The sequence below is a fragment of the Ornithorhynchus anatinus genome, chromosome 6 (assembly GCF_004115215.2).
Source record: "Ornithorhynchus anatinus isolate Pmale09 chromosome 6, mOrnAna1.pri.v4, whole genome shotgun sequence".
NCBI classification, from domain to species: domain Eukaryota; kingdom Metazoa; phylum Chordata; class Mammalia; order Monotremata; family Ornithorhynchidae; genus Ornithorhynchus; species Ornithorhynchus anatinus.
This window is the reverse complement of record NC_041733.1, coordinates 47,839,723-48,128,080: the sequence shown is the minus strand read 5'-3', so window position 1 is coordinate 48,128,080 and position 288,358 is coordinate 47,839,723. Positions and strand designations below refer to the sequence as shown.

Below are 288,358 nucleotides of genomic sequence, written 5' to 3'. Positions count from 1 at the left end.
CGCTTGAGAGAGGGCCGTACAACAGAATCGGTAGACGCTTTCCCCGACCGTAACGAACCGACTGTCCGGCTCACATCTGCCTCGGTCTCCCTTGTTAGAGCAGAAGTCCCTTGTGAGCGGGGAATAGGTAAAGTGGCTATTATTTTTAACGGTATTTGTTAGGCGCTTACTATGTGACAAACACTGTTCTAAGCGCTGGGGTAGATACAAGTGAATTAGGTTGGATGCGGGCAGGGAACGTGTCTGTTGATTGTTATAGCGTACTCTCCCAAGCGCTTAGTACAGCGTCCTGCACCCAGTAAGCGCTCAATAAATACGACGGAATGAATCCCCCATGGGGTTCGCAGCCCAAGTCGGAGGGAGAATTTTAACCATCTGAGGGAGGCAAAATCAAAGCCTAACAGTCCAAGGCGTCTGCTGAAAAGCAAATATATTTATTATGCACTTTCACATACATAAGGTTTTTCGCTCGATATGATACAAGGGACAAAATAAAAAAATTGGACAAGGCCAAATTCAATGTACATTATCGGCTATTTACAATCCCAAACCGTGAAGAACAGACGGACAAGACAAACACGGAAACGAACAAAAATCGCCCGCAAATCCAGGTCGCCGAAAAGAGTGGATGGAGGTTGCTGAGTGTATGAGGCATTTTTGCATAGCAGAAATCATCCCGAGGAAAAGAGGAGTTGGATTCGAAACGACGACGCTTCCGACGAGGATTTCAGGAGACGAAGGGAAAGCACCATAAGGCTCTCGAGGACAAGTACGTGCGATCGCGTTCTGATGTTACCGCTGCCCGAGCCCTGCAGAACTTCGGTTCATTCTGGAGTTTTGCGGGGGGGATGCACGCGGTGAGGGCTTTGGGGTGGGCGTGAAGAGGGGCGGCTTTCGAGGAAAAAAGAAATGGTCGTCATCACGTTGGCTGCTGCCATTTCGGGGAGATGCCCGAATTTCCCCGCTAGGTCGTAAGCTCCTCGAGGGCAGGGATCGTGCCTTACTAACTGCCGTGCTCGCCCGATGGCTTGGTACAGTGCTCTCCCACCGCAGGGGCTCAATAAATATCCTGGACCGATCGCCGGCTTCCCGCACTAGACTGGACGATCCTTGACGGCAGGGAACAGGTCTACTACCTCTCCCGGACTCTACGAAGCGCTCAGTCCAGTACCTTGCACACAGTAGACTGGAAGCTTCTTTAGGGGAAGGGATCATATCTGCTACTAATAATGTTGGTATTTGTTAAGCGCTTACTATGTGCAGAGCACTGTTCTAAGCGCTGGGGTAGATACAGGGTCATCAGGTTGTCCCACGTGAGGCTTACAGTCTTAATCCTCATTTTACAGATGAGGGAACTGAGGCACAGAGAAGTTAAGTGACTTGCCCACAGTCACCCAGCTGACATGTGGCAGAGCTGGGATTCGAACCTGTGACCTCTGACTCCCAAGCCCAGGCTCTTTCCACTGAGCCACGCTGCTTCTCACGCTACTAACTCTACTGTCTTCTCCCAAGCGCTTAGTACAGTGCCCTCCCAAATGCTTAGTACAGTGGCTGGCAGACCAAATGAGTTGAGTAAATACTACTGATTGACAGTGCTGTTCCTCCTTGACTGGAAGCTCCTCGAAGGCGGGGAATCTCGTCCCCCAATTCTATTGTCCACCCCCGAGCGCTCAGTTCAGTGCTTTGCACGCAATAGACTGTCAGCTCCTTGAGGCCAGGGAGTCTGGTCTACTAACTCTATCGTCCTCTCCCAAGCGCTCACTACAGCACTCCGCACGCAGTGGACGCTCAGTCGGCGCTAGCGATGGATGGACTGATTTCATCATTGTTAACGCGACGGGGAGAGGATGGACTGATTACGTCGTTGCTAACGCGACGGGGAGACCGAGAAGTCACACGGCGAGTCGAAGCAAGGCGGGACGTCTCCCCTATGAGAATGAAGACCGAAGCAGTAGTTCCCATGCTCTTCCACAGGAAAAAAACCAAACAAAAAACCCAAACCACAAGAATACTTTGGAAAAAATCGTATTTCCGTTTGGATTTCCGGATCTTCTTTCTCTTTCCTTCTGAAGTTCCCACCAACCGTTTCAAGTGATGGGAGCCTCGCTCCCCGGTAACAAAACAAATTAAACAACAAAACAGAACATACCAAAAAAAAAAAACCAAACAACCCACTCCCACATTCTTTACCTTTTGGCCCCAAGGTGCGCTTTTCTAATGAAACACGATAAAATTAAATAAATAGAATTCCAACTACGTGAGGTCGACAGAAAAACGGCGGCTGGGCGGTAGAGTCTCTTTAAGTCGAAGACAACTTCCCAAGTTTCCCCTTCCACAGTTGAGCGCCCGGATGGGAGACGGGAGATCCGGGAATACGAAGAACGGCGTCGTATCCGTACTTTTTTCTAAAAGCCGGTCTCCCCCTCTTGAGGGATTTCTAGACGTCCCACGGGTCCCAGAGATCCGTGACAACAAACTTTCCGGCGGTCGTCGCCGACCCGACTCCCGCCACCGTCCCGGATTCCAGCTCGGCTCTGCCCCCCGATATCCGGGCCCGGCCCCAAGGGCTGCCCGATGAGCTCCGTCGTCCAAATCGCTTCGATGGCTTGGCACTGTTTCTTCGAAGCCTCGGTCACTGTCGACTGGTGGGTCATTCGGAGCCTCCGGGAGTCAGACGCTTTTGAGGCGGGGAGGAGCACTGAGTAAAGGCGACAATTAACGTGGGCTATCCCTTCCCCTCAACCCCGCGGTGGTCCTGAGAGAGCTGAGGCACTCGATAAATACCATTAATCGACCGACTGACCGGTGGAATGTGATCTGGGGCGGGGGGAGGAGGGGAATATTGGCGGGGAGGCGGCCGCGATACCCAAAACCTCCCTCATCTCGCCGATCCGGGGGACCGCGGTGAGGGTGGGCCGGGTTTCTCCGGAGAGCTGTCATTCCTCGCTCCGTTCGATCCTTTTTCCTCGCTACCCTCCGTGGGGAGGCGTGGGGTCATCAATCTCTGACTGCAGTCACTCAGAGCAACTGGAATGACGGAAGAAACGGGCACCGGTGACTCCTCAGCTAGACCGACGGCTCTCTGCGGGCAAGGATCATGTCTTCTAACTCTACCGTCTTCTTCCAAGCGCTCACTACAGTGCTCTGCCCACAGTCGACTGTCAGCTTGTTGAGGGCGGGGATCATGCTTGCCTGTTGCACTTTCCCCCGGAACGCTCAGTACGGTGCTCTGCCCAGAGCAGGCGCTCAATAAATAACGACCGACGAACTGATTTTGCAAATGACCCGCCGGGGCGGGCTTCGGTCCCGGTGCCTCGGAGAACCGCCGTGCCGGAGGGATGCGTCGGAACTTCGGGCGCTCGGCTCCGACCGCCTCTCCGGGGACGACGCGCCCGGGATCCCGACGTTCGGCCCCGGGCGTCCCCTGGCCTCCGACGCGGAAAATAAATACAAACGTCCCGGTCTTTCCGGACCCCTTCGATCGTGAGGCGGGTTTAGGCGGCCTCCTCGGGCGGGCGATCGCAACGTCCTTGCCCGGTGACCGGCGGAGTCCGGCGGGGAAACGCGAGCTACATCTCCCGGCCTCGGAGAAGAAAAATAATCGTAACGATACGGAAATGAAAAAAGTGCTCATTCCGGGTGGGAGAGGGGAGAGTAGACAAATGAAATCTCCTCTGTTGGGAGGGCTCCGCCGAAAAGACTACCTCCGCAGAGAGGCGCGGGATGGCAACTAAAAGGCCCGTGAAGGCCAGCCCGCCTGACTGCCCCTCTTCGTCTCCCGGGCGGACCGACGAACGCTGTGCTGGACGCTGTGCTGGACGCCTGCCATCGACGTGGGCTTCTGCTTCGCAGATGGGGGAAACTGGGGTTGGAAGAGGGGAGAGAGGACACTTGGTTAATGTTTTTTTTAAATGGCATCTGTTAAGCACTTGCTATATGCTAGGCACTGTTCTAAGCGTTGGGGGAGATACACGCTAATCAGGTTGGACACAGTCTGTATCCCACATGGGGCTCACAGTCTTCATCCCTATTGGATAGATGAGGGAACTGAGATACCAGAGAAGTGAAGCGACTCGCCCAAGATCCCACGGCAGACAAATGGCAGAGCCGGGGATTGGAACCCAGGTCCTTCTGACTCCCAGGCCCGGGCCCTGTCCACTAGACCGTGCTGCTTCCTATCGACTGCTTGATTTCATTAGATTTTACGATGCGAGAGAACCTTTGCCTAGCTCAATCGATCAATCAATAAATGGTTTTTATTGAGCACTCACTGTGTAGGGAACACTGTACTAACTGCTCAGTGCCATTAATCAAGACAATCTGCCAACCGCCTCGGAATTAAATACGTTCCCCGGTTAGCTGCAGAACTGTACAAAAGACTCACAATTCCACAGGAGGGATTTTTTTCCAGGAATTTTCCATGTGGCCGGGCAGCAAGGTTCCCCTAGCACCTCTGCTAATTGTGGCAGTTGTTAAGCGCTTACCGTGTGCCAGGGACTGTACTAAGCGCTGGGGTGGATGCGAGCAAATCGGGTTGAACTCTGTCTCCCTCTTCCCCTCTTCCCCTCCCCTCGGCTAAGCCCCCTTTCCCTCTGCTCCTCCCCCTCTCCCGTCCCCTCCCCTCAGCTCATTTGGATAGATTTTTATTTCCCTATTTATTTCGTTAATGAGGTGTACATCCCCTCGATTCTATTTATCGTGATCATGTTGTCTTGTTTTTGTCCGTCCGTCTTCCCCGATTAGACTGTAAGTCCGTCACCGGGCAGGGATTGTCTCTATCTGTTGCTGAATTGGACATTCCAAGCGCTTAGTACAGTGCTCTGCACATAGTAAGCGCTCAATAAATATTATTGAATGAATGGGACTCACGGTCTTCACCCCCATTTTACAGATGAGGGACCTGAGGCCCAGAGAAGTGAAGTGACTAGCAACTCCTTCCTTAGAGCCCCTGTCCCCCCGTCTCCCCCATCCCTCGCCCTTAATGACCTGGCCACCTACTTTACTGAAAAAATTGAAACTATCTGGAGTGATCCCCCTAAAATCTCTCTGGCTCCTCCCCAATCCCTCCCGCCTCCTGTCCCTTCTTCACCTTTCCCAGCGCTATCTCAAGAGGAGATCCCCGCCTTCTCTCCAAATCCATCCCTCCACCTGCGCACCCGACTGTAATCCTTCGCACCTTATCCGAACACTTGCCCCTCAAGTTCTTCTCCTCCAATTCTCTCCTTGATCCCCTCCGACCTGGCTTCCGTCCCCTTCGCTCCAGAGAAACCGCCCTCTCAAAGGTCACCGACGATCTTTTTCTTGCCAAATCTAACAGCCTCTACTCCATCCTGATCCTCCCCGACCACTCGGCTGCCTTCGGCACCGTCCACCACCCCCTTCTCCTGGAAACGTTATCCATCTTCAGCTTCACTGACGTCGTCCTCTCTTGTTTCTCGTCCTATTTCTCTGGCCGCTCATTCTCCGTCTCCTTGGCGGGCTCCTCCTCTGCCTCCCACTCCGTGGCTGTGGGAGTCCCTCAGGGTTCAATTCTGGGTCCCCTTCTCTTCTCCCTCTCCACCCATTCCCTTGGAGAACTCATTCGCTCCCACGGCTTCAACTCCCACATCTATGCGGACGATTCCCAAATCTCCATCTCCAGCCCTGATCTCTCCCTCTCCGCGGTCACACATCTCCTTCTGCCTTCAAGACATCTCTCCTTGGATGTCCCGCCATCACCTCAAACTTATCAGGTCTAAAACAGAACTCCTCAACTTCCCACCCAAACCCTGTCTTCCCCGTGGCTTTCCCAACACTGTAGACGGCACCGCCACCGATTCTGTCTCACCAGCCCACAATCACGGCATTATCCTCTCTCGTTCAACTCAAGTCTTCAATCCACTACTAAATTCGGTATTGCTAAATTCATAACATCACAAAAATCCACCCTTTCCATCCCAACTGCTTCCATATTAGTCCAAGTACTTATCCTCTCCCGCCTTGATTACTATATCAGATTCCCGTCTTTCCCCACTCCAGTCCAGACTTCATTCTGCTGCCTGGATCATTTTCCCACAAAACTTTTCAGTCCATGTTTCCTCGCCCCCCAAGAACTTCCAGTGGTTGCTTATCAACTTCCACGTCAAACAGTGATTCATCACCACTTGCTCCAACGCCCTCAATCACCTTCCCTGCTCCTACCTCACCACACTTACTCTCCTACTACAACCCAGCTCCTCTAATGCCAACCCTCTCACTTTACCTCCATCCCACCTATCTCGCCGCCGACCTCTTGCCCACGTCCTCCCTCTGGCCTGGAATGTCCTCCCTTCTCATATCCTACAAACAATGACTCTGCCCTTCCTTCAAAACCTTGCTGAAAGCACATCTCCTCCAAGAGGTCTTCCCTGAAGCCCTCCTTCCCTCGTCTCCTAATCCCTCTGCATCGCCCTGACTTGTTCCCTTTCTTCATTCCCACTCCCAGCCCCACACCACTCACGTCCGTATCGGTAATTTTATTTATTTATATCAATGCCCGTCTCCCCCTCTAGACTGTTAGCTCATTATGGGCAGGGAATGTCTATTGTTATTCTGAACTCTCCCCAGCACGTAGTGGAGTGCTCCGCACGTAAGTGCTCGATCAATACGACTGACTAACTTACAGGATCACACGGGAGACCTGGGGTGGAGCCGGGATTAGAACCCACATCCCTCTGACTTCCAGGAGGGCTCTACCCACTAGACCACACTCCTTCTCTACTGGATCAGATGAACAGACACAACGTGGGCAGTGACCCTGTTACCTGTCGCAAGTAAGCGACCGCTACGACCTCAGGTCGTGAGGGCAAAACCTACGTCTCATCAGAAAACGACAATCGTAATAACTGGAATTTTTTTTTAAGTGCTTACTACGTGCCCAGCAAAGTTCTAAGCGCTGGAGTAAATACAAAGTAATCAGGTTGGACACAATCCACGGCCCTCACGGGGCTCAAAAGCTTGATCCCCGTTTTACCGATGAGGTAACCGAGGCACAGAGAAGTTAAGTGACTCGCCCAAGGTCACACAGCAGACGGTGCGAAGCCGGGGGGCTCAGCGGGGAGCGATACATCAAACCGATTCACAGAGATGAGTCAAAGATGGCACCCGCAACGCCACCGGGCCTCTGAGGAGCACTTGTTCCTATCTGGATGGCCGAGCAGCCCACGTGGCTTGGCCCCGTGGAATACCTCAAACCAATTCACCCGACATAAGCCAGAGACAGCAGGCACTGTGACAAGGCAGTGTTTCTCTCTATTGCTGTCTTGCACTTTCCAAGCGCTTAGTAGAGGGCTCTTCACAGAGTAAGAGCTCAATAAATCAATAAATGAGTGAATGAATGGCCTCTGGGGAGCACCTTTCTATCCGGCTGGCCTAGCAGCCAATGTGGCATGAGAAGATGAATACCTCAACAAAACGGACAACTTCTTCGCTCACCTCCACCCTCTTCGACTTTACGTTGCCTGCGGTGACTCAAGATGAGATCTCTCGTCTCTTCTCTAAATCTACCCACTCCACCTGGGCTTCTGCTCTATCCCTTCACACCTTTTGGAAAACGTTCGCCTCCTCCCTTCTTCCCTCTCTAACTGCCATCATCCAACGTTGACTCTCCAAGGCTTCTTCCCCACTGCTTGCAAACATGCCCGTGACTCCCCTATCCTAAAAAACCCTCCCTCCGCTTATCACCCCGCCTCCCAACCATCCCTCTCAAACTTCTCACTGTCTCCGCTTTCTCTCCTAGATCCCCTCTGACCTGGCTCCCGCCCCCTTCGTCCACAGGGACCGCCCTCTCTAAGGTCGCCAATGACCTTCTTCACGCTAAATCCGACGTCTTGTAATCCTCTCGACCTCTCGGCTGCCTTTTTCCCTGTGGACCGCCCCCTTTCTCCCGGAAACGTCATCCGACCTCGGCTTCGCTGACTCTGTCCTCTCTCTGTTCTCCTCCTCCTAGCTCTCCGGCCGCTCCTTCTCGGTCTCCTTGGCTGGCTCCTTCTCTGCCTCCCAACCTCTGACAGGAGGGGACCCTCAAGGCTCAGTGGGGGGGGGGGTCCCCTTCTATTCTCCATCTGCACCCACTCGCTTGGAGAACTCATCCGCTCCCATGGCTTCAACTCCCACCTCTATGCAGACGATTCCCAAATCTTTCATTCATTCATTAGTATTTATTGAGTGCTTACTATGTGCGGAGCACTGTACTAAGCGCTTGGGATGAACAAGTCGGCAACAGATAGAGACGGTCCCTGCCGTTTGACGGGCTTACGGTCTAATCGGGGGAGACGGACGGACGAGAACGATGGCGATAGAGTCGAGGGGAAGAACATCTCGTAAAAACGATGGCGACTAAATAGAATCGAGGCGATGTACAATTCATTAACAAAATAAACAGGGTGATGGAAATATATACAGTCGAGCGGACGAGTACGGTGCCGTGGGGATGGGAAGGGAGAGGTGGAGGAGCAGAGGGAAAAGGGGAAAAAGAGGGTTTAGCTGCGGAGAGGTAAAGGGGGGGTGGCAGAGGGAGAAGAGGAGCTCAGTCTGGGAAGGCCTCTCGGAGGAGGTGAGTTCTAAGTAGGGTTTTGAAGAGGGGAAGAGAATCAGTTTGGCGGAGGTGAGGAGGGAGGGCGTGCCGGGACCGCGGGAGGACGTGGCCCGGAGGTCCAACCCCGATCTCTCGTCCTCTCTGCAGTCTCCCAATTCCTCCTGCCTTTGAGACATCTCTACTTCGATGGCCCGCTGACATCTCAGCACTGTGATCCTCACGTGGGATAAGCTGATCACCCTGTATCTACCCCAGCGCTTAGAACGGTGCTCTGTACATAGTGAGTGCTTAACAAATACCAACATTCTTACTATTATCTCAAATTTAACATGACCCAAACTAAACGCCTTATCTACCCACCCAAACCCGGTCCTCCCCATCCTTGTCATAACCGTAGACCGCACCGCTATCCTCCCAACCGCCCGATCCCATAACCTTGACGTTGTCCTAGATTCATCTCTCTCACTCCACCCACAGATTCAATCTGTCACCAGATCCTGCCGGTTCTACCTCCGCAACCTCGCTAAAATCCGCCGTTTGCTCTCCAAACGGCTACCATGTCGATCCAAACACTCCTCCTCTCCCGCCCTGACCACTCTATCCGCCTCCTCTCTGACCTCCCTGCCTCCTGTCACTCCGCACTCCAGTCCAGACTTCACTCTGCTGCACGGAGTCCATATTATAAACTATTCCTTTGTTCCTAACAACGTCTGTCTCCCTCCCTAGACCATAAGCTCATTAAGGGCGAAGAATGTGGGTGTGGAGATGGTGAGCACCGTGTGGGACAGCGGCTGGGTCCAACCCGAGTAGCCTGGCTCTCCCCCGGCGCTCACTACAGTGCTTGGCACATAGTGAATGCTTAACAGATTGGGTGAGTCACTTAACCTCCCTGTGCTGCAGTGACCTCGTGTGCCAAACGGGGATCAAGACTGTGAGTCTCACGTGGGGCGGGGAGAGCGTCCAAACTCAGCAGCTTGGATCCACCTCAGTGCTCTAGAGCAGTGCCTGGCACACGGTTGCGATCGAAAGATACCATAAAAAGAAAAAGTGATTTGTCCGAGGTCACCCAGAGGTCGAGAGGTGGAGCTGGGATGAGAACCCGGGTCCTCCTGGCTCCGGGGCCCGGGCTCTGCTGCAGTCATTATAACGACCGTGGTACCTGTTAAGCGCTTACCTCGGTGCCGGCAAACGTACTTAGTACTGGGGGAGATCCGAGCTAGTCGGGTTGGACACCGTCCACGTCCCACATGGGGCGCGCGGCCTTAATCCCGAATTTTCCAGATGAGGTCGCTAAGGCCCAGGGAAGTGAAGAGACTTGGCCAAGGCGGCCCAGCAGACAAGCGGCGGAGCCGGGACAAGAACTCGGGGCCTCCCGCCTCCCGGGGTCGGGCTCCATCCCCTCGGTCGGGCCGCCCTCTCCGACCGCGCCTGGGGGTGGGAGGGGAGACCGCCCGCGACCCCGTCCAACCGAGTGGGTCCCGGGACCCCACGCCCGCCCTCCCCCGCCCCCTCACCCGACTTCACAGAGGGGTCTCCTTCTTGTAGTTGAAGCCGAGGTCCGCGCCCTCGATCTGCAGCTTGAGGGCCTGCTTGAGGCTCAGGTCGGGGTCCGGGGCCGGGGGGCCGTCCGGGCCGGGCCGGGGGCCGGCCCCGCGGGCCAGGAACACCTGGGCCCCTTGCAGGTGGTAGTTGGGGTTGGTCATGATCCCGTTGCGCCTCTTCTGCTCGCCGAGGGGCGGAGGGGCGGGGGCGGGGCGGTCCCGGCCGGCCGGCCGGTCCAGCTGGGTCATCTCGTACTCCAGGACCGGCGGGGCGGCCCCCGGCCGGCCCTTCTTCCGGCCCGGGGGCGGCGGGGGCGGGGGCGGGGGCGGCGGGTGGGGGCCGGCCCCGGGGGAGGGCGGGGACCGGGCCGGCCGGCGGGGGCGGGGCAGCGAGGGCGGGCGGGGGGCGTCCGGGCCCCCGTCGGGCGGGGCGGTCCGGGCCGAGGAGGAGGTGCGCAGCGACGAGGCGTCCGAGGGCGAGGAGCGGGGCCGGTCGGCGGTGGAGTCGGGGGAGCCGGAGGCCGGGGGGCTGCCGGCCGGGGCCGGCCGGGGGGCCGGGGGCCCGGCGGCCGCGGCCCCGAAGCGCTCCAGGAGGCGCAGGACGGGCCCGTGGCCGTGCTTGGCGGCCACGCGCAGGGCGGTGCGGCCCAGCTGGTCGGCGTGGTTGGGGTCGGCCCCGCGCTCCAGCAGGGCCCGGACCACGTCGGCGTGGCCCTCCTGGGCGGCGATGCCCAGGGCCGTGGCCCCCTGGTTGCAGGCGTGGTCCACGGCGGCCCCCAGGTCCAGCAGCAGCTCCACCACGGCGGCGTGGCCCTGCCAGGCGGCCGACTGCAGGGCCGAGCGCCGCTCGCGGTCGGCGGCGTTGACGTCCGCCCCGTGGGCGGCCAGGAGGCGGGCCATCTCGGCGTGGCCCTGCCAGCTGGCCACGTGCAGGGCCGTGCGGCCCTCGGGGTCGCCGGCCTCCACGTCGGCCCCGCCCTCCAGGAGCAGGCGGGCCATGGCCAGCCGGTTCTCCAGGGCCAGGACGTAGAGGGTGGGCCGCCCGTCGGCGTCGCGGCGGTCGGCGTCCGCCCCGTGGGCCAGGAGCAGGGCCACCGCCTCCCGGTGGCCCTCCAGGGCGGCGGCCCGCAGGGCGTTGCGCCCGTCGGCCCCGGGCCGGTCGGCGTCGGCCGCGTGCTCCAGCAGCAGGCCCAGGCAGGAGCAGTGGCCCTCCTGGGCGGCCAGCAGGGCGGGGACCCGGCCGTCGCCGTCGGCCGCGTCCGCCCGGGCCCCGTGCTCCAGCAGGGCCTGGCAGACGGGCCGGTGGCCCTCGAAGGCGGCCAGGTGCAGGGGGGTCCAGCCGGCCGCGTCCCGGTGGTTCCCGTCCAGCCCGCGGGCCAGCAGGGCCCGCACCGCTTCGGCGTCCCCCCGGGCCGCCGCCAGGCTGAGGACCGAGCGGCCCTCGGCGTCCACGCCCCCCGGGGCCGCCCCCCAGGCCAGCAGGGCCCGCACGGCCGGGGCCCGGCCGGCCGCGGCGGCCGCCAGCAGCGGGGTCCGCCCGGCGCCGTCCGCCCCGTCGGCGTCGGCCCCGTGGGCCAGCAGCAGGGCCACCACGTCGGCGTGGCCCTCGCGGGCGGCCGCCAGCAGGGGGGTGGCCCCCTCGCGGTCCCGGTGGTCCACGGCCGCCCCGCGCTCCACCAGCAGGGCGGCGGCCGCCGCGTGGCCCCTCCCGCCCGGCCCGCCCAGGGCCGCCACCGCCAGGGCCGTCCGCCCGTCGGCGTCCTCGTGGTCCACCTCGGCCCCGTGGTCCAGCAGGTGGCGGACCACCTCGCCGTGCCCCATGTAGGAGGCGGCGATCAGGGCCGTGCGGCCCTCGTCGTCCGCCCGGTTGACCCGGGCCCCGGCCCGCAGCAGGGTCAGGACCACCTCCCCGTGGCCGCCCCAGGCCGCCGCCCGCAGGGCCGTCCGCCCGGCCGCGTCCGCCCCGTCCGCCCGGGCCCCGGCCCGCAGCAGGGCCTCCACCGCCGCCCCGTGGCCGCCCCGGGCCGCCGCCCGCAGGGCCGTCCAGCCCTCCCGGTCCGTGCGGTTCACGTCGGCCCCGGCCGCCGCCAGGCGGGCCAGGACCTCGGCGTGGCCCCGCCGGGCCGCCAGGGTCAGCGCCGTCTGCCCGCGCCCGTCCTCCCGCTCGGGGTCGGCCCCGCGGGCCAGCAGCCGCTCCACCGCCTCCAGGCGGCCGGCCCGGGCCGCCGCCGTCAGCGGGCTGCGGCCTTCCGCCGCCTCCCCGTCCTCCCGCTCCTCCTCCTCCTCCTCCTCCTCGTCCTCCTCCTCGCCCCCCTCCTCCCCGTTCTCCTGGCCCCCGGCCACCCGGGCCCCGGCCCGGACCAGCAGCTGGCGCACCTGCTCCTCCTCCTCCTCCTCCCCCGCGCCCCCGCCCCCCGGGGGCGGCGGCGGGCCCGGGGCCTCCAGGGCGTCCCGCACGGGCGCCCCGCTCCACACCACCCACGAGGCCAGCTCGGCCGGCGCCAGCCGCAGGTTGGAGCGCACCAGGTGGCGGGCCAGCTCCCTCGCCCCCAGCGGGCCCAGCTCGCCGGCCCGGCAGCCGTAGCTGACCGCCAGCATGCGGTGGCCCTCGGCCGCGTTGCACAGGTACTTCTGCGTGCAGTGCTTCACGTCCAGCAGCCACTCGGCGAAGCTGTGGTGGAACAGCAGCTTGGTGCCCCCCAGCCCGTCCACCAGCAGCTTGGACAGCCCGTCCAGCTTGCGCTGGAAGCCCTCGGCCGTCAGGGCCGTGTTCTTGGTCCACACCGCCCGGTAGAGCTCGGCCGGGGTCAGCGGGCGGCAGGCCGCCAGGAGGACGTTGAGGATGGGCTGCACCCGGGCGAACTGCTTGCGGACGAAGAGCCGTTGGCACAGCCAGAGGTAGAGCCCGTTGAGGGTGCCCGGGATGTCCCGGATCTCCTGCAGGAGGATGGAGTTGTCCACCACGCCGTCCAGCACGCGCTCCAGGTAGAGGAAGCAGCCGCTGCTCTTGATGTGCAGCTGGTTGAGCATCTCGGCCGTGTCCTTGGTCAGGTGCTGCCGGAGGGCCTCCTCCAGGTCCAGCCGGTACAGGATGTACTGCTGGATGTCCTTCACCACGTAGGCCTTGCGCAGGTCGTCCAGGCTGATCTTACGGAAACCTGGCGGGGGGGACGGACGGAGCCGTCAGTCGGGGGACGCCGGCGGACCCAGCCGGGGGGGCCCCGGGGGGTCCTCGTCCCGGCTCCGCGGCCACGATAATCGGGACCGGGGGGATCCGCGAAGCGCCGACGGCGCACCGGGCGCCGGGGCCGACGCCGGCTCGCCGGGTTGGACACCGTCCCCGTCCCGCGCGGGGCTCACCGTCTCCTTAATCCCTCTTTGACGGACGGGGGGGACCGAGGCCCGGGGAAGGGAGGTGACGGGGCCGAGGTCACGCGGCGGACGGGTAGCGGAGCCGGGACGGGGACCCGGGTCCCCGGGGCTCCGTCCGCTGAGCCGACCTCGGGCCGGTCGCTCTACTTTTGCGGGCCTCGGTTCCCTCAGCGGGAAAACGGGGGTGAAGACGGTGAGCCCCGCGTGGGACTGGACCGTGTCCCAACCTCACGAGCCGGGGGCTTCCCCAGAGCTCGGTACGGGGCCTGGCGCGCACAACGCGCTTCACAAATCCCACAGAGGAAAAATACAAACTTCACTCTTCTGGACCTCAGTTACCTCAACGGTACAATGGGGATGAAGACCGCGAGGCCCGTGGGGGTCGCGGACCGGGTTTAGCCCGATGACCTCGAATCTACCCCAGTGCTCAGGACAGCGCCCGCGACACAGTGACCGCTTGAATCCCGGCCTAGCCGACAGAACGCAGGCCTGAGAGTCCGAATCACCTGCGGGTCTGTCAATTGTCTGCTGTGTGACCTTGGGCAAGTCACTTCACTTCTCTGGGCCTCAGTCGACCTCATCTGTAAAATGGGGATGAAAACCGTGAGCCCCAGGTGGGACGGGGACTGTGTCCAACCCGATTAGCTTGTATCTACCCCAGTGCTTAGTACAGTGCCCGGCAAATAGTAAGCGCTTAACGGATACCATAATTATCGTTACCATTATCAACGCCAGACCGCCGCCCTCCCCGCCTTCAGAGCCACATCTCCTCCAGGATGCCTTCCCCGATTAGGTCCTCTTTCCTTTCTGCGTCGTCTGTGTACTTGGATCTGTGGCCTTTGGGCACTAGGCATTCACCCCACCCTCAGCCCCCCGGCATTTATTGGTCCTTGCCCTCAAGGACCTGATGGTTTGTCTTTCTGAAGCTGTCTCTTCAGCGTATACCATGTGTCAGGCACCGCTCTAAGCGCTGGGGCGGTTACAAGTTAATTGAGTTGGACCCGGCCCCTGCCCCACAGAGGGTTCACAGGCTAAGAAGGAGGGAGAACAAGTACTGAATTCCCCATTTCACGGTTGAGGGAACTGAGGCCCAGCGACGCGAAACTGACTCGCCCGAGGGCACGCGGCGAGCAGTAGGTAGAGTCGGGATTAGAACACAGCTCCTCTGACTCCCAGGACCGAGTTCTTTCTTCTGGGCTCCTCTCGACTGTAAGCTCGTTGTGGGCAGGGAATGTCTCTGTCATATTTGTATTCTCCCAAATGCTTGGTACAGTGCTCTGCACACGGTAAGCGCTCGATAGATATTATTGATGTATTAGGCCACGCTGGGCTGGGGAGAACACAGGGGGGTTAGCAGACAGAATCCCCGCTTTCAAGGATCTGACAGTCGAGTCGCGGGTAACAGAGAGTAAAATATAGGCCAGGTAGGGGGACGTATAAAGATAAGAGATTCACCCTACTCAGTGTATAAGCACTGGGCACGAGGGGAGAGAGCGTGGCCTAGCAGAAAGAGGGCAGGGCTGGGATTCACGTGGCCTGGGTTCTAATCCCGGCTCCGCCACCGACCTGCCGGGGGGGGGACCCTGGGAGGCTCACTCTTCCTTTCCCCGGGCTTCAGTTCCCTCATCTATAAAATGGGGGTGGAGAGGGTACGGCCTGGGTTCGAATCCCGGTTCTGCCTCAGGGCCCTTGGGAGGGTCTGGGCCTCGGTTCCCCCATCTGTAAAATGGGGCGGGAAAAAGGGCGGCCTGGGTTCTAATACCAGTTCTGCCGGGGGGACCTTATGCGGATCACTCTATCTCTCTCTGGGCCTCAGCTTCCTCTTTTGTAAAATGTGGCCACATAGAGGGAGGCCTGGGTTCTAATCCCAGCTTTGCCTCCGGGACCTTGGACGGATCACTCTATCTCTATACCTTCCTCCGGGCCTCAGTTTCCTCTTCTGTAAAATGGGGCCGGACAGAGGGCGGTCTGTGTTCTAATCCCGGCCCTGCCGCTGGGACCCTGGGCGGGTCACTCTTCCTTTCTCCCAACCTCAGTTCCCTCATCTGTAAAATGGGGGTGGAGAGAGTACGGCCTGGGTTCGAATCCCGCTCTGCCTCAGGGACCTTGGGAGGGTCCCTCTACCTTGCTCTGGGCCTCGGTTCTCCCATCTGTAAAATGGGGCCGGAGAAAGGGCGGCCTGGGTTCTATTCCCGGTTCTGCCGGAGGGACCTTACGCGGATCACTCGACCTTTCTCTGGGCCTCAGTTTCCTCTACTGTAAAATGGGGCCGGACAGAGGGCGGCCTGGGTTCTAATCCCAGCTCTGCCGCTGGGACCTCGGGTGGACCGCTCTACCTCTATACCTTCCTCCGGGCCTCAGTTTCCTCTTCTGTAAAATGAGGTCGAACAGAGGGCGGTCTGTGTTCTATTACCGGCCCCGCCGCCGGGACCTCGGACGGCCCACTCTTCCTTTCTCCGGGCCTCGGTTCCCTCATCTGCAAAATGGGGACGGACGGGGCGCGCCCCGTCGCCGGTTCCGTGAGGGGGCGGGGGCGCTCTCTTTGGGCGGGTGGGGGGTGGGGGTGGGCCGGGCCGCGGACTGACCGGTGAACATCTTGGTGACGGCCTTGCTCTGCTTGCGTGCGGAGCAGAGGAGCAGCAGCCAGGGCGGGAAGAGGTCGTGGTGATCGGCCAGCAGCTCGGCCACCGTCCCCGCCAGACCGGCCGACGCCTGCTCGCCCTCGCACACGTTGCATCCCTCGTCCACCGAGTCCACCAGCAAGAAGAGGCTCTGCTCGGGGGGCTTCATCCCCAAAAGGGGCAGCAGGACACACCTGGAATGCACACACAAACACACGTGAGCTTTCCAAACGCGCTTCCTTATGCAGACGTCAAAGCGGGACCGCCTTGACGGTAACTCTTTCCCCTGCTTCAGTGGAAGCTCCTTAAGGGCAGGGGGATCTTCTCTACTGCCTCTATTTCCCCCTTCCAAACGCTCAGCACAGTGCTCAGCGCACAGCAGACCGGAAGCTCCTTGAGGGCAAGGGACCTGTCTTCTGATTCTACTGTCCTCTCCCAAGTGCTCAATACAGTGCTCAGCGCAGAGTACTCTTCCAAACCCTTAGTACAGCGCTTCGCACATAGTAAGCGCTCAATAAATATGAGTGAAGGAACAGTAGACTGGAGGCTCCTTGAGGGCGGGGATCGTGTCTCCTAACTCTACTAACTCTTCTCTCCAAAGCATTCAGTACAGGGCTCTGCCCATGGAGATTAGAAGCTCCTTGAGGTCGCGGAACACGTGTACTAACTCTGTTGTCCTTTCATTCATTCATTCAATCAATCGTACTTACTGAACATTTACTCTGGGCAAAGCACTGTACTAAGCGCTTGGGAGAGTACAAAATAACAGACATATTGCCCGCCCACAACAAGCTCACAGTCCAGAGGACTAGTTCTGACCTCCCAAGGGCTCGGTCCAGTGCTCTGCAAGCAGTACAGTGTCTCTTGGTTGAGGGCAGGGATCGTGGCTACTAGCTCCCTTGAACTCTCTCAAGTGCTCAGTACAGTGCTCGGCACACAGTAGCCTCGAAGCTCCTTGAGGGCAAGGACCGAGTCTAAGAACTCTGTTGGACTGTCCTCTCCTTCATTCATTCAATCGTATTTATTGAGCACTGACTGTGTGAAAGGCACTGGAGTAAGCGCCGGCAAAGTACAATTCGGCAACTCACCCAAGTGCTTAGGGTGGTCTTTTTTTTTTTAACGGTATTTCTTAAGCGCTTACTACGTACCCTCACCAACTGTGAAATCCTGCTGACCACAACTTTCTCATTTACCTGCTCTCCCACACGCCACAGCCCCACAGACCTGTCCTTTTCCCCAACGCAAAGCTCCGATCTTTTGACCCCATCCGATTTTCTCAATTCCCTATGCTTCCTTTGGCCTCCATCCCCCAACTACCTTCCCATGATGACCAAATCGACGCCCTCGACGCCTCCCTCTCTACAGAACTCAACTCGCTCTCTCCCCACTCCCTCTGTGTGGCAAAATTATTTCTCCATCTTGATTGACCTCCCTGCCCAACATCTTCACCAGCTATACCAGACTTTTAACTCCCTCCTCAAACCCCTGGCCCCCCCATCTCTCCCATCCCTTGTCTCCAATGACCAGGCCACCTACCTTTTTGAGAAAATTGAAACTATCAGGCACGGTTGCCATAAAATCTCTCCTGCTCCTCTCCAGTTCCTGCCCTCCTCTTGCCCCTTTTTCAACTCTCCCATCTTTCCCAGCAGTATCTCAAGAGGAGATCCCCTGCCTTCTCTTAAAATCCACCCCCTCCACCTGCACATCCGACCCTAACCCTTTTCACCTTATCAAACCACACCCCCCTCCTTTTTCCCCTCCTCAACCACCACCTTCAACTGTTTGCTCTCCGATGGCTTCTTCTCCACTGCTTTCAAAAACGCTCATGCCACCCGTACCCTAAAAAACCCCTCCCTTGACCCTACGATTCCCTCCGGTTACAGCCCCATCTCCCTCCTACCATTCCTCTCCAAACTCCTAGAGCTAATCATCTACACCTGCTGTCTCTAATTCCTCTCCTCCAACTCTCTGCTTGACCCCCTCCGATCTGGCTTCCGTCCTCTTCACTCCACCGAGACTGCCCTCTCAAAGGTCACCGATGATCTTCTTGCCAAATCCAACGGCCTCTATTCCGTCCCGATCCTCCTCGACAGCTCGGCCGCCTTCGACGCCACGGACCATCCCCTTCTCCCGGAAACGTTATTCGACCTCGGCTTCACTGACACTGTCCTCTCCTGTTCTCCTCTCATCTCTCTGGCCGCTCCTTCTCGGTCTCCTTGGCGGGCCCCTCCTCGTCCTCGTACCCCCCAACTGTGGGGGTCCCTCACGCTTCAGCTGTGGGTCCCCTTCTCTTCTCCATCTCCATCCACTCCCTTGGAGAACTCATTCCCTCCCATGGATTCTACTCCCACTTTTATGCGAACGATTTCCCCATCCCCATCTCCAGCCCTGCTCTCCCACCCTCTCTGCGAGTCTCACATTTCCTCCTGTCTTCAAGACATCTCTACCTCAACGTCCCACCGACGCCTCGAACTTAAAAGCTCCAAAACAGAACTCCTTATCTTCCCACCCAAAACGGTCTACCCCCTGATCTTCACAGTCTTAATCCCCATTGTACCGATGAGGGAACTGAGGCTCGGAGAAGCGAAGCAATTTGCCTAAGGTAACACGGCAGACAAGCGTTGGAACGGGGATTAGAACCCAGGTCCTCTGACTCCCAGGCCCTAGCCACTGGCCACGCTGCTTCTCCCTGGATCAACGGAAGCCACATCTTCCCAGTGAATTTCAGAGGGAATCCAGATCTGATAAAGTGACTCTATACTAGAAACTGGTTAGGGGCGGGAATGTGCCTGCCCATTCTGTTGTATTGTACTCTCCGTCCCTCCGGCCTCGCATTTCCTCCTTCCTTTAAGACACCTCTACTTCAATGCCCTCCCATCGCCTTTAACTTAACATGTCCAAAACAGACCTTACCTTCCCACCCCAAGTTCGCCCTTCCCCTGACTCTCCCATCGCTGCAGACGGCACCACCATCCTTTCTGTCTCACAAGCCCAAAACCTTGGTGTTATCTTCAACTCATCTCTCGTATTCAATCCACCTATTCAACAGGTCACCAAATCCTGTCAGTTTAACCTTCACAGCACGGCTAAAATCCGCCCCTTCCTCTCCAACCGATACCGCTACCACGTTAAATCCGAGCACTTATCCCACCCTGCCTTGACTACTGCATCAGCCTTGTCGCTGACCTCCCTGCCTCCTGACTCTCCTCACTGCGGTCGACGCTTGGCTACCCGGATCATTTTCCAAAAAAATATCCGTGCCTCGTCCTCGCCTGTCCCGCCATCGACCCTTGGCCCACGTCCTGGCTCTGGCCCGGAACGCCCTCCCTCACCTCCGCCAAACTAGCACACTTCCCCCTTCCAAAGCCCTGCTGGGATCTCACCTCCTCCAGGAGGCCTTCCCAGTCTGAGCCCCCCTTTTCCCCTGTTCCTCGTCCCCTCCCCATTGCCCCGGCTTCCTCCCTCTGCTCTACCTCCCTCCCCACAGCACTTGTGCATATATGTACATATTTATTATTCTACTTATTTTATTAATGATGTGTATCTCTCTATAATTCTGTCTATTTGTATTGATGCTATTGATGCCTGTCTGTCTGTTTTGTTTTCTTGTCTGTCTCACCCACCCTAGACTATGGGCCTGTTGTTGGGGAGGGATTGTCTCTATTTGTTGCCAAAGTCTACTTTCCAAGTACTTAGTACAGTGCTCTGCACACACTAAATGCTCAATAAATACGACTGGATGAATGATTCCACTTCCTCATCAAACAGAAACGCCTCATCGCCGGCTTTAAAACCCTCAGTCTCCTTGCCCCCTCCTACTTCACCTCGCTGCTCTTCTACTCTAACCCAGCCCTCACACTTTGCTCCTCTAATGCCAACCTCCTCACTGTACCTCAATCTCATCTATCTCGCCCACATCCTGCCTCTGGCCTGGAACCCTCTCCCTCTCCAAATCCAACAGACAATGACTCTCCCCACCTTCAAAAGCCTTACTGCAGGCCCATCTCCTCCAAGAGGCCTTCCCTGACTAAATCCTCCTTTCCTTTCCTCTCAGTCCCTTCCGCGTCACCCTCATCCGCTCCTTTTATTCATCCCTCCCTCCGTCTCACGGCACTTTTGTCCAGATCTAGGACTGATTTCACCCTTGAACGATTTCTGGTGTTTAGTACTTGTCCGCTTCTCCCAATTCTCCCATCCTTCTTTGTCTTCGCTCCTTAACTTCTCCACGTCTCTAAGCTTCCATCCGCCGACTAAAGTTACCATCCAGCACTGCAGTCCTGTCCTCTCCCTCCCTCCCGATCTACAAGAACCAACCGGCGCTATTTACCGTGTGCAGAGCGCTGGTCTACGCGCTTGAGAGAGTACAAAAGAGTTAGCAGACAGGATGGCCACCAGTCGGTCAGGCAATCTTATTTATTGAGCGCTTACTGCAAGCAGAGCACTGTACTATGTGCTTAGGGGAGTGTAATACAATAAAAGGACATGTTCCCTTCCCTTAATGAACTTACAGTCTAGAGGGGAAGATGTCAATATAAATAAATTACCAGGGCCAGCAGCTGGAAATAAGGAGTCCTGGGTTCTGTTCCCGGCTCCGCCACTTAGCTGCAGTGTGAGTGTGGGCAACTCACTTCACTTCCTTGGCCTCAGTTCCCTTAGTTGTGAAATGGGAATTCAATCCTTATTCCCTTCTACACCATGAGACCCATGTGGGACAGGGGCTGTGTCTGATCCGTGTCTATACCCCAGCACTGTTGGGAAGGGATTATCCCTATTTGTTGCCGAATTGCACTTTCCAAGCGCTTAGTACAGTGCTCTGCACACAGTAAGCACTCAATAAACACGATTGAATGAATGAATGCTTGGCAGAGAGAATGCATTTATTCATTCATTCAATAGTATTTATTGAGCGCTTACTATGTGCAGAGCACTGTACTAAGCGCTTGGGATGAACAAGTCGGCAACAGATAGAGACAGTCCCTGCCGTTTGACGGGCTTACAGTCTAATCGGGGGAGACGGACAGACAAGAACAATGGCACTAAACAGCGTCAAGGGGAAGAACATCTCATAAAAACAATGGCAACTAAATAGAATCAAGGCGATGTACAATTCATTAACAAAATAAATAGGGTAACGAAAATATATACAGTTGAGCGGACGGGTACGGTGCCGTGGGGATGGGAAGGGAGAGGTGGAGGAGCAGAGGGAAAAGGGGAAAATGAGGCTTTAGCTGCGGAGAGGTAAAGGGGGGATGGCAGAGGGAGTAGAGGGGGAAGAGGAGCTCAGTCTGGGAAGGCCTCTTGGAGGAGGTGATTTTTAAGTAAGGTTTTGAAGAGGGAAAGAGAATCAGTTTGGTGGAGGTGAGGAGGGAGGGCGTTCCAGGACCGCGGGAGGACGTGACCCAGGGGTCGACGGCGGGATAGGCGAGACCGAGGGACGGCGAGGAGGTGGGCGGCAGAGGAGCGGAGCGTGCGGGGTGGGCGGTAGAAAGAGAGAAGGGAGGAGAGGTAGGAAGGGGCAAGGTGATGGAGAGCCTCGAAGCCTAGAGTGAGGAGTTTTTGTTTGGAGCGGAGGTCGATAGGCAACCACTGGAGTTGTTTAAGAAGGGGAGTGACATGCCCAGATCGTTTCTGCGGGAAGATGAGCCGGGCGGCGGAGTGAAGAATAGACCGGAGCGGGGCGAGAGAGGAGGAAGGGAGGTCGGAGAGAAGGCCGACACAGTAGTCTAGCCGGGATATAACGAGAGCCCGTAATAGTAAGGTAGCCGTTTGGGTGGAGAGGAAAGGGCGGATCTTGGCGATATTGTAGAGGTGAAACCGGCAGGTCTCGGTAACGGATAGGATGCGTGGGGTGAACGAGAGGGACGAGTCAAGGATGACACCGAGATTGTGGGCCTGCGGGACGGGAAGGACGGTCGTGCCATCCACGGTGACGGAGAAGTCTGGGAGCGGACCAGGCTTGGGAGGGAAGATGAGGAGCTCAGTCTCGCTCATGTTGAGTTTTAGGTGGCGGGCCGACATCCAGGTGGAGACGTCCCGGAGGCGGGAGGAGATGCGAGCCTGAAGGGAGGGGGAGAGGACAGGGGCGGAGATGTAGATCCGCGTGTCATCTGCGTAGAGATGGTAGTCGAAGCCGTGAGAGCGGATGAGTTCACCGAGGGAGTGAGTGTAAATGGAGAACAGAAGAGGGCCAAGAACTGACCCTTGAGGAACTCCGACAGTTAAAGGATGGGAGGGGGAGGAGGCTCCGGCGTAGGAGACCGAGAATGATCGGCCAGAGAGGTAAGAGGAGAACCGGGAGAGGACAGAGTCCGTGAAGCCAAGGTGAGATAAGGTACGGAGGAGGAGGGGATGGTCGACAGTGTCAAAGGCAGCAGAGAGGTCAAGGAGGATCAGAATGGAGTAGGAGCCATCGGATTTGGCAAGAAGGAGGTCACGGGTGACCTTAGAGAGAGCAGTCTCGGTAGAGTGGAGGGGACGGAAGCCAGATTGGAGGGGGTCTAGGAGAGAATGGGAGTTAAGGAATTCTAGGCATCGATTGTAGACGACTCGTTCTAAGATTTTGGAAAGGAAGGGTCGTAGGGAGATAGGACGATAACTGGAGGGGGAAGTGGGGTCAAGAGCGGGTTTTTTTTAGGATGGGGGAGACGTGGGCGTGTTTGAAGGCAGAGGGGAAGGAGCCCTTGGAGATCGAGTGGTTAAAAATAGAAGTTAAGGAAGGGAGGAGGGCAGGGGCGACGGTTTTAAGAAGGTGAGAGGGAATGGGGTCCGAGGCGCAGGTGGAGGGGGTGGCACTTGTGAGGAGGGAGGAGATCTCCTCTGGGGATACTGCAGGGAAGGATGGGAAAGTAGGGGAGGGGGTCGTTGGGGGGGAGGGGAGAGGCGGAGGGGTGACTTTGGGGAGCTCAGACCTGATCGTGTTGATTTTCATGAGGAAATAGGTGGCCAGATCATTAGGGGTGAGAGATGGGGGAGGGGGAGGAACGGGGGCCTAAGGAGAGAGTTAAAGGTCCGGAACTATCGGCGGGGGTGACGGGCATGGGTGTCGATAAGGGAGGAGAAGAAGCTTTGCCTGGCGGAGGAGAGGGCAGAGTTAAGGCAGGAAAGGATAAATTTGAAGTGTGTGAGGTCGGCTTGGTGCTTGGACTTTCGCCAGCGGCGCTCAGCAGCTCGAGCATAGGAGCGTAGGAGGCGGACGGAGGAGGCGATCCAGGGCTGTGGGTTAGTGGCGCGAGAGCGGCGGAGGGAAAGGGGGGCGAGAGAGTCGAGATGAGTAGAGAGGGTGGAGTTGAGAGCGGAGACCTGATCGTCGAGAGTGGGAAGAGAGGACAGGGCGGCAAGGTGAGGCGAGATGCTATTGGAAAGACGGATGGGATCGAGAGAGCGGAGGTCTCTGTGGGGCAGTAGCAAAGATTTGCAGGGGGAGGGAGTGTGAGAGATGAGGCAGGTGAGAAGGTTATGGTCCGAGAGAGGGATTTCAGAGTCGGTGAGTGAGGAGATAGTGCAGCGGTAGGAGATGACAAGATCGAGGGTGTGACCGAGTCGGTGAGTGGGCGCGGTATGGTGGAGGAGGAGGTCGGCAGAGTCGAGGAGGGATAGCAGGCGGGCGGCAGAGGAGTCGTCGGGTACATCCGTATGGATGTTGAAGTCTCCAAGGATCAGAGTGGGCAGAGAGAAGGAGAGAAGGAAGGTGAGAAAGGGGTCAAGGTGGTTGAAGAAGTCGGAGGTGGGACCGGGAGGGCGGTAGATGACGGCGACAAGTAACTGGAGTGGGTGGTAGAGGCGAACGATATGGGCTTCGAAGGAGGGGAAGGAGAGGGAGGGGGGAGGAGGGATAGTGCGGAAGCGGCATCGGGGCGAGAGGAGGAAGCCGACGCCTCCTCCCTTACCGGTGAGTCTGGGGGTATTAATTGCATTTAATTGCAATTGCATTTAATTGCATTTAATGTATTAATGCATTTAATACTGCAATTATTAATATTAACGGTGAAATGAGCTTACTGCGGGCAAGGAATCTATCTACCCATGCTGCTACACTGTCCTCTCCCAAGAGCTTAGTACAGAGCTCTGAACACAGTCAGAGCTTAATAAATGCCAGTGATGGATCGATTGAAAAAGGAGTGGTATTTCACGGAGGACCCCTCTCGGGGAGGCACCTGGAGAGTTTCCAGTCCTCTACCAGTCACGATTTCGGGAGGGAGAGTGAAGCAAAGGCCTACCCGTTCCATTCCCCCAGCGCTTAGAACAGTGCTCTGCACACAGTAAGCGCTTAACAAATACCAACATTATTATTATTCCCAGCTTGGTGGCGAGAGGCACGCAATCTGCTACAAGTTAAGACTCCCCGGTGCTGGGCAGCAGCGGCACGGGAGAGAGTCGAGGGCGGAGACTCAAGTTTATCGTGCGGAAGGAGGCAACGGTAAACCAATTCCGTATTTTTCCCCAGAAAACTCTCCGGATCCACTACCGGAACGATTGCTGATGGAGGTGGGGCGTTCTGGGAGAGATGTGTCCGTGACATCGCTAGCAGACGACTCGACGACATAAGACAACGACAACTTTCACGGAGGAAGAGTTTTGTCCCAAGGAAAAATAGCAGAGAGAGCTGAATAATGAGGGGCGGCATGGCCTAACGGATAGAGGCTGGGCCTGGGAGTCAGAAGGATCTGGGTTCTGATCCCAGCTCCGCCACTTGTCCACAGTGTGAGCCTGGACAAGTCACTTCTCTGGGCCTCAGTTACCTCATCTGGAAAATGGGGATTGAGCCTGTGAGCCCCGAGTGGGCCACGGACCGAGTCCAACCTGCTTACTTGGTATTCACCTAAGCGTTTAGTACAGTGCCTGGCACACAGTAGGAACTTAACAAATACCATAAAAAAAATAATAAAATAATCGACATCTTGCTGAAAGCCAAATTTTGGGCCAACTGAAATTTTTGGATAGAGAATTTCTTGTAGTCTCTGAAAGAGAATTTTGGCCGTTCTCAAGGGTCACTTTTCATTCAGTTTTGAGATAAGGCGGTCTTTCAGAAACTGCCTATCAGTCTTCAATTTATGACTCATGGCTGCAAAACACTGCATTTTGGGGAACGGAGTGGCCCTTTCAAAGGACAAACACAACACTGCTTTGTTTAGGGGCCGCATAACGAGAGCGTGATAAATTCAGAGACAAAACTATAGCACAACTTCACTGGTGACTTGTGAAGAAGCAGACCAGGCTTTTCTAACCGCAGGTCCGAGAGGAATTCCTTTGATAAGCGGGCAGCTATTTCTACACACGATATCGGGGACGGGGAAGATTGGAGCGTGGCTCCCTTTCGTACTTGACCAACTGCTTTTTTTTCTCCTCCCATTTTCCTACAGCTAAAAATCAATCGCCCCGTGAAGTCTGGCCGTCTTTCCCTGGGATCTGTGTTTCTTGGCTCCTTTCCGAGTTTCTCTGCTGTAATATCATCCTGAGTTTTGCCATTTGGAGAACTTAATTTATTTACTTCTATTCATCTCTGTTTCCCCCTGTAGTCTGTCAGCTCCTTGTGGGCAGTGAATGGATCTTCCAACTCTTGTCGTATCGTACTCTCCCAAACGCTTAGTACGGTGCTCTGCGCACAGCAAGTGCTCAATAAATACCATTGAGTGATTGACTGATTGGAGATTTGAGGAAACGGTAACCACCACCCCCAGGTAAAGTCCATTTCCAGCCCACGATTCTTCGCGGAGTCGCATTAAATCGCTGAAGTGGAAGATGGGGCGGGGTTGGGCATTAGAAGATCTGGGTTCCAGCCTCAGTCCAGCCTCCGACTTGCTTCGTGACCTTGGGTGAGTCTCTTAGCCTCTCTAAGTTCTTACTTTTTTTTAACCGGCACTTGCTAAGCGCTTACTTTGTGCCAGGCACTGTACTCAGCGCTGGGGTAGATACACGCTAATCAGGTTGGACACACTCCATGCCCCACATGGAGCTCACAACCTTAATCCCCATTTTATAGATGAGGGAACTGAGGCTCAGGGAAGTCAAGCGACCTGCCCGAGGTCACCCGGCAGACGAGTGGCGGAACCAGGAGTGAGAGCTTCCTGAGGGCAGAGCACTGTACTAAGCGCTCGGGAAAGGATGGGTGGGGGAACCCATTCCCTGCGCACAGTGGAATTTCACCAACCTCTCAACAGGGCTGACTTTTGCCAAAAGAGGGTCCAGGGCCTTTGATTTTTATTTTATGGGATTTGTTAAGCACCTACACTGTACTAAGCGCTGGGGTGGATACGAGCTCATCAGGTTGGACAAAGTCCCTGTCCCATATGGAGCTCCCAAGTCTAAGCAGGATGGAGAATAACAGAGAAGCAGCGAGGCTCAGTGGAAAGAGCACGGGCTTGGGAGTCAGAGGTCATCGGTTCAAATCCCAGCTCTGCCACTGGTCAGCTATGTGACTGTGGGCAAGTCACTTCACTTCTCTGGGCCTCAGTGACTTCATCTGTAAAATGGGGATTAACTGTGAGCCTCACAGGGGACAACCTGATTACCCTGTATCTACCCCAGCGCTTAGAACAGTGCTCAGCACATAGTAAGCACTTAACAAACACCAACATTATTATTATCATTATTATAATAATAGTGGTACTTGTTAAGTGCTTACTAAGTGCCAGGCACTGTGCTAAGCGCAGGGGTCGATACAAGCTGATCAGGTTAGACAGAGTTCCTTGTCCCGCATGGGGCTCGCCGTCTTCACCCCCATTTTACAAGTGAGGAAACTGAGGCCCAGAGCAGTGAAGTGACCGGCCCAAGGTCCCAGAGCAAATAAGTGGAGGATCCAGGATTAGAGCCCAGGTCTTTCTGACTCCCAGGCCCGGGCTCTATCCACTAGGGCACGCTGGCTTCTGCCAACAGGTGGTCCAGTGACCTACTCCTCGGGGAAATTCATTTCATCATATTTAGTGAGTACACAGCACTGTACTAAGCGCTTGGGAGAGGACAAGAGAACAATAAACAGATAGGTTCCCTGCCCACAACGAGTTGTAGGATCAGCTGGCCAGAGGCCGATACTTCTGCCATGAATCTGTCCAGATTCCCAGGAGATATCTCTTTCTCCTCAACAGTGCTCACTGTCATTTGTCTGCTGCGTGACCCTGGACGAGTCACTTCTCTGGGTCTTCTTCTTCCTCAGTGGTATCTGTTAAACACTTACTACGTGTCAAACGCTGTTCTAACTGCTGGAATAGGTACGAGTTAATTAGGTTGGACGCGGTCCCTGTCCCGCATGGGGGTCAGAGTCTAAGGAGGAGGAAGAACAGGCATTTAGTCCCCACTTTACAGTTGAGGAACGGAGGCACAGGAAAGTTAAGTGACATGCCCAAGGTCACGCAGCAAGGAAGTGGTAGAGTCAGGATTAGAACCCCGAGATCTCAGTTTCCTCATCTGGAAAAAGGGGATCAATCAATACCTATAAAATAGCTATTCTCCTTCCCTTGAGATGGTGAGCCCCACGTAGGACAGGGACTGGGTCCGACCCGATTATCTTAGATCTCTCCCGGCACATAGTATTCATTTATTCAATCGTATTTATTGAGCGCTTACTGCGTGCGGAGCACTGTACTAAGTGCTTGGAGAGTACAATTCAGAAATAAAGAGGAACAATCCCTGCCCCCAGCGGGCTTATAGTACAGTGCCCGGCACGTAGCAAGCACTTAAATGCCCCCACAAAAAAAATCAACCCAAAAAACCATGAAGATGACATTCTTTTCCATGGTAAGAATAGTCCAGAAAGGTCTGGCCTTCTCCTCTGGTGGTTTCTGGTAAGGGATGATCATGTCAAATGCCGCAGTTGATACAGGACAATCAGTCGATCACAATTACTGATCACTTACTGTGTACAGAACACTGCACTAAGCGCTTGGAGAGTACAACGGCCTAACAGACATTCCCACCCCACAGTGAATTTGCAGTCTAGAGTCAGACACGATCCCTATCCCACCCTTTTGTTATTATCCTTTCGGCATTCGTCAGTCGTTTACTATGTAATAATAAGAAGAAGAATGTTGGTATCTGTTAAGCGCTTACTATGTGCCGAGCACTGTTCTAAGTGCTGGGGTAGACAGAGGGGAATCGGGTCGTCCCACGTGGGGCTCACAGTCTTAATCCCCATTTTACAGATGAGGTAACTGAAGCACCGAGAAGTTAAGTGACTTGCCCACAGTCAGCTGACAAGTGGCCGAGCCGGGATTTGAACCCACGATCTCTGACTCCAAAGCTCGTGCTCTTACCACTGAGCCACGCTGCTTCTCTATGTGCCAGATACTGTACTAAGCGCTGGGATAGATACGAGCCAATAGGGATGGTCACGGTCTTAATCCGATTTTACAGCTAAAGGAACCGAGAAGCGAAGCGACCCGCCCGGGGTCGCACGACGGGCGAGCGGCGGTGCTAGGGTTAGAACCCCAGGCCCCTCCTGCTCCCGGTCAACCCCGCGAAGCTCCCAGCGGGGAAGGAGAGGAGGTACCGGATCCCCACTTGACAGATGAGGAAACTGAGGCCCGGGGCACGAGATGACTTGCCCAAGGTCACCCGACTGAGCGGCGCCTGAGGGACGGGGGAGGGCGCCGCCTCTCCCCAGGCCGCAGAAACCGTCATCGCCCAGCGGACGGAAAAGGCGGCAGGTTGCTTTAGGCGGTGGCGGGACGCTACGGGCCTTTGGGCGGGCAAAATGGGCAAGCACGTACATCTTGTGTGAGTTGATAATTTCCCCCGGGTGGGGAGGGCAGAGAAGACCCTTTTATTACCCTCCTGCCACCCTCCCTCCCCTTTTCTGATTCGCTCAGCACTTCGGGACCACCCAAGCTCTGAAGAGAACCGAATATACCTTATCTTGGGACTCCATCTCTCCCTCTTACCTGCAACTGAGTTGCGAACCTGCACGCCCGCCCCGCTAGGCTGTCAGCTCTTCGTGGGCAGGGAGCTTGCCTACCAACTCTGCAGCCATCTCCTCTCCCCGGCGCTCAGGGCAGCGGTCTGCAGGCAGTGGACTGGAAGCTCCTTGAGGGCAGGGATCATGTCTACTAAATCTAGCTACTCTCCTACCGCCACCCAACCCACAAACTTTCATCCTCTAACGCCACGCTTCTCGCTGTCCCTCCATCCCGCCTCCGGCCCGGAACGCCCTCCCTCCTCATGTCCGACGGACAGTGACTCTCCCCCACTTCAAAGCCTTATCGAGGTCCATCTCCTCCCAGAGGCCTTCCCTGACTAAACCTTCCTTCCCTCTCCCTTCTGCATCACGTTGATTTTCTCCCTTTATTCACCTCTCCTCCCTGACGACTGACGCTCACATCCGCAACTTATTTATTTTTCTTAATGTCCGTCTCCCCCTCTAGACAGTAAGCTTGCTGTGGGCAGGGAATGTGTCCGTTATATTCTTTTGAACTCTTCCAAGGGCTCAGTACAATGCCCTGCATACAGTAAGCGCTCAATAAATATGATCGATACTGTCCTCTCCCAAGAGCTCCGTAGGGCGATGTGCACATAGTAGACTGTCAGCTCCTTGAAGGACAGGGATCGTGGCTACTAATTCTACCGTCCTCTCCCCAGTGCTGTGCACAGAGTAGACTAGATGTTCCTTGAGGGCAGGATCACGCCTACTAATTTTCGTTCTCTCCCCAAAGCTCAGTCCAGTGCTCTGCCCACAGTAGATTGTCATCTCTTTGAGGGCTGGGACCGTGTCTATTGACTGTACTGGACTCTCCCAAGCGTTCAGTCCAGTGCTCTGCGCACGGCAGACTGTCGGCTCCGTGACGTCAGGGACCAAAGGAAAGCAGCAGGTGTAGCGGATACAGCCCGGACCTGGGCGTCATAAGGTCATGGGTTCTAATCCCGGCTACGCCACTCGTCTGCCTTGTGACGTTGGACAAGTCACTTCCCTGCACCTCAGTTACCTCATCTGAAAAAGGGGCATCGAATCTGGGAGTCCCACATAGTTCTTGTCTGTCCATCTCCCCCGATTAGACTGTAAGCCCATCAAAGGGCAGGGACTGTCTCTATCTGTTACCGATTTGTCCATTCCAAGCCCTTAGTACAGTGCTCTGCACATAGTAAGCGCTCAATAAATACTATTGAATGAATGAATGAATGACAGGGACCGTCGTGCCCAACCCGATTTGCTTGTATCCACCCCAGGGCTTGGTCCAGAGCTTGGCACACGGTCAGTGCCTAGCAAATACCACAATTATTATTATTATAGCTACCGGCTCCTCAATCAGTGTGTACCGAGTGCTTGACTATTCCACGCGGGCAGGCAAGCCAGACGCCTCCTCCCTGAGGAGTCTCCCAAATGCGGGATTCCCCCTTTCCCAGGTCCACTGCCGGGTACTCTCCCATTATTCTTCGGGCTCCGGAGCTGACGAGCGGACGGGAGGCCGACGCTTCTCGAAGTTGTTTCCATGGGGTCTACCGTACGAGGGACACGGCCTGTACGAGCAGCACGCTTTGGCGGTCCGTCATCTTCAGTCGGTCAGCCGTACGTCCTGAGCGCTCACTGTTTGCCGAGCACTGTACTGAGCGTTTGGAAGAGGACAACAGAACCACACAACAGATGTTCCTTGCCCACAACCAGCTTACAGACTAGAGTCAGACACAATCCCTGTCCCCCTTTTTTTAAACGGCATTCTTTAGGCGCTTACTCTGTGCCAGGCACTGTACTAAACGCTGGGATAGGTACAAGCTACTCAGGTTGTCACGGTCTTAAACCCGTTTGACAGCTGAAGGAAATGAGAAGTGAGATGACTTGCACAAAGTTGCACGGTGGCCAAGGGATTTTTAATGACGACGACGGTATGTTTTAAGCGCTTATTATGTGCCAGGCACTGTACTAAGGGCTGGGGTGGATACGAGCAAATCGGGCTGGACGCGGTCCCTGTCCCATGTGGGGCTCATAATCGAAATCCCCATTTTACAGATGAGGGACCTGAGGCCCAGAGGAGGGAAGTGATTCGCCCAAGGTCACACAGCAGGGTTTTGCTCTGCTTTTTTCTCCAGCTTTCAGGGCCACTCCGCGGCTGGATCTCGATCCATCAATCAGTGGTATTTATTGAGCGCTACCTATGTGCACAGCACTGTACTAAGCGCTTGGGAGAAGACAACAGAACAGAATTCATAGACCCCCTTCCCTGCCCACAACACGCTTACAGTCTAGAGGGGGAGATGGACATGAATCACCTTTCTCATCGACGCTAGTTATTGAACGCATACTATGTGCAGAGCACTGTACTAAACGCTTGGGAGAGTCCACCACAGCAGAATTAGCAGCCATCTTTCCTGCCCATAATGATCTTACAGTCTTCAGGGGGAGACAGATATTCATCATCAACCTCTTCAATGGAAGTTATTGAGCGCATACTACGTGCAGAGCACTGTACTAGGCGCTTCAGAGTCGACAACAGAACTAGCGGATTCATTCTGCTAGTGCGCTGCTAGAGAAGCAGCGTGGCTCAGCGGCAAGAGCCAGGGCTTGTGAGTCAGAGGTCATGGGTTCGAATCCCGACTCTGCCCCTTGTCAGCTGGCTGACCGTGGGCAAGTCACTTCTCTTCTCTGTGCCTCAGTGACCTCATCCAAAATGGGGATGAAAACTGTGAGCTTCACGAGGGACAACCCGATGACTCTGTATCTACCCCTGCGCTTAGAACAGTGCTCCGCACATAGTAAGCGCTTAACAAATACCAACATTATTATTATTATTATTCTCTGCCAATAATAAGCTTACAAGGGGAGACAGACATTCTTCATCATCATCCTCATTAAAGGTACTGAGTGCGTACTATGTGCGGAGCACTGTCCTAAGCTCTTGGGAGAGTCCACTACAACAGAATTAGCAGTCACGTAGCCTGTCCACCGTGATCTTAGAGTCTACAGGGGGAGACAGACATTCATTCAGTAGTATTTATCGAGCGCCGACTATGTGCAGAGCACCGTACTAAGCGCTTGGAAGGTACAATTCGGCAACAGATAGAGACGATCCCTGCCCACCGACGGGCTTACGGTCTAATCGGGGGAGACGGACCGACAAAAACAAGACAGTCCTCCTCAACGGTAGTCACTGAGCGCGCACTATACGCAGCACACTGTATTGAGCGCTCGCAGTGTCCAATGCAACAGAATTAGCAGACACCTCCCCTACCCATAACAAACTTAGAGTCTAGATGGGGGGCCAGACGTTAATCGCCGGCCTCATCCCGAACCCTCAAGGTTCAGTTCCGGGTCCCGTTTCTCTTCGCCCTCTACACCCACTCCCTCGGGGAACTCATTCGCGGACGATTCCCCAGTCTCCATGGCCAGCCCCTCTCCCTCTCCCTCTCTCCAGTCTCCCATTTCCTCCTGCCTTCGAGACATCTCTATTTGGATGTCCTTCCGTCACCTCAAAATTAACCCGTCCAAGTCAGAACCCAAACCCCGTCCGCCCTCCACTGACTTTCCCATCCCTGTAGACGGCACCGCCACCCTACCCGCCTCACCAGCCCCTAACCTTGGTGTTATCCTTGACTCCTCTCTCGCATTCAACTCACAATTCAATCCGTCACTGAACCCCGTCGACCGGAACTTCGCGACAACGCTAAAACCCGCCTTTTCCTCGCCGTCCCCCCTGCCGCCACGTTAATCCCATCGCTCATCCCGTCCCACCTCCATCACTCCACGGGCCTCCCGGCCGACCTCACGGCGCGGATCGTTTTTCGACACAAGCCTTCGACCCGGGTTTCCCCGCTTCTCGAGAACCTCCAGCGGTCGCCCGTCCAGCTCCGCGTCGAACAGAAACTCCTCGCCGTCGGCTTTAAAGCCCTCAGTCCCCTCGGCCCCTCCGACCTCACCGCGCTCCTCTCCAACTCCAGCCCGGCCCGCACACTTTGCTCCCCTACCGCCGACCTTCTCACCGGGCCTCCATCTCGTCCACCTGGCCGCCGACCCCTCGCCCACGTCCCGCCTCTGGCCCGGCTCGTCCTCCCTCCTCAAATCCCCCAGACCACCACTCTTCCCCTCTCTTCAAAACCTTATTGCAGGCCCATCTCCTCCAAGAAGCCTTCCCTGACTAAGCCCCCATTTCCTCTCCTCCCGCTCCCTTCTGCGTCGCCCAGACTCTCTCCCTCTCATCCCCTGCCCAAATCTCTCATTTATTTCAATTAATGTCCGTCTCCTCCTCTAGCCTGTGAGCTCACTGTGGGCAGGGGATGTTCACTGTTATCCTGTCCTCTCCCGAGTGCTTAGTACAGGGCTCCGCACGCAATAAGCACTCAAAGATATGACTGACTGACCTCAGAGGTAGTCACTGAGCACATACCGTGCGCACTCATTCATTCATCCAACTGTACTTATCGAGCGCTCACGATGTGCAGAGCACTGTACTAAGCGCTCGGAATGGACAATTCGGCAACAGACAGAGACGATCCCGGCCCACTGACCGGCTCACGGTCTAGTAGAGCGCTCGGGAGAGCCTAATTCAACAGACTGATCCAACACGGTCCCTGCCTTCGACGAATTTATAGTCTACAGGGGAGTGGAAAGAGCCCGGGTTGGGGAGTCAGAGGTCGTGGGTTCTAATTCCGACTCTGCCCCTCGTCTGCCGTGTGACCCTGAGCAGGCCACTCAAACTCTCTGAGCCTCACTTACCTCATCTGGAAAATGGGGATTAAACCCGTGAGCCCCATGTGGGACAACCTGATTACCTCTAATCTACCCCAGTGCTCAGAACAGTCTCTGGCCCAGAGTAAGCGCTTAACAAATTCCATAATCATCATCATCATTATCCCCATCCATGGTAGTTAATGAGCGCGTTACCCTGCGCAGAGCACCGAACTAAGCGCTTGGGAGAGTCCAAAGCACCAGAATTAGCGGACGCGTTCCCTGCCCCTGGAGGGCTGCCGGTCTAGAGGGAGAGAGAGACATCAAAATGAATAAATACATAGTTTATACGGCCGAATTTAAAGCCGCGGGCGTCAGTGCCTTGGGGATTTACAGGAGAAGGACCCGGGGCCTGCCTCCCGAAGGTCTTCCAGACCCGCAGCCCGACGCCTCCAGACCGTCGGCCGGCCGAGGGCAGGGACTCTGTCTGTTGACCGTTCTAGAATCCTCTCTCGAGCGCTTAGCACAGCGCTCCGCACTCGGTAAGCACTCGATACATAGCACCCGTCGATTGACTGTGGGCAGGGAATGTGCTTACCGACTCTGTTCTACTGTCCAAGCGCTTAATAGAGCGCTCTGCACACAATTAGCGCTCGTTAAGCAGAGAGGAGAAGCAGCGCGGCTCAGTGGAAAGAGCCCGGGCTTGGGAGTCAGAGGTCAGGGGTTCGAATCCCGGCTCCGCCACTTGCTAGCTGTGTGACTGTGGCTAAGTCACTTCTCTGTGCCTCGGTTACCTCACCTGTAAAATGGGGATGAAAAACCGTGAGCCCCTCGTGGGACCACCGGATCGCCCCGTATCCCCCCGGCGCTCAGAACAGTCCTTTGCACGCAGTAAGCGCTGAACAAATACCACCGATATTATCATCAAATACCACCGAACGAGAGAATCTCAGAGGCGTTCACTCCATTCATTCCGGCCTCTCCGACGCCAAACCTACTCACCGTCCCTCGACCTCGGCCACCTCGCCGCCGACCTCCGGCCCCCGTCCCGCCCTCCCTCCTCCTATGGGACAGACCATCCTCCCCCTCGCTTCGAATCCCTACCGAAGGCCCGCCTCCTCCGGGAGGCCTTCCCCGACTAAGCCCTCCTGTCCTCCTCTCCCACTTCCTTCCGTGTCGTTGGCTCCTCGGCATCCGTTGAGCGCTCACGAGGCGCGGAGCACCGCACCGAGCGCTCGGAAGGTACGATCCGGCCACGGACGGCGACCACCCCTGCCCGGCGACGGACTCACGGTCTCGCGCTTGGATTCTGCCCCTTTATTCACCCCCCACGGCCCTCAGCTCCGTACCGGTCACAGATTCATCTCGATTGACGCCCGCCTCCCCCACCGGGCCGTCAGCCGGCCGGGGGCGGCCAAACTCCGTCATACCGCCGTCCTCCGGGGCGCTTAATACAGCACCCCGCAATCAATCGACGGTATCCGCGAAGCCCTCGCTCCCCGACACCAAAGACTTGGCCGCGCACCCGCTCCCTGCCCGTAGCCAGCTTCGAGTCTCGAGGAGAAGACAGATACATCCCGCGTAACGTATAACGGGCGATAGGAGCAAGAACGTACTTTGCGCTATAGAAGTTGAAGATGGAAAGGGCAGCGAGGGAAGGGAAAGAGGGCGGAGGGGGGAGATGGAGAAGTTGGGGAAGGGGGGACGGGGGCGAAGGAGGCTCACCCACCCCCCAGAAATGGGAAGGAAGAAGCCCCAAGCTCTTGGAGGTCTGTGGGATTTTCTGGCCGGTCCTCGTTGGGAGTTGGGGTGGGTGGGGAGGACGGAGGGAGGGAGGGAGGGATGGAGGGATGGAGGGATGGAGGGATGGAGGGATGGATGGAGGGATGGAGGGATGGAGGGATGGAGGGATGGATGGGGGTCCCCGCCTCCCACCGGCCTGGCCTTCTCTGGTCCCTCTGGGCCGGGCGGGCCTTTCTAATCCGGCTCCACCGCCAGCTGTCGTCTCCAGCCCGGCCGACCCCCGGGATTGGGGGGGGGCGGGGGGGCCGCCCCGGCTCTGGCCGGCTTGGACCCCCGGCCTTCACCCCCTCCCTCCCTGGACCCCCCAGCCCCTGCCCCCTGGTTCCCCCCGGCCCCTCCATCCTCCCGCCCAGACCCCCCCAGGCCAGCCTGCCCCCCCCCCGGCCCCGCCCCTCCCGACCGAGGCCCCCTCCCGCCGCCCCCCCCCCCCCGGCCGGCCGCACCTCTTGAAGGCCTCCGCCGGGCTCCGCTCGCACTGTCCGGGGCTGAGCAGGGTCTGCAGGGCGGGCTCCCGCAGCCGGTCCTCGTAGCCCGGGAGGAGCCCCCCGCGGCGGATCTGGGCCACCAGGCCGCGGATGAAGCCGGCGGGCGCCAGCGTGTCGGCGTCCTGGGCCTGGCAGAAGTGGAAGGCCAGGGCCTGGCGGTGCAGGCCGCGCTGCAGGCCCGCCGCCGAGCTGGGCCACAGCAGCTCCGAGCACAGCGCCGTCTTGCCGCTGCCCGGGCCGCCCACCAGCAGCACGCCCCAGGCCCCCGCCGAGCCCGAGCCCGAGCCCGAGCCCCCGCTCCCCCCGCCGCCGCCGCCGCCGCCGCCGCCGGGCCCGCCGCCCCCCCCCGCCGCCGCCTTCTCCTGCAGGCAGTGCTGCAGCCGGTGGAACAGCCACTCGCGGCAGTAGAACGGCTTCCCCTGCAGCAGGCTGCCCTGGGCCATGGCCGACCTCCCGAGCCCCGACCCGCCGCCGAAGCCAGAGCCGCCGCCAGAGCCGCCGTCCGCCCCGCGCCCCGCGCCCCCGGCCCGCGCGGACACGCCCATCCCCGCCCGCCCGCCAATGGGCGCCCGACCGCCCGCCGGAGCGGAGGGGAGCGGAGGGGAGGGGAGGGGAGGGGACGAGACGAGACGAGACGAGACGAGACGGGACGGGACGGGACGGGACGGGATGGGAGGGGACGGACGATAGGGGGCGCCGGCGCCCGGGGGGGGTGGGGGTGGTGGGGCCGGAGGGGGCGGGGCCCCAGGGGAGGGACCGGATTGGCCGGGGATGGGGGAGGGGCCTGGACGGGGCGGGGCCTGGACGGGGCGGGGCCCGAAAGGAGGGACCTGATTGGCCGGGGGCTGGGCCTGGAGGGGCGGGGCCTGGAGGGGCGGGGCCTGGTGGGGGCGGGGCCCGAGGGGAGGGACCGGATTGGCCGGGGTGGAGGGGGCGGGGCCTGGCGGGGGCGGAGCCCGAGGGGAGGGGGTCGGATTGGCCGGCGTGGTGGGGGCGTGGCTCGCGGGGTGTGGGGGGGCCTGAAGGGGGCGGGGCCCGAGGGGAGGGACTGGATTGGCCGGGGTGGTGGGGGCGGGGCCTGAAGGGGCGGGGCCGAACTGTTGGAATGGGAGGAGCTGGGAGGGCACGTGAGGGGGCGGGGCCCGAGGGGCGGGGCCTGAAGGGGCGGGACCCGACCGGCGGAGGGGAGGGGGCTGGGAGGGCCCCTGAGGGGCGTGGCCTGACGGGGCGTGGCCAGAAGAGGAGGGAGCGGATTTGTCGGAGTGCTGGGGGCGGGGCCCGAGGGCGGGGTCGAGCTGTCGGGGTGGTGGGGGCGGGGCCGGTGGGAGGGCGACGACAGGGGGCGGGGCCCGAAGGGGGCGGGGTTATGATGGGGCGGGGCCGGCGTCGTATCCTGATTGGTCGAGACCGGCCTGTGACCCCCCGAAGGGGCGGGGCCAGAGGGGGCGGGGCCAGAGGGGGCGTGTCCTGATTGGTCGAGACCGGCCTGTGGCCGTGAAGGGGCGGAGCCTGCGGGGGCGGGGCCTACGATGGGGGAGGGGCCTGTCCTGATTGGTCGAGACCGGCCTGTGGCCGTGAAGGGGCGGAGCCTGCGGGGGCCGGGCCTACGATGGGGGCGGGGCCTGTCCTGATTGGTCGAGACCGGCCTATGGCAGGGAAGGGGCGGGGCGTCTACTATTACTACTACTACGAATGATAATAGTATTTGTTGAGCGCTTACTATGTGCCAAGCACTGTTCTGAGCGCTGGGGGACGTTTACGAGGTCACCAGGTTGTCCCAGGTGGGGCTCACAGTTTTAATTCCCATTTTACAGATGAGGACACTGAGACGCCGAGAAGTGAAGGGACTTGCCCACAGTCCCACAGCTGACGAGGGGCAGTGGTGGGATTCGAACCCACGACCTCTGACTCCCAAGCCCGGCCTCTTTCCACTGAGCCACGCCGCTTCCTACTATACTCTCCCCCGCACCTACTTCAATTGCTGTACTGTACTTTGCAAGCGCTCAGTACAGTGCTCTGCGCAAGAAGCGCTCAATAGATACGACCGAATGAATGAATACAGTGCTCTGCGCACAGTGGCTTGGAAACTCTCTGGGACCAGGGAGCCGTGTCTACTATCTATTATCCACCCCGAAACACCTAGCACAGTGCTCTGCACACAGTGTAGTCTGGAAGCTCCTTGAGGGCAGGGGTCGGGTCCATTATTATTATTATTATTATTATTATTATTATAAATAAAATTGGTATCTGTTAAGCGCTTACTACGTGCTGAGCACTGTTCTAAGCGCTGGAGTAGATACAGGGTCATCGGGTCGTCCCACGTGAGGCTCACGGTCAATCCCCGTTTTCCAGATGAGGGAACTGAGGCGCAGAGAAGTGAAGCGACTCGCCCACGGTCACCCAGCTGACGAGTGGCCGAGCCGGGATTCGAACCCACCACCTCTGACTCCCAAACCCGGGCTCTTTCCACTGGGCCACGCTGCTTCCCTAATCTATCGGATCTATCCTACTCTTCCAAGCAGTCGGTACAGTGCTCTGCCCGCAATAGGCACCACTGATGGCTATGTAATGTTCTTCCCCAAGTGCTTAGGACAGTGCTCCGCTCATAGTAAGCGCTCAGTAAATACCATGGATTGAGAAGCAGCGTGGCTCAGTGGAAAGAGCCCGGGTTTGGGAGTCAGGGGTCGTGGGTTCGAATCCCCCCTCCGCCACGTATCAGCTGGGCGACTTTGGGCAAGTCACTGGACTTCTCTGGGCCTCCGTGACCTCATCTGGAAAATGGAGATTATGACGTGGGACAACCTGATTACCTTGTATTTTCCCCAGCGCTTAGAACAGAGCTGGGCACACAGTAAGCACTTAAATACCATCATTATTATTATTATTATTAGTATTATAGCTACAAAGGCCCGGAAGCCTTCTCGTCTGTCCGTCTCCTCCGATTAGACCGTAAACCCGTCCAAGGGCAGGGACTGTCTCTATCTGTTGCCGTCCTGCACTGTACCCGTCCGCTCAACTGTATATATTTTCATTACCCTATTTATTTTGTTAATGAAGCGCTCCGTAAATACTCTGGAATGAATGAATGGTAGGCGCTGGGGTAGATACGAGGTCATCGGGCGGTGCCACGTGGGGCTCCCAATCTCAACCCCCATTTTCCAGAGGAGGTCCCTGAGGCCCAGAGAAGTGAAGCGACTTGCCCAAAGTCACACGGCCGACAGGTGGCGGAGCCGGGATTAGAACCCACGACTTCCGACCCCCAAGCCCGGGCTCTTGACACTGACCGACGACACAAGCCGATCGGGTTGGACCCAGTCCGTGTTCCACTAGGGGCCCGCGGTCTTAATCCCCGTTATACAGATAGGGTAACTGAGGCCGAAAGGAGAAGTGACTTGCCCGAGGTCCCGCAGGAGACAAGCGGCGGAGCCGGGATTAGAACCCAGGTCCCCTGACTCTCAGATCCCAGGCCTGGGCTCTTTCCTCCTAGGCCACACCGCTTCTCTCCTAAATCGAAGGCCGAGCGTGAATTTAAATAATCTGCCGCTAGTGTGCAGAGGTGGAATGACTGGAAAAAAAACTGAATGGAAACTAGTGAGATTCCCTTTGATCGATCAGTGGCCCAGGTAATTCTAATATTAGCATTTATGAAGTGTTTTCTAAGTGCCAAACAATCCCAGCTTCTGTCACTCGTCTGCTGTGTGACCTTGGGCAAGTCATTTAGCTTCTCTGGGTCTCGGTTCTCTCATCTTTAAAATGGGGATTAAGACTGTCAGCCCCATGGGGGACGGGGACTGTGTCCAACCACAGTACCCCAGCGCTTAGACCAGTGTCTGGCACATGCAAGCGTTTAAGAAATACCAAAATGACTATTATTATTATTATTATTACTGGCATAGACACTGTGGCCCAGTTCCCTCATCTGTAAAATGGGGATGAAGACTGCGAGCCCCTCGTGGGACAGGGATGGTGTCGAACTTAATTACCTCGAATCTACCCCAGCGTTCAGAGCAGTGCTCGACGCATACTAAGTGCTTTGCACATACCATCTGTATTATTATTATTATCACCGCAGCGCTCCGCGCGTAGTAAGCGCTCACTAAATACTATTGAATGAATTACCATCATTACTGTTAGCGTTATTCATAAAGCCAACAGCCGTAACACAGCCCCGGACCCACACGTGCTTCTCGGTTGAAGAGGGAGCGAGAGCAGGTACACGGTGCCCGCTTGAGAGATGAGGAAACTGAGGCCCAGAGAAGCGAAGCGGCTTGCCCCAGGTCACACAGCAGGCGGGCAAGTGGCAGAGCCGCTATCGGAATCGGGGCCTGGGCTCTTTCCGCCGCGCCACGCTGCCTCCCGTCCTGATAGCCGGGCTTCCTTTCCCAATTGCCTCAGGAGAAAGGCTAGATTTTTATGAACTGAACAAAAACCAAATCCAGGAAGAGGCGGCGCGGCGTAATGGAAAGAGCCCGGGCCTGAGAGTCCTGGGTTCTAATCCTGCCTCCGCCACTTGCCTGCTGCGGGATCCCAGGTCCTCTGACTTCCAGTCCTGGGTTCTTTCCACTCCCTCTACTGGACTCTGCCAAGTGCTTAGAACAAGGCTCCGCACACTGTGGGAGATCAATAGCTTCCTTCTCTGACACCTTTGCGTCGGATCTGTCATTCATTCATATTTATTGAGCGCTCACTTTGTGCAGAGCACCGTACCGAGCGCTTGGACGGTACAATTCGGCAACAGAGAGAGACCATCCCTGCCCGACCACGGGCTCGCGGTCTAGAAGGGGGGGAGAGAGACAACAGAACCAAACAAGCAGACGGGTATCAAAAGCATCAATAGCAATAGAATTAGAGGTATATGCACATCGTTAATGAAATAAATAGAATAATAAATAGAATAAGCGCTGTGGGATGGGGGGGCAGAGCAGAGGGAGGGAGTCGCGACGACGGGGAGGGGAGGAGCAGAGGGAAAGGGGGCTCAGTCTGGGAAGGCCTCCTGGAGGAGGGGAGCTTTCAATTGCACCTGTCATTCATTCAGCTGTCCTTATTGAGCGCTTACTGTGTGCAGAGAGCTGCATTTAACGCCCGGGAAAGTTCAATACCCCGATTAACAGTCGCATTCTCTGCCCACAGTGAGTTTACAGTCTAGAGCGCTTCTTCTTCACCCCTCCCTCAGCTCCACAGCACTTATTTTAATGTCTGTCCCTTCTTCTAGATTGCAAGCTTGTTGGGGGCAGGGATCGTTGTCTACCAACTCTCCCAGACGCTCTGTACAGCGCTCCGCACAGGGAAGGTGCTCAGTAAATATCACTGACTGGTGAATCGGTTGTGTCTGCTTTCTCGGGCATCCTATTTCCTGTACAGTCTCTAGCACTTGAGAAGCAGCGTGGCCTAGTGGATGGGGCCCGGGCCCTGGGAGTCAGAAGGATCCGGGTTCTGATCGCCGCTCGGCCGCTCGTCTACCGTGTGACCTCGGGCGAGTCGCTTCACTTCCCCGGGCCTCGGTTCCCCCGACTGGAAAATGGGGATGAAAACTGGGAATCCGCCGTGGGACACGGACGTGACCGATCCGACCTAGCTTGGCTCTACCTCGGCGCTTAGTCCGGTACCTGGCACATAGTGAGCGCTTAACAAATACCATTAAAAAACCCCCCCAAACATGTAGCGTAGTGTTCGCCACACAGTGGGTGCTCAAAAAATAGTAAGACTTGGCTAAACTCCGGGCAAAGTGTAGTGGATTGCCATCGAGGGGCAGAGGCGGTGACGGAGGAGTCCTCAGTGAAGGTCTCCTTGAAGGTGGCTGTCGAAGGAAGACCAAGCTTTGGGAAATAAAAATAATAACAACAACAATTATTGTGGTATTTGTGTTTTGTGGGACAATAAAAAAATAAGTTTTGTTGCCCTGACTTGCTTCCTTTACTCACCCCTCAACACTTAACTCCATATCCATAATTTGTTTATATTAATGTCCGTCTCCCCCTCTAGACCGTTGAGCTCGTTGCGGGGAGGAAACTTGTCTACCAGCTCTTATATTGTACTCTCCCAAGCGCTTAGGACACTGCTCTGCACATGGCAGGTGCTCAATAAATACCACTGATTCATTCAATTGTATTTTATTCAGTCATTCACTCAGTCGTATTGATCGAGCACTTACCGTCAGCAGAGCACTGCACTAAACTCTTAGCACTGTACTAAGCTGATTGATAATGGGAGCAGAAGCAGCAGCGTGGCTCAGTGGCAAGAGCCCGGGCTGGAGAGTCGGAGGTCGTGGGTTCTAATCCCGCCTCCGCCGCTTGTCAGCTGGGTGACTTTGGGCAGGTCACTTCACTTCTCTGGGCCTCGGTGACCTCGTCTGGAAAATGGGGATGAAGAACGGGAGCCCCACGGTGAGGACGGTCTGAAGACCTTGTATCCCCCCCAGAGCTTAGAACAGTGCTCGGCACACAGTAAAGCGCTTAACAAATCCCATCATTATTATTAGCGGTAGCCGGAAGAGTAGCCGCGACAGTAATATTCGTTCACTCGTTCGATCGTACCTCCTGAGCGCTTACTATGTGCAGGTCACCGCACTGAGCGCTTGGAACGTACAGTTCGGCAACAGATAGAGACGATCCCTGCCCAACGACGGGCTAGTAGAAGTAGTAAAACGTCAGGCAGACTGTACGCTCATTGTGGGCAGGGAACCTTTCTACCGACTCTCTTACAGTTTACTCTCCCCAGTGTTCAGTGCAGTGCTCTGCACACAGTAAGCACTCAAAAATTACCATCGATCGATAATAGTAACAGCAGTGGTTACGGCCCAACGATTGGTAGGACTAGTATTATTATTCATCGAACATTTCCTGGATAAAAATCAACGTACTCCCAACGGTCTCTCTGGAAAAAAAGAAATCCCCCAGAAAAGCGAGGGGAGGGAATTTCTTAGCCCAAGATTTTCCCCAGCAGATGTTGCCAGGCCTGCAGCCCAGCCATGTCATCTGGAATGAAAATGCCCAACGGATCCAGAGGGATCCGTGACGTCACCGGGAGAATCACAAGAGCTGATCTGCTTTTCCGCCCAGAAAAGCCGAAGCGGCAGATTGCTTTCTTTCCCAAGTCCAAGTGGCAAGCACAGCGCTGCGGGGAGGTGTGTGTGGGTGTCCCTGTGCCGTGGGAAAGGACCGCGGAGCGTTTGGGAGAACACTTGGGGTGAAATCCCCACAATCTTCAATCACGGCAGCAATCTTCGGGCACCTCGGGGAATCTCGATTGGAGGGATTTCGTGTCGAGGAAGCGCGGTAGCGGAGAGGATAAAGTCTAGGGGGATTCCGTGATCACGACGATCTGAGCACCGTCTATATTCTTTTTTAACGGTGTCTGTTAAGTGCTTACCATGTGTCCTGCGCTGTTCTAAGCACTGGGCTAGATACGAGGTTAGCCGATGGACACAGCTCAAAACCTAGAGAAACAGCCCGGCGTAGTAGACCCCCGGGGCACGGGCTTGGGAGTCAGAAGATCACGGGTTCTAATCCCGCGTGTCTGCTGTGAGATCTTGGGCAAGTCACCTTACCTCTCTGGGCCTCAGTTCCCTCACCTGTAAAATGGGGATGAGGACTGTGAGCCCCATGTGGGACAGGGACCGTGTCCAAACCAATTAACTTGCATCCACCCCAGCGCTTAGATCAGTGCCCGGCATATAGTAAGGGCTCGACAAATACCATCATCCTCATTATTATTATTTTTATTAAGAGGTCTCGCATAATTATTACCAGTGGGAGGATTCGTAATATAATGGTATTTGTTACGCGCTTATTACACGTCACGTCTTCCTAAACATCACACCTCCCATCGCACCTAGGGGAAGCAGCGCGGCTCAGCGGACAGAGCCCGGGCTTCGGAGTCAGAGGTCATGGGTTCGATTGCCGGCTCTGCCACTTGTCAGTTGTGTGACTGTGGGCGAGTCACTTCACTTCTCGGTGCCTCAGTTACCTCATCTGTAAAATGGGACAACCTGATTACCCCGTATCTCCCCCAGTGCTTAGAACAGTGCTCTGCACATCGTAAGCGCTTAACAAATATCAACATTATTATTATTATTCTTATTATCTCCTCCAAGAGATGGCAGGAATCGTACTGTTGTGGGAAGTGTAACGTGCTATGTCAAGTCTTAGTACAAATGACGCCTCCTCAAGAGGTCTTTCATAATTATTATCAATAGCTCTAATAGCCACTTGACAGCCATGTGACTGTGGGCAAGTCACTTCACTTGTTGGTGCCTCAGTGACCTCATCTGTAAAATGGGGATGAAGACTGTGAGCCTCACGCGGGACAACCTCATTACCGTCTATCTACCCCAGCGCTTAGAACAGTGCTCTGCACATAGTAAGCACTTAACAAATAGCAACACTAATATTACTAGTCTCATTCCCCTCTCAGGATGGCACCTGGAGAGTTTCCAGGACTCAACCGGCCTCGGCTACGGGAGTCAAGCAGAGGCCCATCCGTTCCATTCCTAGCTTGGCCAGTGGCTAGCGAGTGGAAGGCCATCTGCTGTCGTGGGTTCGAATTCCGGCTCGGCCACTTGTCAGCTGTGTGACCGTGGGCAAGTCACTTCACTTCTCTGTGCTTCAGTTCCCTCATCTGTAAAATGGGGGTGAAGAGTGTGAGCCTCACGTGGGACAACCTGATTCCCCTGTATCTCCCCCAGCGCTTAGAACAGTGCTCGGCACATAGTAAGCGCTTAACAAATACCGACATTTTTATTATTAAGTCGAAACTCCCACGGACGAGGGGCGAGGGCGGAGACTTGAGTTTTCTGCGCAGAGGAAGGCACTTCTGTATTTTTACTAAGAAACCTCTGTGGCTCCACTACCAGAACGACCGCAGATGCAAGTGTGGCGTTCTGTGAGGTGTCCGTGGAGTCGCTACGGGTCGGAGGTGACTTGACAGCCTAAGAGAAGTCGAGTAGAATCATTATGGTATTTGTTATGCACTTACTATGGGGTAAATGCCAGATCATCAGGTCCCTCATGAGGCTCAGGGCCTAAGTAGAAGGGAGAACAGGGTTTGAATCCTCATTTGGCAGCTGAGGAGACGGAGGCCCGGAGAAATGAAGCCAACTGCCCAAGGTCACGCAGCGGACGAGTGGCGGAGCCGGGATTAGAACCCAGGTCCTCTGACTCCCGTGCCCGGGCTCTATCCGCCAGACGATGTTGCTTCTCACCCCGTTACCTTGGTTACCACGGTCACCTGGGTTACGGCCGGTACCTTCGTTGCCATAGTCACCGAGCCTCCTTTGGCTCCCTTCTCCAGTCTTGGATTTGATGGCCCTGGCAGGGTGAGCCTGGATTCCTTACTCATATTAATCATATTTACTAACAATGGTATTTCTAAGCACGTGTCCAGCACTCTACTAAGCGCTGGGATGGATACTAGGTCATCGGGTCGGACACAGTCCCTGTCCCACACGGACTTAGTCTTAATTCCCATTCCCGCTGTCCTAATTCCCATTTTCCAGGCCCGTGGCCGAGAGGGGACTCGAACCCAGATTTCCTAGCTTCCAATCTTGCTCTCTTCCCCCTAGGCTGTGCTCCCTCTATCCATCCAACCATCCGTCGTTGTATTTATTGAGCGCTTCCTGCTTGCAGAGCACCGTACTAAGCGCTGGGGAGAGTCCAGTGGAACAACAAACGGGCAGATTTCCCCGCCCAAGACAGGGAGCTTCCCTCTCGACCTTCCTACTCGGTTCTCCGATTCCGGGAGGGGTTCGCCGAGTTAAGAGGAGGGGGGCGTTTGAGGGGCCGGTCCCCCATCTGGCTCCTGTCCAACTCCGGCAGCTGATGCAGCTGGCTTGGATTCTGCTCTCCTTTCATCTAGCAGCTGCGGCCCTTGCCCGTCTGTCCCCGGATCAATAATGCGCTCTTTGTTGGAATCTTCCCTCAGCCTAAATGAGCGGGGCGCGGTGGGGACGCTTGGATTCGACGCACTGTTTGTCGGTCAACAGAGGTAGACCAATGGCCAGTGGCCGTTGGACGGGTCCGATCCCCCGCAACCATCCCACCTTTGGTCTCGAAAGATTTCACTGACCCAATAATAATAATAAATACATATGGTACCCGTTAAGCTCTTGCCGTGTGCCAAGCTCAGCTACCGGTAATCCGGTTGGACACAGTCCCTGGTTCACGTGGGGCTCACGCTCTTTATCCTCGTTTTACAGATGAGGCAACTGAGGCCCGGAGAAGGGAAGTGACTTGCCCAAAGTCACACAACAGACACGAGGCGGAGCACGTGTCCAGCACTATGGCTCCCTTCTCCCGTCTTGGATTTGATTGCCCTGGGGGGGGGGGTCTGGAATCCTTAATCCCATTTACTAATAATGGTAATGTTAGTAAGGGAGGTGGGATTAGAACCCGGGACCTTCTGACTCCCAGACTCAAGCTCTTTCCACTAAAAAACTCAGGCTGCCGAGGGCAGGAGACGGGAGAAAAGCAAGGTGGTCTACCGCTCTGCACATAGTAAGTGCTCAATAAATATGATTGACTTATAGATTTGTAAATAAAAACGATCGATTTAAAATAGCAACAATAATTGTGGTATTTGATTATGATTATTATGGTACCCATTAAACCCTTACTATGTGCCAAGCATTGTTCTAAACACCGGAGAGAGTACAAATTAATTAGGTTGGACTCAGTCCATGTGCCACCTGGGGCTCACGCTCTTAAAGCATTTAAGCAGCGTGGCTCAGTGGAAAGAGCCCGGGCTTGGGAGTCAGAGGTCGTGGGTTCTAATCTCGGCTCCGCCACCTGTCAGCTGTGTGACTTTGGGCCAGTCACTTCACTTCTCGGTGCCTCCGTGACCTCATCTGTACAGTGGGGATTAAGAACGGGAGCCTCACATGGGACAACCTGATTACCCTCTATCAACCCCAGAGCTTAGACCAGTGCTCGGCACATAGTAAGCGCTTAACAGATACCAACGTTATTATTATTATTATTATTACAGTGCTTAGTACATAGTAAGTGTAGCGTGGCTCAGTGGAAAGAGCGCGGGCTTGGGAGTCAGAGGTCGTGGGTTCTAATCCCGGCTCTGCCGCTTACCAGTTGTGTGACTTTGGGCAAGTCACTTCCCTTCTCTGTGCCTCAGTTACCTCATCTGTAAAATGGGGATTAAAACTGTGAGCCCCGTGTGGGACTTCCTAATCACCTTGTACCCCCCAGCGCTTAGAACAGTGGTTTGCTCATAGTAGGCGCTTAACAAATACCACCATTTATTTTTTAACAAATATCATTAAAAAAACAACAACAGCAAAACTGAATGCATGCCATCCTGATCAGGAATAAACATTTTTTCCACCCTCCGGCGCCTAAGGAGAAGCAGCATGGCCTACGGGAAATAAGGTGGACCTGGGAGTCAGAGGACCTGGGTTCTAATTCCGCCTCTGCCGACTTGTCTTCTGGGTGACCTTGCTTAGTGCAGTGCTCCGCACACAGTATGCGCTCAAATACCATTGAATGAAAATGAATGAATGAATCAATGTCCCCATACACTGTATTTTACTTCTCTGGGCCTCAGTCACCTCATCTATAACACAGGAATTAATATTGTGAGCCCCACGTGGGACACGGACTGTATCCAACCTGATTAGCTTGTATCTACCTCAGTGCTTAGTACAGGGTTTTTCTAACGGTACTTGATAAGCTTTTACCAGGGACTGTGATGATAAAAATAATTATGGGAGGGTAGATGCAAGCTAGTCAGGTTTCTTTTATGGTATGGTTAAGTTCGTACTGTGTGCGAGGCACCGTACTAAGCGCTGGACTCAGCTAGGCAGGTTGGACCCGGTCCAGGTCCCACGAGTGGCTCACAGTCTTCACCCCCATTTGCAGACGAAGGGACACCCAAGAAGTGAAGTGACTTACTCAGTAGACAAGTGGCGAGCCCGGATTAGAACCCAGGTTCTTCAGCGCAGGGCTTGGCACGTAGTAAGTGCTTAACGAATGCCATTATTATTATTATTATTGAGAAGCGGTGTGGCTCAGTGGAAAGAGCATGGGCTTGGGAGTCAGAGATCATGAGTTCGAATCCCGGCTCTGCCACTCGTCAGCTGTGTGACCGTGGGCAAGTCACTTCACTTCTCTGGGCCTCAGTGACCTCATCTGGAAAATGGGGATTAAGTGTGAGCCTCACGTGGGACAACCTGATTACCCTGTATCTACCCCAGCGCTTAGAACAGTGCGCGGCACACAGTAAGCGCTTAACAAATACCAACATCATTATTATTATTATTATTCTGCCTCCCAGGCCTGGGCTCTAGCCACTGGTCTTTGTCACCCTTTCTCTGCCTTAAATCCGTCTTAGCCCATCAGAGCTGAAGGGATTACTGGCAGGTCGAGCAATTTTCCCTGACCGCGTCTAATTATGGTGTCAATCAAGCACTTCCTAGTGTTCATCAACCTCTCTAGCCAACAAAATCTCCTCACCACGGGCTTTAGAGCCGTCCGTCCCCATGCGCCCCTCCTACCTCACCTCGCTCCTCTCCTTGTGCAGCCCGGCCCCCTCACTCCGCTCCTCTAATGCCGACCTTCTCCCTGGGCCTCCATCTCGTCTCTTTCGCCGCCGACCCCTGGCCCACGTCCCGCCTCTGGCCTGGAAGACCCTCCCTCCGCAAATCCAACCCACGATGACTCTCCCCCGCTCCAAAGCCCTACTGAAGGCCCATCTCCTCCAAGAGGCCTTCCCAGACTTCCCACTTTTCCTCTTCTCCCACTCCCTTCTGCTTCATCCTGACTTGCTCCCTTCGCTCTTCCTCCCCGCTCCCCAGCACTTATGTACATGGCTGTCATTTTATTTATTTCTATCGATGTCCGCCTCCCCCACTCTAATAATAACGTTGGTATCTGTTAAGCGCTTACTATGTGCCGAGCACCGTTCTAAGCGCTGGGGTAGATACAGGGTCATCAGGTGGTCCCACGTGAGGCTCACGGTTAATCCCCATTTTACAGATGAGGGAACTGAGGCACAGAGAAGTGAAGCGACTCGCCCACAGTCACACAGCTGACAAGTGGCAGGGCCGGGAGTCGAACTCATGACCTCTGACTCTGAAGTCCAGGCTCTTTCCACTGAGCCACGCTGCTAGACTATAAGCTCCTTGCCGGCAGGGAATGTCACTGTTTATTGTTGTACTGTATTTTCCCAAGTGCTGCACTCAGTGAGCGCTCAATAAATACTACTGAATGAAAATGAACGAATGAACGAATGTCCCAAACCCTGTACTAAAAGCTGGGGTCGTTACAGGAAGATTCCAAGGTGGGGGGCGGTTCCGTTCGGATCGGGACGGCAGTAGCTGACCTGATGACAGAAACGGCGGCTCAATCCGTCGATCGGGGGTATTTATTGAGTGGGTCCTGTGTGCAGGGTACTGTACTAAGCGCTTGGGAGAGGACAAGACAGCAGAGTTGGTGGACTCGGTCCCTGCCCAGGACCAATTTATGCTTCCGAGGGGGTGAGCCTGGTATTTCCTGGGCAGGAGATGTGTGCGTGTGTACGTTGGGGAGGGGTACGGGGTGTGTGTGAGAAGACCTGTATTGTTGTCTACAAACTCCCCCCCTCCATGGGGATTGAAAACCCCATAATTAAGAGCTCAAAAGACCTGTGATCAGAGAAGGTGTTTGTCAGCGATTCATCCAGAGAGGCTCATTTTCATCTCCCCCCTCGCCATTACCATCCTCCACCCTCCCCGCTTCCACCCAGCAGCCCCAAGAAGCCCAAAGTGGTGGCTAGAGCCCCGGGCCTGGGAGTCAGAAGGGCCTGGGTTCTAATTGTACATAATTGTACATTCCAAGCGCTTAGTACAGTGCTCTGCATATAGTAAGCACTCGATAAATACGATTGAACGAATGAATGGATAATCCCAGCTCCGCCACTTGTCTGCTGTGTGACCGCAGACAAGTCACTTCGCTTCCCTGGGCCTCAGTTCCTTCATCTGTAAAATGGGGATAAAGACGGGGAGCCCCATGTGGGACATGGATTGTATACGACTTGATTAGCTTGGATCTACCCCAGTGCTTAATCGAGTGCCCGGCACATAATGAGTGCTAAACAAATATCATTAAAAAAAAGGAGCTAAACCTTTCCACCAGTGGTAATTATAATAATAATAATAAGGTCGGTATTTGTTAGGCACTGTTCTAAGCACTGGGGTAGATACAGGGTCATCAGGTTGTCACACATGAGGCTCACAGTCTGCATCCCCATTTTACAGATGAGGTAACGGAGGCACAGAGAAGTGAAGTGACTTGCCCAAAGTCACACAGGTGACAGGTGGCAGAGCCAGGATTGTCCCTGACCCCTGACACCTAAACCCGTGCTCTTTCCGCTGAGCCAGGCTGCTTCTCTACAATGTCCAACCTGATGGTCTTGTATCCACCCTAGCGTTTAGTACAGTGTCTGGCATATAGTAAGTGCTTAAGAAACTCCACCATCATTATTATTATTAAAAATATAAGCATTTCCTTTGAAAAAAAAATCTTCCCCGACCCATCAATTCCCACCAAAGGAAGGGTTACAACAACACCATTTTCCCCACCGAACAAGGTTGTTCGAGAACCCGACCCCCGTGTTCTCCGAGGACTCTAAGCCTGTTGTGGGCAGGGATTGTCTCCCTTTACTGCTGAATTGTACTTTCCGAGCAGTTCGTACAGTGCTCTGCACACAGTAGGCGCTCAATAAATACGATCGGATGAATCAATGAATGAAATTTAATTCCCGACAGTGTGATCCAATTGGTCAGAAGGAATAGCTGGAAGCAGCGTGGCTTAGTGGAAAGAGGCCGGGCTTGCGAGTCAGAAGTCATGGGCTCTTATCCTGGTTCCGCCACTTGTCTGATGGGTGATCTTGGTCAAGTCCTTTCACTTCTCTGGGCCTCAGTTCCCTCATCCGTAAAATGGGGATTAAGACTGGGAGCCCCAGGTGGGACAGGACTGTGTCCAACCGAATTATCCTGTATCCACCGCAATACTTAGTCCAGTGCCTGGCACATAGTAAGCGCTTAACATAGATTCTAAGTCATTGCGGGAAGGGATTGTGTCTGCTATACTGTACTCTCCCAAGCACTTAGTTCAGTGCCCCGCACACAGTAAACACTCAATCAATACGACAAATATCATTACAAAAACAAGTAAGAAGGAGCTAAACCATTTTTTCAGTGTGTGTCACAAAAATACAGCCATTTCCATCGGAAAAAACGTCATCCACCCCACCCATGAATTCCCTCCAAATCAAGGGTTACTACAGCGTGGTTTTTCCCACAACACAAGGTTGTCCGCGAACCCAAACCCCTCATTCTTCGAGGACTCCCCAAATTTAATCCACGAGAACGTGATCCGGTGGAAAGGAAGGAATGAGGGGCCTTGCCGTGGGATGAACGGGGAAGCTTTTTTTAGCCAGGATCCCGACACATATTGGATATATACTGCAATTACTTTAGTGTGGTTCCTAGCCATGGGGTTATTTCTGGAAGCTTAGCTCTGCTCCCGGTGTGATGAGGGGAAGAGAGCCCATTCCAGGTTCAGGATTCCCACGCGACCGTTTGTTTTGCGTGGGAGAATAGCAGACCAAAATCTTCCCTATTTCCTGCATTTTGTTCGCAAGCTTCTCCCCCGAGATGGACGGGCACTCAAGGAGCTTCGCGACGAGTGGGGGAAACTGGCACAGTCGATCCATCGAGAAGCAGTGTGGCCCAGCGGAAAGAGCCCGGGCCTGGGAGTGAGGAGGACCAGGGTTCTAATCTGCTGGGTGACCTCGGGCGAGTTGCTTTGCTTCTCTGGGCCTCGGTTCCCTCATCTGGAAAATAGGGGTGAAGATTGGGAAGGCAGTGCTCTGCACAGAGTAAGTGCTCAATAAATATGTTTGATTGATTGATTTTTCCATAGATTAGACAGAGTCCCTGCCCTAGGTGGGATGATATGCAATCTAAGAGGGAGGGAGAACAGACTTCTTATCTCTGTTTTATAGATGAGGAAACTGAGATCCAAAGAGGTTAAACTCTCCTCGAAGAAGCCTTCACTGACTACATCCTCATTTCCTCTTCTCCCACTCCGTTCCGCGTTTGCTCCTTTTATTCACCCCTCCTTCAGATCCAAAGCACTTATGTCCACATCTATAATTCATTTTAATGCCTGGTTCCTCCTCAAGACCGTAAACTCCCCGTGGACAGGGAATGTGTCTACCAACTCTGCTGAAAGCCCGGTGTGGGCAGGGATTGTCTCTCTTTATTGCTGAATTGCACTTTCTAAGTGCTTAGTACAGTGCTCTGCACGCAGTAAGTGCTCAATAAATACGACTGAATGAATGACACTCCCAAGCATTAATCCAGTGCTCCGCACACACTAATAAATACCACTAATTAAGTCATTTGCCCAAGGTCACATAGCAGGAATTAGAAATGGTATTTCTGCACTTCCATTTTTTTTTAAATGGCATTTATTAAGTGTTTACGGTGTGCCAGGCATTCTACTACATGCTGGGGTAGATCCAAGTTAATCAGGTTGGATCCAGCCCCTGTCCCACGTGAGGCTCACGGTCTTAATCCCCATTCTACAAATGAAGGAACTGAGGCCCAGAGAGGTGAAGGGACTTGGCCGAGGTGGCCCAGCAGACAAGCGGCGGAGCCGGGATGAGAACCCAGGTCCTCTGATTCCCAGACCTGTGGTCTTTCCACACTAGGGGTAGAAGTCAGCAATCCCTTTGCCCCCACACTCCTACTCCTGCCCAGCCCCCACACTCTGCTCCTCTAGAGAAGCAGCGTGGCTCAGTGGCAAGAGCCAGGGCTTGGGAGTCAGAGGCCATGGGTTCGAATCCCAGCTCCGCCGCTTGGCAGCTGTATGACTGTGGGCAAGTCACTTCACTTCTCTGTACCTCAGTGACCTCATCTGTAAAATGGGGATTAAGACTGTGAGCCTCACGTGGGACAACCTGGTTATCCTCTATCTACCCCAGTGCTTAAAACAGTGCTCTGCACATAGTAAGCGCTTAACAATACCAACATTATTATTCAAAGTCTTACTGAAGGTACATATCCTCCAAGAGGCCTTCCCTGACTAAACCCTCTTTTCCTTTTCTCCCACTGCCTTCTGCGTCCCCCTTGATTCATCCCCCCTCCCAGCCCCACACCACTTATTCAATAGTGTTTATCGAGAGCTTACTACGTGCAGGGCACTGTACTAAGCGCTTGGAATGTACAATTCGGCAACAGATAGAGACGATCCCCGCCCATTGACGGGCCTGTCCGTCTGCGTCATTTATTTACTTCTATCAACGTCTGCCTCTCCACCTCTAGACCGTAAGCTCGTTGCAGGCAGGGAATGTGTTGGCTATATTGTCACACTGTCCTCTCCCTAGCACTCGGTCCAGTGTCCTGCACAGAGTAAGCACTCGGTAAATACTATCGACTGACTGACAGTCCCTCGCGCTACCCGCAAGGCTTCCCTGCTTCCCACCCCGCCGCCGGCAACTCTGCCCCGGGGGAGTTGGCAGGGCTGACGGGCTCCTCTCCGTAGTTCATCCCGCCAACAATGCAGCTGGCACCGAGCTGACGATCTGCCACTCGGGGTGGAAATATTTGGATTGGATCCGGTCCCGGGGGATTTGAGCAAACATGACAAACCATCTAGTATTTCATGCAAGATAAAATAAACATTCCTGAAAAGACCAACTGGGAAAACTCGTTTCTAGTGAGAGAATCAGCCGGGCGCAGGGCATGGGGGGAGCCGAGCCTCTGGACCACAATTTGTCCTGAGGGGACAAAGAAGAGGCGAGTTTAGGGGTGATTTGAGGGGAAGAGTGGTGGCCTAGTGGAAAGATCCCCGGCCTGGGAGTCAGAGGGAGCTGGGTTCTAATTCTGACTCCACCACGTGCCTGCCTGTATGATTTCGGGCAGGTCACTTCACTTCCCTGGGCTTTAGGTCCCTCATCTGTGAAATAGGGTTTCACTACCTGTTCTCCCTCCTACTTCGGCTCTGAGTCCCACGAGGGACAGGGATTGTGTTCGACCTGAATTCTTGGATCTGCTTTGGTGCTGAGAACAGTGTTTGGCACCTATTAAGCCCTTAAATACCATTATCATCATTTTTAGCAATCAAACTTAGAGGTATTTCTTGCTACCCCTGGCACTTCTGCACTCGTGACCTCTCCTTGTGCTTTTATACGAACCAATTTACATCCCAGCGCTTAGAACAGAGCTTGGCACATAGTAAGAGCTTAACAAATACCATTAATATTATTCTTATGCTTGAATTATTTGAACATTCCTTTCCCCTATCTGTTATTTCTTTTCCTGTCTCTCTCCCCCTCTAGATGGTAAACTCCTTGTGGGCAGGGATCCTGTCTACCCACTCTGGACTCTCCAAGCTTTTAGTACAGTGCTCTGCACACTATAAGCATCCAATAAATATCATCGATTGACAATATATACGAGCCCTGTCTACAGGGAGATGACAGTCCACTGTGTGCAGAACATTGTACTGAGCGCTTGGGAGAGGACAACAGAGTTAATAGATATGATTTCTGCCCTCAAGGAGCTTCCAATCTCTTAGAGAAAACCAATCGACCGATGGTACTTATTAAACACTTATCATGCAAAGAACACTGTACTAAACGCTCAGGAGAACCCATATTACAATAGAACAGACGCATGCCCTGCCCACAGTGCACTTACACTGCTGGAGAGACTTCTCGCTGTCGCATTAGAAATTCAAAACGAGACTCACAATTTAGTCGGTCCAGAGATAGCAACCGGATTTCCTGTTTTTCAGGAAAAAAAAAAAGGACCTGAAAATATTTGGAAAGCTCTCCTAGCTGTTTCCCGGCCACTTGTTATTTAAAAATAAATAAATCCGAACCGCAGCACGATATACCTCGCGTGGGAGCCGTTTATGTTTTGTCTAAGGAAATCTGACCCTGTCTATTTATAAATTGAGAAGAAAGTATGGGTATAGTATTCAGAATTTAATTGAAACCAGCACACTCGTACCCTGGTTCAGAAGACAAGGCTCATCAACTGCTGTCAAGGAGAAGTCAGTCAGTCGGTCGTATTTATCGAGCGCTTACTATGTGCAAAACACCGGACAGAGCACTTGGGAGAGTCCAGTGGAACAATAAGCAGACATAGTCCCTGCTCACAACAAGCTGACAGTATAGAGAAGCAGCGTGGCTCAGTGGAAAGAGCCCGGGCTTGAGAGTCAGAGGTCACGGGTTCGAATCCCGCCTCTGCCACTTGGCAGCCGTGTGACCGTGGGCAAGTCACAACTTCGCTGTGCCTCAGTTATCTCATCTGTAAAATGGGGATTAACTGTGACCCTCACATGGGACAACCTGATTACCCTGTATCTACCCCACCGCTTAGAACAGTGCTCTGCACATAGTAAGCGCTTAACAAATACTGACATTAGTATTATTATTAGAGAGGGATACAGACATAATTATTAATATAACTAATGACGTGAGCTCACAATGAGCCCATTATTGGGCAGGGATGGTCGCTATCTGTTGCCAAATTGTCCATTCCAAGTGCTTAGTACAGTGCTCTGCACATAGTAAGCGCTCAATAAATACGATTGAATGAATGAATGAATGAGTTTACAGTCTAGGTGACGAGCTTAGCGTGGTCTAGTGGAAAGACCCCGGGCCTGGGAGTCAGAAGGACCTGGGTTTTGATTCCTGATGCATCACTTCTCTGTGGTGAAGGAAATAGAAGAAAAAATGGTTCCTTTTCTTTTTAATGGTATTTGTTAAGCGCTAACTTCATGCCAGGTACTGTATTAAGCACTGGGCTAGATTCAAGTTGAGCAAGATGGACATTCTATGTCGCACGTGGAGCTCTAACCTTACAGTATCCTTGCAAAAATCTGCCCTCTCTCCCTCCTCACTGCTCTGCCTCCTGCACAATCTCTCTGTAATTTATTTATATTAATTTCCCTCTCCCCCCTAAGCTCGTGGTGGGCAGGGAATGGGGTTGTTTATGGTTCTCTTGGCCTCTCCCAGCGCTTAGTACAGCACTCTGCACACACTAAGTGCTCAGTAAATACGATTGAATGAACGAATGAATACCTCTTCCCGAGCCTGTCACTCGATGCCTATCGCTTTCTGTCTTTCGCCTGCCGAAAGTCACATTTAAAGCCCAAAGTGAAGCTGAGAAATGAGGGCTGAGGCGTGGGCTCTGTCAGAATATGGGGTTCAAGTGAAATTTATGGGCTCAGCAACACAAGGGGTGGAAGGATTGGCTTGAGGGCAGGGGACTCGCAGCTTGTAGTTTTTAGCCTGGGAGCCCCACTGTGGAACAGGGACTGGGCATTTGAAGATATATATCTGTATATCTAATAATAATAATGTTATTTGTTAATCACTTACTTTGTGTCAGGGACCGTACTAAGCGCCGGGGTGCATACGAGCAAATCAGTTTGGACATGGTTGGTTCGGCAAGTTTCTGGTAGATGGACCAAGTACATTTGCATGTATTTGGGTGTGTGTAGATGGGTGGGCGTGGAATTGAGTGGATGTGGATGTGTCTGTGTGTGAATTTGGGTGTGCCAGGGGGATGTGTGTGTGTGTGTCTGTCTATGGGGAGGATTTGAGTGCGTGTGGATAATAATGTCAATAATAATGTTGGTATTTGTTAAGCGCTTACTATGTGCCACGCACTGTTCTAAGCGCTGGGGTACATACAGGGTAATGCTTGTGTGCCTGAGGGGGGATTTGGGTGCATATGTTTGTGGGGCTTTGGGTGTGTGTGAATGTGTGTGTGCCCGAGGGGAGATTTGGGTGTATGTGAGTGTGTGTGTGTTTGCGGGGCTTTGGGTGCGTGTGGATGTGTGTGGAAGGGGATTTGGGTGTGGGTGGATGTTTATCTGTGTCTTCGGGAGGGGCTTTGGGTGTGTGTGTGTGTCTCTGCAAGCGGGATTTGTGTGTGCGTGTGTGTTCATCTCTCTGTGGCTGGGCTGGAGGGAGCAATTGGCATTCAGGGCAGGTCCTCGCCCTCTCCAGGGTCTCCGAACGGGGTGGGAAATGGGGGTTTGCGCCGGATGCCATCGCCATGGTGACGGCGGCCCCGGGGCGCAGGGGATCCACGCGCCTCCATTCAGGCCTGGCCTGGGCCCCCGACCCCTTCCCCTTCCGATGGACCAAACGATCCCCGCCTCTCCCACTCTCTGCCGTGGGGGTCAGAGGTCAGGCCGCGGGGGTCACCGGCCGACCCACCGGTTTGGACTTTAATGAAGGAGGAGCGGAGGAGACGCCACGAGCCAGGCCACTGGAGGGAGGGGTTGGCGGGGCCAAGCCGAGGGAAGCGGTGTGGCCTAGTGGACCAGCACGGGTCTGGGAGCCAGAGGATCTGGGTTCAAATGAGCACTGGGGTAGCTACAAGATAATCGGTTGGGAAACAGCTCCTGCCCTGCCTGGGCCACCAACCAGTAAGAGAGAGGAAGAGTTAATCCCTATTTTTAGTTGAGGAAACAGAGGTCCAGAGAAGTGAAGTGGCTTGCCCAAGGCCACCAAGCAGACAAGTGATGGAGCCAGGATTAGAACCCAGGTGCTTCTGATTCCCAGGTCCCGGGGTCGAGCCACAAGACCACACTGCCTCTCTGTGCGACCTTGGGTAAATCACTTCACTTCTCCGTGCCTCAATTCCCTCATTTGGAAAATGGGGATTAAGACTGTGAGCCTCAGGTGGGCCAGGGACTGTGTCCAACTTGATTTTCTGTCTGATTTACCATTATAGGGGACTTTTCCAAGCGCGTAGTACAGTGTCTGCGCACAAGGAAGTAGCATGGCATAGTGGATAGAGCGAGGGCCCGGGAGTGAGAAGCCTGTGGGTTCTAATTCCGGCTCCACCACTTGTTTGCTGTGTGACCCTGGGCAAGTCGCTTCACTTCCCTGGGCCTCAGCTTCCTCACCTGTAAAATGGGGATTAAGACTGTGGGCCCCATGTGGGACAGAGAATATGTCCAACCTGATTTGGCTGTATCTGCCCCGGTACGTAGTAGAGTGCCTCTGAACACAGCAAGTGCTTAACAAAGACTACAGATCATAATTATTAATAAATAAACAAATACAATTTATAAATACAATAATGAATACAATTAATGAATACAATCTATTAATAGATTGATCTTTTATCTGCTCCAGCACTTAGTACAGGGCCTGGCACCAGCTCGTCCTGTAGACTGTAAGCTCCTTGTGGGCAGGGAATGTATCTTTTGATTGTTCTATTGGACTCCCCCAGCGTTTAGTCCAGTGCTCTGCACACAGTAAGAGCTCAGTAAATGCAATTAAATAAATACCATTTTTTAAAAAAGGGTCCAGGAGGAGCAGATTTAAAGCGGCGGCCTCCGGTCGTCTGAAGTAGAATAGCCTTTTTCTGAGCAGAGCGAGTTGAGAAATAATAATGATGAAGTAATAATAATAATGGTATTTGTTAAAGCTCTTACTATATGCCAAGCACCGGACTAAGCGCTGGGGTAGATAGAAGCAAAGGTCCCTGTCCCACTTGGGCCTCACAGTCTTAATCCCCATTTTACAGATGAGGGAACTGAGGCCCAGAGAAGGCAAGTGACTCGCTCAAGGTCACACAGCAGACAAGTGGCGGAGCCTGGATTTGAACCCACCACCTTCTGACTTGCAGGCCCGTGCTCTATCCAGCCTTCCATGTTGCTTCCCAGCATAAATTTAAGTAAGAAGCCGCATGGCTTAGTGGCAAGAGCCCGGGCTTGGGAGTCAGAGGATGTGGGTTCTAATCCTGCCTCTGTCCCACATGGGACTCACACTCGTAATCCCCATTTTTCAGGTAAGGTCACTGAGGCCCAGAGAAGTGAAGTGACTCACCCAAGGTCACACAGCAGACATGGGATATGACCTCAATAAGGCTTTGAAGGCGGGAAGAGATGTCAAGCCCTGTACTAAGCGCTGGGGTGGATACAGGATAATCAGGTTGGGCATGGGAACCCCAGGGGGCTCATAGCCTAAGGAGGAGGGAGAACAAGGATTGAATCCCCATTTGGCAGATGAGGCAAGTGGGGCACAAAAAAGTGAAGTGACTTGCCAAAGGTCACCCCGCAGGCAAGTGGCAGAGCCGGGATTAGAATTCAGAACGCAAATCTTCCAAGATTATATCAATCAGTGGTATTTCAGTGAGCATCTTTTGTGTGCAGAACACTGTACTAAGAGCTTGGAAGAGTACAGTAGAGTTAGCAGACACAATAATAATAATAATAATGTTGGTATTTGTTAAGCGCTTACTATGTGCCGAGCACTGTTCTAAGCACTGGGGGAGACACGGGAATCAGGATGTCCCACGTGAGGCTCACAGTCTTAATCCCCATTTTACAGATGAGGTCACTGAGGCCCAGAGAAGTGAAGTGACTTGCCCACAGTCACACAGCTGACAAGTGGCAGAGCTGGAATTCAAACTCATGACCTCTGACTCCAAAGCCCGTGCCTTTTCCACTGAGCCACGCTGCTTCTCTAATCCCAGCCTTCACAATCCCAGCCTTCAGAAAGCTTCCAGTCTACTATATACAGGGCACTGTATTGAGCGCTTGGGAGAGTTCAGTAGGGTTGGTAGGCATGATTGGGGTCAAGAATCTTACAGTCTACTGTGTGCAGAGCACCCTAATAAGTGCTTGAGAGAATACAACAGTTAGTAGACAATTTCTGCCCTCAAGGAGCTTCCAGTCTACTGCGTGCAGAACACAGTGCTAAGCGCTTGGGAGAATACAACAGAATATCGATACAATTCCTGCCTACAGTGAACGATCTAGCTGAATTGTGCAATCCAATCGCTTAGTACAGTGCTCCGAACACAGCGCTCGATAAATACGATTGAATGAATGACAAAAGCCTCAATGACGCTGTATTTTCATTACTAAATTGTGTTCATCATTAAACTCAAGAACCTTAGAGAACGCCCTTCGCCAGTACTTTTCCCCCTAAAAAAAAAAAAACCGAAATAAGATTAACCGTATTAAAGAAAAACGTTTCCCGATGTAACTCGAGTCTTACGTTTCATAAAACGGAAAACGAGTGGAAAACTTCAGTAGAGACGAAGCTTACTCATCAGTTTGGGGAAAGCACTAATTTCTGGGGAGAGAAAATTGCGGAGTGATTATAGTCCTTTAAATTTCCTTCGTGCAGTGCTTCAGCATTTTGAAATTCCTTCCAGAGAATTCTTCTGGCGGCCCTTGGACTTCAAACGACCGAATCGGCAAGAAGAAAGCAAACTTGAAATGCGTGTCAAAAGCAAATACCGACCGGGAGGAGGTGAGCGGTGATGATGGTATTTGGTAAGTGCTTACTAGGTGTCAAGGGCTGGATCCAAACTAATCCGGTTGGACACAGTCCGACCCATCTGGGGCTCACAGCTTTAATCCCCATCTTACAGATGAGGTCAATGAGGCCCAGAGAAGTGAAATGACTTGCCTAAAATCACACAGCAAAGTGTCCATTTCCTCTCCAACCAAACGGTTACCACCTTAGTACAATCCCTCGTCCTATCCCGACTGGATGACCTGCATCAGCCTCCTTGCTGACCTCCCAGCCTCCCGTCTCTCCCCACTTCACTCTATACTTCACTCTGCTGCCCGGATCATGTGTCTACAGAAAGGCTCTGGGCATGTCACCTGCCCTCGTCAAAAACCTCCAGTGGTTGCCTACCGACCTCCGTATGAAGCCAAACCTTCTCACTCTTGGCTTCAAAGCCGTCCATTCCCTCGCCCCCTCCTACCTCACCTCCCTTCTCTCCTTCTACACGCCAGCCCGCACACTCCACTCCTCTGCCGCCTCTCACCTCCTCACTGGGCCTCGTTCTCGCCCGGCCCACCGTCGACCCCCGGCCCGTGTCCTACCTCTGGCCTGGAACGCCCTCCCTCCTCAAATCTGCCAAACAACCACATTTCCCCCCTTCAAAGCCCTACTGAAGGCTCAGCTCCTCCACGAGGCCTTCCCAGACTAAGCCCCCCTTTTCCTCAGCTCCCCCTCCCCTCTCCGTCACCCCGATTCACTCCCTTTGCTCTACCCCCCGACCCACATCACTTGTGTATAAATGTACATATCTATCATGTCATTTATTTATATTATTGCCTGTTTACTAGTTCTGATGTGTATATATCTATAATTCTATTCACTTATATTGATGCCTGTTTACTTGTTTTGATGACTGTCTCCCCGCTTCTATACTGTGAGCCCGGTGTGGGCAGGGATTGTCTCTCTTTCTTGCTGAACTGTACTCTCCAAGTGCTTAGTCCAGTGTTCTGAACATATTAAGTGCTCAATAAATACAACTGAATGAATCAAAGAGGTTGAGCTGGGATTAATTACTATTTGCCAAACAGTGTTCTAAGTGCTGGGGTAGATACAAGGTCATCAGGATGGACAATGTCCTTGTCCCACGTGCAGCTTAAAGGCTAAGTTAGGGGATTTCATGCGCATTTTACAAATGGGGTAACTGAGACCCAGAGTAGAATTTATAATGATAATAGTACTACAACTAATAATAATGATAATAAATGTGGTATTTGTTAGGTGCTCACTCTATGTCAAACACTATGCTAAGCGCTGGGGAAGATACAAGTTAATAAGGTTAGACACAGACCCTGTCCCACCGTCTAAGTAGGAGAGAAAACAGGCACTGAATCCCCATTTCACAGATGAGGAAACTGAGGCACAGAGAAATGTCTTACCCAAGGTCATACAGCAGACCAGAACTCTATGCCAACATCCTGTACTGTTTCTAGGCAAGATAACTGTCCCTGGCTTTTTTTAAAAATAGATTTTACGGATGATTTCTGATGCTACCAATCAATGGTATTTATTGTTTGCTTACTCTGTACAGAACCCTTAACTAAGTTCTTGGGAGAGAACAGTTCAACAGAGTTTGTAGACATGATTCCTGTCCTCGACAAGCTTACAATCTAGAGGGGGACACTGCTGTGAAAATAGTTCTAAATGTAGTAATGAGAGAAAATCATTTTCTGTTCAACCGATTCTCTCTTTAATCAAAGATCTACGTATAATATACACATTATACATAGATAAATATATACTTTGGCAAGGGCTGGGATAGATACAAGATATAAATAAGCTTGTCCTCTAGACTGTAAGCTCATTGTGGGAGGGAAATGTGTCTGTTCATTGTTGGATTGTACCTTCCCAAGCGTTGAATACAGTGCTCTGCACGCAGTAAGCACTCAATATATACAACCAAATGAACAAGTTGCATTGTGTGTTCCTACCAAAACTGGATGAACATCACAGTATTTTCTAAAGTTGGACATGATTCCCCTTGTGTGAGGTTTTTGGTTTTTTTTGCAGGGGAGGGAGTGTTCGTTCTACAGATGATTTCTGATGCTTTTATTCAAGTCAAAGGTATCCACTGAGCACTTACTGTGTGCAGAGCTCTGTACTATGCTCTTGGGAGCGTACAATAGGACAGAGCTGGTAGACACGTTCACTGTTTCCTCCTACTAGGACTGTGTCTGCTCTAATTAACTTGTACCTACCCCAAAGCTTAGAACAGTGTTTGACACAGAGTTAGCACTTAACAAATATTAAATAATTAAATAATAGAAAAAACCAAATATTATTTTGGGATTCTTACTACCTCGAGGGCCTTGAGTAGGCAAAACTCCAGTTCCCGAACTGTTCCGGGAAGCTGCTCTGTGACACGTGGTTTGAAGCCCGACCATATGGCCATGTTTAGTCAACAGCTTCCCAACTTCCCGTTTGTGGGTTCATGTGGCCAAATACGTTCTGATACTCCCCTAAAACCCACCAGAAGTGGGAAAAAAATGTCATTGCATCACTGACCATGTTTTGGCCACTTTGAAGATGGATTTCAAAGGTTCCGCTAGAAAAGGGGACTTTCCAATTCCATTCATTTTCTCAGAAGCTAGAGAAAATGAGCTGATAGAGGGCTTTAAAGGCATTTTAGTCTAGGTACTCATGTTCATCTGTTTCTAGCCCACCGAGCTGATTTCCTACTACACTCCATTCCTCTAATGCCAACTTACTCACTGAACCTTGATCTCATTTATCTTTTCCCCCGTCCTCCCCCTCCATAATATTAATAATAGCAATAATAATAATTATGGCATTTGTTAAGTGCTTACTATGTCCGGGCACTGTACTAAGCGTGGGGTGGATACAAGCAAATCTGGTTGGACACAGTTCCCTGTCTCACATTCTCAATCTCCATTTTACAGATGAGGTCACTGAGGCACAGAGAAGTGAAGTGACTCGCCCGAGGTCATGCAACAGACAAGTGGCGGAGCAAGATTAGAACCCATGGCCTTCTGACTCTCAGGCCCACGCTCTACCCACTACGCCATACACGCCTGACCACCACTCTCCCCACCTCAAAGCCTTACTCGAGTCACACCTCCTCCAAGAGACCTTCTCCGATTAAGCCCTCTCTTTCCCTACTCCCTCTCCCTCCTGCCTCATCCATGCACTTGGTTCTTTGGCCTTTGGATATTTGATATTCGGCTCAACCCCGTGACAGTACCTTCATTCTTTTGTATTTATTGAGTACTTACTCTAAGCAAAGCGCTGTACTAAGTGCTAGGAAGAGTACAATGTGACAATGAACACATTCCCTGCCCAACACGAGCTCACAGTCTAGAGAACTTGTGTACATATGTTTAAATTATACTTTAAAAATTACTCATTCATATCATTGTCTGGCTCTCCCTCTAGATTGTAAGCTCATTCTGGGAGGAGAATGTTTCTGCTAATTCTGTTGTATGGGACTCTCCCCCAAGTGCTTAGTACAGTGCTGTGCACATAGTAAATGCTCAATAAATACCACTGCTTGCTTACTCGTTAGATTGACTGAATGTTCACTGAACTTCCCAGCGGAATCTCTATGATCTGAGATTTTATTAAAAGGACCCTTAAGAGAATAAAGCAAGGACTCGTGCCATACCTGGGTCAACTCCTCTGCCCACGCAGCCTCCGACTCTGTCTTCGACAGGCCAACGGGGGGCTTCTCTGCAACAGGGTGCCACTCTGTGTGACCTTGGATGAGTCACTTCACTTCTCCGTGCCTCAGTTATCTTGCCTATAAAATGGGAATTGAGATCGTGAACCCCATGTGGAGCATGGACAGCGCCCAACCTGATTAGCTTGGATCTACTCCAGAGCTGAATACAGTGTCTGGCCCCTAGTAAGCACTTAGTGAGTACAGAAAAACAAACCAACAAAAAAAGTGTGCTGGTTGTCTTGGTGAATGCCTACCTGGATGAGTCATCCCATACCCTTGACTCTCCCCTCTCCGACCCTGAGATTTCCCCAATGATCCAGCACAGACCATTTTTCATGCCTGACTCTCCCCTCTCCATCTCTGACTCTCCCCAGTGACGCGGCACGGACGATCTAACACCCCTCACTCTCCTCAGTGACCATACAATCATTTGGGGGGAGTCTTTTTTCTTCATTTTACACAAGTAAGCAAGAAACTTAGTACTGATGAGTACAGGGGTCAGCCAACACCCCTGACTCTCTCTTATTCATCCCTGACTCTCTCCCAGGACCCACCACGGACCGACCGACAGTCCCTCTCCATTTCTGACTCTGAGCGACCCAGCACAGGGAAACCAGCACCGCGATTCTCCCCTCTCCGCCCCTAACTTCCGCCCAGTGACCCAATCCGGTGCTCTGCACACAGTAGACTGGAAGCTACCTGAAGGCAGGGGTTGTGTCTAAAAACTCTTTGTTAACAATACAACAATAAACAGACTCATTCCCTGTCCACAAAGAACTTACATCCAAGAGGGGAAGACAGACATGAATATAAACAAATAGGTTAGAAATCGTGTGGGAGTGGGAGGGGGGATGAATAAAGGGAGCAAGTCAGGGTGACGCAGAAGGGAGTGGGAAACGAGGAAAGGACGGCTTAGTCTTAAGTGGATGGTTCCATATCCTCATAGGGGAATCGATATTTACTGGATGCCTTCCTTGTGCAAAGCACTGTCATATCAATTAATGAATCAATGATTTTTATTAAGCGCTTACTGGGTGAAGAGCACTGAACTAAGCACTTTGGAGAGTATAATATAACAATCAACAGAAACATTCCCTGCCCACAGTGAGCTTACAGCCTGGAGGGTGCCCTCCAATATTGTTGGTTGACGTGTCCCCTGGCTACAAGGAACTTAAAGGCTAGAGGGGGAGACAGAGATTAACATAAAGGAAGGATCGGTGGAGATGAAGGTGGGGTGAATATCATAGACTTAAAGGGATTAGATTCAAGTGTTAGGGTGACTCAGAAGGGAGAGGGAGTAGGGGAAAATGAGGATTTAACTGGGGAAGGCCACTTAGAGGAGATGCGATTTTTATAATGTCTGAAGGTGGGGAAAAAGAAGTCTATATTTGTGGAAGGGGAGGGAGCTTCAGGCCAGAGGGAGGATGTGTGACCTTGGGGAAGTCATTTTCCTTCCTCTATGCCTCCGTTTTCTCATCTCTAAAATGGAGAATGAAGAGTGTTCTCCCTGTCCTTTAGGACTATGAGCCCCATATGGGACAGGGACTGTGTCCAACCTGATAATTTTGTTTCTACCCCAGTCCATAGTCCACAGAAAGCACTTAAATACCAAGATTATAATTTTGAATACTATCTGTTAAGGGTTTACTATTCTAAGGGCCAAGGAAGATACAGACAAGCCAAGCCAAATACAGTTCCTGTCCCACATGGGGCTCACTGTCTAAGTAGGAAAGAGAACCTGGAAGGAATCCCCATTTTGCCGGTGAGAAAACTGGGGCACAGAGAAACCAAGTGACTAGCCCAAAGTCCCACAGCAGGCAAGAGGTGGAGTCAGGATTAGAACCCAGGTTCTCTGTCTCCCAGGTCCAGGCTCTATCCACTAGGCCCTGCAGCTTCCACGTGAATTTATTCTTGATGTTAGCCATCAAGCACTCGGGGAGAATAGTAAGAAGGAGTATTAGTATTGTTTGTCCCTGCCAAGGAAAGGCAAATGGAGTCTTGGAAATTGTAGGTGAAATCAGATAGCAGACGACCACCCAAGGCTGACCGTGGTCTCTGGCGGGGGGGGGGGCGGCGGCGAGAGGATTCTAGGTAAGGAGCAACGGGTAAGAACATAGAGACGTGTGGTTTCTAGGTCTGATAAAATCAAAGACTGTAGAGTGTATTTTGTTTCCCTGCGACCAGATTAACAAGGAACCGGGGTAATTTGATGAGCGGGTGGAAAGGCTTTTAACTCGTGGGCTTGGGAATCAGCATTCACATCGAGTGCTTTTAAGATGGGGGGGAAAGCACACATCGGAGAGGTCGAGGACCCGGGTTTGAGTCCTGACTCTGCCACGGGCCTCTTGTGTGACCTTGGACAAGTCTCTTCACTTCTCTGAGCCTCAGTTTCCTCCTCCGCAAAATGGGGATAACATAGATTGTGAGGCACATGGATGACAGGGAGTTGCCAAGGGCTTAGTACAATGCTCTGCATACAGTAAGCCCTCAATCAATATGAAATCCCCGGTTTACAGATGAGGAAACTGAGGCCCAGAGAAGTGAAGTAGCTTGGCCAAGGTCTCACAGCAGACAAGGGGCAGAGCCAGGAATAGAACCCAGGTCCTCTGACTCCTAGGCTCGGGCTCTTTCTATCAGGCCATGCTGCCTCTGGAATTCTGTCGGGGGAATTAAGATTAATATTAACAAAGGCTCGTTACGGGCAGGGAATGCATCTGCCAACTCTGCCTCTCCCAAGCGCTTAGTCCAGTGCTCTGCACATAAATACCATCGATGAGGATGACGACGATGAAGATGAAGGGTCGTCTTTCATTTCCTCAATCAGTGGGACAGGTAGTGACCCTGCTTTTTCCCTTGTTCATTCAATCGCCTTTATCGAGCACTTACTGCATGCTGAGCACTGGACTAAGCGCTTGGGAGAGGACAACAGAACAATAAACAGACACATTCCCCGCCCACAACAGGTATTCGGCGGGTACTGTATCCAGATGGCAGCCCCTCAGTGGTTTCCGTGGCAAAGGGAATTGTGTTTCCATCCCCGCATTCCGGGCACTGACGCCCAGAATCCGTCTCCTCTCCGAGGCTTCGTTAAAAAGGCGCTTCATCTGGGATCCACCAACTAGCCACCCTCCCCTGGGTCAATCGGCTTTTGGCTCAGCTATTTACCCAAGCTAATCTCTGATACTGCTGCTGTTTTCCAGTTTCCTGAAAACTGGGACGAAAGGCTAATGAACTGGGGGAGAAAAGACATCCGGAAGCACAGGGAAGCCAGCACTCTACTCTGGGAGGTAAGAGGTGAAGATGATTGCTCCCAACCTTCAGGGGCAGGTTCAGTTATTAAAGGAGATGTTAATGCAACAACTTTGAGGGAAGAAAGGAGAAGAGAGAGGGAGAATGGAGAGCAAGGAAGAGAGAATAAAGTGTGTTATGAACACAGTAAGCGCTCGATAAATAGGATGGATTGATGGATAGATCCTCTCCAACCCAAATGCTACCATGTTAATCAAATCATTTATCCTATCCTGCCTTGATTACTGGATGAGCCTCCTCACTGACCTCCCTGCCTCCTGTGTCTCCCCACTCCAGTCCAGACTTCACTCTGCTGCCTGGATTGTTTTTCTACAAAAACGTTCAGCCATGTTACCCCACTCCTCAAAAACCTTCAGTGATTGCCCATCCATCTCCGCATCAAACAGAAACGCCTCACCGTCGGCTTTAAAACCCTCAATCACCTTGCCCCGTCCTGTCTCACCTCACTGTTCTCCTACTACAATCCAGCCCACACACATTGCTCCTGTAATGCCAACCTACTCACTTTACCTCGATCTCATCTGTCTCGCCGCCAACCTCTCGTCCACATCCTGCCTCTGGAGGCCTGGAACGCCCTCCCTCTTCATATCTGACAGACATTGACTCTCCCCAGCTTCGAAGCTTTATTGAAGATACAACTCCTCCAAGAGGCCTTCCCTGACTGTCTTCCTTTCTTCTTCCACTCCCTTCTGCATCACTTTGACTCGTTCCCTTTATTCACCTCTCCCGCCCAGCCCCACAGCACTTATGTCCATATCTGTAATTTTATTTATGCATATTAAATATCTCTCTCCCTCTAGACTGTAAGCTCCGTATGGGCAGGGAATGTGTCTGTTTTATTGTACTTATAGTGAACTGCACACAGGAAGCCCACAATAAATATGACTGAATGACTTAAAAGGGAAAGAGGGAGGGAAGCAGAAAGGGAAGAGGGAGGGGAAGAATGGAGGGAAATTGAGAGGAAGAAATGGAGGCAGAAAGGGAGGGAGAAGAGGAGAGAGGGAAGGAGAGAAGGAAGCAGGATTGGAGGGAAATTGAGAGGAAGAGGTGGAGGTGGAAAAGGAGGGAGGAGGAGAGAGGGAAGGAGAGAAAGAAAGAAGAAGGGACAAGTGAAGGGAAATTGAGAGGGTGAGAGGGGAAGAAAAGGGAGGGAAGGAGAAAAGGAAGGAGGAAAAAATGGAGGGAAATGGAGAGAAACAAAGGAAGGGAGAGAGGGAGAGAAGGAAGGAGAGAATGAAGTGAGTGAAGGAGAAAAGGAGGGAAGGAGAAAGAACAACAGGGAAGGGTAAAGGAAGGAATCAGGGTGGCTTTAATCTTGGGGACAGGAGATGATAGCTTACCAACTATTATATTATTGTATTGTCCTCTCCGAAATGCTTAGTATTCTGTACATAGTAAGTGCACAATAAATACCACTGATTGATTGATAGATTAACTGGAACAAACAGTTTTCCACCAAGGTTGATTACTACTTCCCCTTGAAAACAGCAGGGACTTGGGGACAGCTCCTCAGGAGAAGAAAATACTTCATGGAGAAATCAGATCCCAAAGAAAATTCCATCCGAACTGTCTAACCTGACAACTCCTCAGTGGACTCTAGTCAGGCAAGTTTCAGAAGCATTTCTCAGTTCACTTTCATTTGTGTTCCCCATACTACCCTTTTCTTCCTCAATAGATTGGCTTGAATTAGAAAGATGGATAGGGATGGACGGGGTCGGGAAAGGGATGAATAAAATGGATGGCATAAGTACTTGTGGATTTGGAACCAAAATTATTACTATTGAACAGAAACAAACAAGAAGCAGCATGGTCTAGCGGGTAGAACCTGAGCTTCGGAAGGACCTAGGTTCTAATCCTGGCTCCTCCACTTGTCTTAATCCCCCTTTCATAGATGAGGTAACTGAGGCACAGAGAAGTAAAGTGACACGCCCAAGCTCATGCAGCAGACAAAGGGAGGTATTACATGAGCTAGTGAGTAAGGCCGTCATGTGTGTGTGAGTTTTCAGAAGGACACACTGAAATGCACTGGAAGAAAGAAGAGAGTAGTGAGTGGAAATGACAGAGGCTTTACAATATCTATAATAAGCACTTGAGAGAAAAAAAGACTGAAATTGGGAGGATCTCAGCTTACCTCCCGCCTCTTACAGAGTCTACTGGCTTCACCTTCTATTCTGAATGGAAAATGGCACTGCCTCCATCTCTAGTTTATTTTAATGCCTGTCTCGCCCTCTCGACTGTGAGTTAGTTGTGTGCAGGGAACGACTATTGACTCTTTTATTGTCCTCTCCCAAGTGCTTAGTCCAGTGCTCCGCACACAGTATGTGCTCAAAAAATACCACTGATGATGATGATGACGATATTGATGATGTGTGCCTACCCCGCTAGAATGTAAACTCCTTTTAGGTAGGGAATGTGTCTACCGACTCTGCTGTATGGTATTCTAACATGCGCTTAGTACAATGTTCTGAACAATCAATTGAATTTATTGAGCACTTACCATGTGCAAAGCATTGAACTAAGTGCTTGGGAGAGGACCATAAAACAGAGATGGTAGACATATTCCCTGACCACAGCGAGCTTAGAGTCTAGAAGGGGAGATAGGCATTGATATAAATTAGTAGATTGAGGATACGGACCTAAGTGCTGTGGGTTTGAGAAAGGGGTGAATAAAGGGAGCAAATCAGGGCAACGCAGAAGGGTGTGAGAGCAGAGGAAAGGAAGGAACAGACAGGGAAGGCCTCTTGGAGGAGATGTGGCTTCGATTAGGTTTTGCAAGTGGGGAGTGCCATTGTCTGTCGGATATAGGGAGGGAGGGCGTAGCAGGCCAGGGGCAAGATGTGGGCAAGAGGTTGGCGGTGAGATACAGGAGATCGAGGTACAGTGAGTCGGTTGGCATTACAGTGAGCGTGTGTAGGAGAGTAGTAGAGTAGGAATAGGAAAGCAACGAGGTGAGGTAGGAGGAGGTGAGGTGATTGAGGGCTTTAAAGCCGACGGTGAGGAGTTTGTTTGAAGCAGAGGTGGATGAGTTCATTCATTCATTCAATAGTATTTACTGAGCGCTTACTATGTGCAGAGCACTGTACTAAGCACTTGGAATGTACAATTTGGCAACAGATAGAGACAGTCCCTGCCCAGTGACGGGCTCACAGTCTAACCGGGGGAGTCAGACGGCAAAGCGAATCAGGACAAAACCAAAACAAGACAACATTATCAGGATAAATAGAATCAAGGGAATGGTCATCTCATTAACAAAATAAATAGGGTAATGAATAATAGATACAAATGAGCACAGTGCTGGGGGGAGGGGAAGGGGGAAGAGCGGGGGGGGGGGGAGGGGAAAGGACGGGGAGCAGAGGGAAAGGGGGGGTGTTCAGTCTGGGAAGGCCTACCACTGGAGGGTCTTGAGGAGTGGGAACAGGGTAACAGAGTTGGTAGACACGATTCCTGTCCTTAAGGAGATGGAAGGCCACAGTGTGCAGAGCACTGTACTAAGCACTTGGGGAGGACAGTACAATCAAGTTGCCCACGAAGACCTTATATTCTCCCCACGCCCAACCCACACCACTTACATATCTATCTTTAAATTGTATATTATAAATTGCTTTCCTACTCCAACCAGCCAACACACTTAGCTCCTCTAATGGCAACTTTCTCACTGTGCCTCCGTCTCGTCTATTTCGCTGCAGACCCCTTGCTCGAGTCTGCCTCTGGCCTCAACACCCTCCCTCCTCGAATCCCACAGACAGTGACTCTCCCTCCACATCAAAGCCTTACTGAGGGCCCATCTCCTCCAAGAGGCCTTTCCTGAATAAGCCCCCTTTCCTCTGTGTTGCCCTGATTTTTTTCTTTGTTCAGCCCTCTCCCACTTATGTACATATCCGTAATATATTTATATTCATGTCTGTCTTCCCCACTCAAGACTGTCAGCTCATTGGGGTGAGGGAATATGTCATTCTATTGTTGTACTCTCCCAAGCGCTTACTGCAGTGCTCCTCACACAGTAAGGACTCAAATATGATTGAAGGATTATTATAAATTATTTATTCGTATTAATGTCTGTCTGCCCCTCTAGACTGTAAGCTCGTTATGGGGAGGGAACGTGTCTTAACTCTGATGTATAGCACTTAGTACAGTGCTTTGCACATAGTAAATGCTCAATAAAAGGAATTGATTAATTGATTTTGGGGGAGACAGACATGAAATTTACAGCTTGGAGAAGGAACAGAAATCTATGTATATGTGCCGTGTGCCTATTATCTAAACGACTGCTTAGCCCACGTGCAATCTTAACAAATGCCATAATTATCATGTCACTCCTCTACTCATCATCCATGTTAGATTTATGTCTTTACTTTTGCAGTGGCATGAATAGAACAGGGGAGTCAGAAGGAACTGGGTTCTCATCCCAGCTTCGCCACTGGTCTGCTGTGTGACCACTAGCAAGTCATTTCACTTCTTTGGGCCTCAGTTCCTTCATTTATAAAATGGGGATTAAAACTGAGCTCCACATGGGACATGGATTGTGTCTAACGTGATTAACTTGTATCTACCCCAGTGCTTAGTAAGCACCAGTGCTTAGGTAAGCACCTAGTCAGTGCTTAACAAATATCATAAAAAAGTTACTTCATTTCTCTGTGCCTCAGTTCTCTCATCTGTAAAATGGGATTAAGGCCACGAGCCTCATGTGGGACACGGACTGTGTCCAACCTGATTAACTTGTATATACCCCAGCACTTAGAACAGTGCTTGGCACATAGTAAGCGCTAATACCTTAAAAAAAATAAAAAGACAAAACATAACCAAGGGTGATGCTCTTTTGCCATGCCTATGGTTCCTTAATCCATTTTTCTCTAAATTTCTCTCATTTCTCCTGGCCTCCTTCCTCCCTCTGCCACTTCAGTGGCTCTCCGCCTCTTCTCCTCTTTAGACCGAGTTTTAAATCAGGGCACCAGGGGCTGAGAGCCTTTAATGGTGAATAATGGTAGAAAATGCAACGGGAACCCGGGGTTTGCTGAAAAGCACCGGGATGGTGTTGCCTAGCAACCAAATTGCCCACCCCCACTGTGGAGGAGAAGTCTTTGTTTTCCACATAGGAAGCCAAAGAATAGATTCAAACCCGAATCGATGCATTCTCGGACCGATATCGTGTCCTTTTAGGGTGGTTTATGAGATTAATGGAAAAGATACCTTCCACTTGACCCTCTGCTATTTTTCTGCTGCCTATTATCCTGTAATCCTCTTCCCAACCATCTGTGAAAAATCATGCCCCTTATCAATTTAAAACAAAAAAGGGGGAAAAAAAGGAACCCACCACCAACATAGCCCGGTTTAGGATTTTTAAAGAGGCAGGGCAGCCCCTCTAAGCCAAGCAGAGCCTGGGAGTCAGGAGGACCTGGGTTCTAATCCCAGTTCTGCCACATGCCTGCTGTGTGACCTTGGGCAGGTCACTTCACTTCTCAGGGCCTCAGTGACCTCATCTGTAAAATGGGGATTTAAGAGTGTAAAATCCCTGCGCGCAGTAGGTGCTCAATAAATATGATGGAATGAATCAAGAGTGTGATCCCCATGTGTCCAACACGATTAACTCGTCTCTACCCGAGAGCTTACCACATAGTAAATGCTTAAAAAGTACCATAATTATTAGTAAATAAGAAGGTAAAGGCTATGAGAGAAGCCTACAGTGTTGGCTGTATGTGTTTAAGATAACGGTCAGGAGCAAGCTAGATAGAGCTAAGAGAGCTCAGAGAAACAGCACGGGCGAGACTTCTTCCCTGTCAGCTCCTTGTGGGTAGGGGATGTGTCTACCAACTCTGTTGTATTGTACTTTCCCGAGTGTTTAGTAGAGCGCTCTGCACACAGTAAGCGCTCCATAAATACCGCCGATGACACAATATTAACAGAGTCGGTAGACACGTCCCTTGTCTGCAAGGAGTTTACAGTCTAGAGTGGGAGACAGACATTAATAGAAAGAGATGACGGGTACGGACACGAGAGCTGTGGGATGAGGGTGGGTTGATTATTTAGTGCTCAAAAGGGACTTAAGTCTACTCAGTGCATAGTAGACACAGACCAGAGAGGGGGCTGGGGAAAGAGAGCTTAGTCAGGGAAGGCTTCTCGGAGGAGATGTGATCGTAATCTGTCTTTGAAGGTGGGTAGAGTGGTGGTCTGGCATATGGGGACTGGGAGGGCGTTCCAGGCCAGAGGGAGGATGTGGGCAAGGTGAGGACGGCGAGATAGAGGCAGAGTGAGAAGGTTGGCAATAGAGGAGTGATGTGTATGGGCTGGACTGTGTTAAGCGAGTAGCGAGGTGAGGTAGGAAGGGGCAAGGTGATTGGGGGCTTTAAAGCCAAAGGTGAGGAGTTTCTGTTTGAAGTGGAGGTGGATGAGCCACTACTGGAGGGTCTCGAGGAGAGGGGAGACATGGCCTGAACGTTTCTGTCGAAAAAGAATCCGGGCAGGATAGTGAAGTATGGCCTGGAGTGGAGAGAGATGGGAGGCTGGGAGGTCAGCGAGGAGGCTGATATGGTAATTAAGGTGGGATAGAATAAGTGCTCAGATTAACATGGTAGTAGTTTGGATGGAGAGCACAGGGTGGATTTTGGCCATGATGTGAAGGTAGAACCAACAGGATTTGGTGCCGGACTTAATCATCCCTTTCCCTCTGCTCCCCGCCACACACCTCTCCTCTTTTCTGTTCAACTGGTTTCTCCTCTCGGCCTTTCTTTTATAGACCATATTTTCTGATGTTTCTTTTAGATCTCAGTTTCAGAAGAAACCCGTCTTCCAAAACCCCAAATGATAAAAGAACCCCTTCAGTGTTAACTAACAGCAATGAAGGGACTAGAAAATGGAGATCGAAAGGATTTTTGTTTTTCCTAAATGATATTCATTAGATTAGAACCCAGATCCTTTGGCTCCTAGGTCTGCGCTTTATCAACTAGGTCGTGTTGCTTCTCACGCTATGTGCAGAGCCCTGTGCTAAACTCTGGGGGGAGGTCAGTACTCTGCCCACAGTAGGTGCTCAATAAAAACTAACTTGCAGTTCCACAGAGCACAGGTAACCATTGTCGTTAATGGTATTTATTAAGCACTTACTGTATGCCAAGTGCTGTGCTAAGTGATACGGGAAATGGAAAATAATCTGGTTGAACACAATCCCTGTCCCACACAGGGCTCAGTGTAAGGGAATTTTCTTGAAGAAAGCCAAAACCCTCATCATCCTAAGGCATCCCGAAAAGAACGATAATTATGGTACTTTTTAACCGCTTGCTATGTACAAAGCACTGTTCTTAGTGCTGGGGTAGTTTTAAGTTAACCAGGTTAGTCCCTGTCCTACATGGAGCGCATACTCTTAACATCCATTTTTCACAGAGGAGGAAACCGAGGCCCAGAGAAGCCAAGTGACTTGGCCAAGGTCACACAGAAAGCGTGAGTGGAAACTCTACTGTACTGAACTCTCCCAAGGGCTTAATATGGTGCTTCACATATAGTAAGCACCTTAAAAATACAGCTTTCTAGTAGCCTTTTTAAAAGTCCATGGGCTGGATACAAAATCATCGGGTCAGACACAATCCCCGTCCCACTTGGGGAATTCAGCCTTAGCAGGAGGGTGATCAGGTAGTCGATCCCCATTTTACAGATGAGGAAACTGAGGCCCAGTGAGAGTATATTTATTTCTATTAATGTCTGTCTCCCGCTCTAGGCTGTAAGCTCATTGTGGGCGGGGAATGTATTTATTGCTATATTGTCCTTTCCCAAGCGCTTAGTACAGTGCTGTGCACATAGTAAGCGCTCAATAAATACAATCACATGAGTGAATGAATAAAGGAATTTCAGCAGGACAGAAATTGAGGTCAGGAGGGGATTTCATTCACCTCATTTGGAGTTTCCAAAACTCCCCAGGCGTGGAATCATCCTCCTCCTCCACCTTTGTCCTCTCTCCTTCCTTTTCTCTTCTCCCACTCCTTTCTGCATCACCTTGACTCGCTCCCTTGATTCATCCCCCTAGCACTTAGTGTCCACGCCTGTAATTTATTTATTTCTATTATTGTTTGTCCCCGCCCTCTAGACTGTGAAGATCATTGTGGACAGAAAATGTGTGCCTCATATCACATTCTCCCAAGCGCTTAGTACAGTGCTCTGTACACGGTAAGCACTCAGTAATTTCAACTGACTTACTGACTGATTACCTGTAGACCTGGGCTAAAGGGAGGAATGCTTCGACAGCACTTGCTAAAAATGGTTTCTTCACCATATTGAAGTTCGCCTCCTGAAGGAATCAATCGAATTTACTGAACGCTTACTGTGTGTGGAGGAGTGTACTGAGCGCTTGGGAGAGACAGAGTTAGTAGCCACAATCTCTGCCCTAAAGGTGCTGACAGTTGGCTATGGGCAGAGCCGTGTACTAAGGGCTTGGGAGAGTGCACTATAACAGAGTTGGTATAGTCCTTCTATGAAGGATGAACATAAGGGTTATTTTACTAGCCAGGGACTAGTGAAAAGAGCACTAGGCAACAAATAGAGTCAGAATTAGAACCCAGATCCTCTGACTCCCGAGTCTGGGCTCTTTCCATTAGGCCACACCACTTCTCTACGCTAAGGTGCACAGATGTGAGCAGCTTGGGTCAGAGGCAGGAAGGATAAGAGGGAGATAAGAAGGAGTTAGAAGAAAGATTAAAAGGGTGGTCACCAGAGGAAACTGAGCTTGCCTTCCAGGGATTTGACAAGGATCTTGGATTGTTTTAATCCTGGTTTAATTAGCACAGCCTCGCTGTCTCTCTCTCCTTTAGGTGCCCCCTCCCGTTCTGGGTTTCTGAATCGCTTTGATGAGCAGGATTATTGACCAGGGAAGAGTGGGAAAAGCAGATCAATACTTCCAAGGCTCCAGAATGTCCGGTGCTGTTTACAGAGTGGCTTCTGACTGAACTCTGGAGCTGCTGAGCTAGGGGGACTTCTACAGCCCCCAAACTGTGGCTCCTCGTGGGCTGGGAACGTGCCTACCAACTCTGTTGTATTGGACTCTCCCAAGCGCTCAGTACAGTGTTCTGCATAGTAAACGCTCAGTAAATAGCACTGATTAATCTACAATTTATTTCGTGTCTGTCTTGCCCTTTAAGATGTAAACTCTTCGTGGTCCTCATAAACCCAGAGAAACAGTAAGTGCTTAATAAATAATTTCTTAAGTGTTTACAATGTGCCAGGGACCTTACTTACTGCTAGGGAAGATACAAAATAATAAGGTTGGACACAGTCCCTATCCCACATTGCCCTCACAGTCTTAATCCCCATTTTACAGATAAGGGAACTGAGAAGTGAAGTGACTGACCCAAGGTCACACAGCAGACAAGCGGCAGAGTTGGGATTGAATCTCATGACCTTGTGACTCTCAGGCCTGGGCTCTTTCCATTAGGCTACTCAACTCATTGTGGGCAGGGAACATGCCAGTTTATTGTTCTCTAAATAACAATAAACTATAATAATTGGTAGTCTCCCAAGTGCTCAGTACAGTGCTCTGCACAAGTAAGCACTCACTGCAACTTAATTAACAGACGACTGATGTGAAACCACCATCAGCATCCCTATCCGGAAGGCCTTAAATCCAGAGCAAACCCTGACACCAAATTTTGGGAGGGGGTTTCGGTTTCCTCCTGCTTTGCCCCCGTGAAACCCCCCCAAGGGTTAATAGTAGACACCCACCTCCGTGGGGGAAAGCCCCTCTTTCCCCCTACCCATATGAAAGCAACATGAGCCGCGTTCAGGGTGACTGGAAAAGGTTCCTTGGCGTAAATCCCAGGAGGGTTTCATTTCAGATTCGGTCAGATAGATGGGGTCCTTGGGGGAATTAAGAGCATTCTCCGCCCCCCGGGCCCCTTCAGCTTTCAAGAGCCAAAATGTCCACTGGTTGTCATTCCAGCCGGAATTCAATCGCTTTTCCCCATTTCCTCCCTTGAACGCCCCGGGCTCTTATTTTATTTCTTCCGTGAGATTGGGGCTCACTGCGATTTTGAGTGACTTTTCCACCTGTCAGTAATAATAATAAAGAATGATGGTGTTTCTTAAACGTTCACTATGTGTCAAGTCATTGTTTTACAAAATGTTCAGTCCATGTTTCCCCACTCCTCAAGACCTTCCAGTGGTTGCTCATCCACCTCTGCATCAAACAAAAACTCTTCACCACTTGCTTTAAAGCACAATCCCGTCGCTCCCTCCGACTTCACCTCGCTACTCTCCTGCTACGACCCGGCCCGCGCATTTCGCTCCTCTAATGCCAACCTTCTCCTTGAGACTCCTCTAGTCGCCTACCTCTCGCCCACGTCCTCCTTCTGGCCTGGAACGCCCTCCCTCCTCAAACTCAATAGAAAAATCACTCTCCCCCTCTTCAAAGCCTTATTGAAGGCACATCTCCTTCAAAAGGCTTTCCCTGACTAAGGCTTCTTTTCCTTTCCTTCAACGCCCTTCTGCATTACCCTGACTTCCTCCCTTTATTCATCTCCCCTCCCAGCCTCACAGCACTTAAGTTAATATCTGTCACTTATTTATATTAACGTCTATCTCCCCCTCTAGATAGTAAGCTTGTATTGGCAGGGAATGAGTCTGTTTGTTATATTGGACTCTCTTGAGCCCTTAGCACAGGGCTCTGCATACAGTAAGCACTAGATATATGCAATTGAATTAATGAAGTACCCTTTTAAGTGCTGGGGTAGATACTAATCATATTTGCCAATTACATTGGACACAACGGCTGTCCCACATGGGGCTTAGGGGCTTAATCCCCATTTTACAGATAAAGTTGCTGTTAAGAGGCGAGGAGGGGGGATGGAAAAAAAAAAAGCTCCGATTCATTGAGTCGCAAGAATTCCAATGCCACAATATATATATAGACTGGAAGCTCCTTGTGGGCAGGGACTGTATTTACAAACTCTATGGTCCTCGCCAAAGTGCTCAGTTCAGTGTTCTGCACCCAGTAGAATGGCAGCTCCTTGAGGGTAGGGATCACGAGAAGCAGTGTGGCTCAGTAGAAAGAGCACGGGCTTGGGAGTCAGAGGTCGTGGGTTCTAATCCTGACTCTGCCACTTGTCAGCTGTGTGATTTTGGGCAAGTCACTTAACTTCTCTGTGCCTTAGTGACCTCATCTGTAAAATGGGGATTAAGACTGTGAGCCCCATGTGGGATAACCTGATTACTCTGTATTTATCCCCGTGCTTAGAACAATGCGTGACACACAGTAAACGTTTAGCAAATGCCATCCCTATCATCGTCATGTCTACTAACTCTATTGTCCTCTTCAAAGCACTCAGTATAGTGATCTGCACTTAGTAGACTGAAAGCTACTTGAGCGCAGGTATCATGCCTACTACATCTATGACATTGTATTTCCAGAGGAGTTTCATAAAGTGCTCTGCACACACAGAAGCAGCATGGTGTTTTGGATAGAGCACTGGCCTGGAAGTAGGTGGGTCAAAAATTCTAATCCAGACTCCACCATTTGCCTGCTGTGTGACCTTGGGTGAGTCATTTCACTTCTCTGTACCTTAGTTACCTCATCTGTAAAATGGGGATTGAGACTGTGAGCATCACGTGGGACAGGGACTGTCCAACCCGATTTGCTTGTATCCACCCCAGCGCTTAGTACAGCTCCTGGCACACAGTAAGCACTTAAATACCACCTTTATGATTAGAAGAATCATTAAATACCATTGATTGATTGATTTCATATTGATTTTTATACTTGTGGTGTATAAAATGTTCTTAGGTCACCCAACAGGACCTTGCATCGTTTTATGAGAATTAGACGTGGCTATTGATCTGGTTTCTGGGTGGCGTCTTCCCCATCCTGACCTCTATCAGATCCCGGATGTCTTAGTGTGTGGCATATCCATCTTTTTATGCCTCAGTTTCCCTCCTTCGCTGGGTCCCACGGTTTGGACTCAGAGACCGAGTTCAGACAAACCTTGAGTTTCGGGGTCTGTGGTGTGATCAGAGGGTGGGTCCCCTCAGAAAGGCACTTTAAGCTTTTTAGACAAAACAAAAACAACAACTCATCACCATCAGCTTTGAAGCCCTCAAAACAGCTCCCACCCTCCCAACTCAGTTGGGTGCTCTCCTACTCCAGCCCAGCTGGCACAGTTCGCTCCTCTAACGCCAATCCTCACTAATTCCTCCATCTCAACTATCCCATCGCTGACCTCTCACACAAAACCCCCAAACCTTGCGGTTTTCAACAGTAAATCGTAAATTCTTTTTTCCAAATAAACCCTGCCATCTTAGGGTGATTATGAAAATTGCACCTGAAATTTTTCCTTGCTATCTTTCGTGAGGTCTGTTCATTTAAATCAACAAGCCATAGAATGTACGGGGCACCTAATTTGTGCAGAACACTTTATTGAGCACTTAGGACACTGTGGAATTAGCTTTCAGTCTACACTGTGCAGAGAAGAAGGTTGGTTGAATGGATGGATTGGTGGATGGTGGGTGGAAGGTAGGTGGGTGGGTGGAAGGATGGATAAATGTGTGATGGGTAGATAGTTGGGTGGATGGTTGGATAGACGGATGGATTGGCAGATGGACGGATGGATTGGCAGATTAAGCAATGAATGAATGAGGCTGTGATATTGCAATCTAAGGCTCCAGCAGCCCGATCTCACAGGTACCCATGCTATTCCTTAGCAGTGGACTTAATCCCAAACACACACAAGCCCCGATCTCTATGGAAACCCCCATCAGAAACAGTCTGAGTCCTTCCACCGACCCGACTCTGGCAGTTTTCGATCATTGAGCACGTGAGCGTTAAAAAACGGTGGGAAATAAGAGGCACCCTCCCATTTCACTCCAGAGGATGAAGGACACAAAGCGACGAAACGCTGGTTTCCATGACACCTTTCCACTAGTTGTGAGGAGGTGATTTTCGCTCACATCTGTTGAAACCGAGTCTTGGCTGAAAAAACCAAGAATGATTTCCCCCTGCATCACAAAAATCCAACTCAGACAGAAATACTTGGTTGTCCCCGGATGGTTTGAGGTAATTCATCCGGCGGTCTGAAGATTCATATTCCTCCAGGGAGCCACAAGCCCCTGTAAGATTTCCCCCAGGCACTGGGCGTTTGATTTAGGAGACGGTTTTCTGCCTACGCCAACTAACTCAAGCCCGTGGATGCTGAAAAGACCATGTTAATGCAGCTAAGGTCGGAGGGAAGTTCCAGGCCACCCACGGCCCATAATGTTGCTCTGTGCTGCTCCTGTTCACTTCACGACGCCATTGAGAGGGGCTAGGTTGAACTGCAGGTTCTCCTACATGATCTTCAAAGTTCATTTTACCGTATTTGTTAAGCGGTTGCTATGTGCCAGGCACCGTACTAAACGCTGGGGTAGATCCAAGTTAACCTGGTTGGACATAGTCCATGGCCCACGTGGGGCTCCCAGTCTTAATCCCCATTTTACAGTTGAAGGAATTGAGGCCCACATAAGAAGTGACTTGTCCAAGATCACAGCAGACAAGTGGGATTAGAACCCAGGTCCGGGATCTATCCACTAGGCCATGTTGCTTCTCTCTAGACCAACGGAAGCCACATCTTCCCAGGGATTTTCACCCAGATCCGAATAAGTGTCTATACTAGTAGCTCATTAGGGGCAGGGAATGTGTCTGCTAATTCTGATGTGGGCAGGGGCTGGGTCTATTTAACGTTGTACTATCCTCTCCCAAGTGCTCAGTACAGTGCTCTGCACACAGCAAGCGCTCAATGAATATCATTGATTTACTACTCTCCCAAGCGTTTAGCATAGTGGTCTTGTACATAGTAAACACTCAGTAAACAAAACTGATTGACTCATTGGTTTTTTACTCTCCCAAGTTCTCAGCCTGGGTCAGAGACCAGCCAGAGAACACTGAGATCTCTCCTCTGAGAAGTCACAAACCAATGTGGACCATGGAAACCACTGCTCACCTTCCTCCCTCCAGGACTCTTGGCATTTCATTTCTGAGGAATTGAGAATCATTCCTTCCTCTTTCCTTCCTTCATCTTCCCCTTTCCTCTGTGGCCTGGCTTTAATCCCTAGGGGAGAACGCAGAACAGGTGTGGCTGCCTGCAGCCCAGGCGATAATAATCTGGATTTTTACATATCTGCCTTCTCACCCACCTTAGGTTTACTCTTAAACTCTCACCTCTTTACCTCTCCAGGACCTGCCTTAAAATTCAACAATTTCCTCGGGAAACCACCAGATTAAGCAGCTATTGCTGCTGATCATAATAATGACGGTGTTTTCTATACATAATATATTATATATATAAGCATTTACTATGTGCCGGGCACTGTACTAACCTCACCTAGACTCTTAAACTTCCCTACCCTTATTTTGACTCCTCCAAACTCTCCAATCAGCCCCTCCCTGTCTCCTTCCCATCCTCTGCCATTCCCAGCACATCCCTTGCATCATTCATTCATTCAGTGGTATTTCCTGAGCTCTTACTGTGTGCGGAGCACTGTGCGAAGTGCTTGGGGAAGGACAATACAACAATATAACAGGCACGTTCCCTGCCCACAAAGAGCTGACAGTCTCTAGCGGGGGGGACAGACATTAATAGAAATCAATAAATGACAGATCTGGACATAAGTGGTGTGGGGCTGCGGGGGAGATGAACAAAAGGAGTAAGTCAGGGCGACGCGGAAGGGAGTGGGAGAAGAGGAAGGGGGGGCTTAATCAGGGAAGGCTTCTTGGAGGAGATGGGCCTTCAATAAGGTTTTGAAGGGGGGAGAGTCATTTGCTGTTATCCTGTTTCCCCAACACTGGCCCCCATCAGCTCACTTCCAAACAACCTCTTCCCTCCCCTCGAGCCTTCCCGCCCCCAGCTGCCGCCTCCCCACACCTCCAGCCTCAGCCCAGTGTGGCCTGAGGAATTCCTGCTCCATCACGGGGAAGCTCCTCTTCATCCTTGACCTGTTCCTGTCTCAGTCACTCCTCCTCCTCCTCACCATCACCCAAACCTGGCTCTCTCCCGATGACCCCAGAGGGGTCCTCATCCGCTCCCCCCGCCCCCAGATTCACTAGGAAAGGAAGGGGTGTCGGCTTCCTTCTGGCGCCCCAATGCCGCTTTCGCACAACCTCGCTTTTTCCCTCCCTTTGAAGACCATATCATCCGCTTCTACCAACCACTCCAAATATTAGTCCTCATCTATCTCCCCCTCCAGGCACCACGTCCAACTTTTGGAACCATTTTGATCCCTTTCTCACATTCCTTCACTCTTTCTCCATTCTTCCTGATATCCATGCCCAACGCCCTCACCAGCTGCTCCAGATATTTAATTCTCTCCTCAAACCCCCTCAACTCCCCACCTCTGTCCCTTCCTCTAGTGACCTGGATACCTACTTTACTGAAAAGCAGAGAAGCAGTGTGACTTAGTGGAAAGAGCCCGGTCTTGGGAGTCAGAGGTAGTGGGTTCTATTCCCGCCTCCGCCACTTGTCAGTTGTGTGACCTTGGGCAAGTCACTTCACTTCTCGGTGCCTCAGTTCCCTCATCTGTAATATGGGGATGAAGACTGTGAGCCCCATGTGGGACAACCTGATAACCTTGTATCTACCCCAGCGCTAAGAGCAGTGCTTGGCATGTAGTAAGCGCTAAACAAATTATTATTATTTAAAAAATGAAACTATCAGGCAGCTCTTCCTAAAACCTCCCTTACTCGTCTCTAATCCCTCCCTCTTCCAGCCCCTTCTTCAAACTCTCCCATCTTTCCCAGCAGGATCTCAAGAGACCTCCTGCCTTCTCTCAAAATCCACATCCTCCTCCTATGCCTCCGACCCTATCCCTTCCTACCTTATCGGAGCACTTGCCCCCTTCCCTCTTCCCTCCCTGACTGCCATCTTCAATTCTCTGTTCTCCAGCGTCTTCTTCCCCTCAGCTTTCAAACATGTTCACGTTTCCCCATCCTAAAAAAGAAACCCCTCCCTTGACCCCTCGGCTTCCTCCAGCTATGGCCCCATCTCCCTCGTACCATTCTTCTCCAAACTCCTCGAGCTTCTTGCCCAATCCGACAGCCTCTACTCTACTCTAAACCCCTTTGACCTCTCAGCTGCCTTGGACCCTGTGGCTCACCCCCTTCTCCCGGAAACAATATCCAACCTCTGCTTCACCGAAACTGTCCTCTCCCGCTTCTCATCGAGTTTTAAAGCCGTGCATCAGCTCTCCCCCTCCTACCTCACCTCGCTTCTCTCCTACTCCAGCCCGGCCCGCACACTCCGCTCCTCTAATGCCAACCTTCTCACCCTCCCTCCATCTCCTCTATAAGAATGTTGGTAGTTGTTAAGCGCTTACTATGTGCAGAGCACTGTTCTCAGCGCTGGGGGAGATACAGGGTCATCAGGTTGTCCCACATGAGGCTCCCAGTCTTAATCCCCATTATCCAGATGAGGTCACTGAGGCCCAGAGAAGTGAAGTGACTCGCCCACAGTCACACAGGTGACAAGTGGCAGAGCTGGGATTCGAACCCGTGACCTCTGACCCCCAAGCCCGGGCTCTTTCCACAGAGCCACGCCGCTTCTATCTCGCCGCCGACCTCTTGCCCACGTCCTGCTTCTGGCCAGGGACTCCTTCCGTCTTCCTGTCCCACTCCCCCCCATTCAAAACCCTTTCTGTAACGTGGGAACGTATCTACCACCTCTTATATTGCACTGTCCCAAGAGCTCAGCACAGGATTCTGCACACAGTAAGCACTCAATAAATAAGCTTGATTGATGAGGATGAAATATCTGTTCTCCCTCCCCCTTAGACCGGCTGCCCCACGTGGGACGGGGGCTGTGTCTACTTGGATTATCCTGTAACCAACTCAATGGACGGCACAAATTCTGCAATCAATAAATACTATTGTTATTACTATAACTATTATCATTCATTAAGAGCATTCTAGTGAGTGATTGGGAGAGGACAAGAGAGTTAGTAGGCTTAGTACGGTGCTCAAGCGCGTAGTACTGTGCTTTGCACGCAGTAAGCATTTAATAAATACAGTTGAATGAAGGAATGACTCCCACGCCTGAAGGCCACACTGCTTCTGGTTAAAAAGTGTATTCTCCCAAATTCTTAGTACGGTGCTCTGCACAGAGTAAGAGCTCAATAAATCCTCTTGAGTGATTGGCTGATTGATAATGATGATGATGTTTGTTAAGCGCTTACTATGTGCAGAGCACTGTTCTAAGCGGTGGGGTAGATACAGGGCAATCAGGTTGTCCCACGTGAGGCTCACAGTCTTAATCCCCATTTTACAGATGAGGTAACTGAGACCCAGAGAGGTGAAGTGACTTGCCCACGGTCACACAGCTGACAAGGGCAGAGCCTGGATTTGAATCCATGACCTCTGACTCCCAAGCCCGGGCTCTTTCCACTGAGCCACGCTGCTTCTAGTGGAGTTAAGTCACGAATAATAATAAGGTTGGTATCTGTTAAGCGCTCACTATGTGCCGAGCACTGTTCTAAGCGCCGGGGTAGACACAGGGGAATCAGGTCGTCCCACGTGGGGCTCACGGTCTTCATCCCCATTTTACAGATGAGGTCACTGAAGCACCGAGAAGTTAAGTGACTTGCCCAAAGTCACACAGCTGACAGGTGGCAGAGCCGGGGTTCGAACCCATGACCTCTGACTCCAAAGCCCGGGCTCTTTCCAGTGAGCCACGCTGCAGGAATAGAGGAGCAGCATAATCTAGTGGATAGAGCAGGGGCCTGGGGAGACAGAGGTCATGGGTGCTAATCCCGGCTCCACCGCTTGTCTGCTGGGTGACCTTGAGCAAGTCACTTCACTCTCTGGGCCTCAGTTCCCTCATCCGTAAAACGGGGATGAAGTCTGTGAGGCCTGCGTAGGACAGGGACTGTGGCCCAACCCGAATATCTCATATCTACCCCAGATCTTAGAACGGTGCCCGGCACAGGGTAAGCGCTCGGAGCCTGGAATACTTAGTCAGAGATCGTGGCTCCTAATCCCAGTTCCGCCACACATACCTGCTGTGTGACCTTGGGCAAGCCACTTAGCTTTTCTGGGCCTCAGTTATCTCATCTGTAAAAAGGGGGATTAAGACGGTGAGGCCCAGGTCCCTCTGCTCGTCCTCCTTCCCCTCCCCTCAGCACCGTGCATAGTTGTATATATTATTCATTACCCTACTGATTTTGTTAATGAGGTGTACAGCTCCATGATTCTATTTATCTCGATGATGTCGTCTTGTTTTGTTTTATTCTGTTTTGCTTTGCTGTCTGTCTCCCCCGTTCAGACTGTGAGCCCTCACTGGGCAGGGATGGTCTCTGTTGTCGAATTGTACATTCCAAGCGCTTAGTACAGCGCTCTGCGGAGAAGCAGCGTGGCTCAGTGGAAAGAGCCCGGGCTTAGGAGTCAGAGGTCATGGGTTCGAATCCCGGCTCTGCCACTTGTCAGCTGTGTGACTTTGGGCGAGTCACTTCGCTTCTCTGTGCCTCAGTTCCCTCATCTGTAAAATGGGGATTAAGACTGTGAGCCTCATGTGAGGCAGCCTGATGACCCTGTATGTCCCCTAGCGCTTAGAACGGTGCTCGGCACATAGTAAGCGCTTAACAAAGACCAACATTATTATTATCAGTACGCGTTCAATAAATACCACTGAAAGAATGAATGAATGAATGAATGAACAACCTTCTATCTATCCCAGCGCTTAGTGCACTGCTTGGCACATAGCAAGTGCTTAAAAATACCACTATTATTATCATTACTATTGCTACTAATACTAAATATCGTTATTATTATTATTAAATGTAGTGGAGCCAGCGAGAAGTGGGCTCCCGAGGACCTTCTGGGCTGTAGCCGCTGTGGGCCAGCAGGGGGCGGCAGTTACCCGCTCCTGCTCGCCCTCTCCCGGGGTCCTGCTGGGCTACAGCTGCTAAGGGCCAGCAGGGGGCGGTGTCTACCCGCTCCCTGGAACTTTATAATAATAATAATAACAATAATAACTAATAATGATTAATAACAACGACAATAATAACGATGATAATATTTCTAGGTTACAGCCGCTGTGGGCCAGCAGGGGGCGTTAGTTACCCGCTCTCTGGGCTGTAGCCGCTATGGGCCAGCAGAGGGCGGTGTCTACCCGCTCCTGGTCGCCCGCTCCCGGGGTTCTATTGGGCTGTAGCCACTGTGGACCAGCAGGGGGCGCAGTTACCCGCGCGTGGTCGCCCCCTCCCGGGGTCCTTCTGGGCTCTACCCGCTGTGGGCCAGCAGGGGGCGGTGTCTACTCGCTCCTGGTCGCCCGCTCTCGGGCGTCTTTCTGGGCTGTAGCCACTGTGGACCAGCAGGGGGCGGTAGTTACCCGCGCGTGGTTGCCCGCTCCCAAGGTCCTGCTGGGCTATAGCCGCTACGGGCCAGCAGAGGGCGGTGTCTACCCGCTCCTGGTCGCCCTCTCCCGCGGTCCTTCTGGGCTATACCCGCGGTGGGCCAGCAGGTGGCGGTGTCTACCTGCTCCTGGTCGCCCGCTCCCGGGCCGGAGCCACTGTGGACCAGCAGGGGGCGTAGTTACCCGCTTCCGGTCGCCCGCTCCCAGTGTCCTTCTAGGCTATACCCGCTGTGGGCCAGCAGGGGGCGTAGTTGCCCGCTCCGGAGCTCAGGGCTCCGCTGAGCTGGAGGCGCCGTGCACGCGAGGCGCGGCCCCCCGCAGCCCCGGGGGGAGTCCAGCCCGCCAACGGATCCCCCTAAATCACCCCTGCCCGCAGATCCTCCCATATCCGTCTCCGCCTAAAGGATCCCTCCCAATCTGTCTCCGCCCAAAGGTTTCCCCAAATCTGTCTGGGCCAACATTCCCCCCAATCCATCTGCGCCGACAGATTCCCCCGAATCCGTCTCCGCCAACCGAGTCCCCCCGACCCCCCAGATCTGCCTCCGCCCACCGATCCCCCAAACCGGACCCTCACCACGGATCCGGCCCCCAAACCCACCGCCGCCCCCATCGCGGAGAGAGGCTGAGGTAGAGACCCGCGGGTCCCACGCAGCCCTACTGCGCGCGGGCTTTGCGGCCCGTCAGAGCCTCCCCGCGGGCCCACAGGCAGCCCCCAAACGAGGTCCCCGGATGCCCGGGTCCGCACGCGGCCGGGTCCACACGACGCACACAACGCGCACCATAAAGACAACACACAGAAGTTGCAGGCACAGGGGGGAAGGGAGCGCGGCCGGGCAAAGGGGGCGGGGCTTGATCGATAGAGGGGCGGGGCCCGAAGGGGAAGGGGGCGTGACCAGGTCGGGGGCGGGGCTTGAGGGGCGAGAGGGCGGGGCCAGGGCGGGGATTGGAGCGTCGGGCGATCGGGGGCGGGGCCGGGATAGGCGGGCCGAGAGGTCGGGGGGCGGGGCTTGAGGAGAGAGGGCGCGTGTCCAGGGCGGGGATAGGCGGGCGGGGGCGGGGCCAGGCCGGGGATTGGAGCGTCGGACGATCGGGGGCGGGGCTTGAAGGGGCGAGGGGGCGTGTCCAGGGCGGGGATTGGAGCGTCGGGCGATCGGGGGCGGGGCTTGAGGGGGCGGGGCCCGGGCGGATCGGGGGCGTGTCCAGGGCGGGGATAGGCGGGCCGGGGGGGGCGAGGGGCGGGGCTTAACGGGGAGGGGCGGGGCCAGGGCGGGGATAGGCGGGCGGGGCGGTGGGGGCGGGGCGCGGTGACAGCGGGGGGGAGCCGAGCCGAGCCGAGCCGAGCCGAGCCGAGCCGAGCCGAGCCGAGCGGAGCCGAGCGCGTCCGCCGGCAAAGTTTGTGTGTGCGGCTCCGCCGGGCCGCGCGGCGCGGTGCGGTGCGGTGCGGGTCGGTCCTCGGAGGAGCCGGGGGCCCGGACGACTTCGGCCTCGGACACGGGCGACCGACCGGGACGCGACCCACGAGGGGACTCGGGAACCCCCGCGGAGGAGCCGGGCACGGCGGACCGGACAGCGCGGCCCCGACAGCGCGGCCCCAACCGCTCCCCGGAGGACCGGCACCCGGGCAGGGCCCCCCACGAGGGACCGTCGTCCGCGGGAAGGACCGTCGGGACACCAGGGACCGTCGTCCACGGGCTCCAACCGGTCCCGGGGGGATGCGGACCTAAGAAGGGCAGGACACGAGGGAGCGTCGTCCACGGGCCGAGCCGGTCCCGGACCGGAGAGAGCGTCGTCCACGAGCGGGACCGGTGTCGGGTGGATCCGGACCTAGGAAGAGCCGGACGGGGGGGAGCGTCGGCCCCGGGAAGAACCGGTCCCGGGTGGACCGTGACCCGAGAAGAGCCGGACGCGGGGGACCGCGGTCCCCGGGAAAGAGCCGGACGCGAGGAGCGTCCGTCCCGCGGGCCGAGCCGGTCCCGGGTGGATCCGGACCTAAAAGGAACCGGACGCGGGGGAGCGTCGTCCGCGGGCAGAACCGCTGCCGGCCGGGGGGATCGTGACCCGAGAAGCGGCGGACCCGGGGGACCGCGGTCCCCGGGAGGGACCGGACACGGAGGACCGTCGTCCGCGGGCCGAACCGGTCCCCGGGAGGTAGGGGGAGGGGGAGAAGGGCGGGAGGCGAGGGGCCGCCCAGGGCCGTCGGCCGGGGGGGTGGCACTCCGCCCATCCATCCCCCCCCAACCCCCATCGGGACCCCCGAGAGGCGCGGGGGGGGGCGGGGGGGGGGCCGGGGGTGACCGGAGCGGGGCCTCGGCCCCTCCCCGGGGGTCCGGTGCGGCCATGAGGTCGGGGGTGGCCCGGGGCCTCCCCGGCCTGCTGGTCCTCCTGCTGCCGTTGCTGCGGCCGCCCCCGGCCCGGGGGTCCGAGCCCCGCCAGGTGTTCCAGGTCCTGGAGGAGCAGCCCCCCGGGACCCCGGTGGGCACGGTGCCCACCCGGCCGGGCTTCACCTACCGGCTGAGCGAGAGCCACGCGCTCTTCGCCCTGGACGGGCGCACGGGGGCCCTGACCACCCGGGCCCGCATCGACCGCGAGAGCCTGGCCGCCGACGCCGTGGGCCTGCTGGTCCTGTCCAGCGCCCCCACCTACCCCACCGAGGTGCGGGTGCTGGTGCGGGACCTCAACGACAACGCGCCCGTCTTCCCCGAGCCGTCCGTGGCCGTGACCTTCAAGGAGGACAGCCACGGCGGGCGGCGGGTCATCCTGGACACCGCCACGGACGCGGACGCCGCCGCCAACGGGGTGGACCACGCCTCCTACCGCCTGGTCCGGGGCAACGAGGAGGGCCGCTTCCGGCTGGACGTCACCCTCAACCCCGGCGGGGAGGGGGCCTTCCTGCACCTGGTGTCCCGGGGCGGGCTGGACCGGGAGACCACGGCGGCCTACGGGCTCCTGGTGGAGGTGGAGGACAAGGGGGAGCCGCGGCGGCGGGGGGCCCTGCGGGTCAACGTCACCGTGCAGGACGTCAACGACAACCCGCCCGTCTTCGACCGGCCCCGCTACGAGGCGGCCGTGCGGGAGGACGCGGCCGTGGGGTCCGGCGTGCTGCGGGCCCGGGCGGCCGACGCCGACGAGGGCCCCAACGGGGCCGTGCGCTACCGGCTCCAGGACGAGGCCGGGCCCTTCCGGCTGGACCCGGCCACGGGGCTCATCACCGTGGGCCGGCCGCTGGACTTCGAGGCCCGGGCCCAGTACTCGCTGACCCTGCAGGCCCTGGACGGCGGGAGCCCGCCGCTGACGGGCCGGGCCGAGGCCCTGATCCGCCTGCTGGACGTCAACGACAACGACCCCGTGGTCAGGTTCCGCTACTTCCCCGCCACCTCGCGCTTCGCCTCGGTGGACGAGAACGCCCAGCCGGGCACCGTGGTGGCCCTGCTGACCGTCACCGACGCCGACTCGCCCGCCGCCAACGGCGACGTCTCGGTCCGCATCCTGGCGGGCAACGAGCAGGGCCACTTCGCCGTGCAGGGCAGCAAGGTGCCCAACCTGAGCCTCATCAAGGTGGCCGGGGCCCTGGACCGGGAGCGCATCCCCTCCTACAACCTGACCGTGTCGGTGGCCGACAACGCCGGGGCCGGGGACGGGGGGCCCTCGCGCTCCTCGGCCGCCAGCCTGGTCATCCTGGTCAACGGCGTCGACGACCGCCCGCCGGCCTTCGCCCGGCCCGTCTACCGGGCGGCCCTGAGCGAGGGGGCGCCCCCCGGGAGCTTCGTGGCCGGGCTGGCGGCGGCGGCCGCCGGCGGCGGGGCCGCCGCGGGCCCCGGGGCCGCCCTCCGCTACAGCATCGTCGGGGGCGACGCCCCCGGCTGGTTCCGCATCAGCGAGGACAGCGGGCTGGTGACCACGGGCCCCGCGGGGGGCCCGACCGGGAGCGCGCCCGCTGGTGGTCCTCAACGTCAGCGCCCGCGACCGGGGGGCCCGGCCCCGCGTGGCCTTACGCCCGGCTGGAGGTCACGGTCCTGGACGTCAACGACCGGGCCCCCGCCTTCGCCCGGCCCGGGGGCTACCGGGCGGCCGTGGCCGAGGGCGCCCCCGCCGGGACCGGGCTCCTGGTCCTGGAGGCGGCCGACGGGGACCTGGGCGAGAACGGGACCGTGCGCTTCTCCCTGGCCGACGACCACGGCGGGGCCTTCCGCCTGGACCCCGAGTCGGGGCCCTGACCAACCGGCCGCCCGCTGGACGGGAGGCCCGCCCCGCCTACTCCCTCCTGGTCCTGGCCACGGACCTGGGGGCCCCGCCCCGGTCCGGCCGCCGCCCGGGTCGACGTGACCGTCCTGGACCTCAACGACAACAGCCCGGCCTTCTACCCGCTGCGCTACTTCGCCCGGGTGCGGGAGGGCGAGCCGGCCGGCAGCCACGTGGCCGCCGTGACGGCCGGCGACCCGGACCTGGGCCCCAACGGGACCGTCCGCTACAGCCTCCGGGCCGGGGACGCCTCCCGCTTCCGCGTCCACCCGCGGACCGGGGCCGTGACCACGCGGGCCGCCCTGGCCCGGGGGGAGGCCGCCGCCCACCGGCTGGAGGTGGCGGCCACCGACGGGGGCGGCCGCCGGGCCGACCCCCCGGCCCTGGTGACGGTGGCCGTGCTGGGGCCCCGCGACGGCCCGCCCGTCTTCAGCCCGGCGGCCTACGGCTTCGTGGTCTTCGAGAACGCGGCCCCCGGCACGCCCGTGGGGGCCGTCTCCGCCGCCGCCCCGGACCCGGACGGCGACCTCGCCTACCTCATCGCCGCCGGCGACCCCGCGGGGGCCTTCGCCGTGGACCCGGCCAGCGGGCGGCTGAGCACCGCCGGGCCCCTCGACCGGGAGGAGCGGGCCTCCTACCGGCTGCGGGTGGTGGCCAGCGGCGGGGCCGGGGCCGGCGAGGCCGAGGTCAACGTCACCGTGCGCGACCTCAACGACAACGCCCCCCGCTTCGCCCGGCCCGCGGAGCGCGCCGACGTGGTGGAGGACTGGGCCGCCGGGCGGACCGTCTTCCGGGCCCGGGCCGAGGACCCGGACGAGGGGCCCAACGGCGCCGTGGCCTACGGCCTGGAGGGGCCGCCGGGGGCCCCCTTCGCCGTGGACCGGGAGACCGGCGCCGTCCGCCTGCTGGGGCCGCCCGGCCCCCCGGGCCGCGTCTACGCGCTGACCGTGGTGGCCTGGGACCTGGGGGTCCCCCGCCGCTCCTCCCGCCTGCCCCTGACCGTCACCGTCCGCGACGTCAACGACCACCCGCCCGTCTTCGACCAGCTGTCCTACGAGGTGGCCCTGCCCGAGTCGGCCCCCGTCAACGCGCGCTTCTTCCGGGTCCGGGCCACCGACCCCGACGCGGGGGCCAACGGCCGGGTGGCCTACTCCCTGGCCGCCGGCGGGGACGACGACGGCGACTTCGGGGTCTTCCCCGACGGCCAGCTCTACGTCCGGCGCGGGCTGGACCGGGAGCGGCGGGACCGCTACCGCCTGCGGGTGGCGGCCGCCGACGGGGCCGTGGAGCCGCTGAGCGCCACCGTGGAGGTGGCGGTGGTCCTGGAGGACGTCAACGACAACCGGCCCCTCTTCGACCGCACCCACTACGTCTTCCACCTGGACGAGGAGCGGCCGGCCGGCTCCCCCGTGGGGCGGGTGGCGGCCGCCGACCGGGACGCCGGCCGCAACGGGGAGGTCCGCTACGCGCTGGAGGCCGGCCAGCCCCCCGACTTCGAGCTGGACCCGGTCAGCGGCCTGCTGGTCAGCGCCCGCCGCTTCGACCGCGAGGCCCTGACCCGGCGGCTGGGGGCGGCCGCCTTCACCCTGGCCGTGGTGGCCGCCGACCGCGGCCTGCCCCGCCCGCTCGGGGACCGGGCCACCGTGCAGGTCCTCGTCCGGGACGTCAACGACCACCCCCCCCCGCTTCCCCCGCGACCTCTACCGGGCCTCCGTCTCCGAGGCGGCCCCGGCCCGCACCCCCGTGGTCCGCGTGGCGGCCGCCGACGCCGACGAGGGCCCCAACGGGCTGGTCCGCTACGCCATCGCCGCGGGGAACGAGGAGAACCGCTTCGCCCTGGACGGCGGCACGGGCCAGCTGACCCTGGTCGGGCCCCTCGACCGGGAGGCCACCGCCTCCTACGCCCTGGCCATCCGGGCGGCCGACGGCGGGCCCGTCCCGCTGGCCTCCACCTGCACCGTCAGCGTGGAGGTCCTGGACGAGAACGACCACGCCCCGGCCTTCCCCCGCCCGGCGCTGCTGGTGGACGTGCCGGAGGACGCCCGGGTGGGCCAGCTGGTCGCCTCGGTCTCGGCCACCGACGCCGACGCGGGCGACAACGCCGACCTGCGCTACGGCCTGGACGGGCCCGACCGCCACCTGGGGGCCTTCAGCGTCGGCGCCCACACCGGCGGCGTCTTCCTGGCCCGGCCGCTGGACTTCGAGACCCGGCCGGCCTACCGGCTCAACGTCACGGCCCGGGACCGCGGGCGGCCCCCGCGCTCGGCCGCCGTGGCCCTCCTCATCCGCGTGCGGGACTCCAACGACAACGCGCCCAGCTTCCCCCCGGGCGAGGTGGTCCGCACCGTGCCCGAGGACCTGCCCGTCGGCAGCCCGGTGGTCTCCGTGCCCGCCCGCGACCCCGACGCCGGGGACAACGGGCGGCTGACCTACGCCATCGTCCGCCAGGCGCCCCGCGGGGCCCACTTCCGCATCGACGGGGCCACGGGGACCGTCTACACCCGGGCCGAGATCGACCGCGAGGTCTCCCCGGCCTTCCTCCTCACCGTCCGGGCCAGCGACGGGGCCCGGCCCCCCGAGAGCCGGCGGAGCGCCCTGAAGAACGTCACCGTCCTGGTGGCCGACGTCAACGACAACGCCCCCGTCTTCGTCTCCCAGGACGCCCTGGCCGCCGACCCCTCCGCCGCCGGGGTCGGCTCCGTCCTGGCCGCCCTGGCGGCCTCCGACCCGGACGAGGGCCCCAACGGCGAGGTGGAGTACGAGATCGTGGGCGGCGACGGGGACGTCTTCGCCCTGGACCGGCGCAGCGGCGAGCTGCGGGTGGCCGCCCCCCTGGCGCCCTCCCGCCTCCACCTACGCCCTCGTGGTGGCCGCCACCGGACCGGGGCCCCGAGAGGCGGCGGGCCACCAGCGAGGTGACCGTCGTCCTCCGCGGGCCGGGGCCCCGTCTTCACCCAGCCCCGCTACGTCACCGTCCTCAAGGAGGGCGAGCCCGTGGGCACCGACGTCATCGCCGTGGAGGCCGCCGGGCCCGGGGGCCCCGCCGCCGCCGCCTCCGCCGTGGAGTATTACATCGTCTCCGTGCGCTGCCGGGACCGGAGCCTGGGCCGCCTCTTCACCGTGGGCCGGCGCAGCGGCCTCGTCCGCCACGGCCGCCGTCCTGGAACAGGGAGCAGGGCGCGCACTCCTACCTGGTGGACGTCTACGCCGTCGAGAGGTCGACCGCCTTCCCCCGGACCCAGCGGGCCGAGGTAACGGGATCTCCCCACCCGGCGGCGGCCCGGCCCCCTTCGGGCTCCCCTGCCCTCCCCGCATCCTCGCGATCGTCCGGGCGGGCCCGGGAGCCGGGGGGCCGGCCCGAGCTCGGTTCGCCGGGGGGAGGGCGGCGGGACCCTCCCGGCGACCCACCTCCCTCCCGGGGTCTCCACGTTCCCGCCCTGGGGCTGCCGGGTCGCGGGGACGGTGACCCCGTGGTGGTCGGCGGGGGCGGGGGGGGGGGGGACACACACACGAAAGGAGGCACGTGGTGTCCGCTGTGTGACCTTGGGCAGGGCACTCGGCTTCTCCCGGCCTCAGTTTCCTCATCCGTAAAATGGTGATGGAGACTCCGAGCCCCCTGTGGGGCAGGGACCGTGTCCGTGGATTCGCTTGTGTTCACCCCAGCGCTCGGTACGGTGCCTGGCACGCGGTAAGCGCTTAACAAATACCGCGGTTCTTACTGTTTTGGCTGGGGACGGGGAGGGCGCCGCTGGTAAAAGGAGCCGTGGGGATCTTTCACCCGTCGCCACTCCCTACCCCCACCCGTTCTCTTCGTGGGGGTGGAGAGAGCTGGGGGTGAGCCTTGAGACCCTCCCTTCTCTTTTGATTCCTTCGGGCACACCGGTCGCAAAGGTTGACCTCTTTAATTAGCTGAGGAGGGTTTAGGTCGACGCAGCCGGGCCGGGGAATCTTGTCTACTTCTACCCTCTCCCGGGCGCTCCGCCTGCCGTAGACTGGAAGCTTCTTGAGGGCAGGGATCGTCGTGTCCACCAACTCCGCAGTACTCTGCTAAACGCTCAGTCTGCTGCTCTGAACGCTGTAAGCGTTGAATACACGTCACCGATGGATCTGGGTTGTCGGAAACTGTTTTTCAGACCCACGTTATTCATCGGTCGGTCGGTCGGTCGTATTTATTGAGAGCCTGCTGTATGCAGAGCACTGCACTAAGCCCTTGGGACGGTACGTTATAACAATAAGCGCTTACTATGTACCCCGCACTGTATGGGTTGAATGAGAGGGAGGAGGCGAGGAGAGCACCAAGGTCACAGGCCTGTGAGACAGGAGGGATGGCGGGGCCCTCTAAAGGGACGGGAGTGTCAGGGGGAGGACGGGGTTTGGGTGGGAAGTTGAGGTAGTTGAGGTGTCTTGAAGGCGGGAGGAGATGCGAGACCGGAGAGAGGGAGAGAGATCAGAGCTGGAGGTGGAGATTTGGGAATCATCCGCGGGGAGGTGGTCGTCGAAGCCGTGGGAGCGAATGAGTTCTCCGAGGGAGTTCGGAGAACAGAAGGGGAACGAGAACCGAACCTCGAGGGACCCCGCGTTAGGGGGTGGGAGGCCGAGGAGGAGCCCGCCAAGGAGGCCGAGAACGAGCGGCCGGAGAGATAAGAGGAGAACCGGGAGAGGACCACGTCAGCGAAGCCGAGGATGGATATCGTTTCCGGGAGAAGGGGGTGGTCCGCGGTGTCCAAGGCAGCTGAGAGGTCAAGGAGGATTAGGATGGAGTAGAGGCTGTTGGATTTGGCAAGATCGTTCGTGACCTTTGAGAGGGCGGTTTCCGTGGAGCAAAGGGGACGGAAGCCAGGTGGGCGGGGGTCAAGGGGAGAATTGGCGGAGGGGAAATGGAGGCAGCGGGTGGAGATGACGCGCCCAAGGAGTTTGGAGAGGAATGGTTGGAGGGAGATGGGATCCTAACTGGAAGGAGCCATGGGGTCAAGGGAGGGTTTTTTTTTTTAGCATGGGTGACGTGGGCAGGCTTGAAAGCAGTGGGGAAGAAGCCACTGGAGAGTCAACGGTTGAAGAGGGCGGTCGGGGAGGGAGGGAGGGAGGGGACAAGTGCTTTGATAAGGTGGGAAGGGATGGGGTCGGAGGTGCAGGTGGAGGGGTGGAATTTTAGAGAAGGCAGATCTCTTGAGATCCTGCTGGGGAAGGTGGGAGAGTTAGAGAAGGAGCGGCGGCGGGGGGCGGGAGGGGAGGAACTGGGGAGGGGCAGGAGAGATTTTAGGAAGATCACACCCAACTCTGTCCATTTTCTCCATAAAGTAGTTCCATATGCAGTTGGTTGAGAGGTTGAAAGGTTTTTTTTTTCTTTTTTCTTTTAAATGGCACTTGTTAAATGCGCAGCGTGCCAAGCGCTGTACTAAGCGCTGGGGCAGAACCAAGCTGGTCGGGTCGGACACAGTCCCTCTCCCAGACGAGGCTCACGGTCTTCATCCCCATTTTACGGATGCGGTAACGGAGGCCCGAGAAGCGAAGCGACTTGCTCAAGGTCCCACGGCAGACAGGCGGCGGAGCCGGGATTAGAACCCAGATCCTTCTGACTCCAGACCTGAATTCTATCCACCAGATCACTCTCCTTCTCTAAGTTTGCTATAGCGTACTTTCCCAACATGCATATGCTACCCTGGAGTTTCTCTGAGAGGTGCTAAAATCACAGTATCGACTGGAGCATTGATTAAATGATTACTTTCTGGTGGGGTAGGAATATAAGATTATTTTAGCCATAATAGCAGGGAAGCAGTGTGGTCCAGTGGAGAGCCAGAAGGATCTGGCTCTGCCAACTGCTTGCTGTGCGACCTCAAGCAAGTCACTTCACTTCTCTGTGCCTCAGTTTCCTCAACTGTAAAATGGGGATACCCGTTCTCTCTCCTACTCAGACTGTGAGTCCCATGCGGGAGAGGGATTGTGTCCATCTATTTAACCCGTACCTACCCCAGCGCTCCGAACAGTCATCGATGCATAGTAAGTGCTTAACAGATATCTCAAAGAAAAGATAATCTGTCAATCAGTGGTATTTGTTGAGCGCTTCCTATGTGCAGAGCACTGTACTAAGCGCTGGCGGAATTGCAGTGTAGCAGGTTAGCAGACACGATTTCGCCCCGTAAGGAGCTTATGGTCCACAAGGGGAGAAAGACTTCAAAAGATTTCATCAAATCGGACCCAATCCATGTCCACAGGGGGCTTCACAGCCTGAGAGGAAAGGGGAATCAATCGCTTAATCAATCAGTGGTACTTACTGAGCGCTTACTATGTATAGAGCGCTCTATTGAACGCTTGGGAGAACACAATGCAACAACATTAGCCCTCAAGTTCCCCTCCCACAACGAGCTTACGGTCTGGAGATGAGCTGATGGTCTAGAGAACGGTCAATTCGTCCTCATTTTACAGATAATGATAATAATAATAATGGTGTTTGTTAAGCGCTTACTATGTGCCAAGCACTGTTCTGTGTGCTGGGCTAGAACCACACTATCCCTCTGCCCCCACAGTCACCGAGCAATGCTCCCCTCTAGACCGTAAGCTCCTTGTGGGCGGCCCATCGCACCTTCTGCAATGTCCTCGCCCAAGCGCTCGGTACGGCGTTCCGCACACAAGGCAAAGCGCTCGACAGATACCACGGAGCAGCGTGGCTTAGTGGCTAGAGCCCGGCCCTGGAGTCAGAGGATGTGGGTTCTAATCCCGACTCTGCCACCTGTCTGCCGGGTGACTTTAGGCAAGTCACCTCACTTCTCTGTGCCTCAGCTACCTCATCTGTCAAATACTAATAATGATAATAATTGCGGTATTTGTTAAGCACTTAGTATGTGCCAAGCACTATTCTGAGCACTATGGTAGATAGAAGATAATCAGGTGGAAACAGACCGTGTCCAACCTGATTGGCTTTCATCTACCCCGGCGCTTAGTACAGTGTCTGGCACCTAGTAAGCGCTTAACGAATACCGGAGTAGCGGCCTGGTAGCCAGAAGGCCCTGGGTTCCAATCCCAGCTCCGGCATCCGTCTGCTGCGTGACCTCATTCATTCATTCATTCATTCATTCATTCATTCGTATTTATTGAGCACTTACTATGTGCAGAGCACTGTACCAAGCGCTTGGAATGTACAATTGGGCAACAGATAGAGACGATCCCTGCCCAGTGATTATCGACTGTAATCGACCTGGGGTGAGTGAGTCACTTCACTTCTCTGGGCTTCGGTCACCTCACCGGTCAAACGGGGACGAGGACCGTGAGCCCCACGTGGGACGGGGCTGTGTCCCACCCGATTAGCTTGGATCCACCCCAGCGCTTAGTACGGTGCCTGGCACATAGTAAGGACTTAACAGATACCGTTATTATTATGATTACCACCAATTCGAGGGATTCCCTAACCTCCGCCCTGCTCCGAGGCGGAGGTCCCCCGGGTTTCGGCAGACCCTCCTGTCTAACCGGCCTTTCCACCCCTGAGTTTATCAAACCAGCCCTCGGCCCAAGTCACGCCGAATTCCAGAGCGAGAAGGAAAGCTTGGCCTGAATAGGCACGGGCCCTCCTCTTTTGCTGCTTCCCAGATGGTCTTCCCTCCCTAAGGATGGAATGGATTCCGCGGGCTCCGAGCCGACCCCTCGGGGAAGTCTGTAATGCTTGGAGAAGACCCAGAGACCCCAGGCGGATGAAACTGGGGTCCGGGTATTCTCCTCTTGCTCTGCGCTCCCGTCTTCTCGCTTTCCCTCTCCCTGCCTCTGGGCTTCCTTTCAACTCCCCTAATAAGAATAATAATGATAATCGTGGTATTGGTTAAGCGCTTACCGCGGGCCAGGCACTGTACTAAGAGCTGGGGTGGAGATGAGCAAATCGGGTTGGACACAGTCCCTGCCTCACGTGAGGCTCACGGTCTTAATCCCCATTTGACAGATGAGGTGACTGAGGCACAGAGAAGCGGGTGACTCGCCCAAGGTCACGCAGCAGGCAGAGATGGGAAAACCACACCGAACGTTACCCCTCCCATCCCTGGAAAGCCCGAGGATGCCCCCCTACCACAGGCCTCGAGGATTTTTCCAGAGCCAACCGCTCCGAGGGGCCGGTTGGGGTTCGCCCGCGAACGAGAGGTTTCCCCTTCTGTTTTCGAGCGTTTCCAAATCTGCCCGCGTCCGCTTTGCTCTGGGACATTGGCAGAGTTTGGCTGCGGGAGGTGGGGTGGTTTGGAATTCTGGGTGACCTCTCCCGATCCAGTGGAAAACTCCTCACTGGCGTGTACCCAGGTATTCGGAAGAGGCAGGACGGCGAGCCGTTTCGGGCTTGAAACGGATTGGCTAAAAAGCGAGCGAAGCGGTCTCTGGAGCCTCGGCTTTCTCCGCAGGCTAAGCGGACCCTTTATTCAAACGTTACGAGGGTTGGAATGGAGACCGGTTTCTGCAATCCTTGTTTTCTCTGACATCTTTATTTTATCTTTCCCTTTTCAAGTCATATTTTTTAAAGGGCATCTGTTCAGCGTTCACTACGTGCCAGGCACTGTACTAAGCGCTGGGCTAGATATGAGCTCATCAGGTGGGACGCGGTCTGTGTCCCACATGGGGCACGCAGTCTTAATCTCCATTTTCCAGAGGAGGTGACTGAAGCCCAGAGAAGCGAAGTGACCGGCCCAAGGTCACGCAGCGGACAAGTGGCGGGGCCGGGATCAGAACCCGGGTCCTTCTGACTGCCAGGCCCGGGCTGTAGCCACCAGGCCATGCGGCTTTTTCAGTCAGGGGAACCCTCTGAAGGGTTAAATCATTTTCTGCACAACCCAAGTGATGAAACTGTAAACCGAAGCTCAAGTGGCCCAGCGCAAACCACCTCGAAAATCAAAAGCAAATGTGTTTCTCCACCAGCAGATCCAAAGGCTGCAGTTGGGAGCTAGAATTTCAGATTACTCTTGGTTTCGTCTTCAGCATCCTATACCGTAAAACGCCTTTTCTTCTTCTGCTCTCCTCCTCCCTCGCCCCTCTACCCAAACCCAATTAATCTGCGGCGATCCTGCAGAAATAAGTTATCAATTAGCACCGGTGGCTCACGTTATTTTGTATTTTCTTTACCAATTGTAAAATGGGCTCCTTTCCTTTTTCCCTCATGCGTTTGCAGGGATTTGGCCGCACGGGCTGGGTTCTAAGCAGGCATCTCCAATGGATTGTCTTCCCCGGACGGGCCCGGGGAAGAGGGGAATAAAGCATTCTTTTCTCTCCTTTCTCCCACCCGTCCCCGAGCTAGCCTGGACTCCTGCTGGACTCCAAGCTCTTCTGTTTCGCCCTTGCATTAGGATTTACACCCTTTATTCGCCCCTCCTGCAGCCCTACAGCACTTATGTCCATATCCCTAATTCACTGATTTTAGCCTCCGTCTCCCTCTCTAGTCTAGGCTCCTTGTGCGCAGGGCAACGTGTCCACCAATTTTGTTGTTTTGGACCCTCCCAGGTGCTCAGTACAGTGCTCTGCCCACAGTAAACGCTCAATCAACACCAATGACTGCTTGATTACGGTTTCCGCAGCGTTGACCCGCCAGGAGAGACCTGGCGGCATGAAACGGGGAAGTTTATGAAGCCCTTTGAATCACGTCCTCTAGACTAAACGCGTTGAGGGGCTAGGTCATCCTGTCTCACGCGCTTAGTACAGTGCTCTGCACACAGTAAGCGCTCAATAAATACAGTGATTGATTGTAGGTGGGGAACGCACCTAGCCGCTCTGTTCTATTGTCTTCTCCCAAGCATTTAGTCTTGTACTCCTCACTCAGTAGGAGCTCAATAAACACCATTAATTGACGCTGTGGCCAGGGATCGTTTCTACCAACTCTGTTATAGAGTCCTCTCCCGAGCGCTTGGTCCAGTGCTCTGCACTCAGTAAGCACTCAATAAATACTGCTGATTGATTGTTTGGGGTGGGGGCTGTGTCCAACCTGATTAACTTGTGCCTACCTCAATGCTTAGAATAGTGTTTTAAACAGAGCAAGCACTTAAACCCCTCTCAGGGTGGCACCTGGAGAGTTTCCAATCCTCTACCAGTCTCGACTTGGGGAGGGAGAGTGAAGCAGAGGCCTGTCCATTCCATTCCCAGCTTGGCCAGTGGCTAGCGAGTGGCAGGCAATCGCTACGAGTCAAAACTCACCCGTGCCGGGCAGCAGCATCAGGGGAGAGAGTCGAGGGTGGAGACTCAAGTTGACTGCGCGGAAGCAGGCGATGGTCAGCCACTTCCGGATTTTTCCCAAGAAAACTATGGATCCACTACCGGAACCATGGCAGATGGAGACGCGGGGCGTTCGGGAGAGATGTGTCTGTGGCGTCGCTATGGGTCAGAAATGACTCGAGAGCATAAGACGAGACAGAGCATTTAACAAATACCATAAAAGAATGGGGGTGGATCACGTCCTCATTTTGACTGTCCGGACCGAGAATGGTATTAAGTACTTACTCTTTGCTAACCACCGAAGTAGGTCCCTAACCGTGGGGGTCCCTCAAGGCTCAGTTCCGGGTCCCCTTCTCTCCTCCCTCTACACCCACTCACTAGGAGAACTCATTCTTCTCCCATTGCTTCAACTCCCACCTCTATGCGGCCGATTTACATCTCCAGCCCTGATCTCTCTCCCTCTCTCCAGGCTCGCATTTCCTCCTGCCTTTGAGACGTCTCTGCTCGGATGTCCTCCCGTCACCTCAAACCTAACATGTCCAAAACAGAGTTCCTTATCTTCCCACCCAAACCCTGTCCTCCCCCAGACTTTCCCATCACCGTAGATGGCACCGCCATCCTTCCCGTCTCACGAGCCCGCCACCTTGGCGTTCTCCTTGACTCCTCTCTGTCATTCAACCCACATATTCAATCCATCACTAAATCCTGTCAGTCCCACCTTCACAACGTAGCTAAAATCCACCCTTTCCTCTCCATCCAAAGCGATACCACATTAATACAATTGCTCATCCTATCTCGCCTGGATGACTGCATCAGCCTCCTCGATGACCTCCCAGCCTCCTGTCTCTCCCCGCTCCAGTCCACGCTTCACTCTGATGCCAGAGTCATTTTTCTACAAAAAAAGTTCGAAGCATGTCACCCCGCTCCTCAAAAAACTCCAGTATCCCGTATCCCATCCATCTCTGCATCAAACAAGACTCCTCACCTTTGGCTTTAAAGCAGTCCACCACCTTGCCGCCTCCTACCTCACCTCACTTCTCTCCTTCTACAACCCGGCCCGCACACTTCTCGCTGTGCCTCGATCTCGCCTCTCTGGCCGCCGACCTCTCGCCCACATCCTGTCTCTGGCCTGCAACGCCCTCCCGCCTCAAATCCAACAGACAATGACTCTCCCCGCCTTCAAAGCCCTTATTGAGGGCCCATCTCCTCCAAGAGGCCTTCCCTGAATAAGCTCCACCTCTCCTCATCTTGCACTTGCTTCTGAGTCGCCCTGACGTCCTCCCATTTGCTCTTCCCCCCTCCCAGCCCCATACCACTTATGTCCACATCTGTCACTTTATTTATTTGTACTGATGTCTGTCTCCCCTACTCTAGACTGTAAGCTCACTGTGGACAGGGAATAAATCTATTTATTGTTGTGTTGGACTTTCCCAAGCGCTCAGTACAGTGCTCTGCCCACAGTAAGGGCTCAGTGACTATGACTGAATGAATGAATCCAAGACCAACAGATCAGAGGCAGGTGGAATAGTGTTATTATTAATCATGATAATAATAATGGTATTTTTTAAACGCTTACTGTATGCCAGGGACTGTACTAAGTGCTGGGGTGCTCACAGTCTCAATTCCCATTTTCCAGATGAGGTAACTGAGGTCCTGAGAAGTGAAGTGACTTGCCCGAGGTCACACAGCAGACAAGTGGCGGAGTCGGGATTAGAACCCATGACCTTTTGACTCCCAGGCCGGTGCTCTATCCACTATGCCATGCTGCTTCTTGGTTCTTGTCCCCCATTTTAACAGGTAGAGAAAGCGAAGCACAGAGATGTGAAGTGACTCACCCAAAGTCTCGCAGCAGGCAGGCAGCAGGGGCACGAGTGGAATCCAAGTCTCCCAAATTTCAGTCCTGTGCTCTTAACGCTAGCCTGCATTATAGAGACCATGATGTGCTGGGGCTGGAATTGTGTTCTTTACCTTACAGGGACCAAGTTATACATCGAAAATAGGGCTACTTCACAGATGTGTTTTTTCCTCACAGCCTCAGACGTGATCAGATTAGCAGTGGGATCGTCTTTTCCTCTCGACTGTGAGCTCGGTATGGGCAGGGAACGTGTCTATCAACTCATTCATTCATTCATTCATTCATTCATTCATTCATTCATTCATTCAATCGTATTTATCAAATGCTTACTGTATGCAGAGCACTTTACTAAGTGCTTGGGAAAGTAAAATAGAACAATGAACGGACATATTGCCTGCCCACAGTCAACTTACAGTCTTGGTTGTACTGTATTTCCCGAGCACTTAGTACAGTATGAGAAGCAGTGTGGCCCAGTAGAAAGAACCTGGACTTGGGAGTCAGAGGTCATGGGTTCTAAAACCGCTCCACCACTTGTCAGCTGTGTGACTTTGGACAAGTCACTTCACTTCTCTGGGCCTCAGTGACCCCATCTGTAGAATGTGGATTGAGACTGTGAGCCCCACGTGGGACAACCTGATTACCTTGTATCCACCCCCCAACGCTTAGAACAACGCTTGGCACATAGTAAGCGCTTAACAAATGCCATCATCATTATTATTATTAGCCTGCACACAGGAAGTGCTCAGTAAATACCAATGATTAATAATGTGTCTTCCCCTCTGGACTGTAAGCTTGTCGTGGGCAGGAAACATGTCTAGCAAATCTGTTGGACACACTCCCTAACCCACACGAGGCTCACAGTCTAAGTAGGAGGGAATTTAAGTTTTCATCCACAGTTTTTCCTGATTTGCTCTTAAAGTTACTGAATTAAGAGGACCAGAAAGATTAGAAAAAAACCCTGTTGCTCTTCTTGCCCTTCAAGAATAGTTTTACATCCAGTCCTCCATTACATAATATCATCTTCCACTAGTCATTCATTCAATGGTATTTATTGAGCGTTTACTGTGTGCAGAGCACTGTCCTAAGCTCTTGGAAAGTACAATTCAACAAGAGAGAGAGACAATCCCTGCCCACAGTGGGCTCACAGTCAAATCAAGCAGCCTGGCCTAGCGGATAAAGCACGCGACCCGGGTCCTAAACCCGGGTCCGCCACTTACCTGCTGTGAGACCTTGGGCAAGGCTTTTCACCTCTCTGTGCCTCAGTTCCCTCAACTTTAAAAATGGGGATTCAACCCGTTCTCCCTCCTCTTTGACCGAGAGTCCCATATGGGACAGGGACTGTACCTGGCCTGATAATCCTCTATCTCCCCCAGTGCTTGGAATGGTGCTCGACACATACTAAGCGCCGAGTACCATAAGAAAACAAAAACGAGTTCGTTGCCGTGAAGCTTTGACCGAGAAGTGATGCTATTTGTTTAACAGGAGAGAATCACACTTTTCTATCAAGTCTGGGGGCTTTTTAAACCGCCCCGAGAAGATGCCTCAAAGTTTTATATGTTTTCCAACAAACACATTCGTCCGACTGTTGAAAAGACTGTGCGTTGGGGCGGGTGTTCTTTGCCATATTTCAGTGCTTGGAAATGCAGACTGGCAATAATTATTCCAAAAGGTCCATTTACCACCCCCCCCCCCCCCCGCCCCCGCTCTCCGTCGGATTTAATCACTTACGAACGCTGGCTACTTAGGCACTTTGTCCAAAGCTCTGACAGATTTAGAACACCCTCTTGACCTCTTGCACTGCTAGAAAATAGAGGAAGCGGGGAAGGACTTTTTTTTTCCTTTTTTCTCTGCAGAACAGAGCTGAGCGAGTGGGTGGCTCTAACGCCTTTTTCAGAGACCTTGCTTCGAACTAAGAGAACCCAGATGGCTATGTGTGATAAGGTGTTTGGGATTATTTTCAATTCTCAGCAGTGGGTGTGTGTTCTGGGGGTGTGTGTTTGTGTATATGCTTGTGATTGTGTGTTTACGACTACATGAAGAATCCCTTTTGCCGTAAGGGGAAAAGTCATTCTGAGTCTTAAAGAGAAATCGAGATGTTGAAATGCATGACCTTGGACAAGTCACCTCACTCCTCTGTGCCTGTTTCCTCAACTGTAAAATGGGGATTCAATACCTGCTTTTCGCTCCTACTTTGTGAGCCCCACGTGGGACAGGGACTGTGTCCAACTTGATTAGCTTGTATCTATCCCAGTGCTTAGCATGGTGGTGGATACATAGTAAGCGCTTAATAAATCCCATATTTTTCGGTTTTTTTGAAGTGCCACTTATGGGAAGCAGTGTGGCCTAGTTGATAAAGCCCAGGCCCGAGAGTCAGAAGGACCTGGGTTCCAATCCCGTCTCGGCCGCTCGCTTGCTGTGCGACCTTGGGCGAATCACTTTACTCCTCTAGGCCTCAGTTACCTCATGTGGAAAATGGGGATTAAGACCGTGAGCAGTATGGGACGGGGACCGTGTCCAACTGGATTAGTTTATATCTATCCCAGCACTTAGTACGGTGCCTGAGACCTATCGAGTGCTTAACAAATACCTTAAAAAATACAAATACGATGAATAACTGCTTTATGAGGGAAAAGGTTTCTTTGATATTCATGTATATTACAAAGATCTGAAAGACTGCATCTCACAGGCAACCTTATCATCACCGTAGGTGTAATAATAATAACTGAGGTATTTGTTAAGCACTGACTATGCATTGAACACTGTACTAAACCCTGGGGTAGACACAAGATCGTCAGGTCGGATACACTCCCTCTCCTACATGGGGGTCCCAGTCTAAGGGGAGGGAGGACTGTATTACACTCTCTCCTGCTCTTAGTACAGTGTTCATTCCACAGTAGGCATCCAGATCAGAACAATGATTGATTGATTGATGATGATGGAGATGGTAATGGTATTTGTTAAGCGCTCACTATGTGCCAAGCACTGTCCTAAACGCTCGGGGCCATAGATGAAAAGATATGGACTCTCCGGACTTGGGAGTCAGAGGCCATGGGTTCGGATCCCAGCTCTGCCACTTGTCAGCTGTGTGACTGTGGGCAAGTCACTTCACTTCTCTGTGACTCAGTGACCTCATCTGTAAAATGGGGATGAGGCCGGGGCCCCAGGGAGGCCTGCCAGCTGTGGGACTGTGGGCAAATCACTTCACTTCTCTGGGCCTCAGTTATCTCATCTGTAAAATGGGGATGAAGACTGTGAGTCTCACGTGGGATAACCTGATGACCCTGTATCTCCCCCAGGGCTTAGAACAGTGCTCTGCACATAGTAAGCGCTTAACAAAGGCTATCATTTTTATTATTAAATAAAGCCAATCAGTGGTATTTTCAGAGCACTAGATTAAATGCTTGGGAGAGGACAAAAGAGTTAGTCATAATGCTATGTGCTAAGCTCTGGGATGGATAGAAGATAACCCGGTCGGGCACAGTCCCTGTCCCACTCGGGGCTCACAATCTAAGAGGGAGAGAGGACAGGGATTGAATTTTACAGAGGAGGTGACTGAGGCACAGAGAAGTGAAGTGACTTGTTCAAGGTCACAAAACAGACAATGACAGGGCCGGGATTAGAACCCAGACCCTGTGACTCCCGGGCCCGGACCCTTTCCACTAGGCAAAGCTGCGTCTCCTCTTCCTCCTCCTCCCCTTCCTCCTTCCTTTAATGACATTTGTTAAGCGCTGACTATGAGCTACGCAGTGTTCTAAGCACTGGGGAGAGACAAGTGAATCAGGGTGGACGCAGCCCCTATTTCATGGGGGGTGCTCACGGCCTTACTCCCCATTTTGCAGGTAACTGAGGCCAAGAGAAGTGAAGTGACTTGTCCAAGGTCACACAGCACACACATGGCAGAGCTGGGATTAGAACCTCCGATCCCCAGGCCCGGCCTCTATCTACTAGACTGTGCTACCACTAGAGCATACCACATCCCCAATTTTATCTTTTCAAGTTTAGGAGAACATACCTCTAAGATGATGGATTTGTGTTCTTTGAAGAAAATGAAATATGACCTAGTTCTAATTAAATTTGATGTGGAGGTGGTGGGAGGCAGTTTTGCCCTAAAAACCTGCCGCTTCTTCTCAGAGAAACTCTTAAATATTCAACCGAGGTAGAAGCCATAACAATTCGGCTCAGTGCATTTTTTAAAAATCTGCTCATGTTCTTGGAATTAAATACAGGGAGGATTGGGAATGGAAAAGTTAATAGCTAAAAAAGGAAGGATTTACTTAGAAGCCTTCTTTATAATTGACTCTTAACGATAGGTTATGAAGGTCATCAAACCTTTCTTTTCTTTTTTCTGGCATTTGTAAAGCGCTTACTACGCGCCAGAAACTGTACTAAGCGCTGGGGTAGATATAAGATAAGCGGGTCGGACACAGTCTCTGTCCCGCACGGGGCTCCCGGTCTTGATCCCCATTTTTCAGATGAAGGAATCGAGGCCCAGAGAAATGAAGTGATTTGCCCAAGGTCACACAGCAAGCAAGTGGAGCTGGCGGAATTAGAACCCAGGTCCTCTGACTCTCAGGCCTGGGTTCTTTCCACTAGGCTACACCGCTTCCCTTTATCATTTATCGCTTAGGGATTTATCATTGTTTCAACTCCAACTAGCGCCTCCAGAGAGTGACGGAGATGTCAGGGTTTGATTTCTAAGAGATAATGAGAGATGATTTTCCTTCTAAATTTAGAATACCTTTCTTTTCATTCGGCGCAAAAGCTCGGAGCAAAAATCCGGAGACATTACCTTCTTCCCGTGTTTATAAATGCTCACATCTCATCGCCTAATGTTTTCACGCGTAGTGGGAATGGATCTTAATCAGTCGAATCTGGAAAACAGATCAGAGAACAAAAACGGAGTCACGTGAGAGAAACCGACAAAGGAGAGCCAGTTTCGAATCTTCAAATTGATTTCGAGACATCTGTCACATGATGGATGGGATGTATTCAGTGCTTGTGTCACTTTCACCGTAAATATCGTTGTCTAGAAAATAAAAATGAGAAAAAGCAGTCGCCCCTCGAGGTTCTCGCCGGAGCTGGCTGTGTGGATCGCTCAGTTCACTTGGGTTCTGTTGATTTCTGGTTTTCTGCTAATTAATCCACGTGGATTATTCGTTCCTTCATTCAGTCGTATTTATTGAGTGCACACTGTATGCAGGGCACTGTACTAAGCGCTTGGGAGATTACAATATCACAATAAACAGACACAGTCACTGCCCACAACTAGTGGATTAATACCAGCGTCACTGGGTCAGAGCAATGTCTAGCAGACAGCAGGCACCAGTAGAACTGACTCTGCTAGGTTCAGGGACAACCAATCTAACCATCAGTGGTATTTCTTGAGCGCTTACTGTAGGCTGAGCACTGTGCTGAGCGCTTGGGAGAGTCCAATACAGCAGAGTTGGTAGTTTCCTCTCTAGAACGTCAGCTCCTTGCGGGAAGTGAGTGTGTCTAGCAACTCTGTTATACTATCTTTGAGTGCTTAGTACAGCGCTCAATACCAATTACTTATTACTCCATACCAATGATTGATTGATAGGCTAAATCAGCCCCTGCGTGAAGAATTGTGTATCAGTTCCTGCCAGCTTTGGAGATTAGTGCATCAACCAATCAATTAGGCAATTAATGATATTTATTGTTTCGACCCCAGGTCTTAGAACAGTGCTTGATACTTAGTCAGCACTTAACAATTACCGTAAAACAAAACAAATAAAACAAACAACAAATCCAGTCCATTGCTCTCAGCTGGTGCTCGATCTGGTCTGATTCATTCAATAGTATTTATTGAGCGCTTACTATGTGCAGAGCACTGTACTAAGCACTTGAGGGAAGACAATACAACAATAAACAGGCACGTTCCCTTCCCACAATGAGTTTACTGTCTAGAGTGGTGCTCAGGGAGAATCCCAGTAATACCAGTGGGGAAATACGCCAAAGATTAATGTTAGGAAGACTTGCTATGAAGAGCCTGGAAAAAGTCATGAAATGTGCTGATGTAACAATTGCCGCAAAATTACAAACTGTCAACTCTGTGGTGCTTCGAGTAAGAATGTATGGATCCAAAAGCTGGACGGCGAAAAAACAGGATAGAAAGAACATCGATTCTTTTGAAAAGTGGTGTCAGAGAAGGCTTTTGTGAATTCCATGGACTGCCCGGAAGACAAACGAATGGATTTTGGAGCAAATTAGACTAAAGTGGTCTTTGGAAGGCCAAATGACTCGACTTAGGTTAGCGTATTTTGGACACATCATCAGGAGGACTGCTTCTCTGGAGAAGACGCTAATGTTGGGAAAAGTCGAGGGAAAATTTGGAAGAGGTAGACCGGCCGCTAGATGGTTAGAGACCGTAACAAGGATAAGGGAAGAACCGTTAGAAAGGTTGCGGATTATGGCGGAGGACAGGACGTTCTGGAGAAAGAATATCCATGGAGTCGCAATGAATCGGAAATGACTCGATGCCACTTAATAATAATAATAATAATAATGATGATAATCATGATAGAGATGGGCTAAGATCCCTCAGCGCAGTCCTAATGACTGGCTCTCACTCCATACCTGTTCTCCCTCCCGCTTAGACTGCGAGTCCCATGTGGGACAGGGACCTAATTAACCTGTGAAGCAGCATGGCCTAGTGGAAAGAGCACGGGCCAGGGAGTCAGAAGACATGGGTTCTAATCCTGGCTCTGCCACATCTGCTGTGTGACCTTGAGCAAGTCACTTCACTTCTCGGTGCCTCGGCGACCTCATCTGAAAAATGGGGATTGAGATTGTGAGCCCCATGTAGGACAGGGACTGTGTCCAACCAGAATTGCTTATATGCACCCCAGCGCATAGTACAGTGCCTGTCACATAGTAAGCACTTAACAAATACCGGTATTATTTTTGTTATTATTATTATTATCTGCGATTTGACCTTGGGCAAGTCACCTCACTTCTCTGCGCCTCGGTGACCTCATCTGTAAAACGGGGACTAAAAGTGTGAGCCCCGGGTGGGACAGGGACTGCGTCCAACCGGATTACCTTATATCTACCCCAGCACTTACGACAGCGCTTGACCCATTGTAAGCATTTAACAAATACCATAATCATTATTATTATTATACCTACCCCAGTGCTTAGAACAGCGTTGGACTCGTAGACTAAGTGCTCCCCAAATAAAATGAAGATTACTCTTACAAGGAGAGAAGTGCCATCCTCGAGGCTTTCTGAGAGGAAAACTCGTAGGAGGAGGTCAGCCGAGTCTGTAGATTATTCAGTTGCTTAACCCAAACACTAAAACCCTGTGTCTTTGGGTCCTGATTAGTGACGGTTTAATAAAGTCACCGCGAGTCCAGCGGATGGCATTTTTCACCTTTCCCAACGTTTCTATGGCCACGGAGACTGCGATGGGCCACGGAGACCGAAGCCAGTGCCCGATCTTTTAAATGCAAATCTGGGAAGCGAGAGGGTCCGATTTTGCCCATCGTCCTCGAGCTTCTCTTAAAATGTGGACGGAGAGGCGCTTTGCATTCTCCTTTGGAAGACAAGCTGGGGGGCGGTGCTTCCATTCTCCGGTTTCTGTGCTGAAGCGAGGGGCGAGGCAAGTCAAGGGTGAAGGGAGGGAGGGTCTTTCAGAATAACAAAGGACGGAGAGAAAAAAAAAATCTTCCCATTTTGAGGGCTGCGCTTTTGGGGTTGAACCAGAGACGTTCCTTCCACTTGATTAGAGAAGAAGGCTAAAGGGGTGGGGGCGGGAGCCGCTGGAGTGAAAAACTTCCCAGTCCTTTCCCGAGTTATTATTTATTTATTTCGTTCTTTGGCGGCAGGGAAAGTATGTCTAATCAGCCTCAATTCAATCTTTCACGGTGAACTCACATTGTGGCCGACGCACTTTGTGTTGGCTGACCAGTCCAGGCGACGCTGAGGACACGTGAGAAAAATGGTGAAGACCGTAGTGAAAAATGATGACCGCCTTTGGTTCGCCAGGAGCTGAGACAGGCTGTTGACTTGATTTTCATGGGAAGACTCACCGAGGCCTCTTCACATCTTCGGGGAGGTGATAACCCACACAGCTATCGTTGTGAGGCGGTTGCGTGCCCCGGTTTGTCCGAGAGACCCGAGTTCTGAATAGAGAAAAGAGGCCCCTCTGTCTTGGCGTCGACTCGCTGCCCTTCCTCGAGGTTCCGGAAAATCTCACCCCCTTTTATTTCTTCCGTCCTCCTTCAAGAAGCCCCGGGTTTGAGGGAGGGGAAATGTTCACGTTCGAACGCGGTGACTCGAGCGTGAGGAGCGTTTCGACGTCTCGGAAGCGAACCGAGGGGGAAGGCAGGAATTCTCCGTAGACGTGCCGGGAGAATAATAGCCGGAGGGGCGGTTCCAAGCTCGAAATGTAAGTTGGCTTTTCCGAGAAATGACATCGCAATCTAGACGGTGACCCAGGCCCCTGTTTTTGTATTCCTTGAGAGAAGCAGGGCGGTCCGGCGGGAAGAACTTCGGCCCGAGAGTCGGGAGTCCTGGGTTCTACTCCCGGCTCGGCCGCTTGTCCGCTGTATGACCTCGGGCAAGTCACTTGACTTCTCTGGCCCTCAGTTTCCTCACCTGTAAAATGGGGATAAGAACCCAGTGCTATTATTTTTGTCTTTATTCTTCTTATTGTCACCTGGTCCCAACCAACGTCTATTATTTCCGCAGGCTCAAACTCTTGGCAAAGTCTCCTTGCTGCCTTGGTGTGACTGGCCTCCATTTATGAGGGGGAAACTGAGGCACAAATCTTATCTTGTAGATTTTGAGCCCCGGGGCAGGGCTGTCCTAATCACAACGGTGATACTTCTGTCACACAGCAGGCCAGTGGCAGAGGTGGGATTAGGCACCTCTGGATCGTCAGCTCCTTGAGGGCAGGGATAGGGTCTCCTAACTCTGTTTTACTTTCCCATGCGCTCAGTTCAGTGCCCTTGAGAGGAGGAGTCAGCTCCTTGAGAGCAGGGATTGTGTTTACTGACTCTATCATCCTCTCTTAAATACTCAATCCAGTCCTCTGCACACAGATGAGAAGCAGCATGGCCTAGTGGATAGAGGCTGGGCATCAGAAGGACCTGGGTTCTAATCCTGGCTCCGCCACTTGTCTGCTTGGTAACCTTGGGCCAGTCATTTCACTTCTCTGGGCCTCACTTTCCTCATCTGTTAAATGGCGATTAAGATATGAGCCCTGTGTGGGACAGCAACTGTGTCCAACTCAATTAGCTTATATCTATTCCGGCGCTTAGTACAGTGCCTGGCACACCGTGAGCGCCTAACCGACATTCTAAGAAAGAAGAGCATATCGTAAGCTTCTTGAGGGCAAGGATCATGTCTACTCGCTCTATTATCCTCTCCTACGCATTCAGTCCAGTGCTCTGCACACAGTAAGGGCTCAACGGATACCACCGACGAACTGGTCGACTGACTGAAGTCAGGCCCCCCGGCCCGCCGACACCGAGCCGGGCGCTTAGCACAGTGCTCGGCACATAGTGAGCGTTGAAGTCATCCTCCCATTTGGATCCAGATGTGCCATAATTCACATCAGGGCTTTGCTTTGGAATTGGACTGGGGGAAATGAAATCCTGGAGCCCGCCGACATTCTTTCTCTTCATAGTCCATTTTTTCCCCCAACCCTCTGTTGCCGAGTTTTAGAGGGAATACAGTAAGAGACTCTTCCCTCCTGTAGGTAATTCAGTTCAGATGAATCCCTCTCCGGGATCGGCCCTGGAAGCTCTGGGAAAAACCATCTGGAATCGTGGGATTCCAGACGTCTACTCCATTCGCGAGAAAGAGCGTGGCCCGGTGGCTAGAGCCCGGGCCTGGGAGTCAGAGGACCTGACTTCTAATCCTGGCTCTGCCACTTGTCTGCTGGGTGATCTTGTGCCAGTCACTTCACTTCTCTAGGCCTCAGTTCTCTCATCTGGAAAATGGGGATGAATTATGGGAGCCTTAGGTGGGACGGGGGCTGAATCTTGTATTCATTCAATCGTATTTATGGAGCACTTACTGCGTGCAGAGCACTGTACTAAGTGCTTGGAAAGTACAATTCGGCAACAGATAGAGAATCCCTACCCAACAATGGGTTCACGGTCTACCACAGTGCTTAGCACGGTGCCTGGCACGTAGTAAATGTTTAACGATTGTTGTCAAAAAAAATTCCTGTTTCTAGACTGGTATCAGACAGAGGCGCAACGTGGCTTAGAGCCCAGGGTTCTAATCCTGGCTGTATCACTCACCTCTAGAATTGAAGCTCCTTGAGGGCAGAGAACAGGTCTACCAACTCTGTTGTACTTTACTCTCCCAAGCGTTTAGTACAGTGCTCCGCACACAGGAAACACTCAATTAGCACTTACTTGGAGAAGCAGCGTGGCCTAGTGGAACGAGCTTGAGCCTGGGAGTCTGCAGGACCCGAATTCTAATTCCGGTTCTGCCATTTCTCTGTTTTGTGTTCATGCCTCGGTTCCCTCATCTGTAAAATGGGGATGAAGGCTGAGAGCACCAAGAGGGACATGGACTGTATCCAACCTGATTAACATGTATCTACCCCAGTGCTTAGTACAGTGCCTGGTGCAAATTAATCATAAAAAAATTAAATGCCATTGATTGCTGCTGTGTGACCTCGGACAAGTCCCTTAACCTCCCTCGGCCTCGGTTTCCTTTTCTTTTCATCGAGTTTTAGATCTGTTCTCTCTCCCTCCGAGACCGTGAGCCCCATGTGGGTCAAGGACTGTGTCCAATCTGCTTATATCTACCCCAGCGCTTAGTACAGTGCTTGAAACAGAGGAAATACTTAATAAATACCAACTAATTAGACGATTAATACGAGTAATAAAAGCTACAGAAATAGAGACGAGAACAAGGCACAGCCCTTCAGACACAAAATTTTCCTGTGAGAAGAAAATGTATTTTCCCATGAAATAATTAATATGAACCACCGCCCCCAGCATCTAGAATAGCGTAAGTAATAGCTTCGTGATAATTATAGGATAAATTAAGTGCTTCGCGGGAGCCAAAGCACTGTGGTAGCTACAGATAATAAGACTGGACACGGTCCCTGGCTGACGTGCGGCTCACGGTCTCAACCCCCATTTTTCTGAAGAGGAAACTGAGGCACGGAGAAGTTAATGACTTGCCCAAGGTCACACAAAGATCAGGTCTCTCGGATCTGAATCAATCATTCAATCGGCGGTGTTTACCGAGTGCTTACTGTGTGCAGAACACTGGGTTAAGCGTTTAGGAGAGGACAATAGAACAGAATTAGTAGACTTGTTCCCTACCCACAGTGAGCTTACAAGCCTATAAGAGGAGACGGATATTAATATAAATTAATAAATTACAGATGTGTACATAAGTCCTGTGGGACTGAGGGAGGGGGAATAAAGGGAGCAAATCCACAGTGCTTAGAACAGTGCTCGGCACATAGTAAGTGCTTAACAAATACCCCCCCTCCCCCAAAAAGTGCAAGGGTGATGCAGAAAGTCTTCAAAGATCTGGTTTCTATGGAGGGGGAGAGAGTTCCAGGCCAAGGGGAGGATGTTGGAAAGGGATCGGCAGTGAGATAGACAAGAATGGGGTATAGTGAGTAATAATAATAATAATAATGTTGGTATTTGTTAAGCGCTATGTGCAGAGCACTGTTCTGAGCACTGGGGGAGATACAGGGTCATCAGGTTGTCCCACGTGGGGCTCACAGTCTTCATCCCCATTTTCCAGATGAGGTAACTGAGGCACAGAGAAATGAAGCAACTTGCCCACAGTCACACAGCTGACAAGTGGCAGAGCCGGGATTCGAACCCATGACCTCGGACTCCCAAGCCCGGGCCCTTTCCACTGAGCTACGCTGCTTCTCCTAGCGCTAGAAACAGTAGTACTGGTGCTAGAGGAGCGGAGTGTGTGGGCTGGACTAGGAGAGCAGCGAGGTGAGGTAGGACGGGGCGAGTTGATGGACAGCTTTAAAGCCGACGGTGACGAGTTTCTGCTGGATGCAGGGGTGGACGGGCAACCACCGGAGGGTCCTGAGGAGTGGGGAGACGAGGACTGAACGTTTTTATAGAAAAAGGATCCGGGGCAGGAGAGTGTAACCGTGCTCTTTCCACTAGACCAACTCGAGAGATTAGTGACTAAAAAATACCTTCGTCCGAAAATTCTGCGTTCGAAGAATGGAATCGTTGGCACTTCTCTCCCTTGGACGGTGGACGTATTTTTACTCCGTTTGCTGAACGAGCCATCTGGCTTACTGAGAATAATGAGGTTCTCATTTAAAACCCAGGGCCATAAATCAAATACCAGCAACAGCGTGAAGAAATGAGTTCATAGCATAAAATAACATACGGCATTGTCCCAAGGGATCCTCTTTTAGTGTAAATATGACATTTTGGTCTCAAGATGGTGAAACGTCTTTTTCCTTAATGAAGGCCAAGTTGAAGCCTTCTGCGCTTTTATTTAAGTTAAAAGGGGATTTGGGAAACTCACCTTTTCTATACAGCTGAAGCCAAGCAGCATGGCTTAGCAGAAAAAGCTCGGGCCTGGGCGTCAGAGGACCTGGGTTCTCACCCCAGCTCTGCCAAGTGTTTGCGGTGTGATCAATCCATCAGTTGTATTTCCTGAGTGCTTACCGTGTGCACAGCACTGTTCTGAACCTTTGGGAGAGGAAAATATAACTGAGTTGGTCGACACATTCCCCACCTACAATGATCTTACAGTCTACAGACAACAAGCTTGCAGACTAGACCATCTTGGGCAAGTCACTTCACTTCTCTCTGCCTCGTTCAGTCGTATCAACTGAGCGCTTACCGTGTACAAAGCACTGTACTAAGTGCTTAGTTGCTCTGACTGTAAAATGGGGATTCAATACCTGTTCTCCCTCGTATTTAGACCGTGAGCCCCTTGTGGGACAGGGACTGTGTCTGACCTAATTCATATCAGCACTTAGAACAGTGCTTGACTCATCGTAAGCACTTAACACATACCATTTAAAAAAACACAAACATTTTCTATTTCCCAAGAGTCTAGTTCAGTGCACTTCACAAGCTGGTGGTCAATAAATGTGGCTCCTACTATAAATGCTACTACTTAGACTATCAATCAACCCATCAATCAATGGTATCTACTGAGCGCTTTCTATGTGCAAAGCACTCTACTAAGCACTTGGGACAGTACGGTTCAACAGAGTCGGTAGACGCATTTCCTACCCACAACGTTTGCATGTAAATATTCTCGGTCAAACAATCAGTCTGTCACATTTATTGAGCACTTACCTGTGTTAGGCCTTTGGGAGAGTACAAACAACCATATAACAGATACGTTCCCTGTGCCTTATGAGCTTAGAGTCCAGAAAGGGAGACAGACATTTTTATAAATAAATAAATGACAGCCCTGGTCCTAAGTGCTGTGGGTTGGGGAGGGGGTGAATAAAGGGAGGAAGTCAAGGTGACGCAGAAGGGAGTGGGAAAGGAGGAAATGAGGGCTTAGTCAGGGAAGGCCTCCTGGAGGAGATGGGCCTTCGATAAGGTTTCGAAGATGGGGAGAGTTACGTCTGCCGGCTATGAAGAGGGAGGGCGTTCCAGGGCAGAGGCGGGATGTGGGCGAGGGGTCGGTGGCGAGACAGATGGGATCGAGGTACAGTTAGTAGGCTGGCATTAGAGGAGAGAAAGGTGCGGCCTGGGTTGGGGTAGGATAACGCTTCTTTTCAATGGAGCAGTCCCTCTATTTGGGGCTAATATAATCCATTTTAGATCGTAAGCATCTTGAGGGCGGAGGCTAGCCTTTTCACTCGAATGGCTATAGCCAGCCAGAAGCGGGTGCCTAATGAATGCATTATAATGGAGAGGGTTTATTCTGAGGAGTTTTATATTCACACCGTGCCGGTGGATCGAGCCCAAAGAGGAATAACAGCCTTAATCGATCAATCAATCGATTCGATCATTCGGTCGTATTTACTGAGCGCTTACTGTGTGCAGAGCACTGCGTTAAGAGCTTGGAAAGGACAACTCGGCAACAAATAGAGACGATCCCTACCGAACAATAGGCTCACAGCCTAGAAGCGGGGAGACAGACAACAAAACAAAATCGATAGCATTTACTGAGTGGGTACAGAATGCAGAGCATTGTACTGAGCGCTTCGGAGGGGCCAACACGACAGAGCTGCTGGTGGATGCGTTCTCCGCCCACAAGGAGCTGACAGTCTAGAGGAGGACACAGGCATTAATCATTATCATCTCCCATGGTATTTTTTGAGCGCTTACTGTGTGCAGAGCACTGCACTCAGCACTTGGGAGAGGAGAGTACAACGGAGCGGGAACACAAGTTTCTTGCCCACAACAACAGTTCTCTCCGTATCAATCTCCGCAACTCCAGAGAAGCCTTGGCAACCTCCCTGAAGCCTGCCCCCAATCATGTGAAAACGAAGAACGGCCAAAATGGAGCGATGATATTCTAAAGAATTATTGCCGTATCGTGACTTCATCCTAAACAAAGAAACTATTCACCGCCTATTAGACATGAATTTAATATCTATCTGCTGTTGAGTAGCCCAGACTCAGGCTTTGTTTGTGCCTACAGTGTTCATCAAAAATTCCATTAGCTTAATCCCTGTCTGGTGCTAATTTTGCATTGTCAAAGAAATGCAATAAAAATGCCACTTTTTTTGGTTTATGATATTTGTTATGTGCTTACTGTGTGCCAAGCACTATTCTAAGCACTGCGGTAGATGGAGGTTAATCAGGGTGGACACAGTCCCTGTCCCATATGGGGCTCACAGTCAAAAGCCCCATTCTACAGATGAGGGAACTGAGGCACAGAGAAGTGAAGTAATAATAGTAATAATAATTCTGGTATTTGTTAAGTGCTTACTATGTGCCAGGCACTGTACTAAGCGTTGGGGTGGAGAGAAGCGAATCTGGTTGGAAACAGTCCCTGCCCCACGTGGGGCTCAAAGTCTCAATCCCCATTTTACGGATGAGGGAACTGAGGCACAGAGAAGTGAAGTGACTTGCCCAAAGTCACACAGCAGATTAGCGGCAGAGGCGGGATTAGAACCCAGGTCTTGCTGAGTCTCAGACCTGGGCTCTTTCCACTAGGCTACACTGCTTCTCTAATTGCGCAGGTTTCTGAAGATGTTTCCCATGACTTGGATTTTCAGTAACTTCTTTCTCCCAAGAAGACATCAGTATACTTGTGAAACGTTTTTAGAGCCACACTGGGTATCGCCCCCCCCAATGCTTAGAACAGATAATAAGCGCTCAACAAATATCATCAATATTCTTCTTCTTCTATTATCCAGCCATTTTGATTCCTCATCCACCATCTCAACACCCAGTGGTTTCATCTGTTCATTCAACTTGGTATTTTAATTTTGGTTTTTCCACTTTTCAGCTGTACTCGGCATTTGGGAGAGGACACGGGAGTTATCAGACATGATCCCTGCCCTCTGACGTTCCCAGGAATCTGTGATTTACACGGGCTCTCTATCAAACCAGCATCTCCCTCTAAACCGAAAACCGTGGGCAGGGAATGCGTCTGTCGCATCGTTATATTGTACTCTCCGAAATGCCCAGTCGAGCGCTCTGCACACAGTGAGCTCTCAAAACATACGCCTGATGGTTGGGTGATGGGCCGAGTGACAAAGGGCCGGGTCACTTTTTCATTTCTTCTGTTTGCTCCTCCAGGGTCTAACGCAGTGCTCTGTACACACGAGGCACTTTATACATGTCGATGACGCCGATGATGACTCTGGTAATGGTGGTGGTGATGGTGGTGGTGATGGTGGTGATGGTGGTGATTGGAGTGATGAGCGTGGTGGTGATCATAATGTTGATAACGTTGCTGATTAGAGCAATGACGGTGGTGGTGATTATAACGATGCTTCCGGTGATAACGGTGGCGGTGACGATGAGGATGGTAGCGGCCGCGTTGACTGTGACGATGATGGTCCTTCAACCCGTATGTTCAATCCATCGCGAAATCCTAAAATCCATCGGGAAAATCTGCCCTTTTCCTCCCCATCCAAACGTTACCCCGTTCATCCAAGCGCTTATCCTATCCCGCCTTGATTACTGTATCAACCTCTTTGTCGACATCCCAGCTTCCTCTCTCTCCCCAGTCCAGTCAGTACCTCGCTCTGCTGCCCAGATCATTTTTCTCCTGAAACTTACAAGTCACTGTTTCCTCTCTCGAGAGCCTCCAGCGGTCGCCCATCCACCTCCGCATCATACAGAAACTCCTCATCATCGGCTTTAAAGTACTCGGTCACCTCGCCTCCTCCTACCTCACCTCGCTACTCTCCTACTACAGTCCAGGCCGCACACTTCCCCCCTCCAATGTCAACCTCACTGTACCTCATTCCAATCTCACTGTACCTCATTCTCATCGATCTCGCCCCCGCCCTCTGCTCCACATCCCGCCTCTGGCCTGGAACTCCCTCCCTTCTCCTATCTGACAGACAGTGACTCTCCCCACCTTCAAAGCCATATTGAAAGCCCAACTGCTCCAAGAGGCCTTCCCGGATTAAGCCTTCCTTTCCTCTCCTTCCCACTCCCTCTGCGTCGCCCTGACTTGCTTAGAGAAGCAGGGCGGCTCAGTGGAAAGAGCACGGGTTGGGAGTCAGAGGTCGTAGGTTCTAATCCCAGCTCCGCCACTGATCAGCTGTGTGACTTTGGGCAAGTCACTTGACTTCTCAGTACCTCAGTTATCTGTAAAATGGGGATTAAGACTGTGAGCCCCACGAGGGACAACCTGATTACCTCGTATCTACCCCAGCGTTTAGAATAGTGCTCGGCACATAGTAAGCGCTTAACAAATGCCATCGTTATTAATACTATTCATCCCCGCTCCCAGCCCCGCAGCACTTAAGTATATATCTGTAATTTACTTATTTATATCAATATCTTTCTCCGCCCCCTAGAATGTAAAATGACTGTGGGCAGGGAATGTGTCTACTATATTATTGTATTGTACTCTCCCAAGCACTTAGTACGGTGCCCTGTACGCAGTAAGCGCTCAATAAATTCAACTGACTGGCAGACTGATGGTGGTCATGGAGGTGACCAGTAGACTATGAGCCCGTCATTGGGTAGGGATTGTCTCTCTCCGGTGCCGAATTGTACTTTCCGAGAGCTTAGTACAGTGCTCTGCACACAGTAAGCGCTCAGTAAATACTACTGGATGAATGAATGAATATGACTGAATGAATGGTGGTAGATAATAATGGTGGTGGTAGTAATAATAATAATAACGATGGTATTGGCTAAGCGCTTCCTATGTACCGAGCACTGTTCTAAGCGCTGGGGGGAGATACAAGGTCATCAGGTTGTCCCACGTGGGGCTCACCGACTTCATCCCCATGTGACAGATGAGGAAACTGAGGCAAAGAGATACGAAGCGGCTTGCCCAAGGTCACCCAGCAGACAAGTGGGATTAGAACCCACGGCCTCTGACTCCCAAACCCGGGCTCTTGCCACTAACCCACGATGTTACCTTAACCACTAGACAGCAGGCAAGGAGGGTGTGGTTGAGTGTAGAATCATTCCTCTGCTGAGAAACTACAGCGCAAGTCCATTTCACTCCACACATCCTTCTCCGCAGAAGGAAACTACAAACACTTCTCAAGTGTGGGAAATATTCAGAGAAGCAGCGTGGCTCAACAGAAAGAGCCTGGGCTTGGGAGTCAGAGGTCACGGGTTCTAATCCCGGCTCTGCCGCATGCCAGCTGTGTGACTTTGGGCAAGTCACTTCACTTCTCTGTGCCTCAGTTACCTCATCTGTAAAATGGGGATTTAAACTGTGAGCCCCACGTGGGACAATCTGATCACCCTGTATCCCCCAAGTGCTGAGAACAGTGCTTCGCACATAGTAAGCGCTTAACAAATACCACCATTATTATCATTATATAACTAAAAGTAGACATAACTGTAGTAGTAATGGTGTTTATCGAGCCCAGATTATGTGCAACACACTGTGCCACGCTCTTGGGAAATTCAAAACAGGTGATACCGTAAGGAGCGAGATAATGCCCACGATAGTAATAGGAATAATGACGATGGTATTTGTTAAGCGCTTACCGTATGTAAAGCACTGTTCTAAGTGCTGGGGTAGATACAAGCTAATCAGGTTGGACACAGTCCCTGCCTCACACGGGGCTCACAAGTCTTAATCCCCATTTTACAGATGAGGTAACTGAGACACAGTGAAATTAAGTAACTTGTCCAAGGTCACACTGCAGACCAGTGGCAGAGTTAGGATTAGAACCCAGGTCCTTCTGACTCGCAGGCCCGTGCTCTATCTACTAGGCCATGCTGCTTCCCTAATCTGTGTCTAATCTAATCTGTGTCTAATCTGTATTCTGTGTCCCTCCGAAAAGGTTCCAAGCCAGGCCAGGCCCTATAAAGAGAAATCTATGGCCGATATCTTTTCTGCAGCACCAGAATCTTGTCCCGTTGAAAACGGATTTTTCTCTCAGTATTTTCCTCTCCGCGTGAAAGGGCTATGTGCCATTCCCAGCTGCATCCTTTGATTGGCAGAATCATATCCTGAAAGAAAGCCTCTCGCCGCTGGGTTCCTGTTTTGCTTTCTGGGGCCCGAGGCCTCTCCGCAGCGGGCTGGACAGGCCTCAAGAGAGGAGCCAACCAAAGCGGCTTCATCCCTGTTTTGGGTTTTGTAGGGGGCACAGAGAAGTGGGTGGGCTGGCATTCCCGCTCCCTTTTCTCATTGGGAGGTGGGCTCACTTCCAGCGGGAAAAACCCTCACCTCAAAGACATCCTGGCACTTGGGATTGCTGGATTGAAGCAGATTTCTAAAGCCTTTAAGGTTCCTGGATTTTCATTCCCTTCTCCTCCTGCTCTTCTTCCTTCTCCTTTTGCTCCTCCTGCTCCATTTTCTCCTCTTCCTTCTTTCCTTCTCTTCCTCTTCCACCTCCTCCTCCTCGTGTCCGCTGTGTGACCATAGACAAGACACTTTACTTCTCTGGGCTTCAGTTCCTTCATCTGGAGAAGAGGGATTCAATTCAACACAATGGGAGCCCCTTGTGGGGCCTGATTATCTTCTATCTACCCCAGTGCTTACTGCAGTGCTTAAAAATATCACAGTTATTATTATCAGTATTATCCTAATCCTGACTCTACCACCTCCTCCTCTTCTCCTCCTTTTCCTCCTCCTTCTTCTCTTCTTCCCCTTCCCTCCTTCTTTTTCCTCCTCCTTCCCCTCCTTTCCTTCTCCACAGTATAGATTTAGTGCTTATTGTATGCAGAGCACTATATTAGAAGACACCTGAGTTAGCAGGCCCGATCTCTGTCCTCAAAGAGCTGACGTCTACTATGTTCAGGGCACTGTAATGAGCCCTTAGGAGAATAGAATAAAATTAGAAGACACGGACCCCGCCCTCCGGAAGTTTCCAGTTCAACAGCGGCGCTTACAATCTATGTAACAGTTTCGCAACCCTGAAGAGATGTATCTTCCCAAGACATTTCAACTTTTCATATCTAGATAAAAGGAAATTTAGCATCCCTGAAGAGCTATATCTGCATGAAACATTTCATCTTTTCAAATATAGATCAAAGGAAAATGATTTTGAGGCGATCCTCTGGGAAAAGCAGTTACTCCCCGTGAGTCTCCAAAAGAAAGAGATTAAAATGCTGAGTGGCAGATAAATGAAGTAGAAAAAGGCTCTTTAAATAGATCCTAAAATTCTCACAGAAAGCTGAGGTGATATTGGAAAGGCATAAGAATCTTACTTATTGAGCACTTACTATATGTCAAGAATTGTAAGCCTTGGGGTAGGTACAGTATAATCTGACTGGACCCAATCCATGTCCCACAGTCATTCGTTCACTCATTCAATCATATCTATTGAATGCTTACTGTGTGCAGAGCACTGTACTAAGCACTTGTGAGAGTACAATGCAACACTTAGAGTCTAAGGAGGAGGGAGAACAGATATCGAATCCCCCATTTTGCATACGGGGAACCTAAGGAAGTAACTTACCCAAGGTCACACAGCAGGCAAACGGAGGAGCCGGGATTAGATAATAATAGTGATAACAGTAACTGTGGTATTTGTTAAGTGCTTACTATGTGTCAAGCACTGTACTAAGCGCTGGGGTAGATACAGGATGACCGGGGCCCACATGAGAGTCACGGTCTAAATGGGAGGTAAAAGAGGGATTGAGGTCCCCATTTTGCAGTTGAGGAAACTGAGGCCCAGGGAAGTGAAATCACTTGCCCAAGGCCACACAAAAGATAAATAGCAGAGTCCGGATTAGAGTAATACTGATAATAATAATTGTGATTTTTTCAGTGCTTATTATGTGCGAAGCACTCTACCCTGTAAGTAAATATAAGATAATCAGGTCCCAAAAGGGGCTCCCACTTTAAGTTAGAGGAAATACAGGGATTGAATTCCCATTTTGCAGATGAAGGAAGTGAAGCCCAGAGAAAGTGAAGTGACTAGACTGTAAGCCCTTCAATAGGCAGGGATTGTCTCTATATCTGTTGCCCAACTGTATATTCCCAGCGCTTAGTACAGTGCTCTGCACATAGTAAGCGCTCAATAAATACTATTGAACTTGCCTAAAGTCACAGAGCGGACAAGTGGTGGAGCCGAGAATAGAACCCAGGTCCTCTGGCTCCCAGGCCCGGGCTCTTTCCGTTCGGCCATGCTGTTCATGTATGGTCCCTAAGCCCTGCTCTCAGCCAACACTCCAGCCAAAGCCCATCCTCACAGGTCCACAACTGTACAACCTCACAGCCCCACAGTTGCACAGTTCTCTAGCCGCACAGCTGCACAGTCCCAGTCTCTCAGTCCCACATTCCCTCAGCGCCACAGCTCCACACATCCCACAGCCCCATAGTCCCTCAGTCCCACACCTTCACAGGACCACAGTCCCACAGTCTCTCAGCCCCAAAGTTCCACGGTCTCTCAGTCCCACAGTGCCAAAGTCCCACAACCTCATAGTTCCTCAGCCCCACAATCCCGGAGCCTCACAATCTCACAGTCCCAGTCTCTCAGTCCCACAGCTTCACACCCCACATCCCCACAGTCCCACAGCTCCACATCCCTGCAGTTTCACAGTCCCCTCAATCCCACACCCTCACAGTCCACGGTTTCAGCCCCACAGCTCCACAGCCTGATAGCCCCACAGTCCCACAGCTGTGGAGTTTCACGGTTCCAAAGTTTCACAGTCCCACAGTTCCAGTCTCTCAACCCCACATCCTCACAGCCCCACAGTCCCCCAGTTTCTCAGCCTCACAGCCCCACCACACCTCAACTCCTGGGCACAATTTGCTGGTGGAGAAATCGAAAACAGACACATGTTTTAAAAAATAGTATTTGTTAAGAACTTACTAGGCGTCTGGTGCTGTATTAAGCACTGGAGTCGATACAGATAATCAGGTTGAATCTAGTCTACATCTCATGTGGTGCTCATTGTCTGTGAGCCCGTTGTTGGGCAGGGATAGTCTCTATCTGTTGCTGAATCGTACATTCCAAGCGCTTAGTACAGTGCTCTGCACACAGTAAGCGCTCAATAAATACGATTGAATGAATGAATGAATGAAACCCCTATTTTACAGATGAGGGAACCACGGCCCAGAGAAGTGAAGTGACTTGCCCAAGGTCATGCAGCAGAAAAGGGGCAGAGCCAGAATTAGAACCCAAGTTCCTCCTCTGACCCCCCCAGGCCTGGGCTCTTTCCACTAGGCTGCACTGCTTCTTGCGGCCAAACATATTTGCTTAAAGCACTTTGAATAGTAAGCAACAGCTTGCCCATTTGAACTTGGACCCCTCTCCCTCCACCCCCCACCAATTTTCAGGCTGTTTTGTAAAAACTCCTCCCTTCAGTCTGGCCCTTTCTTCATTTGGAGTCACTGTTTAGGATAGTTTTCAAACCTAAATTTCAAAATGATTCTTTCAGACAAAGATGCTTTAAGACAAAGATCCTCCACCTCTCCCCATCATCATCCTAAAGTGGGGGTGGAGGAAACAAGCCCCCCAGGCCCTCGGAATTGGGCTTGTGCAGGGAGGGAATCGATGGATCGGGGAAGATGAGAAGAGAATTTGCCTGGGAGAAGGGGAAGAAAGGAGGCTTGAATGGAGAGGAGAGAAGGGCTCTTGTTTTGGGGGGATCAGTACACTCCTAATGATAATGATAACTTGTGAAGCTATGTGTCAAGCACTGTTCTAAGCTCTGGGATAGATAGAGGGGGTCAGGTTGGACACAGTCCCTGTCCCACATGGGGCTCACACTCTTAATTCCCATTTTACAGATGAAGTAACTGAGGCTCAGAGAAGGGAAGTGACTTGCCTAAGGTCACACAGTAGACAAGTGGCAGAGCCAGGACTAGAACCCCCATCCTTCTGACTCCTAGGCCTGTGCTCTACCCACTAAATCATGGTGTTTCCTATAAGCCATGCTGCTTCTCATTAGGCTCCCCTCAACACCGAACCCCATGAGCCCCTCCCCCATATCTGTACCCCCTCAATCCCTACAGCTCCGGACCCTCAACTCCGTCACCGCGACCCTGGGGTCCGATTCACCTCTTCCTTCCATTCACCATGCAGTAGCCAGGACTGAAATTAAACAATTTATTCTTGATACTTGGGAGATGAGGGGGAAGGGATGCTAAGAATTGGGGTGTTGGGGGAGGATTGGCTGTGGGGGCTGGGAAGTGGGAACACTAGTTTGGGGGAGAAGCCAGATGGCCCCTAGGTCCTGGGTTCAGGCGAAGGCCTCGGGCCTGAGCTGCTCCACTGAGCGGGCTGCCGGCGGCCCATGTGGCTCCTTTCGGGCAGCGAGGGCTTTGTTTGCTGCCCCTTCATCCCACCCCCGGCACAGCTTGCATCTCCGCTGCTGCTTCAACTCCACCACAGTCTCTTCCGCTGAGGCCAGCAAATTCCACAGCACCTCCATGAGGTGGGTGTTCAGTTTATCCACGGTGAGCTGTGTCTGTCAGGGACAGTAGGGGAGAGACAGATGGGGAGTCTACAGAGGACCAAAATGGGCTGGTCTAGGGAAGGCCAAGATGGCTAGTCTAGAGAAGACCAAGATGACTGGCCTTGAGAAGGGCAAGATGGTGGGTCTTGGGGCTGGGGAGGAACAACTGAAGCATGGAGGGAGGAGGAAGAGGGGAAGATGTGAAAGGATGGACCGTTGGGGACTGGGTGGAGATTGAACCCGGGCAGGGGAACAGGGAAAGCAGGGGAAAAGGGGCGTGGGTGGGAGGAACAGGAGGAAAAGCCGCGCTAGAGAACTCAGCACAGATGACGGAAGCTCCCCCAACCCCCTCCCTCTCGACCCCCTCTTCCAATCTTGGCCCCCGTCCTCACCCCATCCTGCGGCACTGAGGGGAATGAAGGGAACAGAGAGGGCTGGATGGGGAGGTGGGGGTTGGTGGGAGTTAGGGGTTGAAGGATCAGGAAGGAGTCTCTCCAAAACTCACCCTGCGCTTGGCCCATTTTTTCCAAAACACTACGCCCCCCAGCACCAGGCCCAGGACCAGGCCCTGAAGGACGAGCCCCGCACCGGGAATTTGATTCAGACATCCCTGTAGGCCGACCGCATGGGCTGGGGGCTGTTGGGGGTGGGAGGGCCACCCCCAAAGCGGGAACTGAGAGGAAAAGGCCAAATCATACAGTCCGTCCCACCCCATCTCATTTCCTCTCTCGCTCTTTCTCTGAGGGTCGGCACGTACCACTGAGGCGGAGTGAGGTGAGAGGGTGGATCGGAGCCCATTGTGAGGACACAGAGAGGCGAAGCGGAGGGCTCTGGGACTCAGAAGGTTCTGAGCCCTCGGGGAGGAAAACGACTTATTATCAAGGAGCCCTTTTTATTCCCCAATCCCAGTATCCTGTTCTCTGAGACCCAAACAGCCCAGGGCCTTTGCAATTTCCAACAGTTCAATCGGTGACATTTATCGGGGTTTGACATTCCCAGGCCACTGCCCTTAAGGAGTTTTTTTTTTTTTAAATGCCAGGAACTTGGGGTAGATACAAGTTCATTAAGTTGAACACAAGCCTTGTCCCACATAGGCTCACAGTCTTAATATTTATTATTATTATTATTACCCATGTTAATGTCTATCTCCCCCTCTAGTCTATAAGCTCGTTATTCATTCAATCGTATTTGAGCACTTACTGTGTGCAAAGTGCTATATTAAGCACCTGGGACAGTACAATATAACAATTAATGGACATATTCCCTGCCCACAACAAGATCATGGGAAGGGAACTTGTTGGCTAATTCTGTTCTTTGTAACGTTCCAAGCGCTTAATACAGTGCTCTGTATTCAGTAAGCACTAAATAAAAATCATTGTTTATTCCCCATTTTAAAGTTGAGGTAACTGAAGCACAGAGAACTTATGCAGTTTGCCCAAGGTCACAGAGCACACAAATGGCAGAGCCTTGATTAGAACCCAAGTGCTCTGGTTCCCAGGCTCGGCTCTTTCCGCTAGGCCAAGTTGCTTCTCCACTTTGTGGGCAGGGGATGTATCTTCTTATTGTTGTATTGTACTCTTCAAGTGGTTAGTACAGTGCTCTGCACACAGTAGATGCTCAATAAATACAATTGAATGAATGAATGAATGCCTCACCAAGAACCGTGAGGAGACCCTTTTGCCCACGCAAGTATCATGCTGTCGTTACAAATGTCTATTTCCACGGAAACCCGGTGGACAGATTTCTGGACAGTGGGGCAGACCACCTTGAGGTCTGGAGACGTCCAGTGGACTTCTTGGGGTAAGCAGCATGGCCTAGTGGAAAGAACCCGGAGCCTGGGACCTGGATACTAATCTTGGCTGCATCATTTGTCTGCTGTGTGATCTTGGACAAGTCACTTCACTTCTCGGGGCCTCAGTTGCCTCAGCTGTAAAATGGTTATTCAATACATGTTCCATCTCCTACTTAGACGCTGACCCCTATGCGGGACAGGGACCATATCCGACCTGATTAACAAAGAGAGAGAGAGAGAGATACCTCATTTAGATGTCATTTGAACATTTTTTTTTCAGCGAATCCCAATCCCAATTATTCACGTAGTTTAGGTGTAATTTGAACAATTCTCTTCAGCAAATCCCAATCCCAATTATTCACATAGTTTAGACAAAAGAAAGAATAATTTTGCTTGAAATATGAGCCCTTTTATTTGAACGATTAGACTGTAACAGTATGTCCCTTTGAGTTTTACTCGACTTTTCTTCCTTCCTTCCTTAAGATTCTTTTAGCTAAATTGTGCCTAGAGTTCAGCATAAACAAATCATTTGTCACGATGGAATGATTTTTCCAATATCCAAGACAGAGTGTTTTAATCTTTTTCAGATCAATCTGCTATGGGAATTTCAGAGGCTTTAAATTCACGTACAAGCAATATTACATATTTAGGCATCACTGTTTAACTAGTAGAAGGACATATTTACCCCTAAATCAAAAAAGGGGGGCTTTTAGGTCTCACTTGTCTGAACCTTTGGAGGAAATGTGCATCAGGAAAAATATTTTGTTTGCAGGTTTTAAGCCACTTTGAGAAATAAAGATAATCAATCCATTAGTGGTAAGGATTGAGCACTTACTAGGTGCAGAGCACTTGGGAGAAGACAAAAGAATTGATAGGCATGATCACTGCCCCTGAGGGGTTTATAGTCTACTGTTTACAGAGCACTGTACTGAGCACTTGGGAGAGGACAATAGAGTTAGTAGATAGGATCCCTGCCTTCAAGGAGTTATTAATTTATTGTTTACAGAGCACTGTACTGAGCGCTTAGGAGAGGGCGACAGAGTAAGATATGAATCTTGCTCCCGAGGGGTTTAGGATCTGGTGAGGAAGACAGACACTAAAATAGGTTATTGGAACAAGGGGGAAAGACAACTCATGCCAAAAAGAGTTTGAAGAAATCATATATGCACCTCAGAGAAGCAGTGTGGCCGAGTAGACAAGAGTCCAAGCCTGGGAGTCAGAAGGACCTGGGTTATAATACCGACTCCGCCACTTGTCTACTGCATGACCTTGGGCAAATCACTTCACTTCAAGTCACCCAAACCCTGTCCTTCCCCTGACTTTCCCATCACTGTAGACGGCACCACCACCCTTCCTGTCTCACAAGCCCGTAACCTTCGCGTTATCCCTGACTCCTCTCTCTCATTCAACCACATATTCAAACCATCACTAAATCCGCTCAGTTCCACCTTCACGACATCGCTAAAATCAGCCCTTTCCTCGCCATCCAAACTGCTCCCAAGTTAATCCGAGCAATTATCCCATCCTGCTTTAATTACCGCATCAGCCTTCTCACTGACCTCCCAGCCTCTTGTCTCTCCCCACTCCAGTCCATACTTCACTCTGCTGCCGGGTTATTTTTCTACAAAAACTTTCAGTGCATGTTTCCTCACTCCTCAAAAAACTCCAGTGGTTGTCCATCTATCTCCGCATCAAAGAGAAACTCCTCACCGTCGGCTTTTAAGTCTTCAATCCCCGGGCCCCCTCCCACCTCACCTCATTGCTCTCCTACTACATTCCAGACTGCCCACTTACTTCTCTAATGCCAACCTTCTCGCTGTCCCTCCGTCTCATCTATCTCACTACCGATCTCTCACCCTCCTCCCGCCTCTGGCCTGGAACGCCCTCCCTCTTCATATGTGACAGATAATGACTCTCCCCCACTTCAAAGCCTTATTGAAGGTCCAGCTCCTCCAAGAGACCTTTCCTGACTAAGCCCCCCCTTTCCTCTCTTCCCATTATCTTGTGCATTTTGCCTTGCTCCCTTTATTCACCCGCCTCCCAGTCCCACAGAACTTATGTACATATCTGTAATTTTATTTATTTATTTTACCGTCTGCCCTTCTGGATTGTAAGGTCATTATGCACAGGGAATGTGTCCGTTCTATTGTTATACTCTCCCAAGCACTTAGCACAGTGCTGTTCGCACAATAAGCCCTCAGTAAAGATGACTGCCTGTCTGACTGACTTCTCTGGGCCTCAGATACCCGATCTGTAAATTGGGGTTTAAGACCGTGACCCCCCACTTGGGACGAAGACTGTATCCAACCAGCTAAGCTTGTATTCACTGAAGCTCCCCTTTCCCTCTGCTCCCCCTCTCCTCCCTTCCCCATCGCCCCGACTCTCTCCCTTCGCTCTACCCCATCCCCACCCCACAGCACTTGGATATATATGTACATATCTATAATTATAATTCTATTTACTTTTATTAATGTGTATATATCTATAATTCTATTTATTTATACTGTTGCTACTGATGCCCGTTGACTTGTGTTGGTGCCCGTCTCCCCCATTCTAGACTGTGAGCCCGCTGTGGGCAGGGATTGTCTCTATTTGTTGCTGAATTATACTTCCCAAGTGCTAAGTACAGTGCTGTGCACACAGTAAGCGCTCAATAAATAGGTTGGAATGAACTGAATGAATGAAATTCAGTCATATTCTTTGAGCGCTTACTGTGTGCACAGCACTGTACTAAGCCCTTGGGAGAGTACAACCTAACAAGAGACACATTCCTGCCCACAATGAGCTCACAGTCTACAGGGGGAGACAGACATTAATATAAATAGATACATGCACAAATAAATTATAGCTATATATACATATATATTTATATACACACACACATATACAATATATACAGTGTATCCACCCCAGCACTTAGTAAGTGGCCTGGCACATAGTAAGCGCTTAAGAAAGACCAGTAAAAACCAAACAAATGAAAGAAAGAGCCCCCCAGCCTATCATAGCTCTATGGGTGAGGTTTCCCCTGCCTGCTTAAAGGGTGCATTCACATATTCCAATCACCCTCTAGGGTCTGAACTCGTTGTGGACAGGGAATGTTGTTGTATTGTACTTTCCCAAGCGCTTAGTACAGTGCTCTGCACACAGTAAGCGCTCAATAAAAACAAGTGAATGAATGAATGAATGAAACCGGCCACATGCAGGTCAGCGAAAACCAACTCCAGAGACTGAGTGCAATTTGGGTGTCAGCCACTTAGCCTGCCCCGTAAACCGTTTGGAGAGCAGCCAGGAAGTCTCTGTTTTCTGTGTTTAGGTTTTCAAGATTTTTTTTTTACCCCACCCCCATTTATTTATAAGAAAATGTTTAACCCTTTCTTGGGAAATCGAGTAAGCCCCGTGCCACTTTAACCCCAACTCTGCCGCCAAAACAAAATCTAAAAATACTAAAAATTATTGTGGTATTGGTTAAGCGCTTCTCTTATTTGTAAGAAACGGTTTAACTCCTTCTTGGGAAATTGAGTAAACCCTGCACAAGTTTAAACTCCACCCCCCTAAAAGAAAATCTAAAAATACTAAAAATAACTGTGGGATGCTAGGCATTTCTCCTCTCCTGCAAAAAAACCCCAAATCTAAAAATACTACCAATGATAGTGCTACTTGCTAAGTTCTTACTATGTGCCAAGCACTGGGGTGATACCAGATCATCAGATACCACTTGGGGTTCACAGACTAAGTAAGAGGGACGGTAGGGATTTAATTCCCATTTTGCAGATTTGGAACTGAGGCTTGGAGAAGTGAAAAGACTCACCCAAGATCACATGGCAGATGAGTGGTGGAGCTGAGATTAGAACCCAGGTCCTCTGACTCCCAAGCCTGGGCTCTTTCCATTAGGCCACGCTGCTTCTCTTTGTGCTGAACAAAAAATATCTCAATTTGGGGGGGGGGGGGAGTTAAAAAAAAATCTTGGCTGCAGTGAAACAGCACCGGACTGGAGGATGGGAAACCTGGGTTCTGATCCCAGCTCTGTTACGGCCTTAATATTCACTCATTCATTCATTCAATTGTATTTATTGAGCGCTTACTGTTTGCAGAGCCTTGTACTAAGAGCTTGGGAGAGTACAATATAACAATAGACACATTCCTTGCCACAGTGAGCTAATAATGTAACAGTAATAATAATGTTATTTTTTAAGCGCTTACTATGTGTCAAGGCTTCCCTACAAATCAACGCTTTACCATGGCAGGAGCTCAATGAAGCTTAGGGCTAAGCCACTGAGAGATATTCTCTCGCTAGGGTTACCCTTAATGGAAAGGCATAAGCCGAAGCGATTGAATTCGATTCACCCGTGCTGGGCAGAAGCGGGTTGGGAAAGAGTCAAAGGTGGCTGATCAAGTGATCAAAACATTGATCAAAGACAACGGCAGAGTCTCAAGATGTCCCTGTGTGCAGTTAGGCCACGGTGATCCACTTCCGTACTTTTACCAAGAAAACTCTGTGGATACCCACACCAGAATGACTAATAATAATAATGATGTTGATATTTGTTAAGCGCTTACTATGTGCAGAGCACTGTTCTAAGCGCTGGGGTAGATACAGGGTAATCAGGTTGTCCCACGTGAGGCTCACAGTTAATCCCCATTTTACAGATGAAATAATAATAATAATAATGTTGGTATTTGTTAAGCGCTTACTATGTGCCAAGCACTGTTCTAAGCGCTGGGTAGATACAAGGTCATTAGGTTGTCCCTTGTGGGGCTCACAGTCTTCATCCCCATTTTACAGATGAGGTAGCTGAGGCACAGAGAAGTTAAGTGACTTGCCCAAAGTCACACAGCTGACAAGTAGAAACCCATGACCTCTGACTCCCAAGCCCAGGCTCTTTCCACTGAGCCAAGAGATAAAGTGGCAAAAAGATGAGCCCCTCAAGTCAGAAGGCACTTAATGAGCTGCTGCTGGGGAAAAGCAGATGATGTCTCTTAGTATCGTGGGTGTTTGGGATGTGGCTGGACTAAAACAGTTGGGCCCCATGGTTGCCGACGTTGTCGTACGAGAGATGAGTAGCCGAAGCTGTAAGGATGCCCTTATTATGACAGCGTATGGATCCGAAAGCTGGACAGTGAAAAAACAGGATAGAAAGAGCAGCGATTCTTTGGAAATATGGCACTGGAGAAGGCTTTTGGCGAATACCGTGGACTGCCGAAAGACAAATGGTTTGGGGAGCAAATTAAAAGCCAACGCGGTCTTTGGAAGGCCAAATGGCTCGACTTAGATTAGCATATTTTGGACACATCATCAGGAGGACTGATTCCCTGGAGTAGATATTAATGCTAGGAAAAGTTCAGGGAAAACATGGAAGAGGCGGACCTGCAGCTAGATGGACAGAGACCGTAACAACGATAACAGAAGAACCGTTAGCCAAGGTTCTGCAGCAAATATATCCCTAGAGTCTCTATGAATCGGAAACGACTCGACGGTATTCGATAATAATAATGTGTCTAGCACTGTTCTAAGCGCCAGGGTAGAGACAAGATCTGTCATTTGTCTGCTGGGTGAGGTTAGGCAAGTCACTTTTTCACTTCTCTGGACCTCAGTTAACTCATCTGTAAAATTCATTCGATAGTATTTCATTCAATAGTATTTATTGAGCGCTTACTATGTGCAGAGCACTGTACTAAGCGCTTGGAATGACCAAGTCAGCAACAGATAGAGACAGTCCCTGCCGTTTGACGGGCTTACGGTCTAATCGGGGGAGATGGACAGACGAGAACAATGGCAATAAATAGAGTCGCCTGTGAGTTCCATGAGGGCAGGGTTTATGTCCAACCTGATTAGCTTGGATCTATCCCAGAGTGCTTAGTACAGTGTCTGGCAAAGAATAGGTGCTTAATAAAATAACTATTATTATTATTAACACAAGAGAAATCGTGGGCAGCTATGGAATTTCGAGTAGAGGGTCCTTACCCTATCAGGCAGAAGGGTTCGCTGTTTAAAAGCACCGAGTCTCTGGCTACTTCTCCTTTCTCCAAATTCTCAGGGCCTGTTTCATTTTGGCAAGCGACAAAGTAAAATATTATGCTTGGCAAATCGTCTTCTCTCCCAATAGTTTGTTCCGAATCTTTGTAGGCGATTTTGCAAGTAGATACTACATTAATATTTTCTGTAAGGCCCAGTAAATATTTTGCATGGTATTTTAGGGGTTGGAGGTTTTAATATTGATGACGGGATTTCTGATAACAAATATTTTCCCTCTCTAATAAAACAGCCACACTGCGTGTTTTTAGAAAGTCACACTTATTCTTAGAGGCTTAGAATTCTTATTATTCTGAGAAGCAGCGGGCCTATGGATAGAGCTCATGACTTAGAATCAGAAGGACCTGGATTCTAATCCTGCCTCGGCCACATGACCTTGGGCAAATCACTTCACTTCTCTGTGCTTCAGTAACCTCGTCTGTAAAATGGGGATCAAGACTGTGAGTCATATGTGGGACAGGGACTATGTCCAACCTAATTAGCTTGTATTTTCACCAGCGCTTAGTGCACTGCCTGGGACATAGTAAGTACTTAACAAATACCATTATAATAAAAAACCCATAAATATTCATGGTATGTTGAATTATCTTCAACAATGGAAGAGATATTGACTCAAAGGTTGGATGTTGTGGCCAAAAAAATTTGATTTACTCTCTCTTGATTGGTGAAGGAGAGTGGGGCCATGTGTAAAAAAGGAATAATAATAATAATAGTCACCATAATCATCATCATGGCAATGACCAGAGGGAGAGAAAATAATTTTCCTTTCATCGTATTTTGCTTAGTGTACATGATTAGCTTTTAAGAGTTGCTGATATTGGTCTCCTCAGGAATGATATCGAGTGAGTTTCCATCAGGAAAGGAGAAAAGCAGCGTGGCCTAGTGGAAAGAACCTGGGTCTGGGAGACAGAGGACCGGGGTTCTAATTCCGGCTCTGCCACTTGCCCACTGGGGGACCTTGGGCAAGTCACTTCACTTCTCTGGGCCTCAGTTCCCTCATCTGTAAAATGAGGATTTAAGACTGTTAGCCCTGGTAGGACAAGCAGTGTGTCCAACCCGATTATTGTGTACCTAACCCAGTGCTCAGTACAATGCCCTCACATAGTAAGTGCTTAAAAAAACCACAATCATTATTAATGGATTCGATTGACCCATCGGATGATTGATTGGAGCAGTTTCAGTTCTGAGACTTCAGGGCCGAAAACTGGGGCAGAGGAGCTGCTTCCAGTTCTAGTGGCTGGGGCGAAAGCTCTCGCTCTCTCCGGTCACTGACCGTCATGTACCCGCTGGGGGCTGGAGCTCAACAAGAGGGCGGGGGGCAACGGCATAATGGAAAGTGCCTGTTCCATCTTTGCCTACATCAGCCCGCTCCAAGCAGATCTGGACTTGAACCCAGGACTTCTGACTCTCAGAGCGGTGCTCTTTTGCCCTGGACTCCTCATCTGTACCAAGCACAGGAAGCAGCGCGGCTTAGCGGAAAGAGCCCGGGCCTGGGAGTCAGAGGACCTGGGTTCTCATCCTGGCTCCGCCGCTGGTTCGTTGTGTGACCTTGGGCAAGTCGCCGCCCTTCTCTGGGCTCCTGTTCCCTCATCCGCAGAAAGGGGATTCAATCCCTCGTCTCCTTCCTTCTTAGCCCCTTAAGCCCACCGTGGGACCTGATGATCTTCTATCTGCCCCAGCGCTTAGTACAGTTCTTGGCACATAGTAATCGGTTAATGAATACCACAATTACTATTTTAAAAAATTGCTACAACGTTTACAACGTTAAGTTGCAAGCAGATAGTGCCTCATGAGACCTCAAATATAATTATGATTTCATTGCCGTAGAATCTTAACATTCTGCAACATATTTACAGAGTGGTCCATTTTGAAATTGTCTTTTGCAACCGGTTATGGGGAGCTTAAATGAGCAGTGCTTTTTGCTACTTGCCCAAAGCAGAGTTAATATACATTCCTATGAGGAAATTTATGAACACCCCAATGCCAGAGATAGTTATAGCAGAGCTCAATTTCAAATCGTTTTTTTCCGAGAAGAATATCGCTATACAGTTATTAGCCATGATGTTTCAAATTATAATGCTTTTTTCAGGCACGTAGGCCAAAATGGGCATAATTAAGTGATATTCTCCAAGCCCCGTAGCTAATAATCTCTCGAACAGAGAGACACATTTCATATAGAGGTGAGGGGAACAGGAGGGGATAGTTTAGAAATCGTAGACATTCATTATTGTTTTTTTCAAAAACACAGCCGGCTTAAACCATTTTTAGTAACGAATGGATAATACAGAATCAAGCTCCTTAAGGATAAGTCACTCGTGTGACTTCTCTCTTCTGAATATTGAACATTCATGTAGCATCCCGAACACATTTGTGTGCACAACCAGAGTTTCTAAATATGGATCGATGTTGATGATAATTCCATTATACTGGACTCTCCCAAGCACTCAGTGCAATGCACACAATAAGAGCTCAGTAAATATCTTTGATTGATTCATCGATTAATAATATGCATATTTTTCACTCTCCTTCCTTTCTAACGATGGAGGTCTGATGGGATGTTGGGTGGCTACAGTGTGACCTAGGGGTGAAAGCCCAGTCCTGGGAGTCAGAGGAGCTGGCTTCACATCCCAGCTCCACCACTCGTCTGCTGGGTGACCAGGGGCAAGTGACTCCCCGTCTCTGGGCCTCAGTTTCCTCATCTGCAAAATGGGGATTCCATCCCTGTTCTCCCTCCTACTCATACCGTGAGCCTGATGATCTTATATCTACCCCAGTGCATAGAATGGTGCATTTTACAGATGAGGGAACTGAGGCCCGTAGAAGTCAAATGACTTACCCGATGTCGCACAGCAGAAAAGCAGTGCTAGCCCTAGACGTTTCCTCTTGATTCTTTCTGTTTTGGCGGGGCGGGGTGGGGGGGGGGGGGGGACTGTGGGGATGACTCTTCTGATTGTTGGAAATGTATTCAACTCCTCTAATGGACTGTTTCATTTCCTAGAGCGTAACAGGAATCCTGAGTAGGGGAGGTAGAAGTGATTGGAAAAATCTGCCCAGATTGTAACTTCATTTATAATTGGCTGCTTAAGGAGACCCCAAAAGACCAGAGAAGGTATCTTGTCATGTCAAAAACATAGAAAACAGCCAATAAAAGTGACGGATGGGAAGCCCCTTCCGAGAGAAAGAAATGAAAAAAATTTGCACCAGACTTTGGATGATCTCAACAGATATTTTACCTTCCTCTGGCAGTGAAATGAGAATAATGTAATTAACTAAATTTTGGCCGTTTGCTTTCTTGAGAGCACCTTTGTTGTTGTTTAGAGAGGTTTAGAACCAAGGCGAAAATTTATATTTAGGAAAAGAATGCAAAATAATCAATATGATTCCCAAACTGGGAAAACGGTGTGGCCTGGTGGACAGAACCCCGGGCCTAGGAGTCAGGGGACCTGGGGTTCTGATCCTGCATCCACCTGTCTGCTGTGTGGCCCTGGGCGAGTGGCGTCACTTCTCTGTACCTAAGTTCCCTCATCTGTAAAATGAGGATGAAAACTGTAAACCCCATGTGGGACAGGGACTGTGTACAACCTGATTAACTTGTATCTACCCCAGTGCTTAGTACAGTGACGGTCAGCTAGTAAGCACTTAAATACCATAAAGAAAACAAACAAAAAATGGATCCTGTTAAATTAAAAGTTTCAGGCCTAAACAATGGTCAAGTCAGTTTATCTAGAGTGGATAAAATCATGCATATATGGCTTCCCTCTTCACAAAAGGTCAACCCCTCGAGACCCCAGGCGGAATATTTTGCTAGAGTTTATTTTGGTTAAAAAAAAAAATAAGTTCCTTTTGGTCTCTGAGCTAAGAAGGGCACAAAAGTTGTCTTTTTTTTGGGGCAAACTAAGTGTCCGGTTTAGTACGTTCGCCTTCAGAAATGTCTCGGTCATGTTTTGTTACGCTCCCGGGAGTTGGTCTTTCAGCTGAAAAGATCCTCCTCCCATCCCTGCCAACTCTGACCAGTGTTGTAGATCTGATGGCTGTGTTAATGATGAATAATTATGGTATTTGTTAAGCGCTTACTAGGGACCAAGCACTGTTCTAAGCTCTGGGGTAGACACAAGGTAATCAGATTGTCCCACGTGGGGCTCAAAGTCTTAATCCCCATTGTACAGATGAGATAACTGAGGCACAGAGAAGTTAAGTGACTTGCCCAAGGTCACACAAGAGACAGGTGATTTGAGAGCCGGGATTCGAACCCACGTCCTCTGACTCCCAAACCGGAGCTCTTTCTACTGAGCCACAATGAAAACAAGTTCTCGTAAACGCCTTCTGCCTCCTTCCCCTCCTTTTGATCACAATCTAAGGATCAGCAAGAAGTAGCACGGCCTAGTGGATACAGCCCGGGCCTGGGAGTCGGGAGGACCTGAGTTCTAGTCCCGGCTCTGCCGCTTGTGTGCTGGGTGAACTTGGGCCAGTCACTTCACTTCTCGGGGCCTCAGTTGCCTCGTGCGTAAAATGGCGACGGAGACTGTGAGCCCCAAGTGGGACATGGATATGTCCAACGTGATTTGCTTGTATCCACCGAAACACTTAGTACAGTGCCGAGCATAGTGCTCAACAAATAAAAAGCCAAGTCATCCCCAACTGTGTTTATACATCGCTTACCATGTGCCAAGCACTCTACTAAATGCTTGGGAGAGTACGATGTGACAGAGGTGGTAAACGTGTACCCTATCCACAAGGAGCTTAGAGTCTAGAGTGGGTGACAGAAATTAATAGAAATAAATAAAATTATGGCTCCGGAAGTAAGTGCTGTGGGGCTATGGGAAGGCTGAATAAAGGGAGCAAATCTAAGTGCAAGGGTGATGCTGAACGGAGCAGGAAAAGAGGAAAGGAAGACTCACAGTTCTGTGTAGATGTGTCAGTGTCCATGTTCTGAGTGAAGTTAAGTCGTGGCTCAGAGGAAAGAGCCCCGGCTTGGGAGTCAGAGGTCATGGGTTCAAATCCTGGGTCCGCCACTTGGCAGCTGTGTGACTGTGGGCCAGTCACTTCACTTCTCTGTGCTTCAGTTACCTCATCTGTAAAATGGGGATGAAGACTGTGAGCTTCACGTGGGACAACCTGATGACCCTGTATCTCCCCCAGGCTTAGAACAGTGCTCTGCACATAGTAAGCGCTTAACAAATACCAATATTATTGTTATTATTATTGTTATCTAAGGACCTGGGTTCTCCTCCCAGGTTCATCTCTTGTCTGCTGTGTAACCTTGGGCAAATCACTTCACTTCTTTGGGCCTCAGTTCCCTTCTCTGTAAAATGGGGATGAAGACTGTGAGTTCCATGTGGGAGAGGGACTGTGTCCACCCCGATTAGCTGGCGTCTACCCCAGAGCTTAGTACAGGACCTCCTAGCAGCTTCAAAGCACATAACAAACACCATTTAAAAAAAAAAAAAATCCATCGTCTGACTGCCCGAACCAATGAAAGCGCTTGAGGTAAATTTTTCCTTTGAATTTAGCAAGTGAAATGCTGACTTCTTTATTTTGCCTTTCTTAAAAAGGAAATAAGTACCAGCAGGTATGCGCTGATGGAAACTGTGTACATCGTTAACATTCGATTGCTCTGAGGCACGTGAGGTGATTAGAATAATATTGAATTTCCAAAATGCTTCACGTTAAACTCTTTCTATTCAATTTACCTCTAACAGCAAACCCTGACAAACGCAGTTTCTTCCATTTCATTTTCAACTACATTTTTTCAGCAAAACACCTCTTCTTGCACTAGTGTCTTTGTATAGATGGGGAAATTGAGGAATTTGGTTGCTGTTTCCACCAGAGAAGCAGCGTGGCTTAGTTGAAACACCCCGGGCTTGGGAGTTAGAGGTCATGGGTTCGAATCCCAGCTCCACCACTTAACTGCTTTTTGACCTGGGGCAAGTCACTTAAGTTTTCTGTGCCTCAGTTCCCTCATCCGCAAAATGGGGATCAAGACTGTGAGCCCTACGTAGGCAACCTGATGACCTTGTATCTACCCCGGTGCTTAGAACAGTACTTGGCACATAGTAAGCGCTTAACAAATATCATCATGATTATTATTATCAATCAGTGGTATTTATTGAGCACTTGCTGTGACAGAGAGCACTGTACTGAGAGCTTGGGGAGTCCTATACGATGGAGCTGGCAGACGTATTCCATGCCCACTAGGAACTTACGTTGTAGAAGGGGAGACAGACATCTATCAATCAATCAGTGGTATTTATTGAGCGCTTACTGTGGGCCTAAAGCACTGTACTAAATAACTGGGTGAGTCCAGTACAACAGAGTTTGTATTTCAGGAATAAAAAGGAACAAAGTAGCTTTGTGGAAAGACAAAGGACATGTAATTCTCGCAGGATGGGCAGGGAACACGTCTAGCAACTCTGTTATATTGTATGCTCCCAAGTGCTCAGTACAGTGCTCTGCACACAGTAAACACTTACCAAGTACCACTGATTGATTGTAAAATGGAGATCTGGAGGGGATGTTTCATTAAGCTACAGTGGAGAAACTGTGAGCTCACGTGTGGGTCAGGGGCCTGACCTGACCATCCCGTGTCTACCCCAGCGTTTAGTAGAGTGTGTAGCATAAAATTAAGCCTTACCAATACCAAAATTATAAGCACTATTATTATTAATTATGATCGTGTTAATAAATCTTCAAAAAGCCTAATCTCACCCCCGATGTTCAGGTTCGGAGACTTCATCGTCTGCTTTTTCAAAGGCGACAAAGAATATTTTATGATGGAATTTGCCTCAACTGTGCGTTAACCTGCATTCTTTGGACATTAGTAAAAATGTGAATTTATCAATAACATTCCACGGCCATATTAACACGGTGATTGGAGAGAGGAAACGATTTAGAAATATTTGGAAGCTTTGAAACACTGAGGTAGAGACTGAAACCCAAATCTATCTGGGGTGCCGAGCATTTCATTCCAGGCTTAGGACCTGGGCAGAGCATGTATCTCTTTATCGTTGTACTGTATTCTCCCAAGCACTTAGTACAGTGCTCTGCACACAGTAAGCGCTCAGTAAATACGATTGACTCACTGACTACTACAAGAACTCTGGGTATCTTGGAAGACAAGAGACCCAGATTTTATCCCAGTTCCACCAATTGACTAGTTGAGTGCCCTGGGTTACTCTTTGGGCCTCAGTTTCCTCATCTGTAAAATGGGCAGAAGATACCACCTCTCTCTACCCCCGACGCTGGGAAGCCCAATGTATTGTACTGAGAGCCAGGGAGAAGTCAACGCAACAGAGTTGGTAGTCACGTTCTCTGCGCACAATCAATCAATCGACTGATTGCTTGCTTTATCGTTACGAGAAAAGGTGGACCACAAATTTTTCTCCTTTGTCATGAGGGAAGTAATAATAATAATGATGTTTGTGAAGCGCTTATACTATGTGCCAAGCACTGTTTTAGCACTGGGATAGTTTCAAGTTAATCAGGTTGAACAGAGTCCCTGTCCCACACGGGGCTCCCAGTCTTCATCCCCATTTGACAGATGAGGGAACTGAGGTACAGAGAAGTGAAACCACTTGCCCAAGGTGACACAGCAGACATGTGGCGGAGTCAGGATTAGAACCCAGGTCCTTCTGACCCCCAGGCCCATGCTCTATCCACTAGACCACGTTCCTTGGCTCTGTTGCACTCTTAGTTGAACACGCCCTGTGCCATTAAACGTAGAATAATTTAATGGAAGCATAAATTTGAGTCCGTGTCTACATTTCAGCTGACGTTTTCAAGCCCAAAATGGATAACATTTGCTAAGCGTTTGGCATAATTAAGTTTAATTGAGCTAGTAGACGGCCCATAAATATTCCAGGCACCTTTAAAATGTATTTGCATAAAATCCCAGTGCCAAAATAAAGAGCTCCTTTAATAATAAAATGGTGGAGCTGAGTAATAAAACAGCATTCATTAAGCCCTTACTACCTGCCAAACACCGGGATAGATATAAGGCTATCGGAAAAGACGGAATCCCTGACCCACCTAGGACTCAGAATCTAAGAGGGAGGAAGAGTGTGTGCCCTCTCCTCGTTTTACAGATGAGGAAACTGAGGCCCTGGAGAGTTGGGCTCACCCAAAGTCATACAGCTGGTCAAGTGGCAAAGGTATGGCACGGTGGTTAGAACATGGGCTTGGGAGTCAGAGGTCATGGGTTCGAATTCCCGCTCCACCACTTGTCAGCTGTGTGACTTTGGGCAAGTCACTTCACTTTACTGTGCCTCAGTGACTTCATCCGTAAAATGGGGATTGAGACCGTGAGTCCCACACGGGACAACCTGACAAGCTTCTATCTACCCCAGCCCTTAGAACAATGTTTGGTACATAGTAAGCGCTTAACAAATACCATCATTATTATTAACAATGTGGTGTTCTTTCCACCAAGCCACACATTAATCAATCGTAATTACTGAGCACTTACTCCGTGTAGAGCACTGTTCTAAGCACTGGGGAGAGTACAATATATCAGAGATGGTAGATAAGTCCCCTGCAAACAGTGAGCTTACAGTCTTTCGGGGGAGACAGACGTCGCTATAAATAAAGGGCAGTTTATGGACCTAAGTGCAGTGGGGGAGTGAATACAGGGAGCAAAATCCAGGGCGAGGACGACGCAGAAAGGAGTGGGAGAAGAGGAAACGAAGGCTTAATTGGGGAAGGCCTCTTGGAGGAGATGGGATTTTAATAAGTCTTTGACGGAGGAGAGACTAACTGTTACATCGCTCAGTCGATCGTATTTATCGAGCGCTTACCGGGTGCAGAGCCCTGTACTAGGCGCTTGGGAGAGTACGGTGCAACAATAAACAGACACATTCCCTGTCCACGACGAGCCTCCAGTCTCGAGTGGGGGACGCAGACATTAATTGGGAGGAGCTGGGCATTCCAGGACGGAGGCAGGAATTGGGCGAGGGGTCGGCGGCCTCCATTTGCCTGAGAGGTGAGAACGATGGAAAATCCCTGAGAATATACCCGAACCTTAAATCAAACCGCAGAAAGCTGCCGAATGCAGATCGAGACGCAGGCATAGACCGGAAGCTCCTTGTGGACGAGGAGCATGTCTCCAGAGTGGGGTGTATTTTCCTAAGCGCTTAGTACAGTGGGCATTACCATTAATATACTCAGTTGTTAATCTTAATGCGGTCCCAGGCTTTGCCCAGTTTGGCCTAGTGGGAAGAGCCAAGGCCTGGGAGTGAGAGGACCTGGGTTCTAATCCTGGCTCTGCCAACTGCTTGCTGTGTGACCTTGGGCAAATCACTTTACTTCTCTGGGCCTCAGTTTCCTCAACTGCAACATGGAGATACCTATTCTCCCTCTTAGACTGTGAGCCCCATGCGGGACAGGGATGGTGTCTGACCTAATTATTCTGACCCTAAACCAGTTCCCATAACAGTGTAGGACACGTAGTAAGCGCTTAATAAATACCATTAAGGAAAGAAAAATATAAAAAGAGCCCAGACCCGAGAGTTATAGGACCAGTGTTCTAATCATGGCTCGGCCACTTGTCTGCCATGTGACCTTGTGCAAGTCACTTGTCTTCTTTGAGCCTTAGTTCGCTCATCTGGAAAATGGGAACTCAATCCCTGTTCTCCCTCCTACTTGGACCGTGAGCCCCATGTGGGGCAAAAACTGTATCCGAATCAGTGATCTTGTATCTATCCAGTGCTTAGTACATAGCTTGATGCATAATAAGTGCTAAATAGATACCATAATTCTTATTATTTATGAGGATTACCTTTGGATTGGGGGAGCAGTCCATCCACTGGAAAAAGTGGCTCAATCCATGGCATTTGTTGAGCGCTTACTATGTGCAGAGCACTGTACTAAGTGCTTGTGTCTGCCTCCTGCATTAGAATGATTACTCCTTAGCGTCCCGGACGCCTTTTCAACCTGCTTCAGGAAAAGAGGAAATTTGGGATACAGTCAATCCATCAAGCCGTGGTATTTACTGAGCGCTTATCCACGTGCAGAGCACCGGGCTAAGCGCTTGTCAAGGCTCGCTTCCATTTCTCCAAGCCAGCCCTTATTTTAACTCGTTCTTCGGCTCTCGGCCGGAGCGGTATTTGAAAGGCTCTTTTTTCAAGTACCAGCACTTCCGCGGGATGGAAAACAGTAACGGGATGGCGAGCCAGAGCCGTAAACCCTACGCGTTCGGACCCACCGGTTCCCCTACAAGTCCTTATTTGGCTTTTACTTTTCCAGCAACGCAGTGAGCAACAAAACCCAACTCTCCATTAGTTCACCCTCCCGCCCCGCCCGGGTCTGTCGGGGAGCCAAGGAAAGCATCTCAGATGTCACGAACAGAGCCGGCGGCTTCCCCGACCCTCCTCCTTTCTGGAATCACGGCCCCTCTTCCGGCTCACGGCTTCCATTCGTTCCATCCCCACTCCGGGACCCGGATAAATCACAGGTCCGTCGGCTGCTGACTTCTAGGGAAACCCTGTTTAGGCCAGATCAGAGCAGAAGGCTCTAAGTTCTCTCTCGACTTACCGAAGGCACGCTCTTGGAGGAGGTCTTCCCCGATTCGGTCCTCATTTTCTCTCCTCTCCTTCCCGTCTGCATCACCCTGATGTGCTCCCTTTATCCACCCCTCTCTCAGCCACACAGGACTTCCTGTTTAAACCAGGAAAGGAAATGTAGGAAAGTCCAAGTATCTTTTTTCTTTGGGATGCATTCTGCAATTGGGCATTTGGGGAAATACTATTGTCGCTATTATTATGGCATTTGTTAAGTCCTCAGGGCATGTCGAACGCTGTACTAAGCGCTGGGTCAATGAGATTGACCGAAGTCCCTGTCTCACATGAAGCTCACAGTCTAAGTAGAAGGGAGTATAGGTTTTGAATCTCCCTTTTACAGATGAGGAAACGGAGGTCCAGAGAAGTGAGGTGACTGGCCCGACGACGCACAGCGGTCAAATGGTGAAGCCGGGATGAGAATCCAGGTCCTGCTGATTCCCAGGCCCGGGTTCCATCCACTAGGCCGCTCTGCCTCTCACACGCAACATTGCCAAATGCAAAGCTTTCTTAGTCAAAGTCCTGAACAAAATTCATTTTTCTTTTAGCGGTGACGTATGCTTATAAATGAGGATCAAACAATGCAAACCATTGTCATTCACGTTCAACTCAGAATATCGGACGCTTATTCCACTTCTGCACAGACAAATTCATGGGCTTTTTAGGGATATTCCCCAGTGGTTGAAGATTCACCAGAGGGAAAAGCGGTTTTTCAAAATGTGCTTTTTCTTCTTCACAATCCTCAGCTGTTGAGAGGATCCATCCAACCCTCTAACCTAATAATAATAAAAGTGGTTTTTGGTAAGTACTTATTGTGAGTCAGGCACCGTAGTAAGCGCTCAGGTCGATAACGAGCAAATCGGGTGGGCCACAGTCCTTGTTGCACGTGGGGCTCGTGGACTCAATCCCCATTTTACAGATGAGGAAACTGAGGCCGAGAAAAGTGAAGCAATTCACCCAAGGTCACAAAGCAAACAAGTGTTCGATTCAGGATTAGAACCCATGACCTTCTGACTCCCAGGCCCGGGCTCTACCTTCAGCATTATCTAGGGGCTTTTTCGACCGTCAGCATCTAAGCTCCCTAGTTAGAGGGTAAGCTTCGTATGGGCCGGGAGAATGTAATTTTTTTTTTTGTTTCTTTCTGCTCAAGACCTTATCGACGAATCGATCTATCGATAACACTGACTGGGTGCAAAACACTGGACTGAGCACATGGGAGAGGACGACAGATACGGGACACACTCTCTCTGCCCCCAAGGAGCTGGCAGTCTACCGTTTGCAGAACGATGTACTGAACGCTTGGGAGAGGACCATCGTGTTAGGAGAAATGACCCCTGCTTTTAGGAAGCTTCCAGTCTAATGGGCGAAGAGCGCTGTACTGAGCACTTAGGCGAGGACAACAGAGTTAGTAGACATAATCCCTGCCCCCGAGGAGCTGCAGAGCACTGGACCGAGGGCTTGGGAGAGGTCGAGAGAATCAGTACTACTGATCCCTGCCCTGAGTCATCTTCCAGTCTAAGAGAGAAGACAACCAGTAGTGCGTTGCATCTAGTAAGCGCTCAATAAGTAGTAATTACTTCTACTCCTTGGAAAGTTGCGTCCAACCAAGAGAGGTGCCCACTCGTTTTAAACTGAATGTCGCCCGGCGGCCCTTCGGTTCCAGTGAGCGAGAAAGAGTACGCTCTTTTCGAAGACTTTACTTCTTGGAATTGAGATTCAGTTCTCAAGTTTTGGGCATTTTTTTTCAAAGTAAAATGTTCTTTATTACAGCCTTCTCATAGTTTATGTATGAGTCACTCGTAAACCATAATACATTTTGGCTTGGGCTGCATGATGAAGTGTTCTGGACATAGAGCAAAGTTTAATCCAAACTCCTTGCAGAAGAATTCCCTGTGGTCACCTAAATAGAAAAAAAGAAAGAGTAGAAAAGAAACAAATCACGGCACCTTGTCTTCGTAGCCTTATTGGCGAGACATGGAATTGAATTCAAAGGACAAGAAGGAGCACATGTTTGGTAAAAGAGGCAGCAATGCTAACACTTGGGAGACCCTCTAGTTTTTTCAGCATTGTGTCATCTGTCATTTACAACATTTTTTTTTACGGTATTTGCTAAGCGCTACCATTTGCCAGGCCCTGTACTAAGTTCTGGGGTAGATACAATCATACAATCTAGAGAAGCGGCGTGGCTCAGTGGAAAGAGCACGGGCTTGGGAGTCAGAGGTCATGGGTTCGAATTCCGGCTCTGCCACTTGTCAGCTGGGTGACTGTGGGCAAGTCACCTAACTTCTCTGTGCCTCAGTTACCTCATCTGTAAAATGGGGATTAAGACTGTGAGCCTCATGTGGGACAACCTGATTACCCTGTATACCCCAGCGCTTAGGACAGTGCTCTGCATGTAGTAAGCGCTTAACAAATGCCAACATTATTATTAATCAGGTTGGACAAAGTCCCTGTCCCCCGTGGGGCTCTCAGGCTTTATCCCCATCTTCCAGATGAGGGAACTGAGGTCCAGAGAAGTGACACGACTTCCCCTAGGTTCCACTGTGGGCAAGTGGCGGAGCCGGGATTGAGAACCCAAATCTTCTGACTCCCAGGCCCGGGCTCTCTCCACTAGGCCACACTGCTTCTGAGCGGAGCTTTTTTGAGGCGGCCCAAAGGTGAGGGAGCCTCAGTTCAGTACACAAAAAGGTCGCTCAGAGTGTAGCACCTCCTTTTGAGGATGGAGGAACGGGGCTGGGATTACTGAAATCAAAAATCCACAAACGAGCAACAGGATCAAGGGTGAGGTGGCGGGGGTCGGGGGGATTAGGGTGGAAGGACGATGAACCTTGTGAAGTGCCCGCAAAGCAGCCTGGGCAACTCCAGCTGACTTCTCGGATGACATCTCTGCGGCTAGGGAAACATTCGGAAAAGACCAGATATTGCCTCATCCACAGATAACCGAAGTACCAGAAGCAGTTCTAGCAGCGGCAATGAAAGGAGAAGCAGTAGCAGAAGAAATATTAGTTGTAGTAGTAATAATCGTGACCCCCCTCCCCCGCCCCACAGCACTTACTTCCTTACCTGTCATTTATTTTTATTAATAATTTAAAAAAAATTATTACTATAATTACAGTCTCCCTTCTAAACTGTAAGCTCGTTGTAGGCAGGGAATGTGTCTGTTGATTGTACTATTGCACTCTCCCAAGTGCTTAGTACAGTGCTCTGCACATGATAAACCCTCAATAAGTGCGATTGAGCAGCGACAGGAGTAGTAGGAATCGTCAGGTTAAGTCGTAGCAGTAATGATAATAATAATTATGGTGTTTGTTAAGCACTATTCTAATGCTGGAGTAGATCCAAGGAAATCAGGTTGTCCCAAGTGGGACAGGGACTGTGTCCAATCTGATGAGCTTGTATTTACCCCAGTGCTTAGTACAGTGCCTGGCCCACAGTAAGAACTTTAACAAACCACATTAAAAACAAAAACAGAAACAAAAACTCCACAAAAGCCCCAAGAGATAGGTATCTAAATGCTGTGAGACTGAGGGCGGGGTGAACATCAAGTGCCCAAAGGTCAGAGATCCAAGGGCCTAGACGACGTAGAGGGAGAAGGAGCCGGGAGGAAGGGGGTTTAATCGGGAAGGCCTCTTGGAGGAGGTGCGAACTGAATGAGGTTCTAAAGATGGGGGGGGGAGAAAGGAAGTCTGTCGTATATGGAGGGGGAGGGCATGGCAGGACGTGGCCGAGTGGTCGGCGGCGAGAGAGAGAGGAGATGGAGGTGCGGTGAGTGATGAGCGAGGATGGACTGTAGTAGGAATTCAGCAAGGAGGACAGAGAGTATACACGAGTACTGAAGAGGGGATACATAAATCCATAATTGCCGGAGGCTCCAGAAAGGGATGATTCTAGACTGCGAGCCCGCTTTTGGGAAGGGATTGTCTCTATTTGTTGCCGAATTGTACTTTCCAAGCGCTTACTACGGTGCTCTGCACACAGTAAACGCTCAATAAATACGATCGAACCAATATGGCTCAGTGTGCAAGGAAATGGAAGGAAATGTATCGGCACGATTTATTCAAGAAGAAAACCATTCGTTGGTTCATTCGATCATATTTATGGAGTGCTTACTGTGTGCAGAGCATACTAAGCGCTTGGGAGAGTAAAATATAGTAATAAACAGAAAACCAGTGGATGTCTTCCAGCCTGCCTCCGGTAGAATCATTTTATGCAATCGAGCAATCAATCCTATTAACTGAGCACACTTGAGAGAATGTAATACAAAAGAAATTGCAGACACAATCCCTGTCACGACCCCTTGCCCACATCTTGCCTCTGGCCTGGAACGCCCTCCCTCTTCCAATCCGACAGACGACGACTCTCCCCTTCTTCAAAGCCTTATTGAAGGCCCATCTCCTCCAAGAAGCCTTCCCTGACTAACCGCCCCCTTTCCTCTTCTCCCACTCCCTTCTGCGTCTCCCTGACTTGCTCCCTTTATTCATCCCCTGTCCCAGCCCCACACCGCTTACGTCCAGATCCGTCTTTTATTCATTTCTATTAATGTCTGATTCCCCCTCTAGACGGTCAGCTCACTGTAGGCAGAGAATGTATCGGTTTAAGGTTCTATTTTACTCTCCCCGGCACTTATTCCAGTGCTCTGCACACAGTAAATGCTCGATAAATGCGAATGAACAAGGTAGCAACCCAGCAAATTTCTGCCAGTTCCAGTGGAAATGGCATGAGTTGACAAATCAGCTTGTCTCTTCCCTCAGGGAATGGCTTTATAATGAGCAAGATGTTTTCATTCTCGGGGCATTGAAATAATGACCCTTTTAAAACTAAATGGGTCGGGCTTACTGACCCCAAACACCGCGTAATGCCCCTTTCCGAATAGCGACGTGAAATATTCCACCCATCGTGCGACGAGTTGGCATCAAACGGCCGATTAACCCGAGAGTTCACTCAGCCGTTCGAAATGAACGCGCCGGCCCTATATTATCTCAACCGCCTCCATGTTTATTTCATGAGATTTCTCTTCGGGATCTGCCCTCAACAAGGAATTTGGTCGAAGCTCACTAATGTGGGCTCAATGTGAGCGAACGAGCGGGATTTTGAGATGAATTCACAAACCATCTATCGACCCTGCTTTTCTTTAAAAACCGTAAGGGCCGGATCCCGGCTTTGGAAGTGATTTGCTTTCGTGGGCAGGAAACGTGTTTGTTTACTGTTATATTGGACTCTCCCAAGTGCTTACTACAGTGATCTGCACACAGTAAGTGCTCAGAAAAATGACTGAATGAATGAATTCGGTCCCTAAATCGCCGATGTAGGTAATAATAATAACGATGGTATTTGTTAAGCGCTTATTATGTGTCAAGCACTGTGATGGATACAAGCTAATCCCTGTCCTACAAGGGGCTCACAGTCTTAATCCCCCTCCAGGTGAGGTAACTAAGGCAGGGAGAAATGAAGTGACTTTCTCAAGGTCACACAGCAGGCATGTGGTGGAACCTAGATTAGAACCCGGGTCCTTTCTGACTCCGAGGCCCGGGCTCTAGCCACTAGGCCACGCTGCTTCTCATCTTGGGCTAAATGCAATTACTATGTTCTTAGTGTGAAGGGTAGGAAAACAACCGGTGAGCATCAAGCGGCCCAATGTCCTATTTTTTTTTCCAGTACTATTTATTGAGCATTTACTGTGTGCCGAGTACTGAACTGAGCACTTGGGAAAGTATAGTATAACAGAGGTGGTTGACACAATCCCTGCCCTCGAGGATCTTATAGTATAGAAGGGGAGACGGACATTAAAATAGATTAGTAGTACACTAAGTAGAATAGTAGGTATTGAGCACTTCAAATTGGTCAATTAATCACTTTAATAATAATTGTGATATTTGTTAAGCACTTACCGTGTACCAAGTTCTGTTCTAAGTGCTGAGGTGTGCAGAGCACTGGACTAAGCACATTGGAGAGTACAATATAGTAGGTAGACGTATTCCCTGTCCACAAGGAGAAGCAGCGTGGCCTACTGGATAGAGAGCACCAGGCTGGGAATCAGGAGGACCTGGGTTCTAATCCTGGTCCTCCCACTTGTCCACTGCATGACCTGGGGCAAGTCACTTCATTTCTCTGTGTCTCAGTTACCTCATCTGTGAAAATGGGGGATTAAGACCGTGAGCTCCCTGAGCGACGTGGACTCTGCCTCACTTCTCCGTGCCTCAGTTAGCTCGGCGGTAAAATGGGGATGAAGATTGGGAGCCCCGTTGTGGGACAGGGACTTGTATCCAACTTGAAGAGTTGGTATCTAGCCCAGCACTAAGTACAGAGCCTGGCACATAGTAAGCCCTTAAATACCATAGGAAAAAACCAAAAACCTAAGATTAGGAATAGAGAAAAGAGCAGATTGCCTTTTTTTTGGAAGACATCATAAAAGCATGGAAATATAATACCCCCCATTATTTTTGTTCTCTTGTAATAATAATAATAATAATAATTGTGGTATTGGTTAAGCGCTTACTATGTGCCAGGCACTGTACTAAGTGTTTGGATGGATACAAGCGGTTGGACCCAGTCCCTATCCCACGTGGGGCTCATGGTCTCAGTCCCCATTTTACAGATGAGGTAACTGAGGCACAGAGAAGTCCAAGGTCACAAAGCAGACAAGTGGCGGAGTCACTGTCTTGTCAGTCAGTCAGATAGTAATTGTATTTACTGAGCATTTACTGAGTGCGGAGCACTGTACTAAGCAGTTGGGAGAGTACAATGCAACAATAAACAGACACATTCTTTTCCCACAACAGTTTTACAGTCTAGAGGGGAAGAAAGACAGGAATAGCAATAAATAAATGACAGCTATGGACATAAGTGCTGTGGGGCTGGGAGCGGGGGAAAGGAGCAAGTCAGGGTGACGGAGAAGGGAGCGGGAGAAGAGGAAAGGAGGGCTCAGGCAGGGAAGGCTGCTTGGAGGAGATGGGCCCTCAGTAAGTCTTTGAAGACGGGGGAGAGCCACTGTCTGTCAGATTTGAGGAGGGAGGGTGTTCTAGGCCAGAGGCAGGAGGACGTGGGCCGGGGTGGACGGCGAGATAGACGAGATGGAGGGACGGGGAGAAGCGTGGCATCAGAGGGGCGAAGTACGCGGGCTGGTTTGTAGTAGGAGGGTATAACGAGGCAGGCAGGAATGGGGAAGGTGATGGAGTCCTTTCAAGCCGACGGTGAGGAGTTTTGGTTTGCGCAGACCTGGATGGGCACTCAAGAAGTGGGGAAACACGTCCTGAACATCGTCATCATTCTCTTTCCCCACAGGTGGAAATAACGCTGCAGGACATCAACGACAACCCGCCGGTGTTTCCGGCTGATCTGCTCGACCTGACCGTGGAGGAGAATATCGGAGACGGCACCAAGATCACGCAGCTCACAGCCGTGGATGCCGACGAGGTGACAAGAGAGCCCTCCTTCTTAGAACTAACCGGCTCTTTTTACTTTTTCCCTTTTTAAAAATGGTATTTGTTAAGTTCATTCATTCAGTAGTATTCATTCAAAAGTATTTATTGAGCGCTTACGATGTGCAGAGCACTGTACTAAGCGCTTGGAATGAACAAGTCGGCAACATTTGTTAAGTGTTTACTATGTGCCGGGCACTGTCCTAAGCGCTGGGGTGGATATGAGCTAATCGGGTTGGAGAGAGGTGACTTCTTTTTTATGGTATGGGTTAAGCGCTTTCTACATGTCAGGCACTGTCCTAAGCAATGAAGTGGATACGAGCTCATCGGGTTGGACACAGTCGCTGTCCCATTTAACAAATGAGGCGACTGAGGCACGGAGAAGTGAAGTGACTTTTTTATGGTATTCGCGAAGCGCTTACTGTGTTCCGAGCACTGTCCTAAGGACTGGGGTGGATACAAACTAATCGGGTTGGATGCAGTCCCTGTCCAACGTGGAGCTCACAAGTCTGAATCCCCATTTTACAGATGAGAGAACTGAGGCGTGGAGACTTGGTTTAGTGGAAAGAGCGCGGATTTGGAAGTCAGAGGTCTTGGGTTTAAATCCCGGTCCCGCCACTTGTCAGCTGTGTGACTTTGGGCAAGTCACTTAACTTCTCTGTGCCTCAGTTACCTCATCTGTAAATTGGGGATGAAAACTGTGAGCCCCACATGGGACAACCCGATTGCCTTATATCAACCCCAGTGCTTAGAACAGTGCTTGGCACATAGTAAGTGCTTAACAAATACCATAATTATTATTATAAAGTGACTCGCCCAAGGCCACACGGCAGACAAGTGGAGGAGCTGGGATTAGAACCCTCCTCCTTCTGACTCCCAGGCCCGGGATCCATCCACCCATCCTCGCTGCTGCTTTTTCTTTTCGAATGGTATTAGCTAAGCGCTTGGTTTGTGCCCAACACTGTATCAAGTGCTAGTATTGCTCCTCAGTGGGGCTTATAGAAGGCTTGCCATGTGCAGAGTACTGTACTAAGCGCTTGGGAGAGTGGGCAAACATATTTCCTGCCCACAAGGAGTTTACATTCTTGAGAGGGAGACAGACATTACTAGTAATAAATAATTCACGTTCATATAAATACACAATCAGGTTAGACACCGTCCCCGTCCTCTACGGAGCTCTCAATCTGAGGCGCTTACTATGTGCGCAGCACTAGGGCAGGTAGAAGGTTATGAGATGGGACACAGTCCCCGTCCCACCCAGGATTCAACCAATCAGTCGGTGGCAGTGACTGAGCACTTGCAGAGTGCAGAGCACTGTACTAGGCGCTTGGGAGAGTACGCGCCTCTTAAGTCGCCTAACTCGATTCCTCCCGGAAAGAACCCGACCGTTTAGACTTGCAATCTATCTTCCCCCTGTTTCACAGTTGAAGAAACCGAGGCCCGGAGCTGTGGAGTGACTTGCCCAAAGTCACACAACAGGCCCACGGGGGTCCTGGGGCTTGAACATGATCACTCAGTTCAGTGTTCTTTCCACTAGACCACACTGCCTCTCCCGCTCAAAATGTCTGGGATAGCAGACGTGAGGATATCAATCGATCGATCAAGCAGTGGTATTTATTGAACGCTGACTTTGTGCTGAACACTGTACTGAGCGCTTGGGAGAGTACTGTACGGCAGAGTCGGTAGACCCGTTCCCTGACTACGGAGAGCTCACGGTCTAAGACGGGGAGACAGAAAGTAATAACTCAACGAGAAAACACATTCTTCACTATGGATGGGGTTCATCCAAACAATACCAATCAATCAATCGTATTTATTGAGCACCCACTGTGGGCAGAGTGCTGTACTAAGCGGTGGGGGAGGGACAGCGTAAGAGAATTGGTTGACACGCCCACTGTACGTCGTCTCCAGAGTGTCTGGCTTGTCAGAATAACTCCAGCCTGATCCGGGAGAGTAGAAGATGGGCAAAGGAAGCGTGGGTTTAGAATGATTGAAATATCATTGGAAACACGTGTCGATAAAGACACCGACCTTTCAGGAAGCCTGTGATTCTGTTAGTTTTCCATTTTCCTATATAAACGGCGTGGCTCTATTTCCAATACACTGGGAAGATTACATTTTGTTTTCATAGGGCAACACTTGTTTTTAAAATGTTCCTTAAAGCCATAGAATGTATTTGCAATTTATAACTATTTACTTTGAAAATTCCTTCCACGTGCGTTTTTTCTGTTTATTTCCTCTGGAGACCAGACAGCCAGTCTGACTTCCACTCCTGTGCCACTGAAACATGAGCTGTCTCTCCCTCAGTATTTTGAGGGTATTTTGGGATATTCAATAAGTAAGAAGACCTCTCGCGTCAGTTAATTAAATCATGACTCTTAGCCAGAAGTTTTCAAGCAGCCATTTTTTTCTACTAATTCACCCCATCGGTTGGGCGGAGACCATGCTCAGTTTGAAATGAAATGGCTTCCCTCCCACTGAGCTCCTCTCTAGACTGGAAACTCTGTGGGGACAAGCAACGTGTCTACCAACTCTATTTCGTACTATCCCGCGTGCTCAGCACACTGCTCTGCACACGGTGAGCGCTCAATGAATATGATCGATTGCTTGATTGAGCAAGGCCTCTGGTGTTCTGCTAATTCTTTCGGTCAGGGTGCAGATTGGAATTTAAGGAAACCAGACGAGGCATACGGTGGATTTCAACTATTTTTTAATGTCAGGGCCCTCGGACCTAATTTACCAGAATTTGGGATTCAGTCGAGCTAGCATTAAATGGGGATGCTTTTATAGGCTGGACTAAATTAAGAGAAGAATAGAGGTCCTTGCTGCAAGGGTCAAATATGACCTATCTGTGGTCAGTTGGGCCATCTAAAACTCTCACTGAATGTTTCGGTTAAACCGTACCATTTCCTCCCACAGTGCCTTTTTCAACCCAGTGCAGAAGACCGATAGAATCAAGCTACCTGTTGCTGGGTAGCTTGGGCTTGGGAGTCAGAGGTCATGGGTTTGAATCCCAGCTCTGCCACTTGTCAGCTGTGTGACTGTGGGCAAGTCACTTAAATTCTCTGGGCCTCAGTGACCTCATCTGTAAAATGGGGATTAACTGTGAGCTACCATGGGACAACCTGATTACCCTGTATCTACCCCAGCGCTTAGAACAGTGCTCTGCACATAGTAAGCGCTTAACAAATACCAACATCATCATTATTAGTAGTAGTAGTAGTAGACTTTCCTAATGGATTACTGTGACTTAAATTCATTCTCCTTCGCAAATAATCTTTTCAAAGAATTTGGGCTTTGAGATGCTATGGCCTTGCTGATTTTCTCCCACTGTCCATGGCTAAAATCAGAATCACTATGAAATTAAGAGCGGCACCTGTAAATGGGAAACATCTCCTTCTTACGATATTCGTTAGGAGCTTCTTACATCCAAGATGCTATTCCAAGCGCTGGGGTAGATGAGAGATAGTCGGGTTGGACCAAGTCCCCGTCCCACACGGGACTCACCGTCTCAATCCCCATTTTCCGGATGAGGGAACTGAGGCCCAGAGAAGTGAAGCGACTTGTCCCAGGTCACCCAGCTTCACCCAGCCGGCATTAGAACCCAGGACCTTCCGACTCGCAGGCCAGGGCTCTATCCACTGCAACGTGCTGCTTCCCAGCCGAGCGCTCGGGAGAGTACAATATAACCATAAGCCTTATCTGATCACTTTGTATTTTCCCCAGCGCTTAGTACAGTGCCTGGCACAGAGAATACCCCAATTATTACGATTATTGTTGGTACACGATCACGGACGTGACTCTGTTCTCTGCCAAGGGCTTAGTCCGGTGCTTCGCACACAGTAAGCGCTCGATCGACACGATTGAATGAACAAACCTTGTCTCCCCCAACACCCCCGTGCTGGCTCTCCACCCCGGCCCCGCCGTGGGTCTTCCCCGACTGACGGGTATCGGTCTCCCCCGGTGTCCCCAGGGAGGCAACGCCCTGGTGACATACAGCATCGTCAGCGGAGCGGACGGAAGCTTCCGGGTGGACCCGGAGTCCGGCGACCTCATCGCCACGCGCAAGCTGGACCGGGAACGACGCTCCAAATACTCCCTGCTCGTCCGGGCGGACGACGGCCTCCAGTCCTCCGACGTGCGCGTCAACATCACCGTCAGCGACGTCAACGACCACGCGCCCCGCTTCACCCGCCCCGTCTACTCCTTCGACGTCCTGGAGGACACGGCCCCAGGTGAGAGGACGAGGCCTCGGGGTGGTCCGGGAATCCATCTGGTTTTACCGGAAGGCCGATCCGCTTTTCCCCTCCTCCCTCTCCCTTCTGCTTCGCCCTTGGCTTTGCTCCCTTAATTTAATTCACTCTTTCATTCATTCAGTTGTATTTGCTGAGCACTTACTGTGGCAGAACACTGTAATAAGTGCTTGGGAGAGTCCAATTAAATAATAAACACAAACCTTCCCTGCCCAAGGCGGGTTTACAGTCTGCGGGGGGTACTTAAACCCCCCCCACCCCCTCAGCCCCACAGCACTTATATCCGTACCCATAATTTATTTATTCCTTATATTAATGTCTTTCTCTCACTCTAGTCTGAAAGTTCCTTGTGGTCGGAGAGTGTGTCTACTGACTCGGTTATTCTGTCCTCTCCCAGGCATTTGGTACAGTGCTCTGCACACAGTAGGCACTCAATAAATAGCCCTGATGGTTTGCCTGGCTCCCAACCCCTGACAGAGTCCAGTGGACCAAGAGATCTACCCCGACTAAGCCCTCACCGCCCTGCTCCCTTTCCCTTCTGCATCGCCCTCACACTTGGATTTGCTCCCTGAATTCCTCCCCCTCCCTCAGCCCCACAGCACTCACGTCCATGTCTGTAATTTATTTATTCATTAATAATAATAATTAATAATTACGGTATTTGTTAAACGCTTATTTCGTGCCAGGCACTGATTTAAGCACTGGGGTAGATACAACTTAATCAGGTTGGACACGGTCCCTGTCCCATATGAGGTTGGCAGTCTTAATCCCCATTTTACAGTCGAGGTCACTGAGGACCGGAGAACCTAAGTGACTTGCTCAAGGTCACGCGGCAGACGTGTGGCAGAGTTGAGATTAGAACTGGGATCCTTCTGCCTCCCAGGCCCGTACTGTATCCACTAAGCCACGCTGCATCTCTGTCTATGCTAATGTCATCCTTGACTCGTCCCTCATCCTTGACTCGTCCCTCTCGTTCACCCCACACATCCTATCCGTTACCAAGACCTGCCGGTTTCACCTCTACAATATCGCCAAGATCCGCCCTTTCCTCTCCACCCAAACGGCTACCTTACTATTACGGGCTCTCGTTATATCCCGGCTAGACTACTGTGTCGGCCTTCTCTCTGACCTCCCTTCCTCCTCTCTCGCCCCGCTCCGGTCTATTCTTCACTCCGCTGCCCGGCTCATCTTCCCGCAGAGACGATCTGGGCATGTCACTCCCCTTCTTAAACAACTCCAGTGGTTGCCTATCGACCTCCGCTCCAAACAAAAACTCCTCACTCTAGGCTTCGAGGCTCTCCATCACCTTGCCCCTTCCTACCTCTCCTCCCTTCTCTCTTTCTACCGCCCACCCCGCACGCTCCGCTCCTCCGCCGCCCACCTCCTCGCCGTCCCTCGGTCTCGCCTATCCCGCCGTCGACCCCCGGGTCACGTCCTCCCGCGGTCCTGGAACGCCCTCCCTCCTCACCTCCGCCAAACTGATTCTCTTTCCCTCTTCAAAACCTTACTTAAAAATCACCTCCTCCGAGAGGCCTTCCCAGACTGAGCTCCTCTTCCCCCTCTACTCCCTCTGCCATCCCCCCTTTACCTCTCCGCAGCTAAAGCCTCATTTTCCCCTTTTCCCTCTGCTCCTCCACCTCTCCCTTCCCATCCCCACAGCACTGTACCCGTCCGCTCAACTGTATATATTTTCGTTACCCTATTTATTTTGTTAATGAATTGTACATCGCCTTGATTCTATTTAGTCGCCATCGGTTTTTATGAGATGTTCTTCCCCTTGACGCTGTTTAGTGCCATTGTTCTTGTCTGTCCGTCTCCCCCGATTAGACTGTAAGCCCGTCAAACGGCAGGGACTGTCTCTATCTGTTGCCGACTTGTTCATCCCAAGCGCTTAGTACAGTGCTCTGCACATAGTAAGCGCTCAATAAATACTATTGAATGAATGAATGAATAATGTCTATCTCCCACTCCAGTCGATTGTATTTATTGAGCGCTTACCTGCGTGCAGAGCGCTCCGTAAATACGATCGACTGACTGAAGCGCTTTCTACATACTCTTCTCCCTCCCGGACGTCCTCAGGTTCCCTCGTGGCCTCCATCTCAGCCACCGACCCCGACTCGGGAACCAACGGAGAAGTGACCTACGTAGTGAGCGAAGACGACGGAGACGCCGCCTTCTTCCTGAACCCCGTCACCGGGGTCTTCAATTCCACCCAGCCCCTGGATTACGAGGGACAGCGTTATTTCATCCTCACGGTGCAGGCCCGGGACGGGGCCGGCCTCTTCACTGCCGTCAGGGTTTATTTCAACATCCTGGACGTCAACGACAACGCCCCCGTCTTCGCCTCGTCCTCCTACAGCACCACGCTGATGGAAGATCTCCCCGTCGGGTCCAGCATTCTCACCTTCAACGTCACCGACGCGGACGACGGTAAGGCCTCCCGTCCGCCGGAGAACGGTGTCGCGGAAAGACGGTGTCGGAAATTTACGCGGGATGCCCTGGAGGGGGGAGGAAGCGATCACGGAGGGCGAAACGTCGTTCGGTAACTGCTTAAGGTCTGACTGAATCGATCCAGCAGTGGTACTTAGGGAGCGCCCGCTGTGTGAGAGACACTGAACTGGGCGTTTCCTCTCCCGGGCGCTTAGTACAGTGCTTTGCTCTCAGTAAGCTCTCAATAAACACGATCGAATGATTGAATGAGAATGTAAAACAGTTAGTCGACGGGATCCCGTCCCTCGTGGTGCTTACAGGGTACTGTGTGCAAAACACTGCATTGAGCACTTGGGAGAGGAAAATAGAGTTAGCCCTCAAGGAGCCAACGGTCTGCTGTGTGCAGAGCACTGTACTGAGCGCTTGAAAGACTATAGTAGAATTAGTAGGCACGATCTTTATCCTCAAGGAGCTGACAGTCTACTGTGTGCTGAGCACTGGATTGAGGCCTTGTGAGAAGGCAACAGAGTTAGTTGACAAGATCCCAGCCCCCAAGTCCAGTCTACTTTGTGCAGAGCACTGTACTAAATGCTAGGGAGAGGACGCTAGAGTTAGTAGACACAATCCCAGCCCTCAAGGAGCTTTCAATCTAATGGGAGAGAAGAGATAGTACCAGAAACTGTCACCCTCAGCCAGTTGGCTCTGGGCTTCGCTCAGAACCCTGGAACATTTCAGAATCAAGGCTGGAATCTCAGAATTCCAATGGGAGTGTTTCTGGCAAGCCGAGATGGGGAAGAGAGGTGGAATTCAGGGAGAAAGTCAGACAAAATTCCCCATCCTCAGATTTTTTAAATAAATGGTATCTGTTAAGCCCTTACTATGTGCTGGACACTGTACTGAGCGCTGGGAGTAGATACAACCTAATCAAATTGTAGTGATTAAGGCGGGTTAAGAAAAGTGCTTGGATTAAAGTGGGAGTTTGGATGGAGAGGAAAGGGGGGATTTTAGCGATGTTGTGGAAGGTTGAACCAACAGGATTTAAAGATAGATTGAACATGTAGGTTGAATGAGAGTCCGATACAGTCCGATACGACTGTAAGCCCGTCAGTGGGCAGGGATTGTCTCTATCTGTTGCCGAACTGTACATTCCAAGCGCTTAGTACAAATAGTACTCTACAAAGAGCTCTACAAATAGTAAGCGCTCAATAAATACTATTGAATGAATGAATGAGAGAGAGGAGTCTAGGATAACGCCAAGCCTCTGGTCTTGCGAGACGGGAAGGAGGGCGGTGCCTTCTACAGAGATGGGAAAGTCAGGGAGAGGACAGGGTATGGGTGAGAAGATAAGGAGCTCAAGTTTGAGCTGAAAGCAGGACATCCGAGTAGCGATGTCTCGGAGGCCGGAGAGAAAGCGAGACTGCAGTGAGGGAGGGAGATCGGGGCCGGAGACGGAGATTTGGGAATCCTCCGCATAGAAGTGGGAGTAAAAGCCATGGGAGCGAATGAATTCTCCAAGGGAATGGGTGTAGCTGGAGAACAGAAGGGGAACCAGAACTGAACCTCGAGGGACCCCCACAGTTAGGGGGCGGGAGGCCGAGGAGGAGCCCGCCAAAGAGCCCGAGAATGAGCTGCCAGAGAGATAAGAGGAGAACAAGGAGAGGACCGGTACCTGTGAGCTGAGGTTGAATAACGTCTCCCAGAAGAAGGGGGTGGGAGACAGCATCAGAGGCAGCGGAGAGGTCAAGAGGATTAGAGTGGAGTAGAGGCCGTCGGATTGGGCAAGAAGGAGATCATCCGTGACCTTTGAGAGGAGGTGGCCTCTGAGGAGTGAAGGTGACGGAAAGCAGATCGGAAGAGGTTTAGGAGAGGATCGGAGGAAAGGAACTTGAGACAGCCTCCTCGCTGACTTCCCAACCTCCCGTCTCTCTACTCATACGTCACTCTGCTGCCCGCATCATTTTTCTACAGAAACGTTCAGTCCATGTTTCCCCACACCTCCAGAACCTCCAGTGGTTGCCCTTCCACCTCCACATCAAACAAAAATTCCTCACTCTTGGCTTTAAAACCCTCCATCCCCTCGCCCCCTCTTACCTCCTCTCCCTGCTCTTCTACTCCAACCCAGCCCACGCACTCAGCTCCTCTAATGCCAACTTTCTCACTGTACCTCGATCTTGTCCATCTCACTACTTCTCACCCGCATCCTCCCTCTGGCCCGCAACAACCTCCCTCTCCATATCCGACAATTAGTCTCCCCCTCCCCTTCGAAGCATTATTGAAGGCACATCTCCTCCAAGGGGTCTTCCCCAAGCAATGGGGTAGAAACAAGATAATTGGGTTGGACACAGTCCCTGTCCCACAAAGGTCTCCCAGTCTCAATTCCCATTTTATAGGTAAATGAGGCCCAGCGTAGTGAAGTGATTGGCCCAAGGTCACCCAGCAGACAAGGGACAGAGCCCGGATTAGAACCCAGAGCCTTCTGACTTCCAGGCAGGGATAAAGGCCTGCCAGAGAAAGCCTGCTCATTTTTTTTTTAAAGGGTATCTGTTAACTGCTTACTATGCGTCCTGGACTTTACTAAGCACCACGGTGGATACGAGATAATCGGGTCGGACCCCGTCCCTGTCCCACATGGGACTCGCAGTCTTCATCCCCATTTCACAGATGAGGGAATTTAGGCCCAGAGAAGTGAAGCGGCTTTTTCAAGGTCACACAGCAGACAAGTGGCAGAGCCGGAATTAGAACCCAGATCCTTCGGACTCCCGGACCTGGGCTCTATCCATTAGGCCACGCTGCTTCTCAGTAGCCGCTCAGAACTGGCCCCTTGCCTGTGAAACGTCTTTCCTCGTGGCTGATGGGGAATGGTTTGAGTCTGTTTCCGGTCTGGAGATCTTTCTCAGCGTTTCCAGGAAGCTGTTTTAAGCCTACAGGTTTCAGGGCTTCCTGACTCCCAGGTGGTGGTCAGGGCCTGAAGGTGCCAGAGGACGATGGCTAATTTTTTTTTTTTTTTAAATAGTATCTGTTAGGTACTTAATATATGCCCAGCCCTGTACAGAGTACTGGGGAAGACGCAAGCTAATTAGGTTGGACACAGTCTGTCTCACATAGGGCTCCCGGCTTCAATTCCCATTTTACAAATGAGGGAACTGAACTACAGAGAAGCAAAGCGACTTATTTTTTACGGCATTTGTTAAGTGTTAACTATGTGCTGGGCACTGTACTAAGCACCGGGTTAGATACAAGTAAATAAGGTTGGACCCCACTCCTGTCCCATACGGGTTCACAGTCTTAATCCCCAATTTACAGGAGGGAAGTGAGGTACAGAGAAGCAAAGTGATTTTTGTAATGGCATTTATTATACCCTATGCCATGCGGTGTGCGGAGCACCTGTATTGAACACCTGTGAGAAGATGTAACTAACAGTGGGTAGGGAATGTATCTGCTCTACTGATCTATTGTACCGTCCCACGCGCTCAGTACAGTGCTCTGCACACAGGAAACGCTCAATAAATGTGATTAACATCGGTAGGCGTGTTCAAGGCGTGTTCCAGAGAAGGGACCAGGTGAGAAAGGGGTGGGAGAACTTACAACCCTCAGTGTCTTAAGGGGAAAACAAATTCCAGGGAGAATCCGGGCACAGTCAGACCTCACCATTTTGAAGGTTGGCCCACACATGTTCAGGAAGTCGAGATTTCACACATGGAGGCATTTTTCGACGTTAGAAGCGGTGCGGCCTAGTGGACAGATCCCGGGCCCGGGGGTCAGACGGACCTGGGTTCCAATCCCGGCTCTGCCACTTGTCTGCTGTGTGACCATGGGCAAATCACTTCCCCTCTCTGCACCTCGGTTACCCCGCCTGTAAAATGGGGCTGAATACCGAGGTGAGACGGGGACTGTGTCCAGCCCCATTTGCTCGTCTGCTCCCCGGCGCTTAGTACAGTGCCTGGCACTTAGTAAGCACTTAACAAATACCACGATCATTATTATTCTTATTGTTTTCTGTGCATCCACAGTCACCTTCCAGCCTGGAGATTGGAATTCTTCTTTACAAAGGTTTTCACTGACTTCCTTGCCCATAATTACAGTAGCGTCTTTTCGGTCACAAGACAGTGTGTCTTCCATATCCGATATCCTGGTTTACGGTTCCTTATATGGAGATGTAGAAACGGAATGCTCTTCGCTGGCCTAATTTTTCACATGGTTGATTTCCTTAATTAGGAGAACTCTCGAAACGGCTGCCTTGAACAAATGCGATTCTTTACCATTTCATTTGCATTTAGAACCTAAAATTGGAAGATTTCCCCCCTTCCAACATGCGACAAAAACATGAATTTCGGGGATTTGCTTTTCTTTTCTTTTTCAACTCTTTTACATTTCTTTGGTCATGACCTAGTTTCATCCTGAATCTTCCTGAGACTAAAGAGACTTTGAAATACCTGTCAATTTTAATTCATGTCCCTTTACTTCACAATGATTATGACCTGTCAAAAAATGAAAATGCCCATCACAGCATCCCACCCCCTGGCTATATTCTGGTTAAATTCAGCGCTGCTGATTCTGCTCAGGAATGTTTCTGTTGTATTGTTCTATTGTCTGTGGTCTGCACACAGTATGCTTTCAATAAATATGATCGACTGACTCTTTACATCTGAGGGGGTACAGCAAGAAGCCCCCGGTTTAAAGCTCAAATATCTACTTACAGGCAAAAGTTTCTTTTTGTAATGGTATTTGTTAAGTGCTTATTATGTGCCAGGCACTGTACTAAGCACTTGGGAGACTTCAGTACATCAGAGTCAGCAGACACATTCCCTTCCCACAACCTCTAGATGGTAAGCTCACTAGAGGGGGGAATGTGTCTGCTAATTCTGATGTATTGTATTCTCCCAAGCACTTAGTACAGTACTCTGCACAAAGTGAATGCTCAATAAATACCATTGATTGAACAAGCTCCAGTGAAGAGCCCTGTGGGTGACAGTCATAGGGAAGGTTTTAGTTTCAAAGCCTGTTCTCTGGCTGATGATCATGTTATTCTTTCCTTTTTGGAAATGTAGGATCCCAGTGTTCATTCGTTCAATCATATTTACTGAGTGCTTAATGTGTGTAAAATACTGTACTAAGCGCTTGGGAGAGTACACTACAACAATAAACACAATGGGTAGACACATTCCCATTAACGATCTTACAGTCTAGAGAGGGAGATGGACATTAATACGAATAAATACAGGATGGATACGGACGTAAGTGCTGTGGGGTTGAGGGTGTGAGTGGTGAATAAAGGGTATCGCAGAAGGGGGCGGGAGAAGAGGAAAGGAGGGCTTAGTCACGGAAGGCCCCTTGGAGGAGATGGGCCTTCGATAAGGTTTTGAAGGTGGGTAGACTAATTATCGGTTGGATTAGAGAGGAGGGAGGGCGTTCCAGGCCAGAGGGTGGACGTGGGTGTGATGTAAGTGGCGAGATCGATGAGATGGGGTACAGTTAGAAAGTTGGCATCAGAGGGGCAAAGTGTGCAGCCTGGGTTGTCGTAGAAGAGTAGTGAGGTGAGGTAGGAGGGGGAGAGGTGATTGAAGGTTTTAAAGCCGATGGTGAGCGGTGTTTGATGCGGAGATGAATTGGCAATCACTCGAGGAGCGGGGAGATTTGGCCCGAATGGTTGGGTAGGAAAGCAACCCGAGAAGAGTTGAAGTATGGCCCGGAGTGGGGAGAGATAGGAGGGAGGGAGGTCAGCAAGGAGGCTGATACAGTCATCAAGGCGGGAAAGGATGAGAGGAAAGAACACCGGGCTGGCTGGGTGTTGGCAGATCTAGGTTCTAATCCCGGCTTTGCCACTGACCTGCTGGGTGGCCTCGGCCAAGTCGATTCACTTCTCTGGGCCTCGGTTACCTCATCTGTAAGACGGAGAGTCAGTACCCGTACGTCTTCCCCCTAAAATAGCCAGTCCCGTGTAGGGCAAGGATTAAATCTGATTGGATCGGATCGGATCCGCCCCGGCGCTCGGACCGATGCTTGGCACATGACGAGCACGTCACAGAGACCCCGCCGATCACAATTACGATGAACCTAGCCGTCTACCTGGAATCGATGGTTTCGTTTAGAGAACGTCTGGAGGATAAATTTCCGGGCCATGGCAAAACCCAATCTAACTCCATATTGTCCCCACGTGACCCAGCAACGGAACCTTGAGGGCCTTTTACGTTGCCATGGTTTCATTCACGGGAAACGTTACCAAAAAACGTTTCAGAACCAGAAAACCTGATTTATGAGGGTTATAAATATTTTCGCGAGACCATTAGCCAATCGTGTGTTTGTAAGAAATTAGAATGTATTTATTGGTTCTGACAAGGAATGTAAAAAATAACCCCAGTGTAGCCATGACTAATGGTTCACATCAAACATTTTTATTACCTTTCTCTTAAAATTGGTGTCAGCTTCAATGAATTAAGGGAGTTGAAACACCCTTCCCTGACAACTCTCTGCCCTCCTGATGTCAGACTTCACAAAAAGCATACTTGGCTGAAAAGAAAGATCTGAATTTGGCATTTTTTAGTTAATGGCCGCCGGAGAGTTTTCTGTTACATTAACGAGTGTTTCAGTGCTAAAGTGAACGCTCATTGAACGGTCTGGTGGAGTAAAGGCATTTACTGAGCAGTCACGAGGGAGGATGCATTGTATTGATTAATCGCTGGTATTTATTGAGCACTTATTAGGTGCAGAGCGTTTTTCTAAGCACTAAGGCCCGGCCTGGAACACCCTCCCTCCTCATATCCGACTGACTCGCCCCATCTTCCGAAGCTTATCGAAGGCCCGTCTCCTCCAAGAGGCCTTCCCTGACTTAGCCCTCCTCTCCTCTTCTCCCATTCCCTTCTGTGTCACCCTGATTTGATCACCTCATTCATCGCCCCCTTTCCGGCCCCAAGATTCTTACGTATATATCTGTTATTAATTCTTTATGTATCTTAATGTCTGTCTCCCCCTCTAAACTGTCAGCTCATTGTGGATAGGGAATGCATCTAGTGTTATATTGTCCACCCCCAAGCACTTAGTAGGGTGCTTTGCACACAGTAAGTGCTCAATAAATAGGAATGAATGAATGTGGCAAAGGGGTCGGCGGTGAGATAGATGAGATGGAGGCACAGTGAGTCAGCTGGTGCCAGAGGAGCCCCTCTGTTATCGGAAATCAGCGCGGTGAGGTAGGAGGGGGAGTGCTGATCGAGACCTTCGAGGCCAGCGGTGAGGAGTTTCTGTCTGTGAGGGAGGTAGACGGGCAGTTCTTGAGGAATGGAGAGATGGAGAAAAATGACCCGGGCAGCAGAGTGAAGTAAGGACTGGAGTGGGGAGACACAGGAGGTTGGAAGGTCGGGGAGGAGGCTGATCCAGTAATCAAAGTGGGATAAGAGAAGTGCTTGGATTATCGGGGGAGCGGTTTGGATGGAGAGGAAAGGGCGGATTTTAGCAGTTGTTCTGGAGGTTGAACTGGCAGGATTTGGTGACAGATTGAATATGTGGGTTTAATGAGAGAGATGAGTCGAGGACAATGCCAAGGTTAAGGGCTTGTGAGATAGGGAGGATGGTGGTGGTGTTTACAGTGACGGGAGGGCAGGGCTGGGTGGGAAGGGGAGGAGTTCTGTTTCGGACATGTTACGTTTGAGGTGTCACTGGGGCACCCAAGAAGAGATGCCCCAAAGGCGGGAAGAAATGTGATGATCAAGAAAAGAGGAGAGATCAGGGTTGGAGATGGAGATTTGGGAACCATCCGCATGGAGATGGGAGTTGAAGCCGGGGGAGTGAATGAGTTCTCCGAGGGGGTGTAGGTGGAAAATAGACGGGGATTCAGAACTGAGCCTGGAGGGCCACCCCCTCAGTTAGGGGGTGGGAGGCAGAGGAGGAGCCCGTCAAAGAGGCTGAGAATGAGCGGCCAGAGAGATAGGAGGAGAACCGGGAGAGGACGGTGTCTGCGGAGCCGAAGTTGGATAACGTTTCTAGGAGAAGGGGACGTTGGACGGTGCCGAAGGTGACTGAGAGGTCGAGGAGGATTAGGCTAAAGACCGTCAGATTTGGTGAGAAGAAGGTCATTTGGTGACCCGAGAGAGGACAGCTTCCGTGGAGTGAAGGGGGTGGAGGCCAGAATGGAGGGGATCGAGGCCAGAATTGGAGGAGAGGAAGTTGAGAGAGAGGGTGTAAACGACCCCCTCAAGAAGTTATACAGATGAGGAAACTGAGGCACAGAGGAATTAGTGACTTGCCCAAGGTCCCAGAGCAGACAAGGGGAGAAGCCGGGAAGGGAACCTAGGTCCTCTGGCTCCCAGGTCTGGGCTCTGTCCACTGGACCACACTGCTTCCCCTCACTCTTTTTTACGTTACCTGTTAAACGCTTGCTATGTGTCAAACACGGTTCTAAGCACTGAGGTAGGTATGGGTTAATTAGGTCAGACAAAGTTCTTGTCCCAGATGGGGGTCACAGTCTAAGTAGAACAGGGATTAAATCCCTATTTTACCGTGGAGGAAACCGAGAGACTTGTCCAAGGTCCTCCAGCAGGCCAGTGGTGGAGCTGAAAGGACAAGCCCTCGCTCACTTCTTCCTCTCACTCTTTTTTTATGGTATTCATTAAACGTTTACTATGTGTCAAACACCGTTCTAAGCACTGGGGTAGATACAAGATAATCAGAATGGACCCAGTCCCTGCCCTGCACGGGGCTCACGATCTAAGTAGGAGGGAGAACAGGGACTGAATCACCATTTTACAGTTAAGGAAACTGAGACCCAAACAATAATGACAAAAAATAATAATAATAATGATGGTATTTTTAAGTGCTTACTATGTGTCAAGCACTGTTCTGAGCACTGGGTTAGATACAGGGTAATCAGGTTGTCCCACTGGCGCTCACACTTTTAATCCCCGTTTTACAGATGAGGTAACTGAGGCACAGAGAAGTGAAGCGACAGGCCCAGGGTCACACAGCAGACCAAGGGCGGAGCCAGAATGGGGACCGTGTCCAGAGCACGGCGCTGAGCGCTCGGGAGAGTACCAGACGACCATAAACGGAGTGAGAACGAGAGCCCGGGCTCCTTCCGTCCGGGCCTCAACCGTCCCCCGTTTTAATAATAAATTGTAATAGTTATTATGCCATTTGTTAAGCGCTCCCTATGTGCCAAGCACTGTTCTAAACACTGGGGTAGATAGAGGATAATCAGGTCGTCCCACGTGGGGCTCACACTTCTAATCCCCATTCGACAGATGAGGGAACCGAGCCACAGAGAAGTAAAGTGGCTCGTCTAAGGTCACACAGCAGACAAGTGGCGGAGCCGGGATCAGAACCCACGTCCTCAGACTCCCAAGCCCGTGCCCTTTCCACTAAGCCACGTTTTCCGTCCCTCAGGCCTCAACTCCCGGCTGGTGTTCGGCCTAGCGTCCGGAGACCCCCTGGGCCAGTTCTCCGTCGACCGGGAGGGCGTCCTCCGCACCCGGCGGGCCCTGGACCGCGAGAGCCAGTCCTTCTACAACCTGGTGGTCCAGGCCCACGACCTGGCCCCGCCACCGGCCACCCGCCTCACCGCCTCGGCCCAGGTGTCCGTCGTCCTGCTGGACGTCAACGACAACCCCCCGCGCTTCGTCTCCCCGAACCTGACCTACGTCCCGGAGAACACCCCGGCCGACACGGTGGTCTTCCGGGCCGAGGCCACCGACGCGGACAGCGGCCCCAACAGCTACGTGGAGTACAGCCTGGCCGGGGAGGGGGCCCCGGCCTTCCGGGTGGGCACCGTCGACGGCGAGGTGAGGCTGGTGGGCCCCCTGGACCGCGAGGAGGCCGCCGAGCTCGCCGTGACCGTGGTGGCCACCGACAAGGGCGGCCCGGCCCTCTCCGCCTCGGCCGAGGTGCGGGTGGTCGTGCTGGACGTCAACGACAACGACCCCGTCTTCTCCCGGGGGGCTTACGAGGTGGAGGTGGAGGAGGGGGCCCTGGCCGGCACGGACCTGCTGAGGGTCTCGGCCTCGGACGCGGACGAGGGGCCCAACGGGGAAGTGCGCTACGCCCTCGTGGCCGGGGCCGCCGACCGCGAGTTCCGCCTGGACTCGGTCACCGGGGTCCTGTCGGTGGGCGGGCCCCTGGACCGCGAGGAGAAGGCCGAGTACCGGCTGACCGTCCAGGCCTCCGACCGAGGGGGCAGCCCCCGCACGGCCACCGCCCTGGTCGCCGTCCTCCTCGGGGACGTCAACGACTTCGCGCCCGTCTTCGACCCGTCGCCCTATTCCCTCGACGTGCCCGAGAACGGGCGAGACTCCCCGAGGACCGTCCTCCAGGTCAGGCCGGCCCAGATCCTCATTCGTCACTATCATTATTATTATTATTAGCCGTGTGGATCGTACGATCGTAACCGTCATCGTGAGCGGTGTCATTATTACAATTATGATGAGTATTATCATCATCATCACGAGAAGTAATGATGTCGGTCGCGTGATCGTTACCATCATCACGAGCAGTATCATTATTACTATTATGCTGAGTATTTTTATTGATATCATTATAATTACGATCACCACTATCGATATTATTACAATTAGGATAAGGATTATTATCCTCCAAATCATTAGTAATGATTATTAGCCTTGCAATTATGGATAGTATTATGATGATGATGATTAGCATCATTATTAATTTTATTCCAACTGACAAGAGTTAATAGGATTACAATTATGATTATTATTATTCCAATTATTGACATTACAAGAATTATTATTGCTCTTACAATCATTATTAGTATTAGTATTACAGCTATTACTATTATGATCATCATTCATATTGTTATGATAATAATTATAATTATTATTGAAATTATTAGGGTTATCACCGATTTTAATAGTATTATCATTACTGTACTCTCCCAAGTGCTTAGTACAGTACTTTGCACACAGCAAGTGTTCAATAAATACAACTGAATGAATTATTACAATTACCATCAGAAATATCATTGCAATTTATGATTTTAATGATCATTATTGCAATTACGAGTGATGTCACAAATATTTTTATCATTGGTTTCATTAGTATTATAACAATTATTATCCTTACGATTATTATTAGCATTATTGCAAGCATTCGTATTATTATTGCAATGATTATCCTTACAATTATCATTAGTATTATTGCAATCATTAGTAGTATTACTGCAATCATTATGGAATTATTATCACAATTATTATTTGTAGAGTTATTATTATTATTAAATGAAAATCACGGGTTTGGGGTTAGATTAGTAACGATGAAGGTGATATTTGTTAGGCGCTCACTTTATGCCAGACGCTGTGCTGAGCATTGGGGTAGATCCCAGGTAATAGGCTCTGCACAGTCCCTGGTCCACACAGGGCTCACACGCTTCATCCCCATTTTACAGGTGAGGGAACTGAGGTGCAGAGAAGTGAAATGACTTGGCCAAGGTCCCGCAGCAGATGAATGGTGGGACCGGAATTAGCACCCAGGACCTTCTGACTCCTAGGCCCGGGCTCTAGCCACTAGGCCCCGCTGCTAGAAAGTGGGGCTATAGGAAAAGCTCCCTTTTCCTGTTTTTTTTTTTGGCCTCTTCCCAGACAGTCTGTCAGTCACGGGTGTGTTTTGAGCATTTACTCTGCGCTGGGCACTGTACTGAGCGCCTGGGAGAGCACAATAGAGTTGGTAGATACGATCCCTGCCCTCAAGATGCTGACACTCTACTGGGTGCAGAATACGGTACTGAGCGCTTGGGAGAACACGGTAGAACAAGTAGAAATATTACCATCACCAATAATAATCGTGGTACTTGGTAGGCGCTTACTATACGCGGAGCACTGTCTTAAGCTTGGGTAGATATGAGCTGATAGTAATAATAATAATGTTGGTATTTGTTAAGCGCTTACTATGCGCCGAGCACTGTTCTAAGCGCTGGGGTAGACACAGGGGAATCAGGTTGTCCCACGTGGGGCTCACGGTCTTCATCCCCATTTTACAGAGGAGGTAACTGAGGCACAGAGAAGTGAAGTGACTTGCCCACAGTCACACAGCTGACAAGTGGCAGAGCTGGGATTCGAACCCATGACCTCTGACTCCAAAGCCCGTGCTCTTTCCACTGAGCCACGCTGCCTCTCATCAGCGTGATCAGGTGATCAGGTCAGACACAGTTCCTGTCCCACATGGGACTCACAGTCTATAATATTAATAATAATAATGATGTTGGCATTTGTTAAGCGCTTACTATGTGCAGAGCACTGTTCTAAGCGCTGGGGTAGATATAGGGTAATCAGGTTGTCCCACGTGAGGCTCGCGGTCTTAATCCCCATTTTACAGATGAGGGAACTGAGGCACAGAGAAGTGAAGTGACTCGCCCACAGTGACCCAGCTGTCAAGTGGCGGAGCCGGGATTCGAACCCATGACCTCCGACCCCCGAGCCCGGGCTCTTTCCACCGAGCCACGCTGAAGTGGGGAGAACGGGCAGTGAATTCTCATTTTACAGATGAGGAAACTGAGGCACAGAGAAATGAAACGAGTTGTCCGAGGTCACACAACTGGCAAAGTGTAGAGGCCGAATTAGAAACCGGATTCCCGGCATGATTCCTGTCGTCAAGGAACTTCCTGTCTACTGTGTGCAGAGCACTGTGCTGAGCGCTTGGGAGAGGGCAACAGAGTTAGTAGACACGATCCCTGTCATTAAAGAGTTTAAAAGACCGTTGGATCTGTAGATCGATACATTTCTTTTTGGACCTGCAGGTTCGAAAACATGAAGAATAAAGCATTACTACCTGTTAGTGCCTTTCTAATCAGATGGGATTCTGACTCCTCTCCCCCTGATAATAATAATAGTAACGGTGGGATTTGTTAAGCAATTACTATGTGCTAAGCACTGCAGCAAGAGCTGGAGTAGATGCAGGATAATCAGGCTAGAAACAGCTCCTGTTCCACAAGGGGCTTACAGTCTAAGGGGGAAAGCGAAAAGGTGGTCAATCCCCATTTTAGAGAAGGGGAAAGTGAGGCCCAGAGAAGTGAAGTGATTTTTTTTTTTTTTGTGGTATTTGTTAAGTGCTTACTATGTGCAAAGCACTGTTCTAAGCGCTGGGGGATACAAGGTGATCAGTTTGTCCCACGTGGGGCTCACAGTTTTAATCCCCATTTGACAGATGAGGTAACTGAGGCCCAGAGAAGTGAAGTGACTTGCCCGAGGTCACATAGCTGACTAGCGGCAGAGCCGGGATCAGAACCCAGGTCTCCCGACTCCCAGCCCTGTGCTCTATCCATAGGCGATTTCTCCCTTTAGTCTTACCTATCAGTCGGTTGAATTTATTGAAAACTTACTGGGTGCAGAACACCGTACTAAGTGCTTGGGAAAATACAATAAAAGTATGGCTTTGTTTTTCAATGGTACTTAATAATAATAATGTTGGCATTTGTGAAGCGCTTACTATGTGCCGAGCACTGTTCTAAGCGCTGGAGGGGGGATACGAGGTGATCGGGTGTTCCCGCGTCTTCATCCCCATTTTACGGATGAGGGAACTGAGGCCCAGAGAAGTGAAGTGACTCGCCCAGAGTCACACAGCTGACAAGCGGAGGAGCCGGGATCAGAACCCGTGACCTCCGACTCCCAAGCCCGGGCTCTTGCCCCTGGGGCATGCTGCTTCTACTTGTTAAGCGCTCACTATGTGCCAAGCACTGTTCGAAGCGCTGGGGGAGATACAAGGTGATCAGGTTGGACCCAGGCCCTGTCCCACAGACCGCTCACAGTCTTCGTCCCCAGTTCGCAGATGGGGGAACTGAGGCAGAGAGAAACGACTTGCCCAAGGTCACACAGCAGGCCAAAGAGAAGCGGCACAGCTTAATGGCTAGAGCCCCGGCCCGGGAGTCAGAAGAACCTGGGTTCTCATCCCGGCTCCGCCACTTGCCTGCTGCGTGACCTTGGGCCAGTCACTTCACCGGTCTGTGCCTCAGTTACCTCACCTGTCAAATGGGGATGAAGACCGGGAGCCCCATGTGGGACAGGGCCTGGATCCAATCTGACTCCCCAGTGCTTCCAACAGTGCTCGGCACATAGTAAGCACTGAGGTATCGTCATTATCATTATTAGAACCCAGGTCCTCTGCCTCCTAGCCCCGAGGTTCCTTCTTCACCTCTCCTTGCCGGCCGGTCTTCTCCGTAGGTGGTAGCCAGAGATGACGACCAAGGCGTCAACAGCCAGCTGACGTATTCCCTAGCCGGGGGGAACGAAGACACGGCCTTCACCCTCTCCTCCAGCGGAGAGCTTCGGCTAGTACGGAGTCTGGATCGGGAGACCAAGGACCGATTCGTTTTGATAGTCACGGCAACGGACGGAGGTGAGTCAGATCTGTCGCTTAGCTTTCCCCAGTCTCCCTCCCCGGACGACGGGATTGCCAGCGCGCTTTTCACAGTCCGGGAGATATCCGATCGGGACCCGGAATCGTCACCGGAATGAGCACCGAGAGAGTGTAATAGAGTTGACGGACGCCATCCCTGCCCTGGAGGAGCTTACGGTCTGCTGTGTGCAGAGCACTGGTCTGAGCACTGGGGCGAGTATGGTAGAGTAAAGAGGCGCCACCCCCGCCCTGGAGGAGCTTACAGTCTGCTGTGTGCGAAGCACTGGTCCGAGCGCTTGGGAGAGGATAATAATGATAATGATAATACTGTTGGTATTTGTTAAGCGCTTACTACGTGCAGAGCACTGCTCTAAGCACTGGGGTAGAGACAGGGATATCAGGTTCTCCCACGTGAGGCTCACAGTTAATCCCCATTTTACAGGTGAGGTAACTGAGGCACAGAGAGGTTAAGTGACTTGCCCACAGTCACCCAGCTGACGAGTGGCAGAGCCGGGATTCGAACCCATGACCTCTGACTCCCAAGCCCGGGCTCTTTCCACAGAGCCACGCTGCTTCTCTAACCATCCCTGCCCTGAAGGAGCTTCCGGTCCACTGTGGGCAGAGCACTGTACTAAGCGCTTGGGAGAGACGGTGTAACGACACGAGCTTGTCCTTTAGACGGTAAGCTCGTTGTGGGAAGAGAATGTGTCCGTATATTGTCCTGTCGTCCTCTCCCAAGTGCTTAGTACAGTGCTCTGCACGCGGTAAGCGCTCAATAAATAAGATCGAATGAACATAACAGACCCATTCCCTGCTCACAATGAGGTGATCATTCCCTCATTCATTCAATCGTATTTATTGGGCGCTGCACGCAGAGCACTGTACTAAGCGCTTGGAAAGTACAATTCAGCAACAAAGAGAGACAAACCCTGCTTATAACGGGTTCACGGTCTAGAAGCGGGGAGACGGACATCAAAACAACTAGAGGCATCAATAGCATCAAGAGAAATAATCGATAATAACATAAATATATAGAATTATATATAGATATATATATATGTACACATCAGATCTCACAGTCTATTAATAATGATAATGATGGCATTTGTTAAGCGCTTACTGTGTGCAAAGCACTGTCCTAAGCGCTGGGGAGGATACAAGGTCATCAGGTTGTCCCACGTGGGGCTCGCAGGTCTTAATCCCCATTCTACACTTGAGGGAACTGAGGTACAGAGAAGTTAAGTGACTTGGCCAAAGTCACACAGCTGACCAGCGGCGGAGCTGGGATTTGAACCCGTGACCTCTGAGTCCCCAGCCCGGGCTCTTTCCACTGAGCCACGCTGCTTCTCTGGTGGGTCTTACCCCGAAGCGGCTTACGATCAAGGGAGTTGGCGGTAAGCAAGACCCCTGCCCTCAAGGAGCTTAAGATCTAGGCAGAGTGCGTCTCGGCTTCTCCCTCGAGACATCACCACGAGCATCTCCGCGGGTCCGATTTAAGTCCGGACCTGGGCTCTCTTCACCTTCCGCTGCCCGACTTCTAATTCTCTGCTACACCTCCCCTCGGCATTCCCCCGATAAACCCGGGTCACAACCAAGAGCCGAGCCTCGAAACCACCATCCCAGCCCCCCTCCCCGTTAAAGACGCGAAGAAAACCCACATCACCCGGAACGTTACTTGTGGGGGAAACGTGTGAGGCGGGGGGGGGGGGGGGGGGCGGGGTGGTTTCCATCTTGCGGTCGACGTTTTTATTTTTCTCCGACTTGCCCCCGAGGTGTCAGCGAGTCTATAAATCTAATGCTTCCAGAACTTACACCCGAAGAGCAGAAAGCGACGGAGCCGAGTTTCTGCTCAGCGAGAGGGTTCCCGGTCTATTCCCACTGCAGTGATTGTCTTCCCCCTCCAGTTATCCGAGTTCTCCGGGCTGTTTCGTTTTCCTTCTGTGCTGCTTAAAGTCTGACTTGGACACAAAGGGGCTATTGTCATCTGTCAGTGCGATCCACCTCCCCCAGTCACGGTGATTCGACATGCTTTGTTTCCCGTCTGCTGACTGAAATTAGGCACCGGGTGGTGGTCTCAACTCATTTCTACCTGGGATGGAGTTTGGAAGTTTAGCTGGGATCATAAGAAACACATCCGAGGGACTTGGGGTGGATTGGGGAGATGGCGGTTGTTAGGTTTTCGATTTGGCTGCACGGGAGGGAATCTGAGCCACCGCTTTGAGGCCCGCTTTTCATTTCCGAGGCTGACGCACAATTCGGAAAAATCAGCGTGGCCGACCGGATAGAGCCCGGGTCTGGGAGTCAGAAGGACCTGGGTTCTAATCCCGGCCCTGCCTCTTGTCTGCTATGTGACCTTGGGCAAGTCGCTTCTCATCTCTGGGCCTCAGTTTCCTCAAGCAGAAAATGGGGATTCAGAGCATTAGCCCCGTGCGGGACGTGGACTGTGCCCAACCTGATTATCCTCTATGTACCCCGGCGCTTAGAACAGTGCCCGGCACATAGTAAGCGCTTAGCAAATACCATCGAAACAAAAACAGCCTAAAAGCGTTTTCCAAAACCATACACTACGTGGCCGACAAAACCCAGAGTAAAACCAGGCAGAGTGAACAATCAGAGGATTATAAAAAAGACAGGGTTTTTTTTTGTCCTGTTTTTACGTGTGCTGGTTTCTCGGCAGTTCTCCCAAAGGAGCTGTTTTACCTCGAAATGGGTGGACTTCTGTTTGCGTCATAGGAGATGTTCTAGAAAGCCCACAAAGTCTGGTTGCTGGAATTCTTCACTGATTGTTTCCCAAGAATAAAATCTTCAGATACAATTGATTCTTTCATTTTAAAAATCGGGAGCTAGCAATCAGTAAATCGATCAGAGGCATTGATTGAGCGCTTTCTCTAAATAATAATAATAACGTTGATATTTGTTAAGCGCTTACTATGTGCAGAGCACTGTTCTAAGCGCTGGGGGAGATACAGGGTAATGGGGTTGTCCCACATGAGGCTCACAGTTAATCCCCATTTTACAGATGGGGTAACTGAGGCCCAGAGAAGTCAAGTGACTTGCCCACAGTCCCACAGCTGACAAGTGGCAGAGCCGGGATTCGAACCCATGACCTCCGACTCCCAAGCCCGGGGCCTTTCCACTGAGCCACGCTGCTTCTCTGTGCCAAACACCGGACTGAGCACTTGGGAGAGGATGACAGAGTTAGTGGGCATGATCCCTGCTATTAAGAAGCTTGCGATCTCGGAGGGGAAGCAATAAATAAAGCAAAAAATCAGCAATAAATCGATGGTATTTGTTGAGCGCTTAATGTGTGCCCAGCACTGTACTAACCCTTTGAGAGAAGACGCCTTAGTTAGAAGAAGCGTTCCCGGCCCTTAGGTCTGTCTCTTCCACGGGTTCCTCCCCTGCCTCCCACTCCCTAGCTGTGGGGGTCCCCCAAGGCTCAGTTCCGGGTCCCCTTCTCTTCTCCGTCTCCGCCCACTCCCTCGGAGAACTCATTCGCTCCCAAGGCTTCGATTCCCGCCTCTGTGTGGACGATTCCCAAAGCTCCAACTCCAGCTCCGAACTCTCCCCCTCGCTGCAGTCTGGCGTCTCCTCCTGCCCCAGCGACATCTCTACTTAGATGCCCTCCCGTCGCCCCAAACCTAACGTGTCCGATAAGGAGTTCCTTATCTTTCCACCCAAACCCCGCCCTCCCCGACTTTCCCATCACTGTGGACGGCACCACCGTCCTTCCTGTCTCATAGCCCGTAACCTTGGCAATCTCCTTGCCTTCTCGCTCCCATTTTAACCCACATATTCCATCTGTCACTAAAATCTGTCGGTTCGGCCTTCACCACGGAGCTAAAATCTGTCCTTTTCACTTCATCCGAACTGCTACCCTGGTAATCCGTGCACTTATTCTCTCCCACCTCGATGACTCTATCAGCCTCCTCGCTGACCTCCCGGCCTCCTGTCTCTCCCCACTCCAGTCCATGCTTCACTCTGCTGCTCCCATCATTTTTCTACAAAAACATTCGGTCTGTGTTTTCCCCTCTCCTCAAGAACCTCCAGGGGTTGCCCATCCACCTCCGCGTCAGACGGACGCTCACCATCGGCTTTAAAGCAGTCACCTACACCGCCCGCTCGTACCTCACCTTGCTGCTCTCCTAACTCCAACCCAGCCCACGCACTCGGCTCCCCTAATGCCAATCTTCTCTCTGTGCTTCGATCCCGTCTATCTCGCCGGTGACCCCTGGCCCACATCCCGCCTGGCCCGGAACGCCCTCCCTCCTCAAATCTGACAGACAGTGGCTCTCCCCACCTTCAAAGACTTACTGAGGGCCCATCTCCTCCAAGCAGCCTTCCCTGCCTGAGCCCTCCTTTCCGCTCCTCCCACTCCCTTCTGCGTCACCCTGACTTGCTCCTTTCCCCCGCTCCCGGCCCCACGGTACTTATGCACCTAGCTGGCATTGATTTATTTATATTAATGCCCGTGTCCCAACCCCCCAAGGCGGAAAGCACATTGTGGGCGGGGACCGTGTCTGTTTTGTGTTATGCTGTCCTCTCCCAAGTGCTTAGTACAGTGTTCTGCACACAGTAAGCGCTCACTAAAACCAAATGAGTGAGTGAATGAATTTACTGAGCACTTACTCTGCACAGAGCACTGTACTGAGCACAGTGGAGAGGACAGTACAACAATAGACAGAGACGTTCCCTGCCCGCAGTGAACTCACAGTCTAGACAGTCTACTCCCCCAAGGGCTTAGGGTAATGCTCGGCGCACAATAAGCGCTCAATAGATAGAACTGATTGTCCAAAATGCGCATTCGTTTTTGTCGCTGTTGCTTTCCTGGTATCTGTTAAGTGCTTACTATATGCCAGGCACCGTTTTAAGCGCTGGGGCAGAAGCGAGGTAATCCATCAAGACACAGTCTCTGTCCCATAAGGAATTCACAGTCCCCATTTTACAGATGTCACTGGGTTAGCTTATACAGTCACTGTCCTATGGGGGCTCACGGGCTTAATCCCCATTTTACAGATGAGGTAACTGAGGCACAGAGAAGTGACTTGACCAAGGACACCCGGAAGTCAAGGGGCAGAGCCGGGATTAGAACCCAGGTCCTTCTGACTCTCCGGCCCCGGGCTCTATCCCATCCGATCAGTGGCGTGAACACCCTCCCCCTCAGCAGCCTCTGAGACTCCTCTCAGATGACAGTCCTAAACCCCCTCCTCACCCCTCGCTCCCCAGATCGGCCCCTCTGATCCGTCCCGACGGCCATCGTTCTCCCCTCAGCCCCCGAGAGGGGTGGAGGGGGGGAGAGAACCAAAAAAAAAAAAAAACCCAAACCCCGTGTGGTTTCCTCTAAGACGCTCAGCCTGAACGGAGAACTGCTACTGAAGCAAAATTTTGGAATCTGGCATTTGGTCCCTAGAGCGTGCTTTTTTCATTTAACCACAAATATGACACGCACATTTTAAAAAGCCCTTACATAGCTCGGAACACAGAATCCGGATACATCCAAGAGCCAGGACTGTGCCTCGGCTGTCCTTGTGCTCTGTGACCTTTTGCGTTTATTTCTTCAGATTTCTCTTTCCGAGTAGAAAGCGATGCTCAGTGACCTACGTCAAAGGGGAAACTGACGGCGTTCCTGGAGAAATATTGTCATTTCGGACCAAGAAATATCCAGGGGATGAGTTAGCAGGAAGGGACACAAAGCTGGGAGTCAGGAGACCTGGGTTCTCATCCTGGCTCTGCCATTGGCCCGCTGAGTGACCCTGGGCAGGTCATTTTACCTCTTTTTCCCCTACCTGCAATTTATTCTAACGCCTGTCTCTCAGCCAGATGGAAAGCACGCCGAGGGCTGGGGTCTCTACCGACTCTAACTGTCCTCTCCCAAGCGCTCAGTACAGTGCTCTGCACACAGTAGACTGTCAGTCAGCTCCTTGAGGGCAAGGATCCTATCTACTAACTCTATCGCACTCCCTCGAGGGCTCAGTACAGTAATTTACATAGAGCAGATTGTAGGCTCCTCGAGAACAGGGATCGTGTCTACTCATCACTGCTTTGGACTCTCCTAAGTGCTTAGTACAGTGCTCTGCTCACAGAAGACTGCAAGCTCCTTGAGAGCAGAAGTTGTGCCCACCAACTTCAACTGCCTCTCCCAAATCCTTAGAGTGGAGCTCGACACAAAGAAAAGGCTCATTAAATCCTCCCGACTGATTGACTGATTTTCCAAATATCCGTGCGACGAACGCCCAACACCGTAAATTAGATACGCTTAAATTTCATTCCATTATCAAGTCCCCTTCCGAGGGCGTCAAAACTAATCTCAGCTTTTGTTCTGGTTAGGGGGAGGTTTTCAAGCCTCAATTCTCCGTTTCTAGATAAAGACAGATTTCTAGTTCAGCGTGTTGAATTCATTAATGGTATTTCAGTACGCCGAATCTGAGTAAAATCCTTAGTTGGGAAACGCCACGGCAGAGAACTGTGTTTTCCTTTGACTGCCAGGTGAACGAAGCAATTAAACCAGCTTTGCTAGTTTTATGTTCGATGACAAATGCAATAAACGTGAGCGAGAGCCCTTTCTGTTTCACTTAATGGAGGTACAATAAACACTCCACCAGCAATTTTTCAGCCAACAGAAATCCTTTGGCATCCTCCTCTCGCTCTGAAAATTTCTCCCTTGGCGTAGAACAGAATGGGCTCGATTGAACTGCTCAAAAAGGAGCGTGGTTTAGAATCCGATCCTGGGAGTCACAAGGACCCGGGTTCTAATCCCGGCTCCGCCACTTGTCTGCTGTGTGACTTCAGGCAGGCCGCTTCACTTCGCTGCGCCTCAGTGCCTGCCTCTGTCAAATAACAATAATAATAATAATTCTGGTATTTGTTAAGTGCTCACTTTGCGCCGGGCACTGTACTAAGTGCTGGGGAGGATAGGGGCAAATTGGATTGAACCCAGTCCTTGTCCCACGTGGGCGGGGGGGGGGGGGTCACAGTCTCAATCACCATTTTCAGATGGGAGAACTGAGGCCCGGAGAGGTGAAGTGACTTACCCAAGGTCACACGGCAGACGTGTGGCAGAGCTATGACCTTCCGACTCCCAGGCCCGTGCTTCATCCGCTAACGCCATACTGCTTTTCCAAATGGGGATTAAGACCGTGAGCCCCGTGTGGGACTTGGACTGTGCCCGACCTGATTAGCTTCTCCGTAACTCAGCGCTTACCGCACTGCCTGGCCCATAGTCAGCGCTTAACAAATACCAGAAAACAAAACAAAAAAACTACTAGGTAGTTGAGGGCAGGGATCGTGTCGTCTTAGTATCTTTTACTCACCTAAATGCTTAGTATAGTCCTTCGCCTATTCTTGGTGCACGGTAAATATTAATTGTGTCTGTCTACTCCATTAGCTTGTAGCGATAATAATGATAATAATGAAGGTATCTGTTGAGCACTTACTACGTGCCAAGCACTGTTCTAAGCACTGGGGTAGATACAGGCCACGTGGGGCTCACAGTCTTAATCCCCATTTTACCGATGAGGTAAATGGGGCGCAGAGAAGTTAAGTGTCTAAAGTCGCACAGTTGATGTATAACGGAGCCGGTATTAGAACCCACGACCTCGGACTCCCAAGCCCGGGCTCTTTCCACTAAGCCGTGCTGCTTCCCTCTACCCCCTAGTCGATCCCTGCCCTCAAGGAGCTTACAATCTGTGTGCAGAGCACTGTACTGAGCGCTTGGGACGGCCTAATGGGTCCACGGAACGGACACATTCCCTGTCCACGTTGAGTTTCCGGTGGAGAGGGGAGCTGCCAGTGGAGTGTGTATGAGTCAGCCGCCAGTCAATCGTATTCACCGAGAGTTTACCCAATGCAGAGCACTGTACTCAGCGCTCGGCAGAGGACGAGAGAACCGCGGCACCGACGTACTCCCTGCCCACGGCGAGCTTCCCAGTGTAGAATGTGCGTGTGCGTGTGCGCGACGTCTGCAGCCCGGCCTGTTCTCTCCCCGGCCCAGGGTCCCCGGCGCTGACGGGCACTGGCACCGTGATCGTGACCGTGGAGGATGAAAATGACAATACTCCCACCTTCGCCCGCTCCCTGTTCACCGCCAGCATCTCCGAGGACGCGCCGGCGGGCACCGACGTCCTGCTGGCCAACTGTTCCGACGCCGACGCCTCCTCCAACGCCCTCGTCAGGTGAGCCTCTGGGGCCTCCTCGTCTGACCACCCCCTCGCACCCGCCACCCCCGGTCCGAATGGCCGAAGCTTCCGGGGAGGGACACAGTCGCCGGAGCAGCCCCTCCACCCCGGGCTGTATAGCCAAAGCTTCCGCCGAGGGGTATTCTCGGCTGTGCTCCCTCCTACCTCGAGTGTGAATCCCATGAGACCTGATTTGTTTGCACCCGGATCCTAACCCCCCCATCTCCTCTCCCGCAGTTACCAACTCACCGGCGGGGAATCCCAATTCTCCATCAACCCCTCGACCGGCCAGATCATCACCAGCGGCCCGTTGGACCGCGAGACTCAAGCCAACTACACCCTGATCGTGGTGGCCCGCGACGGAGGAGACCCCCTGGCCCTCTCCAGCTCCGCCACGGTGCTGGTGTCCGTGGCCGACGTGAACGACAACCCCCCGAGATTCCAGCATCACCCCTACGTCACCCACGTCCCGTCCCCCGCGGCGGCGGGTGAGTCGATCGGGGATGGGGGCGGCGGCCTCCCGGCGACGGGCCTTCTCGGGAAGGGGGTTGACTGGAAACGCCCCGCGTGGGGGGGCTCGCTTTCTGAATCCCCACTTTACGGATGAGCCAGACCCACTGCGGGCAGGGGATGCGTCCGTTCATTGCTGCGCGCTCCTCTCCCCAGCGCTCAGTCCAGCGCTCTGCCCGCGGTAATCGCTCAATAAATACGGCCGAACGAATCGAATGATCGAAAGGGGGACCGAGGCACGGAGAGACGATCTGTCCCCCGTCTTCTCCGGGCCTCAGTTTCCTCAGCTGTAGAATGGGGATTCCGCACCCAAGAATGACGATATGGGTTAATCGCGACGGCATTTGTCGAGCGCTTACAGTGTGTCGGGCGCTGTTCTAAGCACGGGGGCTGGGCAGAAGCTAATGGGTTCTCCTTCCCACTTGGCTCGTGAGCCCTGTAGGGGACAGGGACCATATCCCGCCTCATTAGAGAGCAGGGCCGCTCAGAACCCGGACCCCGGCCGGTGCGCACGGGGGAGCGGAAGCTGCCCGGGGGCGGGGTTGGTGTTGACGGGCGCTCGGTCCAGCGCCCCACGAATCCCGCCCGCGGCGATCCCCGCGTCAAAAGCCCCGGGCTCGATTAACGTCTCGTCCCCCTCCCCCCGTCGGCTCCCCGCAGGTCTGTTTGTCTTTGCGGTGACCGTCACCGATCCCGACACGGGCCCCAACTCCGAACTGCACTTCTCCCTGTCGGGGAGCCACTCGGAGAGATTCCGCATCGACCCCACCCGCGGGGCCATCACGGCGGCCGAGCCCCTGGCCGGGGAGGCCGAGGTGACCTTCTCGGTTCACGTGCGGGACGGCGGGCGGTCCCCCCAGGCCGACTCCACCACGGTGACCGTCCGCTTCGCGGCCGCGGGGGACTTCCCCCGCGTCCGGGCCGAAGGGAGGTCCTTCCTGTTCCCCGAGAGCCAGCAGGTGGGCAGCCCGGTCACCGTGGTGACGGGGACCTCGTCCCGGGCGGGCCCCCTGTCCTACCACGTGGCCAGCGGGAACTTCGGCGGGGCCTTCCACGCCGACCAGCTGACGGGGCAGGTGACCACCGGCCGACCGCTGGACTTCGAGGCCATCCAGAGGTTCGTCGTGTGGATCGAGGCCCGGGACGCCGGCTTCCCGCCGTTCTCCTCGTACGAACGGCTGGAGGTGGAGGTGCAGGACGTCAACGACAACGCCCCCGACTTCCGGGAGGACCCCTTCGTGGCGGAGATCGCGGAGAACCTGCCCCCCCGCCGGGTGCTGGCCGTGGCCGCCGCGGACCGGGACAGCGGCCCCAACGGCCAGCTGGACTACGGGATCGTGGCGGGGAACGAGGAGGGCCACTTCGCCATCCACCGGGCCACGGGGGAGATCAGGAGCACGCGGCCCCTGGACCGGGAGAGCGTCCCCCGGTACCGCCTCACGGTCCGGGCCTCGGACCGGGGGGACCCCCCCCGGAGCGCCACGGCTCGGGTGGTGGTCAACGTCCTGGACGAGAACGACCACTCCCCGCGCTTCTCCCAGCTGTTCAGCGCCTCGGTCCCCGAGAACGCCCCCGTGGGCTTCACCGTGACGCGGGCCACCACCTCGGACGAGGACGAGGGGCAGAACGCCGTGAGCCGCTACTCCATCGCCGACTCCGGCCTCCCCTTCGCCATCGACCCCAGCACGGGGGACATCACCGTGAGCCGGCCCCTGGACCGGGAGGACGTGGCCCGCTACAGGATCCGCGTGTCGGCCCACGACTCCGGCTGGACGGTCAGCACCGACGTGGCCGTGGCCGTCACCGACGTCAACGACAACGCCCCGCGCTTCCGCGAGCCCTCCTACTTCCTGGAGTGCCCGGAGCTCCCGGAGGTGGGCTCCGGGGTGGCCCGGGTGGCCGCCACCGATCCCGACGAGGGGCCCAACGGCCAGGTCTTCTACCTCCTCAAGTCGCCGTCCGAGTTCTTCCGCGTCGACGCCGTCACGGGGGAGATCTTCAACAAGCAGCCCCTGAGGTACCTCAACGGAACCGGGAGCGTCCACGCCAACCGGCACAGCTTCGTCGTCACGTGCTCGGACCGGGGCAGCCCCCCGCTGCTGAGCGAGACCACCGTCACCGTCCACGTCGTGGACGGCAACGACCACCCGCCGCGCTTCCTGAGCGCCGGCTACTCCACCCCGGTCCCCAAGGACGTCTCCGTCGGCACCAGGGTCATCCAGGTGGCCGCCGCGGACGACGGGGACTTCGGCCTCAACTCGCGCGTGGAGTACCTGCTGACCGGCCAGGAGCCCGCGGCCCGATTCGGCCTGGACGCCGAGACCGGGTGGGTGTCGGTGGCGGCCCCCCTGACGGGGGACGTGGACCGGACCTTCCGGCTGTCCGTCACCGCCCGGGACGGGGGCCGCCCGCCCCTGTCGGCCGGGGCCACGGTCCGGATCCTGGTGACCGAGGCCAACGCCCACACCCCCGAGTTCCCCCGCGATCGCGTGCGGGTGGAGGTGCCCGAGACCCTGGCCGTGGGGGCCGTGGTGTGCGTCCTGGCCGCCCGGGACGCCGACCCGGCCGAGAACGGCCTCCTGGCCTACGCCGTCTCGGCAGGCAACGGGGAGGGCCTCTTCGCCGTCAACGCCTCCACCGGGGTCCTGACCCTGGCCGGGGCCCTGGACTACGAGACGGGCCGGAGCCACGAGGTGACGGTCAGCGCCACCGACGGGGGCTGGGCGGCCCGCACCGGCTTCTGCGCCGTCACCGTGGACGTCCTGGACGTCAACGACAACCCGCCGGTCTTCGCCGGCGCCGAGTACACGCCCGAGGTGGCCGAGAACGCCCCCAGCGGCACGCCCGTGGTCACCCTCCGGGCCACCGACGCCGACTCGGGCCCCAACGCCGTGGTCGCCTACGCCCTGCACGAGGCCGACGGGGACCTGTTCGCCGTGGACCCCAACACGGGGGTCGTGAGCACCCAGGGCTTCCTGGACTACGAGACCCGGCGGGAGCACCGCCTCACCGTCAAGGCCTTCAACGTCCCCGACGAGGAGCGCTGCGCCTTCGCCGCCGTCACCGTCCGGGTCACGGGGGTCAACGAGTACATCCCCCGCTTCGTGTCCGCCGCCTACGGCTTCGAGGTCTCCGAGGCCGCCCCGCCGGGCACCCCGGTGGGCCAGGTCTTCGCCGGCGACCGGGACCGGGGGCCCGACGGCGAGGTCTCCTACCTGCTCTTCGGCGAGAGCCGCCGCAAGGGCTTCCGGGTGGAGCGGGAGACGGGCCAGATCTCGGTGGCGGGGCCCCTGGACCGCGAGAGGGAGGGGACGGTGGCCCTGAGGGTCCTGGCCAAGAACGCCGGCCCCATCCGCGGGGCGGACGTGGATGAGGTGGCCGTCAACGTCACCGTGCTGGACGCCAACGACCCACCCGTCTTCGGGGCCGAGACCTACCGGGTGCGCATCAGCGAGGGGGTGCCCCCGGGCACCCACGTGACCTTCGTCGGGGCCGCCGACGCCGACTCCGTCCCCGCCTGGAGCCGCTTCTCCTACCGCGTGGGGCCGGCCGGCGGGGACGCCTTCTCCGTCCACCCGCAGACGGGGCAGGTCACCGTGACGGCCCCGCTGGACCGCGAGACGCTGCCCGTCTACAACCTGACCGTGCTGGCCGTGGACACGGGGACCCCCCCGGCCACGGGCCGGGCCGTCCTGCTGGTCACCCTGGAGGACGTCAACGACAACGGGCCCGTCCTGACCGTGGGCGAGGCCCGGGTGGCCGAGAACCAGCCCCCCGGCACGGTGGTGACCACCCTGAGGGCCTCCGACCCCGACCTCCCCCCGAACCAGGGTCCCTTCACCTTCCGGCTGCTGGGCGGCGGGCCGGCCGCCGACTACTTCGGCCTCAGCCCGGCCGGCCTGCTGACCACCGCCCGGGAGATCGACCGGGAGCAGGTGAGCCGCTTCCTCCTGCCAGTGGTGGTCCGGGACTCCGGCCTCCCGCCCATGTCCTCCACGGGGACCGTCCTCATCCTGGTGGCCGACCGCAACGACAACCCCTCCCAGCCCCGCCCGCTGGAGGTCTTCGTCCACCACTACGGCGGCCCGTTCCCCGGCGGGGTCCTGGGCGGCGTCCGGCCGCTCGACCCGGACGAGGACGACGACTTCCGCTGCTCGCTGGCGTCCGGCCCGGCGGGCCTCTTCAGCGTCCCCGCCGGCACCTGTTCCCTGAGTGCCCGGGCCCGGGCGGCCGACGGGACCTTCGACCTCCGGGTCCTCGGGGACGACGGGGCCCACGGGCCGGTGGTCAGCGACGTCCGCGTCTCCTTCGCCGCCTTCGGCAACGCCACCTTGGACCACAGCATCCTCCTCCGCCTGGCCGCCCCCTCGGCCGGCGCTTTCCTCGCCGCCCACTACCTGCCCCTCCTACAGATCGCCGGCTCGCAGCTGAGCGGCCTGGGTGGGGGCCTCCAGCTCTACGGGCTCTACGAGGACGAGGAGGGCGGGGGCGCGTTCCTCCTGGCGGCCGTGAGGCGCGGCCCCCACAGGTACCTCAGCCCAGGCGGGGCGGCCGCCTTCTTCGAGAGCGTCAAGGAGTCGGTCTTCCGGCAGAGCGGCCTGAGGATCGAGGAGGTGGAGCCGGACCCGTGCGCCCGGGGCCCCTGCCGCAACGGGGGTGCCTGCGCCCGCAGGCTGGCCGTGGGGCCCCTCTTCAAGAGCCGGGAGAGCCCCCCCGTCATCCTGGTGGCCAACGAGGTCCTGCAGCCCTTCGTGTGCCAGTGTGCTCCGGGCTACGCGGGGGGCCGGTGCGAGACCGACGTGGACGAGTGCCTGCCGGCCCCCTGCCACAACGGCGGGGCCTGCCGCGACCTGGTGGGGGCCTTCGCCTGCAGCTGCCCCGAGGGGTTCGGCGGGAAGGCCTGCGAGCGGGACGTCAACGAGTGCCTGGACGGCCCCTGTCGCAACGGGGCCGTCTGCCGCAACTTCCCGGGGAGCTTCAGCTGCCTGTGCCAGGCCGGCTTCACAGGTGAGACCCGCCCGGCGGGAAGAGCCCGGGGGAGGGTGGCGCGGGACCTCTGAGGGACGGGAGCGCGGCCCAGTAGAAAGAGCCCGGGCCCGGAGGGTGGGGGGTCCGGCATCTCATCTGGTAGGGGCTCCACAGAGAGTCTCGACACGGATCCCTTCGGTTCTTCTCCCTCGGAGGGAAGCAGTGTGGCCTAGTGGGAAGAGCCTGGGCCTGGGCGTCCGGGCCACCTGACGCCCCATTTGGGAGGTACTTGACAGAGAGGCTCCATCCCATTCACTTATTCTTTTCCCTCCGAGGGAAGCATTCATTCATTCCTCCCTTCATTCGTATTGATTGGGCACTTACTGCGTGCAGAGCACGGGACTAAGCGCTTGGGAGAGGACAATACCACCATGAACGGACACATTCCCGGCTCACAGGGAGCTTACAGTCTTCACGCTGTGCTCTATACACAGGGACTGTATCCGAGGGTAGGCGTTATAATAGTATTTCTTAAACATTTACTGTGAGAGCGCGGTAATAGAAATAGTTAGCCATCCTAGGAGTAGTTGGAGTAGACCTGTAGTAAATCTAGTAGTCAGTCAGAATTGTAATAATTTTAATAATAGTAGTATCAATCAATCTAAGTGCTTGGGAAAGTATTCATTCATTCATTCACTCATCCATTCATTCAATTATGTTTAGTGAGTGCCTACTGTGTGCAGACCACTGTACTAAGCTCTTGGGAGAGGACAATATTACAATAAACAGCGTGGCCTAATGGAAAGAGCCTAGTCCTGGGAGTTAAGGAACGCTTTCATTTATTTATCTATGTGTTTATTTATTTATTTATGTATTTACTTATTTATTGCCCTGCCTTTCATTCGGTAGGGGCTCGACAGAGAGGTTCAACACAGTTCGCTTGGATTCTTTTCCTTCTGAGGGAAGCGGCGTAGCCTAGTTGAAAGAACCCGGGTCTGGAATTCAGTGGAAGCAAGCTCTCTTCCCAGCTCTGACATATGCTTCCTGTGTAACCTTGGGCAAGTTCCTTTACTTCTCTGGGCTTCAGTTTCCTCATCTGTAAAATGGGGATTTGATACTCCTTCCTACTGTGTGCTAAAGCACTGTACTAAACGCGGAGGTAGATGCAAGATCATGAGGTCCCACATGAGGCTTACAATCAATCGATCATATTTAATGTGCGCTCGTTGCGTGTAGAGCACTGTACTGAGCGCTTGGGAGAGGATAGTATAACGGTCGGTAGACACGTTCTCGGCCCAAAAGGAGCTGACAGTCTAGAGGGGAAGACAGATATTCCTATAAGTAAATAAATGATGGAACTGCAGATAAGTGCTGTGGGACTGAGGGAGGGGCGAATAAAAGCGGTAAATAAAGTGCAAGGATCACGCAGAAAAGGAACGCAGAAAAAGAAACGCAGAAAAGAAAAAGAGGGCTTAGTCAGGGAAGGCCTCTTGAAGAAGATGTACCTTTAATAAGGCTTCGAAGGTGGGGAGAGGGATTTTCGGATATGAGGAGGGAAGGTATTCCAGGCCAGAGGCAGGATATGGGCAGCAGGTTGGTGGCGAGAGAGACAAAAGTGAGGAACAGTGAGTAGGCTGGTGTTAGACGAGTGAAATGTGGGCTTGGTTGTAGTAGGAAAGATGTGAGGTGAGGTAGGAGGGGGTGAGCTGATTTAAAGCCAATGGTGAGGAGTTTCTATTTGTTGTAGAGGTTGGATGGGCAACCACTAACGACTGGAGCTTCTGGAAGAGTGGGGAATCATGGACTGAGCAGTTTTGTAGAAAAATAATCCAGGCAACAGAGTGAAATATGGACTAAAGTGGGAGGAGACAAGAGGAGAGGAGGTCAGCGAGGAGGCTGATAGAATAATTAAGGTGGGAAAGCATAAACACTTGGATTAATGTAGTAGAAGTGTGGATGGAAAGGAAAGGGTGGATTTTAGCAATGTAGTGAAAACTGAACCAAGAGGAATTACTGACAGATTGAATACGTGGGTTGAATGAGAGAGATGAGTCAAGGATACCGCCAAAGCTAGGGGCTTGGGAGATAGGAAGGATGGTGGTGCCGTCTACGGTGATGGGAAAGTCAGGGGAAGGACTGGGTTTGCGTGAGAAGATGAGGAGTTCTGATTTGGACATACTAGGTTTGAAGTGTTGGCGGGACACCCAAGTGGAGATGTCCCGAAGGCAGGAAGAAATGCAAGACTGCAGAGAAGGAGAGAGATCAGGGAGGGAGATGGAGACTGGGGAATCATTCACATAGAGATAGGAAGTGAAGCCTTGGAAGTGAATAAGTTCTCCAAGCGAGTGGGTGTAAATGGAGAATAGAAGGGGACCCAGAACAGAACCTTGATGGACCCACAACTGGGGGGTGGAAGGCGGAGGAGGAGCCGGTAAAAGAGACTGAGAATGAGCGGCCAGAAAGATGGGAGGAGAACCAGGAGAGGACGGTGTCTGCGAAGCCGAAGCTGGATAATGTTTCCAGGAGAAGGGGGTGGTCCACGGTGTCAAAGGCAGCTGAAAGGTGGAGGAGGATCAGGATGGAGTAGAGGCCGTCGGATAGGGAAGGAGGAGATCATCGGTGACCTCCGAGAGGGCCGTTTCTGTGGAGCGAAGGGGACGGAAGCCAGATCGGAGGGGGGCAAGGAGAGAATGGGCGGAGTGGAATTTGAGACAGCCGGTGTAGACAACTCGCCCGAGGAGTTTGGAGAGGAATGCTAGGAAGGAGATGGGGTGATAACTGGAGGGAGCCATGGGGTCAAAGGAGGAATTTTTTAGGACAGGGGAGACGTGAGCATACATGAAAGCAGCGGGTGAAAAATCATCAGAGAGCAAACAGTTGTAGACAGTACACAGGAGGGAGAACAACCGTGTGCAGAGCACTGTACTCAATGCCGATTAGACTGTAAACCCGTCAGTAGGCAGGGACTGTCTCTATCTGTTGCCGATCTGTACATTCCAAGTGCTTAGTACAGTGCTCTGCCCATAGTAAGCGCTCAATAAATACTATTGAATGAATGAATGAACAAGGATTCAATACATGAATGAATCCCCATATTGAAGAGGAGAGAATTGAGGCCCAGAGAAGCTAAGTGGCTCGCGCAGGGTGGGGCGGCAAACGGGTGGCGGGGCCAGGATTAGAACGCAGGTCCTCTTGACACCCAGGCCCGAGCTCTTTCCACCAAGCCACAGGGCTTCCCTCAGAGGGAGAAGAATGGAAGTGAATTGTGTTGAGCTAATGTGTTGAGTCCCTGCCAAATTTCATTGCATAATTACCCCACGGCTATTGTCGAGGAGAAATAACAAATCCTTTTTGGTGCTGCATAATTAAAAGCAGTGATAGTAACTCTGTCAGGGAATAATGCAGAGCAGTGGACTAAGTGCTTGGGAGAGGATGAGATAACAATATAACAGTCGCATTTCTTGCCCACAGGGATCTTACAGGCTAGAAGGGAGACAGATATTAATAATAATGTTGGTATTTATTAAGGGCTTACTGTGTGCAGAGCACTGTTCTAAGCACTGGGGCAGATACAGGGTCATCAGGTTGTCCCACGTGAGGTTCACAGTTAATCCCCATTTTACAGAAGAGATAACTGAGGCCCAGAGAAGTGAAGTGACTTGCCCACAGTCACACAGCTGACAAGTGGCTGATCTGGGATTCGGACCCGTGACCTCTGACTTCCAGGCCCGGGCTCTTTCCACTGTCATTAATAATGTCATTGCTATGATGCTCTCAATGCTACAACATCAATGAGAAGCAGTGTGGCTTAGTGGAAAGAGCGTGGGCTTGGGAATCTGAAGTCATGGGTTCAAATCCCAGCTCCGCCACTTGTCACCTGTGTGAATTTGGGCAAGTCACTCAACTTCTCTGTCCCTCAATTACCTCATCTGTAAAATGGGGATTAAGACTGTGAGACCCACGTGGGACAACCTTATAACCTATTATCACCCTAGTGTTTAGAATAGTGCTTGGCACATAGAGCTTAACAAATGCCATTATTATTATTATTATAATCCCAGCACAGTGGCTAGAGATGGAATCATGTCTGACCGGAACAGAGGGCTGTGGCACAAGTGTCGAATGATCTAAAGAATCTGACATATCAGATCTACCAAACTGTCCCAAACGCTTAGTACAGTGATCTGCATACTCTAGTCACTTGATAAATGCCACTGACTCTGAGAAAGAACAACTGTAGATAAAGATACACTGCTGAAAAAACTGTGTGTCATCCTAGACCATCAGTTCTTTGTGAGCAGAGAATATGTCTGCCCACTCTGCTGGACTGGACTCTCCCAAGCGCTTAGTACAGTGCTCTGCACACAGGAAGCGCTCAACAAACACCGCTGATATCATTCGCTCCTTCGGAGTTGATGGCTCCTGGATTTGCCCAGTGTGAATTTTAGATTATACAGCTCATTCTCTAGACTCTAAGTGCAACCGTGGGCAGGGAACCTATCAACTCTGTCATATTGTACTCTCCCAAGTGCTTTGAACAGTGCTCTGCACACAGAAAGCGCTCAATAAATACCATCGATTGATATGTAGGATTTAGCAAATGAAAGTTTATGAGGAAAAACAGACAGAGGGGCTCTGTGGGCTCTTTCTGTTAAGTACGCGGGAAAGGGTGCAATCCTGACACTTCAAGACAGAGGACCTGTGCAGAGGAGTTGATGTTAGCGATAGCGGCTTGCCTACGGCCACTTGGTCTTTCTTGTCTCTGCCTGTCAGTGTTCCTACAGGGGAATGGAGCGTAACGAGCAAGGAGGAGGGCAAGGTTGCAGGCCGGGGCGAAATCCACGTGCCGACTTCCCCCATGTCAGTCAGCTATGGAATGAAGTAGGGAGCAGCACGGCCTAGTGGAAAGAGCCCGGGCCTGGGAGTCAGAGGACCTGATGCTCCTCTTCCCTCTGCCACCTGTCTGCCGTGTTAACTCGGGCAAGACACTCAGTGTCTCTCGGCCTCAGTTTCCCCATCTGTAAAATGGGGATTTGACCCCTGTCCTCCGTCCAGCTTTGCCCCAGGCGGGACCTGATTATCCTGGATCTACCCCAACGCTTAGTACACTACACGTACGACGTGCTTAAGAGAAACCACAATTATCACAACAACTCAGGTCCCCGGAGCAGTGCTCGGTTCAGGGCTAAAACAGACACAGACACCGTGCTAATGTGGGACTGTCAGAGACGGCCGATTTGAAAACCTCGAGAGAAGCAGCACGGCCTACTGGTTAGATCCCGGGCCTGGGAGTTAAAAAAGACCTGGGTTTTAATCCCGCCTCCGCCACTTGTCTGCTGTGTGACCTTGGGCAAGACACTTCACTTCTCTGGGTCTCAGTGACCTCATTTGTAAAATGGGGACGAAGACTGTGAGCCCCACGTGGGACGGGGACTATGTCCAACCTGATTAGCGTGCGTCTACCCCAGCGTTTAGAACAGTGCCTCGCACAAAGTAAGTGCTTAACAAATACTAGAAGAAAACAGAAAAACCACAAAACAAAAATCCTTCTACTGCTGGGGTGTGCCACGGTGGCCGTGATTTACGCTGCAATCTTAATTTCACAGTGGGCTCATTTTATCTCCCTTTGTCTGCTTGAGCTTAGCCTATGAAGTCACTGGTGATTTAAACAGATGTAAAATTGTATTTACTGAGCGCTTACTGTATGCATAGTACTGTACTGAGTGCTTGGGAGAGGACAATGCAACAATAGAACAGAGTTGGTAGACTCATTCCCTGCCCGCAACCAGCTGGAAGTGAAGGAATGACTATTTTTAAAGGCCGTCGACGTTTACGGAATAAGTCCTATTCTCCGATTTGGTGGAGGATGTTGGAGTCTAGGGAAATAGCTGAGGAAATATCTAGGAGAAGCAGCGTGGCTTAGTGGATAGATCCTGGGTCTGGGAGTCAGGAGGACTTGGGTTCTAATCCCAGCTCTGCCACTTGTCTGCTGTGTGGCCTCGGGAAAGTCACTCTGCTTCTCTTTGCCTCCGCTCCCTAATCCTTAAAATGAGTATTAAGACTGTGAGTCCCATGTGGGACAAGGACTGGGTCCCACCTGATTACTTTATATCTGACCCAGTGCTTAGAACAGTGCCTGGCACATAAGTGCTTAACAATACCATAGGAAAAAAAAATGAAATGTTAACTATTTCCAGATTGGGTTTTTGGAGTGAAGCAAACACACCAGTGAATTTTGGTGGCAATCAATCAATTGATGGTATTTACTGAGCACTTACTACGTGCCAAGCACTTACTAAGCACTTGGTTGAGTTCAGTACAACAGAACTGCCAGACACTTTCCCTGCCCATAACAAACACTCTTATACCGTTAGCGATTTATTGTTTTGAATTTCCCTTTTTTGTCTACTGTGCTTTTTTTTATTTATTCCCTTAAGGACCATTTGGGTTTTTTCCCCCCCTCTACCAGAGCTCAGCTGGGTAATTTTTCTAGGAGCAAATAAATGGATCTTGAAATCACTCCCCAAACCCCATAAACAATTACCCACTCTGGTGCCTTATTCCACAAAGTTGAAAAACCACTAATACTATTTGTTGACTCTATTGAGATACAAGATTTATTGAATCAGGGTTTCCTTGAGTTGTGCTGAATTGGATGTGCTAGGCATAATCTCCCAACCCTTTCTGCCCAGTAAAATTAAAAGCCTTTAGTAATTGGAAACTTCCTACATTTTCTTCCCCCTATTGTTCTCCCGTTGAACTAATAGAACCATTTTAGAAGGAACTTCCTTTTATGAGCTGCAAAAAGCTGCAGTGCTATTGTGCAGAAAGAAATTTCCTCTTTCTGCATTCTATTTAAGAAACAGAGGCACAATAAGAAACTGTAGTATATTGGTACTTATTAATTGCTTACTGTTTGCTAAATGCTGGGGTACATACAATACTATCAGATCAGCAATGTGGGTGGAGTGGAGGGAGCCAGGGCCTGGGAGTCAAAAGGTCATGGGTTCTAATCCCTCCTCTGCCACTTGTCTGCTCTGTGACCTTGGGTAAGTCACTTCGCTTCTCCGGACGTCAGTTCCCTCATCTGTAAAATGGGGATGGACACTGTGGGGACAAGGACTGGGTCCAACCCGATTTGTCTGTATCTACCCAGTACAGCGCCTGGCACGTTGTAAGCGCTCAACAGATACCACAACTCTTATTATTATCTTTTACCTCAGATGGAGATTCTGGTCCGCACAGGTCTCACGGTCTAAGAGGGAGGGAGAATGGATATTTTCTCCCATTTAGCAGAGGAGGAAACTGAGGCCCAGAGGGGTTAAGTGACCTGCACAAGTTCACCCAGCAGGCAAATGGCAGAACTGAGACTAGAACACAGGTCTTCTGACTCCCATGCTCTTTCCATTAGGTGAGACTGTTAGTGTAGCTAAATGAATGATAAATTAACACATGTAGATTAATTAAAACAATGTTAAATGTAGATATTCTTTAGAGAGGACATTTTAAAGAAAATGGAAAGAGTTGAATGTCTCAAATGTTTCCCTTTACCCATGAAGGAGGCAACCACATCTCTTCTATTAAGTTGATTTTTCACATGAGCAACAAAACCTTATGAAAGGAGACTTTACTTAGGACACAGAATGCCTTGAGGAAAAACAATTCATATCCTTGGCCAGTTTAACCAGAACCCTCTTAATCACATCAAATATGCCTCCCCTGAGTGTTGAATAGGAGAAAGAGAACCCTTGAATAGTTATTGAAGCAAATATCCAAGGAAATTAGCCATAACATCCCCCAGAAGCAGCCCTCATCCTGGGAGTCGGTCGGAACTGGGTTCCAATCCTGGCTCTGCCGCTTTTCTGCTGTGTGACCATGGGCACTTTTCTGGGCCTCGATTACCTCATCTGCCAGATGGGGATTCAGTCTGTGAGCCCTACGAGGGACATGGACTGTGTCCAATATGATTATCTTGTATCTACCCCAGTGCTCAGTACAGTGCCTGGCACATAGTAAGTAGCTAGCAAATACCATAAAAAAAATACAGCATGGCCTAGTGGATAGAGCCAGGGCCTGGGAGGTAGAGGACCCGAATTCTAATTTCGACTCTACCACGTCCGCCGTCTGCTGTGTGACCTTGGGCAAGTCACTTCACTTCTCTGAGCCTCAGTTTCCTCAACTGCAAAAAGGGAATTCGATCCCGGTCCTCCCTCTTACACAGACTGTGAGCCCCAGGTGGGACATAGTGTGTCCAAACTGATTAACTTCTATCTACCCCAGTGTTCAGAGCAGCGCTTGACATATAATAAGCACTTAACAAATACCATTAAACAAAAAACAAAAAAAAAAGGACAACCCATTGGTGACCCCCAAACTGGAAATAGAGTCGGACCCTAAAAAATGCAGCGCGAATTAGTGGAAAGAATCCAGGCCTGGGAGCTGCGGGAGCCAGAGGACCTGGGTTCTAATTCCACCTCTGCTGCTTGTCAATCAGGCAGTCCATCGTACTGATTCGGGGCTTACTGTGTGCTGAGCACTGGAAAGAGTATACTACAACAATAAACAGATCCATTCCCCGCCTGTTGTGTGACTTTGGCCAAGTCACTTAAAGTGTCTGTGCCTCAGACTCCTCATCTGTAAAATGGGGATTCAATACCGGTTCTCCCTCCTACCTTACTATGAGCCCCACGTCAATCAGCCAGTAGTATTGATTGAGCACTTTCTGGGTGCAGAGCACTGTACTATGCACTTAGGAGAAAAATGTGTAACAATAAACAGACACATGCCCTGCCCACAATTACGTGGGAGTGGGACGTTGTCCGACCTGATGACACTGTGTCTACCGCAGTGCTTGGCACATAGAAAGGGCTTAACACATACCGCAATTATAATAGTTAATTCCCTGCAACTTTCTGAATGAAAATTGCATTTTGTCTCACACGCCAGAGGATTAGATTTCTTTCTTGCTTCCCTTTTCATCCCTCTAGCCTGAGTCCAGTCAGCACTTTTAAACCCTCTGGCCGCCAATCACTATGCTTAATTGCCTCTCAGTGGTAATTAGGTTAATGATGCAGGATTTTGTTTCTCATCGGAGCCGAGTATGAGATTGTTTAACCAGGAGCATGGCAGAATGTCTGCTTCTCCCACATGCTCCAAAAGTCTTTAAGCCATTAACACCGGAGGTTAAATAGGCTTGTGTTCTGCAGGATGACCCAGAAATTTCTCTCTTTATTGATTTTTTGCTTTCTTTTCAGAAATGTGCTTTCTCCCTATGGCATTGGGTTATAGTGCAGATCACAATTATGCTAAAGTTTTCCTGCCAAAGCAACTAGCTTAATTTTGGTTTGTTTGGGGTACGTTCTAAGTCATCTGATCAAATCCTGGACATAGTCAGAAAGACCGTCCCCCTCAACGCCCCCTCCCCCCCCAAAAAAAACCACCAGGAGAAGGGTGGGAAGGATGGAAAGTTGGGAAGGGGAGAGAGAGAGAAAGATATAGGAAGGAAGGCAAAGTGAAAGGGGGGGGGAGAAAAAGAGAGAGAAAGAGAGAGAGGAGGAAAGGGAGAAAGAGGAGAGGGAGGGAGAAAGAGGTAGAAAGGGAGGGAGGAGAAAGGAGAGAGAAAGAAAGAGGGAGAGAGAAGGAGAAGGAGTGAAAAGCAGGAGAAGAGTGAGAAAAAGGAGGTGAGAAAGAGATGGAAAGAGGAGAGAGACAGAGGAGGTGGAGAGAGAAAAGGAGAGGGAAAGAGAGGAAGAGAGACAAGGAAAGGCCGAACCTCTTTTCATGCCATTACCCACCCCGTGAAACTGTTATGCTCACAAGATATTTACCTAAAATAGTTTATCAAAAACCAAACAAGCAAGTGAAATTTCAGCTTCATAAACCTAAGAGCAATGAAAAAACATGAAATAAGAACATGCATTTTCCTAATGTGACCTGGGGATTCTTGAAATTCCAGACGATTAATTTGCTGTGACAGAAAATAACAGTGTTTTTTAACAATCATAAGCCCCAATTGTAGATTCAACCGAGAAGGGGGAGGGGAGCCGAAAAAGCCCCCCCTCTGGCAGGCACAAATGCTTTGTCTCCACTAATACTCAGAGAGTCAGGTCCTTTGCTGCTTCAAAAGAGAGAAGGAGAGGGAGAGGGAAAGAGGGGAAAAGGGAGGGAGGATGAAGGAGAGAGAAAGGGAGAAGAAATGGAGGAGGAAGGGGAGACAGAAGAAGAGGGAGGGAGAAAGGGAGGAGGAAGGGGAGAGGAGAGGGAGAGAGAAAGAGAGAAATTGAGGGAGGAAGAAGGAGAGAGAAGGAAAGGGAAAGAGAAGGAGGGAAAAGGGAGGCAAGAAGGAGAGAGATTGAAAGAGAGGAAGAGGAGGGGGAGAGGGAAAAAAGATGAAGAGGGAGAGGAGAGGGAGAGAGAAGGAGAAGAAGGGGGAGAGAAGGGGCAGAGAAGGAGAGGGAGAGAGAAGAGGGAGAGAGAAGGAGAGGGAGAAGGAGAGGAAGAAAGAGAAGGAGAGGGAGAGAAAGAAGCAGAGGGAGAAAGAAGCAGAGGGAGAAAGAAGCAGAGGGAGAGAGGAGAGGAAGAGAGGAAAGAGAGAAGTGACAGAGAAGGAGAGGGAGAGAGAAGACTAGAGAAAGAGAGGAAGAGAGGAGGAGAGGGAGAGGAGAGGAAGAGAGAGAAGGAGAAGGGGGGGAAGGAAGCAGAGGGAGAGAGGAGAGGAAGAGAGGAAAGAGAGAAGGGGCAGAGAAAGAGAGGGAGAGAGAAGACTAGAGAAGGAGAGGAAGAGAGGATGGGGGAGAGAAGGAGAGGAAGAGAGAAGGATGGGGAGAGAGGAGAGGGAGAGAGACAAGGGGAGGGAGACAGAAGAGGAGGGAGAGAAGAGAGAAAGAGGAAGAGGGGAGAGAGGAGGAGAGGAAGAGAGAAAGAAAGAACACAGATTGGCTCTATGGGAGAAACTGGCCAGAATTGTTTCTCTGTAAATTAAAATGCCACTGCTCTTTTCTGTTTAGTCTCAGTTTTGCTCAGGGCATCTTCTTATATTTCAAGACCATGAGAGCCGTGTCCATCCTCAAAAGTAACTTGTAAAATGTTTATCCCCTAGACCGGCGGAAGTTCCTTGTGGGCAGGGATCACGTCTACCCACTCTGTTGTTTTGGACTCTCCCAAGCGCTTAGGACGATGCTCCGCCTGTTTTAAGCGCTCAATAAATGTGATTGACTGGTTGATGGATCCACTCTAACATAGCTCCGTAATTTCTTTATGGCAATCGAGCCATGATATTTATTAGAGTGCCTAAATGGGTGCAGGGCACACTACTAAGCACTCGGGACAGTAGCCCAAAACAATATGACAGACACGTATTCCCTGCCCTCGATGAGCTTACAGTCCAGTGGGGGATAATACTAATGATAATAATGATGGTATTTGTTAAGCGCTTACTAAGCACCGGGGTAGATAGACGCTCGTCAGGTTAGACGCAGTCCATGTCCCACATGAGACTCACAGTCTTCATCCCCACTTACAGGTGAGGGAACTAAGGGACAGAGAGGTGAAGTGACTCACCCAAGGACACCCAGCAGACAAGTGGTGGAGTTGGGATGAGAAACGAGGTCTTTTTTTTTTTTAAGGTATTGAAGCGCTTCCTCTGTGCCAGGCACTGTACTTAGCTCTGGGGCAGATACGAGCAGATTAGGTTGGACGCAATCCCTGTCCCTCATGGGACTCACAATTAATCCCCATTGTAGAGATGAGGTAACTGAGGCACAGAGGAAGTGCAATGACTTGCCCAAGGTCTCCCAGAAGACAAGTGGTGGAGCCGGTACGAGGACTCAGGTCCTTCTGACTCCCAGGCCCATATTCTATCCACTGGGCCACGCTGCTTCCACAATTTAGAGAAGCATACAATTTACTGAACCTAATTATCAGGTAGCCCAACCTTCAAAACGGGCCAAGAGCTTGGCGTGGCCTAGTGGAAAGAGCTTGGCGCCGGGAGTCAGAGGACCTGGGTTCGATTTCTGACTCTCCCCTCTGTCCGCTGCGTGACCTCGAGCAAGTCACTTCACTTCTCTGGGCCTCACTTTCTTTGTCTGTAAAACGGGGATTCAATTTCTGTTCTTCCTTTCCATAAAACTCTGAGCTCAGTAAGACACAGAAATTGTACGCAACCAGATTATTCTGTATCCGCCCTGGAGCTTAGTACAGTGCTAGACTCACAGTAAATGCCTAACAAATACCACAATTACTATTATCATCATTAATGATAGTAATTAAGTGCTCACTGCCTGCAGAGCACTGTCCTAAGCGTTTAGAGGAGTCCGGTACAACACAGTAGGGAGAAACATTCCCTGCCCTCGGCGAGTTTACATTCTAGGTGGGGAAACAGACATTTATATAAATGAATCATTTAGAATACGTAATTATAGATACATCCGATCTTTAGTTCAACGCAAAAGCCATCTTTGGTTTGCCCGAGATGGAGAATGTAGACTTCTAAATCCTTCAGCCATATTTATTAAGCTCCTACTGTGTGTAAAGCACTGTACTAAGCGCTTGGGAAAGTGCAGTAGAGTCAGTGGATACGTTTCCTGCCAGCAAGGAGCTATTTGATTTACTTGTATTCTGTCAGCTGCCTTTCACATTACACACCCATCCCAGCTCATAAAGACGGATTACCTCAGAGTAGTCTCATTAAGGTCTGAACAATCCGTTTTAATTACACCCATTAATGATGATCAGGTTTTCTCTGGAAAAGAATCATTTCCTCGTAGACTCCCAGCCATTTGTACACCCTCCCCGTGAACTCTTCGTTTCCTGTTTTCCCATCTCTCATTATGGCAGACGAGTGCAGAGTCATTAAGGTGTTTCATATTCCAAATTCAGAATATCGGGTTTGAAGTCGAGCAGGTCCTCGTGGGAAACAAACAATCTTGGGCCGGTTTGACCCGCTCGATTTTCCGACATTCAATTTACCGCATAATTGTAATGATAACATTTGAATTCCTGTTTGGATGCACATTTTTATTGAGTTGTGTGTCCACGAGTTAATTTCCCAGAATGCCACTCCTTCTAGTTATTAACGCTGTCCATAATGTATCTGATCTCGTCCGACGTATCGGCAACAGCAAAACGGCTCCTCCTTTCCCCTTCTGCGGTTTCTCTGCAATTGGGTGCCAACCTAATGATAATGATGTTGGTATCTGTTAAGCGCTTACTATGTGCAGAGCACCGTTCTAAGCTCTGGGGTAGATACAGGGTATTGAGGTTGTCCCACATGAGGCTCACAGTCTTCATCCCCATTTTACAGATGAGGGAACTGAGGCACAGAGAAGTGAAGGGACTCGCCCACAGTCACCCAGCTGACAAGTGGCCGAGCCGGAATTCGTACCCATGAACTCTGACTCCCAAGCCTGGACTCTTTCCACTGAGCCACGCTGCTTCTCTAAAATCTAAGTGCAAGGGCGACACAGAAGGGAGTGGGAGAAGAGGAAATGGGAGCTTCGTCGGGGAAGACCTCTGGGAGGAGATGGGCCTTTGATAATGTACAAACTATTCAGGTTGGACACAGTTCCTGTCCCACATGGGGCTCACAGTTTTCATTCCCATTTTCCAGATGAGGCAACTGAGGCCCAGAAAAGGGAAATAATAATAATAATGTTGGTATTTGCTAAGAGCTTACTATGTGCAGAACACTGTTCTAAGTGTTGAGGTACGGGGTCCTCAGGCTGTCCCACATGAGGGTCACAGTCTTCATCCCCATTTTACAGATGAGGGAACTGAGGTACAGAGAAGGGAAGTGACTCGCCCACAGTCACACAGCTGACAAGTGGCAGAGCCGGGATCCGAACCCATGACCTCTGACTCCCAAGCCCGGCTCTTTCCACTGAGCCACGCTGCTTCTCTAAAATGACTTGCCCGAGGTCACACAGCAGACAAGCGGCGGAGCCAGAATTAGAAGCTAGGGTATTTGACCGCCTAGCTCGTGCTCTTTTCACTAGGCCACGCTGCTGATCCCTCTTTCATCCCCTCCAACCGGACCCCTCGAGGCGGAGCAAACATTCCGAAAAAGGATGGCATTGGCCAATCCGAGCCCTGGGGCGGGGCGGGGCCGTGCCGTGTGTCCAGTAGCAGTGCTATGTCCTGAGCGCACCTCTCTGGACCAAGAGCTTAGGGAAAGACCACAGAAGGGACAAGTGCCCGTTGACGTCGTGGAGATGGTGGTGAGGATCCCGGCTGAATTTACACCGACTTCCTGAATTTACACCGATTTTTTTTTTTTTACGGCATTTGTTAAGTGCGGACTATGTGCTGAGCACTGTTAGAAACACTGGGGTAGATACAAGATCATCAAGTTGGACACAGCCCCTTCCCCCGTGAGGCTCACGGTCTAAGTAGGAGGGGGTCGGATCGACTCCCCATTTTACAGCTGAGGAAACGGAGGCACAGAGAAGTGAAGCGACTTGCTCCAGGTCACACAGGAGGCAAGCGTGAAGCAGCATGGCCTAGCGGTTAGAGTAAGGTCCTGGAAGTCAGAAGGATCTGGGTTCCAATCCCACCTCTGCCTCTTGTCTGCTTGTGACCTTGGGCAAGTCACTTCCCTCTGCCTCAATTACTTCATCTGTAAAAGGGGGAATAAGATTGGGAGCCCCTCGTGGGACCTGATTTTCTTTCATCTACCTCAGCGCTTAGTACAGTGCCTGGCACGTAGTAAGAGCTTAACAAATACCATTAAAAAGGCCGCAAGAACCCAGGTCCTCTGACTCCCGGGTCCGGGCTCTTTCCGCTAGGCCACGCGGCATCATTTACCTAAGCAGATTGCCTTTCTAATTCATCGACCGTTATAGCCCGACACATATGCTATTAATCTCTAAACGGTGAGAACCTGCGAGAAAACTGCCTGCAGAGATCGGCCGTTTCCAATCTCCGGAAACTAACACGTTTAATTAAAGTCGGAGCGGCATCTCGCCAACTGCCGCTCAAGTAAGCGCTTAATGATTTCTGAAATTGATTTGGAGTTCGCGTTGCTGACCTCCATCTCGTCAGAGGAAATGGGCATTCTCAGCTTTCAGCGGGACGTTTCACTCCTAATGGAGTCAGTCACTGAGTCGATCCTATTTATTGAGTACTTAGTGTGTGCAGAGCACTGTACTAAGCGCCTGGGAGAGGACTATACAACAATAAACAGACACATTCCCTGCCCACGGTAAGCTTATGATCTCGAGAGGGAGACAGACATTAAGAGAAATCAATAAATTACAGATACCGGAGAGAACCCGGGCCTGGGAGTCGGAGGACCTGGGTTCTAATCCCAGCTCTGCTGCTTGCCTGAGGTGTGCGACCTTGGGCAAGTCGCTTCACTTCTCTCAGCTCCCTCCTCTGTAAAATGGGGATTCAAGCCCAGTTCTCCCTCCTACTTAGTACGGGAGCCCAAATCAATCCATCAATCCATAGTATTTATTGAGCGCTGACTGGGTGCAGAGCGCTGTACTAAGCTCTTGGAGGAGGACAATACATTCATTCATTCATTCATTCAATAGTACTTATTGAGCGTTTACTATGTGCAGGGCACTGTACTAAGCGCTTGGAATGGTCAAATCGGTAACAGATAGAGACAGTCCCTGCCCTTTGACGGGCTTACGGTCTAATCGGGGGAGACGGACAGACGAGAACAATGGCAATAAACAGAATCGAGGGGATGAACGTCTCATTAAAACAATAGCAAATAAATAGAAACAAGGCGATGTACATTTCATTAATTCGTGGACACATTCCCCGTCTGCAATGAGCTGAGGGTACACTATAAGCCCTAGACTGTAAGCTCGTTGTGGGCAGGAAATGTGTCTGTTCATTGCTCTATCTTTTGCTCTCAAGTGCTCAGTACAATGCTCTGCGCACAGTAATCGCTAAATAAATACGACTGACTAGACTAGAGGGGGAGATGGACATCAACATAAGCGGGGTGGAGGGAGGGGTGAATAAAGAGAACAAATCCAAGGGCCGGGGCGGTGCGGAAGGGAGTGTGAGAAGAGGAAATGAGGGTTTAGTGAGGGAAGCCCTCTTGGAGGAGTCGTGTCTTCAATAAGACTTCGAAGGTGGGGAGAGTCACTGTCTGTCGGATCCGAAGGGGGAGGGCCATGGGAGTGGCCAAGGGGTGGGCGGCGAGATAGATGAGACGGAGGGACAGCGAGAAGGTCGACATTAAAGGAGAGAAGTGTGCGGGTTGCGTTGGAGTAGGAGAGCCCCCGCTCTTTGCTCCTCTAATACCACCCTATTCTCTGTACTTCGAGCTCATCTATCTCACCAACTTCTTGCCCACGTCCCGTCTCTGGCCTGGAACGCCCTCCTCATGTCCGACAGAAGGTGACTCTCCCCGCCTTCAAAGCCTTACTGAAGGTCCGTCTCCTCCAAGAAGCCCCTCCTGAATAAACCCTCCCTGCCTCTAGTCCGACTCCCTTTGGCATCGTCCCTATTTGCTCCCTTCACCCCTCCCTCGGCCCCCTGGCACTCACCATCCGTATCTGTCATTTATTTATTTCTATTGACGTCCATCTCCCCCTCTAGACTGTCAACTCGCTGTGGTCAAAGAACAAGTCTATCTACCCTGTTATACTGTTCTGCAGCGTGGCTTAATGGATAGAGCCCAGGTCTGGGAGTCAGAAGGCCTGGGTTCTAATTCCGGTCCCAACACTCATCTGCTGCGTGACCTTGGGCAAGTCACTTAATATGTCTCTGAGCCTCAGTTACCTTGCAAATAATTTTGATTTTTTTAACAATGATAATAATAATAATGTTGGTATTTGTTAAGCGCTTACTATGTGCAGAGCACTGTTCTAAGCGCCGGGGTAGACAGAGGGGAATCAGGTTGTCCCACGTGAGGCTCACAGTCTTCATCCCCATTTTACAGATGAGGTCACTGAGGCACAGAGAAGTGAAGTGACTTGCCCACAGTCACACAGCTGACAAGCGGCAGAGCCGGGATTCGAACCCATGACCTCTGACTCCCAAGCTCAGGATTTTTCCACTGAGCCACGCTGCTTTTAAGCCCTTACTATGTGCCAGGTGCTGTACTAAGCTGTACCTCATCTGTAAAATGGGGATTAAGGCTGTAAACCCCACGGGGGACAGGGACTGTGTCCAATTTAGGTAGCTGGCTTCTCCCCTAGCGCTCAGTACAGTGGCTGGCACTTAGTACGCACTTAAATATCACCAAAAGTGCTTAACAAAATAAACGTTATCTGAACAAAATTTAACAAAATCAACATAATAAATTAACAAAATAAACCTTCTTCTGGTATTTATGAGGCACACGGTAAGTGCTCAATCAATACGATTAACTGCACGATTAATGAGTGACTAATTACAGTATGATTAATGATCGATCGATCTCTTCGGTGACTTTCAGGCAAAACATGTGAATCGCCCATCAACCACTGCGAGGGCAATCCATGCTTCAATGATGCCACGTGTCAAAGCCATGTGGAGACCTATCACTGCCTTTGTCCCTTTGGTGAGTAGGACTCAACACCAGCCATTTCCCCCGGCATTCATTCAATTCGATCGTGTTTACTGAGCGCTTACTGTGTGCAGAGCACTGTACTGAGCGCCTGGGAGAGGACATTATAACCAGAAATAGACACACGCCCCGCCCACAACGAGCGGAGAGCCTAGTCCACAGGCGAATGTCAAAATATCCCCTCGTCTCAATCCTCACGCCTCGGTACGAGCAATAACCATCAGTCAATGAAAGTATTAGCTGAGAAGCAGCGCGGCCTAGTGAGTCCGGGAGTCAGAAGGACCCGGGTTCTAATCCCGGTTCCGTCGCTCGTCTGCCGGGTGGCCTTGGGCAGGTCACTTCGCTTCTCTGGGCCTTAGTTCCTTCCCTTCTAGACTGTAAGCCTGATGTGGGCAGGGATTGTCTCTACTGCTGAATTGTGCTTTCCAAACGCTTAGTACAGTGCTCTCTACAGAGTGAGCGCTCAATAAATACGATTGAGTGAATGAGTCCGAGCCCCATGTGGGACAGGGCCTGTGTCCAACTGGATGAGACCGTATCTACCCCAGTGCTTAGGACACTGCCTAACAAGTACCAAAGCAAAACTAAACCAAAAACAACAATACTTACTGAGCACCTACTGAGTGCAGAGCACTGTACTGAGCACTTGGGAGAGGACAATAGAGTTAGGAGACACGATCCCTGCTCTCAAGGAACTGACAGTCTACTGATCAAAGAGCCCAGGACTGAGTTCAGTAGCGTCAGCAGACGTGATCCTTACCCTCAACTGCGTCACAGCATGGGTCCTGCCTACCTACTCTGCTGTACTCTCCCAAGGGCTTAGTACAGTGCTCTGCACAAAATAAGCACTTGATAAATACCACTGATTGATTGGAGTCAGACACAAAAACAGATGCTAGATCTGAAGAAATATACAACTCCGATGGAGAAGACAATCTGGGCAGAGAGGTAGTTCTGTCCCTGGCTTGCTGGGTGACCCTGGAGAAGTCACTTCACCACTCTGGGCCTCAGTTTCCTCACTGGTAAAATGATGATAAAACCCCTGCCCTCCCTCCCTCTTAGTCTGTGAGCCCTGTGTGGGGCAGGGACCGTGTCCGTCCACACTATCTTTTATCGACCCGGGCCGACACATAGTAAATGCTTCATCAACACCAGAAGAAGAAAGTTTACACATTTATGTTAGGGTACTTGCTGAGCGCTTACTATGTTCTAACTCTGAACCATGAGTGAGAACTATGGTCTTACACTGTTCTAAGCCCTGGGGTAGATACAGAGTAATTAGGCTGGACCCAGTTCCCTGCCCCACGTGGGGCTCCCAGGCTTAATCTCCATTTTATAGATGAGCCCCAGGGAAGTGAAGTGACTTGCCCACATTCAAAAAGCAGAGAGGTGGCGGAGGCGAGATTAGAACCCACATCCTTCTGACTCCCAGGCCTGTGCTCTATCCACCAGGCCACACTGCTCTTGATGATGATAATAATAATAATGATGGCACTGAAGTGCTTATTATGTGCAAAGCAGTGTTCTAAGCGCAGGGGAGGATACAAGGTGATCAGGTTGTCCCACCCGTGGCCCTCACGGTCTTCATCCCCATTTTACAGATGAGGTCAGTGAGGCACAGAGAAGTTAAGTGACTTGCCCAAAGTCACAGAGCTGACAAGTGGGAGAACTGGATACGAACTCATGACCTCTGACTCCCAAGGCCGGGCTCTTTCCTCTGAGCCACCCTGCTCTTCTTTTTCCTCCCCTCACGCTTTCTGGATTTGCAAGGTCACTGGGTTGTTCGTCTAGGCCTTTTTCATGATTGCGCGCTCATTCTCTCCCCGCTTTCATGGGTTTAATAATTTAGGAAAACAGTTCATCCATTTCATTGACATTCCCAAAGAAATGTGTTCCCAACCCCTATTAACTCGTTGCTGGATATTGGCCCTGAAGATCAGTTGGCTGGAACCAATTTTGAAGAAATAGCGAAACCACACTTAGACAAGACATATTAAGCTTTTACCTTCTTTGGGTCTCCAGTTCAAGTGCTGGCAGAAGCCTAGAGCCAAATTCAAGGGAAAAGAACCCTTCTAAGCGTAATAAGAATCATACGATACGGGTTGCACTCTATTCCAAATGATTTGACGTAGTCTAGTAATATTTGTGGGAAAAGTATTTTGACCGAATGTCTTCCCGAAAATAAAAAGTCGGCGAGAAGGTTTCAGATGAACCCGACTGACCGACAGAAACGTCGAACGCTCAGGAGAAGTCCGCGGTTTCCTACCCTTCGAGAGCAAATCCACACGAGTGACCCGTCGATAAAAACGATTCAACTTTGAAACCGTCGACAGTTTGGGAAATGTCGAAAGGGCTTTTACACTCTTTCTCTGGGACGGCCACTGGAAAATGGTTTGTGGGTTTTCCAGTTCTGCTTTGAGTTCTCTAAAGGAAATTAAATTCTCTGATTTGACAGGAAGTTGGCCAAAAAGACGTTCTCTTTCTGCAGGTGAAAAAGAAAAAAGGGTTCGGTTTAAAGTGGGCGGGGCTATTGGGGATTTAAAAAAAAAATTCTTTAAGGTAAGTGCTTTCGTTCAAGAGACGACTCTCTCTGATCTCCGAGAACCGGAGCTCTCGGTAATCATTCAGGAGGCGAACGGGATTTATCGAGTTCTTGCTAGGAGGCGAGCACTCTATTAAAGGCTTGGAAGAGTCGAACGGAATTAATAGGCATGAACCCCGTCCTCGGGGAGACTGCGGTCTCCGTGCGGAGCACTGTCCTGAGCACTTGAGAGAGGAAAAGTGTTACTATACATGATCTCTGCCCTCAAGAAGCTTCCGGTCTACGGCTTGGAGAGCACTGAACTAAGTCCTAGAGAGAGAACAACGCAGTCGAGTCGGCATACGCAATTCCTACCCACAAGGAGCTTACGGCCTCAGGGATCCCATGATGACGAGCGTTTAAAAAACAAATGATGACATTGGTTAAGCGTTTACTATGTGCAAAGCACTGTTCTAAGCGCTGGGGGATACAAGGTGATCAGGTTGTCCCACGTGGGGCTCACGGTCTTCATCCCCATTTTCCAGAGGAGGTCACTGAGGTTCAGAGAAGTTAAGTGACTTGCCCCAAGTCACACAGCTGACAAGCGGTGGAGCGGGGATTCGAACCCGCGACCTCTGACTCCCAAGCCTGTGCTCTTTCCACTGAGCCACACTGCTTCTCAAGCAGTTTAAGCAGCATGGCCGAGTGGAAAGAGCGCTGGGGTGGGGTAAAGGAATTCGGGTTAGTTGATGATAATGATAACAACGTTGGTATGTGTTAAGCGCTTACTATGTGCAGAGCACCGTTCCAAGCGCCGGGGAGGATACATGGCGGTCGGGTTGCCCCACGTGAGGCTCACAGTCTTAATCCCCATTTGACAGATGAGGTAACTGAGGCCCAGAGAAGTGAAGTGACTTGCCCACGGTCACCCAGCTGACAAGTGGCGGAGCTGGGATTCGAACCCATGACCTCTGACTCCCAAGCCCGGGCTCTTTCCACCCTGTCTCAGGTGGGGCTCACGGTCTCAATCCCCGTTTCCCAGATGAGGTAACGGAGGCACAGAGACGTGGAGTGGATCGCCCAAGGCCACCCAGCGGAAAAGTGGCGGGGCCGCGATCGGAACCCATGACCTCCTGACTCCCCGCCCATCTAGAAGGTCGCATGCGTCGTCCTTCGCGGCTCGCGGCTCCCGGACGGTAACCGCTCCCTCCCGCGTTTTCCCGCTCCAGGTGTCTTCGGCAAACACTGCGAGTTGACCAGCTACGGGTTCGAGGAGCTGTCCTTCATGGAGTTCCCCAGCCTGGACCCCAACAACAACTACATCTACGTCAAGTTCGCCACCATCCAGAGCCACGCTCTGCTGCTCTACAACCACGACAACCGCAGCGGAGAGCGGGCCGACTTCCTGGCGCTGGAGATCGCCGAGGAGCGGCTGCGCTTTTCTTACAACCTGGGCGGGGGCACCAACCGGCTGACCACCACCAAGAAGGTGTCCGACGGACTCTTCCACACCGTCGTCGCCCGCCGGGCCGGAACGGTGAGTCCCCCGGGGGGGGTGACGGGAGACGGCCCCGCCGCCGCTCAGAATTCACCGTATCCGACTCTCCCGAGTGCTTAGGACGGTGCTCTGCTCCCAGCGACCGCTCGACAGATCCCGTCCAACGGGCGAAGGGACGGGCGGGTTCGGGAGGCGGTCGTCCTGCCGCTGAGAATTCACCGTAGCCGAGTCCCCCGAGCGCTTAGTACAGTGCTCTGCACACAGAGAGCGCTCGCTAAATACGATCGAATGAGGGAACGAATAGGCGAGTTGGGGAGGCGGTCGTCCTGCCGCGGAGAATTCACCGAACCCGAGTCTCCCGAGCGCTTAATCCAGTGCTCTGCACACAGAGAGCGCTCGCTAAATGCGATCGAGTGATCGAATGCAAAGGCGAGCCGGGGAGGCGGTCCCGCCGCTGAGAATTCACCGTACCCGAGTCCCCCGAGCGCTTAGTACAGTGCTCTGCACACAGAGAGCGCTCGCTAAACGCGATCGAGTGATTGAATGCAAAGGCGAGCTGGGGAGGCGGTCCTGCCGCTGAGAATTCACTGTACCCGAGCTGGGATGAGTATCAAAGTCTTAAGCAGCGTGGCTCAGTGGAAAGAGCCAGGGCTTGGGAGTCAGAGGACATGGGTTCGAATCCCGGCTCTGCCACTTGTCAGCTGTGTGACTGTGGGCGAGTCACTTCACTTCTCTGTGCCTCAGTTCCCTCATCTGTAAAATGGGGATTAAAACCGTGAGCTTCACGTGGGACAACCTGATCACCCTGTATCTACCCAGCGCTTAGAACAGGGCTCTGCACATAGGAAGCGCTTAACAAATACCAACATTATTATTATCATTACACGGAAATGAGGATTGGGTCAGGGAAGGTTTCTCGGAAGAGATGTGATTTCAGGAGGATTTTAGATGTGTTTTCGGAGGGGCAACGCGACCCTGGGACTCAGAAGGGTCAAAAGACGCAGAATTGTACATTCCAAGAGCTCAGTATAGTGCTCTTCACATAGTGAGCACTCAGTAAACACTACTGAATGAATGAGTGAAAGAAGGTCATGGGTTCTAATCCTGGCTCTGCTAGTTACTTCATTTCTCTGGGCCTCAGTTATCTCATCTGTCAAATGGGGATTAAGACTGTGATACCCTCGTGGATCGGGAACTGGGTCCAGCCTCATTTGCTTGCATTCTCCCCTGCCATCTAGTACAGAGCCGGGCACATACTAAGTGCTTAACAAATACCACAATAATAATTAGTATTATTATTAGGAAGGTTTTAAAGGCAGGAAACTGGCAAGATAAGTATTAAACATTTACTCTGCACCCAATGGTTCATTCATTCAGTAGTATTTACTGAGCGCTTACTCTATGCAAAGCACTCTACTAAGTGCTCGGGAGAGTACGATAAAACATCAAACGAACACTGCGATCCTTTCTGGGATCGGTATAAGATCATCAGATCGGACACAGTCCCTGCCCTAACCTGAGCTCACGGCCAAAGTTGGAGGGGGACCCCGTTCTTATAGGTGAGGAAACCGAGGCACCAGAGAAGTGAAGCGACTTGCCCAAGGTCACACAGCAGGTAAGTGGCGGAGTCAGGATGAGGACTCAGGTCCTGTGACTCCCAGGCCCGGGCTCTTTGGTTTTCCAAATCCAGTTGTGGGCTCTGACTGTTGTGTCAGGAACTCAGAAGGACCGAACTTTGCATTCTTTAGAGCCACAGTAAGTTTAATTCTTCCAACCCAATATGAAAAAGGAAGAAGGGAAAAAAATAACGATTAGCAGAAATTAAATTAAAATCCAGATGTGTTTTTTTTTCACGGAGGGAAAACAAAACTTGAAGAGAAACAGTGAGTCATTTTGAGAGTTGAATTTTGTTTAGTGGTGTGGGGCCAAAACCTCTTCTCTTTCATGAAAATGGAGAGAAAATTGGAAAAGCAGAATTTTTCATTTCTCCGTTCTGTATATACCCAAAGCAGACAACTGAGACTAATGCAAAACTTTGGGACGGGCACCCCACTGGGAGTGGAAGATGGAAAATGAGACTCGCTCAGAGTAATTTAGGAATGATAGCAATTCAGGGAGAATGAAAGCTAATCGATCAATCAATCGTGATATTTATTGAGCACTTACTATGTGCAGAGCATTAGGCTAAGAGCTTGGGGGAGGACAAAAGAACAGAGCCGGTAGACACGTTCCCTGGCCGCAAGGAGCTTACAGTCGAGAGGGATTTGTAACTGGTACCGGTTGATACGTATCTGGAGAACTGAACCTCTGCAGAGGAGCAATCAATGGGAGGATCATCGTTTTTCAAGAGTTAACGGACTTCTTTCCCCATCAGCCGTGTGCCAAGACAGAATGTGGAAGAATGGCGCCTTTGAGACCTGGGAGCCCTCTTAATAAATAAAATCGTGGTATTTGTTACGGGCCAAAAACAAGATCAAAACTGTGTGTCAGTTTGCACACAGTCCCAACCCGACCTGGGGCTCAAGTCTAAGTAGGAAGGAGAACAGAGATTGAATGAATCCCCATTTTACAGACGAGGGACGAGGCTCGTAGAAGTGAAGTGACTTGCCCAAGGTCACCCGGCAGGCACGTGGCGGAGCCGTGATTAGAACCCAGGTCGTCTGACTCCCGGGTTCCCGGGGGCTCCTTCCGTCCGGCCGAGCTGCTTCACTCTTGAGGGAGTTAAGTCCCTCCCCTCAGATCCAAAGGTATATGAAAAAATCACCCTCCTGGAGGAATTCGAATCTGTCATTTCCTTGCGGGAACTGGAGTTTTATTGGAAACTGGTAAAACCATTAATTTGTCAGGCTTGAGCCACTACAGAGATGGGATAGGAAAATCTCTTCGCTCGAAGGAGTAACTTTAGAATTGCTCGCGGAAGACCGGGGGAACATTTGAGTAACTTCTCAAAATGAATCGTGTGAACTTCGGTCCAAATAAAATATCGTCTCAAATGCCCCTTTTGTTGGACGAAGCCCACCCGTTCCACTTTTCCAACGTCGAAAAGAAAGAATAGATCGGGGAGAATTCCATTAATCGGGAAGGCAGAGCTTGGGGGCTTTTCTTGTCCGACCGCTGTTTCAGAACTCTGAGAAATACCGGCCATGACTGAAATGAACCCTCCTCTTTCTTCTTCCAAGGCAGAATGTGTTTAAAGTCTCCAAAGACACTCAGGGGTGGTTAGGGATCGTTGCTTTCATTTTGAAAATCAAATAAAGGGGAATGAAAAATCCCGTCGGGCAGAAAATGCACGTTAAGGTAGTCGTGTTAAATGTGTTCAACGTTTAGAACAGTGCTTGACACATAGTAAAGGCTTAACAAATACCATCATTATTAAATGGCTAAGAGAAGCCGCTTGACCTAGTGGAAGCAGGTTGGGCCTGGGAGCCGGGAGATCTCGGGTCGAATCCCGGCTCCGCCGTTTGTCTGCTGTGTGACCTTGGACAAGTCACTTCCCTTCTCTCGACCTCAGTTCCCTCAGTTGTAAAATGGAGATGAACAGCCCCACGGGGGACATGGACTGTGTATCTAACCTGATTACTCTGCATCTACCCCGGTGCTTAGTATAGCGCCTGGCATATAGTGAGCGCTTAACAAATACCATAAAAAATAGAAAATGGTGGATCAAAAGGCCGTGTCGTACAATGCTTTCTTCTGCCCTTCTCTTGCTCGCTAATCACTACCCAGCATCAGACACGTGAGCCCTACGTGAGACAGGGACCGTGTCCAACCTGATTTGCTTGTGTCTACCCCAGCGCTTAGCTCAGTGTCTGGCACATAATAAGGGCTTAACAAATACCACAATTATTATTATTACACATTAATATATTTCTTGATCTTGATTTGCAGGCTGCGTCTTTGACCGTGGACTCCTGTTCAGAGGGTGAAGAAGAAGGCTACTGTGCTGTCAGCAATGTTGCCGAAGCCACGGACTGGTAAGTTCATGTGATTAAAAACAAGCTTGGTATTTCTGAAGGGCTTACTGTGTGCCAAGCACTGTGGTAAGGACTGGCAGAGAAGAGGATCAAGGGATTTATGAAGCTCTTTCTATGTGCCAAGCACTGTGCTAAGCTCCGGCATGGATGTAAGACAATCAAGGGATTTATAGTGATAATAATAATAGTAATTGTGATATTGGTTAAGTGCTCACTATGTGCCAGGCACTGTACTAAGCACTGGGGTAGATACAATCAAATTGGGTCGGACACAGCCTCTATCCCTCACGGGGCTCACAGTCTTCCAGATTGTACTTTCCAAGTGCTTAGTACAGTGCTCTGCACACAGTATGCTCTCAATAAATACGCCTGAAGGAATGAACGAACGAAATTGCCCCAAGTCGCTCAGCCGACGAGTGGCAGAGCTGGGATTAGAACGCAGGTCCTTCTGAATCCCAGGCCCGGGCTCTACCCGCCAGGCCCCGCTGCTTCTCAGTCTCTCAGAATCTCTCCATCTGGCATTTCTCACGTAGGACCCTGGACGTGCAGTCCAACAGGGTGACCGTCGGAGGGATCAAGTCGATAGAACCGATTCTGCAGCGACGAGGACAGGTGGAGAGCCACGACTTCGTGGGCTGCATCATGGAGTTCTCCGTCAACGGGAGGCCCCTGGAGCCCCGCCACGCCTTGGCCGCCCAAGGAATTTTGGACCGGTAGGTCACCCATCCTCACAGAGACGCGGCCCATCCCCGGACACGGGCCTGTAGGGACATCAGAGGCCCCCCGACCCACCCCCTCACAAACACGGCCCATCTCCGGGCTCCGACACGGCCCGCGGCGACCCACCCCTCACAGATACGGCCCGTCCCCATTCACGAACCCGGTCCGTGGGGATGTCGGCGAACCCGGGATCCACCCTTGCACAAACACGGCCCATCCCTGGAGGCAAACACAGCCCATAGTTTACCTCAGGGTCCCCAGCACCCACGCCCTCAGAGACGTGACCCCTAGGACGGTCGCTGTCACCAACATGACCCGTCCCCAGTCACAAATACGGCCTGCAGGGACCCACCACCTCGCAGTCACGGCCTGTCCCCGGACACAAACACAGTCCATAGTTTACCTCAGCGTCCCCATGACTCTCCCCCTCACAAACATGGCCCCTAGGGATATCACCGTCACAGGGACCCACCCCCTCACAAACACGGCCCGTCCCCAGACACGAACACGGCTTGTAGGGATGTCAGCGTCCCCACAACCCACCCCTTCACAAAAACGGCCCCTGGGGATGTCAGCGTCTCTGGTACACACCTCCTCACAAACACGGCCCACCTCCGGAGGCAAACACAGCCCATAGGTACCTCAGCATCCACGGACCCACCGTCACCAACGCGGCCCTTAGTTACATGAGAATTTCTGACGCCAACGCGGCGCCCAGCCGGCACGAGTCACCAACTCTACCACCTCACCCCATTCAGGCACACGAGGCCATGATGGCGGATCGTTTTGACCGTCCCCTCCCTGGGGTGGGCTCGCCTTCCCATTCAGGAAATCTGATATAGAGGCCCCTTACGCCCTCCGGCTCCTTGGCTGCCATTTGTGACACGGACCACCTACTTCCTAGACAGTGAGAAGGAGCGTGGGAAATGGTGGAAGCTCTGACACTGTGCCAAGCACTGTTCCAAGCGTGGGGTAGATACAGATCATCAGATTGGGGGAAGAAAAAACCATCTCCCACTCTGGGCTGGTCATCTTAGAGGAGGGAGAGCAGGAATGTTATCCCCATTTTGCAGATGGGGAAACTGAGGTGGAGAACGACTAGAGTGATTCAACGGCCAGGGAGGGAGAGGAGTAGGAGGGGAGGGAGAGAGGGCAACTATGGACAAGGAGCACTTGATTAGCTTCTCTCCTTTATTGTTCCATCTTCCCTATTAGACTAGAAGTTCCTCGAGGGCGGGAATCATGTCTACTCATTCTCTTATCCTCTCCTAAGCATTCAGCACAGTGCTCTGCACGCAGTAGACTGGAAGCTCCTTGAGTGCGGGAGTCGTCTCTGCCAACTCTACTGTTCTCTCCCAAGTCTTCAGGTGCAACTCTTTCCGAAGCTTATTTTACTGACCGCTGCTGTGATCTCTCTCCTAGGTGCGTGAGGGTAGAAGGAGCTTGTTCCAACAGCCCTTGCCAACACGGGGGTACCTGTACAGACCACTGGTCATGGCAGCAGTGCCGATGCCGCGAAGGAATGACCGGAAACTTCTGTGAAAAACGTACGCCGTGTTCTCCCCTTCTATCTTTTTGTTTTGCATTTTACCTGGTACTTAAGCGCTTACTACGTGCCAGGCTCTGGACTCGGCCCTGGGCCTGCTCCAAGCTCATCACGTCAGACACGGTCCCCGGCCCACGAGGGGCTCCCAGTCTTCGTCCTCATTTTACAGAGGGTCAGAGAAGTGAAGTGACTTTCCCAAGGTCATACAGCGGACACGCGGGGGAGCCGGGATTAGAATCCGGGTCTTCCCGCCTCCCGGGTCAGGGTGCTATCTGCTAGGCCAGGCTGCTTCTACTTAGCCCGGAAACAAGGTCAAATGGGCAGTGACTCAGCCCGGATGGCCAAAAGAGGCGGTTGTGTCATAGAGTCGTTTCTGCGTTGGATGTGACAGTGTGAGACCTTTCTCGGATTTAAATCCCGAGCACGCTAGTAACGCGCTTACCGTGTGCCAAACACTGTCCCCGGTGCTGGGTTGGATACGGGAAGATCACGGTCTGTTCCAAACAGGGCTTGCATTTTAAGAGGGAGGAGAGCAGGGATCGACTCTCGCCAAGTGTGACCGTAACGTCCAGAGATAGCCACGCTGAGAAGCAGCGTGGCTCAGTGGAAAGAGCACGGGCTTTGGAGTCAGGGCTCATGAGTTCGAATCCCAGCTCTGCCACTTGTCGGCTGTGTGACTGTGGGCAAGTCACTTAACTTCTCTGTGCCTCAGTTCCCTCATCTGTAAAATGGGGATTAAGACTTTGAGCCCCACGTGGGACAACCTGATTCCCCTATGTCTACCCCAGCGCTTAGAACAGTGCTCGGCACATAGTAAGCGCTTAACAAATACCAACATTATTATTATTATAGCCACAAATTATTGGGTGATATTTTAATAATAACAGCTGTTGTACTTGTTAAGCGCTTGCTATGTGCCAAGCACTGTCCTAAGCGATGGGGTGGATATAAATTAATCAGATTGTCACGGTTCTCGGTCCACATGTGGCTCACACTCTTAATCCCCGTTTTACAGATGAGGTCACTGAGGCTCAGAGAAGGTAAGTGACTTGTCCCAGGTCACAAGGCAGAGCCGGAATTTGAACACAGGTCCTTCTGACTCCCGGGACTGGGCTCTATCCCAAGCCCCTCTTGACTCTAAACTCACTGTGGGCAGGGAACGTGTCTACCAACTCCGGTGTATCGTACTTTCCCAGGTTTTTAGCACAGTTTTAGCACAGTTTAGCACAGTTTTTAGCACACGGGAAACGTTCGATAAATACTATCAATTACCCCAGTACTTTTGCTCAGTGCCTGGCACATGGTAAGTCCATACAAATATCATCGTTAACTCACAAAATGAGTATTTCTTCAGGCCGAGTCGAGGCCAAAAACAGCCGGATGAATTCAAGGTTTAACCGCCATATCGAGTCAAGCGTTCGAAAGAATGATGGGGGAGATGAATTCTGTTCTGAGTAATCGGTTAAATTCAAAAAACCTAACACGTCCCCACCTTCTTTAGCCATTAGAGCATTTATCTAGGATGTTCGTGATTCACTGAATTCCCCAAAGCCCCATGTGCTTCAAATCCTATGTCCTGCTTCCCGAATCAATTTCACACTCAGTTTTATTTAGATGTCACACTTCCATAATACCTGTGATCTCAGATCACCCCCTTCCTTCTCATTCGCCTTCACAAGTTTGGAGAACTAGGGACAGACATCTAACGTTTCACCCTGGGTGAGAATCAAACCAAGCGTACAGCTAGGGAGTTGGAAACGCTAATAAATCATCGCCCAGACGCCTCTTCTAGTGTCTGTTTTTAAGAGGAATCTGTGTGTCTTCACCAGCGAGGAGTGACATAACTTCCCACCCAAGGTTATAAAGCAGCGTCCCCAACACGAATGGTGATTCCAGTAAAAATATTTTTTTCACGGGTGAAACGCAGAAGCAAGAAGGGGCCTCTCCAAGTTGGAAGCGATTGGTGGAAAGTTGGACCAACATTAATAACTGCGGTATTTCAGTGCTCACTGTAATGATAATGACAATAATTATGGTATTTGTTAAGCTCTTAGTATGTGCCAGGCACTGTACTAAGCGCTGGGTAGATAGACGCAAATCAGGTTCGACAAAGTCCCTGTCCAACGTGGGGCTCACGGTCTCAATCCCCATTTTACAGATGAGGTAGCTGAGGTGCAGAGAAGTAAAGTGACTTGCCTAAGGTCACACAGCCTACAAGTGGCAGAGCTGAGATCAGAACCCATGACTATGTGCCAAGCACTGTACTAAGCACTTGAGGAGATGCGAAATAATCAGTCCCCGTCCCTGTCCCACATGGAGGTACAGAGCCTGAGGGGGAAGGAGAACAGGATTGAATTGAATCCCCATTTTACGGATGGGGAAAGTTGCAGAGAATAATAATTAATGACAACTGTGGTATGTGTTAAGCGCTTACTATGTGTTGAGCACTCTACTGAGCGCAGGGGTAATCAATCAATTAATCAATGGTATTTACTGAGCACTCACTATGTGCAGAGCACTGGATTAAGCGCTGGGGAGAGGAATGAGATACTTTCCCTACCGCCAGTGCTCACTGTGGGCAGGGAATGTTTCTGTTTATTGTTCTTTTGTTCTCTCCTGAGCGCTTAGTACAGTGCTCTTCACACCCTAAGCGCTCGATCAGTACGACTGAATGAATGGGTGAATGAACAAGTTTATAGTCTAGAGGGGGAGAGAGACATTTATATAAATCATTTTAAAATATGTTCCTAAGTGCTTTAGGATTGAAGATGGGAGGGAAAGCAAAGGCTCAAGCATCACAGATCCAAATGCCCAAGACACAAGATGATCAGGTCCCACAGGGGACTCAAAGTCTAAGGAGGAAGGAGGGCAGGCACAGCAATATATTTTTATTACCCTATTTATTTTGTTAATGAGATGTTCATCCCCTTGAATTTATTTATTGCTATTGTTTATCTCTATCTGTCTCCCCCAGTTAGACCTTAAGCCCGTCAATGGGCAGGGATTGTCTCTATCTGTTGCCAAACTGTACTTTCCAAGCGCTTAGTACAGTGCTCTGCACAGAGTAAGCGCTCAATAAATACTATTGAATGAATGAATGACTCCCTATTGTGCAGATGAGCAAACTGAGACCCAGAGAAGTGAAGTGACCTGCCCAAGGTCACACAGCAGGCAGGTGCCAGAGTCGGGATCAGAACCCAGCTCCTTTGCCTCCCGAGCCCAGTCTCTTTCCCCTAGGCCACGCTGCTCCTCTGGTATTTCTGTAGCGCTTACTCTCTGCCAAGCGTTATGCTGAGCCCTGTGGAAGATACAAAAGAGAAGCAATGGGATCTAGTGGAAGGAGCACGAGCCTGGGAGTCAGAAGGACCTAGGTTCTAATCCCGACTCCGCCACTTGCCTGCTGGGGGACCTTGGGCAAGTCACCTCACTTCTCCGTGCCTCAGGTCCCTCATCGGTCAAATGGGGATTAAGACCGTGAGCCCTCTGGGAGACGGGAACTGCGTCCAACCTGACCAGCTTGTAACTGCCCCAGCGCTTACAGCAGTGCTTGATATGTAGTAATACCATCATTATTATTATTATCATTATTACCCCCATTAGTGATCATTCTCATCATTTCATCTGGGGTGAGCAAGTGGGGAAAAAAAATCTCCAAACATCTGGTCAGCAGGGAAATGCCTTTACGTTTTCTGATCCTGACGGGGTCTTTTTTTTTTTTTTCCAAACGCTTCTTTCTGCGATGGTGGTGGGCCTTGGTAGAAACAGTGCTCAGATCTTGCTGCTTTGTTTCCTTCGTAGCCATCACCCCGGACACCGCGTTATCCCTCGAAGGCGGAGGCCGCTTAGATTACCACATCAGCCAGTATAAGAAACGAGAATATTTATTAAGACAGAGCATCGGAAACGCCATTTTGGACCTGGGAGTAGACAGCAGCCTTGAGATCAAATTCCGAACGAGGAATGAGAACGGGGTCCTCGTCCACATCCAAGAGAACAGCAATTACACCACCGTGAAGGTAAGATAGGCGCCGGGTCTGGGAGTCAGGAGGACGTGGGTTCTAATCCCTCCTCCGCCACTTGGCTGCTGTGTGACCTTCGGCAACTCTCTTCGCTTCTCCGGGCCTCAGTTCCCTCATCTGGAAAATGGGGATTGAGGCCGTGAGCCCTGTGTGGGACAGGGATTGGGTCCAACCCAATTACCTTGTATCTACCCCAGTTCTTAGTACGGCGCCTGGCACAGAGTAAGCTCTTAACAAATAGCACAATTATTATTATTATTATCATTATCGATTCGATCCGACCACCGGGGGCGTGGACGTCGAAATCGCGGCGCCCGCGATTTCTGCTCCTTTCTTTAGGAAGCATTTAAAATTGGGTCGGTTCTGGGCACGGGGCCAGTTTCATTCATCTTAATTGCCCTGGAGACTTTTCCAGCAAAGTTAATTCCCAGCCCGGCTTAGGTCTCTAAACATTTCTGTCTCCCTTCAGACCTAGGACTAGGGTTAGGTGTAAGCAACATACGTAGCCTTGTTCAGCGTCTAGAGCACAGCCACTGTTGGGGATTTTTTCAAGAGTTCCATTTCTTTGCATTTGGGAAGACCCGATACAAGAAAAAAAAATCCCTGTCCAAATGATTTATACCTTTTTTTAATGGTTTTTGTTAAGTTCTTACTATATGTCAAGCACCGTAAGCTCGTTTAGGGCAGGCACTGTGTCTTTATTGTTATATTGTACTCTCCCAAGCGTTTAGTACAGTGCTTTGCACGCAGTAAGCGTTCAATGAACCAACGAATGAATGAAACACTTTTCTAAGTGCTGGTGTTGATTCAAGTTAATCAGTTCAGACACAATTCCTCTCCCTCTTGGGGCTCACGGTCTAAATAGGAGGGAGAACAGGATTTCAATCCCCATTTTACAGTTGAGGAAACTGAAGTCCAGAGAAGTGACTTGCCCAAAGTCACTCAGCAAGCAACCGGCACAGATGGGATTAGAACTCAGGTCCTCGGACTCCAAGGCCCCTGTTCTTTCCATTAAGCCCCGCTGCTTCCCATTATTGATAACAGAATGAGAAAGGAATGGTTGATATCCTTCCCCCTCCACAATATCTCTCCTCCTGACTGAGGGATGATAAAAAAAAAAAAAGCCCCTCAAACACATTCTGGGTACGTCACCAGATTAGATTTTTGGCCTCTCTAGCCGGGGAGATTTTTTGAATACGTTAGCCGTGTGGGAGTGCCTTATTTATCCCCAGAGAAGTTTGGCTGCTTTTCTGAAACTCTAAATTAATTCAGCAGCTCCCCTGGCAAATCTCTTTATTGGCGAGACTTTCAGCGGGAAATCTGGGGTCCCTTTATCTCTAGAATTCTTTCTGTTGGCGAAGGTTCTCCCCGGCCCGTGGTCCACCGGGGGTCTCGGGCTGAGCCGACTCAGGTTTCCGTGAGGGGCCTTGGGGGGGTGGTTGGGGGAAGTTAAATCCTCATTCTTCCAGCCCAGTTGGCCTTTGTTGCTGGAATCGAGATGAAACTCTGGTTCAGGAGGGCCGGTGGGATGGATTTTTCGAATTCTGGCACCAGGAGGAAATCAGGAAATTAGCACCCCTTTCGCCACCTGCTCCCTCTTTCCCAGGATCCTCCTGAGTTTAGTCCTGTACCTTCAAACCATTTTTCAAAGCGGCGAGGACTATCGAACCCCTTTTTGTTCAGTAACAATAACTGGTATTTGTTAAGTGCGTACTATGTGCCGGGCACTGTACCAAGTGCCGAGGCGGACACGAGCAAATCGGGTTGGACACGGTCCCTGTCCCACGTGGGGCTCACGGTCTCGATCCCCATTTTACACATGAGGTAACTGAGTCCCGGAGAAGTGAAGTGACTTGGCCAAAGTCACAGAGGAGAAAAGTCTCCTTAGCAATGAAATGTCAGGTTTAATAGGAGCAGTCCTCTCTCCGTTTATGCCCCAACTGCCAAGCAGTGGGTGGAACCAAAGGCGACATTCTTTCTTCCTTGTGGAAAAATCAGAATGTCATGCCCCATTTTTGTCTCTGGAATATTTTCCATTGTCTACATGATGGCTTATTGGCATGGGCCAAGGCTGGCGATCGTTTTTTCTAAGAGATATTTCTGGGCCGTAATAAATCACCAAAAAAAAAAAACCAAACCTCCTGCTGATAGTTGGTTGGGAAAATTCTCATACGTTGAAAGTTCAGTCTTACCCATGTATTTTTTTAAGTCTTTTAAGCACTTACCGTGGGTCAAACTCTGTTCTAGTCTCTGGGATAGGCAGAAGTTCAAAATAACAAGTTTAGGTTACAGGTTCATTATGTCAGACACAGTCCTTCTCCCTCCTGGGGCTCATAGTCTAAATAAGACTGTGTGACCTTGGGTAAGTCACTTCACTTCCTCTGTGCTCAATTACTTCATCTGTAAAATGGAGATTAATATAGTGAGCCCCATGTGGGACACGGACTGTGTCCAAACTGATTTGCCTGTATCTATCCCAGCACTTAGTACAGTGCCTGGCCCATTCATTCATTCAATCGTATTTATTGAGCGCTTACTATGTGCAGAGCAGTGTACTAAACACTTGGAATGTACAATTCGGCAACACATAGGACAATCCCTGCCCATTGACGGGCTTACAATCTGATTGGGGGAGACAGACAGACAAGAACAATAGCAATAAATAGAAAGAGCTTAACAAATACCAAGGGTTGGCGGGGGGAAAGAGTTTAGACAGTGCTCTGCATGCACTAGGTGTTTGATAAATGCTATTAACCGACTGATAGCTCTAACGCAACACGAAGGGAGAAAAGAAAAAAATGCAACTTAATTTCGAATTTCCTAAAGCCTCTGTGCTAATTTCTTCGGCCTCATTCGGTAGGGAAAATAATGGGTTATTTCATTTGAGAACTGCTTCAACTCTTCTAAGTTTTAGACTGTGAAGCCCCTGTGCGTCCTCTGCAAACATTAATCACTTAATAAATACTATTATTACGATTACTATTACCACCACCAGTTTCACTATTACTGCTAATACTATTAGGAGAATCAGTGTTATTTCTGTGCTTACTATGACAACTACTATTAGTACTTGTATTACTATTTCTATTAATATTCTTATTTACTCGTTTGGTTGCCCGTCTCCCCCCTTCTAGACTGTGAGCCCGTTGTGGGCAGGGATTGTCTCTATTGGTTGTTGAACTGTACTTCTCAAGAGCTTAGTATGGTGCTCAGCACACAGTACGTGCTCAATAAATACGACTGAATACTATTACTGCGGTTACTGCTGTTTCCACAACTCTCAGATTCTATTAATATTACTATTATTAATACTCCCACAGCTATTACTATTAATAATACTCCTCCCCTGTTGATGATTAGAACTTATTGAGGAGAAATATCCTTCCATATCCTGACTGGCACACCAGTCGTTAGGAAGAGTAAATGCAATCTGTGAGAAGGAATGCTTTTCCCCTCTCATTTTCAAGATTCAATCTCCCGTTGACTTCACTGGGGCTTGGAAAACCCCCTAAGAAAGCTTGGCCGTAGAATTAGAGTAAAGCAGCGATTATCTGAATTATGGCCCAGGCAAGCTCCGTTCAATCGGAAGTTTAACTGAGCAAACCGAATGAGGTGTCCCCGGCCTCTTTCGGCCCCCCACTCCGGGACGAGAATGTTCAATTTCAATAATGTCCCCTACCGCCTAATAACAATGTTAACACAGCAATGATGATGAAAAGGTGTTTTGAGGCACTTACTATGTGTCAAGCACTGTTCTAAGCGCTGGGGTAGGTACAAGCTAATCAGGTGGGACACCGTCCCTGTGCCACAAGGGGCTCAGAGTCCAAGTAGGAGGGAGACCAGGGAGTGAATCTCCTTTTTGCAGATGAGGGTAACTGTGGCTCAGAGGAGTGACGTGACTTGTCCTAGGTCACCCAGCAGACAGGAGGCGGAGCCGGGATGAGAACCCACGTCCTTCCGACCTCCCCAGCCCGGGCTCCTTCCGCTAGGCCAAGCTGCTCCTCGTTAAGTGAAGTGACTTGCCCAAGGTCACCCAGCGGACAAGGGGTGAAGCCGGGATCAGAACCCAGGACTTTCTGATTCCCAAGCCTGGGCTCTATCTGCTAGGCCACACTGCTCCTCACCTCATCTATCAGCCCTGCTCGTGACTGCAGTGTGGCCTAGTGGCAACAGCCTGGATCTGGGACTACGAAGGACCTGGATTCTAATCCCGGCTCTGCCACGTGTCTGCTGTGTGACCTTGGGCAAATCACTTCATTTCTCTGGGCTTCAGTTCCCTCAACTGGCAAATGGGGATTAAGGCCGTGAGCCCCCCGTGGGACAGGAACTGTGTCCAACCTAATTACCTTGTATCTACCGCAGTGGTCACAACAGCACTTGGCACATCGTAAGCACTTAACAAATACCATTATCATCATTCATTCATTCGATCGTATTTATTGAGCGCTTACCGTGTGCAAAGAACCGTACTGAGGGCTTGGGAGAGGACAACACAACGATAAACAGACAAATTTCCCACCCTCAACAAGCTGACAGTCTAGAGGACGAGCTAAGAGTCCCAGCCTTTCAATGGTACGTATCGAGCTCTTACTGTGTGCAGAGTACTGTACTAAGCGCTCGGGAGAGGACGACAGAACGATAAACGGATGCATTTCCTGCCCACGACGAGGTTTCTTATCCACCCGCAGATAAAGAACGGCAAAGTTCACTTCACCTCCGACGCCGGGATCGCTGGGAAAGTGGAGCGGAACGTCCCGGAAGCGGACGTAGCGGACGGCCAGTGGCATTCCGTGCGGCTCGAGAAGAACTCCTCCCTCACCGTCCTCTCCGTCGACGGGTTGTCGTCCCGGCTCATCTATCACCCCACCCAGGATTTCGGGGGGCTGGAGGTCCTCACCCTATCCCTCGGGGGCATCCCGCCCGGGCCGGACCTCCGGACCACCGCAGCAGGTAAAGGAAGCCATTCGGAGGTCTAGATCCAACGCCTACCGTGTGCGAAGCGTTGACCGGTGAGCGTTCGGGAGGGGATGGCAGGGGAAGAGGCGGGCACCATCTCGGCACCCGAGGAGCTGACGATCTAATGTCTGCGGGCTTCACTTGGGGGGAGGTTGTGTCTCTGTGGGGCGTCTTTGTGCCTGTGTGTTGTACAGATTATGGGTGTGTGTGTGTGTGTCTGTATAGCTGTACCTGAGTGGCGGGAAGACTGTGGTGCCACACTGTGTCAGTGTCTAGGTTTGTGCGCCTGAGTGGTTTGTCGATCGTGTGTCTCCACGGTGTTCGTGCTTATGAGTGTGCGTGTACGTGCATATCTGTGTGCCTAAGCAGCGTATAGATTATGGGAATTGTGTGTCGTGTGTCCTGAGCGGTGTGTAGATTGGGTCTCCACGGTGTGTGGGTGGGTGTGTATGTATCTATGAGGTGAGGATCATTCATTCATTCAATCAATAGCATTTATCTAGTACTTACTGTGCAGAGCACTGTACTGAGCGTTGGGGAAAGTACAACCCAATGGAGTGGGTAGGCACGATCCCCCTCCACAGGAGTGCACCTCCACGGTGTGTGTATGTACCTTAGTAGTGTTGATATTGCGTCCCCGTGGCGTTTGAGTTGTGTTGCACATCTCTAGGTGAGTGTGTGTCTCTGTCTATGATCCTTGTCCTGTGACCGTCTCTGTCTCTGCATCTTCTCTGTCTTCCTTTCCGGCCCCACCCCCGTCCCCACCCCCGCCCCCGCCTGCCTGAGACCCCCGCGGCCGGAACATCCCCCCAGCCTCCGCCGAGCTGCAGGTACCGTGGTCCCGTTGCGTTGGAAACCGCCCCAAACGTCCATCCGCGGCCCTTCTCCGGGACTCGGTTCCCTCGTCTGTAAAATGGGGATGAAGGTGGGGAGCCCCACGGGGGACGGGGACTGTGTCCAACCTCATTAGCTTGGATCTACCCCAGGGCTTAGTACAGTACCTGGCACATAGTAAGCGCTTAGCGATTATTATGACTATTCCGTTTACCTGGTTCGTCTTGGTCACTGGTCTCCATCCAGTAACCTGAGACAGGACAGGATTCACACTTCACAATGATCACTATTATGATTATTTGCTCCGTCTTTCTGTGGTTCCCTGTTAAATTCATCCTCTGGGGTTTGGCCATTCGTTCATTCATTCGTGCAATCGTGTTTATCGAGCGCTTACTGTGTGCAGAACATTGTACTAAGCGCCTGGAAGATACACGTGAGGCTTCAGGTTGTCATCCAACTCTCAAGAAGACCACGAGGAAAGCCAATATTTAAAGTAAAATCGGCCACGTTTTCAGTCAGTCGGTGGAGTATATTTTGCACCCACCGTGTGCGGGGCACCGGACTGAGCGTTTGGGGAAAGTACAATTCGACATAGTTGGTGGATACGATCCCCGACCTTACTAAGCGCTCGGTCCAGGGATCGCACACAGTAAGCGCTCAGTAAATGCCCTCGATTGGTTGACTTGTGGTGGATCCATTATTCGGAGAAGGTTCTCCCTTCTAAATCTGCCACTGCAATAGAATTCCAGTGCCCTTCTTTCCCGCAAATCAGGTGGGATGGTGAATCCAAAAATTGCTATTATTATTACTACTGGTAATGTTGTTTATCAATTCATCAGTGGCACGTACCGAACTCTCAGTGAGTGCAGAGCACTGTAGTGAGCCCTTGGGAGAGTCCAGCACCACAGAGTTGGTAGACACGATCCCTGCCATCAAGGAGCTCGCAGTCTATCAGTGGTATTTACTGAGCACTTCCTGTGTGCAGAGCAGTGTACTAAGCGTTTGGGAGGAGACAGTCCAGCGGAGTCGGTAATGTTGATAATGAGAGTTATGGTATTTCTTAAGCGCTTACTACGTGCCGGGCGCTGTACTAAACACGGGGTGGACACAAGCGAATCGGGTTAGACACGGTCCCTTGTCCCACGAGGGGCTCACAGTCTCAATCCCCATTTGACAGACGAGGGAACGGGGGCCCAGAGAGGTGCAGCGTCTCGCCCAAGGTCACAAGGTAGACACGTGGCGGGGCCGGGATCAGAACCTTCTGCCTCCCAGATCCGGGATCTACCCACTACGCCACGCTGCTTCTCCTGGAGACACGTTCTCCGCCCCCAGTCAGCAATTGCCGAGATCGGGGGGCACGAGGCGTCGGGGGGCGGGCCGGGCCGGGCCATCTCCTCACGGTTCCCTCCCCGTCCGGTCCTCTCTCCGCTGCAGGATTTTCGGGGTGCATCGCGTCCGTGGAGTACGGCGGAGAGAGCCTCCCTCTGGAGGCCCGGCCGGGCCGGGCCTCCCCGTCGTCCTCCGACCCGTCCGTGAAGCTGGGCTGCCGCGGGCCACCCGTGTGCGCCTCGGGCCCGTGCCCGCCGGACCTGCTCTGCGTGGACCGCTGGCACTCCTTCCTGTGCCTCCCCCCGGGGGCCTGCGCCCCCCGACCCTGCCGCCACGGAGGCTCTTGCGAGCCCACCTCCTCGCCCCCGGGCTTCACCTGCGTCTGCCCGGCCAGCCACACCGGGCCCACGTGCGACGTGCCCGTCTCCTGCCGGGGCGCCCCCTGCCCGCCGGGCACCCGGTGCCGCCCGGGGGGCCCCGAGCCCGTCTGCGAGCCGGACGCGGGCGCGGGTCCCGCGGGCGAGCCCTCTCTGCCGCCGTGGACCGTCCCGGCCGCCGCGGGCGGCGGGGCGGCCCTCCTGGCCCTCGTGGTCCCGGCCCTCATCCTGGCCCACCGGTGCCGGGGCCGGGCGGACGCCCGGACGGCCAAGCCGAAGCAGAAGAAGAAGAAGAAGAGGAAGAAGGGCAGCGAGAACGTGGCCTTCGACCCGCCGGACCGGGGGGCTTCCTTCCCCGACGACCTGACGGTGCGCAAGCAGCCCGAGGGCAACCCCAAGCCGGACATCATCGAGCGCGAGAACCTCTACCTGATCTACGACGAGAGCGACCTGGCCCCCGGCGGCGGGCCGCGGCGGGCCGTGCCCAGCGCCCCGCTGGCGCCCCCGGCCCCTCCGCCCACGCCCCCGGGGGGGCCCGAGCCGGAGCACTACGACATCGACAACGCCAGCAGCATCGCCCCGTCCGACGCCGACGTGGTCCAGCACTACCACCGCTTCCGGGCCCACGGGCCCAAGTTCCCCTCCCAGAGGCACAGCCCCCTGGGCTTCGCCCGCCAGTCGCCGCTGCCCCTGTCGTGCCAGGCCCCGCGCCCCTCTCCCGCTCGCCTCAGCCCGGCCCCCTTCGCCAAGGCCGCCACCTTCTACCGCAGCAGCCCGGCCCGGGAGCTCCACCTGCCCCTGAGGGACTGCGGCTCGCCGGACCCCCCCGGCGACCCCACCCCGCCGGGCCTCTTCCCCTACGCCACCCGGCTGAGCCGCCGGAGCCGGAGCCCGCAGGCCGCGGCCGGCCCCGGGTCCAGGCCGGGCAGCCGCCCGCGCCAGCCCGCCGGCCCGCTGGCCCCCGAGCCGGTCCCGCCGCCGCCCCCCGTGGGGCTCTCCGTCGAGGAGGTGGAGCGCCTCAACGCCCCCCGCCCCCGCAACCCCAGCATCTGCAGCGCCGACCACGGCCGCTCCTCCTCCTCCTCCGACGGGGGCGGCCGCCCGCCCCCGTCCCGGACCCGGAACCCGGCCGACGGGCTCCCGGCCCCCGAGTCCTCGTCCGACAGCGACTCCCACGAGTCGTTCACCTGCTCCGAGATGGAGTACGAGCGCGACCGGCCGCCGCCCGCCTTCTCCTCGCGCACCCCCAAGCTCAGCCAGGTGGACGAGTCCGACGCCGACGACGAGGGCCTCTCCTCGGCCCGGGCCAGGCCCCGCCGGTACCCCGGCCGGAGGGCGGAGGGGGCCCCCGGCTTCGGGGCCGAGGCGGGACAGGGCCCCAGGCCGGGCCCGCTCTTCGACTGGGAAGGCCTGCTCAACTGGGGGCCCGGGTTCGGACACTACACGGACGTCTTCCGGGACTTGGCCTCCCTGCCCGAGAGGGCCTCCGCGGCCGAGGGGGGTGAGGCGGGCGGGGGGCGGGCCCCCCCCGAGGACGGGGAGGCGGAACAGTACGTGTGACCGGCCCCCCGCCCCCTCCCGGGGTCACGGGCGGGCCTGAGGCGGACGTCTTCCCCTCAGCCGGTGGTGGAGCGGGGTCTCTTCCGCTACCGTGGTGCCAACGTGGATGCCAGCGAAGCCTGCACGCAGACGCCCCTCCCTCAGCCCATCCAGACGAGGCTTCCCCCCTCGTCGGATGAGGAGCGGCGCCGCCCGGCGGGAAGGCCCGGGGGGCAGAGGGACACGCGTTCCAATCCCATTTCCACCACTCGCCAGTCTCTCGGGCCAGACCCTCCGCGTCTTGGCCTCAGTCATCTCGTCTGGAAGAACGGGGATGTGGCCTAGCGGAAAGGGCCCGGGGCTTGGAGTTGGTGGATCTGGGGTGCGAATCCCGGCTTTGCCACTTTACTGCTGCGAGACCTCAGCCCGGTTATACTCTTCCCCGGCCTTTGGTTTCCTCATCTGGAAAATGGGGATTCGATCCCCATTCTCCCTCCCGTGGGACCGGGGCTGAGCCTGACCTAATCGACCCGTACCCGCCCCAGCACTTAAAACACTACCCGACACACGGTGAGCACTCGGCGAATCCCATAACGATAATCTCCCCGCAAAACCCGTCGGACGCTTGACCTCTTCCCTTCTTTCCTCCCTTTGACGAGCGGAGAGAGAGGACGTGTCCACCTCCTCGGAATCCGAGGGGCTCGCAACCACGAGGATTCCGTGTGCTCCTGAGTGGGGGCGAAGCCCACCTGGGCGCCGAATGAAGGGATAACGCAGGAATATCGGCGCCCACCCAAACCTCCCAAATCCACCGCCGTTCAGACGTTAACCTAAAGGAACGACAAACTGTCCGCGTGGGCATCTCGGTGTGGGCCCACCGGGGGAAATTCACTGGGGACTACGAGAAGAGCCGCGCAGACTTTCGGGGTGAGATTTTTTGGGGGGCCAGAGAGAGCTCTGACGCGGAGCTCTTCCCCTCCAAGGACGGCCACGTCCCCTTTCCGGACGCATGCCTACCCAGAATTATTTATTGTGAAAAAAAAAAAGTCAAACCGCAGCCAAGCCGGGCGGTGTCTGATGTCATAGAAACGATCAAACGACACTCTTCGATTCCCTTCTACCGCAGTTTTTCACTCCGGGATAGTTGATTTTTTTTTTAGATGATGTAAAGTAGAAATTCATCAAACCCTTGTTTTTCCTGTTTAAGTTGAAGGTCCTTTGTACCGGGTGAAACTTTGGAAACTTGCTTTCTTTTTTTTTTTTTTGTACCTAAACGGTGTTTTTGATATCGATATTTTCCTACGGTGAATAGTTTTCTTACAATCAGGGAAGGTAAGAAAACCACTTTTGTACATTTGTTACTTATGTAACATTCCTATTTTTCACATTTTGATAAAACTGTAACATAACGTATGCTTCCTACTTGTAAATGCCAATAATAGAATTAAAATATTTATTTAAAAAGGCTCTCGCGTGCTCATTACGGCGGCCGTTGCGATTTTTCTCCTCTACAGATCACACGTGCGGTTGAATTCGGCTATACCGATTTCGAGACCGGATTTACTTTCGGGATCGTGTCTACTGACTCTATAGTGGTCTCCCAAATGCTTAGTACAGTGCTCCACACACGGTAGTTGCTCACTTCCTGGAGGGCAGGGAGCGTGTGTGCTAAGCCTACTGTCTTCTCCTAAGTGCTCTGCTCAAGGTAGACCGTAAGCTCCTCGAGGGCAGGGAGTGAGTCTGCTAACTCTACTGTCCCCTCCCAAGCGCTCTGTATGGAGCACTGTACTGAGCACTGAGGAGAGGACACCGGAGCTAGCAGATAAGATCCCTGCCCTAAAGGAGCCTTAGAATATTTTTAGCTTAACGAAGAGGCCCTCGTCCCTGAAACTCACTGGAAAACATTCCCGGCGGGAAGAAGCTGCCGATTCCTGCTCGGATTTCAGTGGGAAACTCGAGGAGACGAGAACAAGTTGTTCTCGGTGCTTTCTCCCGCTCTGCCAGGACTCGACTGTGGAGACTAGATGTGAATCAGCCCCGGACCCTTTGCCAACTCAAGTCCGACAGACCGGTTGGATTTTTCCTCCTTGAACTCCAGCGATTCAAGTGCTCTCAGCCCCGCTGAGTGGCTTCATGGTGGTTTTAGCCACGGGTGCAGTTGTCAACATTAGGGCATCCCAGAATGTGCTGCTTCCTTTCCCACTGGTCAGGCGACGTGATCCCTGCCCTCAAAGTGCTTCCGGTCAACTGCTGAGCCATACAATTCCACAGAGTGGGCTAAAGCGATCCCTGTCCTTGAGTACCTTCCCATCTAGCAGCGGAGAAAGACGTTAAAATAGATTACAGCGGGGGAGGTGAAGTTAGAGCAACAGAGTTCTGAGTGGAAATAGCGGAGCGGTTCGGCCTAATGGATAGAGCCCAGATACGGAAGTCATTTCTAACCCCGGTTCCACCCCTTATCTGCTGGGTGACCCTGGACGAGTCATCTCACTTTTCTGGGCCTCTGTTCCCTCATCTATATAATGGGGATGAAGAATGTGAGTCCCATGTGGGACATGGACTGAGTCTACCCCAGTGCTTAGTATAGTGCCTGGTGTTTGCTAAATACCATAAAAAAAATAAGAACTTTCCAGCAGTGTGGATGGAATTCACATTATTCGCATCTACATGCCTCCCAAGAAGTTTCCTCTTCCTAAACGGTAAACTCCTTGAGGTCAGGGATTATGGCTGCTAATTCACTGGTGCTCTGGAAGTAATAATGATAATGATGATGATGGTATTTGTTAAGTGCTTACAATTTGCCTGGCACTGTACTAAGCGCTGGTTTAGATACAAGCAAATCAGGTGCTGAAAACTTGAGCAAATCCTCTGGCACCCCTATATTCTGAAGCTTCACTGGCCTGTCACCAGTCAATTTCCATTTCCCCCTGCCTTTCGACAGTCCCTGCCTTCCTACGCAAAGTTCCCCATAAATGGGAATCTTCTCCCCTCCTGAAGTCACCCCTTGATTCCACGAGAGACCCCCCCAAACCCAGAGGTCACGTGATCCGTCAGGAAGACCTTCACCTCATCCCTCTCCCTTTAGCCGACAACAGCCGGGATCTTTCCCGGCAAAACTCCACATCTGGCATATTTCAAAGACAACTATCCACTTGCTGATCTCAGCGTCATTGTTTCTCTCAGCCCGGCGATTACTGTTTTGACTCTTCCGTTCTTTCTATGAGCTCCTTCTGTCTCTCCTTCTACCTCGTGGCTCAGTGGAAAGAGCCCGGGCTTGGGAGTCAGAGGTCATGGGTTCGAATCCCGACTCCGCTACTTGTCAGCTGTGGGACTGTGGGCAAGTCACTTCACTTCTCTGTGCCTCAGTGACCTCATCTGTCAAACGGGGAGCCTCACGTGCGACAACCTGATTACCCTGTAGCTACCCCAGCTCTTAGGACAGTGCTCTGCACATAGTAAGCGCTTAACAAATACCAACATTATTATTATTACCTTCGTTAGTTCTTCAAGGGTAGAGATCGGATCTTCCGTCTGCCCTCTTCAGTTCAATTCGGTCGTATTTATTGGGCGCTTACTGTGTGCAAAACACTTACTAAGCACTTGGGAGACGACACTATGATGATGATGGTATCTCTTAGGCACTTACTCTTTATCAGGTCCTCTCCCCAGCACACCCAGTACAGTGTTCCGCACTCAAAAAGCGCTCAGTAAATACCATCCGTCGACTGATATCGTATCCGGTTGGGAACTCTCGGATCCCATCCCGCTTTTCAGTGTCCCCCCCACCCCCCACCCCCCGCGGGGGAGAATGTATCCGTTTCCTGCTGTATTGGACTCTCCCAAGCGCTTAGTAGAGTGCTCTGCACACAGTAGATGCTCAATAAATACGACGGAAAGAATGAATGAATGGAGCTTCTCTGGCAAGAATCGACATCAGTCATTTTCCCCCAAATCCAGGGGACAAAGACTATCTCATTCTTCTCCTCCTCCGAGGGGACCACTCCTATCTGGGGGCCAGAGAGTTTTGGATGAAAAATCTGGGTTTGAATTATTTTCCCAAGCTTGGGTGGCAGCTAAGCTCTTCTGGAGCTTGGGGCACAATAGCAGAAAATCTGCATATGCATGAGGAAGAGGCTCATTAACTCTGTGGTCAATCCAAGCATCAAAGTACTTATTTGTAGAGGATCATAAAGGTTATTTAACTCCCGTTTTAACGACTTGCTTCCAAAGCATTGGAGTGGACCTGTAAAAGGAAGCAGATCTAATTCCCGCTAATAGTGTCAAATACACTTCCAGACTGGCTCCTTTTTGGGGAGGGAAAAAAAATAAAATAAAAATCCCATCTGCAGATCCCAGAAGCTTAGGGCCTTTCAAACGAATGCATGCACCATTAACATGCATTGAGCGCCAAAGGCTTTGATCTTCTTTAAAAAGAGAAAGGACGGAGAGAAAGAAAGTGGGTAAGAAAGGGAAGCTGTCAGCAAGTTGAATGTTCCCAATTATTATACCACGTATAAAGAGCTAATTAAACTTGATTGCTTCCAAGTAGAATTATTTCCATTCATTTTGGTTCTTTTTCTTTGGCCCCAGAGAAGACCTTCCAGAATTATTGATTAGGCTCCGTCCCCAAATGAATTCAACGCGGTTTCTGTCTCCCCCTAAGCCATTCAAATTGGGAGGAGTTAGCCCCTCAGATAGTGATGATGATAATAATTATGGTCTTTGTCAAGTGCTTACCATGTGCCAGGCACTGAGCCGAGTCCTGGGGTGGATACAAGCAGATTGCGTTAGACAAAGTCCCCGTCCCACATGGGGTTGATACTCTGAATCCCCATTTTCCAGATGAGGTAACTGAGGCCTAGGGAAGTGAAGTGACTTGCTCAAGGTGACATAGAAGATAAGTGGTGGAGTTGGGATTAGAACCCATGACCTTCTGACTTCCAGGCCCATGCTCTATCCTCTAAACCGTGATGTGTGCAGAGCGCCGTACTAAGTGCTTGGGAGAGTATAATATGACAATAAACAGACACAATCCAAGTGCTTAGTACAGTGCTCTGCACACCCAGAAAGAGCTGTTAATGTGAATAATTGATCCATTGTGTCCTCAAATCCCCACAAAATCAGGGGCGTGGCCCCGGGAGTCAGGAGGACCTGGGTTCTAATCCCTGCTCTGCCACTTGCCTGCTGGGTGATCCTGGGCAAGACTTCACTGCTCTGTGCCTCAGTTCCCCAATCTGAAAAATGTAGGTTTACACTCCTTGAGGGGAGGGTTCGTATCTCTACTCTCTGTGTCCCGCCTGATGCTGTCGAGTCATCTCTGATCCATCGCGTCTCCAGGGACACATCTCTCCCAGAATTGCGCACCTCCATCTGCAATCGTTCTGGTCGGGTATCCATAGAGTTTTCTTGGTAAAAAAATACGGAAGTGGTTTACCATCGCCTTCTTCCACACGGGAAACTTGAGTCTCTGCCCTCAAATCTCTCCCACGCCACTGCTGCTCAGCACAGATGAGTTTTGACTTTTACCAGATTGCCTTCTACTGGCTAGTCACTGCCCAAGCTAGGAATGGAGCAGGCAGGTCTCTTCTTGACTCTCCCTCCCATAGCCGAGACTGGGAGAGTACTGGAAACTCTCCAGGTGTCATCCTGACAGGGATGTGAGAGGATTATTGAGCGCTTACAGGGTGTGGAGCTCTGCATTAAGCGCTTGGGAGTGTACAGGACACCAGACACCTTCCCTGCACACAAGGAGTTTACAGTTTAGAGAGGGAGGCAGACATTAATGGAAATAAGTTGTGGATATGAACTTAATAATAACAATAATAATAATGTTGGTATTTAAGCGCTTACTATACACAGAGCACTGTTCTAAGCGCCGGGGTAGATACAGGGTAATCAGGTTGTCCCATGTGAGGCTCACAGTCTTAATCCCCATTTTACAGATGAGGGAACTGAGGCACAGAGAAGTCAAGTGACTTGCTCACAGTCACACAGCTGACAAGTGGCGGGGCAGGGATTCGAACCCGTGACCCCTGACTCCCAAGCCCGTGCTCGTTCCACTGAGCCCCGCTGCTTCTCAAGGGCTGTGGGGCTGAGGAAAGGGTGAATAAAGGGAGCAAATCCAAGGTGCGAGGGTGAATCAGAAGGGAGAGGGAGAAGCGTAAACGAGGGCTTAGTCGGATAAGGAGCTTCCAGGAAGATAATATTGCTTTTCAGGAGGGAAATCTCTAAGGCTCCCTGCTTTCCCCGGCTCATGTTATTTAATAAACGCTGCTTTCCTGAGAGCGGAGGCAGCAAAATTAACAGAGGGAACTGGAGGCATAATTGGACTCAGAGGAGGTGATGAGGTGATAGTAAGACAAGGTTCTTCTTTAATGAGAGGCGGGACGGATGGGCGGAAGCATTTCCTTGCACAGAATTTGAACAAAGAAACCCATCTTCATCGCACGGTCTGGTGAGATGGAGCAATAAACCACCTGACCTAGTGGGTAGAGCCCAGGGCCTGGAAGTCAGGAGTACTTGGGTTCACATCCCGGCTCCACCTCTTGTCTTTCATGCGATCTTGGGCAAGTCACTTCACTTCTCTGGGCCTCAGTTCCCTCATCTCTCAAATGGGGATTAAGAGAGTAAGCCCCATGTGGGACAGAGATTGTGTCCAACCTGATTAATTTATATCTGCCTCAGAACAGTGCCTTTAGAACAGTGCTTGGCACATAGTAAGCGCTTAACGGGTACCAAAGTTATTAGTACTATTACCTGGGTTCTCATCCCAGCTCTTCCACTTGTCTGCAGTCTCCACTTGGACAGGTCACTTCACTTCTCTGAGCCTCAGTTCCCTCATCTGTCAAATAGGGAATAAGACCGGGAGCCCCACGTGGGACACGGCCTGTGTCCGGTCTGATTATGCTGCATCTACCCCAACATTTAGAACGGTGCCTGGCACATAGTAAACGCTTAACAAATATCATGAGAAGTCCTTCCCCTGATTTTCCCATCAACGCAGACGGCACCACCATCCTTCCCGTCTCGCAAGCCCGTAACCTCGGCGTTATCCTCAATTCCTCTCTCTCATTCAATTCACATATTCAATCCATCACGAAATCCTGTCGGTCCCACCTTCACGGCATCGCTAAAATCCTCACTTTCGTCTCCATCCCTACTCCTCCCACATTGAAAGCAGCGTGGTGCAGTGGAAAGAGCACGGGCTTTGGAGTCAGGGCTCATGAGTTCGAATCCCAGCTCTGCCACTTGTCAGCTGTGTGACTGTGGGCAAGTCACTTAACTTCTCTGTGCCTCAGTTCCCTCATCTGTAAAATGGGGATTAAGACTGTGAGCCCCACGTGGGACAACCTGATTCCCCTGTGTTTACCCCAGCGCTTAGAACAGTGCTCTGCACATAGTAAGCGCTTAACAAATACCAAATACCAACATTATTATTATTAATCCAATCAGTCATCCTATCAAGCCAGGATTACTGCATCAGCCTCCTTGCTGACCTCCCAGCCTCCCGTCTCTCCCCACTCCAGTCCGTACTTCATTCTGCTGCCAGGATCATTTTTTTTACAAAAACCTTCTGGACAAAGTCACCCAGCTCCTCAAAAAACTCCCGTGGTTGCCCATCCACCTCCGTATCAAACAAAAACTCCTCTCCATTGGCTTTAAAGCAGTCCACCACTTTGCCCCCTCCTACCTCACCTCACTTCTCTCCTTCTACAACCCAGCTGGCACACTTGGCTTCTCTAGTGCCAACCTTCTCATTGAGCCCAGATCTCACCTGTGTCACCTCTGACCCCTGGCCCACGTCCTGCCTCTGGTCTGGAATGGCCTCCCTCCTCAAATCTGCCAGATAATTACTCTCCCCGCCCACCCCCTTCAAAGTCTTACTGAAGGCACATCTCTTCCAAGAGGCCTTCCCAGATGAAGCTCCACTTTTCCTTACCTCCCACTCCCTTCTGCGACACCCTGACTTGTTCCCTTTTCTCTTCTCCCCTCCCAGCCCCAGAGCACATTTGTACCTATGTGTAATTTAATTTATTTGCCTCGATGTCTGTCTCCTCCATTCTAGACTGTGGGCAAGGAATGTCACTGTTTATTTTTGCATGGCATTTTCCCAAGCACTTAGTACAGTGCTCTGCACTCAGTTAGCACTCAATAAATAGGACTGAATGAATGAAAATGAAAGAGGTTTTTTTCCAACACTCTCCTTCCACCCTACCAAAGCTGAAAATCCAGCCTTAGGGGCCAGGCTCCTCATTATCATTCCAGTCGATTCAGAAGTTGATTGTCCTTTGTCTTTGAATGCTGCTAAAGCTCTGGTCCTGTCTTCTATCTCACAGTGGAGATGAGCCAGAAACCCCCAGCCTTAATGACAGTGTGACCACTTTCTGTCCCCTTAAATTCCGAATAAAAATGCCTCATCTGGACCCCCCCCCCTCTATTCCAAACCCTCTCCTTCCTCTCACATGTCAGAATAACCAGAAAGAGCGTTTTATAATCCCATAGTGAAGGAGAAGAAGACTGGCACCTGGGAACCTTTATTTTTTATATTTCTGTAGTATCTGTTAGGCTCTTACTATGTGCCAGGCATTGTACTAAGCGCTGGAGTAGATGCAAGTTAAGCGGGTTGGACCCAGATCCTGTCTCACATATCTCACAGTCCCTGTCCCTGTCTCACATCAAGGAGTCAGAAGGTCACGGGTTCTAGTCCCGGCTCTGCCACTTGTCTGCTGTGTGACCTTGGGCAAATCACTTTACTTCTCTGTGCCTCAGTGACCTCATCTGTAAAATGGGGATTGAGACTGTCAGCTCCATGTGAGACAGGGAATGTGTCCAACCGGATTTGCTTGTATCCGTCCCAGCGCTTAGTATAGTGTCTGGAATGTAGTAAGCACTTAACAAATGCCATTATTATTATTAATCATCATTACTAATCCCTATCTCCCAGTTCCTGTCTCCCTATCTCAACCTGCCTTACAGGTTGGACCCACCCTTGTCTCCCAGTCTTAATTCCCATTTTGCAGAATAGAGAACTGAGTCCCAGAGAAGGTAAGTTTCTTTTTTTCTTTTTTTGGGGGGGGTCTAATTTTTTTTATAAGTGCTTACTATGTACCAGCACTATGTACTTTATTGACAAAGAATGTAACTAAGCGCTGGGGTAGATACAAACTAATCAGGTTGGACACAGTCCTTGTCCCAAGTAGGGTTCTTCCTCTTAATCCTCATTTTATAGATGAGGTAACTGAGGCACAGAAACCAAGCGAGGAGTGCATTCCATTCAACAGCCAAGGATGTCCACCGGTCTTCAAACACGAGTAGTTCGTCTTGCCGTTAAAAATACGGGCCGAAAACAACCCACCGCCTTTTCGCTAGTGATTTTCTCCATCCATATACAATCGTAAACCACGTCACCCTCCTCGAGCAAAATATTTACATGGATTTTAAATTACCACAGGGTTTCTTCTTTATGGCCCACAGAGAATACCCCACTTAACGAGTTCATCGCTCATGACCGATCGGCGTTTGCACCGAGCTGCTCCTGCCAAATGTTTAGGTCACGATGACCGAGGTTATCTGATGGTGTAATGGAAAAACTGTTCAGGTCCCAGAATACAGGGTCTAGCTTTGAGTTCTGGCCAATTTCCGTGTCCTGACTTATACGGGCTTGACACGCTTAGTTTACCGAGGCAATGATGAGACCCTAATGAAGGGTGGGTGGGCCGTCTTCGAGCATTCATTAATTTTTTTTAAAGTATTTTTTAGCATTTACTACGCACCAGGCACAGTACTAAGCGCTGGGGTAGATCCCAGCTAATCAAGTTGGCCACAGTCCCTGTCCCACGTGGGGCTCACAGTCTTCATCCCCATTTGACAGATGAGGGAACCGAGGCCTACAGAAGTGAAATGACTCGCCCAGGGTCAAGCGGCAGACAAGTGGCAGAGCTGGGATTCCTGTGGTATTTCCTATGGCATTTGTGAAGCACTTACTATGTCCCAAGCACTGTTCTAAACACTATAGTAGATACAAGGTCGCGGATGGGGCTCACAAGTCTAAGTAGAAGAGAGAACAGGAATTAAATCCCCATTTTGCAGACGAGGGAACTGAGCCCCAGAGAAGTGAAGTGACTCACCCAAGGTCATACAGCAGGAAGGGGAGTAATTAGAACCCCGGTCCTCCGACTTCCAATCCCACGCGCTTTCCACTAGGTCGATCTGCTTCTACAGTTCTTGGCACGGAGTACGAACTTAACCAAGTTAGAGAAGAGTTAAAGGTGACTTAAGAGCTCTCAGATGCTTAGTGATGCCTTTTTTATCTAGTCTGAAGGGAAATTCAGGATGCAAAGCCAGATTATCACGCAAAACATACAGACTGAGGATTGAGATATGTGCAGAGTGGGGTTCTTCCCTGGGTAGACTATAAATTTGAAGCTGTCCAGACAGCAATCCACCAGCACAAATCTCTAATAAGACCATTTGCTTCCAGTCAGATTTGATAACTGAGTCCACCAGGAAAAGCAGTGTGGCCTAGTGGAGAGAGTAAAGAACTGGCATCAGGTGACCTGGGTTCTAAACCTGGCTCCACAACTTGTCTGTTATCAAGATAGTTTCATTATATTATTGTTAATAATATAATTATCATTGTTATCATTATAGTTATCATTATAGCTTCAGTTAAGCGCTTACTACGTGTCAAGCACTGTTCTAAACAGTGGGGAAGATATAGTCCTTGTCCCACATGGGGCTCACAGTCTAAGAGCGTGGGCGAGTCACTTAATAGAGAAGCAGCGTGGCTCAGTGGAAAGAGCCCGGGCTTGGGAGTCAGAAGTCATGGGTTTGAATTCCGGCTCTGACACTTGTCTGCTGTGTGACTGTGGGCGAGTCACTTAACTTCTCTGTGCCTCAGTTACCTCATCTGTAAGACTGTGAGCCTCACGTGGGACAACCTGATTCCCTTGTATCTACCCCAGTGCTTAGAACAGTGCTCTGCACGTAGTAAGCGATGAACAAATACCAACGTTATTAACTTCTCTGTGATGATGATGATGTTATTTATTAAGCATTTATTAAGAGAAGCAGCGTGGCGCAGTGGAAAGAGCACGGGCTTTGGAGTCAGGGCTCATGAGTTCGAATCCCAGCTCTGCCACTTGTCAGCTGTGTGACTGTGGGCAAGTCACTTAACTTCTCTGTGCCTCAGTTCCCTCATCTGTAAAATGGGGATTAAGACTGTGAGCCCCACGTGGGACAACCTGATTCCCCTGTGTTTACCCCAGCGCTTAGAACAGTGCTCTGCACATAGTAAGCGCTTAACAAATACCAACATTATTATTATTATTATTAATAAGCACTTAATAAGTGCCAAGCACCTTTCTACGTGCTGTGGTAGATACAAGGTAATCAGGTTGTCCCATGTGGGGCTCACAGTTTCAATCCCCATTTTACAGATGAGGTAACTGAGGCACAGAGAAGTTAAGTGACTTGCCCAAAGTCACACAGCTGACCAGTGGCGGAGTCGGGATTAGAACGCATGACCTTTGACTCCCAAGCCCATGTTCTTCCCACTAAGTCACACTGCTTCTTAGCCACGCTGCTTCTTTGCCTCAGTCAATTCATCCATAAAATAAGGATGAAATCATCCACCATCCCTCTTAAGAACCCCATGTGGGACAGAGACTGTGTCCAAACTGATTATCTTAATAATAATAATAGCGATGGTATTTAAGTGCTTACTATGTGCCAGGCACTGTTTCAAGCAGCACTTAGTACAGTGCCTGGCCCGGGCTTCTCCTCTCCCAACCATCCACTGACTGTAGGGGTTCCTCAAGGGTCAGTTCTTGACCCCCTTCTGTTCTCCATCTATATCATCTATATCTATCTTCTATATCTATCTATAACTATCTATATCTATCATCTATATCTATCTATATCTACATAATCTATATCTCTCTCGGTGAGAGACAGATCTCCCTCCTTCGCTCCCACGGCTTCAACTATCATCTCTAGGCAGATGACACCCAAATCTCCATCTCCTCCCCTGCTCTCTCCCCCTCCCTCCAGGCTCGTCTCTCCTCCTGCCTTCAGGATGTCCGCCCGCCACCTAAAACTCAACATGTCCAAGACTGAGCTCCTCATCTTCCCTCCCAAACCCCGTCCTCTCCCCGACTTCCCCGTCACTGCGGACGGCACTACCATCCTTCCCGCCTCAAGGCCTGCAACTTTGGTGTCATCTTTGACTCCGCCTTCTCATTCACCCCACACATCCGATCCGTCACCAAGACCCGCCGGTCTCACCTTCACAATATCGCCAAGACCCGCCCTTTCCTCTCCATCCAAACTGCTCCTCTGCTGGTACGAGCTCTCACACTATCTCGATTGGATGACTGTCAGCCTCCTCTCTGATCTCCCATTCTCCTGTCTCTCCCCGCTCCAGTCTATTCTTCACTCCGCTGCCCAGATCATCCTTCTACAGAAACGATCTGGGCATGTGAATCCCCTATTCAAAAACCTCCAGCGGTTGCCTATCGACCTTCGCAAGAAATAAAAACTCCTCACTCTTGGCTTCAGAGCTCTCCATCGCCTTGCTCCCTCCTACCTCACCTCCTTTCTCTCCTTCTACAGCTCACCGGGTACACTCCTCTCCTCTGCCGCTCAACTCCTCGAGGCCCCCGCTCTCGCCTGTCCCGCCGTCCACCCCTAGTCCACGTCCTCCCGCTGTCCCGGAATGTTCTCCCTCCTCACCTCCGCCAAACTAACTCTCTTCCCCTCTTCAAAGGCCTACTGAGAGCTCACCTCCTCCAGGAGGCCTTCTAACACTGAGCCCTCCCTTTCCCTCTGCTCCTTCTCCCCTCCCCATTCCCCCTTCTCCCGCCCTCTGCTCTTCCCCCTTCCCCTCCCCACAGCGCTTGTGCAGGTTTGTATAAATTATTTATTCCTCTATTTATTTTGTTAATCATGTGTATATATCTATGATTCTATACATCTTGATGATATCGATGCCAGACTACTTGTTTTGTTTTGTTGTCTGGCCCCCCGCTTAGACTGTGAGCCCATCGTTGGGCAGGGATTGTCTATATCTGTTGCTGAATTGCACATTCCAAGCGCTTAGTACAGTGCTCTGCACATAGTAAGCGCTCAATTGAATGAATGAATTCAATGAATGCATGCTTACTGTGTGCCAAGCACTGTTCTAAGCGCTGGGATAGATATAAGTTAATCAGGTTGTCCCATGGGGCGCTCAATGAATGATCGAATGAATGAATGCAAAGTGCTCAACAAGTCTGATTAAAAAAAAATCACATTTGCTTTCTCAATCCATAGATTAAGGGTTTCTAATAGGTTTTTAAAAAAATTTTATGCTATTTGTTCAGTGCTTATTATATGCCAGACACTATACTGAGCTCTGGGGTAGTCAGGTTAGACACAGTCCCTGTCCGACATGGGGCTCACCATCTTAATCCCTATTTTATAGGTCTGGTAACTGAGGCTCAGAGAAATGAAGTGACTTGCCAGAGGTCAAACAGCGGACGAGTGGTGGTGTCAGGATTAGAACTCAGTTCCTTTGACTCCCAGGTCCAGACTCTTTCCACTAGGTCATGCTGTTTGTTTCATTTCTTCCTAAAATTTCTGTCACCCACCTCCTCTACCCTCCCTTATATGTAGACAGCAATACTCAAGTCCACTAACTCTAATGTCCTCTCCCAAGCGCTCAGTCCAGTGCTCTGTACACAATAGACTGTCAGCTCCTCGAAGGCGGGAATCGTGTCTGCTAACTCTACTTACTGTCTTCTTCCAAGTGCTCAGTACAGTGCTCTGCACAGGGTAGACTGGAAGCTCCTTGAGGGTGGGAGCATGGCGTAGGGGATAGAGCACAGACCTGGGAGTCAGAAGGTCGTGGGTTCTAATCCCGGCTCTGCCACTTGTCTGCTGCGTGACCTCGGGTAAGTCACTTTCCCAGTTTAGACTGGGAGCCCGTCATGGGGCAGGGATTTTCTCTATCTGTTGCCGAAGTGTCCATTCCAAGCGCTTAGTACAGTGCTCTGCACAAAGTAAGCGCTCAATAAATACTATTGAATGAAGTTTACTTCCCTGTGCCTCAGTGACCTCATCTGAAAAATGGGGATTGAGACCGTGAGCTCTAGGTGAGACAGGTACTGTGTCCAACCGGCTTTGCTTGTATCCACCCCAGCACTTGGTACAGTTTCTGGAAAGTAATAAGCGCTTATCAAATGCCATTATTATTAGTAATCATCATGTCTACTAACTCTATCATCCCTTCTCTTCCCGACCTTCTCTAGACCATAAACTCACTGTGGGCTGGGAGTGTTTCTGCCCCGTTGTTCTCTACCAAGCATTTAGTACAGTGCCCGGCACACAGTAAGTGCTCAGTAAATACGACTGATGGATCGACTGCAGAAATCGGGCGCGTAGCGCCCTGTCTGCACATTTCAACCCCCTGCCTCCCCCTGTATCCCTCTGTCTCTCTCCCTTCTGGTGTCCCCTTTCATCTAAACCGAAACTCCCTCTTTGTTCTCGCCCGTGTTGTCGACCCTCCTCTCTGACAGATCTATATTAGGGGAATTACCCCAAAAACAAATTAATGAAAATTTTCCTGCCTGGAGTCACCTTCTCTGGAGCGCATCTGTACAGAGAAAATACGGCAAACAAACTCCTCTTCTTTGGGGGAGATGTAATTATAATTTTCACGATGACTCCTTTCTCCCTGGGGTTTTCGAGCGGAATTCTGCTGTTCTTTCTTCCATTATTTAGGTCTGATTGCTCTTGTACTGAAAGCATTTGGGGCTGCAGGGAGAGAAATCCTGGTTACACAAAGGGGAGGATGGACTTCAAAGGAGAAGCTAAAATCCTCGTAATGTGGGAAAACTACGGTCTGCATTTCCTTACACACATTCCCTGTAGATGTCAAGGAAAAGGGGCATTGCTTTTTCCCCTTCCTTTATTCTGAGAGGTTTGGCAATGTGTTTTATCTAATTTTTTCATTTATTCATCTATCCACCTCTCTACCTTTGTCTCTCTTCCTACCTATCTCTCTCTCTCTATCTATAAGACAATGTCCAACCTGATCAGCTCTATCAACCCCAGCACTTAGGACACGTCGCAAGCTTTAAATAAATACCATTATCTTTATTATCATTACTTTCCCAATCCAGAGGAACCTTTTGAAAAACACATTCCTTGAGAACCAAGCTCAGCATTTAGGTCACTGATCTAAATCCATTGATGGAAGGATTAAATATTATCGATTGATAAACCCCCGAACTTGCCTTGGACTCATCTGCACCGACTCTATGGTTTCGTCCTCTCACAAACGCTGAGTACAGTGCTCTGTACTCAACACCGTTGATCGATGGGAGGATGGATGAATAGATCCACACCTGTTCCCTTTTTGGATCCCGCTTCACGATAAAGTGAACAAACTGGGTGCTCTGAAGCAACAGAACCGACTCCGTTTGCAAAGGTTCGGGTCCGTTACGGGAACGCGGTCTCCTGGGTAGGAGTCAAACGCGTGATATGCTAAAGTCAACATTTGAGATGCGTCTTTGGATTTCTGATGACCATGGATTTAAGCCAAAGGGAGAGAGAATTGTTTTATGATAACTGTCAAAGACGATGATGATGATGGCATTTGTTAAGCGCTTACTGTGTGCCGAGCACTGTTCTAAGCGCTGGGAGAGATACGAGAAGCAGCGTGGCTCAGTGGAAAGAGCACGGGCTTTGGAGTCAGGGCTCATGAGTTCGAATCCCAGCTCTGCCACTTGTCAGCTGTGTGACTGTGGGCAAGTCACTTAACTTCTCTGTGCCTCAGTTCCCTCATCTGTAAAATGGGGATTAAGACTGTGAGCCCCACGTGGGACAACCTGATTCCCCTGTGTCTACCCCAGCGCTTAGAACAGTGCTCGGCACATAGTAAGCGCTTAACAAATACCAACATTATTATTATTATTATTACAAGTTAATCAGGTTGTCCCACGTGGGGCTCACAGTCTCAATCCCCATTTTCCAGATGAGGTAACTGAGGCTTAGAGAAGTTAAGGGGTTTGCGCAAGGTCACACAGCAGAGAAGTGGCAGAGGTGGGATTAGAACCCACGTCCTCTGACTCCCAAGCCCGGGCTGTTGCCACTAAGCCAGGCAGCTTCCCTATTAGGTGCCAAGCATTGTACTAAGCGCTGGGTAGATAAAGGGGCAGAAGAGCAGCATGGCCTAGCGGACAGAGCATGGGCCTGGGAGTCAGAAGGACCTGGGCTCTCATCCCGGCTCCACCACTTGTCTGCTGTGTGACCCTAGGTGAGTCACTTCACTTCTCCGGGCCTCAGTTACCTCATCTGTCAATTACCTCATCTGTCAACTGGGGCTTAAGACCGAGAGCCCCGTGGGGGACAGGGACTGCGTCCAACCCGATTAGCTTGGATCTACCCCAGTGCTTAGTACAGTGCCTGGCACGTGGTAAGCACTTAACAAACACCCTGAAAAAATACACGCTAATCAGGTTGGACACGGTCCATGTCCCACACGGGAATCCCCAATTTCATCTCCGTTTTACAGACGAGGTAAACAGAGGCACAGAAAAGTGAAGTGACTTGCCCAAGCTCCCACGGCAGGCAGATGGTGAAGCTTTTCAGATACCCTTACAGATCCACACATTTGCTCCATTTTCTTCGAATGGATTAAACCTCATCCTCCCAGCGCAAATTCCATGTAGTCAGCCGAAAGAAATTGGGTTCTAATTAATTCAGAGCTGAAATAATTCGATTTTGGTGGTGATTAGGGTGGGGCCCGATTTTGTTGCAAACATAACAGACGCATTATGCTAGGAGACGTATTCTGTGAGAGCCAGAAATGAGTCTAGCGCTCTCCTTATAGCCGTAGAATCCGCTTCGGTTTGCTGTAAGACAATACTTGAATCACAGAGAGGGATGTGGATTTAATAATCTAAAGGCAGACAGCTGAAAGCTGCTGTGTTTTCTGTGAAAGTCGCAAAATCGATCAGTTAACGGTATTTACCGCGTGCTTACTATGTGCGGAGCGCTGGATTAAATGCGTGGGACCACAATGAAACACATGGCGTTAGGGCTGGGTCACCAACCCCTCTCCAAAGACAAGGAAAATAATTATTTTCCTTTCATTCTCACCATTTTCACCCTACCCTCAGCCCCATAGCACTGCTTCTAAATCCATAAATGGGATAGAGAGTTTTTTATGGTATCTGTCAAGCATTTATTATGTGGCAAGCACTGTACTAAGCACTGTGGGGAGAGGCAGGGGTAGAAAAGCAGCATGGCCTAGTGAATAGGGCACGGGCACGGGTGTCAGAAGGACCTGAGTTCTAATCCCGGTTCCGCCACTTGTCTGTTGTGTGGCCTTGGGTGAGTCACTTTGCTTCTCTGGCCTCAGTTATCTCATCTGTCAAATGGGGATTAAGAGTGTGAGCCCCATGTGGGACAGAGATTGTGTCCAACCTGATTAACGTGTATCTACCCCAGAGCTTAGAAGAGTGCTTGGCACATAGCAAAGGCTTAACAAGTGTCATAATAATTATTATTATTACTACATAATTAGCACCCCTACCGCCATTCCACTGGAGAGAGGACTATTCTGGGAATCAGGAAGCCTGGGTTCTGGCCCCGCTTCTATCAGCAGCATGGCTCAGTGGAAATAGGCCGGGCTTGGGTGTCAGAGGTCATGGGCTCTAATCCCGGCTCCGCCACTTGTCAGCTGTGTGACTTTGGGCAAGTCACTTCACTTCTCTGGGCCTCAATTACCTCATCTGTAAAATGGGGATGAAGACTGTGAGCCCCATGAGGGACAACGTGATCACCTTGTATCCCCCCAGCGCTTAGAACGGTGCTTTGCACATAGTAAGCGCTTAACAAATACCAACATTATTATTATTATTATTATTATTATCTGCAGCTGGCAGATCAACCAAACCATCAGTGGTATTTATTAAATATTTACTGTGCGCAGAGCAGTGGACTGAGCGCTTGCGAGAGGACAATACAACAGAGTTATCAAGAGGGTGATCATCATCATCAGTGGTATTTCTTGAGGGCTAATTGGGTGCAGAGCACTGCACTAAGCACTTGGGAGAGTAGAGTGCGAGAGAGCTGGTAGACCCATTGTCTTCCCACAAGGCGTTTACAGGGTAAGAGGGTAGAAAGATGTTAATATAAATAAACTACAGATATGGACATTGGGGCTGTGGAGCTGAGGGTGGGGTGAATACCGAGTGTGGGGTGAGAAGCTAGGGCCTGGGCCTGGGAGTCAGAAGGACCTGGGTTCTAATCCCGCCTCCGCCACTTCTCTCCTGGGTGACCTTGGGCAAGGCACATCAGATCTCTAGGCCTCAGTTCTCCCATCTGAAAACTGGGGACAAAGACGGTGAGCTCCACGTGGGGCAGGGCCTGTGTCCAACCCGATTAGCTCGTACCTACTCCAGCGCTTAGAACAGTGCCTTGCACATAGTAAGCCAGTCTATTTAGTGTGCACTTACTGTGTGAAGAGTACTGTACTAAGTGCTTGAATACCAAGTCTATTGTTTCGTCCTCTCCCAAATGATTATTACAGTGCTCTGCACACAGGAGACTGTAAGTCATTTATTCATTCATTCAATAGTATTTAATAGTATTTATGGAGCGCTTACTATGTGCAGAGCACTGTACTAAGCGCTTGGGATGAACAAGTCGGCAACAGATAGAGACAGTCCCTGCCGTTTGACGGGCTTACGGTCTAATCGGGGGAGACGGACATTCAAGAACAATGTAAGCTCCTTGTGGACAGGGAACGTGACTACCAACTTTATTATTCTGCACCTTCTCAAGTGTTCAGTACGGTGCTCTGCACCCAACAAGCTCTCAATAAATACCACTGATTTTTTTATTTTGTTTCACGTGGAAGACATGCCAGAAATATCTTTTCATCCTATTCTCTTCCCGATGAGTATTTCTGCCCTCTTTCTTCAGCCATCAGAGATGTCTGCTGTTTTTCACCCCCTAGGCAAACCAAATGCATTTTACTTCCTTAGCTTCACCTCCTCTAATGAACAAACGCCTTAAATGTCCCACTTTCTCAAACACGCAGGGTAACATCCCCCGTGCTCTGCCATTTTGTCATTCAATTAAGCTTTCGGAAACTTTCAAGAGAACCAAGGAAAAGCCATCACAAAGTCAACACGAGCACCTCCAAAAACTTGGACACCCCCTCCGAGACGCTCTCTTGGGTGAATTAGAAAGCGGACCTCGAGAAAGCTCAGCGGACGTTCGGATGAATTCAAGGCGGGGGGGAAAAAGATTTATTTTCTTTTTTCTCCCTTCTTTTTTCGAGCCGCGACACCGAGAGGCTGGGATTTTACAACTAACGCACTCCTCTCTCCGGTTTCCCACCTGGAAAGCAGTGAGGGAAAGAGAAGGAGGGTGTTCCCTCTTCCTGAAAGACATTTATTGCAAGAAACTAGTGGGCTAGAAGGAAAACAAATTAACTGCAGAACGGGTAAGTGCTAAGACTTTAATAGCTTTATTACGGTGAAAATGCACAACCCACGGAGCCAGGGCAGGGGCTTGGAAAGCGGAAGACCATCGAATTTAAATGGAAAATTCAAAGACGCAGCGAGCCGGAGCAGAGGCGGCACTGACTTAGCATGATATTGGATGTCATAGCTTCTCTTTAACTCGCTTTCCTCGGCAAAGAAGCTACCCCACTTACTCTCCACTAGTTTGTCGGGGCCTTGGGGGGGATCTGTGGAAGCACTGAGCCTCGTTCAGAAAAGCTTTTGTTGAATAATGATGGCTACGTGATAAGCGGAGGGGCCTGGTAGAAAAAGGCCAGGCCTGGGTTCTAATCCTGTTCTGCCACTTAATAATAATAATATTTGTTAAGCGCTCACTATGTGCCAGGCACTGCACTAGGCTCTGGGGGGATACGGGAAATAGGATCAGATACGGTCCCTGTCCCACGTGGGGCTTCCAAGTCTTCGTCCCCATTTTACAGATGATGTAATGTGCCGGCTGTGCGACCTCGGGCGAGTCACTTCACCTCTCTGGGCCTCAGAAAACTGAGCTCGTAGCTGAAGTGTTTGGACTCATTGAAGCAGATGGCGGCAGGACCATCTTAAAAGAAACTTCATGACTTTACCAGCACATTATATATATATATATATGGATATATATATATACATATATATATATGTATATATTTCCCCCCCTCTGGGCAGATATTTGATTTCAAGCTCTGCTCAGAATTACCCTAGTTTTCGTTAGTAATTTTTGCAGCTGGTTGCCGTACCCCGCTGCTATTGGGCGAAAGCAAATCCAGAGTTTCCTTTCTCCTCCAAACTAGAATCCATATTGAAAACAGACCCGTGTTGGGAATGTTTAAAAGAGAATGGTTTCTGGCCAAATTGCAGAGTCAACAGAAAACACTGTCGAAGAAATTACATTCAGTTTTACATTTCTTCTAGAATTTGGACAAAGAACGTTTTCAAACTTAAATGTCCTATGATTAATGGACCAGAAACAGCTGTCAAGAGTTCTCTTAAGGTTAACACCGGGAGGTTCAAGACTCCAGATGCATTTAAGACTTTAGTATTTTTCTGAAGAGAATCTACTGATGATAAGCAAAACATCCCTTTTGTTGCCGGAGAAATGGCGTGGGAAGGAGCGTAGTTTAGTGGATCAAGGCTGGGCTTGGGAGTCAGAAGGACCTGGGTTCTAATGCCGGTGCCTGCCCTTGTCTACTGGGTGACCTTGGGCAAGTCGCTTCCCTTCTCTGGGCCTCATCTGTAAAATGGAGATTGAGACCGTGAGTCCCATATGGGACGTGGACCGTGTCCAACCTGATTAAAGTGAGTCTCCCCCAGAGGTTAGTGCAGGGCTTGGCACATAGTAAGCACTTAAGTACCATTTAAAAGAGAGCATGACAAAAAAATCCTATACCTATGAAAAGCAGCAAGGCCTAGTGGAAAGACCATGAGCCTAGAAGTTAGAGGACCTGGGTTCTAATCCCAGCTCTATCAATTGCAGGCTGAGTGACCTGGGGCAGGTCACTTCACTTTTCCCAAGTGTAAAACAGGGCTACTTGTTCATTCATTCAATAGCATTTATTGAGTGTTTACTATGTGCACAGCACTGTACTAAGCGCTTGGAATGGACAAATCAAATACTTGTTCTCCTTCCTACTTAGACTGTGAGCTCCATGAGAGACAGGAACTGTGACCGATCTAACGAACTTGTACCTACCCCAGTATTTACAGCAATATTTGACAAATAGAAGCGTTCAACAGAAACCATTAAAAAAAGACCACAAAAAGAGGGGTTACTCTGCTTTGCTGTCTCTGCGTCCCATGGACGGCCTGGTTCAAACAATATTTGGATGATGTCCTTTCCCACAGCGGGGAGGCGGGGGAGGAGGGCAATCTATGATCGACTGCCATCTCCCACCCCGTCCCTTTACCCCACGGCTCCTACCAGTTATGGCCCCATCTCCCTCTTCTGGTTCCTCTCCAAACTCCTTGAGCGAGTCATCTATACCCTGCTGTCTCCACTTCCTCTCCTCCAATTCTCGCTTTGACATCCTCCGATCTGGCTTCCGTCCCCTTCACTTCAAAGAAACTGCCTTCTCAAAGGTCACCATCGATCCTCTTCTCGTGAAATCCAGTGGCCTCTACTCCATCCTAATCCTCCTTGACCTCTCAGCTGCCTTAGACACTGTGGACCACCCGCTTCTCCTGCAAACATTATCCAAATAGGGCTTCACTGACAGTGTCCTCTCCTGACTCTCCTCCTATCTCTCTGACTGCCCATTCTCAGTTACTTTCATGGGCTCCTCTTCTGCCTCCCACCCTCTAATTGTGAGGTTCCCCTTCTATTCTCCGTTTACACTCATTTCCTTGGAGAATCCTTTCACTCCCATGGTTTCAACAACCACGTCTTTGCGGATGACACCCATAGGTACATCTCCAGCCTGATCTCTCTCCCTCTCTGCAGTCTCACATTTCCTCCTGTCTTCGAGACATCTCTAGTCGGATGTCCTCCTATCACCTCAAACTCAAAATGTCCAAAACAGAATTTATCTTCTCACCCAAACCCCATGACTTTTCCATCACTGTAGATAGCACCACCAACCTTCCTGTTTCCCAAGCCCATAACCTTGGCATTATCCTTGATTCCTCTCTCTCATTTAACACCAAAATTCAATCTATCACTAAATCCTGTTGGCTCAACCATCTCAACACTGCTAAAAACACTCTTTCCTCTCCATCCAAACTGCTAGCTTGGTAATTCAAGCACTTATCCTATCCCACCTTGATTACTGTATCAGCCTCCTTGCTGATCTCCCGGTCTCCCGTCTTTCCCCACTCCAGTCCATACGTCACTCTGCTGCCCGCATCATTTTTCTACAGAAACATTCAGGCCATGTTTCCCCTCTTCTCAAGACCCTTCAGTGGTTGCCCATCCATCTCTACCTCAAACACGAACTTCTCGCCATTGGCTTTAAAGCACTCCATCACCTTGCCCCCTTTTACCTCACCTCACTACTCTCCTACTACAACCCAGCCCGTGCACTTTCTTCCTCTAATGCCAACCTTCTCACTGTACCTCAGTTTAATCCATCTGAATGCAGACCTCGCACCCACGTCCCGCCTCTGGCCTGGAACGCCTTCCCTCTTCCTATCAGATACTTACTCTCTCCCCCATCAAAGCCTTACTGAAGGCCCATCTCCTCCAAGGAGCCTTCCCTGACTAAGCCGTCCTTTCCTCTTCTCCCTCTCCCATCTTTGCCCCCTTGACGTTTTCCCTTTATTCATCCCCTCTCTCTGCCCCACAGCTCTTACGTCCATATCTGTCATTTATTTATTTATATTAATGTCTGCCTCCCCTTCTAGCTAGTAAGTTTGCTGTGGGCAGGGAATGTGTCCGTTTATTGTTGTACTCTTTGTCAGTGTTGTGCACACAGTAAGCGCTCAATAAATACGACTGACTGATCATCGACAGGGTGGGGCAGTGTAAAGGACTGAAGGACAAGCTATTTGTTCTTTGTTTTCCTGTGTTTGCTCCTTGGTTTAAATGGTTTGAATGGCATCCAAGAGGTTCAGGGAAAGCCTCATTTTGTAGGTTCAGGGGTCGTTTACAGAAAACACAATTTAATAACAAAAATTGATCAAACAATATTGTCAGCTGAGCCCAAACTGAGCGCTTGGGAGAGTTAGAAGTCTCGGTCCCTGCTCCCAAAGTGTTTACAGTGTGTTGTGTGCAGAGCACTATCTTGAGCACTTGAGAGAGTACACTGAGTCAGTAGACATGATCCCTGCCCTTAAGGAGCTTCCAGTCTACTGGGTACAGAGCACCGTACTGACTGCTTGGGAGAGCATGATTGAGTCGGTAGACACGATCCCCGCCCTCAAGAAGCTTCCAGTTTTGTGATCAGATGAACTCAGGATTCATTCAAAGAACGTTCACCAAGGCTGGGAGGATTATCTCAAATTATCTCACTTTATGAGACAATACTTGCCAGGGGAGAAGAAGAATTTAAGGACAAATCAGAAAGTTGGTTTCAATCAGTGGTGTGTACTGAAAACCCTCTGGACAAAGAGCACTGTAAATTGATACCCAGGAGCCAGTCAGCAGTATTCATAGGGTACCTTCTCTGTGTAGAGCATCGTACAAAATACTCGGGTGATGATTATAGAGTTGGAAGATATGTGGATAGAGCCTGGCACTGGGAATCACAGGACCTGGGTTCTAATCCAGGCTCGGCTGAGTGATCAATCAATCAACCGTATTTATTAAGCACTTCCTACGACTACTACTAATAATTGTAGTAATGATTAATCGCTTACTATGAGCCAGGCACTGTACTCAGTGCCGGGGTGGATCCAAGCCAGTCGGGTTGGACGCAGTCTCTGTCCCACATGGGTCTCGCAGTCTCGATCTCCATTTCACAGATAAGGTAACTGAGGCCCAGAGAAGTTAAGTGACTTGCCCAGGTCACACAGCAGGCCAGTGGTTAGACCCGAATTAGAACCCATGACCTTCTGACTCCTGGGCCCTTGCTCTATCCATTCAGCCATGCAGAGAACACCACAACAGAATTAGTGGACATTTCACTTCACTTCACTGGCCCTCAGTTTCCTCACCTTTCAACCCTCTTCGATCACAATCCCTATGTGGAACAGTGACTGTGCCCACTGAGTTTTTCACATCTATCGCAATGCTTAGCACAGTGCTTGGCACAAAGGATGCATTTAATAGTGTCATTAGTGGGATTATCATTCAAGGAGACCTGAGTCTCTTTTCATTCTTCCTTCGCTGTCATGATCCAGTTCTGACCACACATAGAAATATGTGTATTTTTTTATGCTATTTGTTGAGCGCCAGGGAGTGTACTCAGCGCTGGGGTAGATCCAAGCTAATCAGGTTGGACACAGTCCAAGACGGGGCTCATAGTCTTAATCCCCATTTTAAAGATGAGGTCACCGAGACCCGGAGAACTTAAGTGACTTGACCAAGGTCACCCTGCAGAGAAGTGGCGGAGCCGGGATGAGAACCCAGGTCACCGATCGTTTCTTCCGGCCCATCTGGATCGTCTCGCTTCCTTTCTTTCCAAAGAGAAATCCCATTCTCACCGAGTTCAGTCCCCCTCTTCCTGCTCCCCAAACTTGACAGAGTCCAGTGGACCAAAAGTTCTTCTCCCACTCTGCATCGCCCTGCTTTTTGGATTTGCTTCCTTTATTTCCCCCCCTCACAGCCCCCAGCATTTACTTCCATATCTGTCACATTCATTTATATAATGTCTGTTTCTCCCTCTAGACTGTCAGCTCCTTGTAAGCAGGGAACATGTCTACCAACTCTGGTCTATTGTACTTTCCCAAGTGCTTAATACAGTGTTCTGTACACAGTAAGAGCTAAATAAACACCACTGATGAATTTCTTCACTCTAAACCCCTGACAGAGTTCAGGGGACCGAGAGACCTTCCCCCGGCTAAGACTTCACCGTTCTGCCCCATTACCCTCCAGGGTCACCCTTGAGCTTGGATTTGCTCCCTTTATTCTCCCCTCCCTCAGCCCCACAGCCTTATGTCCATGTCCATCATTTATTAATATTAATAATAATAATAATGTTGGTATTTGTTAAGTGCTTACTATGTGCAAAGCACTGTTCTAAGCGCTGGGGAGGATACAAGGTGATCAGGTTGTCCCACGTGGGGCTCACAGTCTTCATCCCCATTTTACAGATGAGGGAACTGAGGCCCAGAGAAGTCAAGTGACTTGACCAAAGTCACACAGCTGACAAGTGGCGGATCTGGGATTTGAACCCATGATCTATGACTCCCCAGCCTGTACTCTTTCCTCTGAGCCACGCTGTTTCTCTGCTTATTCATTTATTTGAATGTCTGTCTCCCCGACTAGAAGCTAAGCTAGTTGTGGGCAGGGAATGTATCTGTTCTAGTATTATGTTGCACTCTCTCAAGCACTAAGTACCCTGCCCTGCACACAGCAAACACTCAATAAATACAATTCACTGACTGCCTTTACACTGTAAGCTTGCTGCGGGCAGGGAACGTGTCTACCAGCTCGGTCCTATTGTTTCTTCCAAGCGCTTAATACAGTGCTCTTCACAAGGTAGACAACTCAACACAACCATTGATTGACTGACTAAGCTTTCACACAGTTAGGTGTTTCATTCTGCTTTGGACCAGGAAAATAATGATGGTGGTAATTGGTAAGCGCTTAGTGGGCGCGAGGCACAGAGAAGCAGCATGGCCTAGTGGACAGTCAGAAGGACCTGGGTTCTAATCCTGACTCCACCACATGTCTGCGGCGCGACCTCCGACAAGTCACTTCACTTCCCAGGGCCTCGGTTCCCTCATCTGTAAAACAGGGATTGAGACTGTGAGCCCCATGTGGGACACGGACTGGGTCCAACCTGAGTAGCTTGTATTCATTCATTCGACTGTAATTTTTGAAAATTTACTGTGTGCAGAGCACTGTACTGAGTGCTTGGGAGAGGGAAATAGAACAATAAACAGACACATTCCCTGCTTACAATGAGTTTATGGTCTGGAGGGTGAGACAGATGAATAGAAATACATTACAGATACAGAAATAAGTGCTGTGGGGCTGGGAGGGGGAATGAATCAAGGGAGCAAGTCAGGTGACACACAAGACAGAGAGAGAAGAGGAAAGAGGGGCTTAGTCAGGGAAGGCCTCTTGGAGGAGACAGGCCTTCAATAATGCCTTGAAGGGGGAGAGAGTAATTCTTGGATTTCAATACTATACTGGGTGCATAGCAAGCACTTAACAAAAGCTATTAAAAAAAAAAAGAACAAACCGCAAACCAGAAGAACAAAAAACTATGGCGGAGTACAGAGACATCAATTTCCAGCGATAGAGATTCCCACAGAAAAGTTTTCGAAGACAGGGGATATGAGAGGATTTTCTGGATGCAGACGACAAGCAAATGTGCTGATTCCTCAATTCAGGGAGGGGGACAGAGTTATCCAACTGGACAAGGAGGGAGGCTAGGATGTCTAATAGATGGCTGGCTCTGGTTATTTCCCAGAATCCCCTGCAGAGCGGCCAGCTCACCAAGGGTCTGAGTGCCTGCCATGGTTAAAGGTGCCAGATGTCAATTCCTTGATTGGTTGGAAAGGAAAAATAGGAATTCATTAGGGAAAGAGTCGATGATTTAAAAAAAAACACGTTGATTTTTTTTCTTTCCGGGACATATTTTCCTCTTTCTTCAACATTCCACTGGTGTTTCAGTTTCCTTGCCTCTGTGTGCTTTTCTGGTTTGGGGATTTGCTTCCCTCAGAAGCAGTTTTCAACTTTTAGATATATGTGAACATCTGTAGCTTGGTCTCCTTATATTGGTCTCCTTATAATACATAGCTGCATGAGATTGCCAGCTCCTAGAGGGCTGGTATCATGCCTATTGAATCTATTGTCCTCTCCCAAACGCTCAGCATAGTGCTCTGCACATAGTAGATTGTCAGCTCCTTGAGGGCAGGAATAGTCTAGTAACTCTATGTCCTCTCCTAAGGGCTTAGTACAATATTTTGCATGTAATAGGAGCTCAAGCACACCACGTGATGGACTGAGATGACTTTTACGGTCTTAGAGAGTTGTCCATCCAGCTATGCCTTTTCTTATAATAAGAAGGAGGTGGAGGAGAAAGAGAAGGAGGAGGAGGAGGAAGAAAGAATAAAGAAGGAAGATGAAAGGAGAAAGAAGATCTGTTAGCGCTTACTACGAGCCAAGCACTGATGGAGGTACAAGATAATTAGGCCCCTCAAGGGGGTCACAGTCTAAGTAGGAGGGAGAATAGGGATTGAATCCCCATTTTGCAGATGAGGAAAATGAGGCTCAGAGAAGTGAAGTGACTTGCCAAAGGTCACACAGAAAGTAGGAGGGAGAATAGGGATTGAATCCCCATTTTGCAGATGAGGGAAATGAGGCTCAGAGAAGTGAAGTGAGGTGCCAAAGGTCACACAGCAGACATATGGCAGAACCGGGATCGGAACCCAGGTCCTCTGATTCCCAGTATGCCATGGTGTTTCTCAACTACAACAGTAAAATACAATCAGATCAGACACGGTCCCTGTCCCACACAGGGCTCACAGACTAAGAGGGAGGGAGAACGGAGAGTGAATCCCCACTTTACAGAGGAGGAAAGTGAGGCCCAGAAGAAGTGCGGAGACTTGCTCCAGGCCACATAGCAGGCAAGTGACAGAGTCGTGATTTGAACCCAGGTCATCTGACTCCCAGGGATCTTTCCACGGTCTCAACTGCTCTTGACACTGATAATCATCATTTCATCAGGATATATTTAAATAGGGCTAGCTTACTCCACTAGAAGTGATCCAAAGAAAGGTTCAATCTGTGGAAGTCCTCTAGACGGTAAGCTCACTGTGGGCAGAGGTGGTGTCTACCAACTCTTGTTATTTTATTCAATCGCTCCTCCAAGTGCTTAGTAGAGTGTTCTGCACCCAGTAAGCACTCAATAAATACCATTGAATGATTGATTGCAAGTCACTCAGGGAGTGACTAAAAGCCCTAATAATAAGCGAAACAGTGAAAAATACGAGGAAGATTGAACCCCCAAATTAAAACTATGAAGGAAGCCAAACTCTCTCAGTTTAGCTACTTGAGGAATGTAAAATCTGATTCTCAGCTGGAGATGCCGTTTGCGCAGCTGAAGTAACCAGAGACTTTTGGAGAAAACGTAGATGGACTGAAGAATTTGAGACCACTCGGGGATCCGTTATGGACGGAAGGGAAAAAAGCAAAGCCAAGAGAACTTCCAACTTCTGGCAAAGGAATGAGTGGAGCGGGAACTTTCTCTTGTCCGTTGGGGTAGGGGGTTGGGGTACGGTGAGTTAAGAGAAGCAGCACTGCCCGATGGATAGAGTACGGGGCCGGGAGTCCGTAGGACCTCGGTTCTAATCCCGGTTCCGCCACAGGTCTGCTGCGGGGCCTTGGGCAAGTCACTTTGCTTCTCTGTACCTCGGTGACCTCAACTGGAAAATGGGGATGAAGTCTGTGAGCCCCACGTGGGACAGGGGCTTGATTAACTTGTATCTACCCTGGCGCTTAAAACAGTGCTTGACACACAGAAAACACTTAAATACCATTATTATCATTACTATTACTACTATTATTGCTATTTTTACTGCTATTAATACTGCTATTATTACTCTTGCTAATACAGCTATTACAACTGGTATTGCTACTATTGCTTTTCCATACTACTATTTCTATTCTATTATTACAACTATTATTATTAATACTAATATCACTACCATCACCACGACTATTCCTACTTCTACAGCTATTTCTGCAACTAACAGTGATATAATTATCAACTCCTTCCCCATCTCCACACCATCCATCCGTTCATATCTATTACCCGGCAGGTAACTGGTTAGGAATCTATTTCTACTTATACCTTCCCAAGCGCCCGCGTTTGACCGCCTTGAAGTGGTTTCATTTTACCATTTTACCATTCCGCTTTTCAAAGTGGAATCCTATCCCTCAGTCTCCAGGTCTCCTTCAGTTTCAGTGAAAGTTCAGGAGCTGAAAGTTCTAAATTTCTTTAAGCACCTTGTAGTAACTAATTTTAGTAACAGTAACTGGAGTGAAAAAGATCAATATCTCATCTAGCTCCCACCCGAAAAAATTATAAAAAATCCAGGAAAGAGTTTCTAATTAAATTTGCTTTTGCCGGTTATAAAATTTCACATTCGAAGGGAACTTACTGTAAACTTTGCGAGCCAATCTATATTCAAGATTGAGTGTTGCCTATTTTATTACGTGTGACGTGATCAAGGATTGCATAATTTATGGCACCAAGTCATGTGTAATAACCATTCAGACATCAAAAAGCAAATAACCCATCTGACATTTAGTGTTAACCAGTTCGGAAGAAATTCAGTCACCAGGTTGGGAAGGAGGCATGAAATGGGAGATTGTTCGAGGTTGGATGTGAAATCTTCCAGGAGCAGGGAAAAAGAAAAAGAATCTGGGAGAAAAAATGACCTCCAAGAAGTGTGCAGTTGTCAGCCCCTAACTGCTGGTATGTGTTCTGTTGATCCTTTGGGACTTCTAGAAAAAGCAATTGAACAAACAGTGTAAATGATTAAACAAAACACCGAAATTCTGACTGCGGACCCAAGTTCCTTTCAAAAAGAAAAAGATTAGGCTGGCCTTATGGTGCATTTAGGAATCTTTTTTTTCCTTCAATGACATTTGTTAAGCGCTTACTATGTGGCAGGCACTATACTAGGCACTAGAGTAGATACAAGCTAAATCAGGTTGGATAAGGTCCCTGTCCCACACAGGGCTCTCAATCTTAATGCCCATTTTACAGATGGGGGAACTGAGGCACAGAACACTGAAATGATTTGCCTAAGGTCATGCAGCAGGCAAGTGGTGCAGCCAGGATTAGAACCCAGGTCCTTCTGACTCCCAGGCCTGGGCTCTATCCACTAGGTCTTGCTTTTTAAAGGGAAGTGTTGATATGCTGTAACTTCAATTTGGTTGGGAGAACATTTCTTATTTAGATCTTCTAACTATATCTTCAAGAAATATGCACATATGAACACAATATATATGCATGTATGCATATATATGTATATATATGTGTGTAAATATATAAATATATATATATATATAAGTATATATATATATATATTACCCAGCATACCACTAGCATGTGTAGGCTTCTGTGGAGAAGCAGCGTGGCTCAGTGGAAAGAGCACGGGCTTTGGAGTCAGGGCTCATGAGTTCGAATCCCAGCTCTGCCACTTGTCGGCTGTGTGACTGTGGGCAAGTCACTTAACTTCTCTGTGCCTCAGTTCCCTCATCTGTAAAATGGGGATTAAGACGGTGAGCCCCACGTGGGACAACCTGATTCCCCTGTCTACCCCAGCGCTTAGAACAGTGCTCGGCACATAGTAAGCGCTTAACAAATACCAACATCATCATTCTGTGTGCTCTGGGTGTGTGTGTGCACCCAGGGTATTTCTTGAGAAAGAGAGAAACAGAGAGAGAGAGAGAGATTGGGAGATCAAGAGAGAGATTAGAAAATAGAGTGGGAGAAACAATAGGAGAGAGAGAGAGAGAGATAAAGAGAGGAAAAGAGAGAATGATAGAGCAATTCCAATAATATTTGAAAATTGCTTTATTTTTGTCATCCATCAGACTGTGGGCAGGGATCATCAATAATGCAAAAAAGGAGTAGAATGCACCGAGCATCTATTCTGTTCAAAGCAAGGTATTACGTGTTTGGAAGAGTATAATAGTAAGTCAAAGAGATTCCTTGCCCTCAAGGAGCTTCCAGGTTACTATGTGCTGAACACTGGACTGAGCGCTTGGGAAAGTCCGATAAGGTTAGTAGACTGTAAAGTCGTTATGGGCAGGGAATGGGTCTGTTTACTGTTATAATGAACTCTCCCAAGAGCTAGGTACAGTGCTCTGCACATAGTGAGTGGTCAATAAATATCATGGATTGATTGATTCTGAATCATTTGATCTCTGGCAGAATATATTATTATTAGTAGTAATGATAATAATAATAATATCGGTATTTAACTGCTTACTATGTGCAAGGCATTGTGCTAAGCACTGGGATGGATAAACTGGGGTGGATACAAGCAAATCAGGTTGGACACAGTCCCTGTCCCATGTGGGGCTCAAAGTCTTCATCCCCATTTTACAGATAAGGTAACTGAGGCACAGAGAAGTGAAGTGACTTGCCCAAGGTCACAGAACACACAAATGGTCAAGCCGGGGTTAGAATCCATGACCTTCTGACTCCCGGGTCCCTGCTCTATCCACTACGCCATGCTGCTTCATTACTCCACTATTACTCCAAAGTGACTGAAATACTGAATAATAATAATAGAACTTGTTAAATGCTTACTGTGTCAAGCCCCCAGGTAGATACAAGCTAATCAGGTTGGACACAGTCCCTTTTCCACATGGGGTTTAAGCTCTTAATCCCCATTTTACAGATGAGATTACTGAGGCACAGAAGAATTAAATGTCTTTCTCTATTTAATGGCATTTAAGCGCTCACTATGTGCCAGGCATGTACTAAGTGCTGGGATAAACACAAGCTAATCAGGTTGGACACCGTCCATGTCCTAAATGGGGCACACAGTCTCAATCCCCAGATAGAGATAAGGTAACTGAGGCACAGAGGAGTTCAATTTCTCTCTCTCTTTCAATCTCTCCCTTTTTTTAATGGTTCTTGTTAAGCACTTTGTATGTGCCAGGCACTGTACTAAGCACTGAGGCACATACATGGTTGTCAGGTTGGACCCAGTCCCTGTCCCACATGGGGCTCACAGTCTCAATTCCCATTTTACAGATGAGATCACTGAGGCCCAGAGGAGTGAAGTGACTTGCTCAAGGTAACTCAGCAGACCAGTGGAAGAGCTGGGATTAAAACCCGGGTCTTTCGGACTCCCGAGCCCATGTCCTACCCACTAGGCCGAGCTGTTTCTTATGAAAGCTATCCTTCCTGGATTAAAGATTTATGAAAACCAACAGCTACTAATTCTCCCTACCTTTCCACTCGAGCACTAAACGAGACACAGAAGGTTGGACCCTTCAGATATTTTTAATAACCACACATTCCGTGGAACCAGAGTCAGCCAACTGCTTTCTCCACAGAAAACGTTTGCCGCTGTGGTAGTTATGGAGAGATTTGACATAATAATTCCACCCCGGGTCAGTGGCCCAGCCTAGCGGATAGACCCCGGGGCGGGGAGTCAGTGGACCTGGGTTCCAATCCTGCCTCTGCCACTTGCCTATCTGTGTGACCTAGCGCAAGTCACGTCCTGTTTCCGGGCCTCAGTTTCCTTATCTGTAAAATGGGGATTCGACACCTGTCCTTCCTGTAGGAGTGGGATTCTCCATGTGGGACAGGATCTGACCTGATTATATGCTGTAGTCTTTTGCACCCAATACTAATTATGATATTTATTAAGCACTTACTATGTGCCAGGCCTAGTAAAATATAAAATAAAAATACATGCCTTGATTGGTTAGTCAAGGCCAGTTAAGCACCGGGGCATATAAAACACAATCAAAGCAATCAGTTGGATTTATTGAGCACTTACTGTGCACAGAGCACCATCCTAAGCGCTTGGGAGAGGACGACACAACAATATAACAGACACATTCACTGCCCACCTCGAGTTTACAGTTGAGAATAAAAATAATAACAGTAATTGTGGTATTGGTTAAGATTTTTACTGTGTGCCAAACACTGTTGTAAGCGCTGTAGTTGATACAAGGCAATCAGATTGGACACAGTCTACGTCTCTCAGGGGGCTTATAATCTTGATCCCCATTCTACAGATGAGGTAACTGAGGCACAGAGAAGTCAAGAGACTTGCCTGAGGTCACCCAGCAGAGAGGTGGCAGAAGTGGGATTAGAATCCACAACCTTTGACTCCCAGGCCCGTGCTCTTCCCTCCAGGCCGTGCTGCTGGAAGATCTGATTCGGTCCCATGTCCCACACGAGGTTCACGATCACAGAGGGAGGGAGAGTAGAGATTCATTCGATCGCATTTATTGAGCGCTTACTGTGTTCAGAGCACTGTACTAAGCGCTTATCTCATCCCTATGTTACAGATGAAGCAACTGAAACCCAGAGAGGTTAGGTAACTCGTCTGAAGTCACACAGCCTAGCGGCAGAAGAGCCAAGATTAGAACCCGGCACTCCTGATCCCCTTTCTCACTCTCCTTCCATCAGGCCTTGCCGTTTTGCGCTTGGTGACGATAAACACGCCTAAGTCTCACTCATTTCATGACATACGAAAAATAAAATCAGTTTCTTTTTTTAAAGGAAAACTGGTGTTTGCTTTGTGAGCATAACTCAAGTAGCCCAGGGCGGGCAAAAGGAACTCCAGATGAGGTTGTAAACTTTGAAATTGTCCCCAAGTGAGAGGGAGCGGGGAAATTTATGGCTGCTGGTGGAGAGAAGGCAGATGGGTGCCCTGGGAAGGCGGGCACGAGGGAGAAATAATTCAATCCGTGGCTCGGGAGGGAGAGCATAATTAGAACACAGGAATGGGGGAAGGGAGAGAGAAAGAGAGAAAGAAAGAGAAGCAGTGTGGCCTAGATAACGGTCTGAATGTTGCCATTCTAGTTCTCTTATCTATAAAATAAGATTAGAGAAGCAGCATAGCCCAGTGGAGAGAGCTCAGGCCCGGGAATTAGAAGGCTCCAAGTTCTAATTCTGGCTCCGCCACATGTCTGTTGGTGAATTGCACATTCCAAGCGCTTAGTACAGTACTCTGCACATAGTCAGTGCTCAATAAATACTACCGGATGTCTTTTGTGCCACCTTGGGCATGTCACTTCACTTCCCTGGGCCTCAGTTCCCTCATGTGTAAAATGGGGATAAAGAGTGTGAGCCCCATGGGGGACAACCCGATTAACTTGAATCTACCCCAGTGCTTGGCATATTCATTCAATCATTCAATAGCATTTATTGAGTGCTTATTATGTGCAGAGCACTGTACTAAGCACTTGGAATGGATAAATCGGTAACAGATAGAGACAGTCCCTGCCCTTTGACGGGTTTACGGTCTAACTGGGGGGAGAGGGACAGACAAGAACAATAGCAATAAATAGAATCAAGGGGATGAACATCTCATTAAGACAAGAGCAAATAAATAGAATTAAGGCAATGAACATTTCATGAACAAAATAAAAGGGTAATGAAAATATATACAGTTGAAAATATACACAGTTGAGCAGACGAGTACAATGCTGAGGGGATCGGAAGGGAGAGGGGGAGGATCAGAGGGAAATGGGGGGAAAAGAGGGTTTAGCTGCGGAGAGGTGACGGGAGGCAGTAGAGGGAGGAGAGGGAGAAGGGGAGCTCAGTCTGGGAAGGCCTCTTGGAGCAGGTGAGCTGTAAGTAGGGTTTTGAAGAGGGGAAGAGAATTAGTTTGCTGGAGGTGAGGAGGGAGGGCATTCCGAGACCGTGGGAAGGCGTGACCCGGGGGTCAACGGCGGGATAGGCGAGAACAGTGGACGGCGAGGAGGTGGGCGGTAGAGGAACGGAGCGTGCGGGGTGGGCGGTGGAAAGAGAGAAGGGAGGAGAGGTAGGAGGGGGCAAGGTGATGGACAGCCTTAAAAAAAGGTTAAGATCCTTGGTCTTTCCACCCTCTTGGCAACACGTGACAGTGTCCAAACTGATGGTGCCTTGGGACATTCTCCTCTTTCAAATTCAGAATGACAGTTCCCCCCATCTTCAAAGCCCCCCCGACATCACTCCTGGTTCAGAAACCCTTCCCAGTCTCATCACTCATCTCGTCTTGTCTTACGCTGTCGAGTCGTCTCCGACCCAAAGAGACGCCGTGGAAACATCCCAGAACACCCCACCTCTATCTGCAATCATTCTGGTTGTGGATCCACACGCTTTTCCCGGTAAAAATACGGAAGTGGTTTACGATCGCCTCCTTCCACGCAGTAAGCCCGAGTCTCCGTCCTCGACTCTCTCCCCAGCCGTTGCAGCCCAGGAAAGGGGGATTTTGCAGATTGCCTCCCACTCGCTAGCCAATGTCCCAGCTAGGAATGGATATGCCGCTGCTCGACTCTCCCTCCCATAGTCGAGGCTGGTAGAGTCCTGGAAACTCTGCAGGTGCAACCCTGAGAGGGGACTCTCTCATCACCCCACCCTATCCGCCTCGTTTCTGCTCCACCTATGCAACTGAGTCCTCTTCCTCTATGCAATAAGTACCTATCCATCCTTCCCACAAAGCACTTACATCCACATCCTTATTCATTCATTTAATCGTATTTATTGAGCTCTAACTGTGTGCAGAGTACTATACTGAGAGCTTGTACAATTCAGCAATAAAGAGGGAAAATCCCACACTGGGTTTAGAGTCTAGAACGGACAGACATCAAAACAAGCAAAGAGGCATCAGTATAAATAAGTAGAATTATAGATATATACACATCACTAGATCACATCACTTTATCATTAGAGAAGCAGCGTGGCTTAGTGGAAAGAGCCCAGGCTTGGGAGTCAGAGGTCGTGAGTTCCAATCCTGGCTCTGCCACTTATCAGCTGTGTGATTTTTGGGTAAGTCACTTAATTTCTCTATGCCTCAGTTACCTCATCTGTAAAATGGGGATTATGACTGTGAGCCGCATGTGGAACACCCTGATTACCTTGTATCTACCCCAGTGCTTAGAACAGTGCTTGGCACGTAGTAAGTGCTTAACAAATACTACCATTATTATTAATATCACTCCTTCCCCAGTTTGTAATTCATTTACTTTCTGTCTCCTCTGTTGGTCTGAAAATAATAATGTTGGTATTTGCTAAGCGCTTATGATGTGCAGAGCACTGTTCTAAGCGCTGGGGTAGATTTACAGGATAATCAGGTTGTCCCACATGAGGCTCAAGGTCTTTATCTCCATTTTAGAGATGAGGCAACTGAGGCACAGAGAAGTTAAGTGACTTGCCCACAGTCACACAGCGGACAAGCGGCAGAGCTGGGATTCACACCCACGACCTCTGACTCCCAAGCCTGTGCTCTTTCCACTGAGCCACGCTGCTTCTCCTGGAGGGCAGGGATTGTGACTACTTTCATTCATTCAATAGTATTTATTGAGCGCTTACTATGTGCAGAGCACTGTACTAAGCGCTTGGGATGAACAAGTCGGCAACAGATAGAGACAGTCCCTGCCGTTTGACGGGCTTACGGTCTAATCGGGGGAGACGGACAGACAAGAACAATGGCACTAAACAGCGTCAAGGGGAAGAACATCTCGTAAAAACAATGGCAACTAAATAGAATCAAGGCGATGTACAATTCATTAACAAAATAAATAGGGTAACGAAAATATATACAGTTGAGCGGACGGGTACAGTGCTGTGGGGATGGGAAGGGAGAGGTGGAGGAGCAGAGGGAAAAGGGGAAAATGAGGCTTTAGCTGCGGAGAGGTAAAGGGGGGATGGCAGAGGGAGTAGAGGGGGAAGAGGAGCTCAGTCTGGGAACGCCTCTTGGAGGAGGTGATTTTTAAGTAAGGTTTTGAAGAGGGAAAGAGAATCAGTTTGGCGGAGGTGAGGAGGGAGGGCGTTCCAGGACCGCGGGAGGACGTGACCCAGGGGTCGACGGCGGGATAGGCAAGACCGAGGGACGGCGAGGAGGTGGGCGGCAGAGGAGCGGAGCGTGCGGGGTGGGCGGTAGAAAGAGAGAAGGGAGGAGAGGTAGGAAGGGGCGAGGTGACGGAGAGCCTTGAAGCCTAGAGTGAGGAGTTTTTGTTTGGAGCGGAGGTCGATAGGCAACCACTGGAGTTGTTTAAGAAGGGGAGTGACATGCCCAGATCGTTTCTGCAGGAAGATGAGCCGGGCAGCGGAGTGAAGAATAGACCGGAGCGGGGCGAGAGAGGAGGAAGGGAGGTCGGAGAGAAGGCCGACACAGTAGTCTAGCCGGGATATAACGAGAGCCCGTAATAGTAAGGTAGCCGTTTGGGTGGAGAGGAAAGGGCGGATCTCGGCGATATTGTAGAGGTGAAACCGGCAGGTCTTGGTAACGGATAGGATGCGTGGGGTGAACGAGAGGGACGAGTCAAGGATGACACCGAGATCGCGGGCCTGCGGGACGGGAAGGATGGTCGTGCCATCCATGGTGATGGAGAAGTCTGGGAGCGGACCGGGCTTGGGAGGGAAGATGAGGAGCTCAGTCTTGCTCATGTTGAGTTTTAGGTGGCGGGCCGACATCCAGGTGGAGACGTCCCGGAGGCGGGAGGAGATGCGAGCCTGAAGGGAGGGGGAGAGGACGGGGCGGAGATGTAGATCTGCGTGTCATCTGCGTAGAGATGGTAGTCGAAGCCGTGAGAGCGGATGAGTTCACCGAGGGAGTGAGTGTAAATGGAGAACGGAAGAGGGCCAAGAACTGACCCTTGAGGAACTCCAACAGTTAAAGGATGGGAGGGGGAGGAGGCTCCAGCGTAGGAGACCGAGAATGATCGGCCAGAGAGGTGAGAGGAGAACCAGGAGAGGACAGAGTCCGTGAAGCCAAGGTGAGATAAGGTATGGAGGAGGAGGGGATGGTCGACAGTGTCAAAGGCAGCAGAGAGGTCAAGGAGGATCAGAATGGAGTAGGAGCCATTGGATTTGGCAAGAAGGAGGTCACGGGTGACCTTAGAGAGAGCAGTCTCGGTAGAGTGGAGGGGACGGAAGCCAGATTGGAGGGGGTCTAGGAGAGAATGGGAGTTAAGGAATTCTAGGCATCGATCGAAGACGACTCGTTCTAAGATTTTGGAAAGGAAGGGTAGTAGGGAGATAGGACGATAACTGGAGGGGGAAGTGGGGTCAAGAGCGGGTTTTTTTAGGATGGGGGAGACGTGGGCGTGTTTGAAGGCAGAGGGGAAGGAGCCCTTGGAGATTGAGTGGTTAAAAATAGAAGTTAAGGAAGGGAGGAGGGCAGGGGCGACGGTTTTAAGAAGGTGAGAGGGAATGGGGTCCGAGGCGCAGGTGGAGGGGGTGGCACTTGCGAGGAGGGAGGAGATCTCCTCTGAGGATACTGCAGGGAAGGATGGGAAAGTAGGGGAGGGGGTCGTTGGGGGGGAGGGGAGAGGCGGAGGGGTGACTTTGGGGAGCTCAGACCCGATCGTGTTGATTTTCGTGAGGAGATAGGTGGCCGGATCATTAGGGGTGAGAGATGGGGGAGGGGGAGGAACGGGGGGCCTAAGGAGAGAGTTAAAGGTCCGGAACAATCGGCGGGGGTGACGGGCGTGGGTGTCGATGAGGGAGGAGAAGAAGCTTTGCCTGGCGGAGGAGAGGGCAGAGTTAAGGCAGGAAAGGATAAATTTGAAGTGTGTGAGGTCGGCTCGGTGCTTGGACTTTCGCCAGCAGCGCTCAGCAGCTCGAGCATAGGAGCGTAGGAGGCGGACGGAGGAGGTGATCCAGGGCTGTGGGTTAGTGGCGCGAGAGCGGCGGAGGGAAAGGGGGGCGAGAGAGTCGAGATGAGTAGAGAGGGTGGAGTTGAGAGCGGAGACCTGATCGTCGAGAGTGGGAAGAGAGGACAGGGCGGCAAGGTGAGGCGAGATGCTATTGGAAAGACGGATGGGATCGAGAGAGCGGAGGTCTCTGTGGGGCAGTAGCGACTATTTTATTCTACTCTCCCAAGTGCTCAGTACAGCGCTCTGCACTGTAGGTTCCTTGTTGGCAAGACTCGTGTCTACTAAGCGAATAATCTAACAATAGACTGAAAACTTCTCGCTTTCAGGGATAGTGCCTACTTATTCTATTATACCCTTGCAAGCATTCAGCACCAAATAAGTGCTTAATAAATTCTATCGACCGATGGGTGGATTCAATCCACTCCCGTGCGCAGTACCTGATAAACACTTAATAAATGCCATAATTAAGTGATCGGAACCCACGAAACGCCCCCAAAATACATGTGACAAGAGCAAACTGGAAAAAAAATTTTTAAAAAGACCTCTAGCTTTTCGCTTCTACGATTTTCCAATTAACATTTATGAGGCTTTGGGGAAAGAAGGAAGGGATGCAAAAGGCCCAGGAGATATTAGACTGACATTAGCAAAGAGGCAGGACTGGTGAAAAAATTTTTTAAAACACCCTTGTAAAGTATTCAGCACCAAGAGGTTGCAGTAGAAATTGTGTTGCCGACAAATTTGCTCCCTGCTGGCTTTGCTTCCTTGGGTTGGAGTTGACGCCAAGTTCTAAATTGACACTGAAATCCACATCGGCAGCCCTGACTGGGAAAAGGTCTTCAGCCCACTATAGCTTGAGTGATTTTTCAATTTTCCAACGTCATTTTATGGGGTGAGATCAAAGAGGGGAGATTCCCCACTCCCCAAGGATCTTTTATCCTTTGCTTCTTCGGTGCCTGTGAGCTTCTCGCTAAGCCGTTGGACTGGAAGAGAAGGAGCGTGGCTCAGTGGAAACATCGCGGGTTTAGGAGTCAGAGGTCATGGGTTCTAATCCCCGGCTCCACCACCTGTCAGCTGTGTGACTTTGGGCAAGTCACTTCACTTCTCGGTACCTCAGTTACCTCATCTGTAAAATGGGGATGAAGACTGTGAGCCTCACGTGGGACAACCTGATTACCCTGTATCTATCCCGGCGCTTAGAACAGTGCTCGGCACATAGTAAGCGCTTAACAAATACCAACATCATTATTATTATAATGATCCCCTCAAGCCTCGAAAGAGGATTTCAGGGGAACTGAGTTAATTCCCATCCCATTATCTGGTGTTAATGTTCATTCTGATTGAGACGCTCCTCCTGAGAGCCATGTGAGCTTTGGAAAGGGAGGAATAATGAGAATAAAAGTGGTACAAGCACTGTACTAAGCGCTGGGGTGGATATAAGATTATCAGATCCCACGTGAGGCTCACAGTTGAAGTCGGAGGAAGAACAGGTATTGAATCCCCATTGTGCACATGAGGGAACTGAGGCCCAGAGAAGTGAAGTGACTTGCCCAAGGTCACACAGCGGACAAACGGCGGAGCCGGGATTAGCACCCAGATCCTCTGACTCCCAGGCCAGTGTTCTATCCAGTAGACCACAATGATAGACAGATTCAGATGGAGTCAGTGCTTTGTTAGCTAAAATAATAATATAAAGCAGCAAGGCCTAGTGGATTGAGTCTGGTCCTGGGAGCCAGAGGGACCTGAGTTCCAATTCCAGGCCCTGAGAAGTGAAGCGACTTACCCAAGGTCACACAGCAGATAAGTGGTGGAGTTGGCACAGTCCGTGCCTCACATGGGGCTCGCAGTCTAATTCGAACCTATATAATCAACCTGGCACTAAATCCTGTCCATTCAACTTCTACGACATCGCTAAAATCCACCCTTTCTTCTCTCCATCCAATCTGCTATCACATTCATCCCACCACTTATCCTATCCTGACTTGATTATTGTGTCCTCACTGACCTCCCTGCCTCCTGTCTCCCCACTCCAGTCCATGCTTCATTCGGCTGCCTGGCTCGTTTTTCTACAAAATCATTCGGTCCACATCTCCCCATTTCTTAAGACCCTCCAGCGGTTGTCCATCCACGTCGGCATCGAACAGAAACTCGTCACCGTCGGCTTTAAAGCCATCAGCTCGCCCCCTCCTACCTCTCCTCCCTGATCTCTTGCTATACCTCAAGCTGTACCTCGACCTCATCTATCTCACTGCCCAGCCCTCACCCACATCCTGCCACTGGCCTGGAATTCCCTCCTCCTCCACATCGGACGGAACATCCTCACCTTCAAACCTTATTAAAAAATGACATCTCCTCCAAGAGGCCTTCCTTGACTAGGTCCTCATTTTCTCTCCTCCCTCTGCATTGCCCTTCTACTTGGATTTGCTCTTTCTATTCACCCCTCCCTCAGCTTCCTAGCACTGATGTCCAGATCTATAATTCACTTTACAATCTCATTACGTGCGAGAAATGTGTCTACCAATTCCGTTATATTTTATGTTCCCGAGCCCTTAGTACAGTCCTCTATACACAGTAAGAGCTCAATAAATACAACTGAATGATTAAGTAGGAGAGAGAAGAAGTATCGAATGCCCATTTTGCCCCTATTTGTGGTGTGAGTGAAGCAGTGTGGCTTAGTTGGTAGAGCACCAGCCTCTGAGTCAGAAGGAATGGATTCTACCCCCAGCTTGACCTCGTATGCTGTGGGACCTTGGCTGAGTCACTTCACTTTTCTGGGCCTCCGTTCGCTCATCTGTAAAATGGGTCTAAGAGCCCCATGTGCGACGGGCACTGTGTCCAACCTGATTAATTTGTATCTGCCCCAGTACTTAGAACAATGCTTGGCACATAGTACTTAAGTTCCATAATTGTCATTATTATTATTATTACATAAGAGGTGCCTACCCCTGAGCTAAGCACTGGGGTAGAGCCTTCATAGGCAGATCAGGGACAGTCCCTGATCCACACACTCTAAGTAGGATAATAATAATAATGATGGTATGTGTTAAGCGCTTACTATGTACCAGGCATTGTACTAAACGCTGGGGTTTGATACGAGCAAATCGAGTTGGACACAGTCCCTGTCCCACGTGGGGCTCACTGTCTCAATCCCCATTTTACAGAGGAGGGAACTGAGGCCCAGAGAAGTGAAGCCACTTGCCCAAGGTCACAGAGCAGACAAGTGGCAGAGCCAGGATAAGAACCCATGCCCTTCTGAGTCCCAGACCCGAGCTCTAGACACTACGCATGGGAGAAGAGGTAATGAATCCCCGGGCCCAGTGGAAAGATCCCGGGCTTGGGAGTCAGAGGTCATGGGTTCGAATCCCGGCTCTGTCATTTGTCAGGTGAGTGACTGTGGGCAAGTCACTTCACTTCTCTGGGCCTCAGTTCCCTCATCTGTAAAATGGGGATTAACTGTGAGCCTCACGTGGGACAACCTGATGACCTTGTATCTACCCCAGAGCTTAGAACAGTGCTCTGCACATAGTAAGCGCTTAACAAATACCAACATTATTATCATTATTATTTTACAGATGAGGAAACGGAGGTACAGAAGAGTGAAGTGATTTGCCCAAGGTCGAACAGCAGGGACTAGAACCCAGATCTATCGCCTTTCCCCTCCCAGTGACCTTTCCTGAGGGAATGGGAGGGTCGGCTGGTGCCCTCCGACCCTCCTTCAATGCCGGCCACCATCTTTAAAGACCCCTGGTGGTTCTATAACCTCGCCAAGCCTCAAAGCCAACCTCTCCCGTGAGGGGAGGGGAGGCAGAAGGAAAACTCCTGGTTCTTCAAGAGGAGAATAAATCTCTCCAAGAACCAAAGAGGTCGAAACAAGCAGGAAAGTGAAATTCCAGACCTCTGCCCGGCATTCTCTCAGGAGGAAAATACGGATCGGGAGTGTCAAAGCTGGACACTTTCCCAGCTGTGTATTAACATCGCTGATAGGGCCAGGGGGCTCGTAGGAGGGCTGAGTTTACTGGGATCCCGGAGGCTGGACTGGGGTCTTGCGGGGGGGGAAGACCCTTTGGCTTTTAGGTCTTCCCCATGGAACCGAACTTTTAATAATAATAACTGAAGTATTTGTTAAGTGTGTCGTAGGGATTGTCCCTTTGTTGCCGAATTGTACTTTCCAAGTATTTAGTACAGTGCTCTGCACACAGTAAGCACTCAATAAATACGATTGAATGAATGAATGTTGACCTTGTGCCAGGCACTGTACTAAGAGGTGCAGTGAATATAAGCAAAGCGGGTAGGCCACAGTCCCCGTCCCACATGGGGTTCACAGTCTCAATCCACATTTTACAGATGAGGGAAATGAGGCCCAGAAAAGTGAAGCCACTTGCCCAAGGTCACGCAGCAGATAAGTGGTGGAGCCGGGATTAGAATCCATGACCTTGTGACTCCCAAGTGCTCTATCCACTGTGTGTTCTATCCACTACCTTATCTAGGGTTCTACTATCCCGACAGCCAAGCTTGAACAATACCCATGGAGGCAACGGAATCATCTGAGTTGGATTCCGGCTTGGAACCTCTGAAGCTCAGTGTGAGCTTTCTGCGCGCTTCTGCAGGAGAGGGGGTTGAACTGATTGTCACCTCCTTGTGGTGAAGGACCGCATCTTCCAACTCTACCGTAGTCTCCCAAGCGCTCAGTACAGAGGTCTGCATATAGTAGACTGTCAGCTCCGAGAGGACAGGGTTCACGGCTCCCAAGCATTCAGTCCAATGCTCTGCACACAGTAGATTGGAAGCTTCTTGAGGGCAGAGATCGTGCTAACTGACCCTATTGTCCTTTCCCAAGTGCTTAGTACAGTGCTCAGCCCACCGTAAGTGCTCCATAAATACTTCTGAGTGACAGGGCCCTTGTCCGATCTGATTGCACCGTATGCTTAGCACAGGATTTGGAGCATAATATGCCCTTAAATTCCGCAGTGATTATTCAAGGTCGATAATGGGTAATAAATGGCAGGCAATACTTGGGAGAGTACAGTAAAGCTAAAATAAAAATAATAATGTTGGTATTTGTTAAGCGCTTACCATGTGCAGAGCACTGTTCTAAGCTCTGGGGTAGACACGGGGAATCAGGTTGTCCCACGTGGGGTTCACAGTCTTAATCCCCATTTTACAGATGAGGTAACTGAGGCACAGAGAAGTTAAGTGACTTGCCCACAGTCACACAGCTGACAAGTGGCAGAGTGGGATTGGAACTCATGACCTCTGACTCCAAAGCCCGGGCTCTTTTCCACTGAGCCACGTTGCTTCTCTGAAGGTGTGGGCAAGGATTGTCTCTTTTTATGCCTGAATCGTACTTTCCAAGTGCTTAGTACAGTACTCTGCACATAGTAAGCGCTCAATAAAAATGACAATGAATGAATGAAATGATGCTTAGCTTTAAGGGCCTTAAAATCTAAGAGGCGGGAGTCACGGAATATTTATGGTGAAGAGGAAAAAGAGAATGGAAAGTTAGAAGGTGAATGAATAAGTGCTTAAAACGTGGAATATCAATCAGCTAATCGATGGTATTTATTGGGCGCTTATTATGTGCAGAGCACTGTACTAAGTGCTTGGGAGAGTACTTATTCCTAAATCGATGTATACGTCAGTGCACTCAACTCCGTGTGGGATGGGGACTGTGTCCAAACTGATCAACTTGTATCTACCCTAGGGCTTAGTACAGTGCCTGACACATAAAAGACTCTTAACAAGTACCATGAAGAAAGGACTTGGGAGAATACACATTCCTTGACTATGAGGAACTTATAGTCTGAAGGGAGAGACCGATATTCGACAGGCCTTGCTCCATATGGGGCCCACACTCTAAGTAGGAGAGAGATCCAGGGTTGAATCCCCATTTTACAGAGGAGGAAACTGAGGTCCAGAGAAGTGAAGTGACTCACCCAAGGTCACATAGCAGGAAAGTGGCGGAGCCGGGATTAGAACCCAGGTCCTCCAATTCCAGGCGTGGGCTCGTTCCACTAGGCCACTCTACTTCTTAATAAGTACGATTGAACGATCTTTTCTGCCCGCCTTGTCAGAGGAAGTTTGTTTAAACCATCAGAAAAATCAGGGGAGTCATCACTTTCAGCTCTAGAGAAAGCAGAGGAGCTGAAGGTTGAGAGAAACCCAGGGACAAGAAAGCAAAGTGTTTACATAAGTCAGCCCATGAAGTCATGGATAAAACGCCGAGTCAAATTCCCTCTTCTCAGCCTCAAATTTCCCGTTCTGAAGCACTCGGGATAAAAAAAAGTGTCTTGCTCAGGCTAATGACATGCAAGTCGGTTCGCAATCCTTCAGAAAACGTCCAAGGAACTATTAAGCGCTTAAATATGTCGTGAGCCCCCTATGAAGGGGGACATTTTTTTTTTTTGGCTTCTGCGTATGGTGGGGAAAATCCTTGGAGTTTCACTGGTGAGGTCCTGACGGGGGGAGAGCAGCAGTCATACGACAAAACTGGGGGAAGAGTTCTTTATTTCTTCCCTTCCCCGCCTCCCCCTCTCCACGTAATTTCCTCTTCTCCGCTTTCTGTTTTAAGACGAGCTTAAGAACAAAGATCGCCACCTCTCCGGCGGAGAGGGCCCGACTCGGGGTTTTAGATCAATATTCCAGGGGAGAGAAAGGAATGAGCACAATCGAGGCAGGTTGCCAGATCTTGCGGACACCGCAAACGTAGGACCTTAGAGGGAGATGGCCCCTCTCCATCTTGAAACATTTAACGCCATTAAATGAGGAGAAGCAGATACGGTCTCCCGAACCGCACATGTGTGTTATAGATCAGGGCTTTTCATTTGGAACGTAACTCTCGGAGGATTACACGGGAGTTCTGCAGAAAGGCAGACGTAGGTGATCCTGAGGGGAGTGGATTGCTTTGTTTTCGGGCGATATACACTGAGATTAAACGGATCCCCGTCCGTCCGGGCGGTCCGTTTGATTTGGAGGGGAAGCCAGCGGGGGTGCGTTTGCCGACAAAGGTAGGGAGGAACGTGGCCGCCTCTTAAAATGAGGTCCGGAGGGGTCTCCCAAACCGGGCCTTGTTTGGAAAATTAAGCGGCGTGGCCTAGCGGATACGGCCGGGGCCTGAGAGTCAGAGGACTCCCGACTCTGCCACCTGCCTGCTGGGTGACTTTGAGCCAGTCGCCTCACTTGTCCGGGCCTCGGTTACCTCATCTGTAAAAAAGGATTAAGATGGTGAGCCCCATGTGGGACAGGGACTGTGGCCAACTTAATCGGCGTGCATCAACCCCGGCTCTTAGTACAGTGCCTGACACATAGCATTTAACAAATACCACAGTTATTATCATTATTCCTATGGGATTGCATTTGGTAATAGAGCGAAGATGTCCTTTATGTCAATAATGTGTGTTAAGCGAGCAGACATTCCCTCATCGCCATCGGGGCCCCTAGTCAGGGATTTTTCATTTCTTCAGAGAGTTCTGAGGTAAATATCCCTTCTACTTAGTCTGAGAGCCCCAGGCGGGGCTTAGTCTGTGTCCAACCTAATTAGCTTCTATCTACCCCAGTGCTTAGAACAATGTTTGACACATAGCAAGCATTTAACAATTACTTAGCATTAAAAAAAAGGCAGTGATGGTGTGTCTAGGGTAGAATTTTCCCCACTGTGACGGCGTTGGATTCTCCCACAGTTGCTCCACGAATTAGGCAGAGGCGAAAGGGGTCTCAGATTGCCCACCAGTGCCCAGTGGCAGAGACTCTGGGTGAAGCAGGGGCAACTGGGAAGCAGTGTGGGCTAATGGCTAGAGCCCGGGCCTGGGAGATAGGAGGTGCTATGTCCTAATTCCAGCTCCAGCACTAATCTGTGTGACCTTGGATGAGTCATTTGACTTCTCTGGGCCTCAGTTCCTTCATCTGTTAAATGGGGATGAAGACCGTGAGCTCCACATAGGGCAGGGACTGTGTCCCACCTGATTAGTTTGGATCTACCCCAGCACTTAGTTCAGTGCCTGGCACATAGTAAGCAAATACCAGTAGAAAAAAATGGTGACCTCTAAGGGGAGAAATCAGCTTCCAGACAATTAATGTACTTCCGAGAAATGGATTCATTTTCCAACGGTGCTGCTGCTTCACAATATGCTTTCTTAGCCAAAACTTTCTTTTTAACTGCTCTACAATCAGTGGTATTTATTGACCTCTTGCTGTGTGCAGAGCCCTGTACTAAGCGCTAAGCAGAGTACAGTACAACAGAGTTACCGGACATGTTTCCTGCTTGGAAGGAGCTTACAATCTAGAATCAATCCATGATATTGAGTGTTTACTATGTGTAGAGCACTGTTCTAAGCACTTGGGAGAGGAAAATATAACAGAATTAGCAGACACATTCCCTGCCCATAATGAGCTCTAATTCATGTTTATTATTGTGTAAGCAAGGGAAGTCACTGGGAGCAGTTTTCCAATGTTATTGTTCCATCTGGACTTCTTCCTCTTCTTGTCCTCCAATAATTGTGTTTAATTAGCAAGACTTAAGAGCCTTTGACAATGAATTTGATATATGAATCTTTAACAGCCTGCTCCTTCAGGAGTGATGACAGATGGAAACGGCAAGGCCCATCTGCTCGAGCACAATCCTAGGAGTCAGAAGGACCTGGGTTCTAATCCCTGCTCTGCCACTTGCCTGCTTTGTGACCTTGGGCAAGTCGCTTCACTTCCCCGTGCCTGAGGTAAGTGTAAAATGGGGATGAAGACTGTGAGCCCCATCTACGACATGCACCGTGATTAGCTTATATCACCATCTGATTAACTTGTATCTACCCTTTCACTTTGCACACAGTAAGTGCTTAATAAATGCCACAATTATTACTATTAGGAATTCCCAGAATCAGGAACTGAAGAGAACCGGAAAAGTCTATAAAAATTATTCTGAGAGGTGGAACTGTTATGCCTGATACGGTCCGACGAAATCCATTCCGTCGCATTTACTGAGCACTTACTGGGTGCAGAGCACTGTACTAAGCACTTGGGAGAGTATAATGTAGCAATAAACAGACACATTCCCTGCCCACAATGAACTTACAGTCTTCACACTGTGCCGTATACATAGGGATTGTATCCAGGGGTGAGTGTCATACCAGTATTTCTTAAACACTTGAGTAATAGTATGCACAGTAGTAATTATTCATTCATTCAATAGTATTTATTGAGCACTTACTATGTGCAGAGCACTGTACTAAGCGCTTGGAATTTACAATTCTCTCTGCTCTCTGCTGCCTTTGACACTGTCGACCATCCCCTCCTCCTCCATACCTTATCTCACCTCAGCTTCACGGACTCCGTCCTCTCCCGGTTCTCCTCTTACCTCTGTGGCCAGTCATTCTCGGTCTCCTTCGCTGGCGCCTCCTCCCCCTCCCATCCTTTAACTGTCGGAGTTCCTCAAGGGTCGGTTCTCGGCCCTCTTCTATTCTCTATCTACACTCACTCCCTCGGTGAACTCATTCGCTCTCATGGCTTCGACTACCATCTCTACGCAGATGACACACAGATCTACATCTCCGCCCCCGTCCTCTCCCCCTCCCTTCGGGCTCGCATCTCCTCCCGCCTCCGGGACGTCTCCACCCGGATGTCGGCCCACCACCTAAAACTCAACATGAGCAAGACTGAGCTCCTCATCTTCCCTCCCGAACCCGGTCCTCTCCCGGACTTCCCTATCACCGTGGATGGCACGACCATCCTTCCCGTCCCGCAGGCCCGCAATCTCGGTGTCATCCTCGACTCGTCTCTCTCGTTCACCCCACGCATCCTATCCGTTACCGAGACCTGCCGGTTTCACCTTTACAATGTCGCCAAGATCCGCCCTTTCCTCTCCACCCAAACGGCTACCTTACTGCTACGGGCTCTCGTTATATCCCGGCTAGACTACCGCGTCGGCCTTCTCTCTGATCTCCCTTCCTCCTCTCTCGCCCCGCTCTGGTCTCTTCTTCACTCCGCTGCCCGGCTCATCTTCCCGCAGAAACGATCTGGGCACGACACTCCCCTTCTTAAACAACTCCGGCGGTCGCCTATCGACCTCCGCTCCAAACAAAAACTCCTCACTCTACGCTTCGAGGCTCTACGTCACCTCGCCCCTTCCTACCTCTCCTCCCTTCTCTCTTTCTACCGCCCACCCCGCACGTTCCGCTCCTCCGCCGCCCACCTCCTCATTGTCCCTCGGTCTCGCCTATCCCGCCGCCGACCCCCGGGCCGCGTCCTCCCGCGGTCCCGGAACGCCCTCCCTCCTCGCCTCCCCCAAACCGATTCTCTTCCCCTCTTCAAAACCCTACTTAAAACTCACCTCCTCCGAGAGGCCTTCCCAGACTGAGCTCCTCTTCTCCCTCTACTCCCTCTACCACCCCCCCCTTCACCTCTCCGCAGCTTAACCCTCTTTTCCCCCATTTCCCTCTGCTCCTCCTCCTCTCCCTTCCCCTCCCCTCAGCACCGTACTCGTCTGCTCAACTGTATATATTTATTACCCTATTTATTTTGTTAATGAAATGTACATCGCCTCGATTCTATTTAGTCGCCATTGTTTTTACGAGACGTTCTTCCCCTCGACTCTATTTATCGCCATCGTACTCGTCTGTCCGTCTCCCCCGATTAGACCGTAAGCCCGTCAAACAGCAGGGACTGTCTCTATCTGTTGCCGACTTGTTCATTCCAAGCGCTTAGTACAGTGCTCTGCACATAGTAAGCGCTCAATAAATACTACTGAGTATGAATATGAATACAATTGGCAACAGATAGAGACAATCCCGGCCTAATGATGGGCTCACAGTCTAAACGAAGGTGACAGCAAAGCAAAACAGAACAAAACAAAAACAAGACATCATCATCAAGATAAATAGAATCAAGGGGATGTACACCTCATTAACAAAATTATTGTAGTCAGTAGTAATTGAATTGTAATAACAGTATCAATCAATCTAAGCACTTAGGAGAGTATTGATTGATTCATTCAATCATTTATTGAGCAGTTACTGTGTGCAGAGGACTGTACTAGGCGCTTGAGAGAGGATAATACAACAATAAACAGATACATTCCCTGCCCACGACTAGCTTACAGTTAGATGGGAAGACAGACATTAATAGAAATAATCTACAGATTCGTACGTAAGTGCCGTGGGGCTGGGAGCGGGAATAAATAAAGGCAGCAAGTCAGGGTGATGCAGAAGGAAATGGGAGAAGAGGAAAGGAGGGTCTCTTGGAGGAGATGTGCCTTCAGCGAGGCTTTGAAGCGGGAAAGAGTAAGCGTTTGTCGGGAACAAGGAGGGAGGGCGTTCCAGGGCGGAGGCAAGAGGTAGCGGGGAGGCCAGCAGTGAGATAGATGATATCGAGGTACAGTGAGAAGGAGCGAAGTGTAAGGGCTGGGACGTATTAGGAGAGTAGCGAGGTGAGGGAGGAGAGGGCAAGGTGACTGAAGGCTTTGAAGTTGATGGTGAGGAGTTTTAGTTTGATGACGAGGTAGATGGGCAACGACTGGAGTTTCTTGAGGAGTGGGGAAACACAGACTGAATGTTTCTGTGGAAAAATGATCTGGGAAACAGAGTGAAGTCTGGACTGGAGTGGGGAGAGACCAGAGAGAGGGAGATGAGCAAGGAGGCTGATATAGTAATCAAGGTGGGATCAGAGAAATGACTAGATTAACATAGTAGCAGTTTGGATGGAGAGGAAAGGGTGGATTTTAGGGATGTTGTGAAGGTGGAACTGACAGGATTTAGTGATGGACTGAATTTGTGGGTTGAATGAGAGAGAGGAGTCAAGGATAATGGCAAGGTTACGGGCTTGTGAGACAGGAAGGGTGGCCTTGCCATCTACAGTGATGGGAAAGTCCGGGGGAGGTCAGGGTTTGGGTGGGAAGGTAAGGAGTTCCATTTTAAGTCTGAGGTGATGGGAGGACATTCAAGTAGAGATGTCTTGAAGGCAGAAGGTAATGCGAGACGGCAGAGAGGGAGAGAGATCCAGGCTGAAGATGGAGATTTGGGTATCATCTGCACAGAGGTAGTAGCTGAGCCATGGGAGCGAACGAGTTCTCTAAGGAAGTGGGTGTAAATGGGAAATAGCAAAGGATTTAACCTTGAGGGACCGCCCCCACCCAATTAGGGGGAGTCCAATACAACAGAATTAACGGACACATTCCCTGCGCATAACGAGTTTACAGTCTAGAGAGTATTTGTTAAACGCTTACTCTGTGCCAAGCACTCTTCTAAGCGCAGGGGTAAATACAAGCTAATCAGGTTGTCCCACGTGGGGCTCAAAGTCCTAATCCCCATTTTACAGATTAGACAACTGAGGCACAGAGAAGTCAAGTGACTTGCCCAAAGTTACCCAGCTGACGAGGGACGGGGCGGTGATCGGAACCCACGACCTTGCGGTTCCAAGCCTGGGCTCTTGCCACTAAGCCACGCTGCTTAGAGGAGGAGACAGATATTAATATAAATAAATAATTTATAATATAAAACTTAAAGATATTTACATAAGTGCTGTGGGGGTCGGGTGACTATCCAATGTCCAAAGGTCACAGATCCAAGTGCTTGTAGTAACAGTAACTGCCTGCCCAGTTAAGGAGACTGCAGCCCAGAGAAGTCAAGTGACTTGCCCAAGATCACCCAGCAGACAAATATCAGGGATGGGACTAGAACCTAGGTCCTTCTGATCCCAGGCCTGGGGTCAACCCACTAGACCTCACTGCTTCTCCAGCAGCAACTAATGTAGTCATTTAGTATCAGCTGTGAGCCAAGCACTATGAAAAAATACGTGGATGAAAACTGACATGGAACCTGGCAACCAAGGAGTGAACAAACTCAGAGTTTGGGCATGTTGCTTAACTTCTCTGGGCCTCAGTTTCCTTGTCTGTCATATGGAGATTAAGACTGTGAGCCCGATCTGGGTCGGGGACCGTGTCCAACCTGATTAACCTGCAACTACCCTAGAGTTTATTGTAATGCCAGGTACATCATAAGCGGATAATTAGAACCATGGGAACAAAGGTGGGGGGGAAGATAAGGACTCAGATGGAGTGATGACTCAGTTGATGGGGAGATTAGGTGGGTAGATGAGAGATAAATCAGGGAAGGCTTCCTGGAGGAGGAACCGTCGCCAGTGGGGCATTTAAGAAAAAAAGACAAAATTTCCTCTTTGGTGACTGTGATCAATTAATCGGTTGTGTTTATTCAGAGTAGAGCACTGTACTAAGCACTTGGGAGAATACAATAAGTTTTTTTTATGGTATTTGTTAGGTGCTTACTATGTGCCAGGCACAGCACTAAGCGTGGGGGTAGCTACACACTCATCAGGATGGATAAAATGCATGTCCCCCAGGGGGTTCATAGTCTTAATGTCCAGTGCAAAGATGAGGTTGATAGATAGGACGGCTGCTGTCAATCAGTGTACAATCTAGTGAATAGTGACTATAGAAATGTTGTGAATACATTTTTTTCCCTTGTTCTTGCTTCTTCTCCGTACTTGTTAAGCACTTACTATGATCAGGCACGGTACTAAGCACTGGGGTGGATAAAGGATCATCAGGTTGGATGCAGTCTCTGTTTCACAAGCAGCTCAAAGTCTAAATCAAAGGAAGGAGGTTTTAATTTTAATCTCCATTTTGCTGATGAGGGAACTGAGTCCCAGAGAAGTGAAATGACTGGTTCAAGGTCACACAGCAGACAAACGGTAGAGCCGGGATAAGAACCCAGGTCCTTCTGACTCCTAACCCATGCTGCTTTCGTCAAAAAATATCTGTGCCTTCGGTTTCCAGGATATTTTGAATCTCAGTTCCTGCGATAATGTGAAGGACATTTTATTGCTTTTAATGGTATAATAATAATTATGGTACTTGCTAAGCATTTACTACGTGCCAAGCACTGCTCTAAGCACTCGGGCACATACAAATTAATCAGATTGGACACAGTCTCTGTTCCATGTGGGGCTCACACTCTTAAATCCCATTTCACAGATGAGGTAACTGAGGCCCAGAGAAGTGTAATGACTTGCTCAGAGTCAAAGAGCAGACAAGTAACGGAGCAGGGATTGGAATCCAGGTGCTTCTGACCCCCAGGGCCGGGATCTACCCACTAGGCCACCCTACTTCTCTTGGATCTACCCCAGTGCTTTGTACAATGACTGGCACCTAAGTGCTTAACAAATACCAATGAAAAAAGCCCAACAATTACTCTCCTCACCTCAAAGCCTTATTGAAGTTACATCTCTTCCAAGAGGCCCTCCCTGACTAAGCCCTCCTTTCCTCCAACACCCTTCTGTGTCACCCTAACTTGTTTCCTTTATTCATTCGCCCCTCCTAGCTCCACAGCATTTATGCCCATATCCATACATTTTTCATTTCGATTAATGTCTTCCTCCCCCTCTAGACGGTAGGGTTGTTGTGGGGAGGGACTGTGTCCGTCCATTGTTATAATGTACTCTCCCAAGTGTTCTCAAAGTACTCTCTCAGTAAGCATTCAATAAATATGACCGACCGGCTACTGTGCTTCTATACAACTTTTATGCAACCGGAAGAACGTCGACACCTTGTAACGTCTCCCACAGGGGATCCAAAGAAGGAATTCCATTTGGAAATTCTCCTGGACGTGGTGGCTTTGTGGGAGGAGCTGACCGGTCACACTCAATTGCTACTTCATAATAATAATGATATTTATGGTATTTATTAAGCACTTAGTGTGTGCCAGGCTCATAATACTGAGCACTGGGGTGGATACAAGCCAATCAAGTAGGATCCAATCCACGTCTCCCACGGGGCTCACAGTCAATCCCTATTCTGTAGAGGAGGGAACTGAGGCCCAAAGAAGTGAAGCGACTTATAATAATAATGGTGGTATTTGTTAAGCGCTTACTATGTGCAAAGCACTGTTCTAAGCGCTGGGGGGATACAAGGTGATCAGGTTGTCCCACGTGGGGCTCACAGTTTTCATCCCCATTTTACAGACGAGGTCACTGAGGCAGAGAGAAGTGAAGTGACTGGCCCAAAGTCACACAGCTGGCAAGCGGCGGAGCCGGGATTCGAACCCATGACCTCTGACTCCCAAGCCCGGACGACTTATCTAAGGTCACCCAGCAGGCAAGTGGCAGAGCCGGGATGAGAACCCATATCCTTCTGACTCCCAGGCCCCGTTTCTATCCACTGCTTCTGCGGTGAGAAATGGAAGGCTTTTTTCCCCTCCCGACATGAAATGAAATAGCGAATCTTTCTCTTCCTTTTACACTGGGCTGCTTAAAATAACACATTCCAGCAACAGGGGAGGAAAACTGCAAGCAAGGGGACACAGGAGACCCAAGAGGTAGGGGTTTCCTGTCTCACAATTCCTGGAAGACTTCATGCCCGTTATCTAACGGGACCTGGAAGCTTTGATAGAGGATTGTTCCAAAAGCAAAGAAACATTGTTTGCATTTGAAACAGTTCAACCCGCTCCCTGAAGTCTGGGCTTAAGGGAAAGGACCTCGCAGGGAAAAGACAATAGTTTCAGGCAATGTTTTCTTCCTTTGCTGAGAAATTACCCATTGTCACTTTGGTGAACAGGATAACCTCTCTGGGTTTGAAATGGCCGGTGAATTGTACCCTTTTAAAGCAGTTTAAATTCACCCCACCCTCAACACTTATGACCATAACTGTTAATTATTTCTTTCTCTTCCAGTCCGCCTCACCCTCCAGACTATCAGCTCCTTGTGGGACGGAAACAAGTCTACCAACAATGTTGTATTGTACTCGCTGGAGTGTTTAGTAAAATGCCCTGCATACTGTAAGCGCTCAATAAATACCATCGATTGATTGACCATTGACTGATTTAATCTGAAGGAGCAGACTTGGTTTTCTGATTCTTTAACTTCGCTGCTGGTGAAAAGCCTAGGAATACCTTTAATAAGCGAAGCTTGTTTACCTGAATAGGGGCAAACTCATGTGTAAGGGATTTTTTCTATTTAATCGTATTTGTTAAGCACTTACTTCGTGCCAGACACTGTACTAAGCACTGGGATAGGTACAAGATAATCAGTTGGACACCAGTCCCCGTCCCCCATGTGGCTCACAGCCCTAATCCCCATTTTGCAGATGAGGTTACTGAGGAAGAGAGAAGCGAAGTGACTTTTTGTTGGCTTCTTGTTAAGCACAATTATTGCATTTAATGGTATTAAGCACTATGTATCAAGCACTGTTCTAAGCCCTGGGGTAGATACAAGATAATCAAGTTGGAACATGACAATCAGTGCTGCTGTACAGTGCTCTGCACAAAGTAAACGCTCAATAAATACAGAAGGAACACATCTGTTATATTGTGCTTTCCCAAGCACTTAGTACAGTGCTCTGCACACACTATAAGTGCTCATTCAAAACCACTGATTGATTGATTCATTGATTGGAACCAGTTCTGTCCCTCTCCCCTAGGTTAGCAGGGAGAACAGGCATTGAATCCCCATTTTACAGATGAGGAAAATGAGGCCCAGAGAAGGGAACAAGAAAGTGGTGGAGCCAGGATGAGAACTCAGGGCCTCTGATGTGTAGAATAAAGAAAATGACCCATTGAGAAACAGTACGGTCTAGTGGAAAGAGCCCGGGCCTGCGAGTCGGGTGGACCTGGCTTCTCATCCCGGCTCTGCTGCTTGTCTGCTGTGTGACCTTGGACAAGTCGCCTCGCTTCTCCGGGCCTCAGTTCCCTCATTTGTAAAATAGAGATGAAGCCTGTGAACCCTACGTGGGTCAGGGACTGCGTCCAACCCGATTATCTTGCATCTTGACCAGTACTTAGTACAGTGCCTGGAACAAAATAAGCCCTAAACAAATTTTGTGAAACAAAAAAAAATAAACACCGGGTGAACGTGGATTCATAAGTACAAGGCTGAACAAATTTATAAGCGTTGGAAATGGCCGAAGCATTTACGTGAGCTGCGTTTGAGAATTAACTGGGCAAGTCTCCTTGGAGAGTGGGGGCTTTCGAGAGGACCGGGTGACTGAATAATTTTTTCAAACCATTCTCAAGGCTGACCTCCAAACTCAGGAAAAAGGATATATATTAGGAATAGGAGGGAGATCTCCAGGATAAATGATTAACTGCCCTGTTTTAGGCATATAGGGGAGGTCATTCTCCACAGTGTAAACACATTTATCTCTTTGCATCTGCAGGGGAAATCAAATCTTAAAAGCTACAGTAAAAGCCCTGGGAAAAAAGAAAATCAGCTTTCAGGGCGGTGTCAGGACCAGAATGATTCTGCCCATTTGGGAAAGCAAGGGATTCTTGAGTCTATTCATTCATTTATTCATTCATTCAATCATGTGTGGAACACTGTAGTAGGTGCTTGGGAGGGTACAATACAACAGTAGACACATTCCCTATCCACAGAGAGCTTATAGTCTAGAGGGGAAGACAGATATGAACATAAATAAATGACAGAGATGGACATGAGTGCTGTGGGGTTGGGAGGGGGGGAACAAAGGGAGCAAGTCAGGAAACAGTGGGAGAAGAGGAAAGGGGGGGCGTAGTCAGGGAAGGCCTCTTGGAGGAGGTGGTCCTTCAATAAGGTTTTGAAAGTGGGGAGACAAATTATCTGTTGGATATGAGGAGGGAGGGCGTTCCAGGCCAGAGCCGGGACGTGGGCGAGGAGATAGACGAGATGGAGGGACAGTGAAAAGGCTGGCATTAGAGGAGCCAAGTGTGAGGGCTGGGTTGCAGCGGGAGAGTAGTGAGATGAGGTAGCATGGGGGAAAAGCTGACTGAGGGCTTTAAAGCCCACGATGAGTTTTTGTTTGATATGGGGGTGGATGGACAACGACTGGAGTTTCTTGGGAGGTGGGGAAACATGTCCTGAACGTTTTTGTAGAAAAATGATCTGGGCAGCAGAGTGAAGTATGGATTGGAGTAGGAAGAGACAGGAGGCCAGGAGTTAACCAAAGATGAACAGGGTTACCCACCATCTCAAGGTCAAGCGCTATTTAGTGATTAGAATCCAAATCCTCTGACTCCCAAGCCCGGGCTCTTTCCACTAGGCCAAGCTACTCGGCCATCAATCAGCTGACCAAATTAATGGCATTTACTGACCGATTAATGAGTGCAGAGACCTGTACTAAGTGGTTGGGACAGTCCAACACAAGAGAATTGGTAGATTTGTATCCTGCTCACAAGGAGCTTACAATCTAAAGGGCAACGGCATGTGCTTCTGAATTTCATTTTTACACCCTCGCAGTAAACGTATGTTCTAATAAGAGGAAATAGTAAGGGCAGTTAGAAGATTCTAAAATAGGGTGATAATAGGCTCCCTCCTCTGTCGTGTCTTTTTAAAAAGGGTTTTGGAATAGTATCGGGGTTTTTTGGTATTTGTTAAGTGCTTATTATGGGACAAATCCTCTTCTATGTGCTGGGGTAGGTACAATAATAACAATCATTATTATGACAATAATAATAATAATAATAGTAATAATGGTATTTATTAAGCCCTTACTATGTGCCAAACACTGTTCTAACAGCTGGGGGAGATACAAGGTTATCAGGTTGTCCCAAGTAGGGCTCACAGTCTTAATCACCATTTAACAGATGAGGTAACTGAGGCACAGAGAAATTAAGTGACTTGCCCAAAGTCACAGAACTGACAAGCGGCAGAGCCGGAATTAGAACCCAAGGCCTCTGACGTCCAAGCCCGTGTTCTTTCAACTAAGCCAAGCTGCTATGTACCAGGTACTGTACTAAGCGTAGGGATGGATACAAGCCTATCGGTTGGAGGCAGTCCCTGTCCCACATGCGGCTCACAGTCTCAATCCCCATTTTACAGAGGAGGTAAACGAGGCCCAGAGAAGTATAGTGACTTGGCTAAGGTTACCCAGCAGACAAGTGGAGGAGTGGGATTAGAACCCATGACTTGCTTATTCCCAGGCCCGTGATCTCTCCACTACAGTCGTTGTCTCACAAAAGACTCACAGAGTAAGTAGTAGGGAGAGCAGGAGAACTGAGGCACAGAGAAATAGCATGGAGTAGTGGATAGAGCATGGGCCTGGGAGTCAGAAGGTAATGGGTTCTAGTTCTGACTGTGCCACTTGTCTGCTGGGTGACCTTGGCCAATTCACTTCACTTTTCTGGGCCTCAGTTACCTCATTTGATGTTCTAATAGCCGTGATACTTCACTAGAGCTGTGGATGCCTTGGGTCTATCAGCCAATCAATAGAATTTATTGATTGTTTACTTGGGGCAGAGCATCATCAATCATTATCAGTGGAATTTATTGACTGCTTACCGTGGGCAGTGTACTGTGCTAAGCACTTGGGAGAGTCCAATAGAGTCAGTAGACACAATTCCTGCCTTCAAGTCCAGAGTCTACTGTATATTGAGCACTGTATTAAATGTTTGGAAGAGTACGCTAGAGTTGAAGACAAATCCTTGCCCACAAGGAGTTTACAGTCTATCGTGCGCAGAGCACTGTAGTGAACACTCTGGAGTCAGTTGACATGATTCCCGAACACAAGGAGTTTACAGTCTACTGAGTGCAGAGCACTATGCTGAACACTTGGGTCAGTCTCACAGTCGGTAAACACGATTCCTGCCCTCAATGAACTTCTAGTCTACTATGTGCAGAGGACTGTACTAAACACTTGGGAGAGCACAACAGAGTTAATAGACACAATGCTCCCCTTCAAGCAGCATCCAGTCTACTGTGTGCAGAGCACTGTACTGAGCACCCGGGAGAGACTTGGTAAACATGATGCCTGCCCTCATGGAGCTGAGAATATATTTTTGGACCTATCAACTTATAGACATTTTTTTTCCCTGGATGCCATCCCTGAAGCAGGATCCAGACCCCAAAAGGAATGGTAAGTAAAAGCAAAAAGCTATTCAACGGGGTCGTTCAAAATGAAGTGTGGTGTTTACAAGATAGTATGAAGCGCAGACTTAATATTTAACTTGATTTAGCTGTTGGTGCCTAAATGATCTCAGCAACATCTGGTGGAATTCATTTAATGGAGACCCAGAAGGCTGAAGTGGCAGTCTGTAGCGATTGTGGAGAGACCCAGATTCCTTTGCTTCCTATTTGGGGAGATCCAGTTTACACACTAAATAATTTATGGCAGTATTTCCCTTTGTTTGTCTTAAATGGATCACTGTAATGACAGAAGGAGTTGTGATGACATACTCCAGCAATTATACAACTGACTTTCTAATCCTTGGCTTCGGTTTCTTGTTTGCAAAGGGAAGGGAGAGCATTATTTACCCCAGGTCGGGGGCTAGTTTTAAAGAAATCCGGGAAGGCTTTCAGGGGGGAGAGTCATTACAAAAGGTCTGGAAAGATCAAGAGACGCAGACTTCTTGTGGGGTGAAGACAAAGAGAAATGTGACTGCTAACTCTGTCAAAATTTCTCAGTCAGTCATATTTATTGAGCACTTACTATGTGCAGGGCACTGTACTGAGTGCTTGGGAGAGCACAATCCAACAGAATTAGCAGACACGTTCTCTATCCATAATGAGCTTACCCAATCAATCAATGACATTTATTGAGCGCTTACTATGTACAGAGCACCGTAAACTCCTTGAGGACAGTGACAGTGTCTACTCACTCTATTGTACTGTCCCCAGTGCTCAGCACAGAGTAGACCATAAGCTTCTTGAGGGCAGGGATCATGTCTCCTCACTCTATTGGATTTTCCCAAGGGTTTAATGCAGTCAGTACTATGAAGTGATTCCAGATTTCCCCATCTACTTGGTTGGTCCGTGTTTCTGCACTTTGGCTCGCTGGTGGGACTAGAAAGATATATGGCGTCAAGGCCGGGAGGGCGGTGGATGGGAGGTTTTAGAAGAGATGTGCAAATTTTTCCCAACTACTCAAGCCAAAAAAGAGAAAAACAGAAAAGTTGGAAAGGGCTGGGATTTGTAGAGAACAGAAGAAAGGGGAGAAGTGAAGAGAGTGAGCAGCACTATTTGTCAGCCTCCTTAGGAAATGACAGATTTGCAGACCTTTTTTTCTTTTTTTTTTTTTACAGCATATAAGCGCTTACTATATGCCAGGCACTGTTCTAGCACTGGGGTGGGTACAAGCTAATCAGTTTGGACACAGTCCATGTCCCACGTGGGGTTCACAGTCTCAATCCCCGAATATTCCAGCATTATTTTTCATCCTACCCCCCAAAAGCAAAATCTAAAAATACTGTTATTAATAATTTTGGTATTTGCTAAGCACTTGATATTTGCTAAGCGCTGGGATGGATATAAGATTATCAGGTCCCATATGGGGCTCACAGTGTAAGTAGGAAGGAGAGCAGGGATTTGAACCCCATTTGACAGAGGAAGTAACTTAGGTTTAGAGAAGTGAAGTGACTGGCCCAAAGTCACACAGCAGACAAGGTGTGGAGCTGGGATTAGAACCCAGATCCTGTGACTCTCAGGCCCCGGCTCTATCTTCTAGGCCACAAACAAAACCACCGTTGTTCTCTCCTCCAAAGAGAGAACAAGCAAGAATGATATTAGCTCATTCTCTGTGGAAACTCAGAGCTATTTTGCAATCACAATTATTCCTTGAGGTCTGAAGATTAACACTGAACTGAACATTGCCTACAATGATCTAAAGTTCTTCTCCTTTATCATCAGCTGGGGAGTTGAATAAAGATAACTTGACATTTCCTGAGAAGGAGCCAGGCCTAGAAGAAAGACCCCAGGTCTGGGAGAGGAACTGAGTTCTAATCAGTTCGAATCATGGGTTCGAATCCTGGCTCTGCCACTTGTCAGCTGTGTGACTGTGGGCAAGTCACTTCACTTCCCTGTGCCTCAGTGACCTCATCTGTAAAATGGGGATGAAGACCGTGAGCCTCACGCAGGACAACCTGATTACTCTGTATCTATCCCAGAGCTTAGAACAGTGCTCTGCACATAATAAGCGCTTAACAAATACCAACATTATTATTATTAATCCTGGCTCTGCCACTTGTCTACAGAGTGACCTTGGGTGAGTCACCTAACTTCTCTGTGTCAGTTCCCTCATCTGCAAAATGGGGATTCAATCCTGGTTCTTCCTCCTATTTAGACTCTGAACCCCATGCGGGACCTGATTATTTCGTGTCTATCCCAGTGATTGGCAAACTCTGCTGCCTGGATCATTTTTCTACAGAAATGTTCAGTCCATTATGCCTCACTCCTCAAAAACTTCCAGTGGTTGCTCATCCACCCCCACATCAAACAGAAACTCTTCACCGTCGGCTTTAAAGCCCTCCATCGCCTTCCCTCTCCTACCAAAACTCAGCCTGCACACTTTCCATTCACCAAGACCAACCTACTCCACCTTCAAAGCCTTATTAAAGGCACATCTCCGCCAAGAGACCTTCCCCGAATAAGCTCTCATTTCCTCTTTTCCCACTCCCTCCTATGTTGCCCTAGAATTTGGATTTGCTCCCTTTATTCACAACTCCCTCAGCCCCAGAGCACTTCTGTCCATATCCGTAATTTATTTATTTATACTAATGTGTCTCTTCCCCTTTAGACAGTAAACTCATTGTGGGCAGAGAACATGCCTGTTATATTGCTATATTAGAGTCTCCCGAGTTCTTAGTACAGTGCTCTGCAGACAGTAAGGGATCAATAAATATGACTGATTGGTAAATAGGAAGCACTTAAATACTATTATAACGAAACGGAGACACAGAGAAGTGAAGTAACTTGCCCAAGGTAATATATCCAACTGGCCGACCATTCCCCAGACTTAGGAAATTAGACTTTGAATACCTTCAAGACTCCTCACTCAAAGTTAGAACCAGAAGGTAAGAAGTAGTGATCTTTTTTCCAGAGGATTAGAGTTTTGTAAATTAGGTTTTCTTTCATTTCTTTTTT

General features: G+C 51.1%; 2 protein-coding genes and 1 long non-coding RNA gene across 3 annotated transcripts; 1 reads left to right on the top strand and 2 right to left on the bottom strand.

Annotated features, from left to right (window-relative positions):
- Positions 1–3,192: 3,192 nt before the first annotated feature.
- ANKRD50 (ankyrin repeat domain 50) lies at positions 3,193–36,238 on the bottom strand. Its single transcript, XM_039912323.1, has 5 exons — positions 35,916–36,238; positions 16,053–16,282; positions 10,504–13,253; positions 10,069–10,383; positions 3,193–3,862 (listed from the first exon to the last, which is right to left on the bottom strand). The coding sequence occupies exons 2-4, from the start codon at positions 16,255–16,257 to the stop codon at positions 10,075–10,077; spliced, it is 3,264 nt and encodes a 1,087-aa protein (XP_039768257.1). The 5' UTR covers positions 16,258–16,282; positions 35,916–36,238; the 3' UTR covers positions 3,193–3,862; positions 10,069–10,074.
- A 52,705-nt stretch (positions 36,239–88,943) lies between these two features.
- FAT4 (FAT atypical cadherin 4) lies at positions 88,944–228,561 on the top strand. The gene is given in 26 exon segments (XM_029067234.1): positions 88,944–90,541; positions 90,543–90,594; positions 90,596–90,812; positions 90,815–90,906; positions 90,908–92,521; positions 92,523–93,695; positions 93,697–93,723; positions 93,725–93,780; positions 93,782–93,992; positions 93,995–94,096; positions 151,477–151,608; positions 155,587–155,848; positions 157,946–158,296; positions 167,669–168,591; positions 172,450–172,624; positions 180,615–180,795; positions 181,036–181,286; positions 181,969–186,315; positions 203,672–203,776; positions 207,533–207,840; positions 211,690–211,775; positions 212,309–212,488; positions 213,918–214,042; positions 217,840–218,057; positions 222,749–223,010; positions 225,285–228,561. Coding segments are annotated over 26 exon segments (14,880 nt in total). The 3' UTR covers positions 227,117–228,561.
- LOC114812875 lies at positions 102,753–111,414 on the bottom strand. Its single transcript, XR_003760494.2, has 3 exons — positions 110,014–111,414; positions 107,654–107,735; positions 102,753–102,928 (listed from the first exon to the last, which is right to left on the bottom strand). It is a non-coding gene; the product is annotated as an uncharacterized LOC114812875 (long non-coding RNA).
- Positions 228,562–288,358: the final 59,797 nt, after the last annotated feature.

Coding starts and splice junctions, on each gene's coding strand:
- ANKRD50 (XM_039912323.1), bottom strand. CDS start 16,257: ATGAAGCCCCCCGAGCAGAGCCTCTTCTTGCTGGTGGACTCGGTGGAC. Junction 13,254..16,052: donor CGTCACCAAGATGTTCACCG/GTCAGTCCGCGG, acceptor CCCCCCCGCCAG/GTTTCCGTAAGATCAGCCTG. Junction 10,384..10,503: donor CGCCCGACGGGGGCCCGGAC/GCCCCCCGCCCG, acceptor GGCCGGAAGAAG/GGCCGGCCGGGGGCCGCCCC.